Genomic DNA, 288358 nt, shown 5'->3' with positions numbered 1-288358 from the left:
GTCCTAGACTCCCCCACTACAGGAAGCATCCATTCTATCAAGGTCTTTCAATATTTGATCATCTCAACGCAATCTTCTGTCATTCTTCCTTATTTCTGAGTTGTAGAATCTTCATGATCTTTCATCAGAAGGAAGATCATTGACCTAAAATATTGACTGCTCATCTCTGTACAAATGTTGCCCGACTTCACTACTTGCAGCATCTTCTGATTTGTTCTCCCCGTAACTTACGGTAGGTTACCTTCCACAGTCCAAAGACGTACCGGTTAGTATGTTTATTATCTTTGTAAATTGCCCTGTGACTAAGCTAGGGTTAAATCGGGGGTTTCTGGGCAGTGCAGCTCAAGAGCCAGAAAGGTCTATTGCGCTATATCTCAGTAAATAAATAAACAAACAGCAGTAATGACTTTTTGCACAAAGAGTATTTGTATTTGTAATCATCATCACCCACACGATTGAAGTGAGCAAAATTTATTTGTTTAAAAAAACAAGAGGTCTTAGTTCAGGTACATGCAATACGATAGTTATCCTCTCGCTCTCCCTCCCTCCATGATAGAGGAATTCATTCAAGTGTTACAGAAAGGAGTTCCAAACCAGCTCCCAAATTTCTCAGGCATTCCTAAAACTTTCATTGAAACTTTGGGAACTTCCAAACGTCTTAATCTGTGGCAATAAATTTTTACTGAGGCAAATTTTCTGTTTCCTGCTTGTAAACTTATTTAACCATACATGTTGACGATAAGCTGCCCAGCAACAATTCCATAATGATTGTTCAGTTTTGTATCAGGGGAGATTAATATTATCTATAAAGCCAAGCACAAAAGGCAGATCTAACTCAGCAGTAAAAAAACACACACAAAATGCTGGAGGAACTCAGCAGGTCAATCCCGATGAAACATCAGCTGTTTATTCCTTTCCACTGCTGACCTGTTGAGTTTCTCCTGCATTTTCTGTGTGCTGCTCTGGATTTCCAGCATCTGCAGAATCTCTTGTGTTTATGTTCGGCAGTTAAGAATGTATTTATCTTAGAAAAATAATCAGATTATGCTTTAACTATTTATTCAAACAGCATGTGAAAAACGACATGCTAGCTAGAAGCATGGCATGGATTAGAATTACAGTAAATTCATTTGGAGATTAATTTTATTATTGGCATCCATTACTGTAGACAGTTCCGTAACAGCCCGCTGCTCGACTGAGTCCGGACAACGGTGGAGGGACAAAGCCACCCACTGCTCCGACCTGCGGTGGGAACGTTTACGGAAGTTGGCTGTAGCACATGATCAGCACCGATCCCATCAGCAGACTCGTGGCCAAGGCAGGCATTGTGCCGGTGCCCTTAGTAGTTGATTCTTTAGTCGTAGGATTGCTTATTGGCTTGTCCGTAGGCTTAGGATTTTTTGTTGGATTGGCCGTAGTCTCAGATTTGTTTGTTGGCTTTGTCTTGCTGGTCGTGGGCGCTTCTGTTGAATTTGTCAAAGATGTTTGTGCTGTACTGTTTTGTTGGCTGGTAGGAGGCATTGTTATTGTAGTTTTGCCCAGAGTTGATTTTCCTGTCATTGCCGAAGAGCAATTCTGCAAATCAAACAATAGAAACGGTTTATAATAAACTCAAATATCCAAACCCGCGCTCACCTTCCAGAAAACGACAGGGCTTGGAAGTACATGGGGTAAAACTTGCTCCAGTGATCTCTCCACTTCAACTTAACCTAAAAACAGCCAGTGTGAGGCAAGTTGAAAAAGGTGTGAAACAGGCATCCCATCTCACCTCAAATCTACCCACGAAACAGTTCAAAGTTCAAAGTAAATTTTATTGTCAAAGTACATATATGATACCATGTACAACCTTGAGATTCATTTTCCTGTGGGCATTCACAGTAAATCTATAGAATTGATCTATAGAGTGCAAAAGAGAACAAACTGAGAAAGAAACAACAAACAAAGGGTTCAAATGTGAATATAAATGGCAATAAATAGCAAGAAGATGAGGTAATGAGATACGGAGTCCATGAAGTGAGATCAGTGGGTGTGGGAATATCACAATGGATGAGCAGGTGAGTGTAATTATCCATTTTTGTTCAAGGGCCTGGTGCTTGAAGGGTAGGTACTTTTCCTGTACCTGGTGGTGCGAGTCCTGAGGCTCTTGTATCAGACTAGTCAAGGTTACTGCACAGAGGAAGAGCTCAGACTGTTTTTTTGGGGAGGCGGGGTACATTGTAAATTGTAAAGGCCACTAAGAGTTTGAACAGGGATATGGATGGTTATTGCAAATAATCAGGAAATCGGAAAATGGAATTTAACTTTGGAAAACTGGAGAATGGATGAAAAATATGAATCCAGTTAAATAGAATGAGTCTGTGCTGCAGTGGGATATATGGAATAGGGAATGGACCACAGACATAGCAATTAACAAAGAGAGATAGTGGAGTGTACCATAAGCAGAACAGAGTAGAAAATGAGGGACAATTTGTTGCAGGGTGAATAATTCCTGGGATGAAATTATTGCTATCTGAAGAGAGAAAAAGGATGTGCTGACATTGGAGAGGGTTCAAAGGAAGTTCACAAAAATGATTCTGAGGTGGAAAGACTTGTCAGCCGAGGAGCATTTGATGTTTCTGGGTCCCTACTCACTGGAATTCAGAAAAATGAGGGAGGGGGTCTCGAACGTTGCAAGGCCTCAATAGAGTGGATGTGCAGAGGATGTTTCCTATGATGGGGGAGTTTAGAGGGCACAGCTTCAGAATAGAGTGACATCCTCTTAGAAAAGAGATGAAGAGGAATTTCTTTAGCCAGAGGGTGGTGAATCTGGAATTCATCGCTACAGGCGATGGTGGAGGCCAAGTCATTGGGTATATTTAAGGCAGAGTTAATAGATTCTTGATTAGTCTGGGCATGAAATGAAATGGGGAGAAGGCAGGAGATTCGGGCTGAGAGGAAAATTGGATCAGCCGTGATGAAATGGCAGAACAGACTTGATGGGCCAAATGGCCTAATTCTGCTCCTATATCTTATGCTTTTGTGGCCTAAAAATTGAGCAGAGGGACCCAATCCTCAGAAGAATGACAGAAAATCTTCTTAAAATAGAAGATTGTGTGGCAGATGTACAGTGTGAGTGGATGCTGGGGGGTATTTCTTCTTATTGGGGTATTTGGAATGGGGGGGACTACATTTCATCTTAGCACAGATGCATTCTATTTAACCGGCTTAATTTTTTCCATCCATTCTCCAAACATTTCCCCATGCTTGCCAATTTCCTGTTTGTTTGCATGACTATCCTATATCCCTGTTCAAACTCCTTGTGCCCTTTACAATGTACTCCACCTTAAAAACACACACTCTGAGCTCTTCTGCACAGCAACCTTTGTGATGCACTTCATCCTTTTTCAGGAATGGCAAAATAAGGAGCTTCGCATTTAAGATGTAGACGGCGAGAAATTTCTTTTCCCCAGAGTGTTCTCGCCCTTTGGAAATCTGGTGTGAAAGGAATGTCGTTCAATTGTGTTGTATCTCCAAATATCTCCAAAGGGCAGAGAATGAAAGGCGTTTAAATTACGTCAAAGGGTTTGGGCAAAACATAAGGCTAGTTGTTAGACTGGCAGGCAGAATTATTACTTCCTTGTAGTTTAATTTTCCTCAGACTCCTTGTATTTTTATACAATCACCTATACACATGTAATTCTTCAGTGATTTTTTCCATAATTATGGTACAGTTGCTTCTATATTTTTCTAGAAACTTCTTAGTTTTCAGTATCAGGTGTCACTTGATCAAGGCTATTTTTTAGGTTAATTTTTATCACTAGTGTTTCTGTTTATCTCTACTCTTAAGTACGAGACGACCACGACTACCTTTCTCTTTGTCTTTTACTCATTCTTTGTTCACGTAACATGGAATAAAATAGAGTTTTATGCCTCATTCTTGACTTGCGAAGAATCTCTGGACTACAAAAACACTTAGATCCGATCCAGCATAGTTTTGAGACCAGGATTGGGTCAGGCAGGACCTTATTAAGTGGAGGACCAGGCTGAAAGGGTTAAATAACCCACGCTTGCTTCTGTTTCTCGGTCTTTACAAAGAGTCATATGACGATTTTTTTTCTTCCATGAACCTTAAGCGTTTGATCACAAGCATCTTAAAGCAGTGGAGAGAAATGCCACGATGCAGGGTTATCACAAAGCATGGTCCCAGAAGTGAAATATTTAAAAAGAATCCTAAAACTGGGATATTTGATACGTTTGCAGTTACCCAGGCTGTTAAATGACTCTAGGGCAGATTTAGAACTTGATGATCTGAGATAAAAGGTGAATTGTCGAACATTAGAAAAATATAGAATCAAGCCCCATTTGTGTAACTGATGGAGAATGCAAGGACAATAACCTGACTCTAATGTATTAACCGGTTACAGAGCTAATTATACAACACAATGCTATTCAAACAGTAAATTATGTCACTGAGGGTGTTAAATTATCAAGTAGAATAGTCTGAAAGATAGGAAGAAGGACATATTGTATATTAAAACATCTAGACCAGGGATTCCCAACCCAGGGTCCACAGACTCCTTGTATTGATTCATAAAAACATGTTGGGAACCCCTGATCTAGACCAAAGGATCTTGGATTTAAGTTCCACTCTGTGTGGAATTAACTGCTCCGACATCGGCCACTTCCTCACCTTCGACGCTGGTGTGCTGGAGGAAGGAGAAAAAAACATCCTGGCATTTTGCCTCCAGCTTTGAGTAGCACAGAGTTGGAATGGCATAACTGGCCATGAGTGAGGGGCCAGAGAGCATCCATCACCCGAGAAGCAAATTGGAGCAGAAGGTTTGCTTTCAGTGGAGAGAAAGAACAGAAATGACCCAGCACTCGAGAAGACAGAGTTTTACCTACCATAATCGCCATCACCAGAATGGCGACAATCACAAGGTGGCTGAGTGAAAGCTTCATCTCTATGTTCCTTTATTTCACACACAGCTGTTTGGTGACCGTCTCTGGTGCTTCTCTGCAGAATGCAGCTAGTCAGGATATGGTTATTTTATAGGGAGACATATACGTTAATGATTGATAGGGTTGAACAGGTCACTATGAATGTTGACTCCTGATTGGATACAAAGCCTTGTACTTTGAAGGACTCGTAATTGCAATCTGCAGTGTCAATACCTAACAGGCTGCAGTATTTTTTTTGTCTTCAAGGTATCAGCCCTGATGGAGGTCACTTGACTCTGTGCCTGTGAACCATGTGGAACAAACTGGAAGGATTTGCCCCCCCACCCCCATATGGCTATCTCGAAAGTAACACACTAACAGTGGCCACTTTGATAGCCAACTCCTTGTAACGTTGAAGCAGGTTCACAGGCTCGATGAGCGATACAGAAAACACCGACTGCAAATAAGTATATTCATCATTTATTTGCAAACTTACAAATAAAATTGAACAAATATTTAGGTTCCCCCAATTACAAACTACAGATTAGTTAGTTGAAACTGTGCATTGAGCATACTTTCTTGATGGTTCCAGCAACAAAAGGGGGGGGGGTGTGTGGGGGTGTGGAGAGGTGTAGAGAGAGAGAGAGAGAGAGAATCTCTCTCATTTGATTTTTCTCTATAACCGAGGTGTTTGAAACTGAAGTCGAGGTGTCACAGCACACAGGCCAACCAATGGGAAAAGAGCAGTTGCAGTTTTAAACTGACCAATCACGACAGAAGTGGCTTTCAACCAACTAATAAGCCATGCCTCCCCCCACCCCCACCACAGGACACTCCCGTACCTAATAAAGTGGTCTCTCAGTATATAGAAACATAGAAAACCTACAGCACAATACAGGCCCTTCGGTCCACAATGCTCTGTCAAACATGTACTTGATGGGGACATTCACTCAAGATTCGAGGGAGTAGATTTAGGATGGAGATGAGGAGAAACTGTTTTTCCCAGAGAGTGGTGAATCTGTGGAATTCTTTGTCCAGGGAAGCAGTTGAGGCTTTTTCACTAAATATATTTAAGAAACAGTTAGATAAGTTTTTACATAGTAAGGGAATTAAGGGTTATGGGGAAAAGGCAGGTAGATGGGGCTGAGTTTACGGACAGATCAGCCATGATCTTATTGAATGACAGGGCAGGCTCGCTGGACCGAATGGCCTACTCCTGCTCCTAATTCTTAATGTTATTTTATAAATTACCTAGGGTTACCCATAGCCCTCTATTTTTCTGAGCTCCATGTACCTATCGGGGAGTCTCTTAAGGGACTTAAGTTGTATCTGTTGTATCTGCCTCCAGCACCATTGTCAGCAGCCCATTCCACACACTCACCACTCTCTGCGTAAAAAAACACTTGCCGCTGACATCTCCTCTGTATCTACTTCCAGCATGTTAAAACAGTGCCCTCTTGTGTTAGCCATTCCAGCCCTGGGAAAAAGCCTCTGACTATCCACACGATCAATGCCTCTTATCATCTTGTACACCTCTATCAGGTCACCCCTCAACATCCGTCACTCCAAGGACAAAAGGCCGAGTTCACTCAACCTATTCTCATAGGGCATGCTCCCCATGCTCATGGTCTTCTGCCAACTTCTTCAAGGTTTGATGTATTGTGTGCTCAGAGATGCTCTTCTGCACACCACTGTTGTAACGCATGTTTGTTTGAGTTACTGTCGCCTTCCTGTCAGCTTGACCCAGTCTGGCCATTCTCCTCTGACCTCTCATTAACAAAGCATTTTTGTCAATAGGACTGCCGCTCACTGGATGATTTTTGGCTCTGGCATCATTCCATGCAAACTCCAGAGACAGTTGTGCATGAAAATCCCAGGGGATCAGCGGATTCTGAGATACTCAAACCACCCCATCTGGCACCAACAATCATTCCACAATCAAAGTCACTTTTCTTCCCCAATTTGATGTTTGGTCTGAACAACATCTGAATCTCTTGACCATGTCTACATGCTTTTATGCATTGAGTTGCTGCCACATGATTGACTGATTAGAAATTTGCATTAATGAGCAGGTGTACAGGTGTAACAAATAAAGTGGCAACTGAGTATAGATGTGTTCTAACTTGCATCAGAGATAAAACCTGAGGAACTTTCATTTGTTTTGATTACAGAGAACAGTCATGGAAAGAGTTTAAAACTTCCTGAGATTGTTTCTGTCAGAGTGCACCCAAGAATGTTTCTTAAGAAAGAACGTAGATACACCAACTGCAATAGGGGCTATACTGGACCTTTATTGGGAAATGAGTCTGGTCACGTGACTGACATTTCAATGGTGGAACATTTAGGAAACAGTAATCACAATTTAAGAAATCTATGAGTGCAGGTGAGTATGGACATAACAGGAAAGTGTTAAATTGAGGGAGGGCAACCTACAGCAATTTTAGGCAGGAGCTAGGGAGAGATAACTGGGAGCAGATGTTTTAGTGGCAAGTGCACATTTGACATGTGGAAGTTGCTTAAAGACCAGATGCATAGCGTCCGGGTCAGTTGAGTTGCAGTAAGAGGGAAGGATGGGGATGGCAAGGTAAGGGATCCTGTAAGGAATGGTGAGAGAGTTTATGAATTTAGTCAAGAAAGGAAAAAGAAGCATGTGTAAGGTTTTGGCAGCTAAAATTGATCAGAGTCTTGAAGAATACAAAGAAGCCAGAAAAGAACCTGGAAGGCACTTGCCCTGGACTAAAGGTCAGTGATTGTACTCTCTCTGTGGACTTCAGTTCAGATCGCTGTTCGCTTGGGTTTATTGTTTGCATGATTTGTTTTTTCTCTTTGGGTGTTTGACAGTCTTTTTTTAATGGGTCCTTCTGGGTTTCTTTGTTTCATGGCTGCCCGTAAAGAAATAAATCTGAAGTTTGTATAATGTATACATAATTTGATAATTAATGTAGTTTTGAAGTTTGAACTTAAGAGAGCCAGGAGGGGCCATGGATAGGCAGGATTACAGAGAATCCTAAGGTGTTCTAAACATAATCAAGTGCAAGAGAGTACCTCAGACGGTTGAAGAAGTTTGTTATGGGCCCCCAAATTCTAAGGACTTTCTACAGGGGCACAATTGAGAGCATCCTGGCTGGCTGCATCACTGCCTGGTATGGGAACTCTACTTCCCTTAATTGCAGGACTCTGCAGAGAGTGGTGCGGACAGCCCAGTGCATCTGTAGTTGTGAACTTCCCATGATCCAGGACATTTACAAGGACAGGCGTGTAAAAAGGGCTCAAAGGATCACTGGGGACCTGAGTCACCCCAACCACAAATGGTTCCAGCTGCTACCATCCGGGAAACAGTACTGAAGCATAAAAGCCAGGACCAACAGGCTCCGGGACAGCTTCTTCCAGCAGGCCATCAGACTGATGAACTCACACTGACACAACTGTATTTCTATGTTACATTGACTGTCCTGTTGTACAAACTATTTATTATAAATTACTATAATTGCACATTTAGATGGAGACATAACATAAAGATTTTTAATCCTCATATTTATGAAGGCCGTAAGTAATAAAGTCAATTCAATTCAAAACTTGTGAGCAAGCAGGACTTCTCAAGGACAATGGGGGAGATGTGCTTGGAGGCAAAGAATATGGGTGAGGTCCTAAATTAATTCTTTGCAGCAGTATTTACCAAGTAGGATGTGGAGGATAGTGGTGGCATCCGTTAGTCTCGCGAGACCATGGATCTGCACCTGGAAAGTCTTGCTTCAGTCTGTGTTGTTGGAGCAGCGTCTGTTGTGGCTGTAGAGGCACACACGGGAGTGACAGTCTCGGCTGCAGCCACTGCACTTGAAGGCGCTGTCCTCCGGTGTTGTCTTGGTGCTGTTTTCTCGGCGAGTGCACTTTTCTTTAGCTGCAAGCCTCAGCTTCTCTTCTCCCCCTTTTAGACCTCTGCGTAGTTCCAGTCTCCAGTGAGAGCGATCACTTGCAATGTCCTCCCACCTCTCGACGTTCCAGTTCAGTGACTTCATGTCTCTCTTACAGACATCTTTGAAACAAAGATGGGGCCCTTGTTAGAGGCCAGTTCCCCATACAGCAGGTCTTTCAGGATCCTCCTGTCTGACATGTGGTGTATGCGGCCAGTCAGTGGAGACAGCGTTGTTGGAGCAGGGTGAAGAGGCTGGGTATCTGGGTGCGGACCAGGACCTCATTGTTGGTGACTCGGTCAGTCCACTTGATGTCCATGATGCTTCTCAGGCTGCGAAGGTGGAAGGCGTTGAGACACCGCTCTTGTCTGGAGCAGAGGTTCCAGGTCTCGCTGCCGTAAAGCAGTGTGCTGAGGACACAGGCCCTGTAGACCGCAATCTTAGTGTGCATCGTCAGCTTTCTGTTCTCCCAGACTCTCTTTGTCAGGTCGTCCCCCGAGGCTCCTCAGGATAGTTCAGTCATTCCACACAGACATGAAGGGCGTCGTTCAGTTTGACAGTTCTTCTTCGGAGGCTTTCAGCATCCGCAGCGGTGTGAAGCAGGGCCGTGTGCTTGCCCCCACCCTGTTGGGCATCTTCTTCGCAGTCATGCTGAAGCACGCCTTTGGAACGTCAACTGATGGTGTCTACCTCCACCCCAGATCGGACGGGAGGCTGTTCAGTCTGTCCCGACTGAGGGCGAAAACCAAGGTTTGTGAAGTCCTCACCAGGGACATGTTGTTTACAGTTGACACGGCACTGGAAACACACTCTGAAGAGCAACTCATGGACAGCTTCTCAAGAGCCTGCCAGGACTTCAGCTTGACCATCAGCCTGAACATGTTGGGCCAAGGTGTTGAGCACCCCCCTGCCATTACCATCAACAACTGCGAGCTGGAGGTAGTTCACGAGTTTACATACCTTGGCTCCACCATCACAGACAGTCTCTCCCTAAACCCCAAGATCAGCAGACGGATCGGAGGATAGTGATATCGGTGGATTATGCTAGGCCATTTTGAGGTAAAGAAAGAGGTGGTGTTAGCCCTCTAGAAGAACATTAAGATGGATAAATCGACAGGATCTGATGGGAAATTCCCCTGGTTACTGAGAGAGGCAAGAGATGAGGTTGCTGGGACTTTGACCAGCATCATTGTGTCCTCTGTAACCACAGACAAGGTCCCAGAGGACTGGTGCTAATGCCTTTCCTTTTTTTTTCAAGAATGGAAATAGGGATAATCCTGGAAAATTATGGACTGCTGAGTCTCATACCAGTTGCAGAAAAGCAGTCGGAGAGGATTCTCAGGATATGATTTACGAGCATTTGAAAAGCATGGCCCGATTAGGAACAGTCAGCAGGGATTTGTACAGGGAAGCTCACGTCCCATGAACTTGATTGAGTTTTTTTGTTGAGGTGACAAAGGAGGTTGATGAAGGTAGAACAGCAAAAGTTGTTCACATGGATTGTGGTGAGGCATTTGACAAAGTCCTTCAAGGTAGGGTCATCCAGAGGGGACATAACGGTGAATTGGCCAGCTGGATTCAGCATTGGCTTGCATTTTGAAGACCGGGTGGTAGTCGATTTGTCAGGGAGGTGGGGGAGGAGTGCTATATCTATCTATATCTATATCTATATAGATATATATAGACACACAAATAACATTTGGTGACATGCTAAGGGTTATAATTTCCAGTTTGTCATTTGCTGGTCTTTTATTCAACAGTAACAGCCACAATGTGTTTATGGTTGATGGACAAAGGAAGAACCGACTAGGAACTTGTGAAGGGAACTTTCTCTTCAGAAAGGCAAGGTGAAGGTACTTCAGTGGCAAAGTCTCTGTTTTGAGCAAAAGATGCAATTAAATGTAAAGGGTAATGGGGTGGATTGGAAGGGCCAGGGAACTCCATCCTTGTCCTGTCTGGGGGGGGGGGGGGTGGCGAGGTGTGGGTCAGAGTAAAGAGAGCATGAGGGGAAACTTCTTCACTCAGAGAGTTGTGAGAGTGTGGAATGAGCTGCCAGCACAATTGGTGCCTGCGTGCCCAACTTCAACATTGAAGAGAAGTTTGGATGGGTTCCTGGATATTGGGTATGGAGGGCTGTGGTCCGGTGCAGGTCACTGGCACTGTGCAGTCTAAATGGTCTGGCATGGACTAGGTGGGCCAAAGGGCCTGTTTCTGTCCTGTACTTTTCTATGACTCTATGAGTAGTTATTAGAGAGGACATGGTCAATAATAGAAAAGCAGACTTGTGGATAATGGAAAAGCTTTCAGAGAAGCCTGGGTGCAGGTATGACAGAGAAAGTGAAACTTTCAGCACACTGAGAGAGCTATGACTTTTGAAGCTCCGCTTGCCATCTACACCAGCTATTTCGCTTCTCATAGCACCTTCCCCTCGAACCACAGGAGATTTAACACTGACTCTTCTAGACCTCGTCAACTGCACTTTTTTCCGTAGATGCTGCCCGGTCTGTTGAGCTCCTCCAGCATTTTGTGTGTTTGTTGCTACTCTGCCCCTCTGGTTTTCATGAAATCACAGCCAGAATTGGGTTTGCTCTATGTTTCTGAGTTGACTGCACTCATTGGGAACAATAGAATGTGTTTAATATGTAAATGGTTGTTACAATCTCTGTGGTAAAATCTCCACACCCAAATGGAATGCTCCCCTACTACAAATAAAATGTTTGATTTCCATTGCTTGCAGATCATTAACAGTACTACACAGCTGCCAGTTAGCTGGAAGCAAATGTACATTGCTTGTTCAATGCTCCCAAATGGCACAGCAACATTTCCAGCCCCAACTCAACAGAGTGCCACACCAAGGAATGGTAGAATGACAGGCATTGTAAAAGGGTTAATGAGTTAAGCAGCTACCTTGCATTTTTCTATTTGAACTTTGTAACCTAATGAACTTCTGTAGCCCAACTTCTGGCTTAAACTTAGACTTACAGCAGACCGCCTTTCATGATCAGTATCCAGCACTGAGTGCAGAAATGAGGAACTAGTGACTCTGTTCCATAATTAAAAGTACCGTGCAACAGATTCACTTCCATGCTAGTTTGGCTCAGCATCCACAATCTGCCTATGGGTGCTTACACGTGTCTCGGAATGGTGAGGCCTGCCAGTGCCCATCCCTCTCCAGGCCAGACCACAGGCCTCCATCTTGGTGGCTCACCTTGGCCGTTGTGGTTCTTTGGAGCCAGTGACTTTGTTAATAAGGCCCTTCACCCAGTGGTGTTAACATCACCCCCTCATGTCGTTGAGCTTGGAAGCAGAAGTGAGAGATTTAGGAGATGGCTGAGGACTGGCCATGCTACAAGGTAGAGTGCAGCTACCAGACATCCTACACCCCATGACAGTCACGTATATTTGCCTTTTTAGAAGTATAATATATGCTGAAATTGCTCTGAAAGATAAAGGCTTGCACTCTGCTGCAGGCTCCCCATGATAAATAAAGATGTCACCACTTGAAGTCTGGTCCCTAAAGCCATTTTTTTCTTGATACAGGCAAAAGCTCCGGTTTAAAGGAAAGCTTCAAAAGGGGGTTCAGAAAGGGAATTCCAATGATTAGATGAAGGACTTGGTACAGCACGAGAATGATCTGCTGCAGGGCAGAACTGGAGGGGTGCATGTATTTTGAAGTTATTGCCCCTCAACCATCAGGCTCTTGAACCTGAGGGGCAATTCACTCAGCCCAACAGTGAACTGATTCCACAACCTACAGATTCACTTTCAAGGACTCTTCATCTCATGCTCTCGATATGCTTTAACTATTTATATATTATCTTTACTATTCTTTCTGTTGTTTCTTGTCTTTTACACATTGGTTGTTCATCCATCTTTGGCATGTGTGGTATTTCATTGATTCCATCGTGTTTCTATTCACTATGAATGCCTACAAGACAATGAACCTCGGGGCTGTATATGGTGACATATGTGTACTTTGATAATAACATTTACTTTGAACCTTGGGAAAAGTCTTAGGTACAGATATATAGCTAGGGTGCCCAAGACTTTAGCACATTACTGTATTTGTCAACATGGAACAGAGAGGAAAATCTGGCATGAGCAAAGGATGTTGTGAATGGTGAAGGTGGAGCGCTGGGTGAGGGGTGTGGGACAGGTGGCAGAGAAAGAGTGCCAAGGGTGGCAGGGTGCACATACACCCAACCTTGAGACACCGGGTAAGGTTATTTGATTCCAATCTATTGGTTTATTGATCATTACAGAATGTCTCTCTGATGCTTCCTGCTCCCTCCCCTCTCCCTTCCCCTTTCCCAACCTCCCCTTCCCACTCTCAGTCCTCAATAGAGACCCATATCAGGAGTAGGTTTATCATCACTCACACGTGTCATGAAATTTGTTGTTTTTTTGTGTGGCAGCAGTACAGTGCAATACATAAAATTTCTACAGTAGTCATATATGTGCCCAAGACTCTTGCACAGTACTCTATGTGGTAGATGTTAAGGAATTACCAAGTATGAATCCACGGAGATTATTGAAAACTGGTTTGAAGTTAACTCACACAGCGAGCATAAGGGTGATGAACTGATGAATTGTAATTGAATTTACGGGATAAGGGTGAAAGGTTGGCCTTGAGAGCCTTGGAGTCGCTGAGTTTAGTAATTAGAGTAAGAGGGTCAAAATACCAGATAATCAGGGCAATCGGGTGATTATACAGAACTGTAGTGATAAAGAAGGTATGAGACCAGAAATCCAGCATGAATTCTAATAAGAAAGTAGGCTTAGTCCCAACCCGAGGAAATCTTGAAAACTACTGGTGTTTCTATTGCAATCCGTGATGAAAAGAGATAAGCATCTCTTCTCGCAGAGCCCCCACCGTTCTGTTCTTAACATGGTGTTACACCGCCCCCTGGAGTTTTCAAGGAGCAATAACAACTCTTTCCATACACTATCGGGGAAAGAACGGTCACAGTGGGATTCCTAAATCTGGATCTGGAGACAGTTCCCAGTGGATAAACTCATTGTTAAGATTCCATCCTTAGCCAATGTCTTGTTTCAGCCATTCCTATGGACACTCCCCAACAGTCTGTATGGTATCTATTGAGTCAGAGAAAAGGACAGCACACAAACAGGCCCTCCTCTCTGCCCAACCATTTAAACTGCCTACTCCCACCAATCTACACCGGGACCATAGTCCTCCATACCCCTACCATCCATGTACCTATCCAAACTTCACGCATCCACCACTTGAGCTGGCAGCTCTCACAACCCTCTGAGTGAAGAAATTTCCCCTCACATTATGCAGGAACTAATCACCTTTCATCTTTAACTCAAGACTTCTAGTTGTAGTCCCACACAACCTCAGTGGAAAAAACCTGCTTGCACTTACTTTATCTGCAACCCTCAAAATTTTGCATATCTGTACCAAACTTCCTCTCAATCTTTTGTGTTCCAAGGAAAGTCCTAACCTGTTCAATGTTTCATTATAACCTTGTACATTCTTGTAAATTTTCTCTGTACTCTTTCAATCTATACTCAATCTTCCAAATTGTTGGACAATGCCTTGTACAACTTCAACGTAACATCCCATCTCCTGTACTCAATATATTGATTCATGAAGACCAAAGTGCCAGAAGCTTTCTTTATGCCACCATTTTCATTGAATTATGGACCTGTATTCCCAGATGCCTTTGTTCTCCCACATTCCTCAATGCCCTACCGTTCAGTGTGTAAGACCTACTCCAGTTGGTCCTACAAAAGTGCGACACATCGCATTAAATTCCATCTGCCGGCTTTCAGCCCGCTTTTCCAGCTGTTCCAGATTCCGCTGCAAGCTCTGGTAGTCTTCCTCACTGTCCACTACAGCCCCAGTCTCGGTGCCATCAGCAAACTTGCTGATCCAGTCAACCACGTTATCATTCAGATCGTTGATATACGACGACAAGCAACTACGGACCTAGCACTGATCCCTGTGACACACCACTAGTCACTGCTTCCAGTCATCTTAAATGCCATTCTATCCTACGCAAAAAGCATGTTTCCTCTTTACCTCTCTGTTTGCTTTTTTCCCCCACTTGGACAGCATGAAACAAAGACCTTTTGAAACCCTATTCCAGTAAATAATCTGGATGGTCCACCTCAGCGCTGTACTCAGGGAGCGCTGTGCTTTTCTGGGATGTCTGCCACGTCCCATTGGAACACCACATTGTTGAGAAATCGATAAAGTGGGAATGTGGCACAAATGAAAAATCAATAAATTTTTCATTGTTGTTGGCATGGTGCTGAGGGAGTGCAGCAGAATGGGTGGAGTGGTACTGACAGGCCACTGGGAGATAATGCAGATGAGGCACTGTGTTGTTCAAATTACAGATGGAGTGTTACACAACTGGAAGCAGAATAATGAGGAAAATTATTGCATGGTTAGAAAACACGCTGGAATGCAGAGATGCTAAAGCATTGCATTCTACAAATTTCACTTTGTCGTGACAGATGGAGAATACTAGTGGATCGCTGTTCTGTTGGAGGCCGGTACTGAGATGGTGATTACTGGTGGAAGGTTGTTTTTGGAACTGAGATGATAATTACTATTGGAATGCTGTTTTTGGTGCTGAGATGGTGATCATTGGTGGAACACTGTTCTGTTGGAGTCCCGGTTCTGAGATGGTGATTACGGGTGGAATGCTGTTCTGTTGGAAGCCTGGTACTGAGATGGCGATTACTGGTGGAACGGTGTTTTGGGTACTGAGTTGGTGATGTCTAGTGGAACGTTGTTCTATTGGAGGCCTGGTACTGAGATGGTGTTTATTGTTGGAATGTTGTTTTTGGTACTGAGGTGGTGATTACTGGCACAACGATGTTCTGTTGGAGGCCCGGTACTGGGATGGTGATTACTGGTGGAATGGTGTTTTTGGTACTGAGATAGTGATTACTGGTGTATGGTTGTTTTTGGTACTGAGATGGTGATTACTGGTGGAAGGATGTTTTTGGTACTGAGATGGTGATTACTGGTAGAACATTGCTTTTGGTACTGAGAAGGTGATTTCTGGTGGAAGGTTGTTTTTGGTACTGATATGGTGATTACTGGTGGAATGTTGTTTTTGGTACTGAGATGGTGAATACTGGAGGAACATTGCTTTTGGTACTGAGAAGGTGATTTCTGGTGGAAGGTTGTTTTTGGTACTGAGATGGTGAATACTGGTGGAACGTTTTTCTGTTGGAGGCCCGGTACTGAGATGGTGATTACTGGTGGAGCATTGATCTGTTGGTGGCCCGGTACTATGATGGTGATTAATAGTAGAACGTTGTTCTGTTGGAAACCCGGTAGTGGGATGTTGATTACTGGTGGAACGTTTTTCTGTTGGAGGCCCGGTACTGAGATGGTGATTAATAGTGGAACGTTGTTCTGTTGGAAACCCAGTACTGTGATGTTGATTACTGGTGGAACGTTTTTCTGTTGGAGGCCCGGTACTGAGATGGTGATTACTGGTGGAATATTGTTTTTGGTATTGAGAAGGTGATTACTGGTGTAACGTTGTTCTGTTGGAGGCCCGGTAGTGAGATGGTGATTACTGGTGGATCGTTGTTCTGTTGGAGGCCCGGTAGTGAGATGGTGATTACTGGTGGATCGTTGTTTTTGATAGTGAGAAGGTGATTACTCGTGCAAGGCTGCTTTTGGTACTGAGATGTTGATTACTGGTGGAACGTTTTTCTGTTGGAGGCCCGGTTCTGAGATGATGATTACTGGTGGAGCATTGATCTGTTGGTGGCCCGGTACTGAGATGGTGATTAATAGTAGAACGTTGTTCTGTTGGAAACCCGGTACTGGGATGTTGATTACTGGTGGAACGTTTTTCTGTTGGAGGCCCGGTACTGAGATGGTGATTACTGGTGGAACGTTTTTCTGTTGGAGGCCCGGTACTGAGATGGTGATTACTGGTGGAACGTTTTTCTGTTGGAGGCCCGGTACTGAGATGGTGATTACTGGTGGAATGGTGTTTTTGGTACTGAAATCGTGATTGCTGCTGGAACAATGTTTTTGCTGCTGAGATGGTGATTACTGGTGGAAGGTTGTTTTTGGTACTGAGATGGTGATTACTGGTTGTACGTTGTTCTGTTGGAGGCCCGGTACTGAGATGGTGATTACTGGTGTATGGTTGTTTTTGGTAGAGATGGTGATTGCTGTTTGAACGTTGTTCTGTTGGAGGCCCAGTACTGAGATGGTTATTACTGGTGGAACATTCTTCTGTTGCAAGCCCGGTACTGAGATGGTGATTACTGGTGGAACGTTTTTCTGTTGGAGGCCCGGTACTGAGATGGTGATTACTGGTGGAATGGTGTTTTTGGTACTGAGATCGTGATTACTGGTGGAACATTGTTCTGTTGGAGGCCCGGTTCTGAGATGGTGCTTACTAGTGGTGCGTTGTTCTGTTGGAGGCCCGGTACTGAAATCGTGATTGCTGCTGGAACAATGTTTTTGCTGCTGAGATGGTGATTACTGGTGGAAGGTTGTTTTTGGTACTGAGATGGTGATTACTGGTGTAACGTTGTTCTGTTGGAGGCCCGGTAGTGAGATGGTGATTACTGGTGGAACATTGATCTGTTGGTGGCCCGGTACTGAGATGATGATTACTGGTGGAGCATTGATCTGTTGGTGGCCCGGTACTATGATGGTGATTAATAGTAGAACGTTGTTCTGTTGGAAACCCGGTACTGGGATGTTGATTACTGGTGGAACGTTTTTCTGTTGGAGGCCCGGTACTGAGATGGTGATTACTGGTGGAACGATGTTTTTGGTACTGAGATGGTGATTACTGGAGGAACATTACTTTTGGTACTGAGAAGGTGATTTCTGGTGGAAGGTTGTTTTTGGTACTGATATGGTGATTACTGGTGGAATGTTGTTTTTGGTACTGAGATGGTGAATACTGGTGGAACGTTTTTCTGTTGGAGGCCTGGTACTGAGATGGTGATTACTGGTGGAGCATTGATCTGTTGGTGGCCCGGTACTATGATGGTGATTAATAGTAGAACGTTGTTCTGTTGGAAACCCGGTAGTGGGATGTTGATTACTGGTGGAACGTTTTTCTGTTGGAGGCCCGGTACTGAGATGGTGATTACTGGTGGAACATTGATCTGTTGGTGGCCCGGTACTGAGATGGTGATTAATAGTAGAACGTTGTTCTGTTGGAAACCCGGTACTGGGATGTTGATTACTGGTGGAACGTTTTTCTGTTGGAGGCCCGGTACTGAGATGGTGATTACTGGTGGAATGGTGTTTTTGGTACTGAGATCGTGATTACTGGTGGAACATTGTTCTGTTGGAGGCCCGGTTCTGAGATGGTGCTTACTAGTGGTGCGTTGTTCTGTTGGAGGCCCGGTACTGAAATCGTGATTGCTGCTGGAACAATGTTTTTGCTGCTGAGATGGTGATTACTGGTGGAAGGTTGTTTTTGGTACTGAGATGGTGATTACTGGTTGTATGTTGTTCTGTTGGAGGCCCGGTACTGAGATGGTGATTACTGGTGTATGGTTGTTTTTGGTACTGAGATGGTGATTGCTGTTTGAACGTTGTTCTGTTGGAGGCCCAGTACTGAGATGGTTATTACTGGTGGAACATTCTTCTGTTGCAAGCCCGGTACTGAGATGGTGATTACTGGTGGAACGTTGTTTTTGGTACTGAGATGGTGATTACTGGTGGAACGTTGTTCTCTTGTAGTCCCGGTAGTGAGATGGTGATTACTAGTGGAATGTTGTTCTGTTGGAAGCCCAGTACTGAGATGGTGATTACTGGTGGAACGTTGTTTTTGCTATTTAGAAGGTGATTACTGGTGGAACGTTGTTCTCTTGTAGTCCCGGTAGTGAGATGGTGATTACTAGTGGAATGTTGTTCTGTTGGAAGCCCAGTACTGAGATGGTGATTACTGGTGGAACATTGTTTTTGCTATTTCGAAGGTGATTACTGGTGGAGGGTTGTTTTTGGTACTGAGATGGTGATTACTGATGGAACGTTGTTTTTGGTACTGAGGTGGTGATTACTGTTGCAACATTGTTTTTGGTACTGAGAAGGTGATTACTGGTGGAAGTTTGTTCTTGATACTGAGATGGTGATTACTGGTGGAACGTTGTTTTTGCTATTGTGAAGGTGATTACTGATGGAACATTGTTTCTGCTACTGAGATGGTGATTACTGGTGGAACGTTGTTTTTGGTACTGAGGTGGTGATTACTGATGGAAGGTTGTTCTTGGTACTGAGATGGTGATTACTGGTTGTACGTTGTTCTGTTGGAGGCCCGGTACTGAGATGGTGATTACTGGTGTATGGTTGTTTTTGGTACTGAGATGGTGATTGCTGTTTGAACGTTGTTCTGTTGGAGGCCCAGTACTGAGATGGTTATTACTGGTGGAACATTCTTCTGTTGCAAGCCCGGTACTGAGATGGTGATTACTGGTGGAACGTTGTTTTTGGTACTGAGATGGTGATTACTGGTGGAACGTTGTTCTCTTGTAGTCCCGGTAGTGAGATGGTGATTACTAGTGGAATGTTGTTCTGTTGGAAGCCCAGTACTGAGATGGTGATTACTGGTGGAACGTTGTTTTTGCTATTTAGAAGGTGATTACTGGTGGAACGTTGTTTTTGCTATTTAGAAGGTGATTACTGGTGGAACGTTGTTCTCTTGTAGTCCCGGTAGTGAGATGGTGATTACTAGTGGAATGTTGTTCTGTTGGAAGCCCAGTACTGAGATGGTGATTACTGGTGGAACGTTGTTTTTGCTATTTAGAAGGTGATTACTGGTGGAGGGTTGTTTTTGGTACTGAGATGGTGATTACTGATGGAATGTTGTTTTTGGTACTGAGGTGGTGATTACTGTTGCAACATTGTTTTTGGTACTGAGAAGGTGATTACTGGTTGTATGTTGTTCTGTTGGAGGCCCGGTACTGAGATGGTGATTACTGGTGTATGGTTGTTTTTGGTACTGAGATGGTGATTGCTGTTTGAACGTTGTTCTGTTGGAGGCCCAGTACTGAGATGGTTATTACTGGTGGAACATTCTTCTGTTGCAAGCCCGGTACTGAGATGGTGATTACTGGTGGAACGTTGTTTTTGGTACTGAGATGGTGATTACTGGTGGAACGTTGTTCTCTTGTAGTCCCGGTAGTGAGATGGTGATTACTAGTGGAATGTTGTTCTGTTGGAAGCCCAGTACTGATATTGTGATTACTGGTGGAACGTTGTTTTTGCTATTTAGAAGGTGATTACTGGTGGAGGGTTGTTTTTGGTACTGAGATGGTGATTTCTGGCGGAACGTTGTTCTGTTGGAAGCCCGGTACTGAGATGGTGATTACTGATGGAACGTTGTTTTTGGTACTGAGGTGGTGATTACTGTTGCAACATTGTTTTTGGTACTGAGAAGGTGATTACTGGTGGAAGTTTGTTCTTGATACTGAGATGGTGATTACTGGTGGAACGTTGTTCTGTTGGAAGCCCAGTACTGAGATGGTGATTACTGGTGGAACATTGTTCGGTTGGACGCCCAGTACTGAGATGGTGATTACTGGTGAAACGTTGTTTTTGCTATTTAGAAGGTGATTACTGGTGGAACGTTGTTTTTGGTACTGAGATGGTGATTACTGGTGGAATGTTGTTTTTGCTATTGTGAAGGTGATTACTGGTGGAACATTGTTTCTGCTACTGAGATGGTGATTACTGGTGGAACGTTGTTTTTGGTACTGAGGTGGTGATTACTGATGGAAGGTTGTTCTTGGTACTGAGATGGTGATTACTGGTGGAACGTTGTTCTGTTGGAAGCCCGCTACTGAGATGGTGATTACTGATGGAACGTTGTTTTTGGTACTGAGGTGGTGATTACAGTTGCAACATTGTTTTTGGTACTGAGAAGTTGATTACTGGTGGAAGTTTGTTCTTGATACTGAGATGGTGATTACTGGTGGAACGTTGTTCTGTTGGAGGCCCGGTACTGAGATGGTGAATACTGGTAGTACATTGTTTTTGGTACTGAGATGGTCATTACTGGTGGAACCTTGTTCTTTTGGAGGCCCAGGACTGAGATGGTGATTACTGGTGGAACATTGTTCTGTTGGAAGCCCAGTAATGAGATGGTGATTACTTGTGGAATGTTCTTCTTTTGGAGGCCCGGTACTGTGATGTTGATTACTGGTGTATGGTTGTTTTTGGTACTGAGATGGTGATTACTGGTGGAACGTTTTTCTGTTGGAAGCCCAGTACTGAGACAGTGATTACTGGTGGAATGTTGTTCTGTTGGAAGCCCGGTACTGAGACAGTGATTACTGGTGGAATGTTGTTCTGTTGGAAGCCCGGTACCGAGATGGTGATTACTGGTGGAACGTTGTTCTGTTGGAAACCCGGTACTGAGACAGTGATTACTGGTGGAATGTTGTTCTGTTGGAAGCCCGGTACCGAGATGGTGATTACTGGTGGAACGTTGTTCTGTTGGACGCCCGGTACCGAGATGGTGATTACTGGTGGACTCTTGTTTTTGCTACTGAGATGATGAAATGAGGAATGGAAACACCAACCATTGTTTCTGTCACCAGATTCACTTAAGCATTCTATTTAATATTTTACTTCCTTCCAGTCAATATCCCTGCAGCTGCTCCTTCTGTAACATTGGGATCTTGTTAGGTGTAGAAAACCTTTCCTTTCAGTTATTAAGTACGTGTTTCAGAAAAGAATATGTCACTGGCTATAATGTCCTTGGGATGCACTGAAAATCATCATTGCGGACAGTGAAAGGCCGGAGTCTGGCTGGCATTGTCTGGGAATTGATGATAACTGTTTCTCATCTGTAACACTAAATAGAGTTGATCTTCAGTTCTTTCCCGAGCCACTTCTTCCCCATAATTCCCATTGATGGCCTTGTCCTGCTCCCCCCAATAGCTCAAGCCACAGGGTCTATCACAGTGTTGGACGTCTACAGCGTGAGTATTCCTCGTATGGGACTCCCCAGAGAGTAGTGCGGGTATACAGACGCGCGCGCTCACACACACACACACAAACACTATCTCTCTCTCTCCCTCCCTCTCTCTCTCTGCACCTCCCCCCCATCTTCATTGCATGACACTCCCATGCAAGTGGAGCCATAAGTTAGTAGCCACATATTTATTTATTTACTTCCAGATAAAGTGCAAAACAGGTTTTCTTTTGGCCCAACCTGCTGCGTAACCCACCCACCCAGCAACCTACCTGTTTACAATGATCATTTGGTAAGCTTTTGGACTGTGAAAGTAAACCAGAGCACCTGGAGGAAACCCATCTGGTTCACAGGGAGAACGTACAAACTCCTTACAGGCAGCACTGGAACAGAACCTCCAAATTCCAGCGCACCCCACGTTGTATTAGTGTTGTGCTCACCATGGCATGCGTGACATTCTGCATAACATTAGGAAGGTTAGAAGGGAAGTTAGAACTTCTATTTACAGCAGCATAGGAGAATGAAGGGAGATCTGGTAAAGGTGTACAAGATTATGAGTGGTATAGATAGAGTAAATGCAAGCAGACTTTTTTCCTTTGAAGTTGTGTGAGACTACAACGAGGGCCATGGGTTAAGGATGAAAGATGAAAAGTTTAAGGAGAATATGAGGGGGAGCTACTTCACTCAGAGGTTGGTGAAAGCATGGAACGAGTTGCCATTGGAAGTGGTGGGTGAGGGTTCAGTTTAGAAATTTGAAATTTGGAGAGGTACATGGATGAGAGGGGTATGGGGGCTATGGCTCGGGTGCAGGTCAATGTGATTAGGCAGAATTATCATGTAGCATGGACTAGATGAGCTGAAGGGCCTGTTTGAATGCTGTGGTACTCTATGACTGTAAAACGTTAAGCAGGCTCTCACCAGTTATTCGAAACAGCTACCTCAATAGACATATCTTAGCTTTCATTAAAAAATGGTAAGTGATTTTGTCTGAATTGCCCCAACACTGTCCTCCAACACTCTTCTCCCCAGCTCTTTGACTGCTGCAGGAATAGAATCACCACGCTAATCTATCAAATATGCTGAGCGATCTCCAAATGCCTTTATTAAGAGGAAGCAGGGATTTCTGTATCACAGGAAGATGGTATCATTTCGGTTAACGCCGGAGGCCTCCTGGGAATAAGTCAGGAGAGGATTTAGATAACAAAGCCTAAAACATTTGTGCTGCAAGACAATTTTATTGCATCAAGTACAGTCAATAAAGGGACACACTGGCACAATATTAAAATGATTTTATTGTTGTGAAATTATACATAGCTTGAAGCCAACAGGCAACATATCTTACAGAGAATGGGGAAGTATGAAGCTGTTCTGCTTCCTGTTCTATTACCTTCCACAACATTTTAGGTTACCTGCCAATTATCTCTCTCTCTCCTTTTTGACAATGGTGGTTTTGTGAGATTATTTACAGGACTTATGCAGGAGGGCAGGCAGTAAAAGGTAGAGTGGGCTGAAGAATGAGGAGCGGGTGTCAGTCGGTGATCAGACATCAGTGGACTCATTTCGGTGGCCGATCTTGAGCACACATTGGAGAATGAAGGTTAGCAGGACAGGATGGTCTCCATGGCGACACATGAGCTGGCTGAAGATGGCTGCTGGGGGCCACTGAGTTAGCACGTAGCTTTCTGCAGGGCGACTGGGAGCAGGGACAGAAGCAGGACCACGGCAGTGGCTGGGATACATACGACAGCTCCATTTCCTTTTGGGTCTTCCACACTGCTTGTATAATTCAACTGCAAAAGGAAAATAGAAAATGAGCCAACACAGAATTTTTTTTTCTCTCTAATTTTTAAAAACTTAGCAGAGTCCATAGAAAAAGATTTCCGATTAAATGTTTTATCCGAAAGCCACAATGTCAACACTTTAAGTGCAATAGATTCAGGTTAATTGGGCCATTGGTTAATCAGGATAGCCATTTATTTGGGTTAAAGAACAAAAACTAATCAAGAAAATAAGCGGGATCTTGATTGTTTCCTGTGACACTGTGCCACTTAATTGGGGCAAGAGACCTTTGCCGAACAGTTTCTAACTAGCGTCAGTCTCAAGCACTTGCTTGGCCATTAACCTCTACACCATGTTCAGAGCAAATATTTTTTGAATATCATCAGAAGCACATATTTGTGTTAAAAATGCTGTGATTTTTGTCACTGGGAATTGGTGCGGAATAAGTGGTAAGACAATTCAGAACTGCTTTGCTCACTGCAGTTTCAAGCATTCAGGCTTGGAGATGACAGAAACGGCCGGGGGTGAAAATGAAAAGATTTCACTACTTCCACAAGTTAGGAGCTACAAGGAATTTGAAGGTATCAACAATCATCTTGAATGTTACAATGAAAATGAAGATTTGTAGGATGGCAAATGTCAAAACTATTGTATGAAGGCAGTCTATTATCGGTGCTAATGTTGTTCGTTTACAGTCAATCAAAAGAATGCAGCAATGTACACTGATCGAATTCCTCCAACAATAACTATTAGGAACGAGAGTTTTATAGTACTGTAGTAGTATCGATAGTGTTCTGTATTTTGTTTAAATACATAACTTGTTAATTAGTTAAACTGTAGTTTGTTTTTTTATACCTTTTTAACTGTTTCCATGAAACTTCAGCTGTATGGCACAACAACTTAATTGGGCCAAAACGTACTGGTTCTAATTAACCAGAATACAATACATCATAACTGCACTATGTAACAAATATAACAAGGACTGGTTGTGGGGAAGGTAGCCAGAGAGGAAACTCAGCCACCCCATCATTGAGGACATCATCAAAGACCAACAACTCAAGACATGTCCTTTTCTCATTGCTACCACCAGTGGGCAGGTCCAGGAACCTGAAGACAGGCACACGATGTTTTACAAACAGCTTCTTCCCCTCCATCATCAGATTTCTGAATGGACAATGAACTCATGAATGCTACCTCACTATTTTTCACACTATTTATTTAATTCATTATTTTAAATATATATTTTTTTATTATAGTTTATAGTATATTTTATGCATTGCACTGTACCACTGCACTTGCACATTTCACAACGTACGTCAGTGATAATAAACCTGATTCTGATTCTGAGAGCTTCTCTTGATCAGAAGGATGGACACCTTGGATGTCATGGCTGCGGAAGGAGATCCAAGTCATAGAACTTCAGGGAGACAAGGGGCATCTGTTTGTTCCCAGTGGAAGTCATCAATAGCCTGTAACAATGATACTGCAGCACGTGAACTTGAGGTGGCGGATGAAGTGCAAGGACTCGGACAATAATGAGTTCTTTGGGCCTGTGCAGGGGGGCTGGAGAGCGATTTGCTCCAACATTTCTAGAGTATCTTAATCAGTTAGCTGTTGTTTTACTGTATTGTTAATTGCTTAACCTTATTAAGTTTATTTTGATGGACTGGAACTTCTGAGTCACCTGTACTATTCAAACAGGTGTTCCTTATCGCTCCTCACAGGGCCCTAGCTTAGGAGAATTTTCCATCTTGTGGTGACACTCGGTCGAATTCCTATGTGTAAACTCTGCTTGCCATCTTTACATGGCGGTCTGGGTTCCACTATGGACAGTGCAAACTGTGACCAGAGCAGGGCAAGTTTAAGTATTAATCACCTCAGTGAGTTCCCTTGTCTAACTTCTGATCAAAATCATTCCTGGCTTGCTATTGAAGGTTCCCACACCTAAACATGAGAGCCCACATGAGGAAGTGACTCATTCCTGCAGTTTCCCCTTGACTCAGTTCTCCCTTCCTTACAATGTGGAAGTGAGCGTTCTGGAGAGCCTGCAGTCAGGTACCAGTCCGAATGTGAGGTGCCACCAATGTTTGCTGCCAAGAGAATTGGCAGGAGAATCTAAAAGGAGAGCACAAGAGATTCTGCAGATGCTGCAAGTCTGGTTACCGCCCACACAAACACACACACTCACACACAAAATGCTGGAGGAGCTCAGCAGGCCAGGAGGCTTCTATGGAAATGAATCAATAGACAATAGACAATAGGTGCAGAAGTAGACCATTCGGCCCCTCGAGTCTGCACCGCCATTCTGAGATCAGGGCTGATCATTCACTATCAATACCCAGTCCCTGCCTTGTCCCCATATCCCTTGATTCCCCTATCCATCAGATATCTATCTAGCTCCTTCTTGAAAGCATCCAGAGAATTGGCCTCCACCATCTTCCGAGGCAGTGTATTCCACACCTCCACAACTCTCTGGGAGAAGAAGTTTTTCCTCAACTCTGTTTTAAATAACTGACCTCTTATTCTCAATCCATGCCCTCTGGTACTGGACTCTCCCAACATCTGGAACATATTTCCTGCCTCAATCCTATCAAATCCTTTAATTATCTTAAACGTTTCAATCAGATCCCCTCTCAATCTCCTCAATTCCAGTGTGTACAAGCCCAATCTCTCCAATCTCTCTGCGTACGACAGCCCTGCCATCCCAGGAATCAACCTAGTGAATCTACGCTGCATTTCCTCAATTGCCAGAATGTCCTTCTTTAAACCTGGAGACCAAAACTGTACACAATATTCCAGGTGTGGTCTCACCAGGGCCCTGTACAAATGCAAAAGGACATCCTTGCTCTTGTACTCAATTCCCTTGTAATAAAGGCCAACATTCCATTTGCCCTCTTCACTGCCTGTTGCACTTGCTCATTCACCTTCATTGACTGATTAACTAGGACTCCTAGGTCTCTTTGCATTTCTCCCTTACCTAACTCTACACCGTTCAGACAATACTCTGTCCTCTTGTTCCAGCTTCCAAAGTGGATAACTTCACATTTATTCACATTGAATGACATCTGCCAAGTATCTGCCCACTCACCCAGCCTATCCAAGTCTCCCTGTATTCTCCTAACGTCCTCTTCGCATGTCACACTGCCACCCAGTTTAGTATCATCAGCAAACTTGCTGATATAGTTTTCAATGCCCTCATCTAAATCATTGACATAAATCGTAAAGAGCTGTGGTCCCAATACAGAGCCCTGTGGTACCCCACTAGTCACCTCCAGCCAGTCCGAGAAACACCCATTCACTGCTACCCTTTGCTTTCTATCTGCCAACCAGTTTTCTATCCATGCTGAAACCCTGCCCCCAATGCCATGAGCTCTGATTTTACTCACCAATCTCCTATGTGGCACCTTATCGAATGCCTTCTGAAAATCTAGGTACACTACATCCACTGGCTTACCCTTGTCTAACATCCTTGTTACACCCTCAAAAAACTCCAACAGATTAGTCAAGCATGATTTGCCCTTGGTAAATCCATGCTGGCTCGGCCTAATCCTATTACTGCCATCAAGATATCCCACTATTTCGTCCTTAATAATGGACTCAAGCATCTTCCCCACGACTGACGTTAGGCTAACAGGGCGATAGTTCTCTGTTTTCTCCTTCCCTCCCTTCTTGAAAAGTGGGATAACATTAGCCACTCTCCAATCTTCAGGAACTGATCCTGAATCTAAGGAACATTGGAAAATGATTACCAATGCATCCGCAATTTCCTGAGCCACCTCTTTTAGAACCCTCGGATGCAGACCATCTGGACCCGGGGATTTATTAGCCTTCAGTCCTATCCGTCTATTCATCACAGTTTCTTTCCTAATGTCAATCTGTTTCAATTCCTCTGATATCTTATGACCCTGGCCCATCCATACATCTGGGAGATTGCTTGTGTCCTCCCTGGTGAAGACAGATCTAAAGTATGCATTAAATTCTGTTGCCATTTCCCTGCTTCCCATAACAATTTCTCCCAATTCATTCTTCAAGGGGCCAACATTGTTCTTAACTATCTTCTTTCTCTTCACATAGCTAAAAAAGCTTTTGCTATCCCCTTTTATATTCCTGGCTAGACTGAGCTCATACCTGATTTTTTCTCTCCGTATTGCTTTTTTAGTTAAGATCTGCTGTTCCTTAAAACTTTCCCAATCATCTGTATTCCCACTCATCTTAGCCCTGTCATACTTCTTTTTCTTTAATGCTATACAATCTCTGACTTCCTTTGTCAACCACTGTAGCCCCTTCCCCCTCTTTGAATCCTTCCTTCTCATTGGAATGAACTGCTTTTGCATCTTTTGTATTATCCCCAAGAATATCTGCCACTGCTGATCCACTGTCTTTCCTGCCAGGGCATCCGCCCATTTAACTTTGGCCAGCTCTTCCCTCATGGCTCCGTAGTCTCTTTTATTTAATTGCAACACTGACACCTCTGATCTGCCCTTATCCCTCTCAAATTGTAGATAAAAACTTATCATGTTATGATCACTACTTCCTAATGGCTCCTTTACTTCAAGATCACTTATCAATTCCTGTTCATTACACATCACCGTCCAAAATAGCCTCGTTCCTGGTTGGCTCAAGCACAAGCTGTTCCAAAAATACATCCCTTGGACACTCCACAAACTCCCTATCCTGGGGTCCAGCACCTACCTGATTCTCCCAGTTCACCTGCATGTTGAAATCTCCCATAACGACTGCATTACCTTTAGCACATGCCAATGTTAACTCCCTAATCAACTTGTACCCAATATCCACGCTACTGTTTAGGGGCCTGTACACAACACCCACTAGGGTCTTTTTACCCTTACTGTTCCTCAGCTCAATCCACACAGACTCTGCTTCCCCTGTTCCTAAGTCACCCCTTGCTAAGGACTGAATCTCATTCCTCACCAACAGGGCCACCCCAACCCCTCTTCCCATATTTCTGTCTCTACGATAGCACATATACCCTGGTACACTCAATTCCCAGGCCTGATCCCCTTGCAGCCATGTTTCCGTTATCCCAACAATATCGTAGTTCCCCATTTTCATCTAAGCTTCAAGCTCATCTGTCTTATTTCTGACACTACGCGCATTCAGGTATAGAATTCTTAGCCCATTCCTCCTCTCTTTGCTTAAAACACTGTCTATTGTACCTAACCCAGCTCCTTGAACTTCCATCGGGCTAATTGCACCTTGAATTTTGATGACCTTCTCAAGACCACCCAAACCTTCTACACATTTAACCCCACGCTCCTTCTGACCAACCCTCTGTACATGTAACTTTTCCAACACATGTTCTGTCTCACCTTTCTCCTTTACACAATTAATATTTGGAAAACGTGTATTCCCCACCTGTCCCTTATCCTTCATCATATCATCTTCACTCGTATTCTGGATCCCTGCCCCCTGCACATCTAGTTTAAACCCCCCCCCCCCCCGAGCAGCACTGGCAAACATTCCTGCAAGAATGTTAGTACCCCTCCAGTTCAGATGTAGACCGTCCCTTCAAAACAGATCCCAACGTCCCTGGAACAAAGACCAATTATCCAAAAACCTGAACCCTTCCTTCCTGCACCATGCTCTCAGCCTCGTATTAATGTGCATAATCATTCTATTCTTCGCCTCACTCGCACGTGGCACAGGTAGCAATCCCGAGATTGTCACCCTGGAGGTCCTGCCTTTCAGCTTCACTCCTAACTCCCTGAACTCTCTAAGCAGGACCCCCTCACTCACCTTACCTACATTGTTGGTCCCTACATGGACCACTACATCTGGGTTCATGCCCTCGTTCTCAAGAATAGCCTGCACCCGATCTGAGATGTCCCGGACCCTGCCACCAGGGAAGCAACATACCATCCGAGACTCCCGATCTGCCCCACAAAATCTCCTATCTGCCCCCCTGACTATAGAATCCCCTAAAACTATCGCTCTCTTCTCTTCCCTCCTCCCCTTCCTAGTTGAGGGTTCAACCTCTGTGCCAGAGGCAGGACCACTACAACTCATTCCTGGTAGGTCATCCCCATCAACAGTATCCAGTACGGTATTCTTATTGTTAATGGGAATGGCCGCAGGGGTGCTCTGCTCTCTCTGCCTGCTCCCCCTGCCTCTCTGGACCATCACCCATCTGCCTACTTCTTGGTTTTTTGGTGTGACTACCTCCTGATAACTCCTATCTATCTCCGCCTCTGCCTCCCGAATGATCCGTAATTCATCCAGCTCCTGCTCCAACTCCCTAACTTGGGCTGATAGGAGCTGCATCTGGACGCACCTTTTGCAGGTGTGGTCATCAGGGACAACTGTGTTGACCCTGACTTCCCACATACTGCATACGGAGCACACCACTGCTCTGAATGTCTCCCCCATACCTGAACTGGATTGATAGAATAAGTCTAAAAAGCACCTAGCAACCTTACCTTCTTCCCCTCAGCGAGCAATCACACAGGCTTACCTAAGTCCCCTTACGCCGAAGCCCACTTAGCCAAAGCCCAGGACTCCGCTGCCCACTCGACGCTGCCCGCTCTGAAAAGAAGTCCTGCCTTTTAAAGTGCGTGCTCGACGCTGACGTCAACAATCAACAGTCGATGTTTCGGGCTGAGGCCCTTCGTCAGGACTGGGAAGGATGGAGGAAAGGAGCCAGAATAAGGAGGTGGTGGGTGAGGAAGGACAACAGTCTAGATGGTGATCGGTGAAGCCGAGACGGGGAAGATAGGTGGATAGTTGATATGAGAAGCTGTTACAGTACTGTACAAAGTCTTAGCCACATATAAATTGCTATGATGCCTAAGGCTTTTGTGCAGCACTGTATAAATATTTACCAACCTTAACAAAAATCTAATACTCACAGATATTGGTGTTTCAAGGGCAAATAAATAGAGGAATGAGATGGATGTCTTTCCATTGTATGCTTCAAATCAAATTGAAATTAACCCAGGGAGGAAATTATATAAAAGAGCAGCTTATAGTATTGTGCTAAAGTCTTAGGCAGCTCAGTTATATGTAAGCAACACACACAAAATGCTGGATGAACTCAGCAGGTCAGGCAGCACCTATGGAAATGAATAAACAGTCAGTGTTTTGAGAAATTTACGCAGCGCTGCATGTGATGGGTGGAAAAGGCAAAGAGCGGGAGAAGAAGGAATGTGATAGGAGAAGAGAGCGGACTATGGAGAAAGGGGAGCAGGAGGGGCACCAGAGGGAGGTGATAGGCAGGTGAGGAGATGGGAAGGGGATAGGGAATAGGAGAAGAGGGGGAAGGGGAAAAATTACCAGAGGTTTGAAACATTGATGTGCATGCCATCAGGTTGAAGGCTACCCAGATGGAATCAGCTAAAAGAAATAAATCCTGCCCTGATCCCTTCCCAGTTTCTACAAAACCGTAGAGGCTGCAACCTGACCGAATAACAGGCAAGAGCTACACAACAACCAAGGCAGGTCACACCCATACCACTGGGTTCAACAAGTTACTCCCTTTACCACTGTGTTCAGTCATGATTCTTCCCCCGTAAGGAGAAGAGCATGTGGTTAACACCATTTAAACAGCAGCAAAATTGTGTTACTCATCTGAGTTACCTGGAGACGCTCTATAATCTCAATCCTGATATAGGGTACCAATTCAAAACTTCAAATACCCCTTCGCTTTCCAGAGGCTGCCAAGTTCCTCCAGCAGTTTGCCTTCCTTGCTGCAGATTCCAGTTGGATCTCCTATGTTGGCATCAAGGTGTATATGCATATCTGGATGAAGTGGGACTTTAACTCACCAATCATTACTCACTGATGCCCATAAGAAAGTTGCAAAAGTTATGAAATCCAGATCAGAACAATGAAGCCCAACTTAAAGGTGGAAGGGAAATATTTCATCTTCTATCTGACCACATTGCTGGCTTCAAAACTCCATCAAATTCAAAAAATTCAGGTGACTCACTTTCTGTTTCTAACACAAATCACCATTCTACTGGAAGTTTATCAGACTGTAATGGTAATTCAAGAGTTTACTCTGTCTTTTATGGACATTGTCTGGTCTGCAGAACATTTAAAATGTTCCCCTTTGGGTTCCAGCTCTCTCCAATGGCTCTAACCCGCAATTTACAACTTTTACATTCTTTTTTTTCATCTCTCTCTCTCTCTGTCTTAACAGCCTTCATTAATCTATCCATCCAAACAGGATGGCTTTGCAACTAGAGGTCATGGGTTAATAGTGAAAGGTGAAAAATTTAAGAGGAACATGAGGGGAAACTTCTTCAGTCAGAGGGTGGTGAGGTTGTGAAATGAGCTGCAAGTGCAAATGGTGGATGCAGGCTTGATTTCAACATTTAAGAGAAGTTTGGATAGGCACCTGGATGGTAGGGGCATGATCCTGAGGGGAGGAGGCAGTTTAAATGGTCCAGCATGGACTAGGTGGGCCAAAGGTCCAGTTTCTGTGCTGTACTTTTCTAGGACTATGAGCAAGCCAATAAGGCAATCCAGGCCTTGCCTTTACAGAGATACTTTCCTTGTCCTACCATTCCTTGCCCACCCTCTCTGCAACTTAAAACTAACTTTCTTTCACATTGTCCAGTTCGGTCCTGAAATGATTCCTGTTGCTACAGATACTGCCTGACCTGCTGAGTGTTTCCAGGATTATGTGCTTTTATCACTAAGCACCTTAATATTTTTATTGCCCTAACTTGGCCAAGGAATAGCATGAAGTGAGATAGTATTATCTCACAATCATCATCATCTTTATGTGCCATGTCATTTGATGTAGGTGATCAAAGAAGCAGGAAATGTTACTGCTTCCGCTCAACATGTGATAGCCTTTTCAACTAGGAGAGGCTAGGAGGGCTATTTTGTTGCATTGGAAGGATCCTAATCCACCTTTTTTTTTCTGGCTCTCCATTATGTCGTGTTTAAGCTTGGAGAAAATTAGAAGACGGACGTTTGAAACATCTTTCAAATTTGAGCAAACCTGGTGACCTTTTATTCAATGTATGATCTAATTTGTCTTTTTCTCCTTTCTATTTTTTTAGGTAATTTTGTTTAAAGGAAGTTTTCTCCCTCTGCAAAGTTTCAGATTTAACCAGAAGGATGTTTTCTTTTTTTGTAATTTGCCCAGTCCCTTTTTTTTTGTTTAGGTTAGTTTAGTGTTTTTTTTTTCTTTTTTATAAATAGAAAATTTCCAGTCTTTTCTTTTCTATGAATTGTCAAGAGGAGTTGTGGTTCTCTTTATATATATATATTAGCCTAATATTATATTATACATGATTTTGATAGTGTATATCCTTTTCTTTGTACATTTATTGTATTATGTATTTGATATAACTTCTCTGATTTGTATCTATTCATATAATTTTTTTAAATCAATAAAAAAAGATTGAAAATGAAAAATAAAATGATGTATGTAAAATGATGTAAATCATGGTCTCATGGCTATGATTGTTCTTGACAAAATTTTTCAACAGAAGTGGCTTACAAGATGGGCAAGCCCAGCCAATATCAATACTATTCAGAGATTGTCTGCCTGGTGTCAGTGGTCACATAACCAGGATTTGTGATCTGCACCACCTACCACCTGCTCCCATGGCTTCATGTGACCCTGATTGGGGTGGGGGGTGTTGGTTAAGCAGGTGCCACCCCTTACCCAAAGGTGACCTGCAGGTTAGCAGAGGGAAGTAGTGCCTTACACCTCCTTTGGTAGAGATATATCTCCACCCTAACACCCATATCTCTCAATCTGCTACTCTTTGGCCAAACTAGGGTAATTACTATGTATTAAATGGTGGTGACTACTCCCTTGCTATCTTCTTGAGAAGTTGTCAACTACTATTTTAGAGTCATAGAGCACTCAGAAAAGAAGCAGACTCTTCGGCCCATCTAACCGTGCCAAACTGTTATTCTGCCTAGTCCCATTGACCTACACCTGCACCATTACCATCAAAACCCCTGTCATCTATGTACTGATCCAACCTTCTTCCCAATGTTGCTATCAAAACTGTGTACCACCTACTGAGTGAAGAAGTTCCCCTCAAATATTTCATCTTTCACCCTTAACCTATGACCTTGAGTTCTAGTCTCACCTAACCTCAAAGGTAAAAGCCTGCTTGCAATTAGCCTGAAGGGTCTCAGCCCAAAATGTCAACCTGTCCTGCCGAAGGGTTTTGGCCCAAAACGTTGCCTGTACTTTTTTCTATAAATGCTGCCGGCCTGCTGAGTTCCTCCAGCATTTTGTGTGTGTTGCTTGTCCTATTCTACCTTTCTCTACAAATCAGGTTCTCAAGGAGAATATGCAATCTCCACACAGACAACAACCAAGTCCAATTTGAAGCAGGGTCTCTGCTGTTATGAGGTGGCAGCTCAATAACACTCATAGATCATAAGGCCATAAGATATAGAGACAGAATTAGGCCATTTGGCCCATTGAGACTGCTCCACCATTTCATCATAGCTGATCCAATTTTCCTTCCCGCCACAGTCTCCTGCCTTTTCCCCATATTCCTTCATGCCCTGAAAAATCAAAAATCTATCATACATGAACACTTGGCTTCCACAGCTGCCTGTGGCAAAGAAGTCCACAGACTCATCACTCTCTGGCTAACTGATTCTCCTTTGTCTATCTTGCTTGTTATTTCTCCAAAGAATTCCAATAGATTTGTCAGGCAAGATTTTCCTTTGAGGAAACCATGCTGACTGTTTTATCATGTGCCTCATACTTAATAATCAACTCCAACATCTTCCCAATCACTGAGGTCAGATTAACTGGCCTATAGTTTCCTTTCTTCTGCCTCTGTTCCTTCTTGAAGAGTGGAGCAAAATTTGCAATTTTCCAGTCTTCCGGAGCCATTACAGAATCTAGTGATTCTTGAAAGATCATTGCTAATGCCTCCACAATCTCTCCACCACCTCTTTCAGAACTCTAGGGTCTACACCATCTGGCCCAGGTGACTTATCTAGTTTCAGACCTTTTAGTTTCCCAAGAACCATCTCTCTAGTTATGGTAGCTTCACACACCTCATGACCCCTGTCACCTCGAACTTCCACCAGACTGCTAGTGTCTTCCAGCATGAAGACTGATGCGAAATACTTATTCAGTTCATCTGCTATTTCCTTGTCCCCCATTACTACCTCTCCAGTATTGTTTTCCAGCATTCAGATATCCACTCTCACCACTCTTTTACACCCTACATATCTGAAGAAACTTTTGCTATCCTCTTTAATATTATTAGCTAGTTTACTTTCATATTCCATCTTTACCTTCTTAATGACTTTTTAAGTTACCTTCTGTTGGTTTTTAAAAGCTTCCCAATCCTTTAACTTCCCACTAATTTTTGCTCTCTTATATGCCCTCTCTTTGGCTTTTATGTTGGCTTTGACTTCTCTTGTTAGCCATGGTTAATGTCATCTTCCCTTTCGAATACTTCTTCCTCTTTTGGACGTATATATCTGAATTCTTCCAGAAATTCCAGCCATTGCTGCTCTGCCATCATCCCTGCCAGTGTTCTTTATCAATCAATTCTGGTCAAACTTCTTTTTTCCAGCCTCTGTAATTCCCTTTACTCCACTGTAATAGTGATACACCTGACTTTAGCTTCCCCTTTTCAAATTTCAGGATGATCACTTGTCTGTAAGGGTTCTTTTACTTTACGGTCTCTAATCAATTCTGGTTCATTACACAGCACCCAATTCAGAATAGTTGATCTTCCACTGTGCTCAACCATGTGCTATTCTTAAAAAGCTATCTGGTATGTACTCTAGAAATTGCCCCTCCTGCCATACAGCACTAACCTTTTGGCATTGCAATTTGTAGGCCACACCCTTACTACTGTTTTGGAGGTTTGTATACAACTCCCATTTGGGTCTTTTTACTCTTAGCTCTATCCGCAATGATTCAGCACCTTCCGACCGTATGTCACCTCTGTCAATCAAACAAGTGGAGTGAATAGTTGAATTTAGAATGTTCCAGAATGACCACGCTTTAGGGGGACCAGTGTGAGGCAGAAAGATCACAAATGCCATCGTTCTCTTGGCAACTCCTTTAAGCCCTCCTTTCCACCTACTTACAACGTCATTATGGAATTCCCTTCTCACATCACCAGCAGTGACAGCGACTGCACCTTGAGACTGTGAGCCCTCAACCTTCGGTCTCAAGTTGATTTTACTCCGGGTGGGGGGGACGGACGCGTGGCGCGTGGTAGGGTAGCGGTTAATGCAACACCATTACAGCTCGGGGCAGTGGAGTTCAAGGCTCAACTTCAGCGTCCTCTGTTAAGGGGTCCCTGTACGTCCTTCCCTTGGAATGAGTGGGTTTTCCCCAAGTGCTCCGGTCTCCTCCCACAATCCAAAGACGTATGGGGGTAAGTTAATTGGCCATTGTAAATTGACCTGTAAATAGGCTAGGGTTAAACTGGGGTTTGTCAGGGGTTGCGGAGGTGGCTGGAAGCGCCCGTTCCGAGCTGTATCTCTAAATAAATAAATGGACCGATGGATGCGAGTGAGAGAATGAGAGGATTAGAATCTTTTTTATGGAATTTCCTTTTCACGTCACCAGCCGTGACGACGTCTGCACTTTGAGACAGCGAGCCCTCGATCTTTGGTCTCAAGTTGACGTTATTCCTGGAATTTCAAATTGTGCAGTTTTGAATATATAGGGGCACGTTCTGGTTCCCCTGTGGGAAATGAGAAAGGGGGAGAGAGAGGGAGGGAGGGAGGGAGAGAGAGAGATGAATAACGACGGTGAGGGTGTGGAGTGTGGTGGGTTTAAGAATACTATTAGATCTTATTTCTGTGCACTTGCAGTCAGATTAACTTGACACAAGCCCCCAAAACTCACAGATGACAAAAGTACATACACATTCTTACGTCAGCGTCGAAGAGATGGTTTTGTCCCTGTTATGCATGGACCACAGCTCTGCTGGGCCGAAGGGTGCGGGTAGCTCCCTCCTTTGTGAGAATCGCAAGATCACTATTGATTTGGGTCAGGAGACCCAGGAAATGAGAGAGAGACGTGCGGAATGTCTCGTTCCCCCGGTGATATAAAGCTACGGGAAACGGCCATTGTCTCTGGAAGACGAACTTGTGTATTGCCATACCGGGCTACGTGGAAGCCCTCAGGCAAAGTGGGCTGGTTGAGGGAGGGATTGCCTCACCACAACCTGATTGACATCTGAGACCCTGTGAGTCAGGATAAAAGAGGGTTTGTGGGAACAGCCCCTCAGGCGCACCAGAAGAAACGCAAGCAATCCCGTAATAGCGGAAGCCGGTGGGGAGGCCACGTGCGTCCGTTTCCATTTGCCCCGGAAACCGGTGGCTTTTACCACGGGAAAACGGCTTTTAGCATCATAAAAGACCTGGGCAAGTTTAAACCATCTCTCTCTCTTAAACCCAAAAACGCTGCAGCTTGAACGAACTAACAGTGACTTTTATATTTCCATCGGACAATACATTATCCCCCAGACAACGATAGAGCTTATTTCTTATTGATTATTATTATTATACCCGCGCTTTTAGATTTAGTATTGACGACGTATATTATCTGTATGTTTGCATTGATCTTATTTTGTGCCCCTTTGTCAATAAATACTGTTAAAAATAGTACCATCAGACTTCAACGGACCTCTCTATCTTTGCTGGTAAGTGACCCAGTTACGGGGTACGTAACATCCCGAGAAGAAACGTTTATTAAACTTGCAGTGTGCGCGGAATCAATCACACCCAGGAATTTAGTTATCAAACAGGGAAATAAATAAATTGAAAATCTGAAATCAAAACCAAAAGTGTAGGAAACACTGAGTAAACCAGGCAGCATCTGTTGAAAGATAACGAGTTAATAATTCAATTCGAAGACCCACATCGGAACCGAAAAAGAGTCAAAGCAAGTTGGCTTTAAACACAAAAGATTCTGCAGCAGCGGCCGGAAATCCAAAGTGACACAAAATGTTGGAGGGACTCAGTAGGTTAGGCAGAGTCTATGGAGAGAAATAACTCCGCTATGGGTAGTGGCAAACCCGGCTGCGAAAGGAGGAGGGTTGGGGCATGGGATTAGCAACCCCAGCCCGTAAAAACCCAGTGCTACAGAAACGCTAACAGAAGCTCCAAAGACCTCATCGAAAATGGTCTACAACTGGGGACCACTTGAAATCCTGACCTAGGCAGAAGACAGATGAAGAGTTAAAACCGACGGCAAAGAATTAGTTCGAGAACTTCTAAATCCAACGCAATGACCGTCTCTTTTGAAACACTCAAAAAAGTAGATCAGGAAACAGGTGCTTGAGACCGATCGGAATCTGTTATCCGACAGTCTCCCTGACTTCATTCTCCTTTTTTTTTGTTTCAGCGACTACAGTTTTTTTTTAAAAAAAAAGTACACTTAAACACAAAATAGAAATAGTCCCAGAACGTTTTCAGAGAACAGGACTATTCGGAAACAGGAAAAAGGTTTTCAGTTGACAGAGAGGTTCGGCTGTCGATGCGGTATCCTGGGGGACTGTATTTTTTTTAAAGAAAGCTTTCTCTCCTGTCTGCGGGGTAGGAGCATAGTGAACGAATACGTGTTAAACGTTATTTATTAAACGAATACATATCATGAAACAAAATCATGCAGAGGCTGGAAATCCAAAGCAACATACTCAAAATGCTGAAGGGACTCAGCAGGTCCGGCAGCATCCATGGGGGGGGGGGGGGGGGGAAGAAGTCAACAGTCGTTTAGACTGAGTTATCTCGCGTACTCGGGTGAACCTGGAATCACGTACTTGGATGAACTGCTGTCTCAGGAATCTCACCACGCGCTGAAATCTAAAGTGAATTTCAATACTACGACCTGTCTTTTTTTCAGCGCTTGCGTTTTATGTCACGATTCAATGTATTTCGTCCTATTATATCCGGTCCCGACTTAGTAAAAGCCTGACTACAAGCTATTAAATCAAATCGGCATCATCTCAATCCTGTGAAAACATTGTTAAATTCATTTGCAGAGAGCAACCATACCTTCCCCTGATCAATAGGTTTTTGATTCGCGTTCAGATGAGCCACCAGGCAGCAAAAGAGGAGACAAATCAAGATTTTCTTCATTGTGGCGACCTGTTGCTCCAACTCGCGGACCCGAAGAGCAAGTGACCCAGAAAGTACGGTCCCTTATCTCAAAGGAAAGCAGACAGCCAATGAAAATGACGGGGGTGGGGTGGGGGGTGTTTGAGGGGGTGAATCTTGTAAACGTGCAAACGATTATAATAAAACTGAGAGAGAAACTCACGCATTTTCAAAATTAGGAGCATTTCTAGCGGCATTGCACACACTGATATTGACTGGTGTACCTATGATTCTGTTTCTGTGAACCAAAGCAGAATGAATCGGCCTAGCTCACGCAGCGTTGCCTCTAAATCCAGAGCTGAAGTTATCGTTTTTAAAACCAATCTCATATTTTAAAATAACATAGGGGGGCTAAAATGATTCTAATCAGACTGTCAACAGGACGAATACATGAAGTATTTCATCTGCTGAGTAACTTGTCTAAAAATGTGGCCTGAATCAGGACAGTTGACCAATAGCTTGGTAAAAAAAAAAGCTTCAACGGTCATTTAACAGGTGGAAGGTGAATCGGGCATTGAAAGGGAAATAAATCAAATGATCAAATGGCAGAACAGACTTGATGGACTGAATGGCCTAATTCTGCTCCTAGTGCAGGGATTCCCAACTTAGGGCCCTCAGTTAATGATACAGGCCTGTGGCATAAAGAAGGTTGAGACCCCCTGTCCTTTTGCATTTCTTCTGATTACGGTTACGGTCAGAAGAAATACAAAATTTAGTTCTAAGTAGCTGAAATATTCAATGACCAATGGTGAAGCTAAAGAAGGGGCCATAGACATGTAGTAGAAAGATGACAACATTGATTCAAATTTCAAGAAGTTCAAAGCAGATTTATTATCAAAGTACATATAGTAGATGTCACCTGAGATTCATTTTCTTGCATACAGGCATGGTAAAACAGAAATGCAATAGAATCATTGAAAAACTACACACAAAGACTAACAAGCAATGAATGTGAAAAAGAAGACAGACAGTGCTAATACAAATAAGTAGATAGATAGATAGATAGATGGATGAAATGAAAGTGCATGGCAAAGAATGTTTCATTCTTTCCCATTTTATAATTGAGGAAGTTTTCTTTGATTGTAACAGAATATTACACAAACATTGCTACTAATCAGAGCATGTGGAAAGGTCACAGAAAGGTGGTGATAAGCAGAGTTGGGTAGATTTTCTGCTTTTCAGTCTGGCCCAAAACTTGCATAATGAATCTGGTATTAATTATAGAATCCATAGGATTTCAATCCATTCATTTTGCTAAACTGATGGATTTTATCAGAACTCCAGTTTTATTCAGTGTTTTTCAGCTGGCATAAAGGATCTGTATTTAATGAACCAGATCCGTCAAATCAATTCAATTTGATTGCTGTAGGCTACATGAGACTCAGTTGATGGAAACACAAGAGACTGTGGATTCTGGGACCTGGAGCAATGGACTTTCTGCTGGAGGAACTCAGCACACCAGGCAGCATCTGTGGTGGGAAAAGCACAGGAAACATTTAGGATCAAAACCCTTCAGATGGACTAATTAGACAGACCATAAAACATAGGAGCAGAATTAGGCCATTTGGCCCATCGAGTCTGCTCTACCATTCCATAATGGCTAGTTTATGATCCCTCTTAACCCCCTTCTCCTGCCTTCACCCCATCACCTTTGATGCCTTGACTAATCCAGAACTTATTGACCTCTGCTTTAAAAAATAGTCCGTGACTTGGCCTCTATAGTCATCCATGGCAATGAATTCCACAAATCCACTACCCCCTGGCTAAAGAAATTCCTCCTCATCTCTGTTCTAAATGAATGTCCCTCTATTCTGAGGCTGTTCCGCCTGGTCCTAGACTCCCCCACTATAGGAAACATCCGCTTCATACCCAGTGTATCCAGGCCTTTCAATATTCGATAGTTTCAACATGTTCTCTCATTCTTCGAAACGCCAGCGAGCTCAGGCCCAGATCCAACAAGCACACCTCCTGCATTAACCCTTTCAATCTCAGAATCATTCTTGAGAACCCCTTCTGCACCCTCTCCAATACCATCAAGGATTTCAAACTGAAACATCACCTTTCCATTTCTTTCCAAAAAATGTTTCCTGACCTGCTGAGTTCCTCCAGCTTCTTGCTTATTGATGGTTAAGATCTACAAGAACAGTAATTTTCCAGAAACTTAGCAGAAACTACTATATGATATAAAAATAACTTGAGAATGAAATTGCAATGATTGAAAGTTAAACAGAATCAGAATGAAATTTATTATCACTGGCATGTGTCGTGAAATTTGTTAACTTAGCAGCAGCAGTACAATGCATGATAATATATCAAATCACAAACAGGAGTAGATCTGCAGATGCTGGAAATCCGAGCAACACCCACAAACTGCTGGAGGAACTCAGCTGGCCCGGTGGAATCTAGGGGTTTCAGCCTGAGCATCACTGTATTTTTTCCATAGATGCTGCCTGGCCCACAGTGAGTATATATATGCATATTATATGCAAATTAAATAGATTAAAGATAGTGCAAAAACAGAAGCTTTATATATATAAAAGTGAGGTAGTGTTCATGGGTTCCATGTCCATATAGGAATCATATGACAGAGGGGAAGAAGCTGTTCCTGAACCGTTGAGTGTGTGCCTTCAGGCTCCTGTACCTCCTTCCTGACAGTAACAATGAGAAGAGGACATCCCCTGTGTGGTGGGGATCCTTAATAATGGATGTCACCTTTCTGAGGTACTGCTCCTTGCAGATGCCTTGGATACTATGGAGGCTGGTACCCAAGATGAAGCTGACTAATTTTACAACTTTCCGTAGCTTCTTTCAGTCCTGTGCAGTAGCCCCCCCCCCCCCAACAATCCTGCCTGTCCGTACCAGACAGTGATGCAGCCTGTCAGAATGCTCTCCACAGTACACCTATCGAAGTTTTTGAGTGTTTTGGCTGACAAACCAAATCCCTTCAAACTTTAACCTTCTAATTAAGTATAGGCACTGTCTTGCCTTCTTTATAGCTGCATTGACATGCAGGGACCAGGTTAGATCTTCAGCGATATTGACACCAAGAAACTTGAAATTGCTCATTCTCTCCACTTCTGATCTATCAGTGAGGATTGGTTCATGTTCCCTTGTCTTACCCTTTCTGAAGCCCACTGACATTGAGTACAACACCATTCAACTAGCTGGTATATCTCACTCCTGTATGCCCTGTCATCTCCATCTGAGATTCTACCAACAATGGCTGTATCATCAGCAAATTTATAGATGGTATTTGAGCCATACCTAGCCACACAGTCATGGGTATAGAGGGAATAGAGCAGTGAGCTAAGTACACACTCCTGAGGGGTGCCAGTGTTGATCATCAGCGCAGAGGAGATATTATCACCAATCTGCATAGATTGTGGTCTGCTGGTTAGGAAGCTGAGGATCCAATTGTGGAGGGAGGTACAGAGGCCCAGGTTCTGTAGCTTATTCATCAAGACTGTGGGAATGGTTGTGTTAAAAACTGAGCTATAGTCAACGAACAGCATCCTGACATAGGTGTTTGTATTGGTCCAGCTAATCTAAGGCCATGTGAAGAGCCATTAAGATTGTGTCTGCCATAGACCTATTGTGCCAATAGGCAAATTGCAGTAGGGCCAGGTCCTTGCTGAGGCAGGAGTTCATTCTAGCCTTGACCAACTTCTCAAAGCATTTCATCACCATAGATATGAGTGCTCTGGATGATAGTCACTAAGGTAGCTCGCACTAGTCTTCTTAGGCACTGGTATAAGTGTTGGACTTTTGAAGCAGATAGGAACTTCCAACTGTAGCTGAGAGAGGTTGAAAATGCCATTGAATACTCCCACCAGTTGGCTGGCACAAGCTTTCACAGTCTTGCCTGGTACACCATCAGGGCCTGCTGCCCTGCACAGGTTCACCCTCGTTAATGACAGCCTGACACCAGCCTCCGAGACAGAGATGACAGGGTCACTGGGTTCAGAAGGGATCTTCATAACTGTAGTTACGTTCTCCCTTTCAAAGCGGGCATAGAAGACATTGAGCTCATCTGGTAGTAAAGCGTTGCTGCCATTCATGCAGTCTTGCTAAACACCTGGAACTGCTGTTGAACGTATTAAACTTATTTATTTATCCATGGCATGACAATTGCTGTTGGATTGGCTGTTATTTATTGCCTATTCACCTTGGCTCTTGAGATGGAATCCCTGAAATCCTTGTACTGATGGTGCTTGAGTTCTTGGTTCCCGGTGAAAATAAAGGAACAATAAGATGTCAGGATAGTGCATAATTGGTTTCGGTTTACATATAGTGATCCTCCCACAGTCCAAAGGCCTATAAGTTGATAAGTTTAGTGGCCATTGTAAATTGTCCTGTGATTAGGCTAGGATTAAACTGGGGGTTTGCTGGGCAGCGTGGCTCAAAAGGCTGTAAAGGCCTACTCAGGATTCTATCGCTAAATAAATATAAATAAATAAATATGTTACTATGTTTTCTACAGTATACTGTCCATTTTCTGTTGCCCTTTTCCTTGAAAAAATGAGCTTTTCATTCTTCTATACTCTCTGGCAATGGGATGGAGATCCATCTCTACCAAAGGAGGTGTATGTACTCTTTCTCTTTTGGGCTGCAAGTCACCCTTGGGGCAAAGTATAGCATCTGCTTAGTTCCCCCCCACCATCACGGTAACGCGAAGCCACAAGAGCAGGTGGTGGGTAATCATATCAGCAGCTGGTGTGTACCACAAACCCTGCCTATGCAACCACTGATGCCAGGCAATCTCTGAAGAGTATCGATAATCGGGGCCTCTTTTCCCGCCATCACAGACATTTACACTACACACTGTATCCGCAAAGGAAACAGCATTATGAAGGACCCCATGCACCCCTCATACAATCTCTTCTCCCTCCTGCCGTCTGGGAAAAGGCTCCAAAGCATTTGGGCTCTCACAGCCAGACTATGTAACAGTTTCTTCCCCCAAGCTATCAGACTCCTCAATACCCGAGGCTGGACTGACACCTTACTGCCCTATTGTCCTGTTTATTATTTATTGTAATGCCTGCACTGTTTTTGTACACTTTATGTAGTCCTGAGTAGGTCTGTAGTCTAGTATAGTTTTTTTCTGTGTTGTTTTTTACATAGTTCAGTCTAGTTTTTGTACTGTGTCATGTAACACCATGGTCCTGAAAAACATTGTCTCATCTTTACTATGTACTGTACCAGCAGTTATGGTCGAAATGACTTGACTTGACTTGACTTGATATTGGCTGGGGTCACCTGTCTTATGGTGTCGAAATGGTCGTTGTGATGCGCCCAGTGTGGTAGTGCAATGGGTAGTGCTTTTCACTCTCACTTTCAGCTTCCACCACAGGCTAGGAGTCTTGTGAAAAGGGGAGCTAAATGTGTAAGTCTCTCCCTGCCGGTACACAGCCTCTCCATCGGCAAGCTTCACATCGTGCCTCCTCGCTGGCGATACACGGAAACTGAACTCCTTTCGGACTGAGGCTGAACTACAGAAGACGGGGAGGAGGCGTGGCCCCTGCACACATAGCACACGGGCCCACCAGCGTGTGGACACGTCCTGGTGGTGGTGAACCAGACGCTCAGATATGGACAAATGACCCCATTGCCTTGTGAGCAGCCTCAGGAGAGACAAAGGCTAAGGGAGTAAACCCAGACAGCAAATCTGGAGTGGAGCCCCTGAGGCAGCTGGACGTCATTGAACATCCTTCCGGCAGCTTCTGCAACCAAACATATCGTTTCATAATCTTTCCTTTGGACTACACTGGTGAGGCTGAGAGGGGGATCCTGACAACTGGGCATCTCAGGATCTCCATACCTCCCACCCAGGCTTGTGATGATCACCACCATCACCCATCGTCCTCCAAGACAGACGGATGCCAACCAACTGTCTTGGTTAAGGAGAGAGAAGAACACCCCAGAAGCTACGGTGTGGATAAGACAGAGCTGGAGAAAATGGGAGAATGAGTCCTCACAGAAACTAGTATCCATGGACTTAGGTTAGCAACCACTGTCTAACAGCTGAGGCAAAGATAGAGGTAATGGAGGGAACGGAAGTGTCAGTGATGTGAAAGAGGGATCGGGGTGAAAAGATGCTAGAGATCATCAGCCCAAAACGTTAACTTTGTTTCTTCCAGAAGCTGCTTCACCTCCTGAGTAATCACCAACTTAGTCTATTTTGTTTTGAAAGGAGAAATTGTTCACAGTGCAATTAAATTTGGCCAGACAAAGGAGAACGGTGGCACAAGGGGACTGGTTATGCCTCTGTTCAAGGAAGAAGTAAAGGGTCTCGGGCCACCTTAGTGTCATTGCAGGGTGTCCTTGGCGAAAGTGAGCTGGACGTTGGATGTTGTCCAATCCAGACTGGGAATAATGAATGTAAGTGGGAAGAGAGTGGCCAAGGCAATAAGGGATAGAATCAAGGTAGGAGAAATAAGTTCTTTTGATACCCAAAAACTTCTTACCACTCACCATAAACCAAAAGGTCTAAGTCATTTATTACCATTCGCAATAGTACATGTATACACAAACAAAATTTAAATATTATTTGCAGCAGCATTACATCACATAGTAGCACTCACAAGAAAACATATGCACAGTTGGAGAACATGGGCAATTCCTCAGTGGCCACTTTATTAGGTACACTTGCCCATGGGCTTATTAATTCAGATGACTAGTCAACCAATCATATGGCTGCAACTCAATGCAGAAAAGCAAGCAGACATGGTCACGAGGCTCGGCTGTTGTTCAGACCAAACATCAGAATGGGGAAGAAATGTGATCTAAGTGACTTTGATTGTTGGTGCCAGACAGGGTGGTGTGAGAATCTCAGAAAGTGCTGATCTCTGGGACGTTCATGCGCAACAGTCTCTAGAGTTTACGGGCAATGGTGCGAAACAAGCAAGAGATAAAACATCCAGTGTGTGGCAGTTGTGTGGGTAAAAATGCCTCGTACACGAGAGTCAGAGGTGAATGGCCAGATTAGATCAAGTTAACAAGAAGGCGACAGTAACTCAAATAGTCAGCCATTACTACAGTGGTGTGCAGAAGAGCATCTCTGAATGCACAACACGTCGATCCTTGAAGTGGCCGCCGAGCGTGGATTGGGCAGACCTTGTATTGGACAGATACACCTCTTATGTAATAAATAGACTGAAGCACGGTCCCGGACTTGAAATGTTAACTGTTTCTCTCTCTTTCAAAACGGTCCAACAGTTAAAATGTCGCAACGTTTCCTGTGCAGGTTTGTGTAACGGTTAGCGTGAGGCTGTCACAGCTCAGGGCTGCTCGGGAATTCGGAGTTCAGTGAAGTGTCTCCACGTCCTCCCCGTGGAATGTGTGGGGTTTCCTTCCACAGTCCAATGATGTAACGCTAGGTCTTTGTAAGTTGTCCTGAGATTAATCGGGTTTTCAGGGGTCGGCTCGAAGGGCGGGAAGCACTGTGTCTCTAAAATAAAATAAAAATTATTTCAGATTCTCATCGTCTGTAGCGTCTTTCATTTTCATTCCTGTTCTTCAAATTTTTATTTTAAAAATAAACTTTGATCTTAATAGAAAAACGTATAAAAGCATAAACACAACGCAAAAACGAATAAATCCTTAATGTCATATAATCAGTGTATTCAGCAGTGCTATCGGACCAATCACTCTTGTGCCCGAATCCTGATTGGATGTGACCGGTCGCAGAGAGAAAAAACCTCCTCGGTTTCACCAATCGTTGTGCATATTCAATCTAGTTCAGCGCAACCAATCATCTCTTTGCATTTTGATTTTCTTAGCAACGCGGTACAACAATACGGCGGGAGGCATAGCAACCAAGCCGGCCTCAGAGCACTGGGGTAAAGTTGGTCAGCGGGGGTAGGGGAAGAGGGGAGTGAGAGCTCGTGGTCGTCAGGGGGACAGGGGGTAGTTAGCGGAGGGCAGGTTACTGGTTAACACCACCACGTCTGGGGGAAGTGGGGAAGATTTGGAGACTTGTCGGCGGGCAGTGTGGGGGAGGGTTAGTGAGGTCTAAAGATGGACACTTGTCTTGGAAGGGACTGAGTGGTTGGTCTGGGCACTGGTCAGAGAGTGCAGGGTATTGAAAGCGCAATGAGCTCCCCGCTGTCATCCTTAGGAAAGTTGAGGAAAGTTCCCCTAAATCTACCCGAGTTGCGGGGACACGGGTAAGTTAGGCTTTATTTCATTCAGCTTTTTTTTGTGCTGTACATGTACAACGTGACTTAAAAACAGAAAATGTTGGAAAATCTCAATAGATCAGGAAGCACCTGTGGGTGGAGACGACAGACGATAGTCAATGTTTCTGGGTTGCGACCCGCCCCCATGAACCCTGTTATATTTTTCTCGTGACTCAAGTTAACAGTGCAGCTATAGTATGTAAGATTTAGTTACACCTCATAAACCGGAGAAAGACCTGTATAGACCTATTCTTTCACTTAAAGTCGGAAACTGCGGAGCTGTCTATACCTTGGCATCACATATAAGCCGACTTGATCGTGCCTGTACGGAAATGTGCAGTGATGCTCTTTGCTTTTATGGTCAAAGACTGTAATTTGAAACATGGCCACAACTTTAGTACTTTATGGTACTCTCTATAAACTCAAAATCCATTTCTGAACCTTTCACAATCTTAGTACTTTATAGACAATAAAGTAATTTTAAAAATATTGTCTTTGATGTACTGTAGGAAACCTGGTGGCTAATTTTGGGACCTGTTTTACTGACAAATCAGCAGTACACCAGGAAGAACACTTCTAATAGTTTCAAATGATCTTTGACCTTGCTGCAAATCAGAAGGAGCACTGGTTTTATGACCCCTTGTAAAGGACACTACCTCTGATAATTCGATACGTCTAACTCACAGTGGACGTCAGTCTGGGTAACAGAGCCTAGTTCATCTAACACCATCTATTTAGCCAGGTCACCTTCAGAGATACAGAGATACAGAAGGCACACACTCAAAATGATTCAGGAACAACTTCTTCCCCTCTGCAATCTGAGTTCTGAATAGACAATGAACACTACGTCACTACATTTCTATTTCTATATTTTTGTGCTACTTATTTAACTAATATATGCAGTATATACTTTATGTATTTCACAATTTTGTTCTCTCTATTATCATACTGGTATTATACTGCCGCCGCAAAGTTAACAAATTTCATGACGTATGCTGGTGATATTAAACCTGATTCTGATTCTTTGGACTAGGACCTAAATGCAACGCCTTTTGACTTACAAGTGAGATTACTAACCACTGGGCTATTAAACTACTTGTAACTAAAATACTAAAATATTCCTCAATTTGCTTAATTGTTCAAAACACCTGCATAAAAAATATAGAATGTGTGCTTGAAGCTTGGAGCAAAAGAAAAAGCTGGAAATTCAAAGCAGGAACAGAAAACCTTGGAAGGCTCAGCAGGTCAAGCAGCATCATTAGGGGGAGAAACAGAAGGTATTTCAGGCCATGGATCCTTCATCAGAACTGGAAATGTAAGTAACCAAGTTCCAGAGAAGCGGGAGGTAGATGTAACACAGATAATGATGGTTTGCTTTAAAGATCACCAATAGAAAACAAAAGGGAAAAGAAATGTGTTGAAGGACTAGAAAGATAAAGAGAAAAGTGTGGTTACCTAAAACTGATAAATTCAGTATTTAGTCCTAAGCGCTTCAATATACCTAGATGGAAGAAGATGGGAAATGGAATAGGATTTTTATTGTTACATGCATTGAGACTTCCACTCTCTTCCCTCAAAGTCCAGATGCAGTTGTACGAGCAGACGTCACAAACTGGGGTTTTCCTTGGTTACAGCAGATGACCATGATGTCTTTTGTGCCTTTGTCATGCCCTTTGCTCTCCACAGAGCGTTGCAGTTGGATCTCTCTCTAGATCTCATCCTCCCAATCCTTCAGAGCTGAGTTCACATGCTGGGACAGGTGTGTCCCTAACTCACCAGGTTTGAGGCTGCTGGCTACCCTCACCTGGTTTAGTCCACCTGTCAAAGAGGTGTACCGGGGTGTGGCCACTGTCACATGCAAGTGGCTAGTTGGAGCCACAGGTGAGAGTGGAGTGTCCATTGGGGACCAAAGGTGAGTGAGCTGCCCTGGAATGGGCACAACAAACCCCTTCCCTGGACAACCCATACACCTCCCTATATTGTACTAGGGAGCTATTTAATAACTTATAACAGAGGGATAGAAGCTGTCCCTGCGCATGTCGATGTGTGCTTTCTGCTGTTTGGATCTTCTACCTGATGGAAGAGGGGAGAAGAGGGAATGTCCTGAGTGGCTGGGTTTATTGATTATACTGGCTGAAGTACCGAGGCAGAAATGTAATCATTGTTGAAGTAATGTAGGAGGCCAAGCACAGAGGTCAAAATGGGAATGAAGCAGCCTGACAACTGGAAGCTCAGCTCTGCACTGCAGAATGAATGGAGGTGTTCAGCAAAATGGTCCACCATTTGTCTTTGATTTCTCCAGCATGGAGAATATTTCACCTTGCAGGATGTTAATTTGGAAAAGGTGCAAGAAACCTGCTATTTGGACTGGATGGGCTGTATGCTTGGCCAGGACCATGAAAGGAAGAAGTCAAAGGGCGAATATTCATCTGCCCTAGTATGGGAAATTACTGTGAAAAGGGAGTCACTAGGTGGACATGGAGTAGACCAGGAAGTTGTGGAGGAAAAAAGTCCCTTTGGAATGCTGAAAGGGAAAGTTAGGACAGGATGTTTCTGGGAGGTGACAGAAATTAGTAAGGTAACATATTGAACATGGAGGCTGGTGGGGTAGAAAGTAGGAGAAAGGGAAACCAGATCTATCTTTGCATCTTCCATGGTTGCAGTTGATAGGATTCTCAACTGTGTCTCATTTATTTCCAGTACTTCTGCTGTTCTCCCACTCCTTCCAGCCTGAACATTGATAAGGTTTTCCAAGACAACACCTTCCACTCTACGCGCTTCCACATCCACTGGACCATACTCCATAATTTCTTACACTTCCAACAGGTTCTACCTTCAGGCATCCAACATCTTTCTCTTAACACTCCAAAGGAAGCACTCCCTCTGTGACTTACAGGTTCAGTTTTCCACTTTCACCAGTCACTCTCTTTGTCACGGCACTTCTTCATGCAATCGAGAGAGAGAGAGAGAGAGAGAGAGAGATACAATGCTTGCAATTTTACGTCTTCCCTTCCAGTATCCAAGGTTCGAAACAGTCCTTTAACTGAAAAGGTGACTCACTTGCCCTTCTTCCAATTTAATGTATTGCACTTGGGCCTATACTTGAAATACTAAATGCAGATTAGACAATCTTTTTGTGGAATATCTCTGTAGAGTTGCAAGGAAATCCTTACCTTCCAGTTCCCTGCCATTTAATTCACTACTATAATCCCACTCTGACCTCCCCACTTTTACCATTTTTGATATCCTACGTTCCTCCTATAATGCTCAACAGAGCACTTCTTCAGTCTCATTATATTAAAACACTTGAAACTTAATATTAAATTGAATAATTTCAGATAATCATGCTATTTTACTCTTTTCTCTTGTCTCCAGTGACTTATTTATAAAGTAATGAATTTCCTCTATTCTCTCCAATCTTTTCCCTTTCTGCATTTGACACTTACATTTTTTACTTGTCTAGTTTTGATGACGAGTCTTTGAGCTGAATTGCCAGTTCTGCTTTATCTCCTACTGACGCTGAGTGCCTCCATCATTTCTGTTTCTGCTTTGATGTGTCATTGTTTTGATTAATTTTGGTGTATTTTCCACAGCAAACGAGTAGCTTTCTTTGAAGAGAATTCATACACAGGTAAGACAAACCAACTTTCTTAAATAATTCCTAACACTAAACTATCAATTCAGTAAAGAGCACCAGCTGCTGAAAATTCCCAGTGCCAAGACCTCCTCTGCCTCTGCAACATAACGTTGTTCCTCGTGGGGTTCTGTCTGATGGCCACAGCATGAGCACGGTATGGCAATGATCATGAGCCACGAACCTTACAACTGCAGCTGACTGCTGACTTAAAGTTCAGGCAGTAACTCTGACAGAAAAAAATCCTGTCTGATTTTGAATCATTTGTGACAGAGATGAAGGTCTTTTAGTCTGAGATACTTGTTCATTTGTTCGTTATGTGCCATGTCTTCCCATGACCACAATTGCTTTTGGCAAATTTTTCTACAGAAGTGGCTTGCAATTGCCTTCTTCTGGACGGTGTCTTTACAAGATGGGTGACCCCAGCCATTATCAATACTCTTCAGAGATTGTCTGCCTGGCATCAGTGGTTGCATAACCAGGACTTGTGATCTGCACCAAGTGCTCAAACGACCATCCACCACCTGCTCCCATGGCTTCATGTGACCATGATTGGCGGCGGGGGGGGGGGGGCGCTAAGCAGGTGCTACACCTTGACCAGAGGTGTCCTGCAGACTAGCAGAGGGAAAGAGCAGCTTATAACTTCTTCAGTGGATATGTACCTCCACCCCACCGCCCAACACCACTGAGACACTGTGCTGAGAAATTTCATCATGTGTGTGTATAGCTCTGACCTCTGTACGTAACAAGCCGGAAGTTCAGTGACTTTTACACTATTATTCAGATCGCCACATGAACAATTTCATTGGAATGAGATGAAGAAAGGGAGAAGACATGTAACAAGAAAATACTTAAGTACTAAAATGCACCAGCTTGGTGTGGTTTATGTAGCGTTTCATCTTACTTTTAACCTGGTATGCTCAGCTGCACGGAAATAACACCAAATGTCAGGCAGGCCAACGCCACTTCTCCCACCACATCTGCCACAAACCACACATTTGGAGTAGTTTGTGTTCCAGAATATTTAGCACTGGGATCAATTGAAATTTACATCTTTTTAATCTGTCTGTGACATGTGATAAATAGAGTCTTTTTAAAAAATGTGTTAAGTGATATGCTTATGGGGTTAAATACAATGACCTGCAGAGAAATTTGGCTTGTCCCATTGACCCTTACCAATCTTTATTAATGCACCATAGAAAGTTTCTTATTTCGATGTGTTAAATCTTGGTGTAGCAACTGCTCTACCTGCGACCACGAGAATCTGCAGGGAGTTGCGGACAACGTTCAGCACACTATGGAAACAAGTTTCCACTCCATGAATGTGGTGAACTACGTATACCTGTCTGGACATGCCCCCTGCTGACTGCTCCTGTGGCCCCTCCCACTGACCGTGGCTTCTCCCACAGACCCTGGTATAAAGGTGATTGAGGCCTGAGCCCAGCCCTCAGTCTCCAGGATGTCGGATGGTGGTCAACTACTGCTTGTTCTTTCTTCCAGTCAATAAAAGCCAATATCTCGCCTCCCGTCTCAGAGAGTTATTAATGGTGCATCAGTGGACTCTGTCAATACTTCTTACTACCTCATAAAGCAGCCAACATGATCAAAGACAACACTCACCCTGGTGTCGTGAGAAGTGGAAACTAGGCCAGCCAACAGAGCTCTGGAGAAGCTGTATAGGCCAATCCCCTGTACAGCGGATACAGCGGATTACAGGAACATTGAACTCCAAGCATTGGACGATGGAGACAGGAGGTCTTAACGGCCTATGCTCCACCAGGAACTGAAGGTCCAAGACAAGAAGAGAATCACCCTGGACATCCTCTCTTCTTCCACCAGGCAGAAGACATAACTTCCTGAAAGGACATGATACCAGGCTCAAGGCAACTTCTACCATGCTGTTATTAGAGTATTGAATAGTTCTCTAGAATGATAAGATTGACTCTTGACCTCACAACTTATCATGTACCTTATTAGATTAGAGTAGATTCTATTAGAGTCAACTTCATTGTCATTGTGCTGAGTACAGATACAAAGCCAAATGAAATGCAGTTAGCATCTAACCAGAAATGCAAAGGATGGTGTTATATACAAAACAACTGCGAATAAAGAGTAAGTGCTAAAGCACACAAATATAAAAGTACCGAGACGGTACAATACGGGTGCAATTCTGCTTAGCGCTGTGATGTGAGGTTCAGCAGGGTCACGGCCTCAGGGAAGAAGCTCTTCCTGTGCCTGCTGGTGTGGGAGTGGAGGCTCCTGTAGTGCCGACCGGATGGGAGGACAGTAAAAAGGTATTGTTATCTGCTCTGCACTTTCTCTGTAGCTGGTGCACTTTATACTGCATTCTGCTATTGTCTTACCTTGTACTACCTGAATGCACCATGTAACAAATTGATTGGTATGTTGTTTACTTGGATTTTCAGAAAGCCCTTGACAGGGTGCTGCACATGAGGCTGTTTAAGAAGATAAGAGACCATGGTATAACAGGAAAGATACTAGCATGGATAGAAGATTGCCTGACAAGCAGGAGGCAAAGTGTCGGAATGAAGGGGGCTGTTCTGGTTGGCTGCCAGTGACTAGTGGTGTTCTGCAGGGGCTGGTATTGGGACCACTTCATTTATGTTATATGTCAATGATTTGGATGATGGAATTGATGGCTCTGTGCCAAGTTTGTAGACAATTCAGTTATAGGTGGACAGGCAAGTAGTGTTGATGAAACAGTGAGACTGCAGAAGGACAAACAAATTAGGAGAATGGGCAAAGAAGTGCCAGATGGAATACAGTGTCAGGAAGTATATGGTCACACTCTGTGGCAGAAGAAATAAAAGCATAGACTATTTTTTAAATAGAGAGAAAATGCAAAAATCTGAGGTGCAAAGAGACTTGGGAGTCCTTGTACAGGGTTCCCTGAAGGTTAATTTGCAGGTTGAGTGAGGAAGACAAATGCAACATTAGCATTCATTTTGAGAGGATTAGAATATAAAAACAAACATGTGGTGTTAAGGCTTTCTCAGGCACTATTGACAGCTCATTTGGAGTATTGTGAGTAGTTTTGAGCCTGTTATTGAAGAAAGAGAGGGTTCAAAGGAGGTTCACAAGAATGATTCCAGGATTGAAGAGCTTGTCATATGAGGAGCATTTGATGTCTTTGGGCCTGTACTCACTGGAATTCAGGGGATGAGGGGAAAGAAGGGGTATGGGGAGAAGGCGTGAGATTGGGGCTGAAAAGGAAACGGATCAGCCCTAATGAAATGGTGGAACAGACTTGATGGGCCAAATGGCCTAATTCTGCTGCTATATCTTATGGTCTTAAGGTCTTGGAGTAAAGCCAAACCTTCATTAAATTCTAAATGGAGAACTGATGACTGTCCCAGGTTGGCCATGTTCATTACTTGATGTTTTTGTAGCCAAGTCTTACTTACCATTTATCAGTCCGGGCTTGAATGTTGTCTAGATCTTGCTACGCACATGTGTGACCTGTTTCACTTGTTAACCAGATGAAATGAAACTTAATATTGCGCAATGATCAGGAAAACTCCTTTGCTTGTGACATTATGATGGAAGGTTTGCCAGTCTTCAGCCAGTTAAATTCATTCAATATGATATTAAGAAATGGCCAAATTCACTGAGATGAACAAATTCTTAAATCCCAATAAATAAAATAATCAGATTCAGGTTTAATATCAATGGTATATGTTGTGAAACTTGATGTCTTTGCAGCAACAGTACAATACAGTACATAATAATAAAGAAAAAATCCAGAAAAAACAGTGAATTACAGTGTGTGTGTGTGTGTGTGTGTGTGTGTGTGTGTGTGTGTGTGTGTGTGTGTGTGTGTGATTGTATATATATTGAGAGAGAGAGAGAGTTTATTTAACTAAGTGGTGCATAACTAAAATATAAAAGTAGTGAGGTAGTGTTCATAGGTTCAATGTCCATTCAGAAATTGGATGGCATAGGGGAAGAAGCCATTCCTGAATTGTTCAGTGTGTGTCTTCAGGCTCCTGTACCTCCTTCCTGATGGTAGCAGTGAGAAGAGGGCATATCATTGGTGATGGGGTCCTTAATGATGGATGCTGCCTTTATGAGGCACCGCTCCTTGAGGCTGTCCTGAATACTATGGAGGCTAGTGCCCATGATGAAGCTGACTAAGTTTACAAGTTTCTACAGCTTATTTCAGGTAATAGCATGAGGAAATAGGCCTCTTGACCTATAATGTCTGAGCTAGCCATCAAGCACTTGTTGCATTGTAGCTTTCTATATCACGGCATTTCAGCTGCACCTCCAAATACCTGTGAATACTGTTTGAGCACTTACTCTACCACACCCTTCAGGGTATGAGCTCCAGTATTCAACCACTCTTTGGTTGATGAAAATGTTCCTCAATGTCTTCTACAACTTTGCATATGTCCCTTGGTCTTAGCTGGCTGGAAAGGGAAAATGTTTATCACAACCTGTCTTTTCAATGCTCCTCAAAATTTTGCATACTTCAACCAGATCAACCCTTCAACTTTGTCTTGTCCAAAAGAATATAATCAAACCTATGTAGTCTTCTTCATATTTCAAGTGCTACATCCCACCCAATATTTTTGTGAATCTCTTCTGCATCCTTCCTATAGCGTGGCAATCAATCCTGCACAGAGAAGTCTAGTTGTGGCACAACTTGTGGTTGTACCATGACCTTCCTAATCTGTAGCGAATGAAATCAAGTATGCCAAGTGTCTTGGTATGTCACCAAAGAATCTTACAAATTTATACAGATGTATAATGGTGAGCATTCTGACTGGATGCATCATAGCCCTCTATGAAACCTCCAATGCAAGGATTGCAGGAATCTGTAGAGATTTGTACACTCAGCCAGCATTACCATGGGCACAGCCCACATTCCACCATTGAGGACATCTTCAAGGGGTGGTATCTCAAGAAGGCAACATCCATCACTATCCAGGGACACACCCTCTTCTTGTTACTACTATCAAGGAAGAGGTACAGAAGCCTGAAGACCTATACACAACAATTTAGTAACAGCTTCTTCCCCTCCACCATCAGATGTCTGAATGGGCCATGAACCCATGAATCCTACAGTGTTATTTGTTTCATTTATTAATTTTCCTAATATATAGACTTTTATGTCTTTGTACAGTACTACAGCCATAAAACAACAAAGTTTATGCTATATGTCAGTGATAATAAATCTGAAACTTATTCTGCATTTAGGAATCCTTTAACAGATACATATATATTCTGTTCTTTAGTACTTCCTAAGATCATACCATTCATTGTCTATGCCCAAGCTTTATTAATCCTTACATGTAATACTTGCCCCGAAGAAGGGTCTCGGCCTGAAACCTCGACTGTTTATTCATTTCCTTTGATGCTGCCTGACCTGCTGAGTTCCTCCAGTATTTTGTGTGTGTTGCTGTATAATAAAGAACAATGCAGCACAGTACAGGCCATTTGGCCCACAATGTTGTGCCGACCCTTAAACCCTGCCCCCCCCATATAACCCCCCACCTTAAATACCTCCATATACCTGTCTAGTAGTCTCTTAAATTTCACTAGCGTATCTGCCTCCACCACTGACTCAGGCAGTGCATTCCACACACCAACTACCCTCTGAGTAAAAAACCTTTCTCTAAAATCCCCCTTGAACTTTCCACCCCTTACCTTAAAGCCATGTCCTCTTGAAGTGAGCAGTGAGGAAGAGGCTGTCCACTCTATCTCTTCCTCTTAATATCTTGTATACCTCTATCATGTCTCTTCTCATCCTCCTTCTCCCCAGACAGTAAAGCCCTAGCTCCCTTAATCTCTGATCATAATGCATACTCTCTAAACCAGGCAACATCCTGGTAAATCTCCTCTATACTCTTTCCAATGCCTCCATATCCTTCCTATAGTGAGGTGACCAGAACTGGACACAGTACTCCAAGTGTGTCCTAACCAGAGTTTTATAGAGCTGCATCATTACCCCGCGACTCTTAAACTCTATCCCTTGACTTATGAAAGCTAACACTTTCTTAACTACCCTATCTACCTGTAATGCTTCACATTTTTTGGACAAAATTCATCTATTACTCTTTGCCCATTCAACCAACTGATTCTGTAACCAAAGGCTAGTCTTCTCACCTCCCGCAACATCACCAATGCTCATGCCATCTGTGAACTTCATAATCAATGTATGCAATAAACAGCAATGCTTCCCCATTGTACACAGGCTCCCAAGCTCAAAAATAACCTCAACCACAACCTGTTGCCTCCTGTCAATAAACCAATTGTAAAATTATCTTCGATTCCATGGCTCTTAACTTTTTGACAAGTACTGTCTCTCATGTATTGTAAGATGTTGTCAAAGGCTTTGCTGAAGTCCAAGTAGATTTTGTGAACCAGATTACCCTCATTGACACACTTTACCACCTCTGAAGAAAAGTTAATCAGTGCTGTTTACATTGTGAGTAAGTTTGCTGATGGTGTAATGGAGAATGATAAGATTATAACAAGATCTAGGTAAACTGAAGAAGTGGGCCAAGAAATGGCAGGTAAAAGATGGACAATGCAAATGAAGTTAAATCACAGCAGGACTTGCATAGTAAATGGTACGGCCTGGACTGTGGAGCAGAGCAGAGAGACCTAGGGGGAAGATGGCAAAACAGATAAACATTATGTGGTAAAGAAGGCATTTGACACACTTGCCTTCACTGGTCATGGCATTGAGTGCAGGAGTTCAGATGCCGTCTTGCAACTGTACAAATCATTGGTGAGATCACACTTTATTGTGCACAGTTCTGGTTATCTTGCATTAAACTGGAAAAGGTGCAAAAAATTCACAAGGCTGGGATTCTCGATTGGACTGCAACAGACAAAGGATTTTATATAAAGTTGTGTAAAATCATAAGGGTTGTAAATAAGATGGATGGTCAGTCTTCTTCATAGCATAGAGGAGTCTAAAACTAGAAGGCGTAGGTTTAAGGTAGCATGGGGAAAAATTTAAAGCAGGCTTGAAGGACATGTTTTCATACAGATGTTGGTTACATAGAATGAGCTGCCAGAGGAATTGGTGGAGTTGAGGATGTTTACAATGTTTAAAGGACATTTGGAGAGGTAAATGGATAGAAAAGGTTTAGAGCAGTGGCTCCTAACCTTTTTTATTCTGTGGATCCCTTTGGCAGTCTGATGAAGCCCATGGACTCTTCTCAGAATAATGTATTTAAATATATAAACCAGGATTACAAAAGAAAACAACTATATTGAAGTATAGTTATCAAAATATCAAAAAACAAAATGTGATATAGTAATATATGTCCTTTATGAATTAAATATACATTTAAAATATAGGCAAGTTAAAATTGAATTTTATTTTTTAAAGACATCGGTATGAAGGCTGTTGTTGCTTAGCTTGAATAAGAGCATGAATAATTAGCAATGATGAGCTTGTCATATACAATATGTTGAGTTATTTATAACAACTGTAATGTGATACGAATATACCTGTGGTACTGTGAATGCTACTGTGGTTTATTGCCTACGTTCGTCATTGAAGGAAATACTAAATTTCAGTTAGAGGTTAGTAAAAATAAAGATGTAAATTTATTCCCATCCAAGTTCACGGACCCAGGTTAATTTATACTGGTTTCAAGGTATATTGGGCCAAACATAAATGGGACCAGCTTGAATAGGCATTTTGGGTGAGAGCATGGGTGAATTGTATGAAATCCTGTATTTGAACTGTATGCCTCTGTCTATGACTCTAGTCAGACAGAGCTTTCTGTTAACAAAGCAATGCTGAACATCCTTAATCCTAATTTTCGCCAAGTGAAAATTAATCCTGTCTCAGAACCTTTACCAATAGTTTCCTTCCCATTTATATTAGTCTCACATTTCTGTAAAATGCCTGTCTTACCCTTTCCGCCTAATCTGAATAAAGTTATTACATTCACCAGTCTTCTGCCATTAACACAGTTTGGTAAGTATCTTTTATAGCCCCGGAAATGTCCTCACTTGCCATCTATAGCCTTATCAGGTTAGGAAATTACTCACCTCTAAACCACTGATACCACCTCCTTTTCAATACGAATTTGTTCTAGAATTCTGTCATCCCCCTCCAAAATTTCTCCACCTTCAATGTTCTGATGCATAGTGAAAACAGGTACGAAGTTTGTATGACTCATGTCCTCTCACTGTTTGCACAGTTTCTACTTTGGCCCTTGATGGACCTTACTCTTTAAATGGTTCTCCTCTAGCTTCTAATATACCTCCAAAGTGCTTTGAGAGTTTACTTAGTTTTGTCCACCATTGCCAATTCATGTCCCCAATTATTTCCCCAATTAAAAAAATATCTCCTAGGCATTGCAAGGCCTCACTATTTTCAATTCACTAAACCTGCTATAAGCTACTTTTTTTTACACTTGGCATTCCTCACCCTTTTCTGTTTCTTTAGCTGGGCTATTCCAGTGGTTCCCCGCCGTATCCCACGATAACAGGAAACCTGTGCGGGAGTGTTTTTAAAGTGGAAAAGCTTTTGCACTGGGGCAGTTCCATTCACTCGACCTCGGCAGTCCAGTCCAGTGGTACAAACAAACGTCACACTGGGCCCTTCATTGGTTACAGTGGATGACTATGACTTTTATGCCTTGTCATGCCCTTTGCTCTACACAAAGAGCCGCAGAACCGCATTACTGGCCATTGGATCTCATTGTAGACCTCATCCGCCCAATCTGCTAGGACAGGAATGTCCCAATCTCCCCGGGGTATGAGGCCCACAGCTGCCCTCACCTGGTTTAGCTCACCCGTTGAACCGATGTACCAGGGGTGTGGCCGCTGTCAGATGCAAACAGCTACTTGGAGCCACAGGTGAGAGCTGAGTGTCTGGTGGGAACCAACAGTGAGTGAGCTGCCCCAGAATGGACACAACAAGGCCCTCCACCAGAGGTACGACCCCTCCCCAAACACCCTGCTATTCCAGTATAGCCATGATATGGATATCTTCCTGGCAAATTGCCCAGGCTCAACCGTATTCAGAAGAATCACTAATATAATTATGTCTTACCGCTCTATTCTCAATTACTAGCTAACTATGGAGTGCCAATAATCCTGCACTGGGCCCTTAGCTCCCAACTTCACCACAGGCCTTGGTCAAATATAGTCTAAAGGGCTGAAATCTAGAAATATAGTGAGAGTTATCTTTGGCAACAGCATTAGACATGGCTTGTCAATAAGGATAAACACACAAAGTTCTGCAGATGCTGGAAATACAAAGCAACACACACACACACACACACACACACACACACACACACACACACACACACACACACACACAATGCAGGAGGAGCTCTGCAGATTAGACAGCATCTATAAGAAAGAATAAACAGTCAATGTTTCAGGCTGAGACCCTTCTTCAAGACTGGAAAGGAAGGGAGAAGATGCCAGAATAAAATGGTGGGGGGAGAAGGAGGAGGCTAGCTGGAAGGTGATAGGTGAAGTCAGGTGAGTGGGAAAGGTCCAGGGCTGGGGAAGAAGGAGATTGATAGAAGAGGAGAGTGGACAGTAAGAGAAAGAGAAGGAGGAGGGGACATGGGGAGGTGATAGAGATGGGGGGTGGAATTTTGTTTACTCGAAGCAGAAATGGGTACCCTACAACCTGATATCATGAATATCAATTTCTCCTCACTTGCCTATTACTTCTCCCTGGGTCCCCTCTCCTCCTATTGTCCACTTCCTCTCTTTCTTCTCCAACCCTTGACATTTCCCACCCACCTGAAGAAGGGTCTCGGTCTGAAAAGTCAACTGTTATTCATTTCCATAGATGTCTAATTTTACAACCTTCAACAACTTCAGCAGTAGCACCCCAAACCAGACAGTGAGGCAATCAATCAGAATGTCTCAAGGTACATCTGAAGAGGTTTTTGAATCTTAAACGGATTTTTCTGATTGCAATTGCAATTGCTCACCAACCAACCAATAACACCTGCAAAAATACAATAGTGGTCCCTAATCCATAAATGGATTTATAACCAATCTGTATCGTGGACCCTTATAGCAGAACTAACTACTGTAGATGCACACTTGTGACAGAGAGAAAATCATTAGTGAAGCAGCTGAAAATGGTTAAGCTGAGAATGCAGTTAGAGGAGTACTTAAAACAGTCAGTTCCATCATGGGTACTAGCCTCCATATTATCCAAGACATCTTCAAGGAGCAGTGCTTCTGGAAGGCGAGGTTCAACATTAAGGACCCCCACCACCCAGGACATGCCGCTTTCCATTGTTACTGTCAGGAAGGAGGTAAGAAAACCTCAAAGGACACACTCAGAAATAGCCATCCGATTTCTGAATGGACATTGTATCCATAAACACTACCTCACTACTTTTTAAATTTTATTTTGTTTTTTTCTCTGCTTATTTTAACATAACTATTTAATATACATAACTATTACATAACATATTACATAATATATATAACATAACTATTTTATATATTTACTGTAATTAAGGTTTTTCTACATTTATCATGTATTGAATTATACTGCTGCCACAAAGATAACCAATTTCACGATATATGCTGGTGACATTAAACCTGACTCTGATTCTGAAATCTGTGCTTTGAAGGCAACTGCAGTCTTCTCAGTCCTGAAGTCCAAAATGTCAACTTTCTTCCGTAGGTGCTGCCTGACCTGCTGCGTTCCTCCAGCATTTTGTGTGTGTCTCTTCAGCTATAACATGACTTTCTATGACACCACATTTCTTAGGATAGTAACTATCATATTACCATCTGATTCCTAAATGCAAGGGGCGATTGATAAGTTTGTGGCCTAAGGTAGAAGGAGTCAATTTTAGAAAACCTAGCACATTTATTTTTCCTGCATTTACACATCTAGTCCAGCGGTTATGGAGCATACGGATCCCTTCTTTGTAGAAGTCAGCATCTTGGACCTCCAGAAGTGGTCCACAGCAGGGGTGATTGATAAGTTTGTGTCCTAAGGTAGAAGGAGATGCGTTATTAACTTCAAACTTTCTGCATAATCACTCAAAGAGTTGAACTGCATGTGCATGTATATCTCTGTATATACAGCTGTATATCTCTTTCCACCTTAGGCCAAAAACTTATCAATCACCTCTGCTGTGGACCACATGGAGGTCCAAGATGTTCTTGTTATACAGTATTTACACTCTTTACCCGATCTTGCATGCTGAGAGCCCAGTGTTTGCAGGATGTTGGGGCAGAGAGCATGTAACAATGGTTTCATACCCCCCCCCCCCCACACACTCTTGCTTTGGTTTCTGAGCACCCCACAGACAGGGTGGTGTTCTTTCAGAAACAGTGGGGACTTAGCACAAATTCATATTAAATTGGCCATTGTGGTTTGACTGCCATAGTTATTAGGAGAAATGTGTCACACATAGTGTAAAAAATATTGTTCTGAACCATGAATGTAGTTGCATTGTTCAGATGGTATTTACAGAAGAAGCTTTATATATAAAGAGACTACAGTACTAGAAATATCCTATGCAATTCGTGAGACTGTGTGCAAAGAAAACTTTACAGAGTCTCAGAAATACTGAGTAAAACATCATTATCAAAACTGTTTACTTCTTTCTTTAGATGATGAGGCTGCGTTACTGGGTGAAATCCTGCCTCCTTCATCCTGGGCACACAATTCAACCTCTTCTGCTCCTTCGCCATCAGCAAGGTCAAAGGCAAATGGTACGGGTTGATAAAAAGGCAGCAAAATGCAGTGGTTAAAGTTTGTTAGGATTTGCATTAGTGTAACGAGAAATTCATCCCAAACCAAACTGGGTGAAATCTGTAAGTGGGGTGCCAGGGTAGCATAGCAGTAATGACACTATTACAGCTCAGGGCATCAGAGTTTGGAGTTCAATTCCAGTGTCCTCTGCAAGCAAGTTTGTATGTTCCTTCTCGTGTGGATGTGGGCAGTTAGCAGATAAATTGTCCCATGAATAGACTGACGTTAAATTGGTGCATTGCTGGGTGGCGCGACTTGGAAGGCTAAAAGGGCCTGGTCCTTGCTGTATTGCTAAATAAAATAAAATAAATTCATCCCAACAGTGGTGGCTACATCTTAAGCTGCAGTTCACCTACAATGAAATGCCAGTTAGGAGCATGGCCATTGAGGTTGGATTGGAAGATTGAAAAACAGAGAGATTTACAGAAACACAGTAATACATAACTGAAACAGGCCATTTGCCCTTCCAGCTTCATGCTAATTTGTTAAAGTCCATTTACATTAATACAAAACCAAGTAAAACTACAAGCTGGAAGATTCACCAGTAACCTAATACTGACCCAAGTGACACTGAGTCTTCAATATCTTCTTATCTTGCTGTTGTATAGTTTATTTTGAACAGGATACTGAAGAATAACATAAGTTCTACAGGTACAAAACTTGCAGTTCCATGCTAACATATGGAAGCAAATTGGACAATATCAAAGTGAAATGAGGGAAGACTCAAAGCTGCAACACTGTGGTTTTTGAGATGAATGATGAAGTTATTGTGGAACAATAGAGTAACAAATGAAGTGTTGTGAAAAGTCAGAATAAGAAGAGAACTGATAGGGAAACGGCAGCTAGAATTTCTGGTACATGTACTGAGGAAAAAGAAGCTATAACATCTTGCAGTGACGGGAAAAATTGATGGAAGAAAATGTCACGGTCAAAAGTGCATGCCATTCATGAGTTACATGAAAGTATGGACAGGCAAAAATTTTGAAGAGCTTATTAGAACTTCTCAATTTAAAGACAGTTGGAAGACAATGATCACCATGTCAGATGACACGGCACATCAAAGTTCAAAGTAAAATTTATTATCAGAATACATACAACCCTGAGATTCTTTTACTGTGGGCATACTTAGCAGATCTATAGAACGGAAACTGGAGACAGGATCAATGGACAACAAACTGTGCAAACAATGGTGATGACAGTTTATTACTGAAGGTTGGTGTCAGTGAAACATCAATGTTTTTATACATTTAGTTTTGACCACCAGTCAAAAAGTTACAACCACACTCTTAACCATGCTTCCTTTAAACCTGTCATGGAAGAAACTTCATAGCATGAACTCTGAAATATTTAATATACAGTTACCAATGGTGGAATGAGGATCAAAGGTGGGGGCAGGGGAGTGCATCAGAAATCTAATTTAAACAAGAGAAAAATGGAAAATCCTGGAAGTACTTAGTCAGAAGAATGAACAGAATTCATATTTTTGGTATTTGACCTTTTATTTTACTAATAAAAATGAATAATCAAACATCTTTTAAGTTGCAGAATAAAGGTGGAGGGGTGGAGAATATAAAGAGAATATCTATGATAAGACAGAAACTAAGAAAGACTGAACATCACACCTGGTGGTTGTGCTATCTGAGGGAGGGCATTGAAGGCTGATTAAGGCTTATTTCTTTGTCCATAGATGCTGCTCGACTTGCTAAGTATTTCTAGGCCAATATGAATTACTCAGTTTCAGTGACGGAGCTGCCAGAAGACGCTATAAAAGTGCAATACTTCACTGATGCACTGCTTCAGTTTGGACTTTTGTACACAAGTCTTGGGAATGGGATGTGGGCTTGATGATCTGAATTAAGAGTGCTAATGTCTGAGTCATAACTGACTACTGGATGTTGGAAGTGGTGTTAATGTCGCTTTAATGTGTATGATTTGCCTTTCTTGGATCTGTTTATACAACTCCAGACTCGACTCCTCGTAACAGTGAGCTCATGTCCATAATGACGAAGCGGCTAACCAAGATGGAACAACGGGTCCGAAGTCAAGCACAGGAGATCAACAGGAAGGTAAGGGAAGTTCTGAGCCAATGCCAGAATCATAGAACTATACAGTCTTTGAGCACAGAGGAAATCACATGACACTTTAACTCTACTAAAGAGAACTGAACTGTATTCTGTTTTATTTTTACAGAATCAGCAAATAGCTGTGTTGGAAGAAAAGTTGAGTGCACTTCAATTATCTAACAGTAAGGGCCATTTCATTACTTTAAGTAGAGTTGTATCTAATTCTAGTTCTGTGCTAGAATGCTGCAACATAGTGCGTAGCTGTACAGAACATTTATTTATAGTTGTTACAATGCACAGTCGTTTAGTCAAATTTAGTAATGTCACCATGCTTCAAGACTAGTCACTGGACCTTCAGCAATCAGGTGACCTCACATACAGAAGAATTAAATTCTAGACACCATATCTTTGGAAGAATATCAAGGGGTAAGAGTCACAGAGCACTATATGGAACAAAAGCAGGCCATTTGACCTATCTAGTCTATACCAAACTATTATTCTGTCTACTCCCAATGACCTACAACTGGACCGTAGCCCTCTATACTCCTCCCATTCATGCACTTATCCAAATTTCTCCTAAATTTTGAAATCAAACCCACACACACCACTTATGCTGGCAACTCATTCCACACTCTCACCACTCTCTGAGTAAAGAAGTTTGCCATCATTCTCTTTAAATATTTCATCTTTTATCCTTAACCTATGACCTCTGGTTCTACTCTCACCCAACTTCAGTAGAAAAATCCTGCTTGTATTTACTCTGTGTGTGTGTGTATATATATATATATATATATGTGTGTATAAAAAAAATCCTAACTTATTCAACCTTTCCCTGTTCTCTTTCAATCTTATTGATATCCTTCCTGTAGGTAGGTAACTGAAAATGCACTCCAAGTTAGCCCTCACCAATATCTTAAACAGCTTCAACATAACCCCCTAACTCCTGTAGTCATTACTTCAATTTATGAAAGCCAGTGTGCCAAACGGGAAATTCCTTAAAAGATGAAGCTCTTCAGACATGTGCAGAGACTGGAGAACTTGTGTTTGTTTTCCTTCCAAGGTTAATTGCAGAATATGGTAGTGGTATTCCAAAAGTGAAAATGCAAACATAGAACTGTTCAGCACAGGACGGGGACAGGTTCTTCTGTCCAAAATGTTGTGCCAAATTCATTTGTAAGAGTAGATTTTAATGTCAGAAGTGAAGGGAACAGAATAAGATTTTTTTCTTCTTACAGAGATTTGTTATGCAAAGATAAGAGTAACTGAATTGGGAGATGGATATGTTTAAATTGGGGTGAGACCTGGTGGAAATAGGAGATTATTTCCCTTATTTTCAAATGTTTCTCTTAATTTTCTGAACAGAAACAACTGATGAGTCCAAAAGACAACTGGAGGTAGAAAAATACCTACAGCTACAGAATCAAGTGTGGGAAATGGAAGTAAGAGATCAGACTATACTTCAGAATCAAGATTCATCTATCTCCTGTTTATATCTTTTACACGACTTCCTTGCCTCTTGCTCCACCCTTGCTCCATCACAAAGTCTGCACTCTTTTACCCCTCCCCCACACAAAAATCCCTAGAGTTCTCTGTAGTATTCCCCACTTCTGAATTCTTATCCCAAACTTTTCTTCTTTCTGTTTACCAAGTTTTTCTTAAAATCCAGACAGTGAGAAGTTCCAACAGCTTAATTTGTAATAATCTCAATGATTTTCCCCTCCTTGGTTTATGCAAGCTGCATGTTAATAGTGGTCTGGATCACTTTTTGGAAAAGTTTTTGTAATTTTCCGAGGTTGCTGATAAGCTAATAATTTCCCAATTTGCTTACAAATCTTGTACATCTCAGCAAACTTGCTCCCACACATCATTTAGCACTCCAGATGGCTGTATGATGTGTTATTTCTAAGGCCAGGTGTAAACTATGCTACAACAATTATTACAGTTTCATTTTTTGCTGAATGGATATTATCCTTTATCAAAATTAGAAAATTCTTTGGAATTCATTATCACAAACAGCTGTGGAGTCCAAGTCATTGTATATAGAGATTGGTAGATTCTTGATTGGTCAGGGCGTGATGGCAGGCAATGGAAATGAATCAGCCATGATGAAATGACTTGATGAGCCAAATTGCTTAATTATATCTTATTGTCTTATGATCTAGAATGTTTCAGTTCAAGACCCAGAAAGAAATTTGAGTACATAAATTTCTTCTTCTTTTGGAAGAAGACAGCGAGGCTTTTAGAAGAAGTGCGGCAGCGGCCATTTTCAAATTGCTTCTCAGATCGGAGTTCTGAGAGGCGGGACTGCGCAGGCGCGTGAAGGAGGCCTGGGAAGGAGGGAAGATATAAAAAGAACGCAGCCTTAAGCAGCGGGCAGCTTCATTTGCGGGCAGCGGAGTGAGCCGGGAGCAGAGTGTAGGGTTTGGGCTCAGGGGGCTTAGGTGGAAGAGGGCATAGTATCTTTTAGTTCTTGTTATTTTCAGTTATTCGGTAAGTATGAGTGTGAGGGCAGCTTGTTGTTCTCGGAGTTGGATGTGGGAGATCCTGGAGTCTCCGAGCCTCCCGGACGTCCACATCTGCGCCAGGTGCGCCGAACTGCAGCTCCTGAGGGACCGAGTTAGGGAACTGGAGTTGCAGCTCGATGACCTTTGCCTGGTCAGGGAGAGTGAGGAGGTGATAGAGAGGAGTTACAGGCAGGTGGTCACTCCGGGGCCACGGGAGGCAGATAGGTGGGTCATGGTCAGGAAGGGGAAGAGGCAGGTACTAGAGAGTACCCCAGTGGCTGTACCCCTTGACAATAAGTACTCATGTTTGAGTACTGTTGGGGGGGACAGCCTACTTGGAGGAAGTGACAGTGGCTGGGCCTCCAGCACAGAGGATGGCCCTGTAGCTCAGAAGGGTAGGGATAGAAGAAAAAGGACCATAGTAATAGGGGATTCGATAGTAAGGGGTTCAGACAAGCGGTTCTGTGGAGGTGATCGGGAGTCCCGGATGTTAGTTTGCCTCCCTGGTGCCAGGGTTCGGGACGTTTCTGATCGCGTCCAAGATATCCTGAAGTGGGAGGGTGAGGAGCCAGAGGTCGTGGTACATGTAGGTACCAATGACATAGGTAGGAAAGGGGAAGAGGTCCTGAAACGAGAGTACAGGGAGTTAGGAAGGCAGTTAAGAAGAAGGACCGCAAAGTAGTAATCTCGGGATTACTGCCTGTGCCACGCGACAGTGAGAGTAGGAATGGAATTAGGTGGAGGATGAATGCGTGGCTGTGGGATTGGTGCAGGGGGCAGGGATTCAAGTTTCTGGATCATTGGGACCTCTTCTGGGGCAGGCATGACCTGTTCAAGAAGGATGGGTTACACTTGAATCCTGGGGGGACCAATATCCTAGCCGGGAAGTTTGCTAGGGCTACAGGGCAGACTTTAAACTAGTAAGATGGGGGGGGCGGGAATCTATTTGAGGAAACTATGGGAGAGGAGGTTAGTTCACCAGTAGAGCAAGTAAGTAGACTGTGTGTGAGGGAGGAAAGGCAGGTGATGGAGAAGGGATGCGCTCAGCCCGAAGATGTAGGGGAGAAGAAAGAAAAGGATAATAAATTTGAATGCATTATTAGGGATGAAAAGAGAGGAGGAGGTGGAGAGTATCTTAAATGTATCTATTTTAATGCTAGGAGCATTGTAAGAAAGGTGGATGAGCTTAAAACGTGGATTGCTACCTGGAATTATGATGTTGTAGCTATTAGTGAAACATGGTTGCAGGAAGGGTGTGATTGGCAACTAAATATTCCTGGATTTAGTTGCTTCAGGTGTGATAGAGTAGGAGGGGCCAGAGGAGGAGGTGTTGCATTGCTTGTCCGAGAAAATCTTATGGCGGTGCTTTGGGAGGATAGATTAGAGAGCTCCTCTAGGGAGGCTATTTGGGTGGAATTGAGGAATGGGAAAGGTGTAGTGACACTGATAGGAGTGTTTTATAGGCCACCTAATGGGGAGCGTGAGTTAGAAGAGCAAATGTGTAAGGAGATAGCAGATATTTGTAGTAAACACAAGGTGGTGATTGTGGGAGATTTTAATTTTCCACACGTAGATTGGGAAGCTCATTCTGTAAAAGGGCTGGATGGCTTTGAGTTTGTGAAATGTGTGCAGGATAGTTTTTTGCAACAATACATAGAAGTACCGACTAGAGATGGAGCAGTGTTGGATCTCCTGTTAGGGAATGCGATAGGTCAGCTGACAGATGTATGTGTTGGGGAGCACTTCGGGTCCAGTGATCACAATAGCATTAGCTTCAATATAATTATGGAGAAGGACAGGACTGGACCTAGAGTTGAGATTTTTGATTGGAGAAAGGCTAACTTTGAGGAGATGCGAAGGGATTTAGAGAGAATGGATTGGGTCAAGTTGTTTTATGGGAAGGATGTAATAGAGAAATGGAGGTCATTTAAGGGTGAAATTATGAGGCTACAGAATCTTTATGTTCAAAGGAAAGGTTAAAGGTTTGAAAGCACCATGGTTTTCAAGGGATATTAGAAACTTGGTTCGGAAAAAGAGGGATGTCTACAATAGATATAGGCAGCATGGAGTAAAGGAATTGCTCAAGGAGTATAAAGAATGTAAAAGGAATCTTAAGAAAGAGATTAGAAAAGCTAAAAGAAGATACGAGGTTGGTTTGGCAAATAAGGTGAAAGTAAATCCGAAAGGTTTCTACAGTTATATTAAAAGCAAGAGGACAGTGAGGGATAAAATTGGTCCCTTAGAGAATCAGGGTGGTCAGCTATGTGTGGAGCCGAGGGAGATGGGAGAGATTTTGAATGATTTCTTCTCTTCGGTATTCACTAAGGAGAAGGATATTAAATTGTGTAAGATGTGGGAAACAAGTAAGGAAGTTATGGTACCTATGACAATTAAAGAGGTGGAAGTACTGGCGCTTTTAAGAAATTTAAAAGTGGATAAATCTCCGGGTCCTGACACGATTTTCCCCAGGACCTTGAGGGAAGTTTGTGTAGAAATAGCAGGAGCTCTGACGGAGATCTTTAAGATGTCGTTAGAAACGGGGATTGTGCCGGAAGATTGGCGTATTGCTCATGTGGTTCCATTGTTTAAAAAGGGTTCTAGAAGTAAGCCTAGCAATTATAGACCTGTCAGTTTGACATCAGTGGTGGGTAAATTAATGGAAAGTATTCTTAGAGATAGTATTTATAATTATCTGGATAGACAGGATCTGATTAGGAGTAGCCAGCATGGATTTGTGCGTGGAAGGTCATGTTTGACAAACCTTATTGAATTTTTTGAAGAAGTTACGAGGAATGTTGACGAGGGTAAGGCAGTGGATGTAGTCTATATGGACTTAAGCAAAGCCTTTGACAAAGTTCCACATGGAAGGTTAGTTAAGAAGGTTCAGTCGTTAGGTATTAATGCTGGAGTAATAAAATGGATTCAACAGTGGCTAGATGGGAGATGCCAGAGAGTAGTGGTGGATAATTGTTTATCGGGATGGAGGCCGGTGACTAGCGGGGTGCCTCAGGGATCTGTTTTGGACCCAATGTTGTTTGTAATATACATAAATGATCTGGATGATGGGGTGGTAAATTGGATTAGTAAGTATGCCGATGATACTAAGGTAGGAGGTGTTGTGGATAATGAGGTGGGCTTTCAAAGCTTGCAGGGAGATTTATGCCAGTTAGAAGAATGGGCTGAACGTTGGCAGATGGAGTTTAATGCTGAGAAGTGTGAGGTTCTACATTTTGGCAGGAATAATCCAAATAGAACATACAGGGTAAATGGTAGGGCATTGAGGAATGCAGTGGAACAGAGAGATCTAGGAATAGTTCCCTGAAGGTGGAGTCTCATGTAGATAGGGTGATGAAGAAGGCTTTTGGAATGCTGGCCTTTATAAATCAAAGCATTGAGTACAGAAGTTGGAATGTAATGTTAAAATTGTACAAGGCATTGGTAAGGCCAGATTTAGAATATTGTGTGCAGTTCTGGTCACCGAATTATAGGAAAGATATCAATAAATTAGAGAGAGTGCAGAGACGATTTACTAGGATGTTACCTGGGTTTCAGCACTTAAGTTACAGAGAAAGGTTGAACAAGTTAGGTCTCTATTCATTGGAGCGTAGAAGGTTGAGGGGGGATTTGATCGAGGTATTTAAGATTTTGAGAGGGATAGATAGAGTTGACGTGAATAGGCTGTTTCCATTGAGAGTAGGGGAGATTCAAACGAGAGGACATGATTTGAGAGTTAGGGGGCAGAAGTTTAAGGGAAACACAAGGGGGTATTTCTTTACTCAGAGAGTAATAGCTGTGTGGAATGAGCTTCCTGTAGAAGTAGTAGAGGCCAGTTCAGTTGTGTCATTTAAGGTAAAATTGGATAGGTATATGGACAGGAAAGGAGTGGAGGGTTATGGGCTGAGTGTGGGTAGGTGGGACTAGGTGAGATTAGGAGTTTGGCACGGACTAGGAGGGCCGAGATGGCCTGTTTCCATGCTGTAGTTGTAATATGGTTATATGGTTATAATTCACCTGGTTGGTTATGCTCTCTGTCAACACTTTCCTCCCTGAATCCTGAAGTGCAGCATTCCCTCAATTCTTCCCTTTATTGAGATACAGCACGGAATAGGCCCTTTGGGCTCTTTCGAGCCGTGCTGGCCCACAGTCACTCAATTTAACCCTAGCCTAATCATGGTACAATTTACAATGACCAATTAACTTACCAACTGGTACATCTTTGGACTGTGGGAGGAAACCGAAGCTCCCAGAGGAAACCCACATGGCCAATGTACAAACTTCTTACAGGCGGCGGTGGGAATTTGAATCCAAATCGCTGGTACTGTGAAGCATCATGCTAATATGTGCTACCCGCCGCCTCTTGCTACGGTGAACGCTCAGCGATATCCTTCTGACAGGGCTGCCATTCTGATAGTGTCGTGTTCCTTCAGTCCATTTCTACAGTGCCAGCCAAGTGTTTGGAGTGTATTTAGACCCATAGCCTTTTGATTTCATAACTAGAGTGCTTGAGTTGAACCAACAGTTTGTTGGAATCCCAAGTTCATGTAGTTCATCTTCCTAAGGGTTTCTCAACAAACAGAGAAACAAAACCCTAAAAGAAGTGTACAAAATGCTGGGACTGCTCTCTCTTTTGCAGAAGGGGTTTTGAAAATTTTACCATGAATTGTTTTGTTATGGTGAATAAGTTATAACAGAAAAGAACATGTTAATAAAAACACAAAATGCTGGCAGAACTCAGCAGGCCAGACAGCATCTATAGGAGGAGGTAGAACATGTTAAGTTTTTTTTTCTTTTAATTTGTTTTTGTGATTTGGCATGTTCTGCTGAAAAGTATGATAGAAACATTCATTAATATATTTTCCAAGCAATTTAATTAGTATAGGAATTATGCTGAGGGGAGTTCATTAGCTGGAGGTGAAGCTTTAAATAAATAAATCAAAAACAGTGTTAGAAGGAGTGTATGACTCTTTGATATGACTGTTTTCCGCAGAAGTTTCTGAATGATTACGGTATGATCTGGGTCGGTACCAAGAAGGAAGCGACCAGCAATGTGCACCTAAAGGAAAAACTGGAACCTCCAGAGAACCCTGATGCCAGCGGGCAAGTTTTGTACCCAGGTTAGTTGCACTGTAATGGTAGGTCTTGTTTGGACTATCTCTGCAGACAGTGTCATGCTCTGATCACTGCTTGTGGCACCTGAAAGGATGTGGCTCAGACCTGAGAGAAGCTGGCAGGTTTCCTTCTAAAATATACTGTCGTCAAAGAACATTTAGAATCTTGAAAATCCGAAAGGGAATAGTCCAAGGTAAATTGTTCAAGCAAGTGGTTTCAAAGTCTGAGGAAAATAATGTAAGGAACTGTATGTTTTAAATCTCTATATAAATGAGAAAATAAGTTTAAAAAGGTCAATTTTATTCAATAGAATTATTTGGAAGTTAACAGCACGAAAGTAAGCCATTGTGCACGTCTGCCTAATGTCTGTCTTTATGCTATATATAATTTATCTCCACCCTACTACATCTGAATCCTATCTGTGTATCCTCTTGTCTTTTTCTCTCTCCTTCTTATCCCTTACTTTCTCCTTAAAGACTTAATACTGTGGGGTAGTGAGTACAGCTTCCACTTGATTTGAGGACATGCCCTCTTCTCATCAGGAGGAAGGTACAGGAGCCTGAAGGCACAAGTTCAATGTTTCAGATTTCTGAACGGACATTGAACCCATGAACGCTACCTCACTACATTTTTTTTCTCTTATGCACTGCTTATTTAATTTAACCTTTTTATTTATATATTACTGTAGTTTACAGTTTTTATTATTGCAACGTACTGCTGCTGCATAACAACAAATTTCATGATATGTGCCAGTGATATTAAACCTGATTCTGATTCTGATGATAAACTCATGAAGTATCTGCCAACTTACACAGAGAATCCTTTCAAGTAAATTCCACGATACTGCACACCTGGAATTTAGTGAACTTGAAGTACTCGGTCATTCCTCCGCACATTCATCGGTCCTGATGACGGGTCATGGCTCAAAACATCAACCGTTCATTTTCCTCCATAGAAGCTGTTTGACCTGCTGAGTTCCTGCAGCATTCCTGTGTGCAGTTGTTGATCCAGATTTCCAACATCTTATGTCTCCTTTCCTCTAATGTGTGTGCTCCCCTGTACCTAACCTGTGCTCCCTTCCTTTGGGAGCACTGGAACTGTAAACTTGGTTTTTCACTGGTGACAGGATATAAGTTTCTTCTCTTTCCCAGTCAACTGGGTCATTTAACAACTCTCTCAACGTGCATAGCCCACATTCTTGGGGATTTCAGTTATGATCCTAGCTTGCATCTCTCTCCCCCCCCCCCCCACCCTCAGCTTGTCCATGTATCTTTCCTATTAGATTGCTTCTAATGCAATGCAATATTCTGCAATGTAGCCAATGTTGAGTTTCACAGGTGCCCGCAGTGGTTTGGTGTATCAATCAAATGTACTGTTGTAAAGGTAGAGAATGGATATTTACTGTTGCATGATTTGTTTCTTTTTCTCTAACACTGGGTGTTTGATGGTGTTCTTGTGTTTTAATGGGTTCTGTTGGGTTTCTTTGTTTTGTGGCAAATCTCAAGGTTGTATAAAGTATACATACTTGGATAATAAAAGTACTTTGAACTTTGGTCACAGTTGACTATGTATGTAACCCATCCCTTGTACCTGAGGACTTGGAGGAGCTCAGTTGAAGCACAGCTTGAATATTCCATTTGGACTCAGTTCCCTGAGGGTTGGTTGCAGAGGGGCATGGGAGCAATGCTGATGAAAGTTAGCTCTTCCTTTCCTGATTGTAAGCTAGCAGACCTCACGTGGCTTAGTTGCAATCCAGACCTCACGTGGCTTAGTTGCAATCCAGACCTCACATGGCTCAGTTGCAATCCAGCCCATTCATAGTCTTTGGGAAAAAAACAAACCCATTTCTTGGAGTCTTTTTGCGTAGGAGCAACTTTGCTCCACAACATGCACGTCAACTGTTATACTATATACACTATGGATATGAACCTACTGTCTAAGGCACTCCATTGGTCAGGGTCAATCATGGATCTTGAGTCCTAGCTGCCCTCATGATATGCAGGCCCGTACATAAGCCAGGACAGTACAATATGGAGAGCAAGTTGTTGCCCATGTAGCTGGTTTCCCTCTCCATGCTGCTGGTGAATTCAGGAACCAATACAATTTGGCACCAGCCACCACACAGGAGTTACCAGTCAGCATTGAACTCAACGTAGAACTACCTTAGGGACTCCTGCTCCAAATTCTTTCCCTGGTGTTTACTCGCAAAGCCTTCACCATTAATGGGTGTAGCCAAAAGGCAGCAGACGTTTGAGATCAGTTTTCCTTCTCCTCGATGAGTTGCCAACCATGGCTGTCAAGGCCCATCTGTATGGAGCAACTGGTTTTAAGGTGCCAGTAACCTGCCTTTGCCCCTTCATCTATTAATAGAGGTAGTTCCGCTGGACTTAGTAGCTAAGCCACACTTGAAGTCCAGAAGCTGGACTTGGTTGTCAGAGGCTATTTGAGATGCACTCCATTGGGTAGGCAGTGGGGAGTGTGGGAGCTTATTCCCATTATCACCCCCCCCCCCGGCTACAACAACCTTAAGGAACCCGACCTGCCTGTACTAATTCATTCACCATAGCCAATAATGTTTTGGTGATTAGTGTCTGAATAGATAACAGAGTTGTCGTGATGGGAGATTTTAACTTCCCAAATATCGATTGACATTTCCCTAGAGCAAGGGGTTTAGATGGGGTGGAGTTTGTTAGGTGTGTTTAGGAAGGTTTCTTGACACAATATGTAGATAAGCCTACAAGAGGAGAGGCTGTACTTGATCTGGTATTGGGAAATGAGCCTGGTCAGGTGTCAGGTCTCTCAGAGGGAGAGCATTTTGGAGATAGTGATCATAATTCTAATCTCCTTTACAATAGCATTGAAGAGAGATAGGCACAGGCAAGTTAGAAAAGCGTTTAATTGGAGTAAGGGGAATTATGAGTCTATCAGGCAGGAAATTGGAAGCTTAAATTGGGAACGTTCTCAGCGAAAAGTATGGAAGAAATGTGGCAAAATGTTCAGGGGATATTTGTGTGGAGCTCTGCATAGGTACGTTCCAATGAGACAGGGAAATTATGGTAGGGTACAGGAACCGTGGTGTACAAAGGCTGTAATAAATCTAGTCAAGAAGAAAAAAAAAGCTTACAAAAGGTTCAGAGGACTAGGTGATGTTAGAGATCTAGAAAATTATAAGGCTAGCAGGAAGGAGTTTAAGAAGGAAATTAGGAGAGCCAGAAGGGGCCATGAGAAGGCCTTGGTGGGCAGGATTAGGAAAACCCCAAGGCATTCTACAAGAGCAAGTGGATAAGACATGAAGGAATAAGACCTATCAAGTGTGACAGTGGGAAAGTGTGTATGGAACCGGAGGAAATAGCAGGGATACTTAATGAATACTTTGCTTAAGTATTCACAATGGAAAAAAATCTTGGTGATAGTAGTGATGACTTGCAGCAGACTGAAAAGATTGAGCATATAGATATTAAGAAAAAGGATGTGCTGGAGCTTTTGGAAAGCATCAAGTTGGATAGGTCAGCGGGACCGGATGAGATGTACCCCAGGCTACTGTGGGAGGTGAGGGAGGAGATTGCTGAGCCTCTGGTGATGATCTTTGCATCATCATTGGGGAAGGGAGAGGTTCTGGAGGTTTGGAGGGTTGTAGCTGTTGTTTCTTTATTCAAGAAAGGGAGCAGAGATAGCCCAGGAAATTATAGGCCAGTGAGTCTTACCTCAGTGGTTAATAAGTTGATGGAGAAGATCCTGAGAGGCAGGATTTATGAACATTTGGAGAGGTATAATATGATTAGGAGTAGTCAGCATGGCTTTGTAAAGGGAAGGTCATGCCTTATGAAACTGATTGAATTTTTTGAGGATTTGACTAAACACATTGATGAAGGAAGAGCTGTAGATAAGGTGTATATGGATTTCAGCAAGGCATTTGATAAGGTACCCCATGCAAAGGCTTACTGGGAAAGTAAGGAGGCATGTGATCCAAGGGGACATTGCTTTGTGGATCCAGAACTGGCTTGCCCACAGAAGGCAAAGAGTGGCTGTAGACAGGTCATATTCTGCATGAGGTCGGTCACCAGTGGAGAGCCTCAGGGATCTGTTCTGGGACCCTTACTCTTCGTGATTTTTATAAATGACCTGGATGAGGAAGTGGATGACTGGGTTAGTAAGTTTGTTGATGACTCAAAGGTTGGAGGTGTTGTGGATAGTGTGGAGGGCTGTCAGAGTTTACAGCAGGACATTGATAGGATGCAAAACTGGGCTGAGAAGTGGCAGATGGAGTTCAACCCAGATAAGTGTGAAGTGGTTCATTTTGGTAGGTCAAATATGATGGCAGAATATAGTATTAATGGTAAGACTCTTGGCAGTTTGGAAGATCAGCGGGATCTTGGGGCCCGAGTCCGTAAGACGTTCAAAGCAGCTGCACAGGTTGACTCTGTGGTTAAGAAGGTGTATGGTGCATTGGCCTTCATCAATCATGGAATTAAATTTAGGAGCCAAGAGGTAATGTTGCAGCTATATAGGACCCTGGTCAGACCCCACTTGGAGTACTGTGCTCAGTTCTGGTCGCCTCACTACAGGAAGGATGTGGAAACCATAGAAAGGGTGCAGAGGAGATTTACAAGGATGTTGCCTGGATTGGGGAGCATGACTTATGAGAATAGGTTGAGTGAACTCAGCCTTTTCTCCTTGGAGCAACGGAGGATGAGAGGTAACCTTATAGAGGTGTCTAAGATGATGAGAAGCATTGATCGTGTAGATAGTCAGGGGCTTTTTCCCAGGGCTGAAATGGTTGCCACAAGAGGACACAGGTTTAAGGTGTTGGGGAATAGGTACAGAGGATATGTCAGGGGTAAGTGTTTTACTCAGAGAGTGGTGAGTGCGTGGAATGGGCTGCCTGCAGTGGTGGTGGAGGTGGATATGTTAGGGTCTTTTAAGAGGCTTTTGGATAGGTACATGGAGCTTAGAAAAATAGAGGGCTATAGGCAAGCCTAGTAATTTCTAAGGTAGGGACATGTTCAGCATAAATTTTGTGGGCCAAAGGGCTGTATTGTGCTGTAGGTTTTCTAAGTGTCTAGATACTACTTAAATGTTATGGTCTTATTCTCCTCCATTACTCACCCAGGCAATTCTTGTGAATCAGATATAGTAATCTAACTTTTAGAACTTTGTTGCTGAACAGTTTCAACATTCATAACACTATTATCAAAAGAAGCTTTCCCAAATGTGTTGCTAGATCTTTATCCCTCAGAATTTGACACCAAACTCCAAAACGATTACTAGAATAAGTGAGGTTTAAATAACCTCATTAATGTGAAATGGCAGAATTTTCTGGAGAAGAAGAAAACAGACCTTGTGTACCATTGATACAGCAACAGAAAGTGAAGATACATAAGAAGGCAAAACTGGGAATGCACTTTAATCCCCGTGGATTCTAGGAGGTTACAAAGACCAGGAGTGCATGAGATTACAGAAACGGGTGGGGGTGGGGAGGCTAGGCACAGGACCGAAAGAAGCTGCAGAGGGTCATAAATTTAGTCAGCTCCATCTTGGGTACTAGCCTATAAAGTACCCAGGACATCTTCAAGAAGCAGTGTCTCAGAAAGGCAGCATCCATTATTAAGGACCCCCAGCACCCAGGGCATGCCCTCTTCTCATTGCTACCAGCAGGTGGGAGGTACAGAAGCCTGAAGGCACACACTCAGCGATTCAGGAAAAACTTCTTTTCCTCTGCCATCCTGTTCTTAAATGGACATTGAACCCATGAACGCTACCTCACTTGTTAAGATATATTACTTCTGTTTTTACACAAATTTTAATTCTATTCAATATACAGTATACTGTAATTGATATACTTACTTATTTTTACTTTTTTTTCTAGATTATGTGTTGCATTGAACTGCTGCTGCTAAGTTAACAAATTTCACGTCACGTGCCGGTGATAAAAAAGCTGATTCTGATTCTGATTCACTGTAGGGCAAGAATAAATTGTAGAAATAAGTTAGGCCTGATTGTGCCTACAGTTTATTGTGGAGTAATTGAATCTCCTGTTCATGATTACATGGAACTTTGGAGATCAGCCTCTGAAACATTTTATTACTGAAATGCTGCAGTGGTAGTGGTTAGCTTATTGATGATATAGAAGTTACAAAAAATATATAACAGTGAATTATTATAAAGAATTTGTGCTTACCAAAAGAGGATATTTAAATTACTGGCACAGATGCATTACACGGAGTTTGAGTATTGAGAATGATGTATGAGATCCCCTTATCGATGTTGCTGATGGTTGGTTGAAGAGGAAATGCTGATCAGGACATTGGGAAAAGTTTCCTTATTCCAGAAATGCCCAGGGGATATTTATCATGTGTCAGGATGTCAGCCTTCCATTTGTGATTGTTGTGGATTTAATATTTCAGTAGTATCTGAGTAATATTGTAAATATGTTGTTGAGGAAGCATTCTCATTTGTTTAAATAATTAATTACAGGTTATAACCATATAACCATATAACCAAATAACAATCACAACACGGAAACAGGCCATCTCGGCCCTCCTAGTCCGTGCCGAACTCTTAATCTCACCTAGTCCCACCTACCCGCACTCAGCCCATAACCCTCCACTCCTTTCCTGTCCATATACCTATCCAATTTTATCTTAAATGACACAACTGAACTGGCCTCTACTACTTCTACAGGAAGCTCATTCCACACAGCTATCACTCTCTGAGTAAAGAAATACCCCCTCGTGTTTCCCTTAAACTTCTGCCCCCTAACTCTCAAATCATGTCCTCTTGTTTGAATCTCCCCTACTCTCAATGGAAACAGCCTATTCACGTCAACTCTATCTATCCCTCTCAAAATTTTAAATACCTCGATCAAATCCCCCCCTCAACCTTCTATGCTCCAATGAATAGAGACCTAACTTGTTCAACCTTTCTCTGTAACTTAAGTGCTGAAACCCAGGTAACATCCTAGTAAATCGTCTCTGCACTCTCTCTAATTTATTGATATCTTTCCTATAATTCGGTGACCAGAACTGCACACAATATTCTAAATTTGGCCTTACCAATGCCTTGTACAATTTTAACATTACATTCCAACTTCTGTACTCAATGCTTTGATTTATAAAGGCCAGCGTTCCAAAAGCCTTCTTCACCACCCTATCTACATGAGACTCCACCTTCAGGGAACTATGCACTGTTATTCCTAGATCTCTCTGTTCCTCTGCATTCCTCAATGCCCTACCATTTACCCTGTATGTTCTATTTGGATTATTCCTGCCAAAATGTAGAACCTCACACTTCTCAGCATTAAACTCCATCTGCCAACGTTCAGCCCATTCTTCTAACTGGCATAAATCTCCCTGCAAGCTTTGAAAGCCCACCTCATTATCCACAACACCTCCTACCTTAGTATCATCGGCATACTTACTAATCCAATTTACCACCCCATCATCCAGATCATTTATGTATATTACAAACAACATTGGGCCCAAAACAGATCCCTGAGGCACCCCGCTAGTCACCGGCCTCCATCCCAATAAACAATTATCCACCACTACTCTCTGGCATCTCCCATCTAGCCACTGTTGAATCCATTTTATTACTCCAGCATTAATACCTAACGACTGAACCTTCTTAACTAACCTTCCATGTGGAACTTTGTCAAAGGCTTTGCTTAAGTCCATATAGACTACATCCACTGCCTTACCCTCGTCAACATTCCTCGTAACTTCTTCAAAAAATTCAATAAGGTTTGTCAAACATGACCTTCCACGCACAAATCCATGCTGGCTACTCCTAATCAGATCCTGTCTATCCAGATAATTATAAATACTATCTCTAAGAATACTTTCCATTAATTTACCCACCACTGATGTCAAACTGACAGGTCTATAATTGCTAGGCTTACTTCTAGAACCCTTTTTAAACAATGGAACCACATGAGCAATACGCTAATCCTCCGGCACAATCCCCATTTCTAACGACATCTTAAAGATCTCCGTCAGAGCTCCTGCTATTTCTACACAAACTTCCCTCAAGGTCCTGGGGAAAATCGTGTCAGGACCCGGAGATTTATCCACTTTTAAATTTCTTAAAAGCGCCAGTACTTCCACCTCTTTAATTGTCATAGGTTCCATAACTTCCTTACTTGTCTCCCACACCTTACACAATTCAATATCCTTCTTCTTAGTGAATACCGAAGAGAAGAAATATGTAAATATAAGTGAATTGCTACATCGTGACACAACCAGGTGATATATGCATGGCTTGCTTAAAATAAAACACAAAGTTAGACTTGCATTGCAGGCTCCATCCTTTCTTTACAATTAAGTATTCTTGTTCGTTTAAATAATTAATTACAGGTTACATGAATGACTACATGAAATGCATACATCATCACGCTAGCGGGTGATAGAGTACCCATGTAAAGTAAAGAGCAAACTTAAGGCTTGCATCTCTTGGCTTTTGTTTTCCTTTGAATTAGGTTAATGTGTTGCAGTTACAAGACATAACAGTGGTGGCCAGTCTAGATTTTAAGTTCTTGGGCTGGAGTGAGGCTAGTACCAAACAAAAGGTATGGCAGCCATTTTAATACAAACCAAAAAGTTAAGCAAAATCCAGATACTGGAGATTGAAACTAAAAATACAAAACGTTGTTATCACATGGAAGGTTCAAGTTTAAAGATGTTTAATGTCATTTCCTGTACACAAGTGTGAAGGAGAATGATATAATTGTTACTCCGGATCTGATGCAGCACAAAAAAACAAGAAAAGATAAAGAACATAATAAAAACACTAAATACACACACAATAAATATGAATGCAGAAGATAGCTTATTAATGTAGATTGATCGTATGTCTATAATGAGATGCTAGGCTGTGCATAATGTGAATGACAGGAAATGGTGGACTTAGTGGGTGGAGGTGTTGCTCAGCCTTACTGCTTGGGGAAAGTAACTGTTTTTGAGCCTGGTGCTTATGGGTGGATGCTACATAGCCTCCACTCTGATAGGAGCGGTACAGACAGCAGGTCAGGTATCGTTCATAGAGAGGGAAAGTACAACCAATTCTGACAAAATATGATTGACCCTATTACTTTCTTCACAGATGCTGCTTGATCTGTTTTTCCAGCTGTTATTGTAGTACTGATTTGTTCAATTGTATATAAAGAGAGTGCGCCTACAGAGAGTTAAAACAAAATAGAGCTGAGTGATATTTTCAGAGGTCTGCAGACTCCAAGGACGTGATTATTTCCAGATCGAAGGGTGTATGTTTGCTGTTTGATCTTTTAACACAATGAAACACAGGTTTGCTAGAACATTCTGCAAAAGCATTCTGTCATTACACCAAATGAGAACTGTGGTTTAGCCCAATTTTACTTGTTACAATGAAACAAGAGCCTCCTCGCTCATCAACTCCAACCAATAGATTGTTAACATTTTATTCCTGTGTCTTCTAAAGTGGAACTACCGTATTTTTAACTGAAATTAAGTGACATTGTTAGATATCTGGCTGGTGAATTCCTACTTCATTTTATTTGCAAGTTCCCTTCAACAAAATGGCATAAAATGAACATAAAATGAATTCCTCGGAATGAAATAGATCAGGAAAATGGGGCTGAGACATTGAGGAATGATGAGGAGAGCTGAACTTGGGATTTGCTTAAGAAACACATTTTAAGGTGATAATAAAAGTGAAACACAGAAAAAATGCACATCTTTGAACTACAACGTCCTCCACAGTGATGTGCCTTGAGGTGCTCTAGCAAGAAAGCTGCAGTAAACATTCAAATCTTTCATACTGAACAATGTATTAGCTTCTAAGTTTCTGCTGTTTAACTAGTGGGGATACAAAACATGTGACTGCACTAGCTAATCATTATAAATCCCACCCATTTTTCAAAGCTGTTAATGTCAACAGAATGAATATGATGTGGGTGACTGATCATTTACCACATTAAATTCAATTTTACCTCTACATTCTAGATTTTGGCCGAGTCCAAAGCACCTTATTGATATTGTGCATTTCAGATTGGGGAATCAAGAGTGGAGGCCCGTGACTAGTGGTGTGCCACAGGGATCAGTGCTGGGTCCATTGTTATTTGTCATCTATATCAATGATCTGGATGATAATGTGGTAAATTGGATCAGCAAATTTGTTGATGATACAAAGATTGGAGGTGTAGTGGACAGTGAGGAAGGTTTTCAAAGCTTGCAGAGGGATCTGGACCAGCTGGAAAAATGGGCTGAAAAATGGCAGATGGAGTTTAATACAGACAAGTATGAAGTATTGCACTTTGGAAGGAAAAACCAAGGTAGAACATGCAAGGTAAATGGCAGGGCACTGAGGAGTGCAGTAGAACAGAGGGATCTACAAACGTTTGTAGGAATACAGATACAAAATTCTCTAGAAGTGGCGTCACAGGTAGATAGGGTAGTAAAGACAGCTTTTGGTACGTTGGCCTTTATAAATCAAAGTATTGAGTGCAAGAGTTGGAATGTTATGGTGAGGTTGTATAAGGCATTGGTGAGGCCGAATTTGGAGTATTGTGTGCAGTTTTGGTCACCGAATTACAGGAAGGATATTAATAAGGTTGAAAGAGTGCAGAGAAGGTTTACAAGGATGTTGCTGGGACTTAAGAAACTGAGTTACAGAGAAAGGTTGAATAGGTTAGGACTTTATTCCCTGGAGTGTAAGAGAATGCGGGGAGATTTGATAGAGGTGTATAAAATTATGATGGGTATAGATAGAGTGAATGCAAGCAGGCTTTTTCCACTGAGGCTAGGGGAGAAAAAAACCAGAGGACATGGATTAAGGGTGAAGGGGGAAAAGTTTAAAGGGAACATTAGGGGGGGCTTCTTCACACAGAAAGTGGTGGGAGTGTGGAATGAGCTGCCAGATGAAGTGGTGAATGTGGGCTCATTTTTAACATTTAAGAAAAACTTGGACAGGTACATGGATGAGAGGGGTATGGAGGGATATGGGCCAGGTGCAGGTCAGTGGGACTAGGCAGAAAAATGGTTTGTCACAGCCAAGAAGGGCCAAAAGGCCTGTTTCTGTGCTGTAATGTTCTATGGTTCTAAGGTTGTAAATCTAGTCAGCTCCATCTTGGGTACTAGCCTACAAAGTACCCAGGACATCTTCAGGGAGCAGTGTCTCAGAAAGGCAGTGTCCATTATTAAGGACCTCCAGCACCCAGGGCATGCCCTTTTCTCACTGTTACCATCAGGTAGGAGGTACAGAAGCTTGAAGGCACACACTCAGCGATTCAGGAACAGCTTCTTCCCTTTTGCCATCTGATTCCTAAATGGACGTTGAACCCTTGGACACTACCTCACTTTTTTTAATATAGTATATCTATTTTTTGCACGTTTTTTAATCTATTCAGTATATGCATACTATAATGTATTTATTTATTTATTTATTTTCTTCTATATTATGTATTGCATTGAACTGCTGCTGCTAAATTAACAAATTTCACGCCACATGCCAGTGATAATAAACTTGATTCTGATTCTGATGTTCGCTTGGGTTAAGGTCAGGACTCTGACGGGGCACTCAATGACATAAGTTTTCTTCTTCTGAAGAACAAAGGTAAATACTATAAAGTCAGGTACAGACTGACATATTGTATTTGAATCAACACAAAGCGCTGGAAAAACACAGGAGGTTAGGCAGCATCTGTGGTGAGGGGGGTGGGGGGAATGGACAGCCAATGTTTTGGGTTGAAATACTGCATCTGGAATCCAGAGCCCATAGATGTTGTTTGACCTGCTGAGTGTCTCCAGGGCTTTTTGTGTTGCTCCAAATTCCATCATCTGCAATGTTGAACAAATAATATATTCCTGGGGATGATTAAGTTTCCTAGGATTTATGTTGCTGTATTTCAGTAGGAACTGGAGAACATTTACATTAAAGTTTTCTTTCGAGAATTAAACTGAAGGTAAACTTGACTGAAGGTAACTTACTACTGTATACATTGTATAGTAAAATGCTAAACCTCATTTTTGCAGGTTGAGTCAGTGGTGAGGGAGGCAAATGCAATGTTAGCATTCATTTGGAAAAGACTAGAATATAAAAAAGGATGTAATATTGAAGTTTTATAAAGCACTGGTGAGGCCTCACTTGGAATATTGTGAGCAGTTTTGGGCCCCTTATCTAAGAAAGGATGTGCTGACATTGGAGAGGGTTCAAAGGAGGTTTACAAAAATGGTTCTGGGATTGAATGGCTTGTCATATGAGGTTTGTTTGGCTTTGGGCCTCTACACCCTGGAATTCAGAAGAATGAGGGGTGACCTTATAGAAACCTATTGAATGTTGAAAGGCCTCGATAGAACGGATGTGGAGAGGATGTTTCCTATGTTCAAAATTCATAGTAAAATGTATTATCAGAGTACATACATGTCACCACATCCAACCCTGAGCTGCTTTTTCTGTGGGCATTCTATAGAACAGTAACTGTAAACATCAGGAGCTATTAACTGTAAACAAAATGTGCAAATGCAGATATAAATAAATAGCAATAAATAACAATATAACAGAGTCCTTAAATGAGTGTAGCTATCCCCTTTTGTTCAAGAGCCTGGTGGTTGTGGGGTAGTAACTGTTCTTGAACCTGGTGGTGTGAGTCCTGAGGCTCTGCCTGATGGTAACAGTGCAAAAAGAGCATGGCCTTGGTGGTGAGGATCTTTGATGGTGGATGCTGCTTTCCCACGGCAACATTTCATGTGAAGCACTCAGTGGTTGAGAGGGTTTTACCTGTGATGTGCTGGGTCGAATCCACTACGTTTTGTCAAATTTTCCACTCAAGAGCAATGGTGTTCCCATACCAGGCCATAATGCAGTCAGTCAGCACACTTTCCACCACACAGCTATAGAAGTTTGCCAAGGTTTTCAATGACATACTGAACCTCTGCAGACTCCTGAGGAAGTAACAGCTGTTGCGCTTTCTTCGCAATAATATTTATCTGATGGGTTCAGGACAGGTCCTCTGAGATAGTGACAAGCAGGAACTTAAAGTTCTCCACCTCTGATCCTTTGATGATTACTGGCTCTGATTTCCTTCTCCTGAAGTCTATAATCATGATATGATGGGGCAGTCTAAGACCAGAGGATACAGCCACAGAATAGAGGGACGTCCTTATAGAATGAAGATGAAGAGGAATTTCTTTAGCCAGAGAGTGGGGAATCTGCGGAGCCCAGGTTATTGGGTATGTTTAAGGCAGAGGTTGATAGATTCTTGATAAGTCAGGGAATGAGGAGATACGGGGAGAAGGCAGGAGACTGGGGCTGAGAGGGAAAATGGATCAGCCATGATGAAATAGCAGAGCAGACTCGATGGGCCAAATGGCCTAATTCTATTCCTATATATTATGGTTATATGGTCTCATTTCATTCATCTAATTAAACCTAACTGCCATGCAGGCAGCATGGTGTGTTCTGTAAATGTTATCTTTGGATGTAACACTGATGTTGGATTACTGTGGTGACACTATTGAAATAACTTGCAAAGATGAACTGCAATACCCGAAGGATGTTGTTTGAAGGTGCTTTTGTGGTTTGATACAACAGTCTGTACATTAGTTACACAGTCTGAAAATATTTCTGTGATGTTGGTGCTGATGCTACATTTTAACACATCATATCCTTGATTTCTTATCATGTTTTCAAATACTTAATCCACTTAAATTAAACCCTCATTTTGTTTGTTTGTGCACTGTGCTATTAAACTTGCTGAGATGTGACTTTTTAAAATAATCTTTAAGAGCCTTGAGCTGAAGTTGATTTTTGCATTGCTCTGTGGGAGCATAATGTGTGTGGTTTCACTCCTGCAGAGTGTTATTGCACAAGAGCACAAAAGATGGATGATGCTATATATGCACTATATGCAAAGTATTAGGCACATATATACAACTAGAGTGACTATGACTTTTGCATAGTATTGTATCTACTAAATGTTTACTGACAAAGACTTAAAACTCACAGATATTGTTGTTTCATGGACAAATAAGGAGAGGATGTGCTTCAAATCAAATCAAGATTAACCCACACAGGAACTTATATAAAAACAGCTTACAGTACTGTGCATCTTAGCTATATACATGTGCCTAAGGGAAAAACAAATCAATCTGCTTGAGGAAATCGGCAGGAGGAGCAGCATCTATGGAGAAAGGGAGATGGTGAATGTTCGGGGTTGAGACCAGGTTCCTCGGGCAGTTTGCTTTTTCAATATGAGTTTTCAGAATTACAAATGGCATTGCTCTTCTTAATCCTGTTATTTAGAATTAAGAACTAGCATTTTTAGTAAGAAGTAAGAACTGGACTTGGCCAGACTGGGACAGCTGAGTACAGGTATTCCACACAAGTGATAAGGTCTAAAGATGACTAGATAATATTCACATCTAAGATGAAAACTTTGTCATCTCCATGCAGAATAAGTTAAATTGCTAGATGTTAAGGCCCTACTAAATCTACTTCAATTCACTGCAGGCATGACAGACAAGGTTGCAGAAAAATAATGGAAGCATCTAGCAATATTATCTAGTAACGGAGGTCGTTTGGTTAATAGCAGTCATTTGTAGAAGTCATGTTTGTTTTGGGGGAGGGAAGGCCACCTTAAACCATATAAATATTTCCTATACCATTTTAAAGCTTATCAAGTAGAAAACTTATCTCTGCCCTTTCTCTATCATATGCCATCACTTGTGAACAAGACTGCAGTGTGGAGGGTGGCTCTTCTTTGTTGCCTCTCACATGGAGGCTGCAGTCTCCACAGCAGCAACATCTGGATCAGTTCAGTTCTGAATGAAGTCCACTGATTGGGCTAAAGCTCCCCAAACCTCTGAGAGCAGTCTGCTACTTCTCTGACTCTCACTGATCCCTGATTTGAACTGGATGTGGACTTTCCTGTTTTTGTGTTTTCTATTCTGTGTTTTCACTCATTCTTTTTTTTCTCGCCATTTGCTGAATTTGTTTTGTTGTGCGTGGGGGTGTGATGTTTTTCTTTGAATGCGTTCCACATGGCTGTCTGTGGGGAAGACGAATCTCAGGGTTGTGTCTGTACTGTACTTAGAATCCTTTGAGCCTACATGTACTAACCCTTCTGTGTGCTCCCTTCCACATATGCTGTCTGCAGGAATGATTCTAGAATCTGGAGAGTTTTGGGAAATGATTGGAACATTCACTATCTCCAAAGCAACCTCTTTTTAGTTTCACCACCCTGCCCATCCTGCGACACACTGACTCCTCTCCGCTTTCCGAATTGGCCATCTCGGACCAAAGGAGCCCGTGTGCAAGAGATTGAGCAGGGCAGTGAAACTAAAGAAGAGGGTGTTACAAGAAGAGGTTGCAGAGGAATCAGTGTTATTTAAAGTCATGAGGATGCAGGCAGAGCAGAAAGAGGTCCCACTGGTGGAAGGGGCAAAAAGAAGGGGCCATAGAATGATGGTGATTGACAAGATAACCAAACGATGAGGCTTTCCACAGCTGTTTGTTAGGGTCTAGAATGCACTGCAAGTAGAGACAGATCCAATTGTAACACTCTGAATGGAGCTAATCAAATATTTATTTATTTAGAGATTCAGCGTGGAAAAGGCCCTTCCAGCCGTGCCACACAACAACCCCCGACAATCCCCAATTTAACCCCAACCCAATCATGGGACAATTTACAAGGACCAATTAACCTATTTACTGGTAGGTCTTCGGACTGTGGGAGGAAACTGGAGCACCCAGAGAAAACCTATGTATTCTACAGGGACTCCTTACAGAATGATGGCAGAATTGAACTCTGAATTCCGACGCCACAAGCTGTAATAGTCTTCTTGCTAGCTGCTATGCTACCGTGGGACCCAAATAGTTGAAAGGAAAGGATTTGCAGGATAAGTGAGTGAGTCTGGCTTGACAGCTCTTATTTCAGAACTGGATGAGTAGAATGGTCTCATCCGCTAAACTGTTTTCTCATACCATGATTCTTCTGGGAAGCAAGTAATTTTAGAAAAAAATAGTCACTAGTTCAGCTCAGTGCAATTGCTGGCTACCCTTGTGTGTCACAGCTGGTGATGAACTTATCTTTCTTTTCTGCAGGCATCAATGGCCATTGTCCTGCAGCCAGGGAATTCAGCGAGCATCAACCACAGCAGTCTTATGTGACTGAATTGGCTGAAAGTGAGGCACAGCCCGTAGTTTCTCCACCAAGACAGGCTTTGCCACAGACTGAAGTCCTGCCTTGCAAACCCCAGAGTGCCCCCAAGGAGAATGCAGTCGTACAGCAGGATGCTCAGACTTCTACCTTGGCTTCTAGCCTGGAGGAGCCGGTTATGAAAGGCATCCAAAAACTAGAGCACAACATGAGCAATGTCATCCAGGAGGTCTCAAGTACCCTAGCTGCCCTCAATTACACCCTGAGGCAGATCCTACAGTCTACTGCAGGGGCCAATGGACAAGAATAAAAATAGCAGCATCCGTGGTCCATCTCAAGGGTAGTTCTTGATTCTCAGAACAGGAATTACCCAACTCCCTCAACTTTTAATAATGTCACAGAAAGCATAACTTGACAGTAATTCCACCCCCCCCCCCCAACCACCTGCGGCTTTTTGATTCGTATTTACCCAAGTAACTCACTCAAGTTCTGGGATTTTTACTTCTGCATTTTCTTTCTACAGAACTTCCAAGAAAAATAAACTCTCAGGTTTTATTGCTGTATCTTATGTGGATTTCTATGTAGGCATGTTCCTCCCTTTCTGACCACTCCCAGTGAAATAAGAACAAGCACAAAGTGAAGAAAAAGGGGATACTGTACTGAGAGTTTCTGTAGGTTGTCACTAGTAAAATATTTACATTTGAGGTGTTCACATATTGAGTAAAAAGATTCATATTTGAGGTAAACTCACACTCACCTAAAGAAATGGAGAAGCTACATCCTGCTGTGAAAAGGGTAGCACTGTTGCATAGACAGGAGTGCCTTGCAGTTTCAGACTAGTCCAACTTCTCCAGTAGGTCTCTTTCCAGTAGCCAGAAGTACCCACCTGATTCAGTTAGAATGATGTTTCAATCAGGCCTCCTTTTAGAATACTCTTAAACCAATCTACAAATGCTGTCAAATATTCAAGTTTGAGTCATAACTTCCTTGAGTTTCCACTGAAAAGAAATGATTAACTTTGGCAACATGTTTTATCACCTTGACTTTTCACTTCCAAATAGAATTTTTTATAGCAAAAAAATGAATGTTCAAAATAAACTAAGTATTACATTTGTTAAATTCAAAGAACAATGAAGTGGTAAAACCACAATGAACCTGTATTCTGATTATAGCCACAACAGGAAGGTGGAGCTTTGTGTTATTTGAGTGACTGACTTTACCAATTATGATAGACATGCTGCATCCTGGCGCAGTGATGTGAAGCATTGTCTCACAGCACCAGAGGTCTGAGTTCAATGCTGACTCACGCGTGTGAAGAATAAGCATGTCCTTCCTGTTTCCATCAAATGCTCCAGTTTTCAACCACCTCGCAAAAATTTGCAGGATATATATATATATCATCAACGTAGTAATATGGAAAGAGTGCTTGCCACGTTGCTCACTATAGATTCCACAAACAGTAATGACCAACATGTGCCCTTTCAGCAAAATTGGATGTGCGATATATTTCAGAAGTGTATCAGAATCAGGTTTAATATCACTGGCACGTGTTGTAAGATTTGTTGTCTGTAGCAGCAGTACATTCCAATACATAAGAAAACTATAAATTACTATATCTATGAAATTAAATTAGTGTATGGACGTTGCATCCTAGCTGTATACATATACAAGCCTGGATAGCAGAGTATGTAGCATGAGTATGTAGCAGAGTATGCCCATGTAGCAAGCTACCCCTCTCCACACATCTGATGGACCCAAAAGGACAGCAGAGACTGGTACTGTTTGGCACCAGTGGCGTCACAGTAGTTGCCAGTCAGCATTAAACTCAACATAGGACTGCCTTAGGGACTCCAGCTCCAAAATTTCCCCTTGGGGTTTATGCCCAAAGCCTTCTCTACGAGTGGGTATAACCGCAAGGCAACGGAGGTTTCAGATCAGAGTTTTTCTTCTTCTAGATGAGCTGCCAACCATGGCTGATAAACCCCATCTGCCCAAAGCAACTGGTTTTAAGGTGCCTTTGCCTCTTCCCCTTTCTGCAGAAACAGTTCTGCCAGGCTTAGTAGCTAAGCCACATTTGAAGGCTTCACTTTTCAATAGCATCACCTCTTAAAAGATAAATTTTATTTGTCACATGTACATCAAAACATCTTATTCCATTAAATTCCAATTATTATAAACCCAGCTTGCCCGACCTCTCTTCTCATATGAAGAGAGGTCGGGCAAGCTGGGTTTATAATAATTGTCATATCAAGCATTCATCCTAGGAATTAATGTTGTATATCTTCTTGCACTACCTCCAACATATTCCGTTAAATATGGAACCAAAACTCTTTGCAGCACTTCAAATGTGAACTCACTTATCATCTTTAAATGTCCATCAATAATTTGCTAACTTTCTTGTCTATCCTTTATATTTCGTGCACTAGGACTTAGATGTACTTTATTCTAAAACATCTTGAAATATTTTGAGCATGAGGTGATGGGTATTTCCTTCTGTTTTCCAGAAAGTCCCATGAGCATTAAGCAATGCATTTTAACGTTCTATTTTCATCGACATCCGTTTTGAACATGTTCCTGATTTATGCTACATCTGTTTTTATCTTGATGGTGATTGAACACACTTGAGAGGAGACCATTTTCAGCACTTTAACATTGCTTCATTCCCTATCCCACCCCCCCCCCCACTCCATTCCTGTACATCTACCTGGTCAAGTGCCTCCAAATATTCACCACCCTTTGTTAAAAATCTCAACTCTCAGATCTCCTACAAATTTATTCACTCTCACCACAGACCTGTGACCTCCAGTTCTGGACTCCCCTGTCCTGGGAGAAAGATTCTGACCCTTCTAACTTTGTAAACCTCTATGAGACCATATCATGGTTTGCCAGTGAAAATACACCTGATTCTGATTCCTACATTCCAATGAGAATAAACTTAACCTATCCAATCTCTCCTTTTCATGACAGCAACTCCATTCTTGCAACATCCTGACGAATCTCTACTCTCTTTATTACAACCACATCGTTATTGTAGTATGACATTCACATCTGTATAGCATGCTAAGTGTGGTATCTCTAATATTTACTTAATTATTGCGATACAGTGCCAGCACTTCAAGCCATGCCACTTAGCAATTCCTTGATTTAATCCTAGCCTAATCACAGGACAATTTACAAAGACCAATTAACGTACCAACTGGTACCCCTTTGGACTGTGGGAGGAAACTGGAGCACCTGAAAGAAACCTATGTGGTCTCAGGGAAAATGAACAAACTCTTTACGAACACGGGTCTCTGGTACTGTAAAGTGTTGTGCTACTCACTACACTACCATGCCGCCTTATGTGTACACCCACAGCATGACATGCCAACTTAATCCAATGCCTCAGCCAATAGCAATGAGCATACCAAACGCCATTTTCGCAAACCCTTTCCAGGAAGTTAGGGGCATGCACCCCAAGATCTCTCTGTATATCAATACTCCAGAGTCCCCGTCAACTACTCTAAATATCCTGGCAGAATTTGACCTTCAAGGTGGATTACCTCACACAGTTCTGGATTAAATTCCACTTGCCCCCCTCCAGCCAATTTTCCATCTGTGGTTGTTGAAGAACAGCCTTCTTCATTATCTACAACTCTGGTAACTTTATTAATTGTAACCCCTGCATTCTATTTTATTTAGAAATACAACATGGAATGGCCCTTTCCAGCCCAAGTGAGCCACACCACCCAGCAGCTCATACACTAACCCTAGCCTACTGACAGGTCCATTTACAATGATCAATTAACCGACTAACTACTGTGTCTTTGGACTGTGTCAGGAAACCCACGAGGTCACAGGGACTATGTTTAAACCCCTTTCAGACAGTGCCCCAGGCAGTAATAGCATCCTACTAACCTCATATATATTACAACGACGTTTTGGTCTCAGCACTGATCCCTGCTGTACACAGTTGCAATGGGTTTCCAGTCAGGGAAACACCCATCTACCATTCCCTCTGCCTCATAGTACGCTTTGGATTCATTTCACCCACACACCTTGGATCCCACCTACTACGCATAGGCCTTACTAAAGTTCACGTGGAGAGCATGGCCCACCCTGCCTTCATCGGTCTCCTTGGTTACATCCTCAAAATATTCAGTTGGATTTGAGATACATGGTCTCTGCTGTACAAAACTGCACTGACTCATCCCAATCAGTCCCCGCCTTTCCATGTGAACATAAATCCTGTCCCTCAGAATCTTTCCTTAAAATTTCCCTACCTCTGAATACAAGACTTCTGCTCTCATCCAAGTCAATTTCCATTGACTTTGTTATCTCTGTAGTTCACTCATGTTCACTTTAAAATTACAGTAGAAATGGAAATGCGTTGTGTTGAAAGGCATAGAAGTCTGCAAACTATTTTCACATAGGCTTCCCCCTAACTGCAGGATATTATCAATACCTTTTTGTAACTCTGTGAAACAGGTTGGTGCTCATACGCTTTCTTATGCTGTTCCTTGCCTCTGTTTATAGGTGATGCCACTATAGATTCTTTTCAAATGGACTTCGATTTGGTTCTACAAAATCTCAAAGATCTCAATATTCTGGCTGGTGAAGGGGAAGCTGCTGTCGAGCATGTCACAGGAGGAGCTCGGCTAAAGAGACCAGATCCCATCCCCCTCACTCTCTTCAGAAATGGGATTGTGTTGTTTAATGGACCATTCCGATCATTCAGTCAGCCTTTGACACAGGTATAGCAGACTCCATAGTGTGAGCCAAATATGTTAATGATAGTGTAGGAGATGAATAGCTTCTTGCCCTGTGTAATCTATAAACAAAGTATACCTTTATTGACTACATGACAGGAGCTTCTGAGATTATGTTGATGGTTCCGTGTATTGAGGTCCTGTATCTAATGTGAATCAACAAGACACACACACAAAATGCTGGAGGAACTCGGCAGGCCAGGCAGCATCTAGGAAAATGAATAAACAGATGACATTTCGGGCCGAGACCCTTCATCAGGACTGGAAAGGAAGGGGGAAGACGACAGAATAAAAAGGTGGGGGGAGGGGAGGGGAAGGTGGGAGAGTGGGAAAGGTAAAAGGGCTGGCGAAGAAGGAATCTGCTGGGGAGGAGAGTGGGCCATGGGAGACAGGGTAGAAGGAGGGGCACCAGGGAGAGTGATAAGTGTTGAGAGGAAGAGGTAGGAAGTCAGAGTGGAGAATAAGAGAATAGGAAGGGGGGGGGGGTGGAAGAATAAAAGTCTATGTCCATGCCATCAGGCTGGAAGTTACCAGACGTGCAGCTTCTCCACCCTGAGTGTACCCTCATTGCGGCAGAAGAGGAGGCGATGCACCAACATGTTGAAATGGGAGTGGGGATAGGAATTAAAACGGTTGGGCACCGGGAAATCCTGCTTTTGGTGGATGGAGCGGAGGTGCTCAACTGTTCCATAGGTTTCCATCGATGCTGCCTAACCTTCTGAGTTCCTCCTGCTTTTTGTGCATGTTACTCTAGATTTCCAACATCTGCAGAACGTCTTGTGTTTCTAATCTCAATTTCCCAAGACAATTTAACATTAATATTTCTTATTTTCTCAACTATCTGGTTTTAGCAATGTATGCAGGACATCATGGATGGATATTTCCCTTCTGAACTGCAGAGCAGATATCCAAATGGAGTTCCAATTAAGGTAAACACCCAAATAAACAATAAAATACCAGTGTACTTGATGAATATTGAATTCTGATGCTATATGCCAGTGGTGCTGCTGCAAGTATGTTTTCAACTGCATTTGTACATATGACAATAAATTCAACTTTGACCTTTCTTGATGTCAATCTGCTCTGCAATTTAGTTTGTCGTGGAACCACTGGTTACGGTCACGGTTTGCATGCTGTTATGAAACAGGCAAGACAGACACATTTTTTGCAGAGAAGGATGCTATATATTCCTTTTTAATTAACAAACTTGAAAGCTTTAAGGGAGGTCAAAAATAGTTGAAGCCACTAAGTGCATATATCTTGGAGCTGATACACAGTGAAGATTTTGTCCATTGTGCTCTTGAATGGGAGAGATTCTGATATCTAATTTTCTGAATCATAATGCTTGTCTTATTTCTGATGTCTAATTGGGGTTGGATACTGGAGAAACAAGAGACTGCAGGTGCTCGAATCTGGAACAAAAGAAAAGCTACTGGAAAAGCAGGCCGAACAGCATCTGTGGAGGTTGACGTTTCAGGTCAAGACCTCGTATCAGAACTGAGAATGTAGAGGGACAGTGGCTAGTATATAGAAGTGAAAGGGAGGAGTGAGGCAGGGACAGGAGCAGATGGGTGGAAATGGATGAGGGTGGGAGAAGATGGACAGTTGGATCCTGGATGGTTAGTGGGGAGTGTTGAGACAGAGACAGGTGGGTGGTAAGTGGAAACAGATAAGGGAATGTTTTAGGCTGATGAAACCTGGTGGGGAAGGGAAGAGGCAGAAGGCAATAAGTGATAGGTTGAACTAGATATGGGAAGAATGATGGGCAGATGAAACCAGGTTGGAGAGGAGATAGGAAAGGTGAACCAAGGGAGAAGAGACCTAGTTGGATAGGTAAGTTGGTGATGGACTAATGGAACAGGGTGGATGAGGATAACAAGCCTAGGTAACAAGGAGGTGTTAACAAAGGGAAAAAGAACCTTGGTGGACTTGTGAGAGTGGAAAATGAACCCTGGATGGGGGCGTGGGTTACATGAAATTGGAAAATCAGTGTTCATCATTGGGTTGTAGGTTTGGATGTGATGTGTTTTTGAGGAGGATAGAAAATTAACTTTCTTGTGTAGGTGAATAGGAAAAGAAGGATTTTCTCTCTCAAGTGTTAATATGGTGTTGAGATCACTGACATGAGAAAATAACTTCAGAGACTCTCTCAGGCAGACTCAATAAGCTGATATCCTAGATCAGGAATTCCCCTGACCTCTCAGTTAATCCATGGCATGAAGAAAGATTGGGAACCCCTGCTCTAGATTCTGACTTGTTAATAACCATTGAAAGCACAGGAGCAGCTCAAAGTTACCATTGATCTGGGATAGTTTTGGGGTTGTGGGATGATGGGATCTGGAAGGTATTAAATTTTGGGGCCTGTAGAAGGTGTGATTGGCAGCTGTAGGTATTTGCTGAACTGTGTAATTTATGATACTAAGACTCCTAGTTATTAACATCATAACTATATTAAAGCCATAATTAACTTGCAGTTGCCTTTGGCTTTAGGTGACTGATAGACGGGATGAGATCTACAGGGACAGGCGAAGATACGTGGAGTTTCCTGGTGTAGGACAGAAAGTAGATGGACATCATGATCACAAAAGCTCCAATCAGCAGGATTTTGAATTTTTAACAGAGACAAGTGAAGTTTCAGGTAAGTGGTTGATTGTAGTTGTGAAATCAGTAGCCAGTTAATCACTGGATGCTATCCATGGGAAGACTCTAGACCTTGTCCCTAGCAGGCATCTCTTTCATCATAAGACCATAGACCATAAGATATAGGAGCAGAAGCAGGCCACTCAGCCCATTAGGTCTGCTCCACCATTCAACCATGGGCTGATCCAATTCTTCCAGTCATCCCCTCTCCGCTGCCTTCTCCCCATACCCTTCCTGGCTAATCAAGAACCTATCTCTGGCTTAAATACATCCAATGACTTGGCCTTCACAGCTGCTCATGGCAAAAAATTCCACAGATTTACCACCCTCTGACTAAAGTAATTTCTCCTCATCTCAATTCTAAATGGACGTCCTTCAATCCTGAAGTCGTGCCCTCTTGTCCTAGAATCCCCTATCATGGGAAATAACTTTGCCATATCTAGTCTGTTCAGATCTTTTAACATTCAGAAGGTTTCTATGAGATCCCCCCTCATTCTCCTGAACTCCAGGGAATACAGCCCAAGAGCCGCCAGACATTCCTCATACGGTAATCCTTTCATTCCTGGAATCATTCTTGTGAATTTCTCTGAACCCTCTCCAGTGTCAGTATATCCTTTCTAAAATAATGAGCCCAAAACTGCACACAATACTCCAAGTCTCATGAGTGCTTTATAGAGCCTCAACATCACATCCCTGCTCTTATATTCTATAGAAATAAATGCCAACATTGCATTCACCATCTTCACAACTGACTCAACCTGGAGGTTAACCTTTAGGATATCTTATACAAGGACTCCCTTTACATCTCTGCATTTTGAATTCTCTCCCCATCTAAGTAATAGTCTGCCAGTTTATTTCTTCCACCAAAGTGCATGACCATACACTTTCCAACATTGTATTTCATTTGCCCATTCCCCTAAACTATTTAAGTCTCTGCAGGCTCTCTTTCCTCAACGCTACCCGCTCCTCCACCTATCTTTGTATCATCGGCAAATTTAGCCACAAATCCATTAATCCCATAGTCCAAATCTTTGAGATACATCGTAAAAAGCAGCGGTCCCAACACTGACCCCTGTGGAACTCCACTGGTAACTGGCAGCCAGCCAGAATTGGATTCCTTTATTCCCACTGTCTGTTTTCTGCTGACCAGCCAATGCTCTATGAGCCAATCATTTGCATTTTTAATGGACAACTGCAGGTTAACTATGCAGTTAACTATTTTGACACATAAACATGGGGCAATTTTTCATAAAGTAGCTAGCAATACCTAATATTTATTGTATATTTTCCTCAGCCATCTAACTTCTCGCTTTAACTCCCAAAGATTCCAGACATGCACCAAATTGGGGTGAAATTCAACTTTAGCTGGGGAACAAAGTGAATAATAGCAGACTGGTTACTTCCTGATTACCAGTTATACAGGGCTGATCACACTCCCTGAATAACTCACACCACCTGATCAGTGTTATCGTTCTTGTTTATCACATTTCCTCATCATAAACACTGCATTAATTTTCTTGTCTAGTAAAGTCAATATTTTTAAATGAATGAAATGTAGACCATTCCAATTTGACAGAGGTCCTTCATAATGCAGAACTTTCATCTTTATTAAATTAGTTCTTGTTTATACAGTCACTCTGAGGGTAGCGGTTAGAGTCCATTTCTAGCTAGATGAATCTAATATTTCAGCTGCAGCACAAAAGGCAGAAGTTCCATTAAATCAGCTAATTCTGGGGGAAAAAAACCCATCTAAATTTGCAAAATTCTGACTGATGCACATAGGTTTAGATAATAGGGCAGGAAATCAAATGTCAACCATCATAGAATTAGGAACTAGTTCCAGAAATATAAACCCGCTCATATAGTTTCTATACTGTTGGATTTATTATGTTCACCCTAACAAACAAAAGGCCCCTGGTGTGAAATGAGGAAGAAGTATTCTTGTCTTAATTTGCTTCACTAACAGTGCAATCCCTATTCTTATTTTCCCACCCATTTTCTGATCATTTAAAGTTCTCACTACATCAGACTCTCCAAAGAGCTCGAGTAATAGTAATGATTTTCACTTAAATAATGCCTTTTATAGTAAAAGAAAATCCCTAAAGGTTTCACAGGCATCTAACCAAATCAAGCTTGATACCCAAGTAAGGTTGGTTCAACAAAGGTAGGTTTGAAAGAATATTGAAAAAGGACTGGAGGCATAGAGGTTGAGGGGTAATGGACTAATGACCTAGGAGTTCATCCATAGGCAAGAAAGAGTGATTGAAATGAAGTTGTATAAGAAGCCAGAAATGAAGGATGACTCAGATCAGAGAGAATTTTAAGACTTGGGGAGTTTCTGAAGATAGGACAGGTGAAGGCTTGATGGAATTTGAGAAGTTTGGATGGACACGGAAACAGATTGTACCTCTAACAGTTGTTAGTTTGGTGTTGGCCAACATCAGTACAGCATCTTTGGCTTAGATCTGCATTCTATTTGCCTGCCTTGTCAAACTGTTATTTTTAGGAAGTCCCTTGGGGTTGTTATGAATGTACCACAGCTCTGAGGGGCCGAAGGGTGTGGGGTAGCCCCCTCCTTTGTGAGAATCGCAAGATCACTATTGAGTCAGTTCAGGAGACCCAGGAAATGAGAGAAAGACATGCAGAATTCTTACAAAGAGTGGAATGTGTCCTGGCCTCCGAAAGGCGGAGCCATTGATACCGGCTATTGTCTCTTGGAGATGGACTTGTGTATTGCATCCTGTACAATGCATTGAAGCCCCCAGGCAATGAACCGAGGGGGAGGTTGGTGGAGGGATTGCATCAACCCAACCTGATTGACATCTGAGACCCTGTGAGTCAGGATAAAAGAGGGTCTGTGGGAACAGCCCCTCAGACGCACCAGAAGAAGCGCTAGCGATCCCATAATAGCAAAAGCCGGTGGGAAGGCCACGTGTGTCCATTTCCACTTGCCCCAAAGTCGGTGTGCCTTGACCACGGAAGAACGGTTTTTAGCTAACAACGGGGAAATCGACTCCCAACGACTCTCGAAGGATTGACTTCATAAAAGGACTGGGCAAGTTTTAACCCGTCTTTCTCTCAAACCAAAACGCTGCAGCTTGAATGAACTGAAGTGACTTTTATATTTCCATTGGACAATACATTATCCCCTAGACAACGATAGAGCTATTTCTTATTGATTATTATTAGACCCGCGCTTTTAGATTTAGTATTGACCACGTATGTTATCTGTATGTTTGCAATGATATTATTTTGTGTATTTTTATCAATAAATACTGTTAAAAATAGTACCATCAGACTTCAACGGACCTCTCTATCTTTGCTGGTAAGTGACCCAGTTACGGGGTACGTAACAGGGTTAATCGTGACTTGCTTCCACTCTAGTCGTGTAGGTTCACAGGTGGCTAATGAAGTCAATGTAGGAACTATGGACGCTTCCACAGATGTATGGGGGTGAGTTTGTGAGGTGGTGTACTCCTTCTGTATAAAAGAATCTATATGAAATATGGAACAGCTCAAGGTTTTCTTTACATTCATAGTGTTGTCCAGTCTATACAAATAAAAACAAGAATGTAATGCTGAGGCTTTATAAGGCACTGGTGAGGTCTCACTTGGAGTGCTGCGAGCTGTTTTGGGCCCCTTATGTAAGAAAGGATGTGCTGACATCGGAGAGGGTTCAGAGGAAATTCACAAGAATAATTCCGAGAACGAAAGGGTTACCGTATGAGGAGTGATTGATGGCTCTAAGCCTGTACTCACTGGAATTTAAAAAAATAAGGTGGGGGTGGTGGGGAATCTCATTGAAACCTATCGAATGTTGAAAGGCCTCAATAGAGTGGCTGTGGAAAGGATGTCTAGGGCCCAGCATCGGAATAGAAGGACATCCATTTAGAACAGGGATGAGGAGAAATTTCTTTAGCCAGAGGGTGGTGAATCTGTGGAATTTGTTGCTGCAGGTGGAAATGAAAGCCTGGTCACTGTGTACACTTAAGGTGGAGGTTGATAGGTTCTTGATTAGTCAGGCTGTGAAACAATTCAGGGAGAAGGCAGGAAAATGGATTTGAGAGGGAAATGGAGCAGCCATGATGAAATGGCAGAGCAGACTCAATGGGCCAAGTGGGCTAATTGTGCTCCTGTATCTTACGGAGTGTGGTCTAATATATTTGTATTGTCATTGAGTTCATACTTTCCTTTTATAAAGCATCATTGTCACTCACATGGTTTCTTTGAACAATATTTCTTCAAGCGTTTACAGCTCTGTTACACAAGGCCCATCTCACAGTGTCCTGTGTAGCTGGACCTTACAATGCAGTCCTTTTCCACAAAGCCTTTATGTTGTCTGCACCAAGCTTCAGTGAATCCTGCAGCCTAGGGTACAGAACTTCTCATTATATGGGAAGAGAGACAGGTTTTGGGTAGACCACAGTCTGTCTTTCACCAAGATAATGATCTTCCAGCAGTATTCCTCTCAACATGCATCACTGGGAATAGCTTATGGATCAGAGTCCTCTTGCACAGCAGCTTGGGATAACCCTTGACAAGGGTCTTTTCATCCTTTTCCAGGACTTCTTTGCAAATGCACAGTCCACAGAAAGATGGACGATAATCTCATTTTCATTACAGCAATCTTGGAGGGCAGTGTGCCATGGCAGTGAGTCTCCAACCACGCAGAAACGGTCTTATGGATCGCTCCCCTGTCACTGCCAATCAGATGTATGGTAGATAATGGACAGTTGGTCTCCTGAGCTCTTGGTGCTTGTTGCTGAGTTCTGGCAAAGAAGTATTTTTACATGACTGCAGGCAGGAGCACTAATGCAGAAAGAGAAATAGTTGGAGACAAATGTGCAAAAGGAAATTATTTTAAAATTTGGAATGTGTTCTGCTCAGGGTATTTGCGTATGTATTCTGAAACACGTGTTCAAGGCCACAAGGAAACTCTTTATTAGAACTAGTACAAATGCAATACAGAAAGAAAAAAAATCTCTACCGTAGTAGCAGTAGAGAAATCAAAATAAAACTTATCACCCTCTGAATGAGCTGATCAACCGAATGCCTACAGACTTTCGTGCAGCAGTCCCCTCTCTCCCTCTCTAAGTCTAACTAACTCAACATACTCTGGCTCTCTCAATGTACTGTTCCCTGTCTCAGCACAAGTCAGCCGCTGTGACTTATCCTGGGACAAAACTCTCTCTACTTGCGTCAAGGAGGTGCTCCCTTTCTACCCTCCAAAACCCCTTACACTGGTACTTTTCCATGCATTTGGTATCTGCACCTGCACAATGACCTCAACTTCCCCAGGAAAACATGTTTTTCACCAGTTTCCCCTGTTATGGCTGTAGACTTGTACTCCCTTAACTTTCTCAAAACATTGCTGTGGACTGGTTCTCAAAACAATCCAACTGCAAGCTAACACCATTTTGTCTTACAATTTTAGCATTTTTTAGCATTTAGCATATATTTTAGCATATACCAAGGACAAATCACATTTAACTCTTCCCTTACGGAGTGATAGAATAAGTTTGGAACAAGGACTGTTCCATGTAACCAACAAAAAGACAGATGTAGCTGGGCCCTGTGAAGGTGTCCATGATTTATAAAATGTGGGAGGAAGTGAAATTAGCGATATTAATGTACATTGGTGTGAAATACTGCATTAAGGAAGTAGTAAAGCAATAATAAATGTGAGCGCCAGCGAGGAGTGTTCTGTACAAAGTGCAGCAATGTCACCAGGCAATAGATGAGCTGGAAAGTGCAAAGGTTTGTACTTTTGAGTGGAGGTTTTCCTGAGAGCAAATTATATTACCTGGTCCCAGAAAAGAACAAAACAGACCAAAAGCCCAATGTGAAAAGAATTGGGAATATTATAAATAATAGGAGAACTGGATATGCACAAAACGCTAGCCATCTCCTTCAAAGATATTGAGAAAATCATGATATTTTCTATTCCAGAATCTAATTTTCACATTATGCATTTGATGTGTGTAAATGTGGACCAGAAGAAATTCTGGCTGAATACGTACTGACTGAAATATGCGATGTTCAGATTCTGTTTTACAATCAGATGGTGTAGGGTTACTTGGTGTACAGATGATCAAATAGAGCATTCTAGCAGAAGTGTTAGTACGAGCAGTGATACTGGCACTGTTATGGATTGGAGTTTGAAGAGAGACTACTTGAAGGCAGGTGCACTTCTTGGGCTCTCAGGCATGAGAAACAAATCGCACATTTTCTCAGAAAAAGAAAGCTTACAAATTGGATGAATGTTTTCCTTCTCCTAGATGAGCTGCCAACCACAGCCAACAAGCTGCATCTGCCCGAAGCAACTGGTTTTAAGGGACCAGTAACCCGCCTTTGCCCCTACTGTTTCCTGTCAGTGGAAACAGTAGCTAAGCCACATGTGAAGACTAGGCACTGGCCTTGGACATCAGAGGCTATTTGAGATGCATGCCATTGGAAGCATTTAATAGGTAGTGGGAGCTTGTCCACATTACCACCTCCGGCTATAAGGATTTACAGATCAGATTATTACACAGTGCATCAAGCCTGAATAAGATAAAACCACACTGCAATAGACTGCAAAAGCTACTGAAAAAGTGCAATGCAGGAGAATGATAAAGTGCAAAATTGTAATGAAGTAGATTGTGAGGCTAAGAGTCCATGTTATTGTACAAGAGGTCCTTTCTAGAGTCTGATAACAGTGGAATAGAAGCTGTCCTTGAGCCTGGTGGTATGTACTTCCAGTTTTCCTATCTGCTGCCCAGCAGGAGAGTGGAGAAGAGAGAATGCCTGGGTGGATGGGGTCTTTAATTATGCTTTGTAGAGGCAGCAAGAAGTACTGATACAGTTCATAGAGAGGAGCCTGGTTCCACTGACGTGCTGAGCTGTGTCCACAACTCTCTGAAGTTTCTTGCAGTCATGTGCAAATCATTTGCTATACCAAACCATTATGCATTTGGATAGAATGCCTTCTAAACTATCAATAAAAAACTGGCAAGGTTCAAAGGGGACGTGCTGAATTTCTTTATCTCCTGAGGAAGTAGAGGCTTTCTTGGCCATGGTGTCTATGTGGATGGATCAGGACAGGCTACTGGTTCTGTTCAACACGTTGAAACACGCTGGAGGAACTCAGCAGGTTGGGCAGCATCTGTGGAAAGGAGCAGTCAACGTTTCGGGCCAAGACCCTTTGTCAGGACTGAAGAGGGAGGGGGCAGGGGCCCTATAAAGAAGGTGGGGGGAGGGTGGGAAGGAGAAGGCTGGTAGGTGCCATGTGAAAAACCAATCAAAGGAACGATCAAGGGGTGGGAGAGGGGATAGGCAGGAAAGGTGAAGAAGGAATGTAAGGGGAAAGCACTATGGGTAGTAGAAGAAGGCAGAATCATGAGAGAGGTGATAGACAGCTGGAAGAGGAGGCAGAGTGAAAGTGGGATGGGGGAGGGAGGTAATTACCATAAGTTGGAAAATTCGATGTTCATACCAAGGGGCTGGAGACTACCCAGATGGTATATGAGGTGTTGCTCCTCCAACCTGAGTTTGGCCTCATCATGGCAGTAGAGGAGGCCATGTATGGACATATCCGAATGGGAATGTGAAGCAGAGTTGAAGTGGGTGGCAACTGGGAAATTCTGTCTGTTGTGCTAGTCAGAGTGGAGGTGCTTGATGAAGTGGTCCCCAATCTGCGTCGGGTCTCACCAGTGTAGAGGAGGCCACATCGGGAGCACCAGATGCAATAGATGACCCCAATAGACTCACAAGTGAAGTGTTGCCTCACCTGGAAGGACTGTTTGGGGCCCTGAATGGTGGTAAGAGAGGAGGTGTAGGGACAGATGTAGCACTTGTAGGGATAAGATTCTGTTCACACCTAGGAATTTGAAGCTCTCAACCATATCATCATTGATGTAGAGAGGAACACATTAAGTGCCCCTCCACCCCTTTCTAGAGACACTGACTAACTCTTTTGTTGAGATTGAGGGAAATGCTGTTGTCATGACTCTGTGTCATTGAGCTCTCCATCTCCTCCTTGCACTCTGAGTCATCGTTATTTTAGATGTGGCCCGTAACATAGTTCAAAGTAAATTTATTATCAATATACATGCACGTCACCATTCACTTTCTTCCAGGCATACTGACTAAATCCATAATAGAATCAATGAAAGACCGCACTAGTTTGGGTGTTCATCCAGTGTGCAAAAAACAACAAACTGCAAATACGAAAAAAAATAATAATATTAAATAAGCAATAAATATTGAGAACATGATAAAAAGAGTCTTTGAAAGTGAGTCCATAGGTTCAATGATGGGACAAGGAAGCCATGATGCACGTGATGCACCTTGAGAGTTTAATAATTCAAATAATGCACACGACTTTAGAAACATAGAAAACCTGCAGCACAATACATGCCCTTTGATTCAAGAGCCTGAAGGTAGATGGGTAATAGCTGTTCCTGAATCTGGTGGTGCGAGTCCTGAGGCTACATGGTATCATCTTCAAACTTGTAGAAGGAGGTCGAGCAGAAGCCGGCTACACAGTTGTGAGTGTACAGGAACCAACAAAAGAGCTATGATGTGAAACTGACACCTTGAGGAAAGGGCTAGTTTAATAATTCAAGCTACAGAATTTATGATGCATGGTATTTATGTGTAATTTTAAAGATTGAATAATGTATTGGACAATGTAGAAATTTGTGAGTTATGTTTAGAAATGCCAGTTATATTCATGGTCAATGTGTGGAGTTAAAGTTACTGTTCATTACAAGATTGAGATGTGTTACATGTAATTGTTTAGTAGCAGTCACTTCTGGATTTATTAGGATCAGGTTAGTCAGTATCTTGTTGAATTGCTGAGTCTTGTTTAAACTGCACTGTTGTAGTTGAGTGAATGAGAAAAGTAGTAGATTAAAATTGACCCATTTTATTGGATTTTTTTAATATACTGTACAATGGAGTGCAGTGCCTACAGATTGCAGAATGTTGTAACAACACTGCTGTTAGCAGGTGAAGTTAACCATCAATAAAGGATATTTGGCTAGAAGAACATTGGCATTTAGATAAACGCACGGATGATAAAAATGGAGGGCAATGCAGGAGGGAGGGGTTAGCTTGATTTAAGTAGGTTAACACACCAGCAAACATTGTGGGTCAAAGGGCTTGTAGTGTGCTTTTATGTTCTATGTAAGATCTATCCTGTATACTTGAATTACTCAAAAACAAGGTTGAGAAGAGCCAATGAGAGTGCAAGATCTAGCTTAAGTCAATGAGCACACACATTTTTAACTCAGCAAGGTTGTCTAAAGGTGCTTTTGCCTGGCAGACAAAAGGGACAGAATTCTGAAGTAAAAACACAAAATACCAGACATACTCAACATGCAGGAAACAGCTGTTTCACAGGAAGCCATTTGTTCAGCACATGACTTTAGAAACATAGAAAACCTGCAGCACAATACAGGCCCTTCGGCCCACAAAGTTGTGCTGAACCTGTCCCTACCTTAGAAGTTACTAGGGGTACCTATAGCTCTCTTTTCCACAAAGCTCCATGTACTTTAAAAGCTTCTTAAAAAACCCTATCGTATCTGCCTCCACCACCGTTGCCGGCAGCCCATTCCATGCATTCACCACTCTCTGAGTAAGAAACTTACCCCTGACATCTCTTCTGTACCTGCTCCCCAGCACCTTTAAACCTGTGTCCTCTTGTGGCAACCATTTTATCCCCAGAAAAAGCCTCTGACTATCCACACAATCAAGGCCTCTCATCATCTTGTACTCCTCTATCAGGTCACCTCTCATCCTCCTTCGCTCCAAGGAGAAAAGGCCGAGTTTACTCAACCTGCTCTCATAAGGCATACTCCCCAATCCAGGCAACATCCTTGTAAATCTCCTCTGCACCCTTTCTATGGCTTCCACATCCTTCCTGTAGAGAGGTGACCAGAACTGAGCACAGTACTCCAAGTGGGGTCTGACCAAGGTCCTATATAGCTGCAACATTACCTCTCGGCTCCTCAATTCAGTTCCATGATTGATTAAGGCCAATACACCATTCGCCTCTTAACTACAGAATCAACCTGCACAGCTGCTTTGTGTGTCCTATGGACTGAGACCCCAAGATCCCTCTGATCCTTCACACTGCCAAGAGTCTTACCGTTAATACTATATTCTACCATCATATTTGACCTACCAAAATAAACCACTTCACATTTATCTAGGTTGAACTCCATCTGCCACTTCTCAGCCCAGTTTTGCATCCTATCAATGTCCCGCTGTAACCTCTGTCAGCCTCCACACTATCCACAACACCTCCAACCTTTGTGTCATCAGCAAACTTACTAACCCATCCCTCCACTTCCTCATCCAGGTCACTTATAAACTTTGATACAACATTGGCCATCATGCATGTGAAGCTGTCAAATGATTGATTGCGGAATGTCCCATGGTCACCCTGCTGTGTCCATGAGTACTTATTCCCCTTTTACACTGATGCAATATTGCTGCAGGAACATTAAATTGTGTTGGAAAATAAATAGTTAAATAAGTAGTGCAAAAATAGAAATAAAAATATAGTGAGGTAGTGGATTCACTGTCCATTCATAAATTGGATGACAGAGGGGAAGGGGTTGTTCCTGACTCATTGAAAGTGCAACTTCAGGCTTCTGTACTTCCTTCCTGATGATAACAATGAGAAGAGGGCATGTCCTGGGTGATGGGGGTCCTTAGTGGGTCCTGAAGTTTCTGTACCTCCTGTCCGATGGTAGAACTGAGTGGGTCCTGAGGTTTCTGTACCTCCTGTCCGATGGCGGTACTGAGTGGGTCCTGAGGTTTCTGTACCTCCTGTGCGATGGTAGTACTGAGTGGGTCCTGAGGTTTCTGTACCTCCTGTCCGATGGTAGTGTCGAGCTTTCTTGAGACATCTCTCCTTGAAGACACCCATGATGGAGCTGACTAATTTTACAACTGTTGTTTTTACGTATTTCAGTGTAGTTTCTGTACTGTTTCATGTAGCACCATGGTCCTGAAAAACATTGTCTCATTTTTACTGTGTACTGTACCAGCAGTTATGGTTGAAATGACAATAAAAAGTGACTTGACTTGACTTGAACTTCCTGCAACTTACTATGATCCTGTGCTGTAGTAACACTTCCCCCCCACCCCCATACCAGACAGTGATGCAGCCTGTCAGAATGCTCTCCATGCTCTCTATAGAAACTTCCAAGAGTTTTAGGTGACATTCCAAATCTCCTCAGACTCTTAATGAAATATAGCCGCTGTCTTGCCTTCTTTCTATCTGCATTGATATGTTGGAACCAGGTTAGGTCCTCAAAGTTATTAACAGCCAGGAACTTGAATTTGCTCACTCTCTCCACTTCTGATCCTTCTATGAGGATTGGTTCGTGTTCCCTCATCTTACCCTTCCTGAAGTCCACAATCAGCTCTTTAATCTTACTGACATTAAGTGCAAGGATGTTGTTGCAAAACCACTCAACTATCTCACTCCTGTACTGATGCACCATCAATAACTCACATTGAGACGTAAGGCGAGATATCGGCTTTTATTGACTGGAAGAAGGAACCAGGAGTGAGTGTCCATCATACCATGTCCTGGAGACTGAGGCCGAGCGTCAGGCCTCAGATCGCCTTTATACAGGGGCCTGTGGGAGGAGCCACAGGAGCAGTCAGCAGGGGGCGTGTCCAGACAGGCACATAGTTCACCACATTCACCCCCCCTTTGTTTGAAAGAGTCCCATGTGGCGAAGTTTCTTACAAGTCAAGTCTATCAGGTGGTCGAATCTGTCGCTGCGATCTACGTAGCACCAGCTGTGATCGCATGGATGCCGGCGACATTGGTGATTGCACAGGGGACGGAGGTTGCGCTTGTTCCTGCCCACTAGGCGCCGGTGATCCCTCATGCATGTGCGAGGCGCCTGGTATAAATGCGTACGAAACGCCCGGTATACAAGTGTCGTGAGGAGTCTGTGTAGGGCCTGGTGAGTACGGTGTCACCTCTGGTGCAGGGTTCATAGTTACCGGAGAGCCTTCTGGGTAGTGGTCTGCTGCACCTGCGGGTGCCAGGTCGCGGATGGAGACCGTGTTCTCCCGCCCATCAGGTAAGACCACGTAAGCATACTGGGGGTTCGTATGTAGAAGGTGAACCCTCTCTACCAGCAGGGAGTATTTATTGCTCCTCACATGTTTCCGGAGCAGCACTGGCCCCGGGGACGTCAGCCAAACTGGTAGGGTGGTCCCAGTGACAGACTTCCTGGGAAAAGAGAATAGGCGTTCGTGAGGGGTGGCATTGGTGGACGTACATAACAGAGAGCGGATAGAGTGCAGTGCCTCAGGGAGGACCTCCTGCCATCGAGAGACCGGCAACCCTTTTGACTTAAGGGCTAAAAGTGTGGCCTTCCACACTGTGGCATTCTCCTGCTCCACCTGGCCATTACCCCGGGGATTATAACTCGTGGTCCGACTGGTAGCAATGCCCCTAGCTAGCAAGTACTGGCACAGCTCCTCACTCATAAAGGAGGACCCTCTATCGCTGTGGATATAGCAGGGATACCCGAACAGAGTGAAGAGCTGGCGCAGGGCTTTTATGACGGACATGGCAGTGGTGTCGGGGCAGGGGATGGCAAAGGGGAACCGTGAGTACTCGTCGATAACACTGAGAAAATAGACATTGTGGTCAGTGGAGGGAAGGGGGCCCTTAAAGTCAACACTCAGTCGTTCAAAAGGGTGGGTGGCCTTGACAAGTTGTGCCGTGTCAGGATGGTAGAAGTGCGGTTTGCACTCAGCGCAAATTTGGCACTTCTACCGTCCTGACACGGCACAACTTGTATCTCGCCTTACGTCTCAGTGTGAGTTATTGATGGTGCATCAATTTTATTGACTGGAAGAAGGAACCAGGAGTGAGTGTCCATCATACCATGTCCTGGAGACTGAGGCCGAGCGTCAGGCCTCAGATCGCCTTTATACAGGGGCCTGTGGGAGGAGCCACAGGAGCAGTCAGCAGGGGGCGTGTCCAGACAGGCACATAGTTCACCACATGTACACCCTCTCATCACATCTGAGAGTCGGCCAACAACGGTTCTATCATCAGCAACTTATGAGTGGCATTCGAGCTCTGCTTAGCCACATAGTCATGGGTGTAGAGAGAGCAGAACTGCAGGCTAAGCACACATATAGTGGTCTTCCGGTTAGGAAGTTGAGCATGAAGTTGCAGAGGGAGATACAGAGGCCCAGGTTCTGTAGCTCTTCAATCAGGACTGTGGGAATGATGGTGTTAAACGCTGGCTGTAGTCAATAAACAGCATCCTGACGAAGGTATTTGTGCTGTCCGGGAAATCCAAGGCCACATGGAGAGCATCCGCCATAGACCTATTGTGGTGATAGGCAAATTGCAGTGGGTCTTGGGTCCTTGCTGAGGCAGGATTTCATTCTAGCCAAAATAAACCTACCAAAGCACTTTATCACTGTAGGTGTGAATGCTACTACACGATAGTCATTAAGGCAGCTCATCTTGGGCACTGATGAAGTTGTCCTTTTGAAACAGATGGGAAATTCTAACTGTAGCAGTGAGAGATTGAAAATGTCTTTGAATACTCCCACCAGTTAGTTGGCACAAGTTTTCAGACCCTTATCAGGTAGTCTGTTAGAGCTGTTACGAAACCCCCATAACTGGGTCACTTACCAGCAAAGATAGAGAGGTCCGTTGAAGTCTGATGGTACTATTTTTAACAGTATTTATTGATAAAGAGGCACAAAAGTAAGATTAATGCAAACATACAGATAATATACGTCGTCAATACTAAATCTAAAAGCACGGGTATAATAATAATCAATAAGAAATAGCTCTATCATTGTCTAGGGGATAATGTATTGTCCGATGGAAATATAAAAGTCACTGTTAGTTCGTTCAAGCTGCAGCGTTTTTGGGTTTTAGAGAGAGACGGGTTAAACTTGTCCAGGTCTTTTATGATGTCAATCCTTTGAGTCGTGGGGAGTTGGTTTCCCCGTTGTTAGCTAAAAGCCGTTTTCTGTGGTACAAGCCACCAGTTCCAGGTAAACGGAACCGAACGCAGGTGGCCTCCTTCCAATGGCTTCCACTATTACGGGATCACTAGCATTTCTTCTGGTGCATCTGAGGGGCTGTTCCCACAGACCCTCTTTTATCCTGACTCACAGGGTCTCAGATGTCAATCAGGTTGTGGTGAGGCAATCCCTCCCTCAACCAGCCCACTTTGCCTGAGGGCTTCCACGTAGCCCAGTATGGCAATACAGAAGTTCGGCTTCCAGAGACAATGGCCGTGTCCCGTAGCTTTATATCACCGGGGGAACGAGACATTCCGCACATCTCTCTCTCATTTCCTGGGTCTCCTGACCCAATTCAATAGTGATCTTGCGATTCTCACAAAGGAGGGAGCTGCAGGCATAACAGAGCCTACCATCTTGCGAAGGATCATGCTCTTGAAAGACAGATGGCAGGGTCACTGGTGCTACAGTGATGCTCCTAGATGTAGTTTTATTCTCCCTTTCAAAGCAAGCAAAAAAGGTGCTGAGCTCACCTGGGAGTGAAGCATCGCTGCCATTCATGATGTTGGGCTTTGCTTTGTAGGAAGTAATGGCCTGCAAACCCTGCCAGAGTTGACGTGCATCCGATGTCGCCTCCAACCTCACTCAGAATTGTTTCATGCTCTTGACGTAGCTCTCCGCAGTTCATACCTGGTTTTCTTGTACAGACCCGGGTCACCAGACGCAAATGCCACAGAGCTAGCTGTCAGTAGCTTACAAACCTCCTAGCTCATCCACGGCTTTTGATTTGAGTATATATATATATATATATATATATATATATATATATGTTCTCATAGGCACATACTCACCCACACAGGTTTTAATAAAGTCAGTTACAGCTGTGGTATACCTGTTCAAGCAATAATTATTTAGAAATGTCTTCAAGCTGGCCTGGTTAAAATCCCCCACCATAATGGAGAGGGCAATGGGGTGTGCTGTTTCATGCCTGTTGATCACATTGCTCTGATCATCTAGAGCCTGTTTGACATTGGCCTGAGTTGGAATGTACACCACTACCAAAGTGATCTCTGAAGTCTCCCACAGCAGTTAAAATGGATGGCACTTTATTGCAGGTATTCTAGGTCTGGTGAGCAGGACTGGAACAGCACTGCCATGTTTGAACAGCACAAGGAACTGATCATGAAGCAAACACCCTGACCTTTGACCTTAAAAGACTCAGCAGTCCGATCTTGGCGGTGTATTGGGAACCTGTCAATCTGAAACAGTCATCATTTCAGGCTGAGGTCCTTCATCAAGCCTAGAAAGGTATGGGGGAAGAAGCCAGAACAAAAAGGAGGGAGGAGGCAACGAAGGACAAGCTGGCAGGTGATAGGTGAAGCCAGGTGAGGGGGAAGGTGGGTGGGTAGGTGGGAGAGGAGGGAAGAATTGATAAAATGTAAGGTGATAGGTGGAAAAGGTAAAGGGCTGGAGAGAAAGGGATCTGATAGGAGAGGAGAGTGGATCATGGGAGAAAAGGAAGGAGGAGCGGCACCAAAGGAGGTGATAGGCAGAGGAGAAGAGAAGGGGTGAGAGGGGGAGCTGGAATGGGGAATGGAAAAAGAGAGAAAGGGGAGGTGGGGGAAATTATCAGAAGTTAGGGAAGTCAATGTTCATGGTGTAGGGTTGAAGGCTACCCAGATGGAAAATGAGGTGTTGCTCCCCCAACCTAAGTGTGGACTCATTGTGGCAGTAGAAGGGGCCATGGACCGATGTGTCAGAATTGGAATGGGAAGCAGAATTAAAATGGGTGGCCACTAGAAAATTCTGCCTGCTGTGACAGACGGAGCAAAGATGCTCGACAAAGTGATCCCTCAATGTACGTCGGGTCTCACCAACATAGAAGAGGCCACACCTGGAGTACAGGATACAGATAACCACCGCAGACTAGCAGAAGAAATGTTGCCTCGTCTGGAAGGTCTGGTGAGGGAGGAGGTGAAGGGGCAGGTGTAGCACAAAGTTTACCAGGAGTGAGATCAGTAGGGAGGGACAAATGGAGAAGGGGGACACAGAGAAAGCAATCTCCACAGAAAGTGGAGATTAGGGGAGTGGGGACAGAAAGACACCTTTCTTTGAAGAAGGACATCTCAGACATTCAGAAATAGAGTATCTCATTCTGAGAACAGGTGTGATGGTGACGGAGTCACACCATTACCTTGCCTGTTCAAAATTCATTTATTATTGAAGTATACAATCTGAAATTCTTCTTCTCCGGGTAGCCATAAAATCAAAAAAGAAAAGAAAGGCAGCACGGTCATCAACCCCAAATCCTCCTCCCTGCACCAAAAAAACTGAACAGATACATTGACCCTGAAATCCTCCTCTGCACAAAAATAACAAAATGGAACAGGCACATCGACCCCTGAATCCCCCCCCCCCGCACAAAAAACCCCAAAATGGAACAGGTACATCGACCCCAAATCACTCCTCCCACACAAAATAAAACAGGCACATCGACCCCTAAATCCCCCCTCCCCTCCCTGCACAAAAAAAATGGAACAGGCATATTGATTGCCAAATCCCCCTCCCTGGACAAAAATAACAAAATAGAACAGGCACATCGATCGCCAAATCACTCCTCCCGCTCAAAAAAACAAACAAAATGGAACAGGCATGTCAACCCCAAACCACTCCTCCCATACAAAATAAAACAAAACAGAACAGACACATTGACCCCCAAATCCGCCTCCCTACACAAAAAAACGAACAAATGCTTTACAGCTCAGTCGTCAGAGTTCCCGGCAACCACTGTATGGAGATTGTACATTCTCCCCGTGGAATGTGTGGACCTTCTCCAGATCCTCCAGTTTACTCCCAGTGACCAAATGCAGAGATTCAGATGGATGGGTTGACATTACACCACCAAGATAGGTCTGCTGCGTCTTTCAAAGACAGAGGAGTTGGCATATGCTGCATGATCAACTCCTCATGTTGTACAACTGTAGTAGTGCTGTCCCAGTCCTTTTCAACAGACCCAGGACACCTCACAATCAAGTGTCATCAATTTTATCTGCCATGGGAGCTTTCAGCCATCATCCCACCTCAGACCAACGTTAGACTGCCTTTCAATAGGGAGAGTCCTCGTAACTCGACAGGCCCCGATGGTGTACCTGATAAGGCTCTGAAAACCTGTGCCAACTAACTGGCTGGGGTGTTCAAAGACATTTTCAATCTTTCATTGCTACAGTCAGAAGTTCCACCTGCTTCAAAAGTACAACAATTGGAAGGACTGGCTCTGACAATGAAGTAAGTCCAGCTTTTTGCTGTACTTCCATCCAGGGTAAAAAAAAGTTGCATTCATTAGCCTATATACCCCAACTACATTCGAGGTTGAATTTTTTTCCCTCAGTTACTTCACAATTACTGAAGTTAAGTGACTACCAGCTATTTCTAGATGCTGAAAAAGCATTCAATCGCCTTGAATGGCCATATCTTTGGAGAGTTCTAAAAAAATTTAAGTTCGGCGATATATTTATCAATATGATTCAAACACTGTATGCTAATCCTTCAGCCCTGATATGTGTGGGAGGAGGTCTCTCAGAGTTATTTGACATAAGATGGGGCACATGACATGGGGACCCTCTGTCTCCTTTAATTTTTACTATACCTATTGAACTGCTTGCACATTTAATTAGAAACTCTCCTCAGATCTCCCCTTTTACAATAGGTACAACATCACATTCGATATCACTATGCGAACGACACACTAGTTTATATGGCAAATGTTCAACAAACTCTCCCCTATGTTTTAAAGGAACAAGACTTAGACTGGGATGCAATTTGGGATAATGCTGCCAGTGCTTCAAAAAACCCAAATCATCAGTATATACACTTGAATTTTTGTCATAGAGCATATCTAACACCGAGAATTAGACATCAAATGGGACTGGTTCCTGACCCATATTGCTCATTTTGCCCCCACGGAACCATTGGCTCTTTTATACATGTTGTCTGGGAACGTCCAGGAGTTTTTGGTTTGTGGGGGAAGGTTATCAGTACTCTTACAGAACTAACGGGGGTACAATTACTAATGGACCCCGCTGTACATCTTCTAAATGATGACTCCCACCTTCCCCTTATGGAAAAAACACGCAAAATCTGGCTGGCAGGCTTGACTGCAGCTAAGGAGATGATAGTCCAGTGTTGGAAACCTCCCCATGATATTTCAAGTACTCACTGGCTTTGGAGCTTTTTGGACATTTCTTACCTGGAATTATCATCAGCAAGAGTAAATGGTGCACGACCAAACTTAATGTGGACAAATTTGATAGCTAGCTTAAAAGATTTTCTGTTAAAATAGGAATGCTCTGTCTGTGTATGCACTACTATTCAGTTGGTTGGTGGAGGGGAGAAAGGTGGGAGGGGAGAGAAAGGGGTGGAGAGTGGGGGAGGGTTGGAGACAGGGATGGGGATGAGGGTTGGGGGGTGGCTGGGTTAAACAGTCTAAAAGTAATCAGCAACTGGTTGTATTGAATGTAATTTGTTGGTGTTGCAATAAAAATTAGTGATAAATAAAAGTGCAACAATTATATCAGTGCCCATGAAGAGCAAGTTGAGCTGCCTTAATGACTATAGTCCAGTAGCACTCGCACCTTCGGCAATGAAGTGCTTTGAGTGGTTGGTTATGGCTAGGATCAACTCCTTCCTCAGCAAGGACCAGACCTACTACAATTTACCTAATGCCACGATAGGTCTATGGTGATCTCCGTGCAGTCTTGGATCACCTGAACAATACAAATGCTTATGTCAGGATACTTTTACTTGACTACAGCTCAGCATTTAACACCATCATTCCTACAGTTCTGATTGAAAAGCTACAAAAACTGGGCCTCTGTACCTCTTTCTGCAACTGGATCCTCGACTTCCTAACTGGAAGACCACAGTCAGTGTGGATTGGAAATAACATCTACACCTTGCTGACGATCAACACTGGTGCACCTCAGGGATGTGTGCTTAGCCCACTGCTCTACTCTCTCTAAACCATGACTGTGTGGTTGGGCAAGGCTCATCTGCCATCTATATAATTGCTGATGATACACCCATTGTTGGCAGGATCTCAGATGGTGATGAGAGGGCATACAGGAGCAAGGTATACCAGCTCGTTAAGTGGTGCCACAGCAAAAGCCTTGCACTGAACATCAGTAAAATCAAAGAACTGATTGTGGACTTCAGAAAGGGTAAGACAAGGGAACACTCATCAGTCCTCGTATCAAGTTCCTGGGTGTCAGTATTTCTGAGTAACTAACCTGGGCCCAATATATCGATGCAGCTACAAAGAAGCCATGAACAGCTGTTATATTTCTTTAGGGGTTCAAGGATATTTGGTATGTCACCTAAAACACATGCAGATTTCTACATATATACCGTGGAGAGCATTCTAACTGGCTGCATTGTCGTCTGATATGGGGGGGGAGGGGCGGTGGGTGACTTTAGCACAGAATTGAAATAAGCTGCAGAAAGTTGTAAAATTAGCAGCTCCATCGTGGGCACCAGACTCTGTAGTATCCAGGACATCTTCAAGGAGCAATGCATCAAAAAGGAGGCATCCATCATTAAAGACCCCCATCACCCAGGACTTACCCTCTGCTCATTGCTACCATCAGGAAGGAGGTACAGAAGCCTGAAGGCACACACTCAGTGATTCAGGAACAACTCCTTCCCCTCTGCCATCTGGTTTCTGAATGGACATCGAACCCGTGAACACTACCTCACTACAGGTCATTTTTTCTCTATTATGTATTTTGTTGTACTGCTGCCGCAGAGTTAACATATTTTACAACATATGCTGGTGATATTAAACCTGATTTTGATTAATTGAACTGTAAATTGTCCCATAGTTGGGTTAGGATTAAATCAGGGGTTGTTGGGGGTTGCTGGGCAGTGTGGCTTGAAGAGCTGTAAGGGTGTATTCCACACTGTATCTCTATAAATAAAATAAATTAATTATACATATCCTGTACTCACAACCTGTATGCTTGTAATCTGTTCTCTTGGCATAATAATAATTCTACCTGCCTCTGCAATACATAGTCCAATCTTGTGCATAACTCCACTCTCATTCATACATAGCTGTCACCTCCGCTATCACTATATTTCACTCTAAATTAGTTACAATAATGTTTAATTATGGGATTAATTCCTGTCACTTTCAATCTAGTTTTCCCTGAAGAAAATGATCTAATAATGGCTATAGCCAGCCAGAGCTTTGGAGACATGGTATAATGAGGGTGTAGGTGAATTAAAATTGGACTCAATTAATTGGATTGGAAATCTTTCATAGGATGCCAGGGTGGGACTATTAGAGGTCCTAGACTTGGAACGGAAGACGCTGAGTCTGCTGGGGTACTTGCTGGATTAGGAAGAAAATCATGGATGGTTTGTGGCTTGGAATGGTGCATTCACATGTCTTAGACACTTCTATCAGAAGCAGCTGGACTGTATTTGAATTTTTAGTCCAGTTCACTGCCGTAAGTGAAGATTCATGTGTGCGCAGATACAATGGAAAAACATGCAGCTGCCTCACAGGCTCATAACATCAAATAGCAGCATTCACTAGAAAAACACAAACTAAACAAAATTATACAAAAAACATAACTTGAACAAAAAATGAAGTGATGTTGCTACACGTAGGTAGTGATTAGGATTTTGGTTCAGATGCTGAAGGTTAAAGGGAAGTATTCAATTGTATTTTATTTAGAGATAATCATGGGACAGCCCCTTCCAGCCCTTCAAGCTGCACTGCCCAACAACCCAACCCCCTCCACATTTAACCCTTGCCTGAAAACAGGATAGTTCCTTCTCTCAATTCCTCTGTTTCTATTCCTGCTCTCAGGATGAGGTGTTTCATTCAAGGACTAAGGAGAAGTCCTCCTTCAAAGAGAGTGGCTTCCCTTCCTCCACCATCAATGCTGCCCTCAACTGCATCTCTTCCATTTTGTGCACGTCTGCCCTCACCCCACGGGGGATTGGGTTCCTCTTGTCCTCACCTACCACCCTACATGTTCAACGCATAATTCTCCATAACGTCCACCACCTTCAGCAGGATCCCACCACTAAGCAAGTCGTCCCCTGCCAGGAACGCTCCCTATGCAACTCCCTTGTCCCTTCGTCCTCCTGGCACTTAACCTTGCAAGTTCAACAATTGCTACACCTGCCCCTACACCTCCTCCCTCACTACCATTCAGGGCCCCAAACTGTTCTTCCAGGTGAGGCACCACTTCACTTGTGAGCCTGTTGGGGTCATATACTGTATCCGGTGCTCCCAGTGTGGCCTCCTGTATATCGGTGAGACCCAACACAAATTGGGAGACTGTTCCAACGAGCACTTACTCTCCATCTGTCAGAAAAAGTGGGATTTCCCAGTGGCCACCCATTTTAATTCCACTTCCCATTCTGACATATCAATCCATGGCCTCCTGCATTGTCACGATGAGGCCACACTCGGGCTGGAGGAGCAACACCTCACCTTATATTCCACCTGGGTAGCCTCCAACCTGATGGCATGAACATTGATTTCTCAAACCTCCAGTAATGCCCTCCCCCTTCAATCTCTTACCATCGCCTCCCTCTGGTGCTCCTCCCCCTTTCCTTTCTTCCATGTCCTTCTGTCCTCTCCTATTGGATTGCCCCTTCTTCAGCCCTGTCTCTCTTTCACCAATCAACTCCCCGCCCCACCATTTCACCTATCAAGTCAAGTCACTTTTATCGTCATTTCAACCATAACTGCTGGTGCAGTACACAGTAAAAACGAAACAACGTTCCTTCGGGACCATGGTGTTACCTGAAACAACACAAAACTGCACTAGACTACGTGAAACAACACAAAACTACATTAGACTTCAGACCTACATGGAACTACATAAAGTGCACAAAACAGTGCAGGACAGTACAATAATTAATAAACAAGACAATAGGTACAGTAAAGGGCAAATTACAATATAATAATAAATTATGTAAATATAAACAATGTTTTAGCAGGAATTGGGAAAGAAATGAGCAAAAGTTGCAAAGGGAGTGGAGTTGTGTTCAGTTGAATGTGTGTGTGTAAGTTGGTGTCTGTTTAATGCGGCTCTGGATGTCGTTGTCAATGCCGCTATCCTCAGAGAGAATGCTCCCCGGATATTTGAAAGATGGCACTACTGACAGCTTTTCATCACCAACGCTGGCAAACCACTTCTGCCTTGGTGGTATTCAGTCAGCCCCTTCCTGCTGTATCCTTGCTCACACCACAACAGCAAGGACAGTCTGAAGATCCTCCGGAGTATGGGACACTAGAGCACAGTTGCCTGCATACTGCAGCTCCAGGACCCACTCTCTACAGAGTTTGGTGCTTGCATGGAGCGTCCAGAAGTCAGAAGTTGCCATCTAATCTCACGTCCACTGTCACACCGGCATTAAACAGGCATCAGCTGACTTTGGGAGACTTTGATGTAGGGTCTTGCAGAACAGGAGCCTACATCCCTCCACAAAGGTCACCATATACCAAGCGGTCTGTGTCACCACCATCCTTTATGGCTGTGAGGCTTGGTAACCTACAGCCCTGTGATTCTTCTTCCACTCCCCCCACCTTCTTACTCTGACCCCCTCAACTTTTTTCCTCTCCCGATGAAGGGTCTCAGCCCAAAATGTCAACTGTAACCTTTTCCATAGATGGTGCCTGGCCTGCTGAGTTCCTCCAGCATTTTGTGTGTGTTGCAGTGTGAGGGGTCTTGTGTTCAGGGTGCTCAGAGGGCTGATGTGCAGTGAGAGGGTCTTGTGTTCGAGATGGATAGAGGACTGAATGTGCAGTGTGAGGGTCTTGTGTTCCGGATGGATAGAGGACTTAACGTGCACTGTGAGGGTCTTGTGTTCGGGATGGATAGAGGACTGAATGTGCAGTGTGAGGGTCTTGTGTTCCAGACAGATAGAGGACTGAATGTGCAGTGTGAGGGTCTTCTGCTCCAGATGGATAGAGGACTGAAAGTGCAGTGAGAGGGTCTTGTGTTCCAGACGGATAGAGGACTGAACGTGCAGTGTGAAGGTCTTGTGTTCCAGACGGATAGAGGACTGAACGTGCAGTGTGAGGGTCTAGATTTCAAGATGGATAGAGGACTGAATGTGCAGTGTGAGGGTCTTGTGTTCCAGACGGATAGGGGACTGACCGTGCAGTGTGAGGGTCTTATTTTCGGGATGGATAGAGGACTCACCGTGCAGTATGAGGGTCTTGTGTTCCAGATGGATAGAGGACTGAACGTGCAGTGTGAGGGTCTTGTGTTCCGGATGGATAGAGGACTGAACGTGCATTGTGAGGATCTTGTGTTCCGGATGGATAGAGGACTGAACGTGCAGTGTGAGGGTCTTGTGTTCCAGATGGATAGAGGACTGAACGTGCAGTGTGAGGGTTTTGTGTTCAGGATGGATAAAGGACTGAACGTGCAGTGTGAGGGTCTTGTTTTACAGATGTATAGAGGAAGGAACGTGCAGTGTGAGGGTCTTGTGTTCCGGATAGATAGAGGACTGACCATGCAGTGTGAGGGTCTTGTGTTCGGGATGGATAGAGGACTGAACGTGCAGTGTGAGGGTCTTGTGTTCCAGATGGATAGAGGACTGAACGTGCAGTGTGAGGGTTTTGTGTTCAGGATGGATAAAGGACTGAACGTGCAGTGTGAGGGTCTTGTGTTCTGGATGGATAGTGGACTGACCATGCAGTGTGAGGGTCTTGTGTTCGGGATGGATAGAGGACTGAACGTGCAGTATTAGGGTCTTGTGTTCCAGTCGGATATAGGACTGAATGTGCAGTGTGAGGGTCTTGTGTTCGAGATGGATAGAGGACTGAACGTGCAGTGTGAGGGTCTTGTTTTTCAGATGGATAGAGGTCTGAACGTCCGGTGTGAGGGTCTTGTGTTCCACACGGATAGAGGACTGAACGTGCAGTGTGAGGGTCTTGTGTTCCAGACGGATAGAGGACTGAATGTGCAGTGTGAGGGTCTTGTGTTCCAGATGGATAGAGGACTTAACGTGCAGTGTGATGGTCCTGTGTTCCAGACAGATAGAGGACTGAACGTGCAGTGTGAGGGTCTTGTATTCCAGACGGATAGAGGACTGACCGTGCAGTGTGAGGGTCTTGTGTTCGGGATGTATAGAGAACTGAACGTGCTGTGTGAGGGTCTTGTGTTGCAGACGGATAGAGGACTGAACGTGCAGTGTAAGGGTCTTGTGTTCCAGTCGGATAGAGGACTGAACGTGCAGTGTGAGGGTCTTGTGTTCGAGATGTATAGAGGACTGAACGTGCAGTGTGAGGGTCTTCTTTTACAGATGGATAGAAGTCTGAACGTGCGGTGTGAAGGTCTTGTGTTCCAGACGGATAGAGGACTGAATGTGCAGTGTGAGGGTCTTGTGTTCCAGATGGATAGAGGACTGAACGTGCAGTGTGAGGGTGTTGTGTTCCAGATGGATAGAGGACTGAATGTGCAGTTTGAGGGTGTTGTGTTCCAGATGGATAGAGGACTGAATGTGCAGTTTGAGGGTTTTTTGTTCAGGATGGATAGAGGACTGAACGTGCAGTTTGTGGGTCTTATGTTCCAGATGGATAGAGGACTGAACCTGCAGTGTGAGGGTCTTGTGTTCCAGATGAATAGAGGACTGAACGTGCCGTGTCACGGTCTTGTGATCCACAGACCCTAATATTCATAAACATCTGGTTTGAAACACAGCATCGGCTGCAACAATTCCCAAAGGGAGGTGTGATGGGAAGTGGGACTCTTATGAAGCAGATTAAAAGAATGTGTCTATCTTGTTTTGTAGGCCAGAAGCAATCTGTAGAGCGGTTTCTGAACAGACTACCCAAAACCGTTGTCCGGGCCGGGAGGGTGTTTGACATCCAGGAAGAGATCAGAGCTCTGCTGCAGGTAACTGGGTGACGGGGACAATCCATTTTTGCTGCTGTGTGGAAGCTTGTGTAAAATACGGTGGCAGACATTGGAGCAGTATCGTAAAGCAGACACAGAACGGTGGAGGAACTCAGCAAGTTAGGCAGCATCGTTGAATGAACAGTCCACATTCCAGACCAAGCCCCTTCACGTGGACTGGAAAGGAGGGGGACAGAAGCCAGACCAAGAAGTTTGGGAGACAGGCAGACTATAAGCTGCCAGGTGATAAATGATAAGTGTAGTACAGTTTGGTAAACCATGGCCAATATTTCTTTAGTTGATTCCAGCCCTCAGTAGCAACGAAGGGGAGGATTCCATAATCCACGGTGACCTTGAGTTTACGGGGCTCAGACCAGTATTCCTGGGCCTGATCTGTGAACTATGTTCTCTTTCTGGAGATTGTGAGCCCATACAGTGAGTTGCAAATAGTTACAGTCTGTGATGCCTTCTCGTTTGAATATTCTGCAAAGAGTCACACTGTCTTAGCTCGCACTTGCAGTATGTCTACAACAGTTTTGTGTTACACTGCCCCTGTCACAGGCTCCGGATGTTCTGAAGTTCTTCGTGGCCAATTATTTCTTTCTTTTGACGCATAGTCATTTTAATGTAGGTTATATAGATATGTATGCCTGCTGGTAGCATAGTGGCATCAGCGTTGGACTTCGGAGTGAAGGCTCCCGAGTTCGAATCCAGCCGGCTCCCTTGCACGCTTTCCATCTGTGCTGGGTTGAGCGTCAAGTTAGCAACATGAAAACAAGAAAGCCTGCTTAAAAAAATCACTGTAATGACGGCGTCCCAATGACTCCATTCGGAGTTAAGGGCTTTCTAATAATAATACTCTCTACTATATGGATACGTAGTGGAGAGTGTTTTGACTGGCTGCATCACGGCCTGGTATTGGGTACTGTATTTGGCCCGGTGCATCATGGGTAAAGCCCTCCCAACCACTGAATATAACTACATGAAAAACTGTCGAAGGAAAGCAGCTTCCATCAACCAGAATATGCTCTTTTCTTGCTGCAGCCTTCAGGTAGAAGGTACAAGATTCAACAACAGTTACTACCCCTCAATCATCAGGCTATTGAACAAAAGGAATAACTATACTCACTTGCCCATCCATTGAGATGTTCCCACAACCAATTCTCTCATCCTAAGGACTCTTTATCTCATTACCTCTTGTTCTCGGTATTTATTGCTATTTATTTATATTTGCATTTGCACAGTTTATTATATTTTGCACTCTAGTTGATCTTTCATTGATCATGTTATAGTTATTATTCTATAGATTTGCTCAGTATGCCCACAGGAAAATGAATCTCGGGGTTGTATTAGTGATATATATGTCCTTTGATATTAAAGTTGCTTTGAACTTTACTTGCACACACCTCGCTCCTACAAATAATGTGGTAATTGGCAGGCTTATCTGCTTCCCAGGGATTTTGTTGGTGGTTTTAGATGCAGTTTTGGTTTTAGTGACAGACGCAACCTGTTCCTGTCTCTCTCACACAATGCATACTTCTCAGGAGTGCAGAGACTAGTTCCCCATTTGTTTTTTTTTTGAAATAATTGTACATCTATCAAATCAAAATTCAATGTAAGTTCATATTCAAGGTACATATATGTCACCATATACACCCCTGAGATTCACTTTCTTGTGGCTTACTCAGCAAACCCAAGAAACACAATGGAATCAAAGAAAGACCATCATAGCCAGTGTAGGAACAGGCTGTTCAGCCCATAATGTTTATACTGACTGTGACTGCAGTCCAAACTAATCCCACCTAACCCTCTTTTTCCTGCCTCTTCCCATGTCTATCTAAAAGAGTCTCAACCATATTTATTGTATCTGCACAGACAAGGAAAGGTTTGTTGGTCCACAGGTGTTTATACTGACCTTGGCTACAATCCAAACATGCCCGTTTAAATGAGTCTTAAATGTAGCTATTGTATCTGTTTCGATTGCCTCCACTGGCAGTGTATTCCAGGCAAAGATTGTTTTACTGTCAAAGGTTCATTTAATATCATGGAGTGTAGACAGGATACAACCTGAAATAGTTACTCTTCACAGACATCCTCAAATATCAGAGAATGTATACAGTATACAACCTGAAATTCTTACTCTTCACATCCACGACTATCAGAGAATGTATACAGTATACAACCTGAAATTCTTACTCTTCACATCCACAAATATCAGAGAATGTAGACAGTATACATCCTGAAATTCTTACTCTTCACAGACATCCACGAAACAAGAAACTCCATAGAATGAATGATAGGAACATTGAAGCCCCCTCCCCCAACCTTTTGCACCAGCAAAAGCATTGACCCAGAAGAACTTGCCTCATGGATCTCCTATAAACTCCTCCCCCCTCCCTACTCCTTAATGCTATGTTCATCAGTATTTGACTTTTCCCCCTAGCATAAAGATTCTAACTGTTATACTTATACCAATCACAAAACAATCTGCAATTACCTTCCATTGTTCTGTGATGGAAGAATAATACCTTGGCTGTCGGAAGGGTTACAGATCTTAGATCATAGCTTGTCATAAGCTCACCCCTGATTAAAAAGGAGGATGTATAATCAGTTAACAATGGTAAGTCTTAGACAAGAACACTAAAAATAAGTTTGTGATATTCATAAAGGAAATGGCTACTGTACATAGGGAGCAGTTGATTACGAGGGGTGATTGATAAGTTCGTGGCCTAAGGTAGAAGGAGTCAATTTTAGAAAACCTAGCACATTTATTTTTCAACATAGCCCCCTTCTACATTTACACACTTAGTCCAGCGGTTGTTGGGCATACGGATCCCTTCTTTGTAGAAGTCAGCATCTTGGACCTCCAGAAGTGGTCCACAGCAGGGGTGATTGATATGTTCGTGGCCTAAGGTAGATGGAAATGAGTTATTAACTTCAACTTTCTGCATTTTCACTCAGAGTTGAACTGCACATGCATGTAACGGGAGCTGTATAGTTAATCTTCTACCTTAGGCCACGAACCTATCAATCACCCCTGCTGTGGACCACTTCTATAAAGAATGGATCCGTATCCTCCACGACCGCTGGACTAAGTGTGTACATGTAGGAGGGGGCTATGTTGAAAAATAAATGTGCTAGGTTTTCTGAAATTGACTCCGTCTACCTTAGGCCACAAACTTATCAATCACCCCTCGTATATTCCTCTTTATACAGGTGTCATCAAATGCCAAATAGTTAGTTGGCTTCATGGTGTCCGTGACAACTGGTAAACCAAAACAACTTGCCAATGGGCAACATTTCCCCTTTCTGTTCTGAATGTTTCTGATTTCCTTCAGCATCTGATATTGCTGGAGTTAGATCAGATCATCCTATATAATAAAAACAGAACATGATGCAAGTATTCAGCAGGTTAAGTTGCAAATGTGGGAGGAGGAACAGAGATAGTATTTCAAGCCAATCCTTTATCAGACAACAACTGAGTGAAAGTTCTTCTCTCCTTTCCAGTTCTGGCGAAGGGTTTTCAACCTGAGATGTTAATTCAGTTTACCATCCCATTGATGATCTGCTGAGTGTTTCCAGTACTTTCCAATCTCATTTTAACATTACACTCTCATCATTACACTCTTAGATAAATTCTAAGGTAGGGACATGTTTGGCACAGCTTTGTGGGCCGAAGGGCCTGTATTGTGTTGTAGGTTTTCTATGTTTCATCGGCCTGTGTTTGATCAGTCTCCCTCTCCCTCGCTGCTGCCGGAAGAAGGTGTGGACTAGACTCGTTTAGAGGACTGACCAGTTCATGCTATATATGTTTCTGGTTATTCCTTTTATATTACTACTTGGTGCGATTGGCTTGGACAGTGCTAAATTGAAGTGAAGTGAACTGGATATTCCTAGTCTGTTCCAGGGAATCTGTGATCTGATGTTTAATATTCTGGATGTTATTTGCTTGTTTTTTTGCTGTTTGTGTGATTTGTTCTTATTTTTGTGAGTGTTGGGTGTTTGATATTTTCTTTGAATGAGTTCCATGGTGTTCCTTTCTTTCGTGGCAATCTGTGAAAAGGTTGTGTACTGCATGCATACTTTGAAAATAAACGTACCTTACTTCATCCCCAATTCATATGTTCGTAGCTTTATAACACCGCTCCACACTTGAGAACTAAATCCAGGCAGGCACTCACAGTGTGGTACTGAGAAAGTCCCTTACTAATGAGGGCATGAATTTTCATTTGAGAAATTAAACCCGAGACTGACATATCTACCGTGTCTGACTGCTGCCTTCCACCGTGACTACATGTCAAAAGTAACTTTTTCACTATGAAGCCTGCTGAAACATCCTGCAGGTGTGAAATATATAAACGTATTCTCCTTTGATTGGTCTTCGGTGTACTTATATCGAACCATTTACAGTATATTATTGCAGGCCCTGCCAGCCCAGCAAGCTGCCGAGCCGAGTCACAGGTCAATTTACAACGACCTATTAACCTACCAAATGGTGTATGTTTGGAATGTGGAAGGAAACTGGAGCACCCAGAGGAAACCCACGTGCTCACGGAGGACCCTGGGGTTGAGTTCTGATCTCTGACACCCTGAGCCGTCACAGCGACGCACTAACCACTACACTACCGTAGCGCCAACAATATCACCCATGGTTCCCGTTATTGGTGTGAGATTTCATGCTTTTATACTTTATTCTATATTTAAATCCTCCATTCCTCCCAATCAAATACTGGAGTCCAGGACATAAGATTTATGCAGAAATATCACCCACCTGTCATCCCCTTCACCATAGAACCATAGAAATTGATCAGATTCCAACTTGTAACTAATTCCCGGGAGCCTGACATTCGAAATATAAAGCCCCAAACATGTAGATTCTCGACTGTAATTCACTCCGTTTTATCTTTCAGTTTTATTTCAGTCCATGTTCTGTGCTCATGAGTTGCTGCAGTTCTGCGAAGGGTGTACTATAGATCATCACAAGCAAGAGAAAATCTGTAGATGCTGGAAATCTGAGCAACAAGCACAAAAATGCAGTAGATGGTCCAGTTTTTCTGAACGCTCAGCTTCTTGTTGTCATGATTACTGGTGGTTACTGCCACCTGGTGTTTATGATCAGGTACTGAATGTAATTTGAATTGGAAATGGAATTGGCTTAAATTTGCCAAAGAGAAATCCCAAGTTGGAAGCTGGTGGCTTCCCAAGGGGATTCACTGTGGAGGGATCTGGAACAATATCAAAGATACTGCCCTGTGTGGATGTTGCACAAAGGGAAAAAGACTCGGAACAAAGTATGGTATAGGAATCAATTAAAAGGGTTTTTTTTAAATTCAACACAGGACTAGAAGTACTTGTACTTCCAAAGGTACATGAAAACCAGTGATTCATACAGTCCAATGTATGTTTTGTGCTTGCAGCCCTCTGCAATGTTCTATTGTCTTGTCCACTTTTGCAATAACCTGTGGCTCGTACACTTTGCCTTTATGTGGGCTGGTTCATTCACTCTTTCTGGAAGAGCAGAGCCACTTTCCTCCTGTGCAGATATTTAAATCATCCTTAGTGACAGGTGGAGTGCTAGAAAATTAGAGGAAAGCTAATGATGTTCTGCTTTTTAAGAAAGGCTCTGAAAATTGCTTACTGCCCACTACGTCGCTGGCCTTTAAACATCGAAACATAGAAAACATACAGCACAATACAGGTTCTTCAACCCACAAAGCTGTGCCAAACATGTCCCTACCTTAGAACTACCTAGGGTTGCCCATAGTCCTCTATTTTTCCAAGCTCCATATACCTGTCCAGGAGTCTCTTAAAAGACCCTATCATTTCCGCCTTCACCAGCAGCCCATTCCACACATTCACCATTCTCTACGTAAAAAACTTACCCCTGTACCTCTCCTCTGTACCTACTTCCAAGCACCTTAAAACTATGCCCTCTCATGCTAGCCATTTCAGCCCTAGGGAAAAGCCTCTGACTATCTACACAATCAATGCTTCTCATTATCAAGGGCAGCAATGAAGGTCCTCCATCTCTGGTGGTGTTCAGGGCTTCCTTCATTATCTCAGTAGCTTCCTCTCGGTTTTCACTACCATCAGTCACGCAATTCATGGTGGAGGCTCGGGAATACTATCACACTCAGATGTAGAATGCACACTCATTGCTGTTTCCATAACTATTTTGCTTTACCAGTCAGGGTTGTTAGCCCTGAACTGAACCCCCAAACCTGGAGGACTGGTGGACCACCCTTAGTCTGGTCTCTGCCCTTTGACCTGTTTGGCATGGGTGACTCTACCAAGAGACAAAGCATAAAATCCTGACTCTAGCCAACATAGCTCTCCAGATCATTGAAGCATGCAAGCCTCCAAGCCCTATGACAAGGTTGTGGTCTGCTTGGAGGTCTAAAAATAAAGCTGGAAGTTGTAGGTCAGTGAGCCTGATGTCAGCAATAGGAAAGTTTCTGCAAGTTATTCTGAGGGACTTGATATACGAGAATTTGGATAGATGTGGACTGATTAGTGATGGTCAGTGTGGCTTAGTGCATGGACAGCTACATCTAACCAATCTTTTCGAGAAGCTACCAGGAAAGCTGATGAAGTCAAGGCAGTGGATGTTTACATGGACTTTAGCAAAGCAATTGACAAGGTCCCGCATGGGAGGTCAGTCAAGAAGGTTCAGTCGTTTGGCATTTGAGCTGAGGTAGTAAATTGGATTAGACACTGGCTTCGTGGGGAAGCCAGAGAGTGGTAGTGGATGTGCCTCTCTGAGTGGAGGCCTGTGACTAGTGGAGTGTTGCAGGGATCAGTGCAAGGTCTGTTGTTGTTTGGCATAAATATCAATGATCTGAATGATAATGTGGTTATCTAGATCAGCAAGTTTGCAGATGAATGAGCTGGTGCATGTGAGCTTGATTTCAACAGTTAAGAGAAGTTTGGATAGGTACATGGATGGTAGGGGTATAACCATATAACCATATAACAATCACAGCATGGAAACAGGCCATCTTGGCCCTCCTAGTCCGTGCCGAACCCTTAATCTCACCTAGTCCCACCTACCCGCACTCAGCCCATAACCCTCCACTCCTTTCCTGTCCATATACCTATCCAATTTTACCTTAAATAACACAACTGAACTGGCCTCTACTACTTCTACAGGAAGCTCATTCCACACAGCTATCACTCTTTGAGTAAAGAAATACCCCCTCGTGTTTCCCTTAAACTTCTGCCCCCTAACTCTCAAATCATGTCCTCTAGTTTGAATCTCCCCTACTCTCAATGGAAACAGCCTGTTCACGTCAACTCTATCTATCCCTCTCAAAATTTTAAATACCTCGATCAAATCCCCCCTCAACCTTCTACGCTCCAATGAATAGAGACCTAACTTGTTCAGCCTTTCTCTGTAACTTAATTGCTGAAACCCAGGTAACATCCTAGTAAATCGTCTCTGCACTCTCTCTAATTTATTGATATCTTTCCTATAATTCAGTGACCAGAACTGCACACAATATTCCAAATTTGGCCTTACCAATGCCTTGTACAACTTTAGCATTACATGTATGGAGGGCTACAGTCCTGGTGGAGATGGATGGGAGTAGTCAGTTTAAATTATTCAGCATGGACTAGATGGGCTGTTTCAGTGATGTACTTTGCTATGACTCTAAGAACTTGGATAGTCTGGAAATTGTGCATGTTGTAGAACATGGACTATGGGTTGGGTTGAAGATCAGGATATTGAGCAGCATGGGTTGGGAGTGGATACACTGTAGGTGGGCTGCTGTGGCCCAGTGAGGTGTTAAAATGTTGTTCAAATGTCGGGGATTCTATGGTGAACTACAGTGAAGGATGGATGGGGGGAGGGAGATCTGAAGAATATATTAAAATGTTATAGTTACCTATAAGAGGTTTTAAATGCCACAGCAACGGTCTGGGCAAACCAGCTCCCCTCTAATTTACACTGAGAGTCACCAAGTATATGTTGTGAAAATCTGCTTCAAGGGGAGGGAAGTTCAAGTCTGATATCCAGACATGTATTAGGCATCATCAGACACTTGGTCACCCTGTGTGTAACCAGGTTAAACATAGATGGGATCTGGAAGCAATTTAGTGTCTTACAGTAATCTGAAACTATCAGGTTTTGATAATTTACTGCTGAAAATCATTTCAGTATGTCCCAGAGTTTGTGTGCCATACTGTCTGCATAGTGTGAATGGCTTGGAGATTACAGATGCTGGAATCAAGAGAAAAGTGCAGTCTGCTGGAGGAACTCAAACAGTATCCGTGGAAACAGATTGATAATCACTGTTCAATGTCAGAATCAGGTTTAATACCACTGACGTACATCGTGAAATTTGTTAACTTTGCTGCAGCAGTACAATGCAATACATGATAATATAGAAAAAACCCTGTGAATTGCAGTATATAAACAAAATAGTCAAATTAAGCAAAAACAGAAATTTTGAGAAGTGGTGAAGTTCATGGGTTCATTGTCCATTCAAAAAGTAAATGGAAGACAGGAAGAAGCTGTTCCTAAATTATTGAGTAGGTACCTCCTTCTTGATGGTAACAATGAGAAGAGGGCATGTCTCTGGCTGAGAGTCATTGACTATGCAGGGTTTTGCTCCAGAATGGTGACTATCCTGCTGCCTCCACAGATGTGATCTGACCCACTCATTTCCTCTAGCATTTAGTTTTATTTTAGCCAAATGTGAATGACATTGTCTTAACAGGCACTGCACTGTCAAGCTGACCCTCATGCAGGGAAGTGAAACAACCTGTAGTCCAGGGGTTCCCAACCTGGAATCCACAGAGCCCTCAGTTAGTGATAGGGGTCCGTGGCATAAAAGGGGAACCCCTGCTGTGGACAATATGTTATTCCCAACAGCCCTCACATCTCACCAAGGTTTACAGAATATCTCTCCAGTCATTGACAAGACTCAAGCAAAACAGTTCTTATCTAAATTATTTATTTTTTTCCTTTTTGTTTTCCTTGAAGGTTCCTCCCAAAGCAGCAGATGAGTGCGTGATGCTAATTGAAACTCCCTGTCTCCAGGTGCTGAAGGAAAGGTACAGGGCTCATTAATAAAGGGTCAGGGAAAGGCTAGTCTATTTCACATGAGGTGGCAAAGAGTAAGCTGTATCAGGGAGTCACAACAGCAAAGATTTGGAACTTATGGACTGACCAACATTGCCACACAGCAAGTATAAGTTGGCATGTACAGTGGATTCTGGTTAATTGGGACATATCAGGACCAGTACATTTTGGCCCAAATAAACAGCTGCTCTAATTAGCTAAAATTTCATGGAAATAATCTAAAACGTATAAAAAGGCAAACTGAGTAAAAATTATGTATTTAAATGCAGTGCAACAAACTAAAACACCAACAGCAATACCACAGTACTATGAAACTGTGTATTAGTTCCTAATAGTAATCAATAAAGGAATTTATCAAGAGAACACAATAAACAAAATCATCATAGACACCTAGTGCACATAATGGACTGCCTTCACACAATGCTTTCGATAAATTCATCCTCCAAGTCTTTACCTTCACTGCAACATTCAAGATTATTGTTGTTGATGCCTTCAAATTCTTTGTGGTTCCTAACTTGAAGAAGTGAAATCATTTCATTTTTACTCTGGCGTTTACAAGCCTGAACGCTGGAAACCACAGTGAGCAAAACTGCTCAGAATCATCTTACTGCTTATTCCTTGCCGATTATCAGTGACAAAAATCACTGCTTCTTGAACACAAACTGATGCTATTTAAAAACTGTTTACTCTTAAGCACAGTGTAGCATCTAATGGCCACACAAGTGTGTGTGACTACGCTAATTAGAAATGTTTGGCAACATTCTCCTGTCCCAATTATGCAGCATAGTGTCCCCAAATAAACAAAGGGAATACCGGCTACTTTCTCGATCAGTTTTTGTTCTCGAAGAGTTGCCCCAAATTAACCCATGGCCTAATTAACTAGGATGGTGTGTTAAACATGCTCGGGGTGTAGTGCAAATGCCAAATTGGAAGTCACCCGAAAGAAAACGGCATCCTTACTCATTGACCCCCTTTTGGAAGTGTTTAAACAGGCCCTGTGGGCTTCATTGACACTGCTTCTTCCCAGGCCAGTAGCAGCAATGGTGTTCATGTGCTAACCCATAGGAATTAGATCTCCACTGGGGTGGGGTGGGAAGGGAGGTGCCAGAAACAGAGATGGGAGGTTGTAGCTGGTGTCTGGTGTACGGGTAATCAGAGAGAGATCCTCTAGTGTGGAGCAGAGTGGCAAGGGTGGTCACAGGCACACCTATTGACAGAGGCGTGGGCACCATGCACTGGAGCCCTTGTGACTGCAGCTGTCGGATCAGACGATGCTTACAATCAAGTGTTGTGCACAGAGGATAATTTTTAACAAATGACAGTCTTGTCCTGTGGAAACTTTAAAATTACAGTTGGGACATGGTGGTGTTCTCCTTGTTGAATCAACTGTTAATTTTGGAGTTTGTACATTACTGTGCAAAAGTCTTAGGTACGTATACAAGGCTAAGGCACCTAAGAGCTGTATTTTGTATCATTCTCGGTGAGGGTTAATTTTAATTTGATCTGAAGCACATGATGGAAAGATCACCATCTTCATCCTCTCTTTATTTGTCCGTGAAACAGCAATACTGTATCTGTGAGTTTTTGTTACTATTGGTAAACATTTAGTAGTTGCAGTTGATGGAAACAGTATTGTGCATCCTAGGCACCCTAACTATATACGTATATGTGTCTAAGACTTTTGCAAGGTACTGTATATTAAAAGATTTTGATCAAATTTTTATTAACTAATTAACATGATCTACCCATGCCAATGTTGCCTTTTACTGCATAAAATGCAGCAGGTAAATTACCTCCGTATCAGAACTAAGACAGGAGGTGCTTTGTAAAATTACTTGGAGGGCAAACTGTCAAAAGGAAATGGACACAAACGTTTCAAACCATGTCTTGAGTGTTATTTGCACATAAACTGAAATTAAATTTCTCAGCTTGTTAATATACTATGTATTTAACTAAGATAGTGAGGCTTAAGCGGATACATTTACATTGTATCTGGTTACAAATGTAATCAGTTATATTTATATAGGTCCAAAAGATATTCAAGTAGATGGACTCACATTGATCTTACCCCTGAAACAAAATATTATTGTAGCTCCCAGTGCCCTTGCCATTACGTTCTCTTTCTCAGCTGCCCAGTAAAAATGTTTCACTGGAAACTGTTTTTCTTAATTCCATCAGAACTATTCCTGCACCTTGGCCAATATCCATTTCTCACACACACACACACACACACACACACACACACAAAAGCACGGTACAGGCCCTTCAGCCCACAATGTTGTGCTGACTTTTTAACCTATTCTGAAGAGCAATCTAACCCTTCACTCCTACATATCCCTCCATTTTTCTACCATCCACATGCCTATCTAAGAGCTTCTTAAATGCCCCTAAGGTATCTGCCTCTAACACCTCCCTGGCAGAACATTCCATGCACCTATCATTTTAGGTAAAGCCTTGTGTTATTTCCTAATCCTGTCAGAATCACAGAGCAATTTTCTGGTCATCACAGGCTGGAGTTCAGGGAAGGAACCCTTCCAGCGTCGAGGAATGTCTCCACTCTCAGGATCAGGTCAGAGAATGGAGAGAAGACGTATATCATTAAAATGTTTTTCTCTGAGACAATTGGAGACCTTCGTGCTCACCTAGACCAGAGCAGGTAATGGTTCGGCAATGTGTAACCTTGGAGTCACTGCTTCCTTTCTCATCCACATGGTTGCCTTTAGTGACCATTATATAAGAACACCCAAATCTCTTCGTAGTTCACCAGTTCCCAGTCAAACACCAGCTCATGTGTACCCTTCTTCTTATCCCACTGAGGTGGATAATACACAGGTGGTTACCTTTTGCAGCATCTAGCAAGTTCAAGCCTACTTTCTCAATCAAACTCACCCTGGAGCCTCCCTACATCTCTTTGACAATCCATACTGAATCCACAGATTTCAAAATGTTACATTCAATTCCCCCATCCAGACTGATGATACGTACTATAAGTTGCTGGGGCCCATGCTCTTATCTCACCAATAGCTCATGCCTACACTCAGAAAAAAAAAACTTATTTTGTGTCAGTCAATCAATATACAATCTATCGCTAATACATTAGGTTCACAAGGTTAATTCCTGGGATGTCTGGACTGTCTTGCGCAGAGAGGTTAGAGGGACTGGGCTTGTACACGCTGGAATTAAGGAGATTGAGAGGGGATCTGATTGAAACATATAAGATTATTAAGGGATTGGACAAGATAGAGGCAGGAAATATGTTCCAGATGCTGGGAGAATCCAGTACCAGAGGGCATGGTTTGAGAATAAGGGGTAGGTCATTTAGGACAGAGTTAAGGAAAAACTTCTTCTCCCAGAGAATTGTGGGGGTCTGGAATCACTGCCTCGGAAGGTAGTGGAGGCCAATTCTCTGGATGCTTTCAAGAAGGAGCTAGATAGGTATCTTATGGATAGGGGAATCAAGGGATATGGGGACAAGGCAGGAACTAGGTATTGATGGTAGATGATCAGCCATGATCTCAAAATGGCGGTGCAGGCTCGAAGGGCCGAATGGTCTACTTCTGCACCTATTGTCTATTGTCTTTTGTCATTACTCCCAATAATTTTGCACATCATCCTTTTCTGTTAGACTTTGTCAAAAGTTCTCTGAAAATCCAAGTACACATCTACTGGTTCATTTTACCAGCTGCTTCTTCAAACAAACCTCCAGTAGCTTGGCAATTTATCTCTGTTTTAGGAATCCATTTTGCCATTGTCTAATCCTGCTGATATTTTCTAAGTGTCCCATTTCTCATTATTTTGTAACACCTCCTAGTATTTTCCCCTAACAATGTAAAGCTAACTGGTCTGTACTTGCCTGATCTCTCACTCCCTTCTCTTTGAAACCATGGGGTTACATTTACTGCCTTTCCATCTGTAGGAAATGATAATCCGTGCAACCAATTTTGACCCTGACTGACCAAAGTTTCTCAGCAGAACTTTTCTTATGTTGTTGGTACTTACATGAAACATGACCACAGGATCCTGAGAGTGCATCCAACTGAGCTCCACTAAAACAATGAAACCACAGATCCATGCACCATGTCCCATTCATCTCCATAAGTCTCCTTTCCCTTCATCAGTCCATCTCTCACTTTCCTGACAATCGAGAGACTTTTAAAGCAATAAACACAAAAAAATACTGGAGGAACTCAGCAATTCAGACAGTATCTATGGAAATGAATAAACATTCAATGTTTCAGGCCGAGACCCTTTGGGACTGGAAAGGAAGGGGGAAGATGCTAGAATAAAAAGCTGGGGGGAGGGGAAGGAGGATAGTTAGAAGGTGATAGGTGAGGTCCAGTGGGTAGGAAAGGTAAAGGGCTGGAGAGGAAGGAAGTGATAGGAGAGGAGAGTGGACATTAGGGGAACAGTGTAGGAGGAGGGGACCCAGGGGAAGGTAACAGTTGAGAGGAAGTAAGAGGTCAGAGTGGGAATAGAAGAGGGGAAGGGCAGGGATTTTTTTTTTACCCAAAGGAGAAATTGATATTCATGCTGGCGTGTTGGTGGCTACCACAACGGAATGTAAGGTGTTGCTCCTCCACCTTGAGGGTAGCTTTATTGTGGCACAAGAGGAGGCTATGAACTGACATGTTGAGTTGGAATTAAAATGTTTGGCTGCTGGGGAAGTTCTTACTTTTGGCGGATGGAGTGCAGGTGCTTGAGACTTTTAAACCTAAAATCAATTGGATGGGTAGAGTGACTTTACTATTTTTATAGCTGTAGAGACATAGAGCACAGAAAAGGCCATTCAGCCCATCTTGTTAAAACCAACCATCTACTCTAATCCCATGCAACAACTTTTAGTCCACAGCCTTCTGTGCCCTGGTTATTCAAGTATTTATCCATAACCATCCTAAATGTGGTGCCTCCATTACCTGTCAGATTGTGTATTCCAGACTATAACCATCCTCTCAAAGATGCTTCCCAGATCTTCCTTCCACCTTTCACCCCCTTGCCTTCTAACATTCAGCACCTCTGACATGAGATAAAGATTCCTGTTATGTAGGCTGACTGTGTTCTTCATTATTTTGTCTACCTCAGTCAGGTCCAGCCTCTCCTGAGAATTGAAAAGTTCCATCCCAAAGTCATTCTGTTGAATCTTCCTTGCACCTCCCTGGTGCATTTGCGTGCTCAATGAGTTTGAATGCTGATAAGTTTCTATTCAGTGTGCTAGAATTTGAAGATTCTACCTGGCGATTGATATTTTGTAGGGGAGAGCAGCAGTCTGATTACGACATCATCAGTACCTTCCCCCAGAAAGTCTACAGTGACCAGAGCAAGACGCTGATGGAGTATGGGCTGGTACCAAATGCTGCACTCATCCTGCGACCACAAAGATTCCAGATCCTCACCCAACAGCAAGAAACAGTCAGGAATAACTTCTGGGAATGAAGTCCTCTTGTCTAGACAAGGATGATTTAATTCCTTAAAACAAAATCAAGCTGGTAAAAGAAGCCAGCATTCTACCCACAAATACTGAGTGGAGATCATAGTAACTCAATCCAGTGTGTGTGGCTAAGGAGAATCTCCAAAGTATATTATCAGAAGTCAACTGTGAATTATTGGTACATTATTATTTCCCAGTGCAGAGATTTACCAGCCATCAAGAGCAATGTTAGATATCCAATCTAGCCAATCACTTGATTATCTGCTTTGGTAATTCCCTGATGATACTATCGGGCATTGGCCCACGTGAAGATCCCTTACTTCCCCATCCCCATCAAAAATGTACAGAATACAGATTGCTAACTTACCAAAATCCTCAACCTGCCTAACCTGGTGGGAAGCAGTCCACCTCCAGGCAGTTTGAGTGTTCTGATCCTCACCTTAAACCTAGCAATGGACTCATCCCTCACTGACTGCCTGCAATTCCTCTTTAAATTCAGGAGATGTCAGACAGCATATGCTGAAATAAATTTTGTTTGGTCTTTAACTGTGACTAAAATACATACAATGGATACTGTCCTATTTTGTAAAAGCAATAAATAACCATAAATGAAATGATGATTGAAGAAGTGTTTAGTAACAGCTGGGAAAGTTCACTCAGTAAGTTCTCAAAAAACTTCTCATTTTATCCCGACACTGTCTGTAAGGAGTTTGTACATTCTCTCCGTGACTGTGTGGATCTCCTCAGGGTGCTCTGGTTTCCTCTCACAGTACCGGTTGGTAGGTTAATCAGTCATTTGTAAGTTGTCCCATGATTAGGCGAGGGTTAAATCTGGATTTTCTGGTGGCATGGCTCGAAGGGCTGGAGAGCCTATTCCAATAAAAAAATAACAGAATTCAATCCAATTGTGGCAGGTCAGAGGACAGATCCAGAGGAAAATATATATTTAAATAAGAATAGAAGATGCCAGGATTCTGCAGAACCATATTTTAATGAGGGATCTTTGACGTGAAAAATTTTTCTTTTTGCTGCCTGACTTGCCTGGATCTTCTGTTTTTAATTCAGTTTTGCAGCATCTGCAGCTGAATCTGTTCCTTTGTTATTTCTGGGCCTCACTGTGCTGGGCATACCTGGTTCAGATGTTAAAGATGAACTTGCAAAACTTCATGCCAATCAAACAGGTCCTGAAGTCAAAAGATTCTCACAACGTCACATGGTGAGGTGTGTGAACCAGATCTAATCTCAGATGGCAAAACCAATACCTTGTTTCTCTGACAAAGCAGTGTTACAGTGAGCTGGAGCAATGAACACTTATTGGTCAGCAGACAACCAATCCCAGGCTTCCTTTCACTGATCGGTCGTTGTTCTCTATCAACATCTTGAATGTTCTTGGATAATCATGCTTTGAGATGTACTGTTCAGTTTTGAGTTTTGAAATTTTCCAGCTGCCAGGTTTTGCTGAATAAGAGTTTATTTTGTGTTCTGGCTTTATTCCATCTCCTGGCTTTGGGTCTCAACAGTTTTTATTGGTGAGCAAACACAGCAATAGGAAACAAAACTATGGAAAATTAAATAATCAAAAATGGATTTTTAAAAAAAAATCAATTAAAGTAATTTTAAATAATTAAACTAATTACAAGCATAAGTAATTTAAAGAACTGAAACCCCACCTGTCTCCATTGTAAAATATATGGACTGGTGGCTCCATATTATCAAAAGTCATCAAGGGGTTTGGTGAGAGTTGTGGTGTGAGTAGATTCTGCCATGGAGCTAGAGGATCAACACAATCACGTTGAATGTTGGAGCAGGCTGAAAGGGCTGAATGGCCTTTTTCTATTAATGTGGAGAGCTAACTTAAAGCAACACTGCATGTCTTAAGGTGGAGTAAGGACTTCTAGAATTACAGGTTGGGTCCTTCAATTCCAGGACCATTAATAAGCTACTGGAACCATTTACAATACTGATGGTTTCCCATGGACAAGTGATTCTGCAGATGCTGGAAATCCTGGTTTCACTCAAGATACACTGTGATGCTTTGTGGGTAACTCACAACATTTCTAGATTTTACTTCTTTTCAACTGCTATTACTATGACCTGCAACCTGTAATTTCCCTTTAGGTAACATAGTTTTGAACCATCTTGCAATTTTATGATAAATTATGATGTAACGCCACCCCCATCAACCATCAGGCCTTGACTAAAAGGAGATAACTACACTTAGCTTCACTTGCCCCATTGTTGAAATGTTTCCACAACCTATCACTTTCAGGGACTCTATCTCATGTTCTCATCATTTATTATTATTTATTAATATTTGCATTTGTGCAGTTTGTTGTCATTTGCACTCTGGTAGATCTTCCATTGATACTCTTACAGTTACTATTGCATAGATTTGCCCACAGGAAAATGAATCTCAGGGTTGTATATGGTAACATACATGCACACTGATAATAACATTTCCTTTGAAGTTCAAGCTTCATGATCTCCATGGTCGGAAAAGAGAAAGGAGAGAATGACTCTAAGCCAGACTGGAGTGCAAAACTTCCTCTGCCTGGTATCTATTTAGCAAATGTGCAGTCATTGGAGAACAAGATTGAGGACCTAAGGGTGAGAATACTGCATCAGAGGGAAATGAGGGATTGTGGTATTTTTTATTTCATGGAGACTTGGCTCACTCTGGAAAAGTGAGATACAGCAGTCAGACTTGAGGGCTTCTCAATCCACCAGAGTGAATGGCCTTCCAATTTGAAGAGGACCAAATGTGTTTCATGATGAGCTCTTCATGGTGCTCATTTGTAGCAGTCTTGTTGAACTCGTGTTCTCCCACCCTGGAACATCTAATGATTAAGTATTGTCTGCTCTCCTCCATGATACTGACCAGCTTAGGTAGCACCAAATGCAACACTCAATGTATTGAGTGCTGTAATTAGCAAACAAGAAACAGCCTTTCAAGTCATTGCTGAGGACTTCAATCTAACTTGCTTGAAGAAATCTCTGCCCAATTACTAAAAACGTATCACCTGCCGCAGCAGGGATCCAACACACTTCCCCCACTGCTCCACCATCATAAGGAATGTCTACTGTTATGTCCCTAGAATGTATTTCAAGAAACCTGATCATCTCACTGTCCTCTTTCTACCCGCATACAGAGGCTGAAGAGCAAGAAATAAAGAGAACAAAAAGCTGGTCATGGGAGGCAGAGGTTATGGGACTGCTTCGAGTCAATGGACTAGAGCATAATCAAGGACTCATCAGAGAATCTGACCAAATACAACTTTATGAAGTTGGTCATGGACTAGAGCGTCCCCACAAAATCATTTGGAGTCTTCCCCAACCAGAAGCTCTAGATGAACCAAGAGATCTACTGTCTGCTGAGGGCCAAATCAGGGGTGTTCAGGTTTGGTGACCAAGCAAAATACAATAGGTCCAGGTACAATATCCGGAAAGCCATCTCACATGTGAAGTGGCAATTCCAGTCCAAATTTGAATCCCAGAAGGATGCTTGATAGCTGTGGCAGGGTTTGAATGTTAATCACCTCCTTCAAAATAAATCCAAGCAACATGTGTGACAACACGGTTTTGCTCCTTAATGAGCTCAATGCCTTCTATGCTCACTTTGACCGAGAAAAACATGGAGACAACTTCACGAATTCCCACAGTCCCTGATGGCCCTTCAACCTATTGCTTTGATGGTCTGAGGTACCTACCTGTTTTAAGCAGGCTTCAATTATAACAGTGCCTAAGAAGACTGTGGTAACCTGCCCCAATGACTAGTGTCCGGTGGCACTCCCGTTCACCTTGATGAACTACTTTTAAGAGGTTGGTGATGAAGCATGAGGAGCAACTTGGACCTGCATCAAGTTGCCTAGCATCACAACAGGTCCACAGCAGATGCCATTTCATTGGTTTTTCACTCAACCCTGGAACATCTAGACAGTGAAGGTGCATAAATCAGGATGCTCTTCATTGACTTTAGCTCTACATTCAAATCTATTATCCCTCACAACTAATCAATAAGCTCCAGGACCTAGGCTTCTATACCTCCTTGTCCAACTGGATCCTTGATTTCCTCCCTTGTAAACTCCAGTCTATTCACACTGACATCAACATCACTTCCCCAATCACCATTGCACCGGTGCACTACAAGGCTGTGTTCTTAGCCCCCTGCTCTAGGCACTTTATACTTATAACTATGAAACTAAAGTCATATGCTCTAATGCCATAGCTGAGTTTCCAAACTACATCACTGCTGTTGACCAAATCAAAGGTGGTGACAGATCAGCATATAGCGGGGAAACTGAGTGAGACATTGTTGTGACACCACTCTGCCAGATTTTTCAATGTCAGCAAAACCAATGAGATGATTATTGACTCCACAGGGAAGAAACTGGTGGTTCATGAGCCAGTCCTCACCAGGGGATCAGAGGTGAAAAGGGTCCATAACTTTAAATTCCTGTGCAGTATATTAGAGGTTCTGTAAGTGCCATTACAAAGAAGGCACAGCAGCACCTTGAATTTCCTGGAAATTTCTACACTATTCTTGATTGATGCAACTGTAACAAAACCCAGTTTCCCTCGGGAACAATAAAGTACGTCTGTCTGTTAAGATTTGGCATGTCATCTAAAATTTTAACAAACTTGTGTAGATGTGCAGTGATGAGTAAAGTGACCAATTGTATCACGGCTTGGTATGGGAACACCAATGCTCTTGAACAGCACACCCAAAAGAAGTATTGGATACAGGTAAAGCCCTTCATCGAGCACTGTCACTGGAAAGCAGCATCCATCGTCGAGGATCCCACCATCCAGGTTATGCTCTCTTCTCACTGTTGCCATCAGGAACGTGGTACAGGAGCCTCAGAACCCACACCACCAAGTTCAGGAGCCATTGTTACCTCTCAACCACCAGGCTCTTAAACTAGAGGGTATAACTTCTCTCAGCTTCACACACCCCATCACTGAACTGTTCCCACAACCTACAGACTCACTTTCAAGGACATTTCACCTCACGTTCTCAATATTTATTGCTTATTTAAAGTATTTATTATTTTTTGTCTTGTTTTGTTTTTATTTACAGTTTGTTATCTTTTGCTCTCTGGTTGTTTTCTCCATCTTTGCTGTATATGGTTTTTCATTGTTTGTATTTATTCTGAATGCCTGCAAGAAAATTAATCTCAGGAAAGTATATGGTGACATATATGTAATTCGCTACTGAATTTACTTTGAACCTTAACCTTGAGCATGTTGGAGCGCCTCAGATGGTAGGGATGCATCTATAACAGGATTTAAACAGTCGAAGTTTCGGCCCAGACCCTTCATAAAGACTGCACTTGCCAACTTCCTCTTGCACATTTTGTCACGCTCACTGCAGACGGAGCCCCGGGTGGGAACAGTGCATACTTGAGCAACACACACAAAATGCTAGAGGAACTCAGCAGGGCAGGCAGCATCTACGGAGCGGGGTAAACAGTCGACGTTTCAAGCCGAGACCCTTCATTTGAACTGCACTCTTCCACCCTGGCGCCAATATCAGAAGAAAAATATTAAATAAAAACGGAAACATGGTAAGCTGGCAGCAGGTCGATCAGCATCTATGAAGGGAGGAATGAGCATCTTTCTCGGTTCTTACGAAGGGGTTGACCTGAAATGCTAACACGGTTCCTCAGATGACGCCTGATCTGCCAACTGCTTTGCACCATATTCTGTATCTGTTCAAGAGCTTATAGATTCTAACCAACTCTATCCTGCTGCTAGTCTGATTTATAAACAGTGCTAGAAGCACAAACTTTCGTCCACAGGAGATCCGGGTTGTAAACCAAACGATAGATTTAAACTTTACGTGTGCTGATTAACGAGTCCCCATCCCCGTACTGAACAGATTAGCTTACGGACGTCGGAGCTTTGCGGGCACACGCCCTTACACCGCAGCTGCTTCACGTCCTCGCACTGCGGCCAGCAAGTTAAAACAAAACACTCAAGGGACAAACTTTCTCTGCTGATGCCGCATCTGGGTCACAAAAGCACGCTGGTTTCTGCCGTTCCCGTTTCTGTACGCTGCACAGACAGCAAAACAAATACTGTCATTAACCCTTTATCCATTTACGAACCGCTTGCATCATTGGAGAGGTGCCGTGTAAATTATCTGCCAGCTTTGAGTTACCGGAGAAACATAAATGCGTGCTGTAGATCGGCAGATACATTTCCCTCAGCTCATGAATTTGTGTGTTGCTCAACTCCCCAAAAGATCACTTCTTTCGTACTTTATTTTACATTGAACAGTTGGCCTACTGACCAAACGGGACACGCGCCAAATATCTGGCTTTAATTTTGAAAGAATTGCTTATACATATATAAAAAAACATTCTGCCCAGAAAGAGAAGCAATGCTTCCACTCCCCACGCTGATCTTTTTCCTCTTCCCGCCTGCTAATTACTTCCCCGGGACCCCTCTTCCTCCTAATGTCCACTTCACTCTGCCAGCAGATTCCTTCTTTTCCAGCCCTTGACCTTTCCCACCTGGCTTCACCTCTCACCTTCCAAGCTAGCCTCCTTCTCCCGCCTTTTTATTTTTGTCTCTTGCCCCCTTCCTTCTCACTCCTGATGTAAGTTTTTGGCCTGAAACTTGACTGTGTACTTTTCCATAGCTGCTACCTGGCCTGCTGAGTTCCTCCAGCATTGTGTGCACGCTACCAGTTTTCTGAAAGTGGCGTGGCCACCTAATCGCATGCCCAGTGGCTACACCGGCCTCAACCCGTGTGCTACATTATCCCACCCACGGCTGGTTTCCAGAGCAGCAGTCAGATCTCCAATTTGGCAAGGGACACCTGCTGCAAAAAGCCAATTCTTGTGGGCTTTTGCATGCAATGTATTCAGCTTGACAATAAATTTGAACTTGACTTCACTTTCCTCCTGGCAGAAAGGATCCCTTTCCTTCCAGCCACTGGGACACAGGCAGGAAATAAAACCTTAAACTAGACCCACCTCCCTACCTTGAGTCCACTCACTCCTTTGACTTTGCAGGTTGTAGTAGGGTCAAATTCAGTGGTGATGACGTTTGTCAACCCATCTGCTCCCGTGGACCAAGTGGTGGCACCTTTCAACTCTCGTCCTTTCCCTCACAAGTCCAAACCCCACCGAGTTCCGCGCGGTTCCTTTCAGAAGGCAAACACTCAAAGAATGGGAGGGAAATACAGCCAGACACAGTTGGAGAATTCAAAACATTTCATATCTTCCTGGAAGACATTATTTAATATTTTGGCAGAAAACCTACTTGGTCCAGGTTGGAATAGCGAAAAGGAGAGAGCTGTGAAGAGGAGATAAAAGAGAAAATAGAGCCAAGGAAAAAGAACAAGGGTGTGAGCACATAGGCCTTGCAATGGATGTGAAGCGTTTCTGTAACAGCTGCTGTGCATCCTTGCAGACATTCCCTTAATAATTGCAAACTTGTTTCTCAGAGCATCGGAGAGGCTGCAGCAGGGAGTGGAATCTTCGCAGTCTGTGGGTGTAAAATGCAGAGCCTTCTCCTGGGACACAACTGACAGAACAGGATGCCAAACCCAATGGACAAGAGTACTTGCACCAGCTGGAGGGGTGGAGGGTCTATCAGCACACCAGAGCAAAGGTTATTCCAATGACCCATTACCTCACAAACTCGACCGAAAATAAGCCACCTTTCCAAATTCCACTGACTCCTGCAAACTCGTTATCACAGGAAGAGTTTTGAGTCTCAATGACATAACGTCCCAGGGATTACAATAAACAATAGACATTTAAGAATGAGCACATGGAGCAGCCTCAATAAAGTTTATTTACTGAGGCACACCCCACTACTACAAAAAAACATCTTTCCACTAGCTTATGACCCTCCAGCCAAGGATTGCACATACCTTTCTTACTCCCCAGCCAAGAACATTACTTTTCATCAGCAACTGCCCCCATCTCAGGTTTGCTCCCAGTCCCAAACACCAGTTCAGGACTCAGACTGTGTCCTATTCACTCACCCTCCCATCCCAAATGCCTGGAGAGAGGGAGCTGAATTTCACAATTGGTCCTCTTCCAAATCCCAGCTGCTCTCTCTCCCCCCTAGATAGTGAGTCACTCAACACCCACCCCATTTAATTTTGCATCGTACCCCTTACCCTGAAGGAATGGCAAGTTGTTAATGCAGCTGTGGAGTAACTAGGCTTAACTCATTAGTAGTTGAAGAATAACTATGGAATGCAGAATTGGCAACATGCTTCCAATGAAGGAGCAAACGGTGAGCAAGCATGGAGCCGTTACTGTTTATGGGTGGTTCTAAAACCGCTGGATGATTGGGATTGCACATGGGGTGTGAGAGTTGTATCAGGGTTGGCTCTGCACTCTGCTCTTCGTCAATCTGGCGCGGAGGGAATTTAGTCAAGCTTCAGAAACTTCCGCACATCACTTGTCTCCACAGCTTCCACAAAATCTTCATAACCCTGGAGGGGAGCAAGAGTCCATTGATTAAATGTGGTCCTCCGTCTCAGGCTGGGAATAGATTACCACATCACCCATTCGTACACACCCCCCACCCCACTCCAATTTCCAACTCCTCTCCCCAAATAATTTCCTGGCCTGCTTTTCTCCACCTCCCAACACTAAGTAATCTTAATGTCCAGCATAGTTCCATCCCCTTTCGATGACTCATGCTCTCACCCCCCCACCAATTCTCCAGAAATTCCTTGAACTCTCTGACCATCAGATTCCAAAGCCTTCTTATTCCAACTTTTGCTCATTACTGTCTTGATTGTTCCAGCATTGTCGTATGAGCCATGACTCAGATTAACTCTCTACACTGTTCTGCCCCCTGAGCAACCCATTTCTCAAGAATTAAGAAGCTCTTTGCAACAACTCTGGAAAAACAACTATTTTTTCATCCTTTATTAGCCTGGGTAAGAGTTTGTCTGAAAACATACTTATAAGACGTATCACTAGAATTAGGCTATTTGGCCCACTGAGTTTGCTCCACCATTTCATCATGGCTAATCCACTACCCTCTCAATGTTCCATCCTGCTACCTTCTCCTGTATCCTTTCATACCAGGTGACTTCAGACCTTTCAGTTTCCCCAAGCACCTTCTCTCTAGTAATAGCAACTGCACTCACTTCTGCCCCATGACACTCTCGAACTTCCAGCATATTGCTAGTGCCTCCAATGGTGAAGACTGATGCAAAATACCTATTTAGTTCATCCGCCATTACTACCTCTCCAGCATCATTTTCCAGTGGTTCAGTATCTACTCTTGGCTTTCTTTTACTTTTTTTTACATATATGAAGAAATTTTTGGTGTCCTCTTTGATATTATTGACTAGCTTATCTCCATATTTCATCATTTCCTTCCTACGGCATTTTAGGTTGCCTTATGTTGGTTTTTAAAAATTTCCCAATTGTCTAACCCCACTAATTTTTACTCCATTATATGCCCTTTGTTTTTATGTTGACTGTGACTTTCCTTGTCAACTGCAGATGTGTCATCTTTCCTTTAGAATACTACTACTACTTTGGGATGTATCTATCCTGTATACACGTTCACCACCTCACACCCACATCTGAACTTACCCTGTAATAAATGTTCCATGCAAATTATACTTAAAGAAACCCACTACAGAGACTTCTGATCACCACTCCAACCTCTGTAGCCCACTTAATTCTGCCCTCTGCACACCAGCCCTGCTGTTCACCTCTATTTCTATACACAAACACACCCGACTCCCTGCTCCCCACATAAACGTACCAGACACTATCCACCAAGGCTTCTAAATGTCTTTTCTCCTGCACTCCAAACAGCCCCAAAACCCCACTCCCCTCCATCCACATACACCCCCCCAATCTCCATCCCAATGCAAATGACCCACTTCAAAATATTCATATCGACATCCAGGGGAACACCTGCAACTCTGTTAGTCACTGGGCTCGCTGAGGAAACCTGATGAGGTTTCCTCTTTCCAGAGACACAGCCCAACTTAAAGTTTCTAAAGAAGTTTTAATCTTAGATTTCCCACATCTGCAGTTTTCTTTTGAATTTTCAGCCAATGAGATTTATTGAACTCCACCCAAAGAATCAGCTCCGAAGGGAGTAAATTTATTTATTGAGATTCAGCATGGAATAGTTCTTTTGAACCATGCCACCCAGCAACATCCCCCCACCCCCCGCCAATTTAATCCTAGCTAAATCACAGGACAATTTACAATGAGCAATTAACCAAACAACTGGTATGTCTTTGGACTGTGGGAGGAAACTGGAACACCCGGAGGAAACTCGCGCAGTCACGGGGAGAACGTACAAACTCCTTACAGGCAGGCAGCAGTGGGAGAAAGACCCTTATGTCAGGGTTCTGGGGACTGGTGATTGACAGCGGAGCCAACTGTGCCATCCAGCACCCCACAGACCCCAGCCTTACCCCACAATGTTGGTCCCCATTGAAGATCTGAGGAGGCAGAGCGCTGGGGTTTCCTGACTTGCTCCTCATTTCCTCCTTCAAAGAGTTATTCTGTGCAATGTCAATCATTTCATACTGGATGCCTTTACTGTCCAAGACACGTGCCACCTCGGACTGCTGGGATTTCACCTGCAATCGATTGAGCAAAGTAACAACAAAATATCAATCATCATAGTGCTCTCCTCTCCCCACAACCCCCACCCCACTGTTGGCAGCTGGCAAATCCTGTAAGATTTCACTTCAGTAAAACGTCATACATGGATGATAGAAAAATGGAGGGCTACGTGGGAGGAAAGCAGATCAATTTTGGAGTAGGTTATGAGGCTGGCACAGCATCATGGGCTGAAGGGCCTGTACTGTTCTTCAATTCTCCAACAGTAGCTTGTCATCTCACTCCAACTCCCTCTCCCCCCCAAGAATCCCCCAGAACCACAGTACTATGTAAAAGCTTTAGGCACATATATATAGCTAGGGTACCTATGAGTTTTACACAGAACTTATTTGTCAATATAGATTGGAGAGCGAGTTTGTAATCTGGCAAGAGCAAAGAATGTTGGGAATGGCGAGGGACGAGCAGGTGTCAGGGGTGGAAGGTGGCACAGGTGTAGACACACCCAGCCCTGAGACACTAGGCAAGGTCACTGTTGGATTCTCAACAATTGGTTTATTGATCATTACAGAATGACTCTCTGGTGCTTTCTGCTCCCTTCCACATTTCCTACCACGATTCCCTGCTCCCTGCCTAAGACCTTTTCCACAATACTGTAGTAATTTCATCCTTCTCCATGCATATGCTGGTGTTCCCTCATATCCTGTTCTCCACAACATCCCATCCTTGGATCTGTTTGCTTCCCAGCTCCTAAATAAAACCGTCCAACCCTTTCAATCCCTTTTTGCCTCCAAGCCCATCATCACTGAACCTGCTCTCCGACTAACTTTGTTCCTTCCCCATTCCTTCACAACAACTGGGTACAGGACTCTTGTTCCTTTTGGTTTTGGTCAGATTCCCCTAATCAGCTGCTTTCTGCCTCAGTTCTCAAGGTTCCACTGACTTCTAGCTTTTCTCTAAAAGGATTGAACAAATGAAGCTGGGTGGAACCCTGGGTACAAATGTCCACCTTAAATCTCGCTGGATGGTCACAATCCCCAGCTGTCAGATTGATCTTAGGTGGCGGGAGTGCTGTATGTACTAACCAGAGAGACATACTGAGGAATGTGCAGAAGGGGGAACCACCTTAGCCCATGGTACATGAGCCCATCTACAAAAAACAAGCTTAGCTGATCATCTTCAGCTTTTTAAATATTATTGCATCAAACATCCGTGCTCAGTGAAAATTGAGAAAGAAGTAACAGAACCTGTAGAACCCATCTGGCTTGTGTCAAGCTGGAGATGTGGGGAGGGTGATCTGCAGTGACGCATTTAATGCAAATTTTAACTTCAGTGATTATTTATCTTTAATAAAATACTCAGGGTTACAAGGCCAATGAACTCAGCTAACTTAATACTTGGGTAAGCATCACACTGAAATGTCACGACATGTGCACATTTAATTCACAAAATTCCTACATGCTTCATACCTTCTTCCCATATTTTTAAGATAACATTCACTTATGCCTTTTCCCCCCTGTGGCTCCTAGATTCCATCATAAAATTGTTTGTTATATGCTATGTCATATGACGTAGGCATTCATGGTCTATCCATGACCATGACTGTTCTTGGCAAATGTTTCTACAGAAGCGGTTTGCTATTGCCTTCTTCTGGATAGTGTCTTTACAAGTCAGGCGACCCCAGCCATTATCAATACCCTTCTGAGATTGTCTGTCTGACGCCAGTGGTCGCATAATTATGACTTGCGATATGTAACTACTGCTCATACGACCATCCATCACCTGCTCCCATGGTTTCATGTGACCCTTATAGGGGGGGCCAAGCAGGTGCTACACCTTTGCCCAGGGGTGACCTGCAGGTTAGCAGAAAGGAGTGCTTACATCTCCTTTGGTAGAGACGCAGTTCCACCCTGCCACCCAACATAATTAAATGCAAGTTAAATACATTGATGTGGGGCTGAGAGCTTGTTTATACTAGTGCAGGTTAACAACAGTAGGCTTCCCTTGTTGCAACATTATTTAACACTGAATCAAAGAAACTTGAGCAGAAGGTGCTCAAGGACTGGTTTAGGTAGGGAAAGCCTCAACTTCAGATCCTTGGAAGCTGAAGGCATGGCTCTCATTGGTATGAGAGGCAGGCCAGAGTTAGAGCAGCAAAAATAGCTCAAAAAGTTATATGTGCAGTTAAAGTTGTGGAACTGGAGATGGGCAAGGATGTGCAACAAGGCTTCACTCATGGACAAGTTCAATGCCTTTTATGCTCGCTTTGTTCTTCACAAACTCCCACAGACCCTGACAGCCCTGTGAGAACATCCTTCAGGAGGGGGAGCCCACGGAAATCAGCTGGCCAGATGGGGTACTTGCCCGAGTACTAAAGACTGGAGTGTTCACTAATTATCTTTAACTTCTTGCTTCAGCAGTCTGAGGAATCCACCTACTTCAAGCAGGCTTCAATTATACCGGTGCCTAAGAAGAACATGGTAAGATGCCTAATGACTATCATCTAGTAGCACTGACATCCACGTGATTAAGTGCCTTGAGAAGGTTGTGATGAAATGTATCAACTCCTGCCTGAGCCCCGAGCCCCATCAGAAGGAGCTTTCTGCAGCAGAGTCAGAGTGGACATCATCAGTCTAAGTGCTGTCACAGATACAAGGTCCATAAAAGGTTCAAATGCTACTGAGTCTGTTAGTTGGAGTTCTGTAAGTGAGAGGGGTAAAGTGTGAATGGAGTATACTTTGAAGACAATAGATGTATATGAATATATTGGTTGGATTTTAATGACAATCCAAAAAAAAAACCTCATGATATTCTTCTGATTAAGATTCATAAATTGATTAAAAATCTAATCTGATGGGACTTCCAGTTTTCACAATCCAAATTATTCCTGGCCTGCAATTCCATCATAACAATACTCATCCAGGAAAGTGTTTTTCAGCTGGAGTTGAGGATATTAATTGGCAACAGATGTTGAGTGAACTCGGGTTTGGATGGGTCAGGAACAGTGTGTGGAAGGCTCAGCACGTCCTTGGCCAGAACTAATCTGTCTTATAAAGCAGCTTTGCCCATTCATTACGTCGGCTCCAGGAGGCCAGGAAACAGTCATGTCCAGAGTGGTTTTTGAGCTGAACCTGAGCTTTAGGTGTCAATTGGAGATCAGGCCTCCAAGAGACTACTTACCAGGAATATTTTCAACAGGCGTTGAGCAACATTATGGCATACATTGAAGTTATTTAAATGCTTCGTTTTAAATGAAAACCAAAGTATTTAATCTAAAAGCAAGTCTTCATAGGTTATTGTAAATACAATGACATCTATCCCAATGTTTCCAAAGGGCAGTTCCTGGATGAAATTCAAGTTCAGTTTATTGTCTTTCAACTCTACACATGTATCCTGCCAAATGAAACATATTCCAATGGACCAACACAGTACATATAACTCACACAGTAATATTAGCAAAAATAATTTAACAAATAATAAGGTGCATGCAGACAAAAAGGACAAACAATCCAACCATTAACTGGAGCCCGAGTGACTGCTGGGTCTGGACGTTCCCATGCACAGTTTGCTTTCAACACTATAGCTTCTCTATTAGTAAGGAGTTGGTGTTAGGATGAATGGCTGGTATGAATAATGCAAGCCTTTCAGCCACTTGAAGAGCCCACACAGCACTCACTCTCTACCACACTATGTCTTTGACTCTATAAGTAAGAACTACACATTTGGACTTGATGCCGCTGAGTCTGTGGCATGAAGCAAGTTTCATTCCTGCTGGCATCCTTTATTGTTTATATATTTGTTTGCAGTTTGCCAGAAGCTAAAGATGGGAAGGGATAGAAACAGAGGGATATCAGATGACCAAGAGGGTGAAAAAGATGTACATCACACCATTCATGCACAGCACCTGATGATAGCAATGCTTGCAAATCTGAACTGTGTTACATGGAAACAATTACTTGTTAATGACTGTCTTATTCATTGTAGCATTGTTTTATAAACTAGAGGGGCTAGCAAAGATTAAATGGGACGTGATGGACCACTATACGGGTTGTTTGAAAATAGGAATGGAAATGCACATAATTATAAGGCCTTCTGATAAAGAGGAATTGCTTCCAGTGCAAGATTCAGAAACAAAGTATACAGATTTAAGATAATTGTCAGATTAAAAACCAAATGGGAGACAAGATGTTGTAATGATCCTGCTGAATAGCCCAAAAGTGATAAAAGCAAAGTCAATACTATCATCTAGAAGGGAATTAAATAGAAAACTATTTGAGGGCTGTGGAAATAGGGTGCATAGGGTGCAGGGGGTGCATTGGAAAACATTTTCAGAGGGAGAGCTCAAGGTCAGGCTAAGTGTTTTTTTATATACCAGGATTGATTTTTCCATTTCTGATCTGTGCTTAGGATTCATGAATATTGCTCTTCATTTCTGCTCCTTATCGATTGAGTAGCAGTTCCTCAGGATAGCACTAAATCAGCATTGCCAAGAAATCCTAACCAGGAGAGATGATATTTTAACAAAGTTGAGATGCAACGTGACTCATGAAAGAAAGGCGACGGACACAATCTAAGCACAAGTAGCAATTCCACTTTTCTATGGTAAACCTATGTAGCTGACGTTTACATTGGTATAGATATTGAATGAATTAAGGTACAACACAGAAATGGATAATTTGACGCAGATGGTCCTTCCAGGCTATCACATGGGCCTACTCACACACTTTCCTCCTACCTCATACTCAGCAAGACTCTTCCTAACTTCCTCTAATCTGTAAGTTTGATATTCATACCACTCAACACGTAACTCAATTTCATTCAAATTTCCTGTTTAACGTTCATTACCACACATAAATGTTCTGTAATTCTCCCCACAAGAAATCACTACCCAGATTATTAGGGGTTGGAGGGGAATGAGATGGGAAGCAAGGAAATGGCGGATGAACTGATTAAGTATTTTGCATCAGTCTTCACTGCCGAAGACACTAGTAGTATGCCGGAAGTACAAGAATGTCAAGGGGCAGAAGTGAGTGCAGTTGTTATTACAAGGGAAATGGTGCTTGGGAAACTAAAAGGTCTTAAGGTAGATAAGTCACCTGAACCTGATGTACTACACCCCAGGGTTCTAAAATAGTTAGCTGAAGAGATTGTGGAGGAATCAGTAATGATCTTTCAATAATCAATAGAGTCTGGCATGGCTCCAGAGGACTGGAAAACTGCAAATGTCGCTCCACTATTCATGAAGGGAGGGAGGTAGAATAAAAGAAATTACAGGTGGGTTAGCCTGACCTCAGTGGTTGGAAGATGTTGAAGTAGATTGTTAAGGATATGGTTTTTGGTACTTGGAAGCACCTGACAAAATAAGCCAAAATCCCATGGTTTCCTTAAAGGAAAATCTTGCCTGACAAAACTGTTGGAATTCTTTGAAGTAACAAATAATGATAAAGGATAATCGGTGGATGTTGTGTACTTGGATCCTTAGAAGATGTCACACATGGGGCTACTAAACAAGACCTAGGGTATTATGGGAAAATACGAGCATGAATACTAGGATTGGCTGATTGGCAGGAAGCAAAAAGTAGGAATAGAGGGATCCTTTTCTGATCTGGTTGCCAGTGACTAGTGATGTTCCACAGGGGTCTGCATTGGGATTGATTCTTTTTATGTTGTATGTCAATGATTTGGATGATGAAATTGACGGCTTGGTGAGCAAGCTTAGGGATAATACGAAGATAGGTGGAGGGGCATGTAGTGTTAAAAAAGCAGAGAGGCTGCAGGTCTTAGATGAGGAGAATGGGCAAAAAGGTGCCAGATGGAATAGTGTCCAGAAGTGTCATGCACTTTGATAGAAGGAATAATTATTTTCTAAACAGGGAGAAAATTTAAAAATTTGAGGTGTAAAGGGATTTGGGAGTCCTCGCACAGGATTCCCTAAAGGATAATTTGCAGCAATTGATGACTTTGGTCCTGTATTTGCTGAAATTTAGAAGAATTGGGGTGGAATCTAACTGAAAACTATCAAATGTCGAAGAGTGGATGTAAAAAGGATACTTCCTTTGATGGGGGAGTCTAGTACCAGCGGGAACAACCTCAAAATAGAAGGACATAATTTACAACAGAGATGAAGAGGAATTTCTTAGCCAGAGGCAGGCAAATCTGCAGAATTCATTACCACAGGTGGCTATGGAAGCCAGCCATGATACAAAGGTGGAGCAAATTTGATTGGCCAAATGGCCTAATTCTGCTCCTATGTCTTATGGCATCTATACTAAGTGGACAATTACATAATGTTAATATTTTAGCTGTCTTTTAAAAAAGGAACCCTGACCTTTACAACCCTTTCTTGTGTCTTAACTTCATGTCTCTACTTACGTTTTGTATATTTGGCAGATTCAACCCTCATGTAATGTAACTAGAGATTTCAGTATGTTTTCGAAAGCTGAGATACATTGGAACTAAAATGGCAGGTCACGATCACCATTGTGCATACTGACTCGCACAAGATCCCAGCCATACAGCAAATTCTCATGCTTCCATGGTCTTACCTGTATCACAGGAGCCTTCTGCTCCCATTCAAATCTTACGCTCATCGATTTCCATTGTCGCATCACCAGCACAACCTTTCCTTTAGCAGTTTGGAGTCTCTAGCTCTCGAATTCCTTCACTATATTTTTCTGCTACTCCTGCACCATCCCCTCTTCCCATACACACAAAGTTCTCGTTTAAAACTTAACTGTTTGATCAAGATTTTTTAAAAAAATCATTCATCTAAATATTTCCTTAAGCGATTTGTTATCAAGTCTTGTTTTACACTGCATTAATGAGCCACGATTTTTAAAAGACATATTAAAGGCATGCACAGTAAAACTGCAAATATAGATATAAATTAGAGCTGAATGTGCACAACTTAATATTTTCAAAGATTGCTTTTAAACAGATGAAAACTAAATATTTTAAGTAGGCATAACCGCACTCATGATGACTATCACACTCACCGTTGATAAGACTGGGTCTACAAAATACATCTTGAAACAAAGGCTTTGCCAAACCTGGATTAATGTCAATTTCCTTCTCAATTTACTTATTAAACAGGAGTCCTTTTAACTGGACCGTGGAACAGTTTACAAAATTTACTTTAAAAAAAAACCTGAGCATCAAACCTGAAATCCAAATAAAGCGCATTAATAAACCTGATTAGTTCAAATTTACTCATCTTTCCAGGGAATTTGCATTTCATTTGCAGGTTTAGTCGACGTGTTATATTTGTAACAGAACAACCCTCAGTCTAATCCTCGCGATACATTTGTTGCACCAATTTTGTTTTCTTTCTGAGACGAGGGGAGATGGAGCAACGTCAAAGATTTTTTTTAAAAAGGCAAAGGAAGAACAAGTCATATATAAGTGCTGCAGACGGAGTTACAATGGTGGAACGGGAGACGGGAAGAATCGGATGTCAAGAGAACAGATGGTGTCTATATGAATGGAAGAGATTGGTGGGGTGGGGCGGCGTGGGGGCAAAACTCGCAGCTCAATTACAGTAAAGGGATTTCGAAAATTCTTTTGGTAAATGAGAGTGGCGACTGCTTTAATCAAACCAGACTACACAATAACTAAAGTGGTGCGGGATCTTGCTCGGTTACGGAAACCCGTTGCCCGGGGTTCCTTGGCCACTTTCTGCAGATCCTTCACCGGGTGTGTCACTTTCTCCATCCTCACCGTTCCTCCTAACAATAGTCATTTCAGCATCTTTACACCGCCATTGCTTCTTTCCATTCCTTCCTTCTCCGCTCCCCATTCTGCTGCACACTCACCTCCCTGGAGCCGGCAACGGTTGTGTAATACACTCTTATACTCATTTCGCTGCTGATACTCCGTCTCTCTCTCACATACACATCTACACAGGCACTAACTTCCAAGCGGAGCCTTGCCATGTGATTTATCACGGCCAATAGGAAAACCTTCCATTCATCGCGTCAGGAAGTTCAGGGACCGTCTTTAAATGGAAAAATAACAGTTCTTGTTAGTTTCAGTGATACTGCAATACCATATTTACATTCGTTGCTTCAACTTTCCATCTTCAATAAAAATACGAGGGTGTTTGCAGTATAAAGTAGTGTGTATGTGGGGGGACGGGACGGTGAACAATGGATCAGATCAAATATATATACTCAGTTAAATACCAATTGTTTTCTGGGTAAACATTTTACTTTGGGCATTCTGCCCATCAAACACCCACAGGCCTGATTAACCATGTGTTAGATAAGGGTAAAGCTTTCTGTACGCTCCACACTAAACACTGCCAGGTCAATTCAGGGACAAAGAAATATCTAATAAATTCTATTCAACATTTAAAAATCATTTCCAGTACACAAGTGCAAGGAGAACAAAGTAATTGTTACTCTGGATCCGATGCAGCACAAAACACACAAAAGATAAAAAAATACAATCATTATTTTAAAAATGCACAATAAATACATAAGATGCTGTAGTTTAAATGTATAGATTGATTGTACAGTATGTCCATAAAGTGACACCAGGCTACATAAGGTGACTGACGGGCAATAATAAGGTCGTGGTGGGTTATTGGGCAGAGGTTCATCAGCCTTACTGCTTGGGAAAAGTAACTGATTTTGAGTCTGGTGGTCTTGGTATGGATGCTACGTAGCCCTTTCCCTGATGGGAGTAAGTCAAACAGTCCATGAGCAAGGCATGTTTTAAAATTACCTGGAGCCGTTGGTTCTTTGTAATTGTTATCCAAGAGATTAGACAGCTCATTTGCATTTCTAAAATAAAGTACAATAAATATGGAACATCATGAAGAAGCAAATGACCTGGACTATTTACTCAAAAAGGTAAATATATTTCAGATTTTCAATATGTGCAGTTTTTTGATTTTAAAACACAATGTAAACCTGTTTCTATTCCTATAAATATTATGCTTTTTGGGTTATTTTGTCCTTGGTGTTTTGCTCTGTGAAATGTAGAGAGCTGCACATCAAACAATTGAACCCCACCTGATCTGCATCACACCATCTTGTATTCACAGTTATCTGTGCATGGTAACAGATCAACTGAATACTAAATGATTGTTCACCCCAGATTTCTGCAATGGACACAACTTTGCAACTGACTTCGTATGCACAGCCACCCAAACTCAGAACAGAATAGCTGAAACGCACAAGGAACTTCTCAAATTAACATTCTCAAATATAGCCTATACAGTACTAAATTAGGCTTGGTGTTCAATCGTGTCCTTATTTCATTAACTCTAGAGGCACTGTGAAAACTAATTTCCTTTTTCTGAAATTCATCTATAAATGGTTAGAATTTAATTTCTTCTCTCATTTTATGATGCAACACCTGCATCTTAGACAAGTATATTGTAGTTCTGATGACAATTACTTGAATTTACACAGTAAATGTGCATCAACATGCTTCACAAAGCACAATCAAAACAACATCACACCAAACTACAGAGTAGGGCACAAGCCATGTGCAAGAGGTATCCATGAGGCGTAAATTTGGGAGGGAGGAAAACATGCAGCACTCCGAATACAAATAAATCAAAAGTATTGTTGGGCAAGGAGTCAGTCAATTGGAAAGTGTAAAATGTGTCAACAAAATTAAGCCTTGGAAGAACTTGGCCCTCATCTTCTCTTGGGAAAAGACACCATTGAGGGCAACAGAAAGCAGCAAATTGGGAACTTAGGTTGAGTATATAATCTTGTTTCCATAAGGAATTTTGATACCTGAAATAATGTAAGCTAATGACAAATTCAAGTTACCACAGGTTCAGCCAGTAAAATATAAATTTTATTTGCAAATACAAACATAATGTATTAAATTTATAAATAACTCTTGGCATTATAAACATAGAAAAAGTTAAAATCAGTATAAACGGATGTGATTTCAAGGCAAAGGAGATGGTGTGAATTTGACTATCACAATTAAACCTGCATTTTATCAGATGAAATATCCCGAGCTATGGCTCAATTTGCAGGGCACTTTCCAGTTATATTAGACATAAATTATTCCCTACATCTTTGCATCTTTATATTTTTCAGTATGAAAAAACACAAAGTTTCATAGTCTGGTAGAAGTTCAGAAACAGTCTAATTTTGCATCAAATATTATACAAAGGAAAGCTTTTATTCACAGACCACTGGACAAAGTGAATCACTGATGGGACTTAGATAAATATAGCAAATCATTAATATTACGTTATTTACAGATGAGGCTTTTCAATCCACAAACGCAGGAAATGGACGGAAAACAAGCTTCTCTGTCCATATTTGACAGCAACACCCTGAGAAACTCGGACTGAAAATCTTTCAGTTTGTTACTATTAAAGCATTGCCCAAAGTAAGGATCTTCTACAGGTAACTGTTCAACAATGCTTCTTGATCAGACCCTAGGTTCACGTTATTCAAAGTTAAATACAAAATCATTTTTGTCACAGTTAACTCGAACAGAGTGCAGTTTCAAATGTGCATTTAACATACCCAGGGCCACTTCAATACACTCCACTTTTGAGATTTCAAGAAAGGCCTGAAAACTTAACAGTCCGCTTAATTCATTTATTCAACATTTTCCTGCATGTGAGGTTTTAGTTTTGATTGTGTAGTTGCAATTCAATTCTTAATGCTTCCAACTTGCATTTGGATCATCTGATAGATTCACAGTGGAAGGGAAAATCAGATTGGCATAAATCAACAGGAGGGGAGAAATCTGCACATGTATCAGTTCCCAGTGTGACAATGTCCATTTCTCGGTCTGGAAGAGGATTCATTTTGAGTGCAATATTTACCAATAAAAAACAGAACAAGATTTAAAATTAATAGAGATTAACTCTGCCGAGGTGGTGTGGACCAGAAGAATTACACACACACACATTCCTGTCCAATTACACCAAAGTAAACACATACCACCAGTAATGAGGCATAAAATTACAGAGAGATAGCAACAATATCACACAGTAATATCTGGGTGTAAAAACAGAAAATGCTTTAATAAATGTGTTTATTAATTACATTTCTTCCTCTGGACTGTGCTTTAATTTTTGCTGTTAAAAGTAACTCATTCCTTAAAAGCCTTCTCATCCAAAAGTTCATCAATATAAGGCTATATCTACTTCTAAATTTAGTCAACAAAATCTCTTCTCTTCCAAAACAGACTTGGCTGCTCACTGAGAAGTGTTCATCAATTCCCATCCTTAGAATTTTATTTTGACTACAAACTTGAAGTTTAGCTGACAGAAGTTCATTTGAACTGGAACTGGCATTAGAAATATTTATGAAACATTGCTGGAAATATGTTGGGCAGCAACTATGGAAAGGGAAAGAATCAACAATGTAGTGCTGACAAAGATTATTGATCTGTAACAGATGACATCTGACCAGATAACTTCCAACACTTTCGGGTTTCAGGCATCTGCAGTCTGATTCTCAAAGCTTCAGCTGCTTTGCAGGTTACCAGAAATATTGTTATTTTCATTTGGAAGAGGACGACAGTTCACAAGGCAGGTGAACATGCACTTTTCCTCTGCAGCGAGAATACAATCACAATGGTAGCATGCGAAAGAATGCTGCTGTCTAACACCCTAAAGGTGCAAGTTGCACAACTGTGATGACATCATCTCTGTTGCAAGTTACAAGAAAGTGCCAATGTAGCAAGCTTGTGAAATAGTTTCTTGAATTAACTTCAATGAAGGCATTTTTTTGGACAGATTTTAAGACCCAATGGAGTGGACCCACCCACCTTCCCAGCAACCAACTGCATACGTTCACTGTGTGATACAGTTGTCACCCATATCCTGAGCATATCGGTCGGATATCATTGTTCGCAACTCATCAATATCTCTGCCCAGCTGCCTCACTTCAGCCAGTTTCTTGGTCAGCTGCTCAACGCTTTGCCAGTCTCCTTCTTCTGCACTGGTGTAATGCATTGCTGAGGACAAAGAATTGAACACAAAATGAAGTCTACACTAGGAAAATATCATTTGCTCAATTTATGTAGAGATATCTCTAATGTCTTCATGGTTAATCCAGTCCCACTGAAACTGTATGTAATCACTGTGACCATCAATGCCATATTAAACCATACTGTTGTTTATAAATACTGCAATCAGAAAAGGGTAACGCCCTCACCATTTCCCAGCAATTGCTCAGTGACGACACTTCACTGCCAATTTTGTTCAGTAAATTCAGAACATGTAGAATGTATTGTCAGAGCCTACTCATTTCACAAAGTACTTGCCATAGACAGGTAGTGCCTAACAAATTGCATCTCGTCAATCTCTAAAGTTCCTGTTCTCAAAATACAATTAATTAAGTATTGTTATCAAACTCCATTTCATTCTCACACTACCAACAGCCATTATCGTTCTCTCCACAGTACAAAATCTGTCCCCTTTGCAAGTTTGGGGCACCGCGGTAGCATAGTGCTTAGTGTGACACTATTACAGCTTGGGGTATTGGAGTTCAATCCTGGTACCCTCTATAAGGAGTCTCTGTACGTCCTCCCTGTGGATCGTGTGGGTTTTCTCCAGGTCCTCCAGTTTCTTCCCACAGTCTAATGATGCATTAGACAATAGACAATAGGTGCAGAAGTAGACCATTCAGCCCTTCGAGCCTGCACGGCCATTTTGAGATCATGGCCGATCAATTACTATCAATACCCTGTTCCTGCCTTGTCTCCATATCCCTTGATTCCCCTATCCATAAGATACCTATCTAGCTCCTTCTTGAAAGCATCCAGAGAATTGGCCTCCACTACCTTCTGAGGCAGTGATTCCAGACCCCCACAATTCTCTGGGAGAAGAAGTTTTTCCTTAACTCTGTCCTAAATGACCTACCCCTTATTCTCAAACCATGCCCTCTGGTACTGGACTCTCCCAGCATCTGGAACATATTTCCTGCCTCTATCTTGTCCAATCCCTTAATAATCTTATATGTTTCAATCAGATCCCCTCTCAATCTCCTTAATTCCAGCGTGTACAAGCCCAGTCCCTCTAACCTCTCTGCGCAAGACAGTCCAGACATCCCAGGAATTAACCTTGTGAATCTACGCTGCACTTCCTCTACAGCCAGGATGTCCTTCCTTAACCCTGGAGACCAAAACTGTACACAATACTCCAGGTGTGGTCTCACCAGGGCTCTGTACAAATGCAAGAGGATTTCCTTGCTCTTGTACTCAATTCCCTTTGTAATAAAGGCCAACATTCCATTAGCCTTCTTCACTGACTGCTGCACTTGCTCATTCACCTTCAGTGACTGATGAACAAGGACTCCGAGATCTCTTTGTATTTCTCCCTTACTCAACTCTACACCGTTCAGATAATAATCTGCCTTCCTGTTCTTACTCCCAAAGTGGATAACCTCACACTCATTCACATTAAACGCCATCTGCCAAGTATCTGCCCACTCACCCAGCCTATCCAAGTCACCCTGAATTCTCCTAACATCCTCATCACATGTCACACTGCCACCCAGCTTAGTATCATCAGCAAATTTACTGTTATTTTTTATGCCTTCATCCAAATCGTTAACGCAAATGGTAAACAGCTGTGGTCCCAATACCAAGCCCTGTGGCACCCCACTAGTCACCACCTGCCATTCCGAGAAACACCCATTCACCGCTACCCTTTGCTTTCAATCTGCCAACCAGTTTTCTAACCATGTCAATGCCTTTCCCCCGATGCCCTGAGCTTTGATTTTACTCACCAATCTTCTAATGTGGGACCTTATCAAATGCCTTCTGAAAATCGAGGTACACTACATCCACTGGATCTCTCCCGTCTAACTTCCTGGTTACATCCTAGGTAGGTTAATTGGTCATTGTAAATTGCCCAATGATTAGGTTAGGGTTAAATCTGGGTGGCTGGGATTGGTGTAGCTCAAAGGACTGGAAAAAACTACTCTATGGCATAGCTCTAAAAAAAAGTAAAATTAAACTAACACTGAATCACAATCTTTCTGCTTGAACTTATCTGCCTTAACGGAAGAAAACTAATGGAAACAGCAACTTTAAGTAGGCATAGCTATCGCACATTTCTAAATATTTACCAAATTCAAAGTAAATTTATTATCCAAGTACATAAATATCACCATATACAGCCCTGAGATTCATTTTCTTGCAGGCATACTCAGTAAATTCATAATAGAATAATAACCATATTAGAATCAATTAACAATCACACCAGCTGGGCAAAACTAACATGCAAAAGACAAATTGTGGAAATATAAAAATAACTAAAAATAATAATAAATAAATAAAAATAAGCAATAAATACATGAGATGAAGAGTCCTTGAAAGTCAGTCATTTAGCTGTGGGAGAAGTTCAGTGATGAGGCAAGTGAATATGAGTGAAATTATCCTCTTTGGTTCAAGAGCCTGATGGATGAGGGGTAATAAGTTTTCCTGAACCTGGTGATGTGGTTGCTACTTCCCTGTGACAATGCTCCATGTAGATGTGCTCAATAGTCTGAGGGCTTTACCCGTGATGGCCTGGGCAATCTACTACTTTTTGTAAGATTTTTTGTTCGAGGGCTTGGTGTTTCCATACCAGGCCGTGATGCAACCAAATGAACAGGTTGTTAAGTTTTTCTCAACAATTCAAGTGAGCATTCTAATCACCTTTTTGAACCAATTGAAGATGACAATAAGCAATGCTTTGGGGTGCTCTATGAATGCTTTGTATACTGTAAAGAATATAATGGACCAATTAAAGCTGGACATATCCTGCTTCCCAGTCTTACCATTCATGTTCCTTGCACATACAAGCTGGACCAGCAGGTATCCAGCTCAGGTGCCTAAGGTTCTGGAGCTGGAGCATAGTGATGAACCTAAGTTGGAGAAAAGGTTGGAATAGAGCCTGACCATCTCTCAAAACCATCAGAACTTGTTGTGAATGTTGCTGATATTCACAATCATTTAAAACATCTGAAGTCTGAATTAAAAATTAAAATGAACCCATTAGGAATGATTTGGAAGGGAAGTCAAGGCACACGTATGGTACGTTTGCCTTCAATGGCCAACACACAAAGTATCTGTTGGATATCATATTACAATTGTCTGAAACATTCCTCCAAATGTAGTCCAACCAATATGTACAATATGATCTGATAGAGGTGTATAAGATGATGAGAGGCATTGATCGTGTGGATAGTCAGAGGCTTTTCCCCAGGGCTGAAATAGCTAACGCGAGGGGGCATAGTTTTAAGGTGCTTGGAAGTAGTACAGAGGAGATGTCAGAGGTAAGTTTTTTTAAATGCAGAGAGTGGTGAGTACGTGGAATGGGCTGCCAGCGACAGTGGTGGAGTGGGATACAATAGGGTCTTTTAAGATCGTAGATAGGAACATGGAGCTTAGAAAAATAGAGGGCTATGGGTAACCCTGGGTAATTTCTAAGGTCAGGACATGTTCGGCACAACTTTGCGGGCCAAAGGGCCTGTATTGTGCTGTAGGTTTTCTATGTTTCTATAGGTTTCTATTTTCTCTGGAGCTGAGGGATAACAGGATAAGACATAAAAATGATGAGAGCCATGATAAGGGGAATAGTCAGAGTTGGTTTATCATGGTAGCGGCGTCTAAAACTAGCAGGTACAGGTTCAAGGTGAGGGGGAAGAGGGTTAAAGATGATCTGAAGGGTAATAAAGGGTATAAAGGTAATAAGGTAGGGCTAAAGTGTCTGTACTTCAATGCAAGAAGCATCAGGAACAAAGGTCATGAACTGAGAGCTTGGATACATACATGGAATTATGATGCAGTGGCCATTACGGAGACTTGGCTGGCACCAGGGCAGGAATGGATTCTCAATATTCCTGGATTTCAGTGCTTTAAAAGGGATAGAGAGGGGGGGAAAGGGGAGGAGTGGTGGCATTATTGTTCAGGGATACTATTACAGCTGCAGAAAGGGTGGGTAATGTAGCAGGATCCTCTTTTGAGTCAGTATGAGTGGAAGTCAGGAACAGGAAGGGAGCAGTTACTCTACTGAGGGTATTCTATAGGCCCCCGGTAGCAGCAGAGATACTGAGGAGCAGATTGGGAGGCAGATTTTGGAAAGGTGCAAAAATAACAGGGTTGTTATCATGGGTGACTTTAACTTCCCTAATATTGATTGGCACTTGATCAGTCAAAGGGTTTAGATAAGGCAGAGTTTGTTAACTGTGTCCAGGATGGATTCCTGTCACAGTATGTTGACAGGCCGACTGGGGGAATGCCATACTGCATCTAGTATTAGGTAATGAACCGGGTCAGGTCACAGATCTGTCAATGGGTGAGCATCTGGGGGACAGTGATCACCGCTCCCTGACCTTTAGCATTATTATGGAAAAGTATAGAATCAGAGAGGACAGGAACATTTTTAATTGGGGAAGGGCAAATTATGAGGCTATAAGGCTATAAGGGTGTAAATTGGGATGATGTTTTTGCAGGGAAATGTACTATGGACATGTGGTCATTGTTTAAGGATCTCTTGCAGGATGTTAGGGATAAATTTGTCCTGGTGAGGAAGATAAAGAATGGTAGGGTGAAGGAACCATGGGTGACAAGTGAGGTGGAAAATCTAGTTAGGTGGAAGAAGGCAGCATACATGAGGTTTAGGAAACAAGGATCAGATGGGTCTATTGAGAAATATAGGGTAGCAAGAAAGGAGCTTAAGAAGGGGCTGAGAAGAGCAAGAAGGGGCATGAGAAGGCCTTGGCAAGTAGGGTAAAGGAAAACCCCAAGGCATTCTTCAATTATATGAAGAACAAAAGGATGACAGGACTGAAGGTAGGACCGATTAGAGATAAAAGTGGGAAGATGTGCCTGGAGGCTATGGAAGTGAGCGAGGTCCTCAATGAATACTTCTCTTCGGTATTCACCACTGAGAGGGGACTTATGACGGTGAGGACAATATGAGTGAGGTTGATGTTCTGGAGCATGTTGATATTAAGGAGAGGAGGTGTTGGAGTTGTTAAAATACATTAGGACGGATAAGTCCCCGGGGCCTGACGGAATATTCCCCAGGCTGCTCCACGAGGCAAGGGAAGAGATTGCTGAACCTCTGGCTAGAACCTTTAAGTCCCTCATTGTCCACAGGAATGGTACTGGAGGATTGGAGGGAGGCGAAAGTTGTCCCCTTGTTCAAAAAAGATAGTAGGGATAGTCCAGGTAATTATAGACCAGTGAGCCTTACATCTGTGGTGGGAAAGCTGTTGGAAAAGATTCTTACAGATAGGATCTATGGGCATTTAGAGAATCATGGTCTGATCAGGGACAGTCAGCATGGCTTTGTGAAGGGCAGATCGTGCCTAACAAGCCTGATAGAGTTCTTTGAGGAGGTGACCAGGCAAATAGATGAGGGTAGTGCAGTGGATGTGATAATACATGGATTTTAATAAGGCAATTGACAAGGTTCTACACGGTAGGCTTATTCAGAAAGTCAGAAGGTATGGAATCCAGGTAAGTTTGACCAGGTGGTTTCAGAATTGGCTTGCCTGCAGAAGGCAGAGGGTCATGGTGGAGGGAGTACATTCAGATTGGAGGGTTGTGACTAGTGGTGTCCCACAAGGATCTGTTCTGGGACCTCTACTTTTTGTGATTTTTATTCACGACCTGGATGTGGAGGTAGAAGGGTGGGTTGGCAAGTTTGCAGACAACACAAAGGCTGGTGATGTTGTAGACAGTGTAGAGGATTGTCAAAGATTGCAGAGAGACATTGATAGGATGCAGAAGTGAGCTGAGAAGTGGAAGATGGAGTTCAACCTGGAGAAGTGTGAGGTGGTACACTTTGGAAGGACAAACTCCAAGGCAGAGTACAAAGTAAATGGCAGGATACTTGGTAGTGTGGAAGAGCAGAGGGATCTGGGGGTACATGTCCACAGATCCCTGAAAGTTGCCTCACAGGTAGATAGGGTGGTTAAGAAAGCTTATGGGGTGTTAGCTTTCATAAGTCGAGGGATAGAGTTTAAGAGATTCAATGTAATGATGCAGCTCTATAAAACTCTAGTTAGGCCACACTTGGAGTACTGTGTCCAGTTCTGGTCGCCTCAGTATAGGAAGGATGTGGAAGCATTGTAAAGGGTACAGAGGAGATTTACCAGGATGCTGCCTGGTTTAGAGAGTATGGATTATGATCCGATATTAAGGGAGCTAGGGCTTTACTCTTTGGAGAGGAGGAGGATGAGAGGAGACATGATAGAGGTATACAAGCTATTAAGAGGAATAGACAGAGCAGACAGCCAGCGCTTCTTCCCCAGGGCACCACTGCTCAGTACAAGAGGACATGGCTTTACGGTAAGGGGAAGGAAGTTCAAGGGGGATATTAGAGGAAGGTTTTTCACTCAGAGAGTGGTTTGTGTGTGGTATGCACTGCCTGGGTCAGTGGTGGAGGCAGATACACTAGTGAAATTTAAGAGACTACTAGACAGGTATATGCAGGAATTTAAGGTGGGTGGTTATATAGGAGGCAGGGTTTGAGGGTCGGCACTGTAATGTGCTGTACTATTCTCTGTTCTATGTAAAGAGGATGATCTGGGGGTAAATATTTCACACACATAGTAGTTGGTATCTGAAATGAACTCACAGTGTGATATGGGAAGGAATAGTAACATTTAAGGGGCATCCAGACTGGTACTTGAATGACCAAGGCATAGTAGGATTTGCAATTGATGCAGGCAAGTGGGATGAGTTAAGATAGCCATGATGGTTGGTATAGACGTGGTGCGTCTATTCAGCTTTTGCTAAGCTGAATAACAATGACATTAAAAACCTACAGAATAAATAAAAATATTGACATCACATCTTCATGTCAGGAATCCCCATTCAAATAAACAGGTTTACAAAACCTTTGTCAGGCCTGGGAATCTCTTCAGCATAATTCTCAGGAATTCCAGGAATTTAGTCTCTGCCACTGGAATCCAGGAATGAGAGACAGATATAGACAATAGACAATAGGTGCAGAAGTAGACCATTCGGCCCCTCGAGTCTGCACCACCATTCTGAGATCATGGCTGATCATTCACTATCAATACCCAGTCCCTGCCTTGTCTCCATATCCCTTGATTCCCCTATCCATCAGATATCTTATCTAGTTCCTTCTTGAAAGCATCCAGATATGCTGGCAACTGGAGTTCAGCACAGGCTGATCTTGCACCAAACCTACATAAATCTGACACTTTCTTTCCGATGGCCAGAGACAACAATTTGGTCCATTCTGGCACAGTACAATGCCTTCTACAGGCTTCTCAATGCCTCCGAATCTCATGTCTCATTGAATACTATTTCAATACACTATAACTACATATGACTAGAATTACAATCACTCTAATTGCTTCTGGCTTTAGCAAACATAAGACATTGTAGCTTTATACCCAATAGTTATCAAAATTGAAACCCATCTGCCACATCTTAATCCACAAATGCAAATCAGATACATTTCTTTCCTAGTATTAAAACCTTTTAGCAACAAGAGTAACACTACTGCAAACATTGGGTTTATTGCATTCTTCTGATAATCACTTTCACATTCAAAGCAGTTTTTCCAACCTGAGCATGAACAGAGACCCTCCAGTACAGGGAACTGTGAAGGAGGAACTCCATCTTACACAATCATCTGCATCATTCTTCACAGATCCTGCCATCTTCAACTGCTACAGACAATGGGTTTATGACATTCTTGTGTTAATCACTTTCACAGTCAGTCAAAGAAGTTTGCGTGTGTGAAATATTTACCCCTTGGATCATCTTTAACCCTCTTCCCCCTCAACTTGAACTATACCTTCTAATTTTAGACACCCCTACCACCAAACACATCTTTACCTTCCACTCACTCTCTACTTCCCACAGGGGTCACTCTCTCTATGATTCCCTTGTTCAGTTGTCCATCCCCACTAATCTCCATTGTGGAACGTAACCCTGAAGTGGCAGAAATGCTTCAGCTGCCCATTCACCTTATCCCTTGCCTCCATTCAGGGACCCAAGCTGTGTTTGCAGATGAGGCAACACTTCACCTGTGAATCAGTTGGGGTTATCAATTACTGTATATCCAGTGCTTCCGATGCAGCTTCCTATACATTGGTGAGACCTGACATGGATTGGGCTTTGCTAGAACCTTTGCTTTATCCACAAAATGCAGCACTTTCCGGTGGCCAACCACTAACTCCCCATTCCAATATTTCAGTCCACGGCCTCTTTCACTGTCAAGGAGAGGCCATTCTCAGGTTGGAGGAGCAAAATCTCATAATGCTTCTGGGTAACCTCCAACTTGACAGCACAAATATAGTTTTCTCCAACGTCTGTTAATTTATCCCCCTACCTTCTTCAATTCCCCACTCTGCCCCCTCTTACCTCTTCTCCTCATCTTCCCCTCCTCAATCTCTTTCTCCCGTGCTCCACTCTATTATATTCCTTCATCTCCAAGCCTTTATCTTTACCACTTAAGACGTCCGAGTTTCTTATTTCATCCCCCCTCCTCCACATACCTGGCTTCGTCACTTTCTAGCTTGTACTCCTCCTCCTCCCCCACCACCTTCTTATCCCAGCTTTGCCCAACCACCGCACCTCCACCACTTCCTTTCTAGTCATGATAAAGGGTCTCAGCCTGAAACATCGACTGCTTTTACTCTTTCATAGATATTGTCCAACTTGCTGAGTTTCTCCAGCATTTTGTGCGTGTTGTTCTAGGAATGAAAATTTATGAGAATATTTATCCCTACAGGGCTCAGTATTTTCACCCATTGCCACATAATTTCAAGGAATTGCTGAATCATGTTGACAGCTCCCTGTGATTCTTACACTCATTAGTGTTAATTCCCTAGAATACCCTTGTGTATTTCACTATTATTAAGCTAACTGACCAATTAATTGTTCTGTCCCTTGCTTCTTATTTGAAAATTGGAATGATGTTTGCCTAAATTCAAGTGTTAGGAAATTATCTAGCAAAATTATTTTAAAATAAAGCTGTACAATCCAAAACTGAACCCCAAAAGTCAGGTTCTTTCTGCTGTCTGCTCAGTTATGGTTCTCAACAGAAGCAGTAAGAGTTGTTCAACATGGGTACCCAAACATGAGCATGAAAGAAAGGACCCTGGGGTAACAGATAGAGAGAAATCTAACTCCCAGTTACTAGTTGAAAGCAGCTCAAAATATATTCATGCATCCAAGAAGGGTGGAAATACACAATGTTGGCAGAGGGGTAAACTACCGCAAGGTATGAATAAATGAAATTAATCAAAATAATAATTAGAGGCCCCAGACCAAGAAAATCTTGATTAAAGCTTTTCCTTTCCGATGTAAACTAATCTGCTCAAAGTATAGCTAATGTTTCACTTACTTTCTCTGATATTTTCATAAATTTTGTTCTGAGGAGAAATCTCCCAGCCTGGCCAAGCAAGGAGGAGGTCTCATAGGTATAACATGGGTCAGTCACCAAGGGGCTCATTACCACACTATGTAAGCTCTACTCTATGGATTGAGAGGGAAGTGAGGCATGTGGTGTTAGTATTGGGTAAATGCAACTCAATCCCATAGCTCAATATCAAAAGTACAATCAATGCAGGGTTTCGTTTAAATCTGCCATTCTGAGAATGAAAACATTACCTGTGCTAATCCGAAAAGCATCAGAGAGAAACAATCTAATAGGTCTAAGCTTGCTCATAAGTCACCAAGCATGCATTTCAGAATCAGCTGCTCTCATCTGAAACAATGCTCTTTTATAATTATGTGCAAGATTTCTATAGACTTTTGAATATTCAGTGAATTGAGAGAGATGAGGTGAAACAGCTGTCATGATCTCACTGAAGAGCAGACAAAAAGGGGTTAATGGTCTATTCCTGCTGCTTTTACTTCTTTCCAATCTCAACATTTATTGTCCATCAATAGCACAGTCCTTCAGAGGGCAATTACGAACCAACCAGAATGCTGTGGACTGAATTAAAAAAGAGCTAGCATTTGTGAGGATACTTTATGAATCAGATGCCGATTTAATTGAACACAATAACTGGATTGTTACTGATACCTGACATATCATATCTAAGTTAATTCAAACCATTGCAATTTCATCAATTCCATCCCTGTTCTTTTCCAAAATTCCACAATATTCTGCATCGCCAAATTAATTTTTTTGTAAGCCCAGATTGTTTTATACACAGCTACAATAAATTCCTAATTAGTCACTATTGTAAAAACACTTTTCCATAAATCCCACTCCAGTAATGATCTTTTCTACATTCTCTCTGGACTTCATACCTTTGCTAAAGTTTATTAATCAGAATTGACTTGCGCCCATTTGTGCTCTAGCCAGTGCTTACCTTATTTTCATTTTGTGATACAGCATGGAATAGGCCCTTCCAGCACTTTGAACTACACCAGCACAGCAACCCCTATTAGTGCTAATCTATGTCCTGCACCGTAATAGCGACACACTAACCACTGAACTACTGTCACATGCAATGGTGTTTTGTATGGGTTTAGCCCAAATTGCTTGCTTTGTACTCTTTTCATATATGAACAAGTTATCATCCTAAGTAAACACAGAAAATGCTATCAACTTTGAAGGACTTGTACAAGGAAACACACGGGTCGTTTTGTTCCTGTAAATCATTGAGAACTATGCCACGTCATTTATCTGCCATAGTGTATCACTTTAGCCTTTTCTTGATTAATTCCTTGTCTTTTTCTATGTTTTCTCGCAGTTTATTATGTTCGTCCTCAAAACAATCACATACTACTCCTCACCCCAAATGTGTTTAAATCATTTTCCTCTTCCTTCTACCCTGATCCTTAATTTCTTGGACCTCAATGTTGCTAGCCAGCTTTGTATACAATAACAGTAAATGCTTTCTGAAAATAATGAATTCCCTTCATAACATTTTCCATTACTCAGTCCAGTTAATTAAAGACAATTTTCTTTAACAAATCTATGCTGGTCCTCCTTTATCAACCAACATTTCTAGACTGTTGTGTTTTTAAAAGCTTCCTGCAACTGAGATTAAACCAACTGCTGTTTCTGATTTATCTTTACATCTTTGTTAGAACAAGGTTTTTATCTGTCCTCTCTACTGTTCTTAGTCATTTGCAGGATATGGATATTACTGGCATTAATAGTTCATCACCAACTGCCTTCTCAGTTAAGAGGCAATTAAGAATCAATTATACTGCTGGGTTTGGTGTCATATAGGAGGTCAGACCGAGAAAGATGTATGCAGCCTCCTCCACATTGGTGAGACCTGAAGTAACTTGGGGGGACCATTTTATCAAGCACCTTCCCTCCATCTGCCAAAAGCATTATTTCCCTGTGGCCAACCATTTTAATTCCCATTCCAACATGTTGGTCCATGACGTCCTCTTCTGCCACCATTAGGCCATCTCAGTCACCTCCAGCCTGACGGCACGTACATTAATTTCTCCAGGTAATTATTTTCCCCCCTTTCTTCTACGGTCCTCTCTCCTCCCCATCAGATTCCTTCTTCTCCAGCCCTTTATCTTTCCAACCCACCTGGCTTCAACCCATCACATTTTAGCTGGTCCTCCTTCTCCTTACCTTTTAATTCAGTCATTTTCCCCCTTCCTTTCCAGTACTGCTGAAGGATCTTTGTCCGAAACATTGATTGTTTATTCATTTCCATTCATGCTGCCTGGCTTGCTGAGATCCTCCAGCATTTTGTGTGTATGTTTCTCTGGATTTAAGAGTGCAGTTTTCCTTTTTTAAAGGGTGTCAGCAAACTAGATGGAGAGTTACAATGATCTAGTTATTACTACTACTGTTAGTGGTTTATTCCAAAGTTAATTAATATTCCCCAGCAGTCCTGGGATTCAAATGTATGCCTCCAAGTCAAAAGTCCAGGCCCCTGGATACTACTCTAGTAACTTAACAGAATGATGAATATTTCTGTATCTAGGATTGGAAAGTTGTGGTAAGGCACTCAGCAACCTCCCATCTTCACTATCTCAACAAACCAACATTCATCTGAGATGACCTGTTTACTATAAATACAGTCTGTAGCACAATCTCATCAATTTTCACCCCATTTCTTTTACCCTTCCTTCTACAAAAAGGAGGGGTAAATTCTACCAGCATCATCCTTGTCCTTGGTAGTCTCACTGGTACAAAAATACTAATTTAATATTTCAGTCATGCCTTTTGTGTCCATCCCTTTATTCCTAAAAGGGCCTAGCCCTCAGCTTAATACATGCTTAATACTTAAATCTCAACACAATTTTAGAATTTATTTAATGAAAGTAGTCCTACTTCGCTGGTCACATTTCTCTTTTGACTTTTGCCTCAGCCTTATATAAATTTTGTTGCAGGGTCCAAATATAGTCATAATAAAATGCCATCTCACGTTGTATTTTGTATCAGTAGCAAACTTGCCTTCCTCCAGATCACTGACATAAATTGAAATTAAAGTGTGTATGTATAAAGTTAAATCAAATAAGTAGTACAAAAAGAAAAACAAATAGTGAGGCAGTGTTCATAGTTTCAACATCCATTCAGAAATCTGATGGCAGAGGGGAAATAACTGTTCCTGAATCATTGAATGTGCACCTTCAGGCTCCTGAATCTCTTCCCTGATGGTAACAATAAGCAGAGGGCATGCCCTGGGTGATGACTGTCCTTAATGATGGATGCTGCATTTTTGAGGCATCGTTCCTTGAAGTTGGGTAGACTAGTGCCCATGATGGAGCAGATTGAGTTTACAACTTCCTGCAGCTTATTTTGATCCTGTGCAGTGGCCATCGCAAACCAGACAGTGATGGAGACTGGGATGTGGGGGGCACTGCATATATATGAAACTTCATCAAATGCCTCTTAAAATCCCAAAACAATCTATCCACTTTAACTATTACATCAAGGAACTCCTGCAAATTTATCAAACATGATTTACCTTTCATAAAACCCCATACACTCGGTTTTGTTTACGTCAATGTTATCTAAATGACTAGCTATTTCTTCCTGGATTACCGACTCCAGTATCTTGCCAACAACAAAGGTTAAAGGATCTATAATTACTTGATTTTTGTCTTCCATTCTTGAACAAATAGAATTACTTTGTAATTTTCCAATCCATTAGTATCTTCCTGGAACTCAGAGAGCTTTGAAAAAATATTTCAATAGTTCTATATCTCTCTGACCTTCAAAACCTTGTATCTGCTTTCATCCCCATCAGTTTTACCAGTACCTTAACTCATCATAGTGATTACAAGTTCTTTCATATTGCTTTCAACTATGAGATATTTCAGATATTTCTAATGTCCTGCACCATAAGTTCCCAGTCTGCTGGTTCACCATTAGCTCTTATCACTTTGTATGCTCTAGTCTCCTTTCAATCTCCTGTAACTAAAATGGTTCATCTTTTGCCTGGGTTCACTCTTTCTATTTGGAATAAATTTTGGCTCAACTAGGTGTTTAATTATCTGCTATTGCCTATCTACTGATCTGGTCCACTCCAGACTGTTAGAGCAATTTTTGAGTTTAGTACATGACTTTGGCCACCAGCTTTCAGGTCTGAGTATAAATTGTGGATTTAATTTGGAGTGCAGCTCTGAACAATGTGTTTAAAAAGCTGTGAATCCCAGACCAGACAACATTGATTAAAATTCATTTGGATGTTTATAGTGCAAGCCCCATGATGGGCTAGCCACACCTTTCGACTGAAAGTGTCTCCATATGATGCCTGCTGAACCTAGTTTTGTCGAATAAAGAAGCTGCTTTATATCTGCCAGTACTTCTCTCCAGTGACTTCATTCATGTAAAAACACAGACAACTAATTCATGAGTTGTAATTTCCCTTGTGTAGATTGAGGGCTTTGGTTATGGACACAAGGTGTTTGCTTCCAAAGTATATCCAGAATTCTATCATGTTTGATGCAGAAGTCTATTATGTTCTTCAACCAACTGGCAAAACCCTAATCACTGCAAATTACCACTTTGCACTAAATTAACTTCCTTCTTCTAATTGGGTTCTTTCTTATAAATTAAATTATATATAATTTTTATGTTTTTGTTGCATATGTGCCTATGATATTACTCCAAGTTTTTCATTGCACCTGTGCAAACATGTACTTGTGCATATAATAAATCAGAGCAATGTGATCATTGCATCCCAGCAGATCCTGAAGCATAACATTTTATTAATTCTTCCCTATTACACATACCAAATCCAAATTAGCCTGTTCTCAGGTCAGTTCTGCTGCACTCCACAAATTTTCTCCCCATGGTATCCTTGCCAGTTTGATTAATTCAATCAATGTTCAAATCATCCGTAACATTGCTGTTCCCTTCTTGCAATCTTTTGATATACTGTGGCGACCCATTTCCTGGCACATCCGAACCGGCTCACAATTAGATAGCCTACGGGGATTTGCGAGCTCACAGCCTACTGGTCGACCTGCCCAGGAAGAGACTGGTACAAGCCGAGACCTTTCAAACGTTCTCCCTGGGCGCAGCCCAGTTGCCAGCCCCTCACCTCGGCTCCATCACGCTGTCCGACAACGACTTCACCAGGGTCCTGGCGGATTTCCCATCGGTTCTGGCACCATTCACAGCGGCCATGCCCAGGCACGGCGTACAGCACCACATCCCGACCCAGGGACCACCCCTCCACGCCTGCGCTCGGCGGCTTCCCCCGGACAAGCTCCAACTGGTGAAGGAGGAGTTCCAGAGGATGGAGGAATTGGGGATCATCCGGCGGTCCGACAGCCCATGGGCCTCCCCCCTGCACATGGTGCCCAAAGCGACGGGAGGCTGGAGACCGTGCGGCGACTACCGCAGGCTGAACGAGGCTACCACACCGGACCGCTACCCTGTGCCGCACATTCAGGACTTTGCAGCAAACCTGCACGGCGCACGGAGCTTCTCCAAGGTAGACCTCGTCCGAGGGTACCATCAAATCCCGATGCATCCTGACGATGTCCACAAAACGGCTCTCATCACCCCGTTTGGCCTTTTCGAGTTCCTCTGCATGCCGTTCGGCCTGAAGAATGCCGCACAGACGTTCCAGTGGTTAATGGACGCGGTGGGACGGGACCTGGACTCCGCGTTCATCTATTTGGATGACATCCTCATAGCCAGCAGCAGTCGTCAGGAGCATCTGTCCCACCTCCGTCAACTCTGCGCCCGACTGAGTGAGTACAGTCTTACAATCAACCCCGCCAAATGCCAGTTCGGACTCGATACCATTGACTTCCTGGGCCACAGGATTACTAAAGACGGGGCAACCCCTCTGCCCGCTAAGGTAGATGCGGTCCGCCACTTTCCCCGACCCACCACGATCAAAGGCCTTCAGGAATTCGTAGGTATGGTCAATTTCTACCGCCGCTTCCTCCATTCAGCTGCCCGGATCATGCGCCCCCTGTTCGCCCTGATGTCGGGTCCGAGCAAGGACATTACCTGGGACGAGGAGTCCGCCGCCGCTTTCGTTCAAACGAAGGAAGCTTTGGCGGTCGCCGCAATGCTAGTACATCCCAGAATGGACGCCCCTACCGCCCTCACAGTGGATGCATCTAACACGGCAGTCGGTGGGGTGCTGGAGCAACTCATCGCAGGTCGCTGGCAACCCCTGGTGTTTTTCAGCAAACACCTGCAGCCACCCGAGCTCAAGTACAGTGCTTTCGACTGGGAACTGTTGGCGCTCTACCTGGCAATCCGGCATTTCAGGTACTTCCTAGAAGGTCGGCCCTTCACCGCGTTCACAGACCACAAACCGCTTACCTTTGCGTTTACGAAAGCATCCGACCCCTGGTCATCCCGCCAGCAACTCCACCTGTCCTACATCTCTGAATACACGACGGATGTCCGGCACGTCTCGGGTAAGGACAATGTCGTGGCGGATGCGCTCTCTCGCCCTACCGTTCATGCCCTTTCCCAAGGGGTAGACTTTGAGGCACTGGCAGAGGCACAGCAGGCGGATGAGGAGATTCCGAGTTACAGAACCGCAGTCTCCGGTTTGCAGCTCCAGGACCTCCCCGTGGGCCCGGGTGAGAGGACCCTACTCTGTGACGTCGCCACCGGCCAGCCCCGTCCCGTCGTCCCGACAGCCTGGCGGCGCCGTGTTTTTGACTCCATTCATAACTTGGCGCATCCCTCCATCCGGACAACTGTCCGGATGGTTTCCAGTAGGTTCGTTTGGCACGGACTCCACAAACAGGTCAGTGAATGGGCCAAAACATGCATGCACTGCCAGACGGCCAAGGTGCAGCTGCACACCAAAGCCCCACCGCAGCAGTTCCACCCCGCCCACCGGCGTTTCGACCACATTCATGTGGATATCGTGGGCCCCCTGCCAGTGTCGCGCGGAGCGTGGCACCTCCTGACTATCGTGGACCGGTTCACAAGATGGCCAGAGGCGGTCCCGCTCACCGACACCACCTCCGAATCTTGCACCCGAGCCCTGATCGCCACCTGGATATCTCGCTTTGGTGTACTGGCCCACATTACCTCCGACAGAGGCGCCCAGTTCACCTCCAGCCTGTGGTCAGCTATGGCCAGCCTTTTGGGGACTCAGCTGCACCACACCACTGCCTACCACCCATAGTCGAACGGGCTAGTGGAGCGTTTCCACCGTCACCTGAAGTCGGCCCTCATGGCCCGCCTGCGAGGAGCCAACTGGGCGGACGAGCTTCCCTGGGTCCTACTCGGCATCCGCACAGCGCCCAAGGATGACCTGCATGCCTCGTCGGCCGAGTTGGTATACGGCGCGCCCCTGGTCATCCCCGGGGAGTTCCTACCAGCCCCACGGGGGCAAGAGGAAGATCCCGCAGCAGTCCTGGGCAGACTACGCGAGAAGCTCGGTAACCTGGCCCCCATACCCACTTCACAGCACGGGCGGCACCCGACCTGCGTACCCAAAGACCTACAGAACTGTAAGTTTGTGTTTGTACGAAGGGGCGGGCATCGGCCGCCGCTGCAGCGGCCATACGAGGGGCCGTTTATGGTGCTCCGGAACAACGGGTCCACGTTCGTGCTGGACGTTGGGGGGAAAGAGGAGGTTTTCACGGTGGACCACCTCAAACTGGCCCATGTGGACCTGGCGCAACCGGCCGAGTTTCCGGCACCTCGGCGCAGAGGCCGACCTCCCAAGCAGGTTCTGGCCCAGACTGTGGACATTGGGGGGTGTATCGCCGGTACTGGGGGGGGGTTATGTGGCGACCCATTTCCTGGCACATCCGAACCGGCTCACAATTAGATAGCCTACGGGGGTTTGTGAGCACAGAGCTTTGGAGCCTCTGCGCCATGGGGGGCAGGTTGAGGGAGGCTTAAAAGTGAGGCTGAGGATTTCGAATAGTTTTCCCTTCGACTGCAGTTACCGATTCCGTGTCGTAATTTTAGTGCTGCGTGTAGCACACCGCTACAATACTTCATTTAATAAGGAGCATCACACTGGGGACCTATAGACTGTTACTACCTGCTTTCTTCATCTGCTGTTATTTACACCCAGATTCCACATTAGATCGACTGCATCTATAAATTACATGCTAATATCTCTCTTAATTAACAAATCCACCCCCCCCTCCTTTTGTTTCCTAGTTCTGCTCAACCTGCAACTATATCACTGTGACAGCTATAAGGTCACACTGATGTTAATGTTTCTGCTATCAACTCATCTGTCAGTTCAAGTGTTAAAGAGCCTTATTCTTCAACACTCTACACTTTGTACAAATCCACAATTAGTTTCTGCTGCACACTTCTATTGAGTTTCTACCCTTCTCACAATTTTATCCTGCCCTCCCTCTCCTCACTATTCCGTAGCACTGTTATGATGGGATAGCTTTTAGAAGTACAGATCAAGGGTCACATTCATAATGATCCAAAGGAAAACAAATTGATGCAAGCTTGCTGAGTTCCTCCAGCATTTTGTGTGCATCAGTAACCATTCCTTGTTCTCCCTCCCCAGCTGTTTCCCCTCATTCCAGTGGCCTTCCCAGCCCTCTTTCCCTCCCCTACCCTCATGTGCTGTCCATCACCTCCGTCTAGTTTCACTTTTTCCTTTTATTCCAACGCCCACTTCTGTCTCCTATCAGATTCCTTCTTCATCCCTTTATGCCTTTCACCTATCACCTCCCTGCTTTTAAAATCATTCTCTTTCAACAACCCACCACCAACCCACACACTTCCACCTTTCACCTGGTTCCACCTTTCACCTGTCAGCTTGTACCCCTCCTCCTCCCCTATTTTATTCTGGCCTCCGTCACCTTCCTTTCCAAACCTGGTGAAGGGTCTCATCACAAAACCTAAACTGTTTATTTCCCTTCAAAGATGTTATCTTAACCTCCCGAATTCCTCCAGAATTTTGTGTGTATTGCTCATAAGTTTGTTAAGGGCAGGTAACTAAATAGGTACATGATTTTGAAGAGGTACTGAGAACGTTGATGAAGAAAATGATGCATATGCAAATACTTCTGGGTTTTTCATCGGGTATCACAGATATGAAATTTACTAAAAACAGGTAAAAGGGCTGGTTTATGGATTGGAGGAAAGTGAATAGGTACGACCCAAAGTATCAATGTCAGGGCCATTTCTTTCCTTGATCTACATTAATGATCTCGATAGCATTGAGGGGGAGGGGAGGTTGCAAGCCTCATAATCTAAATTTGAAGATGACACAAACCTCCGCAGTACTGTTAACATCAACACACCCAAAATGCTGGAGGAACTCAGCAGGCCAGGCAGGATCTATGAAAAAGAGTACAGTTAATGTTTCAGGCCGAGATTCTTCAGCAGTCCTGTTCAGCATGTTGTGTGTATTGCTTGATCTGCAGATTTTCTCTTGATTGTGATTGAAGTACTGTTAATAGTTGTGAACTAATGGAAGAGAAATGCAATGTTAAAGCTTTATAGTAAACTGGTCAGACTGCACTTGGAGTATTGGGAGTGGTTTTGACCCCTTACCTAAGAAAGGATGTGCTGGCATTTGGAGAGAGTCCAGAGGATCTTCATGAGAATGATCCTGGGAATGAAAGGATTAATGTCTGAGGAGTGTTTGATGGCTCTGGGCCTGCATTTGCTTGGGTTTAGAAGAATGGGGTGGAGGGTGGGGAAATCACATTGAAACCTATCAAATATTGAAAGGCCTAATAGGGGAGTCTAGGACCAGAGGGAAGAGTCACAAGGGTGTCCCTTGAGAACAGAGATGTGGAGGAAATCCTTAGCTTAGAGGATGGTGAATCTGTGGAAACCAAGTCATTGGGTATATTTAAAGCAGAGTTTGATAGGTTCTAGATTAGTAAGGGAGTCCAAAGGTTACAGGGAGAAGGTAGCAGAATGGGGTTGTGGGATAATAAATCAGCCGTGATGAAGTGGAACAGCAGAGCTGATGGGCCACATGGCTGAATTTTGTGTGGAGAAATAGAAGTGATGCATTTTGGAAGAAGAATGAGGAAAGGTGTTAAAGAATAAAGGATACTGTACAAGAGTGTTGCAATAGCAAAAGACCCTGGGGATATGGTTGCAAAGTCATTAAAAGTGGCAAGGCAGATAGTGGAAGCAGTTAACTAAGGCATACATAGTTCAGCGCTTTAGCAGTTACAACACAAATACAAGGAAGTCATGCTGAACCTTTATAAACAATGACTGGCCTCAACTGGAGTATTGTTTAATTCTGGTCACTTCATTACAGCAAAGATGTGTTGATATTGGAGAGCATCCAGAGGAGATTTGTGAGAATAGCTTCTCGGATGAGAAATTACATTTTTAAGGGAAGCAGGAACTATTTTCTTTAAAGACCAAAGGAGATCCGTTGGAATTCTATAAAAGGATGGGCCTGGACAGAGGGTTTTATGGGAGACTGGTTCCATTGATGGAGGGCTCTCATGTATAAAATAACTGGGAGAAGAATGAAGAGTAAAAGAAAAATTCTCACACTGCATGGGGCTAGAATCTGGAACATATTACCCGTAGGTGTGAGAGCGGAAGGTTCTACTGTGGCCTTCAAGAGGAAAGTGGAAAAATACATTAGGGGGAAAAGCTTACAAACCCAGGAAAGGTTTGAGTATGGAGCTAATGATATGGACTGAAACTCTCATGCTGTGACAATTCAAGGATCAGTTTTCACCATTAATCTTGTTCCTACGAATGGTGCTACATCACCCACTTTTCCCTTGTCCTTTCTAAAAGTCCTGGAGAATTTAATCCCAGCCCTAATCACCATGAAGCTTACATTTTTGTATGAGCAGTAAGGTCACACCTATTCATTTCAATGTGTTAGCACACAGAAGCTGGTTTCTAATGCATGTTATCAGAACCACAGAGTCCTAGGAGTCACTCTTGGTCTGTTTTAACACTGTACAAGGTTGCCACCTGTTCCATTGGTATCTAACACACACAGCGCTTTTTGCAACCTTAATACTTCTACCTATTATCAAATTCTGGTGCCCATACAGTTTCACTTTAGTTTAATCCTCCTCATGCCCAGACTATTTCAATTTAAAAAATAACCCATTGCAATAAAAAAAATGAGACTATCACTTCTAGATATGAAGCTTTGTTACTTTTCGCTAATACACCAATAGCAGATACAATGACATTCTATCTGATCATCTTCAGATATTAGCCAGCTACTAAAGGAATGCATTGAACAGAGAGAGTGCATGGATACATGGTGTGCTTACATTGTATGCCAAGCAGGAGAGAGAGGTTAGGATCTTTGCCTTGGGTTCTCTGTGTAAGAATGCTGCAGATTGCTTGTAGATCACGCAGACTCCTGGCTAGCTCTCTGTGCAATTTCTCTGTTAGCTGCACGCACTCCGATGGTAGTTGTTTGTTTTGATCCATTTGTCCCAATTGCTCCTGAAGAGTCAAGTTCTTTTCAATAAGTTCCTGATTCTGTGCAGAAAGCTGGAATACAGAGAAAAATAATTTTCTATGTCCAGTTTTATAAGTGGTTCCCCAGTTGGTGTTGAAACCAGGCATTTTTAAATACAGTAACCGTACTCTGTAAAATAATTGCTAGTACCATCTGAAAGTACCAAGATCAGAATTAAAAGGATCTTCTCCCACCAGTAAAATCTGCTCCATCACAGGAGAATGCTGATTGCCACTCAGCTGTTAAGACTTCAGACAATGTCAAAAGCCAGTGCACAGTTCTAGAGGGTATTTTCATCGTTGGTTTGAGGAGTACATACACCTTCTCAACCTCCTTTCCATCTATGACTTTATTTAGCATTTAGAAAAGTTACGTGCTTACTATTTGCTGGATCAGAAACAAATATGTGAAGTCAAATAGTGTCCAGCTGCATACATTGCACAAGCAACTTTAACAGAAGTGTTTTTAAAAATTAAGCCAGAAGGCAGCATTATACCATGAAAGAATCATGACTCCATATACTGGTCAAGTCACTGGATTAGGAAATCAGAGTACTGAACTAATGACAAAGGAACAGAAGTTCAAAACCAACCATAACAGGCCAAGAATTTCAAACTAGGTAATTACACAAACCTTGAAGTAAAAGATATATTCAGCTATGGTAATCATCTCTTGGATAGTTGTAATTACCCTTCTGATTCACTCTGCGCTTTAGTGATGAGAGTTCGAAGTCTCCAATCCTAAAACATGTTGTGCCTCAGAGCTCAAAGTTCAAAAATTCAAAGTAAATTTTATTATCAAAGTACATATATGTCACCATATACAATCCTGAGATACATTTTCCTGCAGGCACACTCAGCAAATCTATAGAAAAGTAACTATAACAGGATCAATGAAAGATCAACCAGAGTGTAGAAGACAACAAAATGTGCAAATGTAAATATAAATAAATAGCAATAAACAACAAGAACATGAGATAAATTATCCTTAAAGTGAGATAATTGGTTATGGAACATCTCAATGGATGCGCAAGTGAGTGTGGTTATCTACTTTTGTTCAAGAGCCTGATGGCTGAGGGGTAGTAACTGTTCTTGAACCTGGTGGTGTGAGTCCTGAGGCTCCTATACCTTCCATCTGTTGGCAACAGTGAGAAAAGAGCCTGACCTAGGTGGTGAGGATCTCTGTTGATGGATGCTGCTTTCCTACGATACCCTTTCATGTAGATAGCTCCTTCGTTTTGTGGGGCAAGATATGAATAAGGGACATTCCCTCCCAACTACATAATAATGTAATCACCTCTGGACCTATCATACTTGGGGATGACGTTATTTGAGTTTGGATCATTGACTGGTGAAATTATCACAGGATCACATGCAAGTTAAACAACTACAAAAGCATGCAATAGAAAAAGCCAAGCAATTCCATAACAAACTGAAGTTCTGCATCTCTACTACAAACTGCAAGGAATAGTGAAAAACAATTAAAGATGGTGGCTCCATGAACACCTCATTGTCATTGTGGTATAAGGAATGAGCTGCTAGACAAAGTGGATGAGGCTGGTACAATGATAATATTCAAGAAGTACTTCGACAGACACATGGAGTGACAAGGCTTAAGGGTATATGGGCTGAATGCAGGAAACTAACCAGTTGGATGGGCACTATGGTCAGCAAGGGCTGGTATATATGCTGTGTCACTCTTATGACTTAATGAGGATGCAGTCAGTTTAGCACTCCAGTCTTACACCTAATTCCCCAACAACTTTGTAATCTTACAATCTGTGTCTGCTTTGTTATTGTTATATCATCTATTTTGTAAGCTATGTTCACTTTGGTTACAATTGTACTTCTTTGTAAAGTCAGTGAGATCTGGGTCTTAATATATCTTGCCAGTCTTGTCTCACCAAGATAAAGAGACTCATACCATAATATTCCAGTTCAAACTTACGAATAGAGTATCAGTCGAACCACTGACTAAGAGAGTTAATGAGATTTGCACTATCAACAGCCTTCAGTAAGCAACTTATTTTGTATAAAAATACAATTTTCACTATTAACATAAAAAAAAGCATATTTAAGTTCTGGCACTAGAATACAAATCCTTAAAGCAAAGGTTTTCATTCCCATCAAATCTAGGTTGGCTTTGGATGGGAAGAAGCTATTCATGCTTTGATTGGACCAGTCTTGCTTTTTAATCGGTTCTCATTATTTACAGAGTAAAATAACGTTAAAAACTTTATCATCTGGCATATGTCACACTGAGCAGGTGACAGCTAATCAAGCTGGCCCATGAACTCTCTTCCCTCTGTAACTTGGCACAACATCTTCTGCTCTTCCTGCACACTGGTTAGGTCATTCTCTCCTTGATTCCTGATGTTGGCCTGGCTAGTCTCTTGGCACAGTCTCAACATCAGCCCGAGCACTGCTTCTAAAATTTAGTTCATTCACAGGATGCGGACATCACTGATAATATCTGCATTCTTCTTAGCTGCTTCTGGCCTGTGGAGGCAGTTAAAAGACAACCAGACTAAATGACTGCTTTGCCAACAACAGGGTGACCCCGTTTCCATCCAAGGGGTCTGTGTGCACATGGTGGAGGATTACAAATACCTGGGGATACGAATTGACAATAAACTGGACTGGTCAAAGAACACTGAGGCTGTCTACAAGAAGGGTCAGAGCCGTCTCTATTTCCTGAGGAGACTGAGGTCCTTTAACATCTGCCGGACGATGCTGAGGATGTCCTACGAGTCTGTGGTGGGCAGTGCTATCATGTTTGCTGTTGTGTGCTAGGGCAGCAGGCTGAGGGTAGCAGACACCAACAGAATCAACAAGCTCATTTGTTAAGGTCAGTGATGTTGTTGGGGTGGAACTGGACTCTCTGACGGTGGTGTCTGAAAAGAGGATGCTGTCCAAGTTGCATGCCATCTTGGACAATGACTCCCATCCACTCCATAATGTACTGGTTAGGCACAGGAGTACATTCAGCCAGAGACTCATTCCACCGAGATGTAACATTGAGCGTCATAGGAAGTCATTCCTGCCTGTGGCCATCAAACTTTACAACTCCTCCCTCGGAGTGTCAGACACCCTGAGCCAATAGTCTGGTCCTGGACTTATTTCCACCTGGCATGATTAACTTATTATTTCTTTAAATTATTTATGGTTTTATATTGCTATATTTCTACACTATTATTGGTTGGTGCAACTGTAACGAAACCCAATTTCCCTCAGGATCACTAAAGTATGTCTGTCAACACCTGCACTCTGACCTCAATGGCCACCTTGAGCTCCTGGTTGCAAGTCATTTAACTCCCTTCCCTAATCCCACACCAAACTGTCTCTCCTCATTCTCTTCCACTACCAGGGTGAGACCAAATGCAAACTAGAGGAAAAGCGCCTCATATTCCACCTACAACACAACAAAATGAATACTGTATTTTCTAATTTTAGGTAAAACCACATCTGCTCTATTCCATTCTCTCTCCTTCTGATCCACCAGGGTCCTCTGTGGCCAAAATTCTACACACACGGCCCTGAAATATGTGCAGTACTTTAAATGTTCTTTTTGTAATATGTATACTATGAATGACCAGAAGGGTGGGCATTTAGCAGGAAGTAGCTACTTAACTTCCATTCTGTGTTTATTGTTACAAATTGTAATAGTGCTGTAATTTTTTAAATTAATTTTTTTTTACAAGTTTCTACAATGCAACAGAACAAAAAACAGTAAAAGAGGTTTATACAGTGCAAAACAAACATATCAAATGTACAATTCATAACAATTAAGAGCACCCATAGTAGAATCGTATATAGTTACCACCCCACCCTCCCACTACCCAACTCCAAGCCAACCTTAAGATATATAAAAAAGTTAATCAGAACTTACATCACCACAGAGCTATAGTTATAAAAAGGTATGCAGCCTACTACTTGAACTATAATATGTTTACACACAAAAAACCATAAATCTTAACTGAAAGAAGCTGGAAGTAAGGGATTTAAATGCAAAAGAGAAAAGGGAGGGATACACCCTTAATCTAAACAGGAATTATGAAAAAATATTCAAGAAAAGGTCCCCACACCTCTTGGAACTTTATGTTCGAATCAAGAAGTGAATAATGAATCTTTTCAAGGTCTAAGTAGGACATAATATCTGAGTCATTGAGCATGACTGGATGGGGCAGCATCTCTCCACCTAAGAAGGACTGCACGACTGGCCAAAAGAGAGGTGAAAGACAATGTACGACGCTTAGTTGGAGTCAGATGCATGTCAACTTCTCCTGAAGTACTGAAAAGAGCAATCCGAGAGTTAGGTTCCAAGTAGCAATTAAGTATATGAGATAAAGTTAAAAAAAAATCTCTCCAGAATTTCTCCAAGCTAGGACAAGCCCAATACATATGAATAAGCGAAGCCTCATCCCCTTTACACTTGTCGCAACAGGGACTAATATCAGAATAGAACCGTGATAATTTAGTTTTAGACATAGAAGCCCTGTGTACAACCTTGAACTGTAAAAGGCAGTGGCTAGCACATAGAGAAGTTGAATTAACTGACTTGAAAATTGAATCCCCTCATCGGACAGAGGAAAATTTAAATCATGCTCCCAGGCCGTTTTAATTTTGCCAAAGGGGTCTCGCCTCAACATCGCTAACGCATCTTGAATAGCAGATATTAAACCTTTACCCACTGGGTTCATACAAAGAAACAAATCCACAACATTTTTATCAGGTACCTCAGGAAAGTTTGGTATTAAAGGGATAATAAAATGTCTAATTTGGAGATACCTAAAGAAATGAGTGTTGGGTAGGCCAAATTTCACAGACAGTTGTTCAAAAGTTGCAAAGCGCTTATCTATGAAAAGATCTTCAAAGCACCTAATGCCCTTTCTGTGCCAGTCTAGAAATGTTATACCCTGCATAGAAGGCTGAAAACAATGATTATGTAGAACAGGACTAGAAAAAGAGAAACCATAAAGACCATTATATTTTCTGAACTAAGCCCATATTTTCAGAGTGTGTCTGATGACTGGATTTACAATTGATTTAGGCAAATGTCAAGGAAGTGCGGATCCAAAAAGTGCAGAGATGGAGATTCTTGTTAGAGTTCAACTCCATTGCCACCCATATCGAGCAGTCAGACTGATTATAAAAGTAAGAACAAATTATAAGACAAACGTATGCTGGCTGCCCAGTTACATAAATGAAAATTGGGCAAGGCCATACCACCTACCCTTTTAGGTTTTTGAAGGTGAGCCTTATTTAGTCTGGGATGTTTGCCCTTCCAAAGATAGGACAAAATAATAGAATCTAACGAGTCAAAAAAAAAAGCTTTAGAAACAAAAATTGGTAAAGATTGAAATAAGTATAAAAATTTAGGAAGGATATACATTTTAACAACATTAATTTGACCTATCAGAGACATGGACAGGGGTGATCACTGTGCTAAACTCTGTTTTGTATGATTTAAAAGATTAGTGAAATTTTCTCCAAAAAGACGCTTATAATTCCTTGTTACTGTAATGCCAAGGTAAGTAAACTGATTATTTACTACTTTAAAATGGAGGTTATGAAATTCTAATATTTGTGCTTCTCTGTTTATTGGAAAGAGTTCGCTCTTATGTAAATTAAGTTTGTATCTGGAAAGCTGGCTAAATTTGTTAAGGAGTGAAAACATTGGGGATAAGGAGGTAGTCCAGTTTGATATAAAAAGTAAAAGATCATCAGTATAAAGAGAGACTTTGTGCTCAACATCCTTCTCCAAATCCCCATCAATTCAGCACAACTACGAAACACAATCGCCAATGGCTCTATGGCCAGATCAAAAAGTAAGGGACTTAAAGGGCACCCTTGCCGGGTGCCACGCTTAAAGTTGAAAGGTTGGGGTTGCTGAGAATTGGTCATTAGGGTGTGAATATAACAATTCAATCCACGTAATAGGAACTTCTTTTTTCCCCAATTTGGTGGTCTTTGAAGCCATTGTAAAACAGGCGTATTCGCAGGCAGAAGGGAGAATAAAAGGTTTAACAGTTTGGAGTGAAAAAAAGGGAGAGAAGGAGAGCAGAGATAAGAAATAAAACTAAAGCTTTATATAAAAGAAAAATAGCTTTTAGCGACAAAACCATCACCATCTTGACCAGAAATCCATAGTGCTGTAAATTGAAACACTGACAATTTAAGTATGTCAGTAAATGGTGTCATATGTTTATTACTTGGAAAAGTTATGAATATATTCATTAACACAAGTACAGGATATTTCAGTTTTATATTAACAAATTGCAAAATTATATTAACATTATATAAAAAGAAAATTTCAGCTGCGTGGAAACAAGGCTATGTGCACAGGAGCACTTCAGTTACCACACAGCTGTGCACCTGTGTAACTTAGAGGAAACAATGTCTGCGGCACACCCTTCCTTTTAACACCTGCACATTCCTTGCCCTGTTATCCAGTTTTTCCCCTCCCCCACCTGGCTCCAATTATATAATCCACACATTCAACCTACTGGGTTCCCTATCCCTTCCACCAACTTCTCACCATCCCTCCATTTTCAGAAGCCCTTTGTCATCACTACAAACCCTTTGCCTCCTCATCTGTTTTCAACGGCCCATCAACACCTCGTCACTTGCAGCCACCTATTACTTGCCAGCATCTACCTCACCTCTTTATATTAGCCATCTCCCTTTTACACCACTCTGAATCCTGATGCAAAGTATTGACAGTAAACATCAACTATCACTTTGCCTCCACAAATACTGCCCGAATCCTGAGTTTTTCCAGCAGTTTGTTTATGCTTGTAAAGACAACCACATTGGTGAGTTTGGAATCATATTTACACCAAGCCTGACAGATTTCCTGAAGGATGTTAATAAATCAGATGGATTTTTACAACAACATTGTGGAATGATGGTTGCTGTTGATAAGTGGTACATTTTAAATTCCAGATTTAATTACTTGCATTAAAATTTGCCCTATTGGAATACATATTCAAAGTTCTAGAATTCCTGCTGTGAATCCAGGGAAAATTAGCCATTACAGAATCATATACATACAAACTGACATAAGACTATGTCAATAGTGTTATTATGTGGCACTTATTTACTCATAACTTATTTAGTAAAGTTCATGCCGCACACACAAAATGCTGGACGAACTCAGCTTCTATGGAAATGAGTAAACAGTTGACGCTTTGGGTGGAGACCCTTCATCAAGACCCTTTGTGAGTCCTGAACACATCAATGAACTTCTGCTGCTTTGTGATCATCAGACCCTTTAAAAATTTAACATGGTGCCTTCTCTCAGATTTTTGCAACCAGCCTGCTGAATATTCACAACTACCTTCAATTTTCAGTTTGTCGTGATAGATCTTTATTTGTTTCATGATCAGCAATTCATTAAGCAGCACGTTCATTCCAACACTGACAAATTCACTCTTTCAATATATGACTGAGATCTTTATTTTTCACTTTTTATGCAGTTTTTTCTATTTTTCATTATCTTCTGTTCATTACACATGTGAGGTCACTTCTTAGAACTGTATATAATGTGCAGAGATCCGTTTACCACTTGGGAATCTTCCCAGCACCTTAAGAAATTTTCCATTTGTGACACCATGTCAGCACTCAAAAAAATTCAGATTTTGGAGGCTTTCGGATAATGGGTACTCGACTTGTATTAGCTCCCTCATTTCTCACCTCTTTCATGGCCTTTCTTAATAACTGTGATTCATTCTCTTTTCCTGACAGTTCTTCTCGAAGACCTTGGCTTGTCCCTTCTTCATGTGTCACCCTTTCTTCCAGGCCCTATGGATCAGTGTAGAAAATGGAAATGAAAATGCTTTAATAAGCTTCATATAGTGCCTTCTCTTAAATTCACTTCTCTCAAAATTGTTTGTTACTGGCAATCTTGGGCCAATAGAATGGTTGGAACAGTAATAAGACACATCCAAGCTCTTCCAAGTACAAGTGCATATGCTGTAACTATCTATCTGACTGAATGCAAACGGTTGCCTGAAACTGTAACTAGACTACCCATTTGGAATTTCATCCCAATATTTTGAACTGATATTCAATGTCACCCCAGATCTCCAAGTGGTGTCACTTATTTTTTTCCCAGATTTGGAATTTTACACAGGGAAGGTGTTTTGAAGTTTCCTTACCTGTATTTGTGAGGAAAGCTGCTCTGTTTTCTTTTGCTGCTTATCAATAATCTAAGGAAACAATTAGAAGCAATATCAGAAAGGAGCATGATTTGGCAAATCTTCAAATCACTTTATTCAAGAAAATTCCATTTTATTACAGACACCAGCATATCAAATTCTCCATCTAGATTTGTAAGCAGGATGATAGACAGACATAAAGGGTAATAAATATGATAATCACTATGTACTGGCAAAGGTCCTCTCCAATTATGTACTGCCTGGACATATAACTGGGAATTTGGGAGATCAGCAGAATGGCTATGAAGCTGCTGCACGGTTACAGGCATAATCTACAGCATGGGAACTCTGATTGTGGCCACATTTCCAACTTGTGAACTATTCAGCTTATGAACAGCTCTCAGGAACAGAACCCCACTGTAATCAGAGTAGGACCTGTAATTACACAGTGATGATGGAGTTAGCATTATACAGCACGTACATCATGTCCAACAGGCACTTGAGCCCAACTTGTTCATGCCAATTAAGCCATCTACCTGAGCTCGCCCATTTGCTTGCCTTTGACCTATATCCTTCTAATTTTTTCCTTTCATGTATCATCTAAATTTCTTTTAAATGTTGTAATTGAATCCACTTCTATCAAACCCTCTGACAGCTTCTTCCACATACATACAGTGACATGCAAAAGTTTGGGAACCCTGGTCAAAATTTCTGTTACTGTGAATAGCTAAGTAAAAGATGACCTGATTTCCAAAAGGCATAAAGTTAAAGGTGACACATTTCTTTAATATTTTAAGCAAGATTACTTTTTTATTTTTATCCTTTACAGTTTCAAAATAACAAAAAAGGAGAAGGACCCGAAGCAAAAGTTTGGGCACCCTGCATGGTCAGTATTTAGAAACGCCCCCTTTGGCAAGTATCACAGCTTGTAAACAACGCTTTCTGTAGCCAGCTAGGAGTCTTTCAACTCTGTTTGGGGGACTTTCACCCATTCTTCCTTGCAAAAGGCCTCTATTCCTGTGAGATTCTTGGGCCGTCTTGCATGCACTGCTCTTTTGAGGTCTATGCACAGATTTTCGATGATGTTTGGGTCAGAGGACTGTGAGGACTATGGCAAAACCTTCAGCCTGTGCCTCTTGAGGTAGTCCATTGTGGATTTTAAGGTGTGTTTAGGATCATTATCCTGTTGTAGAAGCCATCCTCTTTTCACCTTTTTTTTTAAACAGATGGTAAGATGTTTGCTTCTAGAATTTACTGGTATTGAATTGAATTCATTCTTCCCTCTACCAGTGAAATGTCCCCCATGCCACTGGCTGTAACACAAGCCCGAAGCATGATCGATCCACCCCCATGCTTAACAGTTGCAGTGGTGTTCTTCTCATGAAATTCTGCAACCTTTTTTCTCCAAACATACATTTGCTCATTGTGGCCAAAAAGTTCTATTTTAACTTCATCAGTCCACAGGACTTGTTTCTGAAATGCATCAGGCTTGTTTAGATGTTTCTTTGTAAACTTCTGATGCTGAACTTTGTGGTAAGGGAAGGTTTTCTTCTGATGACTCTTCCATGAAGGTCATATTTGTGCAGGTGTTGCTGCACAGTAGAACAGAGCACCACTACTAAATCTTCCAGAAGCTCTTTTGCAGTCAAACAGGGGTTTTGATTTGCCTTTCTAGCAATCCTATGAACAGTTCTCTCAGGAAGTTTTCTTGGTCTTCCAGACCTCAACTTGACCTCCACCGTTCCTGTTAACTGCAATTTCTTAATTATATTACGAACTGAGGAAATGGCTACCTGAAAACGCTTTGCTATCTTCTTATAGCCTTCTCCTGCTTTGTGGGCATCATTTATTTTAATTTTCAGAGTGCTAGGCAGCTGCTCAGAGGAGCCCATGGCTGCTGATTTTTGGGACAAGGTTTGAGGAGCTAGGGTATTTATAAAGCTTTCAAATTTGCATCATCTGGCCTTTCTTAACAATGTCTATGAACAAACCATAGCCCTAACAATCTAGTTAAGGTCTGAGACCTTGGTAAAAGTTATCTGAGAGCTCAAATCTCTTGGTGTGGCCAAACTTTTGCATGGTGCTCCTTTCCTTTTTTCCCCCCACTCTAAAATTGTACAAAACACAAATAATACACTAATCTTCATTAAAATGTTGAAAAGAATGTTTCGTCTTTAACTTTATGACTTTTGGAGATCAGTTCATCTTCTACTCACTTAACTATTCACAGTATCAGAAATTTTGACCGGGGTGCCCAAACTTTTGCATGCCACTGTATACATACCACGCTCAGGCTCCTTTTAGGCCCTCTCCTTTCACCTTAAATTTATCCCTTTTAAACACTTATCAGACTTCCAGTTGGATCCAGGTGTCAACTTTAACCAACGTTTTAATGACAAACTCCACCATCTTCATCAGGGATTATCCCTAGGCATGTCTAGTTCGGTGGTATATACACACAAGTCTTGTCATCCATCCCTCCTGACTGGTTAGTCCTCATCTAATCAGGTTTCTGCTGTCCCACCTTGTTTAAAATCACATTCCAAGTTCTTACTTAGAGCGAGACTTTTGCCTTTGTTGAAATTCTTATTTTCTAGTCTTATTTCAATGGCTTCCTTCACCAGGCAGTCCCAAAAGTATTGGTGTGGCACAGCAGTTCTGTGCCAAAGTCAATCCTGTGGTCATTGCATTTGCAATGTTCTGCTACCGCCAATTTCTCCGGGTAACCTAAACAGATACACCTCCTATGCTCCTTGATGTGGGTTTCCACTGTGCACTCTGTCTGGCCAATATACTCTGCTCTGCACTCACTGGGAATCCTGTAAACACCAGTGGTCCCAAGTCCCAGGTCATCTTAACTGGGATTTGATCCTTATGGGACAGTGGAAACTTGAGGACTAACCAACCAGGAGGGACAAGACAATAGGAATTGAGTATACATACCACCAGACTAGACATGCCTAGGCATCATGTCTGATATAGATGGAGCAGTTTTGTCATCAAAACATTGGTTAAAATTGACATCTGGTCCCAGAGAAGAGTTTATGCATCATATACGCCAGGAAAGCACTAGATCCTTTTTCTATCTCTAGTTTTACCCACCCCTACCCTTTTTAAAATACTGATCTTAGGTATGCCACTCATGAATTAATAAACGTCTAACATCACCCTTCAGCTTCCTAACACTGAAGGGAAAAAGCCCAAGCCTATCCAGTGCCTCCTTATAACTCATGTCCTCCGGATCCAGTAACATTCTGGTGTTCTTTAAATGCTGGATTCCCCCCCCCCCCCCCTTTGATTGCAAGGCCTTGCCTCCAGCTCTGGTTAAAAACTCTCATCTAAAAAAATACAAATCCTATAATATGCTATCATACAGAGGGCTGTGGTGCTTTATTTATAGTCATACAACACAAGGGATTACTACAGATTACAAAGAGGACAAATTCAATCTAGCTAATTATTACTCAAATAACAGAAGACGCTATTAACAAAGCAGTATTTGCTCTTTAATAACTTACTCTATAATACCTAGTTTGGATTTTGCCTGGGTGACTTGGCTCCAAAACATCCAAAGATGCACCAAAAGCAGAATTCCAGAGGTGAAATGACAGTGTGCTCTCAACACCAAGGCAACATTTCAGAGTGTAGCTTTAGGTAGTGCTGCTAAAACTGGTCACTGGGTATCAAGAGGAAAGCATTCCAATGGCGGGACGCCCAACCAATGAGAATGAAGTTCTGCAGCCCTACCACTTCTAGGTGCAAATGGAGAAGAATAATTAAATAGCCAGAGAGATGATGTAGCTACAGGAACATCCCCATCATCGGCAATGACAGAGTCAGCATGCAAATGCTAGCAGCAAGGGTACATTTGAACCAAATTCAGTTCAAAGTTCTAAATAAATCCATCTCTGCTGACTCCTGACTGATTCCCAGTATCACAGAAGGCATTCTTCATCTAATTCAGTTCAAAAGAATGGCAGAGAATACTGGATAATACAAAGTCAATGGGACTTGTCAATAGTTCATCTGCAGTACAGAAAACCTACACTCTAGAATGAAGTGTACTAACCAAGGTGTCCAAGGACAGTAGGCATCTGCCTTAAAATATGGAGAATTGCCCAAGTATACCCTGCTCAATTTTTAGTTAGCTATCTGTAGCAGAGCAATTGATGGGAGTTCTTGACGATGCTATCCTGAAGTATTTACTCACTGAGGTTACGTCCACACTATGCCGGATAAATCCGCAACTGAAGCCTTTTCTCTTCGTTTTTACCCTCCGTCCACACTAAAACGGCGTTTTCGTCTTCCAAAACCGGAGTTTTTCGGAAATGCTTTCCAGGGTGGCTATTTTTGAAAACACCCCTTGGACAGATCAGTGTGGACGGGGTAACTGGAGAAATCTGAAAACGCTGTCAGATGACAGCACACCATTTCACTGTGTTCTTGAACGCAGTCTAACAATTTCAGAACAGACAGCAATGAGACTGAAGCCAGAAGAGTTAGAAATGTACTCACCAAATACTTTGACCAATAACTTACTGAATAAATAAGTATACTATACTCACTTCGCCATGTTTTCTGTCCTTGCTAGTATGAAGGTGGTTTAACTAGTTATGTAAGTACTTCTGTGACAATAGATGTGTAACAGCCTAATGTAACATTGTATGGAAACACAAGATAACACTGATGCAGACATGTTTTACACATTTAACAAGGTGCTTTATTAATGCATCAGAGTTAGTCAGTTTTTCAATGTTCGTCATCAGCCGGGTCATACCCCCCGTGAACTCCCTGTCGGTTGCCTTCATATGCTTCAGTATTTGTTTTTTTTTTACTTTTAAATTTTCCTGCGCAAGAGCCAACAGCTGCCCGTCGTTTAAGTTTTTCTAGTCCGTAACTGAACAAACACACACCATCTTTCACAGCAAGATTCAACACCAAATATGTCGCTTGTTTTTGGTAGATGTGTCCTGTGCATGCGCAGTAGGAGGAGATTCGAGGAAATCTCCGTTTCAACATGGACAGAGATATTTTTAAAAACGCATAGTGTAGACGCCTATCATTTTTACGCGAAACTGGCGTTTTCAAAATTATCCAGTCTAGCATGGATGTAGCCTGAGACTCAGTTAAATTTCTCCAGGAATACTTGTCTCTGGTCCTCACCACAGCTTTGCACCAAAGAGCTGAATTTCAAAAGTAAGGTGAGAGAGACTGTCATTGATATCAAGGCAGTATTGAACAGCTGCCATCACAAATCAACTGGTGGGGCAAAAGCTCCCCTCTACAATAGCATTAATGGAAATTCCATCTTCACATAAGCACATGCTGCAGGGTGTTGTGCAATCCTACAACTGTGTCAGCTGGGGTAGATGTAGTTTGGTGTTAAGGTTGAAGTTGTACTTGTACAAAGGAAATGGCTGAGACAATTAGAGATCATCATTCCAGTTCCAGGACAGCACAGCAGCAGTACCTCAGAATAGTATCCTCACTCGAAACCTTTTCAGTTGCTTCATCAATGAACTTCTTTCCATGTGATCAAAAGTGGGGAGGTTTGCTGATGAGTGCACGATGTTCACTTCCATTCATAATCAGTCTATACCTACAAGCAGAAAGACCTGGACAATATTCGAACATGGGCTACTCAAAGTAATATTTATGCCACCCAAATGGCAATAAATAAGCATCTCCAACAGGACAAGTTCAAATCAATTTTCCTTAACTTTCTATAGTATTGCCACTCCCAGTATCCCATCATTGCAAGGTCAACAAAGCTGAGACACAAAAATATATAGTGGTGACAAGAGCAGATCAAATATTGAATATCCTCGTATATATTTCCTTACACCGCATAGCCTTAAAAGTCATTTAGAAGACAAATCAAATTCACCCAACGATTCTGAAGAAATTCAACCATCCAAGGGAGAAAAAAACTGCTTGATTACTATCCCATCAACCACAAACATCGATTCCCTCCATATCTCAGAATGGCAGCAGTGTACCCTACCTACAAAATACACTATAGTCAGACACCTGGTCTACTCCAACAGCAGTTCCCGAACTTGCAACCTCTGCCATCAACGAGGCAGAGGGCAGGAACACCCATCATCTGCAGATAGATCTCCAGATTGTACACTGTTCTGATTTGGAAATATAGTCCTTGAACTTCCCATCTGATGACACTCTAGGAGTTCCTTTAGCAAGACTCCAACAGTTCAAGATGGTGGCTGACCAGGGGAAATCAGGGATGAGTAATAAGTTCAGGGATGAGTAATAAGTTCAGGCCCAGATCACTAAGTCAAATAAAATATCAGAACAGTGTAGATGCAAAATTAAACAACATTCCACCAGAATTATAAACACAAAGTACACTGCAGATGCTATGGTCACCTGCAATCCACCAGAATTGTTTTGCTGCACTATTCATTTTCAGGATTGCTGGTTGAAACAGGAAGTGTCAACGTTCAAGATTAGGAATAAACTCTTCTCAGGCTTCTAGCCAGGCACAGGTATCAATTTAAACCTACATTTTGATGATAAACTCTGCCATCATCATCAGGGATGATGCCTGGGTATGTCTAGTCTGATGGCATTTATACCCCCATCATCCATCCCTCCTGATTGGTTAGTCCTCATCCAATCACATTTCCACTGTCATACCTTGCTTACAATCGAATTCCAGTTCTTCCTCAAAGTGAAACCTTTGTCTTTGTTAAAATTCTTTTCCTCCAGCTTTATTTCAATGGTTTCCTTCACCAGGTGGTTCCAAAAGCTATTGGCATGGCATAGTAGTTTCGTGCTGTTGAAGTCAATCCTCTGGCCATTGCGAAGACAATGTTCTGCCACAGCTGATTGCTCCAGGTAAGCCAAATGGTTACAACTTCTGTGCTCCTTGATGCAGGTTTCCACCATGTGTTCCATCTGGGGAATCCTGTCAATGCCAGTTGTCCTGAGTCTCAGGTCATCTTTGACCCACATAAGCTGTGATTTAAGCTTCCTTGCGAGTTTGTGGATGGTATTAATGCAGTACTTCTTTAGGATCCTAGCAATCCTTTCAGAAACCGTGGAAATATAGGAAAGACGGGCAGTAATGACAGACGACTCCCCGTTGTTAGCGTATATCAGCCAGGTGGGACGCACAGTGGAAATCGGTTTGGATTACCCAGAGATATTGGCAGTAGCTGAACATTGTATTTGCAATGGCCATAAGATTGACTTAGACAACACAAAACTACTGTTCCATGCCAATAGCTTTTGGAACTGCCTGGTGAAGGAAACCATTGAAATAAAACTAGAGGAAAAGAATTTTAACAAAGATGAAGGTCTTGCTCTAAGAAAGAACTGGAATTCGATTGTAAACAAAACAGGACTGCTGAAATTTGATGAGATGAGGACTAACCTATCAGGAGAAACAGACAACGAGGTAATAAATATCACTGGACTAGACATGCCTAGGCATCGTCCCTGACGAAGATCAGATCCTTTGTCATCAAAACTTCAGTTAAAATCAGTACCTGGAAGAGTGACAAGAAAGCACAAGATCCTTTTTCACTCAAGGTTAGATCAGAAAACAGGAAAAAAAAATTGAGAAACATATTAGAATAGAATGGGTATATATGAGTAGAACTATTTATTTCTGTGGAAGACAAACAGCTATGTAATGACATATTTCCATATTTTAACTTTGTATGATTTTAAAACTACGTCTATCTTCTTCTGTCTCAGCAGTCCAGCCTCCTTTCAATCCAGGGTCAAAGACATCTAATCCTGTCACTTTTTAGAAATGCCTTCCTAAGGATCCCTTTTCTTTGTTTTACCTCTAAAATCTACTCAAACCCATCGGTCCACTCCTCATGAACTCTGCCACTAATGAGACTTTACCCATTCCATATATCCATTGTATAACTAATGGGTAAACCTTTACAGCATAGGTGTCCAATCAAGTGGCTATATAGACCAGAAGATATAGGAGCAGAATTAGGCTATTTGGCCCATCGAGTCTGCTCCATCATTTCATCGTTGACTGATCCAATTTTCCTCTCAGCCTGAATCCGTCTTCTTCCTGTATCTCTTCATACCCTGACCAATCAAGAATCTATCAACCTCTGCCTTAAATATACAGAAACACTGGCCTCCACAGCTGCCTGTGGCAAAGAATTCCAGCATCACCACTCTCTGCTAAAGAAATTTTGCCTCATCTCTATTCTAAAAGAATGCCCCTCTATTCTGAGGCTCTCTCCTATAGCCGAGGAAGCCACATCATGAATTATTTAAAGTAAATTTGCACTAGTCACAGAGCCTTTGTGAAAATACAGAAAATTAAAGCCTTTCCTTCTTGCACACTCCAAGTTCATCTGCAAAAGTTACAAAATGATAGAATAAAGCATTGGCCTATTTTGCAGAAAATTATTGCTGTAATTAATTTGTACTGCATATCAGACGTAATCATCAGGGGCTGCTAATAACCAGGGAAGTGGGATCAGAGAGTGACGGTGGGTTGGTGGGGGTAAGAGAAGTGAACAATCTGCACTATAAATACAAAATGATTTTCTTTCATTGAGATATGCATAAATTTGATTTATGACTCCTAACTTCAAAGGGGCAAGAACAATTGTCAGCCAGCCTAAAACAGCTCTTCCTGCTTAACAGCTTATTTAAACAAATGGGGAAAAGATGATGCAATAAACCTCAAATGCTACAATGGGGGGGGGGGGGGGGACTGTCCAAGTTCAATATAACTCTAATCTTGAGTCAGAAGGTTAGTTGGTTCTCTTAATTATGCAAGCATTAGTCAAATTTCAGTTTGAATGTGATGGACTGCACTCGGGAAACACTCTCATTACACACACACATTCATATACACCCAAACATTGCCTTGTCATTCTGCTGTAGTTGCGCTGAGTGCATGCTCTTCAAGGTCTTTCCCAGTATATTCTCATAACGGGTCCTAAACTAGGCTGATGCACTCAGGTTGGCTTTATGGTGTCTTTCACACCATACTGGTGAAATATTCTATTTCTTTAGTAGTGGGGATATGAAAATGTTGTTTGTATACTGTATTTAATGTAGATATTTCTGTTTATTTTGTAATATGATTGTAACTACACGGTGTCATGCAACATATTCTAATTCACATGTAGTCTTGTTAATTTTGTTAGTAATTAAAAATATTATATCCTAGGAATTTTTTTAAAAAAGCTGATCACCTTCAGTAAGGGAGAGAGAAGAGCTCACAGGAGTTCAAACTAGACATAAATAAGTACAAAGCTAATATTGTGTTTTCTGGTAGGTATCATTTTGTAAACATTGGCAGTTTTCACTATTTTCTCTGAATTTACTGGGATTTTTGATGCACCTAATGAACACCCCTGCACTATGCTAGCCAAATAACCAATTTTTCTTTGGACATAACCCAGCTATCTAACACTGATCCTGCTTGAATTGTTTTGTAGTTTCTATTTAAGAATAGTCCAATCACTATCATTTTTCAACTGTATGGCTGCTTAGAACAAACTAAAAGAGAGAATGGTGGTGATGCTTGTTTGGGTGAAGTTGTCATTTTGCAGATAAACATTCAAGATGCAGAAAACAGCAAACCATAGGAAAACAAATCTGTTTTAAGCTCCAGAGGAAAGAAAATCTAAGGGGTAGAACATGTCCATAAGGTCTTAATTTCAAAATAAATAGAATGGGAAAGAGGATGTGTGCCAGATGATATATTTGGATTTCAATAGAGGATCTGCTTTACGTCGAAAATACCAAACAACCAAAGCAGGTCAAATTGAAGATGGCACTGGTGATATAGGCAGCTAACAAAACTACTGACTACTAAACATACTTTTCCTGAACTAAGATCACTGCAATCTACAACTTGTAATTTCCCTTTGGAAGTTATGCATCTGGATGATCTGGCACTTTTGCTGTATCCTAGAGGATTTGATGAACTGGATTCTCAAGAATGCAGTTACGGCTATGTCAATCATTGATAAGAGAGGACCTTGGGCCGGATTGAAGCAGTGTGGCCTGGGCCCGAGAGCAAATAACGAGCTGATTTATTTGCCAAACCAGATTAAAAAGGTTAAGGCTTTGAAGCCAAGGGCAGAGGAGGAACTGGTGTTCAGCTCACTGCTCTGTGTCAGTCAGGATTCCCCACCTGAGCCTGCCCCATCTGCCTCCACTTGACTCATCCACCCTTGTTCTCACCCCCACCATCAGGTACGAGGTGCAGGAGTCCTGACTGGCTGTACTTGCCTCAGCTCTGAACCTGGCTCTGTGGCAATGGTCTCGATGGTTCCTGCTCTGTGTTATTTGTTTACTTGCTTATTGTTTGTCACATGGTGCGAGCAAATCATCTGCAGCTTAGTGTGAAAAGACTAAGGAGCTGGTGGTGGACCTGAGGAGGGCTAAGGCAACGGTGACCCCTGTTTCCATCCAAGGGGTCAGTGTGCACATGGTGGAGGATTACAAATACCTGGGGATACGAATTGACAATAAACTGGACTGGTCAAAGAACACTGAGGCTGTCTACAAGAAGGGTCAGAGCCGTCTCTATTTCCTGAGGAGACTGAGGTCCTTTAACATCTGCCAGACGATGCTGAGGATGTTCTACGAGTCTGTGGTGGCCAGTGCTATCATGTCTGCTGGGGCAGCTGGCTGAGGGTAGTAGACACCAACAGAATCAACAAACTCATTCGTAAGGTCAGTTGTTGGGGTGGAACTGGACTCTTTGACAGTGGTGTCTGAAAAGAGGATGCTGTCAGAGGATGCTGTCCAAGGATGCTGGACAATGACTCCCATTCACTCCATAATGTACTGGTTAGGCACAGGAGTACATTCAGCCAGAGACTCATTCCACTGAAATGTAACACTGAGCATCATAGGAAGTCATTCCTGCCTGTGGCCATCAAACTTTATAATTCATCCCTCTAAGTGTCAGACACCCTGAGCCAATAGTCTGGTCCTGGACTTATTTTCACTTGGCACGATTAACTTATTATTATTTAATTATTTATGGTTTTATATTTCGACACTATTCTTGGTTGGTGTGGCTGTAATGAAACCCAATTTCCCTCGGGATCAATAAAGTATGTCTGTCTGTCTGTTTGTACAACTTGTTCTTCATTTCCCACACTGGATGTTTGACTGTCTTTGGTGTGTGGGGATTTTCATAGATCCTACTGTGTTTCTTTGTTTTGTGGCTGCCTGCACAAAGACAAATCTTTTTGCGAATGATATACATACTCTGAAAATACTTGCACTTTGAACTTTGAGTCCATGACAAACCAGTAGGAAGAACAAAACATGCAAACAAAGACACAAACATAAACAAAGGCTGAAAATTACATTGAAGAAAGGTAGAAATGAGAATGATTTCTTCTACCAAGCAGTCCCGCCTTAAAGGGCAATACTAAGAGGAATTCAAAAGCAGTTTCAAATGCTCAGATACACAAATTTTGAGAATGAAAGCATGCCAATAATTCCATAATCCCTCATTTACAAGTGGGTCATGAATATATTATCTTGGAGGTAATGCTAAACCAAACAGCACTAGTTAGGCTGCAATTAGAATCATATAGTCTATTCTAAATGACCCAGTTTATTAACTGTGACAGAATGTGCAGAAATTAATGAAGCAATTTTACTAAAATAATCTTGGGATGTGATTTCATTTATAGTCAGACACTAGAGAAACTGATTCTCCAGGAGAACAAAGCTCATAGAGATCTGATGAAACTGTTCAACTTAACAAGGAAATTTTAATAAACTAAATTAGTCAGAAACAATAGCAAGAGCAGAAGCTGAAATTAGCTTCTAAAAGATAAGTGAATATTAAATTAAAAGACCAGTGTAGAGGAATGAAGAGTGGGCAACTCTTTAAGGGAGCTAAATAATATTATAACCTAAGTATAAAAAAATTCTATGATCCCATAACCTCTAGGTCAGACAACAATAAATATCTTTCATTTGCTAAGAAAGGACACTGAGCAGATGGCATGGGAAAAGTTTCTCTTTTTGAATAAGACTACATTTTCCCCAGACTGATTTCATAACCTCTTGAATAAGACATTCATGCAAAATTGTCCAAAAATACGATCAGGTTTAAATCTATAATTGTAAATAAAATAGAATATAGAACTTGGATCAGATAGAGACATAGAACAAGATAGGCACCGTGGAAAGCCAAATCCTTCTTTCAGTTTCAAAATAGTTTAATCAAGTTAGTCACACTCAACCTCCCTTCATCAAATCAATCCTATCAGTCTGCAACTCATCCATCTTTTTAAAATAGGGGTTTCCAACCTGGGGTCCACTGATCCTTTGCTTAATGGTATTGGTCTATGGCATGAGAGATTGGGAAGCCCTGTTTTAAAAGAAAGCTTCAAGTGTCCATTGGTACCAATTCCAATAATTGGCCCATCACTGAAGTTAAACTAACTGACACAATGATAGTTTATCTCTTCCTCCATTTGTAAACAAGGGCACAAAAATTTGCTGTCATTCAATCCATTAGATCCAATATTATAGCTTTACTTTTGTTTCCAGGGACTTTCAAAAAATGTGAGTGGAACCCTAATTCTACTACTTTGTTTTTTTGTAAAAGGCTGTGCAATTTATTTCATTTGTATTGAGTGATATTCTACTTTCAAAATGCTAAGCCCATTAATATTACCTTCCTTACTATGTCTATCCTATTCATTCCTTCCTATTTATCTCAAACTATATTACCGACCTTTTCTGTACAGACACTTAATTCCGACTCCACATGTATATTATCTTTTGGAAACTCCTAACTCTAAAACACATTTGGATTTCTTTTTATTTCCCTTTTTTTCTTGCTGTCACCTTCTCCAGGCTTAATTTCCCCTGTACAGGTATTTTCATTCAAGGCTTCATATATTTAATTTGGTTTTCCACTGTAGTAAGATTTCAGTGTCTCACACGAGCTTCCTTTGTTTTTTTTTAAAAAACTGCTCAATTTATACCTGGTGCATTTTGTTATCTAGAGGCCACATCTATATCTGTGACATTATCCATATCCCATTTAATATCAGGGGCACTACTAACTACCATACTGTTTTAGCACTTGTAAGATACTTGACTGCCCTACAAGGGTACTACACACCGTGTTTTTGCACTTTTTAAAAAAAAACTTTAACTCGTATTGCACTATATTATGATCTTTCTAATGTATCAGTATTTCACCCAGTTGATTTATTTACCCAAAGTTGTTATTTCCCCAATACTGAATATTCCATCTTTTAAAAACATCTGTAATTGTCAGTCTTGCTCTACGTTAAGCTATGTTTCAGTCACAGCTAAAATATCCTATGTGTCTGTCAGTGTCTTTATCTATCATGATTATTAATGCCATTACTTTGAAGTTAACTATGGATTTGTAAAAACAGAACTCCAGGCAACCTGTTGGTGAAACACTGAATGCTCACCTTCATGGCTCGTTCATAATCTCCTTTGAGGTTGTTGCTCTCAGACTTCAACTTTTCTACATCCAAGATAGGTAACCGAACACCATCCTCCAGGCATTTTGCAACTTTCTCTTGAAGGCTTAAGGGAAGAGAACAGCATTGCATGAAATCATATTGACCAACTTCAGGTTAACATCCAACATGAAGGGGAGTTGGTACAGAAATATAATCATCACAGATGTTCACATTTGTGCATGGTAAAAAGTCTACTGGTGATTGTTCTACAACAGCAAATAATCAGCAAGAGCATGTGGTCATTTGAGATGGCCTGTATCAATATAACAATGTTATTTAGCCAGGGTAACAGCTTTCCTCAGAACAATCCAAGGGCTATAAAGAGTCACAATTAATAACAACTGATTTCAATCTTCGGAATCATATTGACATTGAAATTGGTGCTACGGGCAGTATTCACAGGCATGAGAAGGTATTGGCTTGCTTTGGCTGGAAGACTGACACACACTATGACAAATAATATTTTGCTCACAATTGTAAGCTTCTATGTGCCCCATCAGTTCTAGCAGTTGCCAGCATCTATGGGCTTTCAGACTGGAATTTAATCAGACATGCATTTGCCCTGAGTACCAATACTCTGATAAGCCTTGCACCAAACTAGCATGAGCTCTGCTGCTATGCACAACATTCAATAGAACTCAGCAATCCATTTGAATTCCCCGACCTTTCCATCAATAGATTGCATCTGCTATTAGCACTCTCAGAGCAGTGACAAAAGCCTGTGCAGCTGGACTACAAGCATGGGAGGATTCTCCAGAATGGAGAAAGGAGGAAATCTCAGAGATATACTGGGAAACAGGCTTACTCCTTGAGTCCATAAATTTGAGTGTTGGTGATGGGGCAGGAATAAGGAATGGCAGGGAAGAAGGCAAATCAATCCAAACAAAACAAATCAGACTAATGATATTGGCATTTCTTTCGGGAATGTCTGAACATAGATGACCAGAAATCAATTTAAAAATCAGAATCTGAACAGTTTCTAAAAACTGACAAATTACAGGATAGCACCAATAATTTAGAAGGTGAAACAAAAATTGTTGTAAAAAAGCTAGTTCTCTAATAGAAATCAAAAATATAAAAGAGAAACAGCATTTGATACCCAGTCCGCATCAATAGGACTAAAAAAAATACTGATTTCATAAACTGCGGCAAATTAGTTTTTATTTGTGTCATGAAAGCTTTGAAATAGAGCTTTCACATTCAGCAGAATATTAAGGCTCTTATTTGATCTGAACAAGATGACGTTGGAGGTCTTGTCTGTGTGTGTGAGTGGGTGGGTGGGAGGAAACAGGCTTATTTTGCTGTTTGTATTTTCTTTTGTTGCTAATGTTGTTCTGCTGAACACTGTGGGTATGCTATGTTAGGGTCAGAACGTGTGCTACACCCCCACCCCAGCACATCCTTAGGTTGTGCTGGTTGTTTATGCATCAAAGCACTTCACTGTTTTTGATGTATATGATAGATGAATCTTAATCTGACTGGTAAACTGACAATATATTAGCATGAAAGTATTTTTGTTCATAGAAACAGATGACAGAATAATTCTTAACAAAGGGCATTGACAGAATTTTGTTGCTGCTGCAAAATTTTCAGTCTATATTATTCTATTCAGGACATGCCTCTCAACCCATTCTCCTGCCTTCTCCCCGTACTCCATGACACACCAGCTAATCAAGAACCTATCAACCTCTGCTTTAAATATACCCAAAGACTTGTCCTCCACAGCCATCTGTGAGGATGAATTCCACAGATTCACTGCTCTCTGGCTAAAGAAATCCCTTCTCATCTTTGTTCTGATGCTGTGCCCTCTGGTTGTAGACTCACCTATTACAGGAAGCATCCTCTCCAAGTCCACCCTGTCTAGACCTTGCAATATTCGACAGGGTTCAATGTGAATCCCCTTCATTCTTCTAAACTCTAATGAATACAGGCCCAAAGCCATCAAACGCTCCTCATACAGTATCTCTTTTGTTCCAGGAATGATTCTTGTGAACCTCCTCTGGACCTTCTCCAATGCCAGCAAGTCTTTTCTTAGATAAGGAACCAAAAACTGCTTTACAAAACTCCAAATGCAAACCATCCAATGCCTCAGCATCATATCCTTGTTCTTAAATTTTAGTCCTCTCAAAGTGAATTCATACTGCAATTAGAGAGGAAGAAACATAAGTCGCACATACCAGTATCGCAAAGGAATAAAGGGGACTACAGAGGCATGAGAGAGGAGCTTGCCCAGGTGGATTGGAGGAAAATTCTGGTGGGGATGATGGCAGAACAGAGGTGGCTGAAGTTTCTGGAAATAGTTCACAAGGCACAGGATAGATATGTCCCACAGAAGAAGTTGTTCTCAAACAGCAGGGCTAGGCAATCATAGGCATTCAACAAATTCCCTCTCTTGCGATCCAACACCAACCTGATTTTCCCAGTTTCCCTGCTTATTGAAGTCCATTACAATTGTGTCATTACCCTTATTACAGGCCTTTTCCAGCTCCCTTTGTTATTTCAGCCCCACATCTTGGTTACTACTTGGAGGTCTATATATGATTCTCATAATGGTTTTATTGCCCTTGTGTCTATCCTGCACCTTTGAGATCAGTCAAGACTGCTCTGCCATTCGATCACGACTGATTATTATCCCTCTCATTCCTATTCTTCTACCTTCTCCCTGTAACCTGATGCTTTAACTATACACAAACTTTGATTTTGCAGTTCTTTCCTATGCTTTTCAGAACTTTCAGATATTTGCCTAAATAGAGACAATATAAATACTAGAAATTCACAATAGGTAGCTCAAGAGAAATATTGAATGGCTTCTGCAGAAGATTACCTTTCTCAATAATGCCAAGTTTTCCAGTATTATCCTGCAGAATACTGACAAAATGATCGCAGAATAGTAAGTGGAACATGGCCCATTTCAGGCCACAGACCTATTTCTGAATGAACCCCCACCCCAGGGGTCACCAGAACAATATAAGCAAGAGACAGCCAGCAGACTACATTACCTGTGGACTGTGGAGACCAGCTCCATCTCCTTCTGCTTTTGATTTTCCAGAATGTTGTCTTTTTCCTTGCAATGCGCACGAGCTTCTCCAAGTTTGGCCTCTAAATCCTGTACTGTGCTCTGCAGCACTTCAACTTTCATCTCTGAGTCCTTCAGCTGTAAAACACAATATTTAATTCATAATGTCACAAGTGCACACACTGGTATCATACCTGCATAAATACCCCCTTCGTCAGCCCATGAATGCCAATGCCCAAACATTAGTTAATTCAGAGTCAAAAATCAAACAAAACAGCATATTTAACTTAAGTGCAAATAAAGGCTGCATTTTATTGGTAAAGGCAGGATTCTGATAAAGGTAAAGGATGCAGAACTAATGTATGCATCAACAGCATTTATAGAACAAAATTCCTTGGACACGTTTTTCATGGCTACAGACTGTGCTGTCCATTCTCTAGATGTACCATCAAACAGTATGTCAGATAGTGAGTGAATTGCCAGGAGTTGAGAAATTTTTTTGACCATCTTTTCTGTGTGTGGATCTCTGTCAAATATAGAGCCCTACATTACTGCCTACTAAAAGTCTATAAGAGTATGTATGGACCAGTGTTCAGTACGGGAGTGTACTCCACTGAGTTACCTTGCAATTCAGTGCTTTTTGCCATATTTATACCGTAGCCAGAGGCAACTGGACAGAGGAGATACGTCCAAAGTGTATCATAATGTTCCAAAATAAAGCCTACATATAAATAATTGCCCATTGTACACAGGCTGTGAAACACCACTCATAATTGCAACCAGAAACCTTAAAAAAAACATATTTCCTTCCTGCAGACTTTAAATTTGAGCAATTAATCAAGCTCAATCATCTAACGCAAGATTTAAAACACACTACGAGTGTCTTCAAGAGCCTGACCCTCAATTCTGTTACTGCACAAAGGCCAAAGCTCACGTGCTCCTAAGACAAGTCTGGGAAACAGAAGCATGTATTAGTTCAGCATCTCATCATCTCTTTACTTTGTTACAATTATACTTTATAAATCAACTCATTTCTTCTGAAGGACAATGGCAACACCAAGAAAAGTGCTAATCAGCAGAGTAATGACAGCCTGGAAACCTGGAGAATTGCAGGTTTCCAAGTTCCTCTCTTGGAAGTGTAATAGGGCATTATTCATCACATCACTCATTATACCTATTACCACAAGACAATAAGAGATAGGAGCAAAGTTAAGCCATTCGGACCATCAAGTCTTCTCCACCATTTCGTCATGGCTGATCCATTTTCCCTCTCAATCAGTTTCTCCTGCTCTCCCCATAACCTTACAAGCCCTGAATATCTTCCCAATTACTGTGGTCAAACTAACTGTCTATAATTTCCTTTCTTTGGCCTCTCTCCTTCTTGGAGAGGAGTGACATTTGCAATTTTCCATTCATCTGGAACAATGCCAGAAATAACTGATTCTTAAAAGACCATTACTAATGCCTCCACAATCTCTTCAGCCACCTCTTTCAGAACCTTGGTGTGCATACCATCTGGTTCGGATGACTTACCTACAGACCTTTCAGTTTCCCCAAGACCCTTTCCCCTTGGTAGCCTCTTCCTTCCCTTTCTCCTGTGGTCCTTTCTCCTCCTCTATCAGATTCCTGCCTTTAACCAATTTTATCATGTGCCTCCAAGTACCCTGCGAACTCATCCGTAACAATCAACCAGAACATCTTCCAAACCACAGCTCAGGCTAACTGACCTTCAATTTCCTTTTTTCTGCCTCCCTCCCTTCTTGAAGAGTGAAGCAACATTTGCAATTGTTCAGTCCTACAGAACAAAGCCAGAATCTAGTGATTCCTGAAAGATCATTATTAAAGCCTCCACAAACTCTTCAGCTGCCTCTTTCAAAACTCTGGGGTGTAGTCCATCTGGTCCAGGTGACTTGTCCACCTTCAGACTTTTCAGTTTCTCAAGCACCTTCTCCCTAGTAATAGCAACTGCACTCACTGGAACTGCACTCACTGGACTTTTCAGTTTCTCAAGCACCTTCTCCCTAGTAATAGCAACTGCACTCTGGAACTTCCAGCATACTACTTGTGTCTTCCACAATGAAGACTGATGCAAAATACTTATTTAGTTCGTTCGCCATTTCCTTGCCCCCATTACTACCACTCAGCATCATTTTCCGGCAGTCCAATATATATTCTTCCCTCTTTTACTCTCTATATACCTGAAAAAAAATATTATGGTATCCACTTTGATATTGTTGGCTGGCTTACCTCCATATTTCAACTTTTCCCTCCCTAGTTTTTTTATAGTTGCCTTCTGTTAGTTTTTAAAAGCTGCTCAATTCTCTAACTTCACATTAATTTTTGCTCTACTATACACCCTCTCATTTTATATTGTTTTTGACTTCACTTGTCAGCCATACTTGTGTTATCCTGTCTTTCCAACACATTTTCTTTGGGATGTATCTATCCTGGGCCTTCCAAATTTCTCAGAAACTCCAGCTCTTTTGCTGTCACTTCTGCTATAGTCCACTTCCAATCAGCTTTGGCAAGCTCCTCTCTCACGCCTCTATAATTCACTTTATTCCACTATATCACTGATACATCTGATTTAAGCTTTTCCCTCTCAAAATGAAGTTTATTATATTATGATCACTGTCTCTTAATCTGGGTCATTACACAACACCCAATTCAGAATAGTCCTTCCCCTAGTAGGTCCAATCACAAGCTGCTCTAAAAAACCATCTTGTAGAAAAGAATTCTACAAATTCTCTCTTGGGATCGAAAATCAGCACCAACCTGATTTTCCCAATCTATCTCCATATTGATATCCCCATGATTATTGTAACATTGCCCTTTTGACATACTTTTTCTGTCTCCCGATGTATTATGTAGCCTACATCCTGGCTACTGTTCGGTGGCCTGTATATAACTTCCATCAGGGTTTTTTTTACCTTTGCATTTTCTTAACTCTACCCACAAGAATTCTACATTTCCGATCACGTCACCTCTTTCTAAGGATTTGATTTTTTTTTAAGCCAACTGAGCCACCCTACTCCCTCTGCCTACCTGTCTATCCTTTTAATACCATTTATATCCCTGGATGTTGAGCTCCCAACTACCAACTTCTTTCAGCCATGAGTCAGTGACGCCCACAACATCATACCTGCTCATTTCTAACTGGCCTGCAAGATCATCTACCTTATTCCATGTACTATGTGTAATCAAATATAACACCGCCAGTTCAATATTCATCACCCTTTTCTAGTTTGCACCCATGTTATACTTGAACTTATCCCACCGAATGCAATTTTGCCCCATCATATGCCTGTCGTTCCTCTCAAACTCACTGCACACTGCATTTAGTTGTACGCTAACTGAACCATCCTCAGCCCCATCTCTCTGGTTCCCATCCCCCTGCCAAGTTAGCTTAAACCCTCCCCAACAATTCTAGCAAACCTTCCCGCAAGAATATTTGTCCCCCTTGGGTTCACGTGCAACCAGTCCCTTTTGTAGAGGTCATACCTTCCCCAGAAGTGATCCCAATGATCCAGAAATCTGAAGCCCTGCCCCTTGCACCAGTGTCTCAGCCACATGTTCATCTGTCAAATCCTCCTATTCCTACCCTCATTGGTGCATGGCATAGGCAGCAATCCAAAGATTACTGCTCTGGAGGTCCTGATTTTCAGCTTTCTACCTAGCTCATTAAATTCTCTCTTCAGGACCTACTACCTTTGACTACCCTTGTCACTGGTGCCAGTATGTATCAGGACTTCTGGCTGCTTATCCTGCCCTTTTAGAATGCCGTGGACCCAATCTGAAATGTACCTGCCCCCCGCACCCGGGAGAAAACATACTGTCCAGTGACTCTTTCACAACCACAGCATCTCATGTCTACTATGGAATCCCTTATCACTACTGCAATCCTCATCTCCCCCTCTTTTCTGAACCTCAGGACCAGTCTCAATGCCAGAGACCCAGTCACTGCGGCTCCTCCTGGTCAGTCATCCCTTCTTAACGATATCCAAAACGGTATGGTCATTATTGAGGAACTGGCTCCAGGGATACTCTGCACTGGCTGCTCATTTTCTTTCTGTCTCCTTACAGTCACCCAGATACTTGCCTCCTGCAACTTAAGTTTGACTATCTCCCTACAGTGGATTTGTTGCCACATGCAGCTGTGGAGGCCAGGTCATTGAGTGTATTTAAAGCAGAGATTGATAGGTGCTTGACTGGACATGACATTAATGGTTACGGGGAGAAGGCTGGGAATTGGGGTTGAGGAGGAAAAAATTTAAAAATCAGCCATGTTTGAATGGCGGAGCAGTCTCAGTGAGCCAGATGGCCTAATTCTGCTCCTATGTCTTATGGTCTATGTAGCTCCTATCTATCACCTCCTCAATTCCTCATAAGAAAGAACTACATCATCACATGAAAACAGTATATCTTACAGTGTGTTATTTCTGTGCTCATCACCCAATTTTGTACAACTCAACTGTGAATGAAAGCTGGAGGAACTCAAAAAGTCAGGTTGCATCTATGCTTCGAGCTGAAACCCTTCATCAGGAAAGAATGGGCCCCTTTTTCCTTTCCAGTCCTGATGAAGAGTCTTGGCCCAAAACGTTGACTATTAATTCCCCACTACAGATACTGCCTGACTTGTTGAGTTCTTACAGCATTTTTTGTGTGTTGCTCAAGATATGTAGCATCTGCAGCATTTCTCAATTTTGAATGAAAGCTCTTAATTTGCCAGGAGCCTATGGTCGTCCCACCTGTCGGCTTTGCTTCTGATAATCATCCAGAGTGGGCAAGTCTGCCAGGTACCGCTCCAAAGTTTCAACCCGTTGTTGTTTCTCTCTGTTTTGTTCTGCCTCCTTCTGACACTTCCTCTTCAGGTTGTTGATGTGTTTGTCACGGCCCCGGACCTACAGCAACATAAAGCAGAACAGTGAGCGTTCTAAACAGCCTTGAATTATATGTACAGCATATAGGAAAATGGATGCTGCTTACTTTCCCTCAATCTTAAAAACATAGGCTCAACTTAAACTTCTCTGCCACCCCATCTAATTGAGCAAACTAGAGAAAAAGGAGCAAATGTGATATATGTCAGCATCTTACATGCCAAGTCATGGACAAACATGCACATAGCGAACACAATAGTACTATAAAGGAAACAGTTACATCAATTGTCACAGGTTTTGTATTTTTTTGACTTTTTTTAAACAATGGATTATTTTGCATTCTGGTTAATTGGGCCATCAGTTAATTGGGACAGACACTTATTTGAGACAACTCTTAAAGAATAAAAATACATTGAGAAAATATCTGGGATTCAGTTTGTTTTTTTGGGACACAATGTCACTTAACTGGGACAGGAGACTGTTGCCAAACAGTTTCTAACAACAGACGCACACATATTATGGCCGTTAGACACTACATGGTGCTTTGAATGAACAGTTTATAAATAGCATCACTTGCACGTGTTTGTGTTAAAAAACGCAGTGATTCTGGTCACTGATAGTTGGCGAATAATAAGCAGTAAGGTAGTTCAGAATGGTTTTCCTCACTGCAGTTTCAAGCATACAGCTTGGAAATGCCTGAAACTGTCGTGAGTGTAAATGAAACAACTTCGCTACTTCAAGTTAGGAACTATGAAGAATTTGAAAGTATTGACAATTATCTTGATTGTTACAATGAAAATAAAGATTTGAAGGATGCAATCTTTGAAAACATTGTTTGAAGGTAGCCCATTATCTGCACTAGGTGTCTGCACTGATTTTAACCATTTACAATCAATCGCAAGAACAAAACAACATACTCAGGATTAATTACTCCATTTATATCTATTAGGAACTAATACAGTTTTATAGTACTGTAGCAGTTTTGGTAATGTTCTAATTTGTTCTGTATTTCATTAAGTATTGATAATGGTTGCTGGTCACCCATCTTGTAAAAACACTGCCCAGAAGGCAGCAATGACAAACTACTTCTGTAAAAAAATTTGCCAAGAACATTATCACCTATGTCATATGACACGGCACATAAAGATTGTGATGATGATTTCATTTAAATATATAATTTGTTACCAGTTAAATAGTAGTTTGTCTTTTTTTTATATACCTTGTTAACCATTTCCATGAAACTGGCTAATACAGCAGCCACTTAATTGGGCCAAAATGTACTTGTTTCAATGTGCTCCAATTAACCAAAATCCATTGTATTTGACAACATGCAATGGAACTGCAGACAGTGTTGATCACTCTCACACTAACTACCATATAAATTACCACCGGGGTATATTGCATTCAAAGTTTAAAGGAAAATGCATGCAATGTGAAGTATTAAAGTCAAGATCATTACAGCTTAAAGGCTGTATCAGTGCATGTTATGTTGTTGTATTGAATTCTTTTGCAGTTACTTTAAATACATCCCTTTTAGTGCTTTATGTTACATTAACTATAGTGTTTAGTTACATTTAATGAACTTTATATAAAGAGAAAAACTTCTGGCTTATGCTCCCCTGCAAAACCGCAATAGACTTTCCATATTCAGGCCAAATTCAACAAATAAAAACACAAAAGTAATCCATATACAGTGGTATGCAAAAGTTTGGGCACACCTGGTCAAAATTTCTGTTACTGTGAATAGCCAAGCGAGTAAAAGATTACCTGATTTCCAAAAGGCATAAAGTTAAAGATGACATGTTTCTTTAATGTTTTAAGCAAGATTACTTTTTTTTTATTTCCAGTTTTTACTGTTTCAAAATAACAAAAAAGGAAAAGGGCCTTAAGCAAAAGTTTGGGTACTCTGCATGGTCAGTACTTAGTAACACTCCCTTTGGCAAGTATCACAGCTTGTAAACGCTTTTTGTAGCCAGCTAAGAGTCTTCCATTTCGTTTGGAGGATTTTTGCCCATTCTTCCTTGCAAAAGGCATCTAGTGCTGTGAGATTCTTGGGCTGTCTTGCATGCACTGCTCTTTTGAGGTCTACCCACAGATTTTCGATGATGTTTAGGTCGGGAGACTGGGAGGGCCATGGCAAAACCTTCAGCTTGCGCCTCTTGAGGTAGTCCATTGTGGATTTTGAGGTGTGTTTAGGATCATTATCCTGTTGTAGAAGCTATCCTCTTTTCATCGTCAGCATTTTCACAGACGGTGTAATGTTTGCTTCCAGAATTTGCTGGTATTTAATTGAATTCATTCTTCTCTCTACCAGTGAAATGTTCCCCATGCCACTGGCTGCAACACAAGCCCAAAGCATGATCGATCCACCCCTGTGCTTAACAGTTGGAAAGGTGTTCTTTTCATGAAATTCTGCACCCTTTTTTCTCCAAACATACCTTTGCTCATTGCGGCCAAAATTCAGCGTCAGAAGTTTGCAAAGGAACATCCAGACAAGCCTGATGCATTTTGGAAACAAGTCCTGTGGATTGATGAGGTTAAAATAGAACTTTTTGGCTGCAAGTACCAGCAAATTCTGAAAGCAAACATCACACCGTTTGTAAAAAAGCTGAAGATGAAAAGAGGATGGCTTCTACAACAAGATAATGCCTCGAAGTCCACAATGGACTACCACAAGAGGTGTAAGCTGAAGGTTTTGCCATGGCCCTCCCAGTCTCCCGACCTAAACATCATTGAAAATCTGTGGGTAGACCTCAAAAGAGCAGTGCATGCAAGACGGCCCAAGAATCTCACAGCACTAGAAGCCTTTTGTAAGGAAGAATGGGTGAAAGTCCCCCAGACAAGAATTGAAAGACTCCTAGCTGGCTACAAAAAGCACTTACAAGCTGTGATACTAGACAAAGGGGGTATTACTAAGTATTGATCATGCAGGGTGCCCAAACTTTTGCTTCGGACCCTTTTCCTTTTTTGTTATTTTGAAACTGTAACAGCTGGAAATAAAAAAAGTAATCTTGCTTAAAACATTAAAGAAATGTGTCATCTCTAACTTTATGCCTTTTAGAAATCAGGTCATCTTTTACTCGCTTAGCTATTCACAGTAACAGAAATTTTGACTGGGGTGCCTAAACTTTTGCACCCCACTGTACATCACCCCTCACATTGTCTTTTACCTCACCTTAAGGACAAGACCAACTTCCTGTTTCCACAGCTCTAATTCTGTAAAACCAATCTATAACCAAAAACCCTGACCATGTTAGCTGACACCATTAATGAATTTCTATCTTCAGATACCACTGAAGCTTTCTACAACAAATTTGAAAGTAGGAACAAAGTATTAGTAGTAAGGTGCAGCTGGAGGCCCATCGGGGGCATATAGAAACCGATATTTCTCTCAGTTCTGTTTTCCCACCATCAACACCATCCATCTTCCTGCAATATAGCAAATGAACGCAACGGTTCGGCTTTCTGTTGTGACTGGCTGCCCCCAAAACCATGCCTGCATTATCACTGTTCTCACCCATTTTCATTCTATTCACAATGCAACTGCAACTACTGTTTCATTTTCTTCTGGAACCCTATTGACTCCTCTGGACTTTCTAACTCCAGTGCAGTCATGGGTGGTTTCCCTCATTCTGGTCATAATAGAACACAGTACAAACACTACAGGAACAGGCCCTTTGACAACTTGCCATCCTCCTAGAGTCTCTGTGTTTTCACAGTATTAATCAGTGTGCCACATGGGAATTAGTCTAACAAAAACATAATAGGAGGTGGTCATTAGGGTCTGAATGGCTGTTCCACCCTTTAATAAGACCACAGCTCGTCTTTTAGAGCCAGTTTCCAGCAGGAACCTAATACTTATCAAGTGCCCTAATATCTAAAAATATATTGACTTCCGTCTTGAAGATACTTAGCAAATGAGTCTCCACAGCACTCTTAAGTGGAAAATTTCAAAAATTACCAGCACCCGAGTAAGCACACTGACATTGGTGGTAGGCTCCAGCAACCAGTTCAGTCAGGATCTCTGGTGCAGCTGCTGGGGAGTTTGGATATTCTTCCTGTGGTCACATGGATATTTCCCAGCTGTCCCATTTTGCTTCTGTACCCCAAGGACATGTGAGGGATTGGTCAGTTAATTGCCCACTATAACTCGTCCCCATTATGCATGATTGGTGGAATCTGCAGTTAATGGGATAGTGGGCAGAAAAGTAGAAGACAGGACTGTGCTTGAGCCAATGTAGACTTGATATGCTGAAATGGCCTCCTTCTCTAGCATTTGGACAATATATTGATCTCTGTTCTGAATGATTGACACTATGCTCCCTGCTTCTGGCTATCCCAGCTCAATGATATATTATCCTTTAAAATCCCTTCAGTACCTTATTAAAATCAATCACATCAAATAATAATGTTTCATCTGAAGTGCGGATATTTGCTGACTATTAGAGATTAACTCTACATCTATCTCTACACACACACACACAAAACGCAGACACACACAGATACAGGTTTGTTGAGCCAGGATATACTGTATCACTAAATGAAAAAATAAAATACATAAAACTCCTCAGAAAATAAAACAGTCATCACTTGTTTGCATCAGTCCTTGTCAAAATTCTGACATGCGGTAACAAAGGGAAGTCACACCTGTGCCGGCAAAGTGCCAAAGAAGGGCGATTTCTAACAAGAAAGCACCTACTCAGGGGTAACCAATCTTTTTTGCATCGCAGACCAGTTTAATATTGACAGTATTCTTGCGGACTGGCCGACGGGGGTGGGGTGGGGGTGTTAATCATGACCAGAATATAGGACCTATATTATAGGTGATAAGTCAACTATAAGTCACTTATAAGTGGCTAATACACTCAATTTCGTTTCTAAAAGGGTTCATCTAAGAAATTTAATATTAAACACACAGCGCATATTTTCCTCGCATGAACATAGTGATAAGTCAATTATAACTCATATGTCAATAGCATCATAACATTTTAAAGTAATGTTTGGATCTTAAACACACACTGCATATTTTGCTCGTATGAACACATAATATCATTGCAACACACCAGTGAGAGGACAAGGTAAGGGCCGGAGATCCCCATACCAGGGCCGTGGCGGTCGCAGTCCAGACAGAGTGACTGACCGAGCGAGGAGTGTGACAGGGCACATGCCCGACCCCCCCCCCGCCCAACTTGTAGGTAGGTAGGATCTATCGGCCAACAAAAGTTTGGCTCGAGGGATAACATTCAGTAGTTCGCAGCGAGGTAGCTGCTCTGCTACTTACGAAATCCTGAGCCCAAATTAAGTCATCTGAGAATATTTTAGCACCGGGTTCCCCACGAACATTCGGTGTGCTAAAAAGGTGTCCATCCGTCCGTGCTCCAGACCAGTAGCAATGGCACTTCTCGCCGGCCGCACAAGGCGGCTGGTTACCCGAGGCCACGGGTAATAACCTCGTGTGGGTAATGACCTCACGTGCGTTCAAGTTCAACAGTGGGCGTGACAGGGAATGAGGAAAGGTGCAGCTGACTCATATCGTTTCATATCGCCAAATCATATCGATTCTTCACATAGAAACATAGAAAATAGGTGCAGGAGTAGGGCATTCGGCCCTTCGAGCCTGCACTGCCATTCAGTATGATCGTGGCTGATCATCCAACTCAGAACCCTGTACCTGCTTTCTCTCCACAAGGGCCATATCTAACTTCCTCTTAAATATAGCCAATGAACCAGCCTCAATTGTTTCCTGTGGCAGAGAATTCCACAGATCCACCACTCTCTATGTGAAGAAGTTTTTCCTCATCTCAGTCCTAAAAGGCTCTCCCTTTATCCTTAAACTGTGACCCCTCATTCTGGACTTCCCCAACATCGGAAACAATCTTCCTGCATCTAGCCTGTCCAATCCCTTTAGAATTTTATACGTTTCAATAAGATCCCCCCTCAATCTTCTAAATTCCAGTGAGTATAAGCCTAGTTGATCCAGTCTTTCTTCATAAGAAAGTCCTGCCATCCCAGGAATCAATCTGGTGAACCTTCTGTGTACTCCCTCTATGGCAAGAATGTCTTTCCTCAGATTAGGGGACCAAAACTGCACACAATACTCTAGGTGCAGTCTCACCAAGGCCTTGTACAACCGCAGTAGAACCTCTCTGCTCCTGTACTCAAAACCTTTTGCTATGAATGCCAACATACCATTTGCCTTTTTCACCGCCTGCTGTACCTGCATGCCCACCTTCAGTGGCTGGTGTACAATGACACCCAGGTCTCGTTGCATCTCCCCTTTTCCTAATCGGCTACCGTTCAGATAATAATCTATTTTCCTGTTCTTGCAACCAAAGTAGATAACCTCACATTTATCCACATTAAATTGCATCTGCCATGAATTTGCCCACTCACCTAACCTATCCAAGTCACCCTGCGTCTTCTTAGCATCCTCCTCACAGCTAACACCGCTGCCCAGCTTTGTGTCATCTGCAAACTTGGAGATGCTGCATTTAATTCCCTCGTCTAAATCATTAATATATATTGTAAACAACTGGGGTCCCAGCACTGAGCCTTGCGGTACCCCACTAGTCACTGCCTGCCATTCTGAAAAGGTCCCGTTTACTCCCACTCTTTGCTTCCTGTCTGCCAACCAATTCTCTATCCACATCAATACCATACCCCCAATACCGTGTGCTTTAAGTTTGCACACTTAATCTCCTGTGTGGGACCTTGTCAGAAGCCTTTTGAAAATCTAAATATACCACATCCACTGGCTCTCTCCTATCCACTCTACTAGTTACATCTTCAAAAAATTCTGTAAGATTTGTCAGACGATTTTCCTTTCACAAATCCATGCTGACTTTGTCCAATGATTTCACCTCTTTACAAATGTGCTGTTATCACATCTTTGATAACCAACTCTAGCATTTTCCCCACCACCGATGTCAGACTAACCGGTCTATAATTCCCCGGTTTCTCTCTCTCTCCTTTTTTAAAAAGTGGGGTTACATTAGCCACCCTCCAATCCTCAGGAACTAATCCAGAATCCAAGGAGTTTTGAAAAATTATCACTAATGCATCCACTATTTCTTGGGCTACTTCCTTAAGCACTCTGGGATGCAGACCATCTGGCCCTGGGGATTTATCTGCCTTTAATCCCTTCAATTTACCTCACACCACTTCCCTACTAACATGTATTTCCCTCAGTTCCTCCATCTCACTAGACCCTCAGTCCATTACTATTTCCTTATCAACTCTGGGGATCTCCCATCCACTGCCACCAACCTCATAGTTCCCACACCCCACACTTCCTGTTTCTACCTCTTACCCAAGATCCACAAATCTGCCTGTCCAGGTAGACCTATTGTCTCAGCTTGCTCCTGTCCCACTGAACTCATTTCTGCATACCTTGACACTGTCATATCTCCCCTTGTTCAAACTCTTCCCACCTATGTTCGTGACACTTCTCATGCTTTGAATTTTTTCCAATGATTTTAAGTTCCCTGGCCCCCACCGTCTTATTTTCACCATGGACGTCCAGTCCCTATATACCTCCATCCCCCACCGAGATGGTCTCGAAGCTCTTCACTTTTTTTTGGATTCCAGACCTAACCAATTCCCCTCTACCACCACTCTCTTCCATCTAGCAGAATTAGTTCTCAATAATTTCTCCTTTGGCTCCTCCCACTTCCTCCAAACCAAGGGTGTAGCCATGGGCACCCATATGGGTCCCAGTTATGCCTGCCTTTATGTTGGCTTTGTGGAACAGTCCATGTTCCAAGTCTATACCGGTATCCATCTCCCTCTTTTCCTTCGCTACATCGATGACTGCATTGGCGCTGCCTCTTGCACGCATGCTGAGGCTCGTCGACTTCATTAACTTTGCCTCCAATTTTCACCCTGCCCTCAAATTTACCTGGTCCATTTCCGACGCCTCCCTCCCCTTTCTTGATCTTTCTGTCTCCATCTCTGGAGATGACCTATCTACTATAAGCCTACAGACTCTCACAGCTACCTGGACTATTCCTCTTCCCACCCTGTCTATTGCAAAAAAGCTATCCCCTTCTCACAATTCCTCCGTCTCCGCCGCATCTGCTCTCAGGATGAGGCTTTTCACTCCAGGACGAAGGAGATGGCTTCCTTTTTTAAACAAAGGGGCTTCCCTTCGTCCACCATCAACTCTGCTCTCAGACGCATTTCTCCCATTTCCCGCACATCTGCCCTCACCCCATCCATCCGCCACCCCACTCGGGATAGGGTTCCCCTTGTCCTTACCTACCACCCCACCAGCCTCCAGGTCCAACGTATAATTCTCCATAACTTCGCCACCTCCAACAGGATCCCACTACCGAACACACCCTCCCCACTACCAAACACTACCCTCCCCCCTTTCTGCTTTTCACAGGGATCGCTCCCTACGCGACTCCCTTGTCCACTTGTATCCCCCATCCATTCCCACCGATCTCCTTCCTGGCACTTATCCTTGTAAATGGAACAAGTGCTACACCTGTCCTTACACTTCCTCCCTCACTACCATTCAGGGCCCCAGACAGTCCTTCCAGGTGAGGCGACACTTCACCTGTGAGTCAGCTGGTGTGGTATACTGTGTCCAGTGCTCCGGGTGTGGCCTTTTATATATTGGTGAGACCCGACGCAGACTGGGAGACCATTTCACTGAACACCTACGCTCAGCCTGCCAGAAAAAGCAGGATCTCCCAGTGGCCACACATTTTAATTCCACGTCCCATTCCCATTCTGATATGTCTATCCATGGCCTCCTCTATTGTCAAAATGAATCCAAACTCAGGTTGGAGTAACAACACCTTATACACCGGCTGGGTAGCCTCCAACCTGACGGCATGAACATTGACTTCTCTAACTTCCGTTAATGCCCCTCCACTCCTTCTTACCCCATCACTGACATATTTAGTTGTTTGCCTGTTCTCCATCTCCCTCCCCTTTCTTTCTCCCTAGGCCTCCCGTCCCATGATCCTTTCCCTTCTCCAGCTCTGTATCACTTTCGCCAATCACCTTTCCAGCTCTTAGCTTCATCCCACCCCCTCTGATCTTCTCCTATCATTTCGCATTTCCCCCTCCCCCCACTACTTTCAAATCTCTTACTATCTTTCCTTTCGGTTAGTCCTGACGAAGGGTCTCGGCCCAAAACGTCGACAGTGCTTCTCCCTATAGATGCTGCCTGGCCTGTTGTGTTCCACCAGCATTTTGTGTGTGTTGTTGATTCAATTGGTCTGCCATTTCTTTGTTCCCTATGACCAATTCACCTGTTTCTGACTGTAAAGGACCTACATTTGTCTTGACCAATCTTTTTCTTTTCACGTATCTATAAAATCTTTTACAATTAGTTTTTATGTTCCCTGCCAGCTTTCTCTCATAATCTTTTTTTCCCTTTCCTAATTAAGCTCTTTGTCCTCCTCTGCTGGTCTCTGAATTTCTCCCACTCAAGTGTGCCGCTTTTTTTTTTGCTAATTTATATGTTTCTTCTTTGGACTTGATATTATCCCTAATTTCCCTTGTCAGCTACCTTCCCTGGTTTATTCTTTTACCAAACTGGGATGAACAATTGTTGTAGTTCATCCAGGCGATCTTTAAATGCTTGCCATTGCATATCCATCATCAACCCTTTAAGTATCATTTGCCAGTCTATCTTAGCTAATTCATGTCTCATACCTTCAAAGTTACCCTTCTTTAAGTTCAGAACCTTTGTTTCTGAATTAACTATGTCACTCTCCATCTTAATGAAGAATTCCACCATATTATGGTCACTCTTGCCCAAGGGGCCTCGCACGACAAGCTTGCTAACTAACCCTTCCTCATTGCTCAATACCCAATCTAGAATGGCCTGCTCTCTAGTGGGTTCCTTGACATGTTGGTTCAGAAAACCATCCCGCATACATTCCAAGAAATCCTCTTCCTCAGCACCCTTACCAATTTGGTTCACCCAATCTATATGTAGATTGAAGTCACCCATTATAACTACTGTTCCTTTATTGCACGCATTTCTAATTTCCTGTTTAATGCCATCCTCAACCTCACTACTACTGTTAAGTGGCCTGTACACAACTCCCACCAGTGTTTTCTGCCCCTTAGTGTTATGCAGCTCTACCCATATTGATTCCACATCCTCCAGGCTAATGTCCTTCCTTTCTATTGTGTTAATCTCCTCTCTAACCAGCAATGCTACCCCACCTCCTTTTCTTTCCTGTCTATCCCTCCTGAATATTGAATATCCCTGGATGTTGAGCTCCCATCCTTGGTCACCCTGGAGCCATGTCTCTGTGATCCCAACTATATCATATTCATTAATAACTTCATGGCCCGGTATAGCACATGCTTTGCAGCCCGGTGGTTGGGGACCACTGACCTAACTGTATACCCTTGATATTCAACAGCATGATCTCTGGAGGATGTTCTGCCACCACCATCCAGTTGAAACTCAACTAATATTAGCCAGTTAAGTTCAAGTCAGTTAGTGCTGTAAATTCAGTTCAGAACACAATTTGCTTATGTTTATTGTCTGCATGATTTGATTTGTTTCTCTGCACATTTAGTATTTTGACAGACTTTTTTATGGGTTCTTCTGGGTTTGTGACTGCCTGTAAGGAGATGAATCTTAAGGCTGTAAAATGTAATCATACTTTGATAATAAATGTAATCAGTAGTCAGACACTAAGTATCTTATAGCAAGTGACTGACTTACTCACCACTCCAAAATCCCTCCACATCTTCAAAGTACACATCAGAAGCTTGATACAATATTTTCCCTACATCTGGATGAGCACAGCTTCAACAACACAAGCTCAGTATCATCCAAAAAAAACCTACCTGTTCAATTGGTACCCTATTCACCAGCCTTATCTGGCATTCCCTCCATCACTTGTGCAAAGCAGCTACAATATGTACAATCTACAGAATGCCCTGAAGTACTTAAGGTATTCTGACCGCACCTGCAAAATTGCTAGCCTCAACCACCAAGAACAAAGGAAACAGGAGTATGGGAAGTCCAAGTTGCACACTTCACCATCATTGAATCTGAATACCACAAGCCCAAGTCAGCTGTATTGAGAGAAAACTGTATTGGCTCACCACCATCCAGCTTTTCGATGTCAATTAATGCCTACCTTTCCACTATTGCAAATAAAACCCACATGGGGTTCAATGGATTATGTTCCTTTATTTTCCAGTGACTTTACTTTCAAATGTTACATGTACACCCACTACAGTCAACTTAAAATAGTTTTGGCAATGAACTGGAAGTACTGTTCCTATCTGTGCATTAACTAAATTAATGGTAGTGCAGTAGATGTAGTGTATATGGATTCCAGCAAGGCATTTGACAAGGTAACCCATGCAAGGCTTATTGAGAGAATAAAGTGGCATGGGATCTAAGGGGAAATTGCTTTGTGGATCCAGAACTGGTTTGCCCACAGAAGGCAAAGAGTGGTTGTAGATGGGTCATATTCTGCATGGAGGTTGGTCACCAGTGATGTGCCTCAGGGATCTGTTCTGGGACTCCCTACTCTTCGTGATTTTTATAAATGACCTGGATGAGGAAGTAGAGGGATGGGTTAGTAATTTTGCTGATGACACAAAGGTTGGAGGTGTTGTGGATAGTGTGGAGGGCTGTCAGAGGTTACAGCGGGACACTGATAGGATGCAAAACTGGGCTGAGAAGTGGCAGATGGAGTTCAACCCAGATTAGTGTGAGGTGGTTTATTTTGGTAGGTCAAATATGATGACAGAATATAATATTAATGGTAAGACTCTTGGCAGTGTGGAGGATCACAGGGTTCTTGGGGTCTGAGTCCACAGGACACTCAAGGCTGGTGTGCAGGTTGACTCTGTGGTTAAGAAATCGTACGGTGCATTGGCCTTCATCAATCATGGCTTGAGTTTAAGAGCCAAGAGGTAATGTTGCAGCCATATAGGACCTTGGTCAGACACCACTTGGAGTACTGTGCTCGGTTCTGGTCGCCTCACTATAGAAAGGGTGCAGAGGAGATTTACAAAGATGTTGCCTGGATTGGTGAGCATACCTTATGAGAATAGGTTGAGTGAACTTGGCCTTTTCTCCTTGGAGTGACAGAGGATGAGAGGTGACCTGTTAGAGATGTACAAGATAACGCGAGGCATTGATTGTGTAGATAGTCAGACGCTTTTTCCCAGGGCTGAAATGGCTAGCATGAGAGGGCACAGTTTTAAGATGCTTAGAAGCAGGTACAGAGGAGATATCAGGGGTAAGTTGTTGGTTATTTTTTTAAACGCAGAGAGTGGTGAGTACGTGCAATGGGTTTCTGGCGATGGTGGTGGAGGTGGATATGATAGGGTCCTTTAAGAGACTCCTGGACAGGTATATGGAGCTCAGAAAAATAGAGGGCTATGGGTAGCCCTAGGTAATTTCTCAGGTAAGGACATGTTCGGCACAGCTTTGAGGGCCAAACGGCCTGTATTGTGTTGTAGGTTTTCTTATGATTCTAATGCAGCAGTATTTTTTTCTCCATTTGAATTGCATAACATGTGACTAGCACCACCTAATGGCAAAGAACAGAACTGTGCATGTTCAGTCAGGGTTCCTTATGACAGAGGTCACCAACCTTTTTTGCACTGCGCTCTGGTTTAATATTGACAATATAGTCGGCCCTCTTTATCCACGAATTCAACCAACCGTGAATCGAGAAAACCCGGAAGTGCTCTTCCAGCACTTGTTGTTCGAGCATGTATAGACTTTTTTTCTTGTCATTATTCCCTAAACATCACAGTATAACAACTATTTACATAGTATTTACATTGTATTAGGTATTATAAGTAATCTAGAGATGATTTAAAGTATACGGGAGGATGCGCGTAGGTTTATCGTGGATCGGGATCGAAAAAACATGGAAGTTCTCTTATCAAGTAAGTCGGAAGAGGTCGCTTTGTTATTTCCACTTTATTTTCAATCGTGATTATTTTTGTGAATAGAAACACAGATTCAGAGCTCCGCTGGGTCCTAGAGACCACCGCACTGAGACAGGTTAAATAAGGTCTGGGGTTCCACTGAGTCTTAAAGTCCACCGCACTGAGACAGGTTAAAAAAGGGACTTGAGCATCCACATTTTTTGATATCTGAGAGGGGTCCCAGAACCAATCCCTCGCGGTTAAGGACAGCCGACTGTATTCTTGCAGTAAACACAAAGTACACTGCAGATGCTGTGGTCAAATCAAAACGTACAAAAAAGCTGGATATACTCAGCAGGTCTGGCAGTATCCGTTGAAAGAAGCAGTCAACATTTCAGGTCAAAACCCTTCGTCAGGACTGAGTTGCTGCCCAACCTGCTGAGTTTTTTTTGTACGTCTTGTAATCTTGCAGACCAGCCAACCGGGGGGGGGGGGGGGGGGGGGGGGGGGGTGTTAATCACAACCAGAATATAGGATCTATATTATAGGTGATAAGTCAACTATAAGTCACTTATAAGTGGCTAATACACTCAATTTTGTTTCTAAAAGGGTTTATCCAACGAATTTAATATTAAACACAGCGCATATTTTCCTCGCATGAATATAGTGTTAAGTCAATTATAACTCACTTATAAGTAAATAGCGTCATAACATTTTAAGTAACATTTGGATCTTAAACACACAGCGAATATTTTCCTCGTATGAACGTATAAAATCATTGCAACACACCAGTGAGAGGACAAGGTAAGGGCCGGAGGTCCCCATAGTGGGGTCGCAGCGGTTGCAGTCCAGAGAAAGTGAGCGACTGAGCGAGTAGTGCGACAGGGCGCGCGCCTGCCTCCATTGCTGGTAGGTAGCATCTATTGGCCAACAAAAGTTTGGCTCAAGGGATGACTTTCAGTAGATTGCAGCGAGGTAGCTGCTCTGCTACTTACGAAACCCTGAGCCCGAATTAGGTCGTCTGTGAATATTTTAGCACTGGGTTCCCCAAGAACATTCGGTGTGCTAAGCAGGTACAGAGGCGGCGCCCGTCTGTCCACGCTCCAGGCCGGTAGCAACGGCACTTCTCACCGGCTACGTGAGGCGGCCAGTTATCCGAGGCCAACCAGTGATCCCTGGCGCTAGGGTATCACTGCGTTTAGGCGACTGATGACCTTGCATGCGTTCATGTTCAACAGTGGGCGTGACAGGGAATGAGGAAAGGTGCAGCTGACTCGTATCGTTTCATATCACCAAATAATATCATTTCATCGAGGCCCGGTAGCACATGCTTTGTGGCATGGTGGTTGGGGACCATTGCCTTATGACATTTCTGTAAATTGGAAAACCACAAACTCATGTGAAGTAAAATTTTTAAAAAGCCAAAATTTAATTTATCCCACTGTATCAGAAAATTAAAAACATTCAAATTGTTTTTTTTATGGATAAGACTTCAAACCCATACAAGTTAAAAGTCTGGTTTGTGTATGAGAATACCCAATCTTGAGAACCAACGCCATCCACAGGCCACACACGTCCCCACACTTGCCTTTTCCTCCATTCTCTTCATATCATCAGAGTGCTTCTGTGCATTTTCTTTGAGACTCTCATTCAGTTGGCGAATCTCCACTTCTGCTGCTGCTAGTTTTTTCTCTATCTCCAATTTCTCATTACCCAATGCCTCTGTATGTTCAACGTAATGCGCCCGCAAGAAAGCATTTTCCCTTAGAGATTCCTGTAAAATAAATCTCTAATTTATGACACTTGGCTACAAAGAATCCTGCACTGATTTGATAAATAAAAGTGGATCAAGAAATTGAAAATACAAATTTAATTGCAAATTACATACAACATGGTTTCCAAAAGTTTAATTATGGGTAGGTAAAATGCATACAAGACATCATCATAAATAAACAGAAAGCTGCAAAAGCTAGTTAAGCAGCATTCTGTAATAATTCATTGTCCTTTGGTATCATTGACTCTACAAAACTCCACATTATTCTATTTGGCCTGCTGAGCACTTCCAGGATTTCAATTTTATTTCGGGTTTCCACCATCAGCAGTCTGCTTTTTCCTCAAGTTTCTCAACTTCTGATCCTCCTTTCTAATTACACTAACATCTGTTGTGAAAAATATAGCACATACAATGGGGAGAAAAGCTTCCTACTTTTCTATTAGAACATATGAAGTACAAAGTTCACACGCTTTCAAACTTTTCAACATTAACTTCTCTTCACTTCTCTGAATTTTCTTCTCATTCTTCAGAACTTCAAAACCTCCCCTAGGTGTTCCAGAACATGTTGAATTAACTCCCCATTACTCCTACTCTGATTCATTCTTCTGCAGGAACTTAGCTTTTTAAGTTCTCTCCCCCCACCCCCGCCTTCCCCAGGCGTGCAAAATCCAACCTCTATTGTGGAGTTCACCATATGACGTTTGACATTTAAGTCATAGTACCTGCAATCGGAGTATGCAGACATCACTGAGTGGAACAGCACGCCCTAGCAGGGCACTGTGCATCTGTAACTCACTCTCCCTCATTTTCTGTTCCAGCTGACAGATCTGTTGTTTCTGCCTACGAGAAACAAACGAGAAAACAACAAAATGTGATTGATACAGCATACTTTAAAAAGTTAAAACTCAAAAACATCAGACTAAGTGTCTTTTTTTTCCAATAATTTAAGCACCTAATTGGGTTTGGTTTGCACAATAGTGTTATGATTTCAGTTTTTATTTTCATATTGTTACTAAGAGCATAGTGGTAGCACATCTTGAAATCAATAGCGAAAATTACTTAGGCAGGTAATACCCAACCACTTGCTGCAAGAACCCTGCAAAATCTGGAGTAATTTCAATTAAATTTCCAGTATCTCAAAATTTGCTTAATATACCACTTAAAACAGAAATATGGTAAATAAAGTGATGCAAATGCCAAAGTGGGGATTTGGGAAACTCCCACAGTTGGGTAGTAGCAGAGGAGCTTTCAATCAACATCTAGACCAGCTAGATTTCAGTGAACATCTTGATCGCCTTGTGCAATTAGATCCTCGATTTCCTCACTTGCAGACCAGTCAGTTCAGATTAGCAACAACATCTCCTCCACAATCACCATCAACATAGGTGCTTCACAAGGCTGTGCGCTTACCCTTTTGCACTAATCACTTTACACTTATGACCATGCGGATAAGCACAGCTCCAATGCCAGAATTAAGTTTGCTGGTGACATCATTGTTGTGGGCCAAATCAGCATATAGGAGGGAAATTAAAATCTGGCTGAGTGGTGCCACAACAACAATCTCTCACTCAATGTCAGGAAGACCAAGGAGCTGGTAATTGACTTCAAGAGGAGAAAACCTGAGGCCTATGAGTCAGTCCTCATTAGAGGTGGGGAGGCTTAATGACTTTAAATTCCTTTGTGTTATCACTTCAGAAGATCTGTCCTAGGTCCAGCCATAAGTGCCACTACGAAGAAAGCATGGCAGCACCTCTACTTTCTTAGAACTTTATTTAGATTTGACATGTCTTCTAAAACTCTGACAAACTTCTATTGCGGTAGAGAGTATATTGTCTGATTGCATCAACGCCTGGTATGGAAACATCATTGCCCTTGAACAGAAAAGCCTACAAGTAATGAATACAGCCCAGTCCATCACGGGTAAAGCCCTACCCACCATTGAGCACACCTACAAAAAGCACTGTTGAAGGAAAGTAGCGTCTATCATCAATGATCCCCACCATCCAGGCCATGCTGTCTTCTCACTGCTGCCATCAAGAAAGGGGTATAGAATCCTCAGGATACACACAAGGTTCAAGAACAGTTATTACCCCTCAACAATCAAGCACTTGAACCAGAGGGGATAACTTCATTTGCCCCATCACTGAAATGTTCCCATAACCTATGGACTCACTTTCAACAACGTTTCATCTTATGTTCTCAATATTTATTGTTTATTTATTATTATTTCTTTTTTTGTACTTTCACAGTCTGTTGTCTTTTGCACATTGATCAATCACCCATCCTGTTGAGTACGGTCTTTCATTGGTTCTATTGTGTTTCTTGGATTTACCATCAATGCCCGCAAGAAAATGAATCTCTGGGATGTATGTGGTGACATATACTTTGAGAATAAATTTACTTTAAACTATAGCTGAATTGAGAATATTTGCTGGAGCTTGAGGTAATACTTCGCATTTAAATGTGCTTGATAGGTATCAGTAAATGAAGCCTTACTGTGTCTAACCCATTACTACAGCAGGGGAGAAAGTGCTTAGCATCAATACCAAATGAGAACATGCATCTTTCACAATGTCTGCTCTACCCCAAAAGAATATTTTTTTAACAAACACAAACCGTTCAATCACCAATTCCTTCTCTTTCAATAAGCTCTCATTTGCTTTTATTAATGGGTCCCATTTGTTAGGTTCATGATGTGCAAAAGGATACAAAGTAGGACACTGCTGAGAACCATGGTTCAAAACCTAAGGAAAGAGAGAGAACAAAATGGTTAGATCTATTCGAAACCTCATATTCTTATAATAAAAATGATTGTTATAAGCCTTGACTCAATAACAAAGGCCAGCTCTAGACAAGTAGAAATTTTGTAAGAGACATGTCTCAAAACAATTGCTCTACTCTAGCATGAAACCACATTCCAAACATGGAAAATAACTCAGTTTAATTAGTCAATCATTGAAAAACATGGGCAGGAACAAAATAAGATTATTAGGAAGATGTACCAACAATATTGTTAATAGAAAATACTTAGATATTTAAAGCAGTTATCTTGATATGGTACAAAGTGGACAACATGTGCTAGTGTCTTAGGGATTTAGAAGCAGTTGCCACAACTTTTATGCCAAGCAGCATTTCAGGAATCAATGAAATACCATCACACATATTCACTAGTCAGAATGTTATTTGTCTCCACTGTCTCTTCCTCCACATCTGCTGCCTATAAAAAAAATGGCTGAAACACAAAGTGAATACAACTGTTTTACCTGCATCTGTTGCACTTGTAGCCTAAGACTCTCCAACTGTTGTTGCTGCCATGTGGTTAGGTCACAAGGTCTATCATTGGATCGAAAGTTGAGATGTTTCCCATGCATTTGTTCTCTTGACCCTATTGGAGCCCAAAGTGTTTGTTGTCCTTGTAAAGTATGGAGCCCTTCAGGAACGGACCCTCCTCCACCATTTGGATGCAAGCAAGGTCTTGATCCTAACTGGGCAGTGCCAACTGGTACAGATTTACTCTCAGGCAAAGATTTAAAAGTCATGTCATAACTAATGCACTTATCCTCATCTCCAGTGCCACTGATGTTATGGGGTGTCTCATTCTTGACAGATTCTTGAAATCTGTACTTGGGTTCACTGCATATTGTATCCAAAAATGCAGATTGATTTAAGGTTGGTTCAACATGAGGAGTTTCGAATTTTTGCACCTTCTCCTCCAATCTCAGATGTTCAACATTTGGGTACAAAGAATAGTCAAGCAAATTCAATCCAGATCTGCAGAGGTTTGTGGAATCTATAGGCAAAGCTCTCATACTGGCAGAAGAATCTTCCATTTTGCTAGATCTAGTCTCAAAACTAGAAACATCTACCCCATTAAACTTGGATAAAGAACACTTCGTTCCAAATTTTTCATCTCTGGTTTCTGAGGGAACACTTGGCCGCAAAGATATGGAATTAAACACTGGATTGCCCATTGAGTGGAGATTAGATGGCATGTTGCTGGATGTGGAAGGCATGACATGGGCAGTAGGGATGATGGATTGTGAGCATATGGGTTTGAATGACGAACTCTCACTGGAGCAGCAGAAATCTAAATGGAGTGAAAGACAGAAATGGATGCAAATTATTTTCCCTGAAGAATGGCTATCATCACCCAACAGGGGGCTCAATTAGAGGAAAACAGTAACAGGAATACTACCATCCATTACAGAACTGCAACAGTTCTTTTTATGAAAGTCATGCTATGTTTTACTGCTTAATAGGTCAAGCTCTTGTCTAAGTGTAAAGTCATGGTTAAGCATGACACAAACAACACTAAGTTGAAGCATATAGTACCTAACCTGTGAAAGACAGAATGTGTTAAAGTTTCTCTACACAAAAAAATGTTAAATTGGACAAAAAGTTTGCCAACTTTTGTTTCATCTGCAAACTAACTAATCTACTCAGTGCCAACGAAGGTGACAGTAACCTGTCTGAATGACTGTCACCTGGTGGCATTATGAAATGCTTTGAGCGGCTGGTCATGGAGCACATTAAAGCCTTAACCCTGGCTACAATAGACCACTGCAGTTCACTTATCACTCGAATCGATCCACTGACATTGCAATAGGCTTTGCCCTCCACTCTGTCCAATATCAGCTGGAAAATTGGGTCTTATATCCCAGGCTGCTGTTTATAGACTTTACTTTGGCATTTAACACCATCATACCCCAGAAACTGGTGGGAAACTGTCCTCAATGGTCTCAACACCTCCTTCTGAAACTGCATCCTGGACTTCTTAACAGAAAAGACACAGTCAATCCATGTGGACACCAACATCTTTAGTCCCATTATGCTGAGCAATGGCACTCCCCAGGGCTGTGTACTCAGCCCGCTGATGCATGACTGTTACAGGAATCAGTTCAAAGCGTACCATGAATTTTGCTGATAACACAACAGTTGCTGGCCTCATCAACAATGATGATAACCATATAACCATATAACAATCACAGCACGGAAACAGGCCATCTCGGCCCTCCTAGTCCGTGCCGAACTCTTAATCTCACCTAGTCCCACCTACCTGCACTCAGCCCATAACCCTCCACTCCTTTCCTGTCCATATACCTATCAGACGGAGTACAGAGCGTATGTGGAGCAGCTGGCAGACTGGTGTGAGAACAACCACCTAAGCCTGAATGTGGAGAAGGCCAAGTAAACCACCATGAACTTCAGGAAGATGCAGATGAACCACCTCACACTGTGCATATATCTCTCCTCCATACAGAGTTAAGTGCACCATGTTCTTGGGAATTCACATCATGGATGACCTCATCTGGTCCCTTAATATCACTTCCCTGAACAAGGCGGCACAGCAACGCCTCCACTTCCTAAAGCAATTGAGGCCCCCCTCCCCCATCTTAACTGAATTTTATATGAGCACCATTGAGAGCGTCCTGACAAGTTGCATCTCTATCTAATATGGGAGCAACCAAGCATCAGACCAGAGGTCCCTACAAAAGACTGTGAGAACAGCTGAGAGGATCATAGGGGTCTCTCTGTAATTCACTGGGGACATTTATCAGGAGCACCACTGCAGAAAGAGGATTATTGCTAATCATATGATCTGACTGAAGCTGTTGATAGAGGCACCAAAGATACCATACCCCAAGCAATAACCCAATGGGAGTAACGGTTTGTGCATTAATATTTGTGTCACAGGAATGAGGAGACAATTCACCAACCTCAGGCAGGACCCCAAATCAATCAGAACACATACATTACCCTCTAATTTGTATCCCTTGATATTCTTACATAATTAAAATACATTGCTGTCATGCTTGAAAAACTAATTTATCTTGGCACTCAGACTTTTTCTTAGGGGTTCCATTTTTCCACTATACTTTGAACGAAGTTTTCTCCAATTTCACGTCTGAATGCCCATGTCCTAATATCATGTTTGTAATTACTGTGCCTGTGGTAATATACTATTTATACGTTCTCCATTGAATGAGAAATCATGTTCTGCCTAACCACATATAGATCCCTGCTCACTATACACAAGGCTATCATCACTTACTGCTGAAATGCCCTGGGCCAAGTTTGGCTGCCAAAATAATGTTGAAAATAATGCCTTCTTCTATACTTATGCATAACTAATGTAGCAAAATCAGACACACCTCCTTTGGTTGAGACCTATCTCCACCCTGCCACCCTACTGAGTCTGTAACTTTTGCATATTCATATTGTAGAGCACAGCTGGGATATAAGGCACCCCTTGCCTCTGCAAGCCTACAGGTCAGTTTTGGGCAAGGTGTAGCACCTGCTTAGCCCCCTGATCATGGTCATGAGAAGCCATGGGAACAGATGGTAGATGGTCATATGAATAGCTGGTGCATATCACAAGTCCTCGTTATGCAACTACTTACACTAATTGCTGACGAGTATTGCTGATGGCTGGGTCACCCATCTTGTGAAGACACTGCTTAGGAGAAGGCAACAGCAAAACACTTCCGTAAAAAATTTGTGAAGAATAGCCACGGTCACAGCAAGACCATGATCACTAACCCATGCAGTATGACACAGCAAACAACGAACAAATGAACTATCTTAGTAGTTTTGCAAAAACACTCTTGAAATTCATTTAATGTATCCTGTACTTTCTGATAGATGTAAACTAATTATAGACAACACAACCACTGTAGATTTGTATAGAACTTGTATGGAGAGGTTGTAAGAGTCACCTAAGAACGCTGCCTAGCCACCTTTGGCTGCCAATAACTTAACTCAGCTTGCAGTCTGTGTAGGTGCTGTTCTCTGGTTTGCACATGACTACTCATCCAAACGTCAATTTATAGCTACATTTAACACCTCAGGAACTCATTAACAGATTCCTCCAATATGCTTCCCAACCCTGCATGACTGTGAGAGCAGCTGAGAATATCATAGGTGTCTCCCTACCATCTATCGGAGACGTTTATCAGGAGCACTGCAAATGCAGGGCTCTTAGCATTATCAAAGATCCCACCCATCCATCCAGCATCATCTTTGACCTTGTACCAGCAAGTAGGAGACTCCATTGCCTAAAAACAAGAATGGTCAAGATGAGAAAGTTTCTTCCCTTGAGCCATTAGGATTCTGAACTCCCTGCCGCATCACATTCAAAGTGTCACCGGTCAATCTGTTCTGTACCTAACAATACTGAATTTATCACTTTAATTTGTTTATGTGTAATTCATTTGCAGATTTCGTCCTTACTTTCATAAGTTATTGTGTGTTATATGGGTGTTATGTGTACTACTGTGCTTCACACTCCGGTCCAGAGAAATGTTATCTCGCTTGACAGTATACATGTATACTGTATAGAAAAGTAACAATAAATTTGACTGGGCATCCGAGTTATTCACTTACAAAGCAAACAGCAAGGGTGCCAGAATTGATCCTACTGAGACACTAGTCACAGGTATCCAATCAGAAAAGTAAGCATCTACCTTCATTCTCAGTTTACTATCGTCAAGTCAATTTCAGATCCAACTTACCAATTTGTTCTGGATCTCATGGGCTCTAAACTTTTGAACCAGTCTTCCATAAAGGGAGCTTCTCAAAGGCTTTACTAAAGGTCATGTAAATCACATCTACAGAGGATCCCTGCCACCCACCCCACAATCTCTTTGACCCACTACCATCAGGAAAGAGGTACAGAAGTATCAGGTCCAGCACTGTCAAACTGGGTAACAGCTTCATCCCTCAGGCTATGGAATTAATGAATACCCTGCTGCCATTGAGGTCTCATCACTAGGACAGTGAGTCCTTCACTGTCTACCCCTGTTGCATACTACCTGCATTTTGAATTACATTTTATTAACTTATTTAAGGTAATATTTTGTTTATGTGCTGGATGTGATATAAGCTTTGTAGATGCACTGTAGCCCAGAGGACATTGTTTTGATTGGTCGTATATATGCTCACTTTATTTTATATCACTTTTAATATACAGTATTTGTTTCTTGCACTTTTTAAATCTATTCTATATACTGCAATTGATTTACTTACTATTATTTTTATTTCATCTATTTTTTCTATATTATGTATTGCATTGAACTGCTGCTGCTAAGTTATCAAATTTCACGTCACATGCCAGCGATAATAAACCTGATTCTGATATAGGTGACAATAAACTTTTACTTGACTGACTGCTATGCCCTCTTTGATACCGTCAATTCTTCAAAGAATTCAATCAAATTGATCAGACAGCATCTATCCTCGACAAAGAAACGTTTGCTGTCTCCAACTAGTCTCTGCTTTCCAAGCAACATTCCCTCTAATTTGTAATAGCCAGTGTGTAAAAAAAATCTTATGCTGTGCAATTTTTTGCCCAGTGACATCATGTGCGCAAGGAATTTTTAAGTGGAAGTAAACCTGAAGCTATTCTGAGGATAATAAACTACCAAGTCCATTGTTTAAAAGAAATAAATTAACACACATCAGTGAGTCTTATTTCTCATTTACTGTATGTCATAATATCAATCTTTTCACATATTATTAAAGTTGTTCGAAATGGTCATTAAGCCAATCTGCTTTAATTGAACTACTAGTCCTTTTGCGCTTCACACTCTTTGCTTCTTTGGAAGTAGACATAGTGAATCAATTAATTTCTTCAATAAAAGCAGTGGAAATAAGCCAGTTCTAAAACCTGCAGACAAATCATCACAAATTCCATGTTATCAACATCATCCACATTATCAACATCGGCCACATCAGAAACCAGAAAAGGAAATGTGATTGTGTACGATCATGAAATATACTTAACATGCCAGCAAGGTAGATGGTGACAACCCTTTGTGCAGTTTAAATTCTTTTGTGCACTAGTAGCAAAAGATATGTGCACATGGATACACACACACCTACCTTAGAAAGAACATTGCTTCCAAGTATCACTAACTTTCTCCATTATCTGATGTTATGCTCATAGTCATCAGACTTTTCTTTGACAACTTCGTCGTCCTTCAATCATTAGGTTTTTGTCCAGCAAAGATTAAAAAAACCTCAAACCAGAGACTCAACCAACACTTTCTTTGCCTCATGTCACAGCCTGGGATAATCCCATGCAGTCCAGAGGATTTATCAACCTTAAATCCTAAACATCAATTACCTCCTATTTATGGAGATCTGCACTGGACTTTCACCAGCCTGTTCACTGAATTCACCAACTGCAAAGTCTATGCTCTTTGTGAAAATCAATGAAAAATACTCACTTAGGGTTTTACTTACACAATCTGGCTCCATGCATACATTGCCCATGTCCACTAATAGGCCCTACTTCTCTTTCTGTTTACCCTGGTTATTCTTTTGCCTTTAATACAGTTTTCAGAATTACCAGTTATTTTTCAAGAACTGCCCCCTTTCATCTTAGTTTTATTGTTTCTCTCTGATATCTGCCTACAACACTGTTCCTCTTTCCCCTGTTGATTTCATTAAGAACAGATTCATCCTTCCAACAATTTCAATTGGATGGGAAATGTTGTATGAGAATAAGCCTTCAATTAATCACTCTGCAATCTTAAATTTTTTTAGACTCCATTCATTTAGGAAGTTTGATATTTTAGCTGTGCAAGATGTTCAGATTAATGAAAAATTATACTTTGTTTTCTAATACATAACTTTTTTTAGTGCTACAACATGAGAACCAGAGCACTGAGGGCAGCATGCATAACATCAGCACCCAGTGAGTCAGGTGTTAATCCTTCAGGATTTCCGAATGACAGTGGAACAGAAGATCAAAGTTTTACTCCACTACTAAATTATCTGTTGGATTTTTTTTCCTAAAGCAATAGAGAAGCATTGATGTCTAAACACCATTTACAGATCCCCACAAAAGTACACAATTTTAAAAGGAAACAGAACTTTACACATACAACATACTTAAAAAGGGACGTTTTGTTAAAAATCTATAAAATTTGAAATAAAGCCCTAAGTGCTAACAGACTTAAATCTTACCTGATAAAGCTTACAGTGATAAATCTTTGAAATACAGCACTTAAGTCTAAAATAAAATCCATCCATGCAGTATCAGCATCATCAATGACATAATTGCAAGTCTCAGCTTTCACTGAAACTCCAGCTTTGCTCAGATGCACAAAGGATTGTTGATCAATACCACCAGTGAAACTAAATTTCCATCAGGATCAAACTAAGGTTGACAAGTATACTTAACTCCATTTTAACAGTAAGGAAACTGGCATTAAAAGTTGTTGGTATAATTAGAACTGCTCCTCAAGTTTCACAAGTTTCAAGTACGCATTGCAAATGTCAGACTTGGAGAATGCAGTATTAGGACTTCAGCAAAGTACAGCCCCTAAATCAATCATATAGATATATCTCTATGAATTTTCAATGTTGAGCTTGCAGCACTTCAATAAAGTACAGAATATCAAAACTCACTCAAAGCAAGATCTAGAAAAGAACACAAATCATTTGTCTCACAGCAGTGAGATACAACAAAGCATTTAACATTTGACACCAGAGACTCCTCTGCACAGAACTGTGTACCCTTAGCATTTTGTTCCAAGTTTTCAAATCATCACATACTGTTCTTTATTCTTTGTGATTTAAAATGACTTTTGGGCTTCCACAAACTTCAAGTCAGCAGTATTATTTCAAAGTTCAAAGCACATTTACAGTAATATCAAAGTATGTATACTAAATACAACCTTGATTCATCTCCCTACAGGCAGCCACAAAGAAACACAATAGAACCCACTTAAAAAAAAAGACAATCATACAACCAATGTGCAGAAAAAAAACAAATCTTGCAAACAATAAAAGCAAGCAAATAACATTCAGAACTGAAGTTGATGAAAGTGAGTCCACAGCCACAAGGCCAATGCAGGAACCCGTTAGTTGCAGGTCAGAGCCTCAGATCAGTAAAGGGACAAGTAAACTTCATGGAACAATGAGCTGAACACCAGTGCAGCCTTCGCCTCTGGACCCGACATATAACCTTTTCAATCTGGCCCAGCGATTATATCAGCCAAACAGTAGGTAAAACCCTGATTGGAGGCAAGGGAGGAGGTGAATGCGCAGGTGTTGTACTGTTGCCACTTGTAGGGATAAGTACCAAGAGAGAGGTTATGTGAAGGAACAAATGGACAAGGAAACATTCTCAATATTTGGGAATCCTTCTCAAATCAGCCAGTGACTAATCCATCTTTATTGTAAAACCATATTTTAATACAAAATTATATATTTATGTAACACCCTGGGAAAGATATCACTGCTGATGTAATGGTCTTTCTGTAGAAGTAGGGTTTGGGTTAGGGTTCGGGTTCCGGTTCGGGTTAGGGTTAGGGTTAGGTTGAAATTATGCGGGCAGTGGGCTAAAATGCCCTCTTGTGATTCTTGATCTCCTCACTTGAGATTCCGCTTCACATGACCCTGCCACTTTGATCTGGCCCACGCCTTCATTAACCAGGTCCCACAATTGCCTTTGTTGAATCTTGCCCCTCTCGACATAGGGTATCCGGTTTGTAGGGGTTTAGCAAGGGTTAATCGGGGAGTGCCTAGGGTTTGTGGGGGTCTGTGCCCCTTTTGGAAGTTGCCTAGGGTTTGTGGGGGTGTGTGCCCCTTTTGGACTTTAGGATTAGGTTTGAGTGTAGGGCTGGTGGATGTATATGTTTGGCTGGCAGGGGTTAGGGTTAGGGTTAGGCCCTAACCCTAATGCGGGTGCTTTGGAATGTGAGCTATCCAATGAGGGGAGTGTGTTTTCAAGCTGTGTTTTCAATCTGGGTCAATTGTTCGGCAGAAGATGAAGAGAGAAAATGCCAAATAGGAGAGGTTGTGGACACCGGAAAGGTGTGGACTTGGTGTGGGGCCAGGAGTTGACGAAGCCCAGGGAATTCGATGGAGAATCGGCAAAAAGGAAAACTGTGAGTTCCAACTTGTGCACATTAGACTGTTTCATTAAAATGGGCCCTTTTCTTTTTTTTTACTTCGCTAACTTTTTAGTCAAATTAAGAATGATAAAGCCAAGCTGTTTAATTGCATAAGGTGCATTGTCTTGTTATTTCATGGTACTGAAACAAGGCAACAAACCAAGCAGCATCCACACAAACAGGAAAATTTGCACCTCAGTGTCACACATTTGGTGGGGCCAGAGATGGTCTTCCCTAGACTTATGCAGCCAACAGAACCTGAGGGTTACATTTGTAAACAGATCTGTAACAGTACACCCACAGAACAACCAAATGGGATATAATATAAAGTGTGACCAAAGTCAAAAAAACTTCAGGATGTTTGAAGCCTGAACTAAAAATGGAAAAGGCAAGAAATACTCAGAAGGTCAGGCAGCGTTTGTAGAAAGAGAATCAGAGTTGATGCTTAAGGTCCAGGACCCTTTATTTGAACCGATGTATTTTAGGCATTTCATTTAGTTGCATTTGTTACATAATATGCAATGTACTATTGGTAAGCTGAAATGGTGAATGACCACAGCATCCTACTCACAGAGGCACAATCAATGAATCCCATTCAGTCTACTCTCAATATTGGACTTACTGATAAAGCATCTTTTTGACCTAACATCTAGCCACCACTAAAGTAGCAATTGACTCTATGTTAACCACTTTAGTTGTGTCATACACTATGATCAGAAGGAAGTTAAGACATTGGCAGTGGTTTAATAAAAAGACTAAACTTGCATTCACCCCACATATTTCGTTTAACTTACCATCAGTGCTCTCAGAACAAGATGTGCCTAAAGCAGTGTCTCCACTATCAGCTGTACTGGGCCTTCTTTCAGTCTTGCGTTGATATTTTTGTGAAATCACAGGTGTTTGCCACTCCGTTTCACAGCACGTTACTCTTGGTATAACAGAATCTGCAGAAAGAAATTGGATTCATTTAAAAATTCATATTTGAACTTCATATGCCTTCATATTTGATTTCACTCCTGCTGGCTAGAATGACAGTAGGTTACATTAAGAAATTCCTATGTATAAAGTATGGATGAGAGATAGAATTTTAGAATAAATTAACGATTGCTGGAAAAGCCAAGTTCAGGGAAAAAAATTATGATACTGTAAAGCCAAGTCTCTGTGATTTTCCCTCATAGGGAGTGAACTATTCAATCCAAGCAATAAAATAGCATCCAGGCACTTCATAGACATAGCAAACCAAATTTTGACAGAGCCACTTCAGAAGTTAGAAATGCATAATGATGCCGATGGAAATCTGAAATAAAGTTTAAAAAATACACTTCAAAACTTTAGAATCATGGACTGCTCATTAGAGCAGATCTAATCATAAGTTATTAACTGGAAGCCTTTAACTTCCATTTTTTCTCTCTGCAACTGCTGCCTGAGCAGAATATTCCCAACAGGTTGCCTTATTTTATATCAGGAGATACTTAACTTTATTTATTTATTAAGATATAGCAGAGAATAGACCCTTCTGGCTCTTTGAGTCGCACCACCCAGCATTCCCCAATTTAATCCGATCCTAATCAAGGAACAATTTACAATGACCAACTAACATACTAAACAGTATGGCTCTGGACTGAGGGAGTAACTGGAGCACCCGGACAAAACCCACACAGTCATGGGAGAATTTACAAACTCCTTACAGGTGGTGGGAATTGAACCAGGGTCGCTGGTTCTGTAAAGCACTGTGCCTACCACTAAGTTACCATGCCACCTGAGATATTACAACAAATAACTACATGTCTGAACAGTCAGATTTTATGCAATTGAAATGAATAATTTTTAAATAAAACGGAGGGATTAAGTGAAGTCCAGAGTAGAGGACTTTGATTATAGAAAGCAGGTAAATGAATTAAAACCAGGGTTCCTTAAGGGGCTAGATTTCAAAAGATACAGATATCTGTAATAACAAGAGGTAAAGAAGGTCAGAACTAGGTTGTGGAGGAACTGAAAGCAAGAATGACAATTTAAAACTAAGTAATCCTGGAACAAATTCACATCACTAAGTACATGACAAATTGCAAATTAGGACACAAGATTTGGCCACCAAGAGTGGATGAGGGAGGAAGCTCAAACAAGTGCAAATACATAGGATAGTCAAGGACAGAGTTAACAAAGATATTGATAGTTTTAATGTTGCTATGGAGATGCACTGCAAATTCATCTTGGGGTCATATACAACAGTTGCAAATAGTGGCCAGGGTGAGGAGCAGATCTAGAGGCAAGTGAATGAAGTTTGCAACAGGGGCCAAAGAGAAATGCCTCTGTATTCCAAACACTGGGCAAAAAGACATTCCAACTGTAGAGTACATACCCAATTATAGTTGTTAAACTCATTCAATTTTGGATACATGCAGCTTCAAAGCCCCAGTTAATGTGCCCCAAGATATTTCCAAGATTTCAGTCCAAATTTTAATTTAGGATCATTGCAAAAGGTGTCACTTCATCACAATTAGCTGCTGCAGACATCAACATACGCCACTGGTTCAGGGAGAGGCCCCATCCAGGGTTATGGTGCAACTGCAGAGAAGTGCAGAGGAAATTTAACCAGGCAACTAACTGTGCCTCTTGGACATCAAGCTTATAAAGGTCTGGACTATTCAACATGGAAAAATAGCTAGATCTATTCTCAGCCAACGTTTAACATGTTCTTTTCAGAAAGGTCACTGGACAGCAACCAAGTGCTGGAAGCCTGGCTGATTTCACTATAATCTATTTCAAGGCTGATTGAAGCACAGCATGGAGATTCAGCAGCCAATGGAATTTTGTACGTGTACAATTTCATTTTGCTATTCCATAAAAAGGATACCCTAAAATAACCTGCATTTCTACATTCAGACCTCATTAGTGTTGCAAAAAGGACATGCAGTTTGCAATGTTACGCAACATACACTAAGAAAGAAAAGAGTAAGAATAAAAGATTCTTCTCTTTGCTCTCATGACCACCCCATCATCTCCCCCTGTTCCTCCACCTCCTGCTCTTTATTCCAGGCAACTTGATAACTGTTTCAAAGGCTGATATCAGCAAATCTGTCAAGAGGGCAAACCCTCAAAAAGAATCAAGCCCCAAAAGTGTACCTGGTAGGTCATTGAAAACCTGTGCCAATGAACTAGCTAGAGTATCGAAGGACATTTTCAATCACACTGCTGCAGTGTGAGGTCCCAACCTGTTTCAAAAAGGCATCATTCATAACGATGCCCAAGGACAGGGTGAGCTGCCTGAATAAATTTGGCCTTTTATATATTGGTCTTACACTTCCTCCCTCACCACCATTCAGGGCCCCAGACAGTCCTTCCAGGTGAGGCGACACTTCACCTGTGAGTCGGCTGGTGTGGTATACTGCGTCCGGTGCTCCCGGTGTGGCCTTTTATATATTGGTGAGACCCGACGCAGACTGGGAGACCGATTCGCTGAACACCTATGCTTGGTCTGCCAGAAAAAGCAGGATCTCCCAATGGCCACACATTTTAATTCCATGTTCCATTCCCATTCTGATATGTCTATCCATGGCCTCCTCTATTGTCAAAATGAATCCAAACTCATGTTGGAGGAACAACACCTTATATACTGGCTGGGTAGCCTCCAACCTGACAGCATGAACATTGACTTCTCTAACTTCCGTTAATGCTCCTCCTCCCCTTCTTACCCCATCCCTCACATATTTAGTTGTGTAAAGGGGGTTTCTTCTTTTTTCTTTGTTACTGTTGGGAAAGGGCTTCTTTCTTTTGTTAAAAGCAGGAATGTTTCTTTGTTGCGAGAGTGCTGGAAGCATGTTTGGGTTAAAATTTACTGATAACGAGAATGGTATTCCTTTGTAAACCAAATTGGGATTAATGTTCTTTCTTCTGAGTCTGTAAGCTTTTGTTGACGGGCTTTTGGGCAGATTGGTGCAAGGGGGTTGAGAGAGAGGACGCAATGCTGTAAGCTGGGCGAGGAACGGGCCCCAAGCGGGGGTCCGAGACCAGGAGGTACTCCGAGGAGGGGGGATGAAGCTAGATGTGCTTGGTTGACCACTCGGAGGGTCCTGAGCTGCGAGTCGAGGAGTTCCGAGGGGATCGAATGGTGGCCAGAAGGCTTCAGTAATTGAGCTCCAACTGTTGTGCACGAAGTGGTTTGGACTTTGATAAGTTTGGTGCCTTTTCTTTATTTTTTCTCTTCATATATACTGTATCGTTATTAATCACTTAGTTATAGTAACCTTTATAAATTGTACTCATTTAATCGCTTATGGTGTACTGTCTGTTTTTGGGTGAGGCAGGGACATCACACAGCATCCACACCAGCTGATTACCCAGTTTGGCGGGGCCGAAGGCTGCTCCCCCTAGACGAGAACGAGCTGAGCGAGCCTGAGGTGACCCAGGGGGTTACATAGTGAGTTGCTAGTCCGGGATTGATTTCTGTGGAAGCTGTGTGAACACCCTCTTTGGATTGTGTCTGCGGCGAAGAGCTGGTGTGCCTTTGTGGGTGTGCAATTGCTGGTTATCACTGCGTGTGTGTTGGGTGGGGTGGCTGCTGTTGGTAGCCTGGAGGTCGTTGTTCGAGTTCTGACTAGTGCTGACGAAATGGTGGTGGGACCATGGATTGTCCGTACTGTTTGGAGAGTGAGGAGTGACAGGTTGGGATGTTTCAGCAGTGGTGAGCTCCGCCCGGTTGTTGGAATAATGTCCAGCCCTAAAGGGGCGGAGGCGTGGGCGGAGCAGACCTCTCAGTTGTTGGGTGAGTGGCAGTGCTTGGCTGAGGGAAAGCGACAGGGACGGGTTGAAAGTTTGAGTAGGCAGGCTGGGGACGTTGTTAGAACTGTCGGGTGCAATTACCTCGAAGTTACCGCTGCCAGTTCTGGGAAAGTGTGGGAAAATGCATGTGGTTCGACTGGGTCAAATACCGCAGCTGGGGGGCTTATATCCGTGGCAGGAGATTGGTGGAAAGTTTTTAGGGTATCCCTTTTGCCTAGGGGGGCAGATAAATTGCTTGTGGTGCCAAGGGGATCTGTCAAGGGGATCAGTTGTTCCTTTGATTCAAGAGGTGTCAGGAAACTTAGAGGAGGCCCAGTGGGGGAACGGCTTAGGGTCTCTGGGGGAGCACGTTCCCAGCAATGTACCAACGAACTCCTGAAAGGAGCAGACCCTATTCCTGAAGGCTTAGAGGGACCAAGCGCACAGGTGTTGTTACGGATGGATGGAAGTCAAGTTAAAGCCATCCTCGGCACCGGGGCACCGGTTAAGTTGCTGTACAGTTTGTTTTATAACCGTTATTGGAAGCATTTACCCTTGACGACATTGAGGACACTGGAGATTCGGGGTACCAGTGCCGGTGATTATCCAGACGACGGTTGTTGGTCAGTGAAAATGGAGTTCTTAGAGGCAAATGTGGAGGAGACTGAGGTTCATGAATCGTTAATGCTTATGTGTCTGGACCCTGTTGAGACGGGCAGCGTTTCTGGTCTAGAAAGAACCAATATCCTGCTGGTGTGCTTGGGGGCCTGCCCGGAGGAGGCGGGTGAGCGCTGTTTGGAGGCATTGTCAATGCACCCAGAGTTTCGAGCTGCTTGTGCGGACGTGTGTAGCAGCATTGGGTCGATACCGAATTCAAACAAGAGCCAGTGGTGGTACGGCCTGGCGGAAGTATCTGAGGATGAGACCCTCTTAGTGGACTCTGCGAAATACCACGAGGGAGGGGAATTGACTGCTGAAGACACCTCGGAGAGAGAGAGTTTGCGGCAACTGGCCCCTACAGCCGTGGAAGACATAGGCAGCGTGTGTGTGGATTATATTGCGCTGAAGAGGCGCACTGTCAGTGACCAGAATATGGCCCTGAGGGCCGAAGAGGCGATGGCCTGTCTGAGTGGTGTGAAGTGGTTTAAGGTGCTGGATCTGAGGAGTGGATGTTGCCAGATCCCGATGAGTGAGGCCGACAAAGAGAAGACAGCCGTTATAAATTCCCTAGGAGTCTTCCGGTCCGAAAAGATGCCACAGGGCATATCTGGAGCCCTTGCAACCTTCCTGCGGGGCAGGTGGAAGACCATAGTGGATGTGGAGGCGTTTGGAGTTTTGGTGTATGTGGATGATCTCTTGGTATTTGGACTTGCCTCAGGAGAATATGAAGTGAGGTCGTTGCAGGAGCGGCACGTGCCAGGGCTGGCGAAGGTCGCAGCTCGTGAATGACTGTCTCTACAGAATCAAGTTTGAAATGAAGACGGAGAGACTGGAGAAAGTGATCTGGAACCATTCGGAAGACTTACAAGTTGGAGAGAATGAAGAAAGTTGTCTGACTGGGGGCAATAGCAAACTGAGAACCTGGAGAGGGGAGTTTGCGGAGGTGAAGAAATTACAGACAAATCTCAGAAGAGAGAAGCGGAAGCTTGAAGGGAACCTGAAGATGACCATCGACAGTTCAAATGAAGTGCAAAACCTGAAAGTTGATCTGGAAGAAGTCATGAGGAAGAAAAAGCTGGAGAGAAGTGCAGTGAATACTGAACAGGAGGCTGAAGAGACTGCAGGAGCAGTGCAGGCCACGTGTTTCCGTTTGGAGATCAAACAGCAGCTACCAATCGCAGAAATGAGGAAGAATACAGATTCGCTGGATGTGTGATACATGCTGCCTTTTGCTGACTTTCCCTCGATTGAGGTAGAGACCATTGGCCCTTCTCCCATTGAGTCAGGTGTAGCGGGGAGGGTTAGCTGTGTGCAGTGTGGGGCATGAGTGAGAGGTTGAGAGAGGAGTTGGTAGTGGGCCCAAGGTATCCCCAGTTGTGTCCGAGCCTGAAGGGTTTAGGTGAGGGGGTACGGAGGTCTCAGAAGGTGTAGGGAACTCCCAGATAGTTGGCCTAAGTAGCGCCTGAGGAACAGGGCGTGAGGTTTACTGTGTGGGGAGGAGATGTCACTGTTTGTGCTTGGGTTACGGTGTGCTGGCAGGAAAGGTGGCGAGTTATTTAATAGTCATGAGGACATGACTTTTATTTGGTGGGGGGAGAGTGTAAAGGGGGTTTCTTCTTTTTTCTTTGTTACTGTTGGGAAAGGGCTTCTTTCTTTTGTTAAAAGCAGGAATGTTTCTTTGTTGCGAGAGAGTGCTGGAAGCTTGTTTGGGTTAAGATTTACTGATAACGAGAATGGTATTCCTTTGTAAACCAAATTGGGATTAATGTTCTTTCTTCTGAGTCTATAAGGGCAGATCGGCGTGAGGGGGTTGAGAGAGAGGACGCAATGCTGTAAGCTGGGCGAGGAACGGACCCCAAGCGGGGGTCCGAGGCCAGGAGGTACTCCGAGGAGGGGGGATGAAGCTAGATGTGCTTGGTTGACCACGGAGGATCCTGAGCTGCAAGTCGAGGAGTTTGGAGGGGATCAAATGGTGGCCAGAAGGCTTCAGTAATTGAGCTCCAACTGTTGTGCACGAAGTGGTTTGGACTTTGATAAGTTTGGTGCCTTTTCTTTATTTTTTCTCTTCATATATACTGTATCGTTATTAATCACTTAGTTATAGTAACCTTTATAAATTGTACTTATTTAATCGCTTATGGTGTACTGTCTGTTTTTGGGTGAGGCGGGGACATCACACAGCATCCACACCAGCTGATTACCCAGTTTGGCAGGGCCGAAGGCTGCTCCCCCTAGACGAGAACGAGCTGAGCGAGCCTGAGGTGACCCGGGGGTTACAGTTGTTTGCCTGTTCTCCATCTCCCTCTGGTGCTCCCCCTCCCTCCTTTCTTTCTCCTGAGGCCTCCCGCCCCATGATCCTTTCCCTTCTCCAGCTCTGTATCACTTTTGCCAATCACCTTTCCAGCTCATAGCTTCATCCCACCCCTTCCGGTCTTCTCTTATCATTTCGCATTTCTCCCTCCCCCCACTACTTTCAAATCTCTTACTATCTTTCCTTTCGGTTAGTCCTGACGAAGGGTCTCGGCCCGAAATGTCAACAGCGCTTCTCCCTATAGATGCTGCCTGGCCTGCTGTGTTCCAGCAGCATTTTGTGTGTGGAGCTCCCTGAATGACTATTTCCCAATAACACACCACGATGAAGCGCTTTGGGAGGTTAGTCATGACTAGAATTAACTTCTGCCAAACAAAGACCTGGACCCACATCAATTTGCCTACTTGCACAAGAGGTCTACAGCAGATACAATTTCACCGACTCTCCAAATGGCATTGGACCACCACAACAGAAATAACATCTTCTCTTTGTTGACAATCAACATAGAAGCATCAAGAATGTATGTTTAGCCTGTTGTTCTATTCTCTACATTCACGACTGTGTAGCTAGGCACAGCTCAAACACCACAGTTAATTTACAAATCAACTGTTGGTAGACCCAGTTGTTGACAATGAGGTTTACAGGAGTGAGACAGATCAACTGGTTGAGTGGTGTTGCAACAACAATTTAGCATTCAATGCCATTATGACCAAGTAATTCATTGTGGACTTCAGCAAAGGGGAGTTAAGAGAACACACATTAGTCTTCATCAAGGGGTCTGCAGTGGAAAGGGTGAGCAGCTTCAAATTCCTGAATGCCAGTATCTTTGAAGAATCATTTAGGAATATGAGGAGATTTGGTCAGTCATCAAAGACTCTAAAGAATTTTATAGATGTATAATAGACAGCATTCTGACTGGTTGCATCACTGTCTGCTGTGAAGACACCAATTCACGGGATTGGGAAAAAGCTGTAGATAGTTGTAAACTCAACCAGCTTCATCATGGCCACTAGCCTTTACACCTTCAAAGGTATCTTCAAAAGGCATGCCTCAAGAAGGTGGCATCCATCATTAAGATCCCTCACCACCCAGAACATGCCCTCCTCTCATTGCTACCATGAGGGAGTTAGGTACAGGAGCCTGAAGATACACACTCAACATTTTAGAAAAAAGCTTCTTGCCTTCTGCTATCAGATTTCTGAATGGCTCATGGACCCAACTCATTATTTTGCTCTTTTTTGCACATTATTTCTTATTAACTCATAGTAATCTTTTAGGTATTGCACTGTAAATTAATCTCACAATAGATGTAGGTATCTAGAATCTGATTCATGTTTCACTGTCCTATCAGATTCCTTCTTCAGCCCTTTACCTCTTATACCCATCACCCTCCCACCTACCCTCCAGCTTCCCCCTCACCTGGTTTCACCTATCACCTGCTAGGTTTTACTCCTCCACCTTCTTAATCTGACTCCTGTCCCCTTCCTTTCCATTTCTGAAGGGTGTTGGCCCAAAAAGTTGACTGCTTATTCCCCTCAATGTATGCTGCCCAAATTGCTGAGTTCCTCCAGCATTTTTTGTGTTGCTCAAGATTTCCAGCATCTGCAGAATTTCATGTCTAACCATAAAATGTTCACTTTCATGTTGAAAACCTATAACTAGAAGATGTCACAAACGGTGGCATTGGGACTTCAATCGTTCACAATCTATATCAGTGCTTTTTGGTGGAACGTGTGTAATGTGGTCAAGTTTGCTGATGATACTAAGTGGGTGCCAATGCTAGTTGTAAGGAGGATGCAGAAAGGCTTCAAATCTAGTTTAATCATTCAAACATACATGAATACATCCAAGTGAAACAGCATTCCTCTGGGACCAAGGTGCAAAACAGAGAGCACATTCAAAACAGTGAGCAAAAAAAGTCATGCAAAAAAACAGCATATATAGTGCAAGACCCCAAGCGATCTTTCCCACAACTGTCTTCCGGCAGTTCGCAATTTGATGGTACAGGCTCCCAGTATATAGATAAGCCAAGTGTAGCAGGGAGACATGGCAGATGAAATATAGAAAAGTGTTACGTCTTCAGGGAAAAAGACAAGAAAATTGTTTGTAAATGGTGGGCTTTTGGAGTACTGGTATCTGGTGTCCTTGTACAAGGAAGAGGCAAATGCAGATCATCTTTAAGGTACAACAGGATTTCATTCCAAAGTTGGAAATGCAGCTGTAAACAGAGTTCTCACACAACAGAAAACACCTGGGGCCCCACAGCATCCAAAAATTCATCCCACCAGTCTCCCAAATGCTCTTGTGTCTGGGTGTCAACATCTTGGAGGATCTATCCTGGGCCAAACAGCGAATGTATTTCATTAGGAACTTGAGGAGAATTGGTATGTCACCAAAGACACTCACAAATTTCTACAGATGTACATTGGTAAGCATTCTAACTGGCTGCATCACTGTCCAGCATGGAGAAGCCACTGCACAAGATCAGAAAACAGCTACAGAAAATTGTGAGCTCAGTCAACTCCATCACAGACAAAATCCTTCTCAGCATCTGACAGCTTCAAAAGGTGATGCCTCTAAAAGGTTGCATCCATCATCAAGTACCTCCATCCCACATGACATGCCCTCATTTCATTGCTATTACCACAGAGGTGGCACAGGAGCCTGGAGACACACACTCACAAGTTTCAGGAACAGCTTCTTCCCCCTCTACCATCAGATTTCTAAATGGACAATGACCCTATGTACACAACCTCAGCATTATTTTTCCAAAAGGCTCACTAACTGAATACAAGACATCCCACCATCCTAAGCAGGGTTTTTAAAATGTTACTGAAATACATAAACAAGGTACACCAAAATATAATTTTAACATCAGGAGACATGATTTACAATGTTAATGTAATTCACATGTAGGATTACTACTAGTACAGCGAATTCCAGTTAACTGGGCCACCTGGTAATCAGAGCAGCCACTTATTTGGGACAACTCTTAAAGAATAAAAACTAAGAAAATAGCTAATATTCATTCCCTTGGTTTATCTAAGACACTCTGCCGCTTAATTGGGACAGGAGACTGTTGCCACAGTTTCTAACATCAGTTGCGTGCACTTACATAGCTGCTGGACTACATCATGCATATAGTGAAGAGTTTTTAAAATAACGTCAGTTGCAAGAGCTTGCATTACGTTATCTGCTTGGCTGATGGGTGCCAATACAAACAGCAGTGATTTTCGATAATACAGTATTGTTTTTTAAATTTTATTTTGACATCATGCCAAGATACCACAAAAAGATTTAACACTAGCCAAAAAAAATTACCCTACTAGACCAAACAAAAGCCATCTGCCTGACACCACTCATCGTTAGCTAGCAGAGGGAAATGAGTTTAATATCAAAGTATATGTTACTATATACAACCCTGAGAATAATTTTCTTGCAGGATTACTTGATAAATTAAATAACCATAACAGAACTAATGAAAGACTGCACCAACAAGGCAGACAACCAGTGTGCAAAACAAAACTGTGCAAGTACAAAAAGAAAATAATAATAAATAAATAAGAATAAAAATTAAGAACATGAGATGAAGAGTCCTTGAAAGTAAGTCCAAGTTTTATCTCTTGCCAAATCTTCACAGACTTCTGAGGAAGTAGAGGCGCTACCGCATTTTCTTTGTAATTTCACTCACTGGGCCCAAGACAGGTCCTCTGAAATGATATAATTGAGAAATTTGAAGCTACCGGCTCTCTCCACCTCTGATCCTCCAAATAGGACTAGCTCATGGACCTCCAGGTTCTTTCTCCTGAGGTGAATAATCAGCTCCTTCATCTTACTAACATTAAGTAAGAGTTTGTTGCTGTGGCACTACTCAGCCAGATTTTCAATCTCCTCATATATGCTGATTCATCACCACCTTTGATTCAGCCTATGGCAGTGGTGTTGTCAGCAAACTTGAATATGGTATTAGAACTGTACTTAGCCACAAAGTCATAAGTGTAAAGTGAGTAGAGCAGGGGGCTAACCTGCAAGATAAACTGTGAGAAGAATGGACATTACTCGAAGGACAAGGAACATCTCAAAAATGAAAGTGTGAAAGTAAGGATCTAGACTTTGACGAGGACCTCAATCAATGGTTTTTTCCATTGTAAATGGACAAGATGTGTACGTCAGTGGACCAATGTTAAAAAAAAACAGGTTAGAGTAGTTAGCTAAGAAGCTGATCACAAAGATTTTAGTTGTCTCAATGGAAATGTCAGCAAAACACTAAATTCGAGGAAGCACACGGCAAGGAAGATTGAGCTCATATTTTAAGTGTAGAAACATGGAAATGGACACACTAGGTGCCTGCTGATTTTGTTCATTTACAGTCAATCAAAAGAATACAGCAGCTGGATGAATTCCTCCATCGATAACTGTGGTAGTATTGCTAGTGTTCTAATTTTATTTTGTATTTCATTTAAATATATAATTTATTACTCAGTTAAACAGTAGTTTAACTTTTATTATACCTTTATAGCTATTTCCATGAAGATTTGGCTAATTGGGACAGCCACTTAACTGGCCAAAATATATATTGGTCCGGATGTGTCCCATCAGGACCACTGGAATCCACTGTGTTTGTGTTGCAATCACTTATACTATGTTATCCATTATATAGCTACATCGCTTTCTGTTTTCCTCCATGGTTAATTGCCTTCAAAATTAAGTCTTCAGTAATTTTAGAACATACTGGATAGTGTAATCCCAGTCCAACAGCTGATGTTTTTGAAGCTTTAGTCTGATTTTCTTCTTACCTTTTTCACTTCAATCATTCCCTGAAGTCCTAGTAAGAGAGTGCTTCTCGTCATGACACCGTAGTTTACTCTTTTTGATAATGGCAAGATTTGTGCTATGCCCAATATTAATCACTGCACAAGACCATAAAGATATAGGAGCATAATTAGGCCATTTGGCCTATTGAATGGGCCCCGCCATTTCATCATGGCTGAACCATTTTTCCTCTCAACCCCCATCTCCTTCCAGTATCCCTTCATGCCCTGACCAATCAAGATAAGATTCAGTGGATTTCTTTCTCTAATGCAAAGACAACAGACTACAATTCATTAGAAATCCTCACAAACATTTCTGTCATGGATTTGAGGACACATCTCACAGATGTGAAATGGTTTCCAGTTTGTATAATGTGATTTTGATAGTAAGATTAATGGTTTTACCATGGTGTTCAGTTCAGTTCCCACATAATTGTTATTTTTACTTTTATTTCAACAGTTGACATGCTGACCAGTGTTAATATAAATTTAAGTTTATTGCCATTCAGCCATATACATGTAAACAGTTTAACAAAATTGACATTTCCAGTTGTCAGCCATTCCATTTTTTTTTTTAGGTGCTGCAACTTGAGCTAGTTTTAATTGTAATTTTTTGCCTCTAACTTCTAGTCAGCAAGCCCCATCTTTTTTTAAGAAGCATCAGTTTATTTGCCTCCAGCTATTAGATCATATTAAATAAAGCACAGCACTGTAAAAATTAGAAAAGAGCAACACAGGAGGTTCTGTACTCTAGAATCTCAAAGGACTTTTTTGCCAGGAGGATCTTTCTGAAACACACCTGCATTTTAGAAAAAAATCAATTAATACATGTATAAGAATCTCTTTGTATTGTCCATGCAAGGAGTGATTTATTTTGACAATTCCTTCAGTGAATAAACTGTGATCTGCTAAAATTCCCTGTTACTACCAAAGACCTTTTTAAAATACCAGCAAACTAATTTAATGTTTTTTTAGATATTGTAACTGTTATTTCTAATACTGTTAAATCTGACCAAATAGATTTACTGCCAAATCCTAGCCACCTCACTTAGTTGTGTTTGTCACCTCATTTATGTAGCAACATCTGCATGACTCAGGAAAATAACTTACCTGGGGAGCTGAGCAGTCCGATGGGCAAATGAAATGTGATTACTGCTTAACACAGAGGAAATATGACATTATCATTTTTATAGAAACATGGCTAAATGATGGGAAAAAAACTGGCAACCAAACGTTGTGGTAATGGTGGGTTGGTAACAGATAGGATTATAATATTATGTTGCAACTTTACAAAAGTCTGGTTAGGCAACAGTATTGGATCCAGTTCTAGTTGCCCCACTATAGGAACGACGTTGAGGCTTTGGAGAAGGTGCTACCTGGTTTAGTGGGCATGTGCTATTATGAGAGGTTGGAAAAGCTTGGGTTGTTTTCTCTGGAGTGCCGAAGGCTGAGGAGAGATCCGATAGAAGTTTACAAGATCTCTTTAGATTCTGGATTAGTTCCTGAGGATTGGAGGGTGGCTAATGTAACCCCACTTTTTAAAAAAAGGAGGAAGAGAAAAACCGGGGAATTATAAACCAGTTAGCCTGACATCGGTGGTGGGGAAAATGCTAGAGTCGGTTATCAAAGTTGTGATAACAGCACATTTGGAAAGAGGTGAAATCATCGGACAAAGTCAGCATGGATTTGTGAAAGGAAAATCATGTCTGACGAATCTTATTGAATTTTTTGAAGATGTAACTAGTAGAGTGGATAGGGGAGAGCCAGTGGATGTGGTATACTTAGATTTTCAGAAGGCTCTTGACAAGGTCCCACACAGGAGATTAGTGTGCAAACTTAAAACACACGGTATTGCGGGTATGGTATTGATGTGGATAGAGAATTGGTTGGCAGACAGGAAGCAAAGAGTGGGAGTAAACGGGACCTTTTCAGAATGGCAGGTAGTGACTAGTGGGGTACCGCAAGGCTCAGTGCTGGGACCCCAGTTGTTTACAATATATATTAATGATTTAGACGAGGGAATTAAATGCAGCATCTCCAAGTTTGCAGATGACACAAAGCTGGGCAGCGGTGTTAGCTGTGAGGAGGATGCTAAGAAGATGCAGGGTGACTTGGATAGGTTAGGTGAGTGAGCAAATTCATGGCAGATGCAATTTAATATGGATAAACGTGAGGTTATCCACTTTGGTTGCAAGAACAGGAAAACAGATTATTATCTGAACGGCAGCCAATTAGGAAAAGGGGAGATGCAACGAGACCTGGGTGTCATTGTACACCAGCCACTGAAGGTGGGCATGCAGGTACAGCAGGCAGTGAAAAAGGCAAATGGTATGTTGGCATTCATAGCAAAAGGTTTTGAGTACAGGAGCAGGGAGGTTCTACCACAGTTGTACAAGGCCTTGGTGAGACCGCACCTAGAGTATTGTGTGCAGTTTTGGTCCCCTAATCTGAGGAAAGACATTCTTGCCATAGAGGGAGTACACAGAAGGTTCACCAGATTGATTCCTGGGATGGCAGGACTTTCATATGAAGAAAGACTGGATCAACTAAGCTTATACTCACTGGAATTTAGAAGATTGAGGGGGGAACTTATTGAAACGTATAAAATTCTAAAGGGATTGGACAGGCTAGATGCAGGAAAATTGTTTCCGATGTTGGGGAAGTCCAGAATAAGGGGTCACAGTTTAAGGATAAAGGGGAAGGAAGCCTTTTAGGAGGAATTTGTGTTTTGATGTTCATGATTTGCTGGTTTAGCAGAACAGATTGGTGCGAATAGCCTGTTCCTGTACTGTACTGTTCTATGTTCTATTATTCAAGGAAACTATTACTGCAGTAAGAATAAATAACATTAAAAAAAGTTCTTCAAATGTGGCAACATGGCCACAGAGTTGAAAGAAAAAGGAGGGTGATCACTTTGCTTATTCTATAGGTCTTCAATCAATTAGTGGGAGATAAAAGTAGTATATAATGAAAACAAACCGCAGAAATACAAAATCGGCTTCTCTTAGTACATGTGCATTTTGAAGAGCATTCCAGAGGACTCTGAGTTAATACATCGATGGCCTAACCAGAGAAGGAGAAGTACTAATACAAGCCAGGACAGTGTGTCAGTAAGAGAGCATTTCAGAAGTGGTGGCCATAACTCAAAAGATTTTAATGTTTACAGGACAAGGATAGATTGGAAATTAAGGCTTTGAATTGGTGGAAGGCCATTTTCAATAAGATGACACAGGAACAAGAAAAATGATTAGGAGGAGTTATTTACAGGTTAGCCTACATTTAACCACTCAGGAGTTACTTGAAAACAAAATGAGAGTTCAGAGCCAATGTACGACTCAATGCTGAAAGGAAAAACCAGGTTCAATCAAACTTGGAAGTCTGACGACTAGGTTTAAATTTTAAAAAGTGACGTACCAGGTTTAAGAACTGAAAATACCAGTGACCCTACAGGATCACACAAATTTGTAGAGGGGCATTAAAAGGAATTAGGTCGAGCAAAGAGAGGGCAGGTAATGTATAAACAGATTTAACAGAAAAATAGAACAAACTAGAACACTATCAATACTTCTACAGTACTATAAAACTGCATATTAGTTCCTAACAGTTATCGACAGAGGAACCAATCCACTGTGTGCTGCTGTGTTCTTTTGACTGTAAATGATGAAAATTAGTGCAGACGTCTAGGTCAAATTGATTGCTTTTACACAATGCTTTCGACAATTGCATCCTCCAAACCTTCATTTTCATTCTAACAATCAAGATGATTGTTGATAGCTTCAAATTCTTCATAGTTCCTAATCTGTTGAAGTAGTGAAATTGTTTCATTTTCACCCAGGGCCACATCTGGCATCTCCAAACCAGAATGTCTGAAACCAACAAAATAGTTTTGAATTGTCTTTGTTTATTTTTCATCAACTATCAGTTACAAAAATCACTGCTTTCTGAATGCAAATACTTCCAACTGGATACTAGACTTCCTGACTGAGAGACCTCAGTCAGTTCAGATCAGAGGCAGCATCTCCAATAACATCACACTGAGCATGGGGGCACCCCAGGGCTGTCAGCTCGGTCCACTGCTGTTCACTCTGCTGACCCATGACTGTGCTGCAACACACAGCTCGAACTACATCATCAAGTTCGCCAATGACACGACTGTGGTGGGTCTCATCAGCAAGAACGACGAGTCAGCATACAGAGAAGAGGTGTAGCGGCTAACGGACTGGTGCAGAGCCAACAACCTGTCTCTGAATGTGAACAAAAGAGATGGCTGTTGACTTCAGGAGGGCACGGAGCGACCACTCTCCACTGAACATCAACGGCTCCTCGGTAGAGATCGTTAAGAGCACCAAATTTCTTGGTGTTCACCTGGTGGAGAATCTCACCTGGTCCCTCAACACCAGCTCCATAGCAAAGAAAGCCCAGCAACGTCTCTACTTTCTGTGAAGGCTGAGGAAAGTCCATCCCCCACCCCCTATCCTCATCACATTTTACAGGGGTTGTATTGAGAGCATCCTGAGCAGCTGCATCACTGCCTGGTTCAGAAATTGCACCATATCGGATCACAAGACCCTGCAGCGGATAGTGAGGTCAACTGAGAAGATCATCGGGGTCTCTCTTCCCGCCATCACGGACATTCACAATACACGCTGCATCCGCAAAGCAAACAGCATTATGAAGGAACCCATGCACCCCTCATACAAACTCTTCTCCCTCCTGCCATCTAGGAAGAGGCACCAAAGCATTCGGGCTCTCACGACCAGACTATGTAACAGTTTCTTCCCTCAAGCCATGAGACTCCTCAATACCCAGAGGCTGAACTGACACCAACTTACTGCCCTCTACTGTGCCTATTGTCTTGTTTATTATTTATTGTAAAGCCTGCACTTTTTTTTGTGTTGTTTTTACATAGTTTTTGTACTGTTTCATGTAGTACCATGGTCCTGAAAAACATTGTCTCGTTTTTACTGTGGACTCTACTAGCAGTTATGATCGAAATGACAATAAAAAGTGACTTGGCTTCACTTATTTTAGAAAACTATTCATCCTAAGCACTGTGTGTAATGTCTAACAGCCACACAAGTGCATGTCATTTACGCTAATTAGAAATCATTCAGCAACAATCCCCTGTCCCAATTAAGCACCACAGTGTCCCAAATAGTCGAAAGGAATCCCAGCTATTTTCTTGATTACTTTTTGTTCTTTAAGTGTTGTCTCAAATAAACAACTTCCCCAATTAACTAATGGCCCAATTAACCAGTATCCACTGTAATTCCAAGCACAGACAATGTACAGTTTGAGGAGGATACGTACAAAATTTCCTTGTCTTATTTTGGCTCGAAGTTTGGGATTTTCTGCTAGAAGAGCTTTGTTTTGTAAATGCAGTAGATTTTATAGATAAACAATAGTGCCTCTTTATGCCAGTAGTGGAATGAATATATGTTTAAGATGCATGATAACATTCCAGTAAAACAGGTTTCTCTTTCACAAGACCCATCAGAAGAGGAGGGTAAGATTCTTAAACTCAACTATATACAAGCCCAGCATGTTCTACTATTCCTCACAAGATAACCAGGAAATCTTTGAATTGCTCCCAATGTTTTAGCATCCTTCCTTAATTAAGGAGACCAATACTTCAAATATGGTCTCACAGCCCTATAATAACTGAACCACATTCACCTTGCCTTAAAAGTTAATTCCCCTAACAATGAATAATATTATTAGTTTTCCCAATCACTTGTTGCACCTGCATAACCCTTGTTTTGTGAATGGTGAAAAGGCTTTTAGAATCAAGAGACATGAAATTTGCTCCAGAAATTCTAGCATCTGACTTGCTCTTATAGCAATAGTATTGAAAGGGGTGGTTCAGCTATGTTTCTGCTTAATGATGACCTCCAGATATTTATAAGAATTTGAAGAGGTTAGTGTCATTGAATCTCTTTTGCTTGTGAAGTTACAGCTTGCTGTCTATGTGACTAAGTGCTACTTTATACTGATCAGCCCATACTTGAATTACTTCTGGGTCTTGCTACCTATAGACAGAGATTCTCATTATATGCTGCAAATGCAATTGAAAACTGTATTTCACTTCTTAAGTAACCTAAAAAGGTCCAGTCTTGGATAGTGCTCCAAAAAAGCTCGTAGACCATCAATGTACCTTGGTTAATGGCAGGGGTCCCCAGCATAAAAAAGATTGGGAAATCTACAGCATCTTCTAATAACTATGACTTCCCTTTGAGCAAACCTGTTAAAAGTTTTCTCCAGAATTTACCCATTTTGATTTTGATTTTACCAACACTTGTTACTATCACAGATGGTCACAGTCAGCTCATTACTGGAATTTGGGATATTTTTTCTGTGTCTGCACCTTGCTTATTATAAGGTCTAAAATCAAGTTGTTCTTCAAGAATCCAAACCAAATCAAATATTTGGCGCACCTAGATACTTTCAATTTCTATATAGCCAGTGGACTCTTAAATCAGAGTACACCATATTCATTAATTTGGACATTGCAATATGCATTTTATCCTAACCAGATATGAATTTCACATTCAAGCTTGCATTCTAGACAGATGTTCATGGGTTAACTATCAATTTTCTGCTGCAACAAAACATCCCCACTTAAAACAGTTTTACTAATACTGGGACACTGTTACGAGCCGATTAACAAGCAGTGCTGGGCGGTAAAAGTTTTAACCTACTGTAGATTCCGGACTACAGAGCGCACCTGATTAAAAGCCGCACGCTCTAATTTTAGAAAGAAAATCAATTTTGTACTTGTACAAGCCGCACCGGATTTTAAGCCGCAGGTGTCCCACGTTGTAATATGAGATATTTACACAGAAAGATATTACACGTGAGGATTTTTTAACTTTTAATTAAATCTGTATGGTAACATAAACAAATATATATTGCAAATGCTTTTTTTCGAACAGTGCCTGTAACACAGCTACTTTTAAATATACATACGTATCGGTAACACACAAATTACGTTGCGTATACTTTTTTACTGAACAGTGCACGAACAACGTTCCAATATCTCCTAACGACTGGTAAAAAAAATATATATACTGCAGCCTGCCAGGAAAAGTTACTGATCGCCTTCTTCATCTTCCTCCTGCGCACTAAAACCATCAAAGTCCTTCAGTGTCCGAATTGAATAAAACCTCAGGATCTCGTCACTCACTTCAGTCTCTTCGTTGTCGCTCTCACTTGAGCGCATGCGGTCCTCTTCATCACTCAGCAGTCCAGCCTTTTGAAACCCGCTGGTGATGGTGGAAGTTGTGACACGGCTCCACGCATTTAGGATCCACTGGCAGACTTGAGTTAAAGATGCTCTTCGCATGCGTCCTGTTTTGGTAAAGGATTTCTCGCCGCTCGTCATCCAAGCCTCCCACTCAACGCGCAGCGCCACTTTAAATGCCCGGTTCACACTGATGTCCAGTGGCTGCAAATACTTAGTGGTGCCCCCAGGAATCACAGCTGGAATCGAGTTTGTACTCTTGATGGCAGCTTTCACTGAACTTTCATTGTCAGCCGCTTAAAAAATCACCATCAGTGGAAGCTTTAGTCCGGATGCTGTGCAGCTCAGAACACAAGTAAAATGCGTTCTCTCATGGCCACTTGTTTTCAGTGTGATGGACGAGTCACCTTTTTTATTAACAGTCCGAGTGAGAGGCAGGTCAAACGTCAAAGGTACTTCATCCATATTTATCATATCATCTGGCCCGATGGAATTCTCCGCTATCTTTGTTTGAGTAAATGTGCGGAAGTTAGCAAGTTGTTCCTCGTGGTCGGGAGGGAGCTGCTGACACAGAGTCGTGCGTACCCTGACGGACAGGCCTTTTCGTCTCATAAATCACGATGGCCCACCTCTAAAATCTTCGATTTTCATTTTGGTGGCGATTGCTTTAGCCATCAGTCTGATCTGCACGGTGGAAACACCGCGGCCGCCTGCTCTCTGTGTGTTAACCCAGTCTTCAAGAAAGTTTTCAAGTTCGGGCCATCTGCTATGATTACCTCTGAAAGCTTTTGTCGTCTTTTTGCATTGACTCAGTTCTTCACGCTGGCGTCTCCACCGTCTCAACATCGATTTATTTATGCCAAGATTATGTGCAGCAGCTCGATTTCCTTCTTCAACCGCCAGATTGATCGCCTTTAACTTAAAAACTGCATCATATGCTTTTCTTCGAGTGTTCTCCATGTTGATGAGGGTGAGTACAAATGACTGATTTACAATAATTTAATTGTGAAAGTGCGCTTGATTTATCGTACAATTTCATTGGACCTCTGAACTACTCATCAATTTTATTGGTCTACTGTTACGAGGCAAAATGTTTTTGGCGGCATGAAAAGAAAACATGCATTAGCCGCACCGTAGTATAGGCCGCAGTGTTGCCGCAGTGTTCAAAGCGTGGGAAAAAAGTAGCGGCTTATAGTCCGGAATTTACGGTAATTGCCTGCCATCCTGCTGCTAGCCATTCTCTAAGTGTCATTAGACATGTAAACCTTTGATACTTAGAGATAAAATTTTAACAGGCTGAAAAAAATAGTTGCACACAAAATTGAATGGTGGGGGGGGGGGCAGTGAAGTGAAATATGCTACATGCCTTAAACTGAAATGCAACAAGTATCTGCACAAAACAAAATCCCTTATTACTGCACAAACCAACAGTGGCACTGAGCAGATATAAATAAAATGCACCCCCTAGCAACACATTGTAAAATATGGAACTTCATTCCAGGAATTGTTTCTTTTATTGAGTTGGGATAACACAATGAAAATAACTCCACTCTTCTTTACTAAATGACTCACCCAATGCAGCACTCTATGCTGGAAGATACATGTACATAAGCCTTCATCAGTACCTCACATCAATAACCAGCACCATACCTATTAATTACTGTTTCACTTTTGACAAAATAAGCCAAGTCATAGAAATATTAGTAGAATTTGTGGTACAGATTTTCTCAGCAACAACACCAACCTGTATATATTATAAGTATTTATTGCATCACAATGAAATGTTGGATTTTTACGCCAGTGTTGCTAATCCAAATGCCTTTCCACCACCTGATCTCACCAAAATCTCATTTAAATATATTTTAAGTACACTGACTGGCTTATCTCAGCCTGGTATAGAAACACCAATGCCCATCAACAGAAAATCCTACAAAAAGTAGTGGATATGGCCCAATCCATGCCAGGTAAAGCCCTCCCCACTACTGAGCACGTCTAAATGGAGCGTTGTTGCAGGAAAGCAGTATCCATCATCAGGGATCCCACCATCCAGGTCATGCTCTCTTCTCACTGCTGCCATCAGGAAGGTGGTAAAGGAGCCTCAGGACTCACACCATCAGGTTCAGTAACAATTATTACCCCTCAACCATCAGGCTCTTGAAGCACAAGGGATAACTTCTCTTGCCCATCACTGAGATATTCCCACACCTATGGGCTCACTTTCAAGGACTCTTCATCTCATGTTCTCACTATTTATTGCCTACTTATTTATTATCATTGTATTTTTGGATTTGCACACTGGTTGTCTGCCCTGTGCTGTGGTTGTTCATTGACTCTATTATGGTTGTTCGATTTATTGAGTATGCCTGCAAGAAAATGAATCTCAGGGTTGTACTTTGACAATACATATACTTCGAACTTTGACTCTTGCTAAATTTGCCTGTGCTATTACCCAACTATTCATCCTAGTACAAGTTTCACATTTTTATCACTCTCCAGAAACTTCTAAATTCAACATTTACTACTGACCATTAAATATTTATGTACCTAGTTTAGATGTTTGCTTTTATTGATGAGAAAAGATTGTGCTAGAAGTCATTAATTTGGAAAATATTCTCAATATCTTTGTATGACACTAATTATATATGCAAAATATTAAATTTATTAGAACACATGTATTATTCATGAAATGAAAACTGTTAAGTACTTCACATTTATAGCCGGTGTAATTAATTTTGAAAAAGATAGCTCAGAAGCATGGCAGTTTTTGAAGGGAAGATTAGAAAAAAAAATCATAATATAGGCTCGAGTCTGGTCTTATTCACACATAAAGTTTATCATTGCCTACACCAACACTAGCAAAGATACTTTAAAGTTGAGGCATAATTCAGATTAGCACCAGCTTATATTGCTTTAATATTGAACTCTATTAACAGAAGGAGAATAAATCTGCACATAACAACATAAGAACAAAAGAAAGAGGAGCTATCTGGCCTGTCGAGCCTGCTCTGCCATTCAATAAGATCATGGCTGATCTGGCCATGGACTCACCTCCACATACCTGCCTTTTCCACATAATCCTCAATTCCCCTACTATGCAAAAATCTGTCCAACTTTGTCTTAAATATATTTACTGAGGTAGCCACCACTGCTTCATTGGGCAGAGAATTCCACAGATACACCACTCTTTGGGAAAAGCAGTTCCTCCTCATCTCCATCTTAAATTTACTTCCCGAATCTTGAGGCTATATCCCCTAGTTCTAGTCTCACCTACCAGTGAAAACACCTTTTCTGCCTGAATGTTGTGTTTCTACAAGACCTCCTCTCATCCTTTTGAATTTCAGTGAGTTCAGTCCCAGGTGACTCAAGCTCTCCTCATAGTCTAACCCCCCCTCATCTCTGGAACCTCTGCAATGCCTCCAAATCCAGTATATCCTTCCTCAAGTAAGGAGACCAGAACTGCAGGCAGTACTCCAGGTGTGGCCTCACCAGTACCCTATACAGTTGCAACATAACCTCCCTCCTCTCAACTTCAATCCCTCCAGCAATGAAGGCTTACATTGATTTGCATTCTTGACAGCCGGCTGCACCTGCAAACCAATCTTTTCTGATTCACGCACAAGCACTCCCAAGTACTTCTGCACAGCAGCATGCTGCAATCTTTTACCATTTAAATAATAATCTGCTAGACCCTTGCCCTCTCACTTCACCTATCTCTCTGCACAGTCTCTGTATTCTTTGCCGAAATTGCTTTTCCACTCAACTTAGTGTCACCAGCAAACTTACATACACTACACTCCGTCGCCTCTTCTAGATCATTAATGCATATTGTTAACTGTGCTGTCTTTACGACAGTTATTTAGTTTATAATATTTTCGCTTAGTAATTCATTCAATAGTATTTTCTAGTTAGAATTAGAAGTGTTTAAAGCATATTCATTGCATGTAAAATATATCGGCATGCGATGACGTCACATCCGGTTTCGCCGCGTCTTGTGGGAAAATACCGGTTTGAAATTAGCGCGAGGGTGGGGGCTTACCACGAGGCTCACCTGAGCAGAAGTTGTTTTGCAGGCATGAGAAATCACAGTGAGAGCAACGCTGTAAGTTAATAGATAATCGATATATTGAACTAAGATGTTAATGCCGATCCTGTTAGAAGTAACGACGGTAGATAATGTTTATGCTTTCGTTAGTTAAAGAGTCGCGGATAGTTTGCATGGAAGTGTATTTAAAGTAGTCAATGGAGCAGGTAAACTCTCCCTGTATACTGCACCTTAGTGTAATGTAGTTATAGTCACCTTTGCAAGTATTTACACTTGAAATGTGATATTAAGGAAGGAACAAATACTGTATCAATCTTGTATTGTTTTATCAACAGTTTTCACCATATGTTAATGTGAAGAGTGAACAGTAAATGGTTAATCTTACTGCGATCTGGTTCTTATTAACTGGTTTATCTCGACGTTGAATTTGGCGTTATCAGTACACGCGAAGGAGAACGTTACATTAACAGCTACGGGCCCAACACCGAAAACTGCGACACACCACTTACCAGTGATTGCCAACCAGAGAAACAACCATGTATCCCAATACCCTGCTTTCTATTGGTTAACCAATTCTCTATCCACACTAATACATTACCCACCTTATCTTATGAATGAGTCTTTTATGTGGCACCCTATCAAACACCTTCCAGAAATCCAAGTAAATAACATTCATCTGTTTCCCCCTATCCAGTTTGTTACACCCTCAAAGAACTTCAGCAATTTTGTCAAACAGGACCTGCTTTAATTAAACCCATGCTGCGTGTGCCCACTTCTTTCCAGATGCCTCACTATTCTTCTTTAATGATAGCTTCAAGCACTTTCCCAACTACAGATATGAAACTAACTGGCCTATCATTAAATGCCTTTTTGCCTATATCCTTTTTTGAACAGTGGTGTGACTTTCACCTTCTTCCAATCTGCCAGGACCTGTCCAGAGTCCAGAGAATTTTGATAAATTATCAAAGTCTCAACTATAACCTCTGCCACTTCTTTCAGTCCCCTGGAACTCACCTATATTTAGGCCCACAAATTTGCTCAACACCACCTTTTCAGTGATAGTTATAGTATCGAGGTCCTCACCTATAAAGTTCTATCAATTTTTTTGGGAGCAGTTATTGGAAGTTGACTATTCTTAGCTTCAATGCTCAGTAACAAATTGTCTTCTCTTCGTTACCCTCACTCAAATGACAAGATCCATTTGGCCAAGGTGTTGTTATGAACGTGCAGCAACTCTGAGGGGCCGATGGGTACAAAGTTGCCCCCTCCTTTTTGAGAATCGCAAGATCACTATTAATTTGGGTCTGGGACCCAGGAAATGAGAGAGAGACATGCAGAATCCACAAGGTTTGGAATGTGTCCTGGCCTCAGCGAAACAAAACCACTGATAACGGCTATTGTCTCTTGGAGATGGAATTGTGTATTGAGTACTATACTATTCATTGAAACCCCTCAGGGGATGACCAGAGTGGGCTGGTTGAGGGATTGCATCATCCCAACCTGATTGACATCTGACACCCCGTGAGTAAGGATAAAAGAGGGTCTGGGGAACAACCCCTTCAGATGCACCAGGAGAAACGCTAGAAATCCCGTGACAGCGTTTAATAGCGACAGCCGGTGGGGGCTCGTGTGTGTCCTTTCCTTGCCTGGGTTGGCAGGCTCACCACGGAAGAACGGCTTTAGCTAAAGGAGAGGCCACAAGTGAAAGGCCACGACAACGAGACTCCTGACGGATCAAAATCATAAAGGTTGGAAAACCCGTAGCGGTAACTGTTCCCATTCTATTCCTATTTCTCTCTCTCTCCAACAAAGTGCAACACAGCGACAACCAAAAGACGGCAGCTTGTGGAACTGCAGTGAACTGTATATTTCCATCAGACAAATTCATTATCCCCTAGACAACGATAGAGCTTATTTCTTATTGATTATTATTATACCCGCACTTTTAGATTTTAGTATTGACGACGTATATTATCTGTATATTTGCATTGATATTATTTTTGTGTATTTTTACTAATAAATACTGTTAAAAATAGTATCATCAGACTTCAACGGACCTCTCTATCTTTGCTGGTAAGTGACCCAGTTACGGGGTTCGTAACAGTGTCCAGCACTAAATATCCTGCTATGTCAGAACCCCCAAAAGATGGGAAGAAATTAGACTGGCAAAATGAGGAAATGGAAGAGCATCTCTCTCATCTTTATTCATCTTGTAATTGCATCTTTTCCAGACAGATCAGCTGCTAGTTCATCAAGCCTTTCTCAGCCTGAGCTACCAATTTGTGCCAGTTTCCTAGTCTCTACAATTTTCTTTATTCTTATCATTTCTCCCATTTCTGTGGAATGTGTTACATTTGTTTTCTAACTTTACCTAGTCATAAAAATCAATTATCAACCTAAAATATTAGATTATTTTCTCTCTAGATTCTACCTGATCTGCTGGGCATTTATAGCGTTTTATGTTTTTTTTCTAATTAGAGTACAGTGAAATAATCAGCTCACAAGATACATCACTAGGTGTTCTACAAATTATGGAATATTAATTATACATCTTCTAGCAAAGACTGAATAGTCTTTTTCCAAAATATCAAAGCAATGCAGAATGGATTTTTTTTTAATTATGAAGGGCATCAACAGGTTATACTTACAGAGAACAATGAAGTGCTTCAAATTTTTGGGAAAGATGTCGATTAGTCACTAATAAATTCAAAAAGGAATTTGATAAAGATTTCAAGAGGTTTTTTTAATTCCTTATGTAGAAATCATGACAGCAAAATAGTTGAAGTAGCCAGCACAGAAGTATTTAAATAAGAAGGCAGATACATACACAGAAAAAGTAGAATGTATTTAAAAAAAGGTGCAAATACACTTCCAAATAGACATAATACAAAATCTTCACAGCACTGGGTGACAAAGCATAGCAGAAAATGTAGGAATACAGGAAAAGGATGTTGTTCAAAGCACACTAGTGTTCTACCTTTTGTGCTAGTCTGCTGTTCAATCGAGTCTCTTCGCTTGCTAGAGGTCGCCATATGAAATGAGTTCCCCTATAAACAAATCTAAAAAAAAAGATAAAAACAAAAAATAAATTACTTATCTTTTATATAAAAGTAAAATAACTTTATAGCAATGTCATTGCACCACATCATAGAAAGACAGAAAACCTACAGCACAATACAGGCACTTCAACCCACAAGGCCTTGTCAAACGTGTACTTACTTTAGAAATTACCCAGGGTTACCCATAGCCCACTATTTTTCTAAGCTCCATGTACCTATCCAGGAGCCTCTTAAAAGACCCTACTTATCTGCTTCCACCACAGTCACTGGCAGCCCATTCCACACACTCAATGCTTACCCCAAACATCTCCTCTGTACCTACTTCCACACACCTTAAAACTGTGCCCTCTTGTGTTAGCCATTTCAGCCCTGGGAAAAAGCCTCACGAACTGGGACTATCCACACGATCAATGCCCCTCATCATCTTGAACACCTCTATCAGGTCAACTCTAATCCTCCAACACTCCAAGGAGAAAAGGCCATTCACTCAACCTATTCTCATAAGGCATGCTCGCCAATCCAGGCAACATCCTTGTAAATCTCCTCTGCACCCTTTCTATGGTTTTCACATCCTTCCTATAGTGAGGCCACCAGAACTGAGCACGGCACTCCAAGTGGGGTCTGACCACGGTCCTATATAGCTGAAATATTACCTCTCCTCTCTTGAACTCAATCCCATGGTTGATGAAGGCCAATGCACCGTATGCCTTCTTAACCACACAGTCAACCCACACAGCAGCTTTGAGTGTCCTATAGACACAGACCCCAAAATCCCTCTGATCCACACTGCCAAGTGTCTTACCATTAATATTATATTCTGCCAACATATTTGACCTACCAAAATGAACCACCTCACACTTACCTGGGTTGAACTCCATCTGCCATTTCTCAGCCTAGTTTTGCAACCTATCAATGTCCTGCTGTAACCTCTGACAGCCCTCCACATTATCCACAACAACCCCCAACCTTTCTGTCATCAGCAAATTTACTAACCCATCCCCCCACTTCCTCATCCATGTCATTTATAAAAATCACTAAGAGATGAGGGCCCAGAATAGATCCCTGAGGTACACCACTGGTCACCAACTTCCATGCAGAATATGACCTGCCTACAACCACTCTTTGCCTTCTGTGGGCAAGCCAATTCTGGATCCATAAAGCAAGGTCCCCTTGGATCCCATGCCTCCTTACTTTCTCAAATGTCTTGCTGAAACCGATACACACTACAATGCTCTACCCTCATCAATATGCTTAGTCTCATCCTGAAAAAAATTCAATCAGGCTAGACAAGTCATGCTGACTATTCCTAATCATATTATACCTCTCCAAATGTTCATAAATCCTGCCTCTCAGGATATTCTCCAACAACTTACCAACTACTGAGGTAAGACTCACTTGTCTATAATTTCCTGGGCTATCTCTACTCCCTTTCTTGAATAAGCGAACAACATCTGCAACCCGCCAACCCTCCTGAACCTCACCCATCCCCATTGTTGATGCAAAGATCATTGGCAGAGGCTCAGCAATCTCCTCCCTGGCCTCCCACAGTAGCCTGGGGCATATTAATTTCAAAACTCAAACTAGCAGATCCAGACAGAAAGTACTCTGTAAAATTTTCCTGGTTACTCAAGTTTATACTTGTTCTGTATTTTAACTTTTCTATTATTTATTTCTCCCATTCCTTTACATTACCTGTTTCCATTGACAGAATGATAACAATTACTCTTGAGTCACAAATAGGCAGAAGGTCATAATCAGACAGCAATTATGTTAAAAAAAAGACAACCATTTAGGCACCGCCAACCTATCATATCGCACAGTTACATATTTTTATTTTTGAAACAGGTCTTAATATACTATTAATGTCAATATACTATTTGTTACAATAAACTAATTATGAGTAGGCCTCATAATTGAAAGTACAATAAAATTCAAATACGTAAATACTTGGTTAAAAAATATACAATGATTGAGTAAAGCTCTTTTAGGTTATGGCTGACAACCAAATGAAGTAAAAAGGTATTGTGTACAAGCTGCACTTAATGCAGACTTTTAGAGAAGAATGAAGATGACATTTGATTAGGTGCCACAAAGCTGCTTAACGAGATAAAAGATACCGGCATGCAAGAATTCATTGTCAGGGCATCAAGTATAAAAGTTGTGAGTCATGTTGTAGCTGATAAAACTCTGATACATCTGGAGTGTTATGTGCAATTTTGGTCACTGCATTACATGAAGGACATGGAAGCTTTGGAGAAGGTGCACAAGGGGTTCACCAGGATGTTAACTGGATTGGAGAGTATTAGCTATGTTGGACAAATTTGGAGTGTTATCTTTGGAGAGGTAACCTGACAAATATGTAAGATGAGAATGGGATGGTAAACTTTTAAAAAAATTAACTAACATTTCCTTTAATAAAATTTTATTCAAACAGTGTGATAGGTTTCTGGAATATGGAACCGGGGAAGTGATAGAAGCAGATACAATAGCAATGTTTAAGTAGTGTTTATACAGACAGATAGTGGGATAGAGATCACATGCAGTCATATGGGAATCATCATTGTTGGCATAGATATGGTGGCTGAAAGGCCTGTTCCTGTACTGAACTGTTCTATGTTCTAAAACCATATTATGTTAAAAACATAAGAATAAATTCCACCAGGTCTTTGGAGAAATTTGCCATTAATAATAATGTTTTGACAGTTAAATGTACATTAAATGTGCCACACATACACGCTAGTATTAAACAACTCGAAGTAGTATGACAGTAGGTCAGTTAAAACAACCCAAAATATACTTCTATTACCTATACCAAAGAAATCAGGATCTTGTTCCAATCTTTCTCAGCATTCTGTCACAAATTTTATTCCACAGCAATGCAGGACACTGCATTTAACATCGCTTATTTAAGAATGGATTGAATAATTGAAAAAACAGTTGTTTTCTGCCAAGTGCATGTTGCATTAAGTATAGTTCTGCTTAAAGGATAACATTACTAAAACTGATTTTTCAAAGACTGCAGGCATGTTTTAACATGGGTACAAATGTGTGTTCTAGTACATGGACGGAATTTAATACGTTCTCATCTAAGTTTTATTTTTTTTTAAAACACAAAATGTAAAATTCATTATTTTATAAACCTCTGCTTATCTGTAGACATAACCCAGATATATCAAGAAAAGAGGAAAGCAATTATCAAGAAATGGTTTACTAACTGTAAATCTCAGAAAGCCAGTGCATGCAGAAACTTGCAGAGTAGGGATGGGAAGGGAGAGAGAACATTGCCAAATTTGTATCTTTCACCTAAGCAGATGACTTCAGCACAGCAGGCAAACTGACACACAAAACATCTTGAAAAACAGTTACCTTGAGCCAAATCCAACTTCTTCCCAATCAACATAAATCTTCAAGCAGTTTAAAAGTCACAGGAGAGTTATTTAATAAATGACGAGCCTCTATGTTCAGACTATTCTGTACATATACCAGCTAACGTTATATTCTACTATAAAGTGAAAGAATGCATAAAATAATAGAACTTCCCTATTTTGCAAGTGAAGTCAAATAATACAGTGAACTTGCAATTCAATAGATATTCCTAAAATACTAAGTGAGTGTCCAAACATGCAATAGAAGGTGATGAGAAAGATAATTGGATGCAGGCAATTTAAAAATAAGTTATGGCAGCAGATCTCTATGGTAGTCTCAAGGTGAGATTTTGGCAAGGAGAGTGACTGGCTGCATCACTGCCTGGTATGGGAAATGTACCTCCCCTAATCGCAGGACTCTGCAGAGTGGTGCAGACAGCTTAGCACATCTGTAGTTGTGAACTCCCCATGATTCAGGACATTTACAAAGACTGGTGTGTAAAAAGGGCCCATAGATCAGTGGGGACCCGAGTCATTCCAACCACAATCTATTCCAGCTGCTACCATCCGGGAAGCAGTACCGCAGCATAAAAGCCAGGACCAACAGACTCCGGGACAGCTTCTTCCACCGAGCCATCAGTCTGATTAACTCGTGCTGACTTGGGTGTATTCTATGTTACATTGACTGTTCTATTTATTATTATTATAAATTGCTATGAATCTGATTGCAGATTTAGACAGATGTAACGTAAAGATTTCTACTCCTCATGTATGTGAAGGATGTAAGAAATAAAGTCAATTCAATTTAATAATTTTGTGAGGTCTAATCAGAGTACATCATTAATGACACAGCACAAGAGATCTTGAAATACATGTTCAAAATTCCTAAAGGTAGCAACACAGGCAATTAAAGTGATGAAAAAGGCATACAGGACGATAGGCTTCAATAGTCATAGCACTTTAGTGAAGCCATAATTGGAGTATTGTGTACAGTTGTGGTATATAAAATAATACGTGGCATAGATAGGGAGGATGGAAAGTTACATTTCCCCATAAAATTGTCAAAACAAGACAGTATAGTTTCAAGATAAAGATTAAGGAAGGTTAGAGGAGATTTGAGGAAAAGATATTCCGCTAAGACAATTAACTATTATGGACTAAGTGTAAATAGGATTAGTACTTTTGAATACTAGACGGTGAGCATAGACAAGGTGCATGTTTATCCTTTGTATGATTCCACAGAACAGCTGTTACCAGTCCCCAGTAAAGGTCCATGCTCACTGTGTCTAAATCAACCATGACCAAATGGTAGAGCAGATTCAATGGTCCAAATGACCCAGTCCTGCTCCGTCTTGTGCTTGACAGATGTAGTTGTAATCCCTAGAAATCAATACGAAGTGAGCACTCTCTCCAGCCCACCTAAACAGCTACTGTACTTTAGCTCAGTGGCTCACACTACAGCAAGCCATGTAGCAACGAAAAAAAATCACCAACTGCTTCATTGTAGTTGGGCACGAGAAGAGAGTTGAGCCCCTAAATCAGGTTCCTAACAGAGCAGTGAGCAGAGACAGGCTTGTACCTCAATCATCTTTTTATCTGTAACCTGAATTTTTGTACCTCATCAATGGCAAGCAGCCATTTAGCCATCCTAGTCCTAAACTCTTTGATAACTATCAAAACCCATTTTAGGGGCTCATTAAGACCACACTCTGACCAAACAATCTGTTGCTTGGATTTCCAGCATCTGCAGATTTTTTCTTGTTTGTGATTGACCTTCTGCAATTTGTCTTTTCTTGGTCTATTTGATAGTGTTGAAGTAGTAATTGAGAAAACCTGGAAGTGCTCTTCCAGCACTCGTTGTTCGAGCATTGTTTGCCTCGCATTTTGCTTATTTGCTACTTTGTTCCTGTGGAAAAAATGGCTCCTAAAAAGCAATTATATGTTCAAAGCAATTCCTCAAAGCCAAAGTGCTAAAAAAGAAAGTAGAAATATTAGATCTTTTGAAAAGTGGCAAATACATGGAAGTGTTAATGCTGCCCCTACAACAGCAAAACGGTCTCTCTTGTTCATGGTAAAGTGCTTGCGAAGACTGAGAAAGCATTAAGTGTGTGGCTAGAGGACACGTCACAGAAGCATATCCCTGTCGATGGCCAAATTAAACGTGAAAAAGCTCTTAGTCTCTATGAGCACTACTGTGTGACGGGGTTGATGAGAGTGAGAGAAAAGAGTTTAAAAGCTAGTAAGGAATGGCTGGCTGGCTATGTAAAGCGCTACAGCTTCAAGAACTTAAAGATCACAAGAGGATCGGCATCATCCAATGCTGAGGCTGCAGCAGCGTTCCCAGAGGAGCTCAAGAAACTCATGGAAGAGAAAGGCTACCTTGTAAGATTTGTTTGATGATGCAAAGGAAAAGGGACAGCTTCCTATAACAATTTTTCTAACTAAAGCATCTGCAATTCTGAAGTCTTGATGTTCAATGCCTGAAGATTCTCAGCCCTCAACCTCCACAGTTCCAGACTTTAGTATTATTGAGCCTCCTGTAAAGCATCCTTATTCCCTAAACAAGACAATGTAACAGCTATTTACACAGAATTTCCATTGTATTAGGTGTTATAAATTCTGTAATCTAGAGATGATTAAAAGTTTTACTCATTGTTTGATCATTGTTCGCCTTGCGTCTCGTTTGTTCGCTGTCTGTGTTGTGAGCGAGAGGAACATGTACAGTTTTTTTTCGTCGTCTTTCTTGTCTAAACATTACCAGTATAACAACTATTGACTTCTCCGACTTCCATTAATGCCCCTCCTCCCCTTCTTGCCCCATCCCTCACAATTTTAGTTGTTTTTTTCTCTCTCTCTCTCTCTCTCTGCCCATCACCCTGCCTGTTCTCCATCTCCCTCTGGTGCTTCCCTCCCCCTTTCTTTCTCCTGAGGCCTCCCGTCCCATGATCCTTTCCCTTCTCCAGCTCTGTATCACTTTCACCAATCACCTTTCCAGCTCTTAGCTTCATCCCACCCCCTCCAGTCTTCTCCTATCATATCACATTTCCCCCTCTCCCCACTACTTTCCAATCTCTTAGTATCTCTCTGTGGTAAACTATGTACAACTGTCTGGACAAGCCCCTCTGCTGACTGCTCCTGTGGCTCCTCCCACAGACCTCTGTATAATGGCTATTGAAGGCACTGATCCTCCCTTGGTCTTCAGGATGTAGTGGTCTCATTTCCTGCTAATAAAAGTCTATTGTTTGCCTCCCGTCTCCGAGAGTTATTGATGGTGCATCAATTTTATTAGCCGCAATTTTAAAACATGGAGAGCATTTTACGACCCAACAGATTGGATATTGACCCTCAATCTCTGGAAGCCAGCATCGCTTTTGAACTCTAGCTTGCATGCTTTCAATCGTACCTGGAAGAGATATGTGAGACTGAGCCTGCAACGATGCACAAAATTCTCCTCTTCAGAGTCAGTCTGTGGGTCTACTCCCTGAACAGGAACCTGCCGACTTACCAAGGGGCACTGGACGTCCTCAAAAGACAATACCTGCGGCTGGTGAACACCGTTTACGCAAAACATCACTTAGTGACACGGTGGCAGCGGGCCGAAGAGTTGAGCGCTGAGTTTGTCCGGGCCCTACAGACACTTGTGCGGGCCTGCGACTGCAGGGGACTGACGGCGTTGCAGCATGCGGAGCTGCTAGTAAGAGACGCCTTCGTTACAGGGATCAGGTCAGTGTACGTGCGCCGGCCACTGCTGGAACACGCTGATCTTACCTTACATTCGGCGATCGAGCTGGCCGACATGCTGGAGGCTACTCTGCACAACGCTGATCCTCTCCAGGCGTGCGATCTCCCGCTGGCCCCGTGGACGCTGCAAACCCCACAACCCGCCGGCGAATCGACCTCGGCTGCTGCCAGTCACGAGTCCGTGAAGTCCCCGCAACCCGCCAGCGAATCGACCTCGGCTGCTGCCAGTTGCAAGTCCGCGCAGTGTTACTTCTGCGGACTCGAAAAGCACCCCCGAAAACACTGCCCGGCCCATGAAGCTACCTGCTCCAGCTGCGGGAAGAAGGGCCACTTCGCCAAGGCCTGTAAGTCCAAACCATGAGCGGGGTCGAGCAGCGCCGTGTGTGAGGCATGGGGGTCACCATCTTGCCTGCCCGCCTCGTGTGAAGCATGGGGGCAGCCAGCTTTGTCGGTGCCACCTCGTCCTGCCCCTACCCATGGGTGCTTACCGGGCACCTAGACAGAGATGCAACTCTGGCCTCCATGACCCTCGACCAAAGCGCTCCACACCAGCTTGCAAGGTCAATGATGGACATCCTGGTGGAGGGTCACAGGACTAGCTGCCTGTTTGACACGGGCAGCACTGAGTGTTTTATTGACCCGGACACAGTGCAACGCTGCGGACTCGTGACACAGCCGGTAAGCCAGAAGGTCACCTTGGCTTCTGGGTCGTATTCCACAGACATCCGGGGGGGTTGTGTAGTGACACTGGTGGTGCAGGGCACAGAATATTGGAACTTTGCGTTACTGGTCATGCCTCAACTGTGTGCCCCTGTGCTATTGGGGCTCGACTTCCAGAGCCACCTGAAAAGTGTGACAATGGAGTATGACGGGCCCCTCCCACCAATCACTGTCAGAAATCCTCAGTTTTGTGGGACTTCATCATATACCCCGCTACTGACCACACACACACCGACCCGCACATCCCACCCAGCACCATGCCGACAGCTGCGCTACTGACACCACCTGCAGCCTCTCCACCCTCAAGATCCCTCCCCCACCACTGTTCGCCAACCTGACCCCCGACTATAAACCTGTGGCAACTAAAAGCAGGAGGTACAGTGCAGGGGACAGGGCCTTCATTCAGTCAGAGGTGCAGCGGCTGCTCAGGGAGGGGATCATCGAGCCAAGCACAAGTCCTTGGAGAGCCCAGGTGGTCGTTGTTCGGACCGGGCAGAAAAATAGGATGGTCGTAGACTATAGCCAGACCATCAATAGGTTCACGCAGCTTGATGCGTACTCCCTACCCCACATCGCGGATATGGTCAATCAGATCGCTCAGTACAAGGTGTACTCGACGATAGTCCTAAAATCCGCTTACCATCAGCTCCCCATCCACCCTGAGGACCGCCCCTACACCACCTTCGAGGCGGGCGGCAGGCTCCATCACTTCCTGCGCGTCCCCTTCGGTGTCACGAATGGTGTCTCTGTCTTCCAGAGGGAAATGGACCAGATGGTGGACCAATGCCAACTGAAGGCCACGTTCCCATATCTGGATAACATCACCATTTGCAGTCACGACTGGCAGGATCACAACACCAACCTCCAACGATTTTTCCAAGTGCCAAAGCTCTTAATCTCACCCATAACAGGGACAAGTGTGTATTTGGAACCACCCAACTTGCTATCCTTGGGTATGTCGTGGAGAACTGGGTCATTGGTCCTGACCCCGACCGTACGCGCCCCCTGTTGGAACTCCCTCTTCCCACCACCCTCAGAGCCCTCAAATGGTGCCTGGGCTTCTTTTCCTATTACGTCCAATGGGTCCCTCACTACGCAGTCAAGGCCCCCCCCCCAGTCAAGTCCACCGCATTTCCCCTCTCCGCCGAGGCCCGCGCGGCCTTCAGCCAATTTAAGGGGACATTGCCAAAGCAACGATGCATGTGGTGGATGAGACCATTCCCTTCCAAGTAGAGAGTGATGCCTCCGACTTCGCGCTGGCTGCTACCCTCAATCAGGCAGGAAGGCCGGTAGCATTCTTATCTCGTACCCTTCAGGGCCCTGAATTTTGGCACTCCGCGGTGGAGAAAGAAGCCCAAGTTATTGTGGAAGCTATTAGGCACTGGAGGCACTATCTCGCCGGCAAAAGGTTCACCTTGCTGACCAACCAGCACTCAGTTGCGTTCATGTTCAGCAACCAACAGCGGGGCAAAATCAAAAATGATAAAATTTTGCAGTGGAGAATAGAACTCTCCACCTACAACTATGACATCCTGTAGCCTGGGAGGCTCAATGAGCCCCCTGATGCCCTATCCCGGGGAGCGTGTGCCAGCGCGCAGCTCGACCAGCTATACGCCCTCCATGCAGATCTTTGCCACCCAGGGGTCACCCGACTTTACCATTTCGTAAAAGCCTGGAACCTACCTTACTCCCTTGAGGACATCAGGATGATGACCAGGGACTGTCAAGTCTGCGCTGAGTGCAAACCGCACTTCTACCGTCCTGAAAAGGTGCAACTAAACAGCCACCCGCCCCTTTGAGCAACTGAGTGTCAACTTTAAGGGCCCCCTTCCCTCCACCGACCGCAATGTCTACTTTCTCAACATAATCAACGAGTACTCGCGGTTCCCCGTTGCCATCCCCTGCCCCGATACCACTGCCACGTCCGTCATAAAAGCCCTGCGCCAACTCTTCACCCTGTTCGGATATTCCTGCTATATCCACAGTGGTAGAGAGTCCTCGTTTATGAGTGACGAGCTGCGCCAGTACGTGCTGGCTAGGGGTATTGCTACTAGTTGGACCACGAGCTATAATCCCCGGGGGAATGGACAGGTGGAGAGGGAGAATGCCACTGTGTTGAAGGCCACACTCTTAGCCCTCAGGTCAAAGGGATTGCCGGTCTCTTGCTGGCAGGAGGTCCTCCCCGAGGCACTCCACTCCCTCCGCTCCCTGTTATGCATGTCCACCAATGCCACCCCTCATAAGCGACTCTTTTCTTTTCCCAGGAAGTCTGCCACTAGGACCACCCTACCAGCTTGGCTGACATCCCCAGGGCCAGTGCTGCTCCAGAAACATGCGAGGAGCAATAAATACTCCCCGATGGTTGAGAGGGTTCACCTACTTCATGCGAATTCCCAGTATGCCTACATGGTCTTACCTGATGGGCGGGAGGACACGGTCTCAGTCTGCGACCTGGCGCCCGCAGGAGCACCAGACCCCTACCCCGAACACTCCACGGTGACTATGAACCCAGTATCCAGCGATGTATATACCCACAAAACACCGCACACACCAAGCCCTACACAGCCTCCTCACGACACTCCCATACCAGGCGCCACGCACACGCATGAGTGTTGTGATGGAAATAACTGGTTCTTTGAGTGTCAACAGTAGAGGCCTGGACACACAAAGTTTTAATAATAAGGAATTTATTATTAAAGGGGAAGTCCGGTCAACACAAGCAACTACAATACACAGGAAGCGGTGTGGGGAAAGGGTACGGTTACACATACAAAGAACAAGGGAAAAGAACTACAACAGCTATCCCCCTTGACCTTGGATAGCCGCAGCTCCCTTACCAGGACAAACGACAGACCTTCCCAAACGTAAATCAATGCACTTACCTCCAATGAGGTGGTCTGTAAGAGAGACCGAGCCAGGCACAAGTCTCACCTTTTATAGAATGGGGCTGGGCGAGACAATCCAATTAAGGTGACCAATAATTTAGGTGTGCAGTGATTAGTTGGGAGGGACCAAATGTTGATTAGCATGTGGTGTGTCCTCCAACCAGCCAGGTGGCAGTGCACCATGTTGATTGGCATGTGGTGTGTCCTCTGACCAGCCAGGTGGCAGTGCATCTGTCACATGGCTGGTATCTCTGGATACAGTGAGGAATTACTAACGCCTAATGGGCTGGCACCTCAAGTCAGGCCGGAGCCAGCACAACCACCGTCACCGGTGCTACTTAGATCGCAGCGACAGACTCAACCGCCTGATAGACTTAACCTGTAAATATACTTGTAAGAAACTTTGTCCCGTGGGGACTCTCTTTTAAAACAAAGGGGGGGGGGGGGGGGTGAATGTGGTAAGCTATGTATACCTGTCTGGACACGCCCCCTGCTGACTGCTCCTGTGGCTCCTCCCACAGACCCCGGTATAAAGGCTATTGGAGGCACTGCTCCTCCCTCAGTCTCCAGGATGTAGTGGTCTCGTTTGCTGCTAATAAAAGCCTATCATTCGCCTCCCGTCTCCCAGCGTTATTGATGGTGCATCACTCTCCTTTCAGTTAGTCCTGACGAAGGGTCTCGGCCCGAAACATCAACAGTGCTTCTCCCTATAGATGCTGCCTGGCCTGCTGTGTTCCACCAGTATTTTGTGTGTGTTGTACAACTATTTACATAGCATTTACATTGTAATTGGTATTATAAGTAATCTAGAGATGATTTAAAGTATATGGGAGAACATGCGTAGGTTATATGCAAATATTATGCCATTTTATATAAGGGACTTGAGCATCCGCATTATTTGGTATCTGCGGGAGGTCCTGGAACCAATCCCTTGAGGATAAGGACAGCCTTACAAGGACTATTTTACATGATGGGATTGTGTTACTGAGACATGAATGTAAAGAAAAAAAACACTTCTCATTTCTTCAAATCCAGCTGTCTAATTACTACTTCTCAATTTACTTCAGCTTTTGGTCTTATTGTTTTCAGCCATTGCTCTGCATTGGTGGACCATCTGTCCCATCTTTACAAGCCACATTAGCAGTCTTCCACAGAAACTATTTTATTAAACCACTGTAATTTTTCCAAATTCAAACACTTCAGTTCTTGATCATGCACTCTGCCATATCACTCACTGAAATTAAAGGAATATTAAAAACATTTCAACATTTGACTACCCATGGATGTATCAAAGAAAACACATTTCCACTCTTAATATGACTGAGATAAAGATAAACGTAATGTTTAGACATTGCAATAACTGGATTTTAATTAAGATATAACACCAACTCTTGAATTATTATAAAAAGCTTTATAAATTATATATATGAACAGAAAACTTCTGTTGATTTTACAAAATAGATTTTACTTCTTATAGTTGAACTACAGAGAATACTCAACCTTATATTCAATTCTTTTTCCTACAATTACTAATTTATGGTTGCCCTGCACACACACCAAAATTACTTCCAGTCTTTACTCATGTGGCCACCATTTCCACGCTCAGATGGAAGTCATCAGTAGGCAAATTGAAAATGATGGTGATAAGTAGTACCTCTGTCAAGATGAGGAAAATGCTGTGCAGTACAGAAATATGAGTTTCACACTCCCACTTCCATTCCATTGCAAAAACAAAATAATTTCTCAGAATATCTTTAAATGCCCATTAGAAGCTCATCTATTCACTAACGAAATACTAATAAAAATAATAGCCTTCTCTTTCACAAACACACACAAGTATGTTTTCCGTTGTTTGTTCTCATTTCAAATCCCAATAATTGCTCAAATTATTCCCAATTCTGTAGGCCAAAGACACATCCAAAAATGCTAAATGACATTTTATTCCATAACTCTTTAGTTTTCAGAATCTTCAAGTCTCAGAAACAACTCGTACGTATATGGACCATTTATTGGAAAACAAAGAAAAAGGGGAAGAAAATAATTCAATAGAAGATATTCCCAATTCAAAGAGAAAAAGACCATATTGTAGCGGTGTGCTACACGCAGCGCTAAAATTACGACACGGAGTCGGTAACTGCAGTCGAAGGAAAAAACTTTACTCGAAATCTTCAGCCTCACTTTTAAGCCTCCCTCAACCTGCCCCCCATGGCGAAGAGGCTCCAAAGCTCTGTGCTCGCAAACCCCCGTAGGCTATCTAATTGTGAGTCGGTTCGGATGTGCCAGGAAATGGGTCGCCACATAACCCCCCCCCCCCCCCAGAACCGGCGATACACCCCCCAATGTCCACAGTCTGGGCCAGAACCTGCTTGGGAGGTCGGCCTCTGCGCCGAGGTGCCGGAAACTCGGCCGGTTGCGCCAGGTCCACATGGGCCAGTTTGAGGTGGTCCACCGTGAAAACCTCCTCTTTCCCCCCAACGTCCAGCACGAACGTGGACCCGTTGTTCCGGCGCACCATAAACGGCCCCTCGTATGGCTGCTGCAGCGGTGGCCGATGCCCGCCCCTTCGTACAAACACAAACTTACAGTTCTGTAGGTCTTTGGGTACGCAGGTCGGGTGCCGCCCGTGCTGTGAAGTGGGTATGGGGGCCAGTTTACCGAGCTTCTCGCGTAGTCTACCCAGGATTGCTGCGGGATCTTCCTCTTGCCCCCGTGGGGCTGGTAGGAACTCCCCGGGGACGACCAGGGGCGCGCCGTATACTCGGCCGATGAGGCATGCAGGTCATCCTTGGGCACTGTGCGGATGCCGAGTAGGACCCAGGGAAGCTCGTCCGCCCAGTTGGCTCCTCGCAGGCGGGCCATGAGGGCTGACTTCAGGTGACGGTGGAAACGCTCCACTAGCCCGCTCGACTATGGGTGGTAGGCAGTGGTGTGGTGCAGCTGAGTCCCCAAAAGGCTGGCCATAGCTGACCACAGGCTGGAGGTGAACTGGGCGCCTCTGTCGGAGGTAATGTGGGCCGGTACACCAAAGCGAGATATCCAGGTGGCGATCAGGGCTCGGGCGCAAGATTCGGAGGTGGTGTCGGTGAGCGGGACCGCCTCTGGCCATCTTGTGAACCGGTCCACGATAGTCAGGAGGTGCCGCGCTCCGCGCGACACTGGCAGGGGGCCCACGATATCCACATGAATGTGGTCGAAACGCCAGTGGGCGGGACGGAACTGCTGCGGTGGGGCTTTGGTGTGCCACTGCACCTTGGCCGTCTGGCAGTGCATGCACGTTTTGGCCCATTCACTGACCTGTTTGCGGAGTCCGTGCCAAACGAACCTGCTGGAAACCATCCGGACAGTTGTGAATGGAGTCGAAAACGCGGCGCCGCCAGGCTGTCGGGATGACGGGGCGGGGCTGGCCGGTGGCGACATCACAGAGTAGGGTCCTCTCATCCGGGCCCACGGGGAGGTCCTGGAGCTGCAAACCGGAGACTGCGGTTCTGTAACTCGGAATCTCCTCATCCGCCTGCTGCGCCTCTGCCAGTGCCTCAAAGTCTACCCCTTGGGAAAGGGCATGAACGGTAGGGCGAGAGAGTGCATCCGCCACGACATTGTCCTTACCCGAGATGTGCCGGACATCCGTCGTGTATTCAGAGATGTAGGACAGGTGGCGTTGCTGGCGGGACGACCAGGGGTCGGACGCTTTCGTAAACGCAAAGGTAAGCGGTTTGTGGTCCGTGAACGTGGTGGAGGGCCGACCTTCTAGGAAGGACCTGAAATGCCGGATTGCCAGGTACAGCGCCAACAGTTCCCGGTCGAAAGCACTGTATTTGAGCTCGGGTGGTCGCAGGTGTTTGCTGAAAAACGCCAGGGGTTGCCAGCGACCTGCGATGAGTTGCTCCAGCACCCCACCGACTGCCGTGTTAGATGCGTCCACTGTGAGGGCTGTAGGGGCGTCCATTCTGGGATGTACTAGCACTGCGGCGTTCACCAAAGCTTCCTTCGTTTGAACGAAAGCGGCGGCGGACTCCTCATCCCAGGTAATGTCCTTGCTCGGACCCGACATCAGGGCGAACAGGGGGCGCATGATCCGGGCAGCTGAAGGGAGGAAGCGGCGGTAGAAATTGACCATACCTACGAATTCCTGAAGGCCTTTGATCGTGGTGGGTCGGGGAAAGAGGCGGACCGCATCTACCTTAGCGGGCAGAGGGGTTGCCCCGTCTTTAGTAATCCTGTGGCCCAGGAAGTCAATGGTATCGAGTCCAAACTGGCATTTGGCGGGGTTGATTGTAAGACCGTACTCACTCAGTCGGGCGCAGAGTTGACGGAGGTGGGACAGATGCTCCTGACGACTGCTGCTGGCTATGAGGATGTCATCCAAATAGATGAACGCGAAGTCCAGGTCCCGTCCCACCGCGTCCATTAACCGCTGGAACGTCTGTGCGGCGTTCTTCAGGCCGAACGGCATGCGGAGGAACTCGAAAAGGCCAAACGGGGTGATGAGAGCCATTTTGGGGACGTCGTCAGGATGCATCGGGATTTGATGGTACCCTCGGACGAGGTCTACCTTGGAGAAGATCCGTGCGCCGTGCAGGTTTGCTGCAAAGTCCTGAATGTGCGGCACAGGGTAGCGGTCCGGTGTGGTAGCCTCGTTCAGCCTGCGGTAGTCGCCACACGGTCTCCAGCCCCCCGTCGCTTTGGGCACCATGTGCAGGGGGGAGGCCCATGGGCTGTCGGACCGCCGGATGATCCCCAATTCCTCCATCCTCTGGAACTCCTCCTTCGCCAGTCGGAGCTTGTCCGGGGGAAGCTGCCGAGCGCAGGCGTGGAGGGGTGGTCCCTGGGTCGGGATGTGGTGCTGTACGCCGTGCCTGGGCATGGCCGCTGTGAACTGTGGTGCCAGAACTGATGGGAAATCTGCCAGGACCCTGGTGAAGTCGTTGTCGGACAGCGTGATGGAGCCGAGGTGAGGGGCTGGCAACTGGGCTGCACCCAGGGAGAACGTCTGAAAGGTCTCGGCGTGTACCAGTCTCTTCCTGGGCAGGTCGACCAGTAGGCTGTGAGCCCGCAAAAAATCCGCACCCAGAAGCGGTTGGGCTACGGCGGCCAGTGTGAAGTCCCACGTGAACTGGCTGGAGCCGAACTGTAGCTGCACCTGACGGGTGCCATAGGTCCTTACTGTGCTGCCATTCACGGCCCTCAGGGGGGGACCCGGTGCCCTGCTGCGGGTGTCGTAACTTGTCGGAGGTAAAACTCTGATCTCAGCCCCAGTATCGACCAAAAACCGGCGTCCCGACCTTCTATCCCACACATACAGGAGGCTATCCCGATGGCCAGCCGCCGTAGCCATCAGCGGCGGCTGGCCCTGGCGTTTCCCGGGAACTTGCAGGGCGGGCAACAACGGAGGGCTTCTGCGCCCCACCGCTGGTGGTAGAAGCACCAGTGTTCATTGGGCCGGGGGTTGGCAGGCTCTGCGGCCGGGCCTGGACTGGTTTGCTGCCGGGAGCGTGGCTGGGAGATCTGTGCGATGGACGCCCCGCTCACCTTTTTGGCGTTCCACAGCAAGTCCGCCCGGGCTGCCACCTTCCGGGGGTCACTGAAATCCGTGTCGGACAGCAGCAGGCGTATGTCCTCGGGCAGCTGCTCCAGGAATGCCTGCTCAAACATGAGGCAGGGTGTGTGTCCGTCGGCGAGAGACAACATCTCATTCATTAAAGCCGATGGAGGTCTGTCACCCAAGCCATCCAGGTGCAGTAAACGGGCAGCCCGTTCGCGCCGTGAGAGTCCGAAAGTCCTGAGGAGCAGGGCTTTGAATTCTGTGTACTTGCCGTCCGCCGGGGGCGACTGTACGAACTCGGCGACCTGGGCTGCTGTGTCCTGGTCGAGGGAGCTCACCACGTAGTAGTAGCGGGTATCTTCTGAGGTGATCTGGCGAACGTGGAATTGGGCTTCGGCTTGCTGGAACCATAGGTTCGGGCGCTGTGTCCAGAAACCCGGCAGTTTCAACAAAACCGCATGAACAGAGGCGGCGTCGGTCATTTCTGGTCCAAAAATCGTTTGGACCGTCGGGGTCACCAATTGTAGCGGTGTGCTACACGCAGCGCTAAAATTACAACACGGAGTCGGTAACTGCAGTCGAAGGAAAAAACTTTATTCGAAATCTTCAGCCTCACTTTTAAGCCTCCCTCAACTTGCCCCCCATGGCGCAGAGGCTCCAAAGCTCTGTGCTCGCAAACCCCCGTAGGCTATCTAATCGTGAGTCGGTTCGGATGTGCCAGGAAATGGGTCGCCACAATATAACATAGGAGCAGAATTAGGCTATTGGGCCCATTATTTCTTGATAGCTGATTTATTACTTTTCACAACCCCATTCTCCTGCTTTCTCCCCATAACCTTTGACACCTTTAAAAATCAAGAACCTTTCAACCTCAATTTTAAATATTCTCAATCACTTAGCCTCCACAGCATTCTAATTCTAATATTTTCAACTATTGACTCTCTCTCCTGATGGTTTTGGCTTGACATGCCTCCAACATAATGTTTTTGCTATGCACTAATGCAAATCTAAAGGGAGTAAAACTGAACTGGTTTTGGGTCGTCATCAAGATAATTCTGAACCTACTTTCTTCAAAGACAAGTGAAGTGTAAATTATGTACCTACTAGTTTTTGTCAGCTTGATGTGAAATAAAGAACTCCAATGGAATAAAAAATACAATTCTCGGCAGTCCCTAGAGTAGGTTACATGATCAACACAACATCGTGGGTCGAAGGGCCTGTAATGCACTGTAAATTTCTATGTTCTATAAAATTGCATAAGTTGATATTCTAAAATACAAACAGGACATACTGGAGATACTCAGGTCAGGCCACATCTTTGGGAAGAGAATCAGAATTAACATTTCAGATCAAAAACACCAGAACTGGGGTGAATCTCATTGTGGCTGGCTGTTCAGCATTAGGGTGGGAAAAACTTCTCTGAACCCAGGATAAGTTGATCAACAGATGCTTATGTGTCTATCACACCAATCCATCCCTGGAGCTCAATCATGGAAATCCCCCGCATTATTCTGGGAATTTGGCTCCACTGGCACAAGCCAGCTAGAACTGACAGAAGTGCCTCATTTTTTTAAATGGGGATTCCAGTATGGATTCAAGTGGAAGGAAAAATAAAAATTTTATTATTTATTTTAATGTTTTAAAAGAAAGAGGTACAGACGGAGAAAACAGCAGATTGGAAAATACTAATCTATAATTTAAACAAATTCCACAACTAAAAATAGGAAAATTATTAGTGCTAAGCCACATAGATCCCAAAATCTTCCCCACCATGCTGCTCATTGACTTCATAGACTTGCCTATATCTTCTACTCTCCACTCTACATAGGTTAACAAAACTCCATCGATCCCAGATTTAAAATTAATTATTAGGCCAACTGACCCAAAATCAATTTTCATTTTTATTGTAGAAAATGTTAGAAAACCTTAGCAGAACAGAAACCATCTGTGGAAAAGGAAACAGTTAATGTCTCAGGTCATGGAAACTGAAGTATTCTTAGTTTTTATTTCATATTTCCAGCATTTGCAAATAGTTTTCAATTGTTGAAACGTTTTCATTATTTACAACCTCTGCAGATGGAAGTGCTTAATTTCACACCAGAAGTATGACTTTTTTTTAAAAGAGACTATTCTAAGATTGATTGCTCAACCAACAGAAATCATTTCAGTACATCCAGTTTTGCATAACATCTTGAAAATTTCCATCAAATTAACCCTAACCTTTAAATTTCAACAAATACAACTCCAATTTGTATAATCTCTCAATTTAATAAGAGTCCAGGGATTATTTTGCCAAATCTACACATTTCCTTTGATATACCCTTCCTAAATTCTGGACCCCAGGTGTGCTCTAACCAGTTTGCATAAATTAGAAACACTTGTACTTACAGTCTTCAGTGGCAATTATTTTTTAAAACCTAATGGAACAGGTTTGAACATTTTAATCACCTACAAACAACACTGACAGCTTGTTTAACCAAAGGTTGCACCCCCATAAATGCAAAAGTCAGTGAGTGTGGGCAGAGGAAAAACGTGTGGAGAATAAGTATGGATTAGTGTGAATGGGTGGTTGTAGATCTGCACACAGTCAGTGGGCCAAAGAGACTGTTTCTGTGCTATTTTCCATGGCTTTATCAGTTCCAAAAAGATGCAATTATATCATTTTATATAAAGAGATGCATTAATGGCAATATTACTTATCTAGGGACTACTGCCCTCCTAGCTGATGCAACAGGAGCTTGGTACAAACCACTGCCTACTTCTGGCATTCTTGCAGCAATTGGCTTGGTATGGGTTGCCTGTGGGGGCTAGCACTGGCGTGCTGAAGTGAAACAGGTGATTACTCAGTACTTCCACAAGTGCTGGCAATTGTATTGTAGGACCACCAGTTCAGAGAATCTCCATCAACATCCTCTTGTTGGATGTGATGCTGCTGTCTTTCCATTTTTGGTTGGACTTCATAGTTACCTGGAAATTTCTCCATGACAACAAACTCAAACTCTGGGCTAAGGAATAAAAGAGATAGCAAACTCCATCCCATCCCACAGAAGACAAAGAGAGAAACTACAAGATGCAGACTGTCTGCTAACACACAGAGAGGAGCTGTTGGATCACCAGGAGAAAATAAGGCATCACACTCAGATCCCAGCATAGCAATGTGTAGTCGAGCAGATAGGGTTTATCTAAAATAGAAATGAGTAATCATACTAAAGGACTAAGAGCACTACAATGAATAGGTGTCCTGCAGATTAGTGCAAAGCTGGGGGCTTTAAGTTTCTATAGTCTTTTCTTCTAGCTCTTCACCATTTAGAAAGGACTTTGTTCTGTCTGTTTTAGATAAAAAGTAATATCTTTTGGTCTCTTTGCTCAGCTCCAATGGGTAAAATGCTCTTGACTTGTCATGTTACAAGATGTATTATTTATGCTCTGGATTACAGTTGTTCCTTTGCACAGACTGGCTTGAATTATGGCTCTTACCAACTACTCTGGACTTGGACAAGTGTGAAATGCCCACAAACGTTAAACATGCCTATCATATCAGTCAGGTAAATGGTAAGTGTTTTGATTTTCCCCAAAATTTATTGTCAGAATTCTTAAATGCTTAATGTCTCATAAGAAGAGGCCAGCATGGGTAACTAATGTTAATAAGTTATGTAACTTACACACTAATCCATACTAACTTCAGTTATGTAACTTCAGTTAACTTATGTAATAATAACAAGACCACCGCATTCATAACTCGAGAATACAAATTAAATCATTTAACCTAAAAGAACTGCGTTGATGAGCCTTGGCGATTGGGTACAGATGCTTTATGGGGGTAGCTGTGAACTGCATCAGTGAGCCTTGGTGACATTGTGTACTGGTGCTTTATATGGTAGTTTCAAACCGCGTTGGTGAGCCTTAGTGACATTGTGTACTGGTGTTTTATGGAGTAGTTGCGAACCTGAAAAATTTGTCCACATCAAGATTTTTTGTAATGCAAGATCAGGCATTGATACGTGTCCAAAAATACAACTTCAAAAAAAAGTTTATTTCTCCCCCACCAACGCAAGTTGAATGAAAGTGAATTTTATTCTGTATCACAGATTTTCAGGTCATGATATGGGAATACAGCAAGAGCAAATTTCAGTCACTCGAAGAGTCATTACCAAGTTTGGGGGTTCCTAACACTGGTTATTCTGCCTTTTTACTTGGGATTCACAACTAGAAAAGCACAAAATCACAAATTAGAGAGAACACCCTGCATTTACAATCAATCCTGTGATCTAGCCAACAATAAAGCTCCAATTTACTGTATTTAATTCTGTTGTAAACCATCAAGATAAATAATTTAGGAAAGTCAATAGCTGGACTAAAGTTTATTCCTAATTGAAAATTCCAGTCATCAAGTAATACGTTACAACATTATACATGTCTTTTGTGGATTTACAAAGCCACTTCTAATTTGCATAAAATATCATTTAGTATAATAGCATTCTGTGGATTAAGATACATGACTAGATAGAGTCACAGAGCACAAAACAGGCCCTTCAGCCCATCTAACTGTGTCTAACCATTAATCTGCCTAACCTCATCAATCTGCACCCAGACCATAGACCTCCATACCCCTACCATCTATGTACCTACCCAAATTTCTTTTGAAATGCTGAAATCAAATCTGGATTCACCACTCGCTCCACACGCTCACCACCCTGAGTGAAGAAGTTCCCCCTCATTTCCCCATAAACATTTCATCTCTCTCCCTTAACCCATGCCATCTAGTTCTACTCTCACCCAACCCCAGTGAAAAAAGCCTGTTTGCATTGACCCTACCTATACCCTTCATAATTTGGTATACCTCTATCAAATCTCCCCTCGATCTCCTACATTAATCTAGGGAATAAAGTCCTAACCTATTCAACCTTTCCCTATAATTCAGGTCCTCAAGTCCAATTTTCTCTGCACTTTTTCTATCTTATTTACATTTTTCCTGTAGGTAGATGTTGGATAATATATTCAAAATTAGGCATATCCCATCAATACTCAGGGTAAGCATGACGAAGGATTACAATGAATGAAGTTTCTGAGACATAAATATGCAGTTGTAGGAGATTTAAAACACTTATGTCCAATGAAAGTTAATACAATGGGTGCAACACTAAGCAATATAATCTCTAAAATTTAACAGGGAAAACCTTTGGCTGGAACCTAATACAGCCACTGGAGACTCGGAATCCAATCTATACAAGCAGACTAAATGGCACCAACTTGGATGCTCCTCTCACAGAAATATCATTGGGCAAATGCATATTTATGTGTCAGCAGCATCTTACGGGATATAAAAGATGGAACTGCTTAGCAGATGAGATTCAAGAACTGGAATGGGAAAGAGCAAAGGTAGAAGCAAAGAGCGAGAGAAACAAGTGAGCTGCAGTCCCTTACGTGAATGTTGACAGCTGCTGAGATCAAAAACATTGCACTGTAGGTTATTATTTAAAATTTTAATTCCTCTACATAGAAAAAATATTCAGGACCTTTCTTGCAGTAAGGAAAAAGTTGTAGAGTAACCCAATGAGGCCTTTAAAATTAAAAATTTATTTATTTAGATTCTGCGTGGAATGGGCTGTTCCTGTCAAGACTGTTTGTGGTAACTTATTTTTATTCTTTATCCTTCTCTTCTAATACTTATATCTGTGCACTTGTAATACTACTGTGACACTGCAATTTCCTTTGGGATCAATAAGTATTTATCTATCTTCTGGCACTCTGAGACGCACCACACAGCAATTCCCCGATTTAACCGCAGCCTATTCATGGAATAATTTATAATGACCAATTAATCTACCAACCGGTACATCTTTGGATTGTGGGAGGAAACCAGAGCACCTGGAGGAAACTTACGTGGTCATGGGGAGAACGTACAAACGCCTTATAGGCAGCAGTGGGAACTGGACCGGGGTTGCTGGTACTGTAAAGCATTATGTTAACTACTAACCTACCATGTATCATATACATGCAGAGATGCAAAAAAGATTAAAACTAGAGTCCATCATAAAGAATGGTCACTAAAAGCTACAGGAGAAATTCCTTAACTCCAAGTGTGGTGAGAATTCACTATCACAAGAAGTGGCTAAAGCAAATATTAGTCATGCCCTAGCGGGCAAGGCATCAGACTAGTAACCTGAAGGTCACTGGTTCGAGCCTCAGCTGAGGCAGTGTGTTTGTGCAGTTGAGCAAGGCACTTAACACATTGCTCTGCAACGTCACCAGTGCCAAGCTGCATGGGTCCTATTGCTCTTCCCTTGGACAACATCGGTGGTGTGGAGAGGGGAAGGCCTGCAGCTTGGGCAACTGCCGGTCTCCCATACAACCCTGCCCAAGCCTGCGCCCTGGAAACTCCAGGTGCAGATCCACGGTCTCTTGAGACCGATGGATGCCACCACCATTTTAAATACAATCAGACAAGCACAGGAAGACAAAGAGAATAATTACGTGATATGCTGAGCTGAGGGATAATGGTAAAGCCAAGTTAAGCACAAGAGCCAAATTGGACCACAATGGGAAGAACAGCCTGTTTCTGCGTCAGCTTCTATGCTGCAAGTTCCAAACACACTCATCCAAAGCTCCTGATTTAAATACATATGACCCCTGTGATTTTCTGCAACACAATGCCACCCCTACATGTGTGCACCAAGTAATGCATCTTTTTTAAACATTGTATTCACTCACTTTTCCACCCAATGTACACGATGAGGTGAGCTTTATCCAGTATCATAGATTTCTGCGTAATGATTTGGAAATTCTAGATAGAATACTAGATAGCCAATGTCTACATAACTTAAATCAGATGAATACACTGTCAGTCTACAAGCAATAAATATGCCAAAATTAACCCTTGAGGTTCAGTAAATACAATAGTTGAGGGTTAAATCAGGGGAGTAGCTGGGCAATGTGGCTCAAAGGGCCAGAAGGACCTATTTCGCACTCCACCTTAGTAAATAAATTTAAAAATATATCATAATCCCTGGGTACAGCTTGATACACGAAGTGGCAGCATGGTGGATCACAAGCAGAAGTTCCCATCAACTGCAAACATAAAGTAATCTCATGGCAATAAGTGAAATAACAAGAAGGGAACTTGCTTTGATTATCATCTACTGGCCTCCCTCAGTTGTTGAATTGGAACTCCTCTACATTGGACCACACTTGGAAAAAATCACCATTGGTAGTAAGGATACCATGTACTCTGCGAGGATACTTCAATGCCTATAACCAAGGGTGGCTTGGTAGCACCACCAGAGACCAAGACGGCTGGGTCTCAAAGGACAGAGCTGACAGAATGGATCTTCATTTGACCTCCTCACCTATGAGAAAGTATCTGTATTGGTAAACGTGACCATCAGACTGCCCTGTGAGACACACCATCTGCTACACAGTACTAAATGAGATAGACTCAGAACAGAGCTGGCGGATCAAAACTGCACATCTATAACTTGTGAACCTGTGGCTCAGCACTTTCCTCTTTTAACTACTGATACCGAGTTCAGAAATCAACCTGGCTTGATATTAGTGGCTTAGGCAGCCTGTAGAAGGACTTGTCAGCACAAACATCAACACAATACACACCAAACAATGACAGTGTCCCAGGTTAGTGAAGCCAAAAAGCTGGCTGAGTCTCCTACCATCAATATCCTAAGGCCATTCTGATCAGAAACTCGTCCAGACGAGTCACGTACCATGATCACTAGCTCAGGTGTGTTTTACTGCTTCAAATACTAAAGCTTTAATAACACATGGTGTTGCATTTTGTAGAAAATACACTCCTATTTATTAACTTAATTTACATCTTGCCGTACTAATCTTCAAATACTTTTGCTAAGAGTCATAGAAGATGCATGTACCCATAAAGACAAGAAATTCTGGAGATGCTAGAAATCCTGAGCAACACACACAAAACACTTGAGGAGCTCAGCAATTCAGGTAGCATCTCTCTCTGGTTTCCTTCCTCTTTCCCTTTCTTCCATGGTCCAATATCCTGCCCCCCCTCACCTATTATCTGTCAGCTTGTACTCCTTTGCTTCCTCCACCTTCTTATTGTGCCTTCTGCCCCCTTCCTTTCCAATTCTGATGAAGGGTCTTGGCCTGAAACCTCAACTGTTTATTCCCCTCTATAGATGCTGCCTGACTTGCTGAGTCCCTCCAGCATTTTGTGTGTGTTGTGACTCATTAAACTGCATTTTTCAGTTACTAAAACTGAACAGCTTGAAAGAATAGATATGAAAAGTTCTGATTCAAATGGTGTGACAAGTTATTAACGTCTATGTGAAGTAATATCTAATGATTGACCACAGGTTACCCAAAACAATGGGGGCACCACAGTAGCAAAGCAGTTAGCATAACTCAATTACAGCACAAGGTGTCGAAGTTCAGAGTTCAATTCCTACGTCATCTGTATATCCTCCCTATGAAATACGTAGGTTTTCTCCAGGTCCTTCAGTTTCGTCACACAGTCCAAAGGCATAACGGGCAAGTGAATTGCGAATTATCTTGTAACTAAGCTAGGATAAAATTGGGTGGCATAGCTCGTAAGGCCAGAAGGGCCTATTCTGAGCTGTATCTCAATAAATAACACAGCAATATACAAATGCTGCCTACAAACCTAACCCCCCTCTCCACCAATATGTAGAAGACTGCATCTTACAGTCATTTAAATTTAAATAAAAAGTACAATTGTAGTATAAGTTAAGCTACTAGCCTTTTTCCTGACTGCTGCCTGGACACAATACTAGAATGAAATTTCTGAAATAACTTCCTTGAGTAGTGAATCTCCAGCTGTTGTGCTACAAGGAGAACAGACGCAATTTCCACCAGAAGTAGTGTTGTCAACCCAGCACAGCAAAGAACTTTGCTCAGTAGCCTTCTCTAATCACATATTTAAGAGCACAATGTAGGTTCAATCTAGGACTGCATCCTTCTAAAAAAGGCATAAACCAAGGTCAAATCTGCCTTCTCAATTCGATAAAACCAGCATGGACTGAAACGAAACATTGTTATTACTACTAGCTAGGTATTCATTCGTTAATAACAGCAGATATGAATCCTCATGAAATGTACAAAGCTTGTTAAAACCAAACCCAAGTATTACATTGATCTAAAGAGAAATGAATTCTCAGTTCAGCAACAGACGTATGCAATACGACACATGCTTAGGATATATTTAAAATGTTTCCATCCAGGAGAACTTTTATCTAAATTAAGAGAGCTTAGCTTACTGCAGATTTTATATATAACTTTTTAAGTAAAAGATATGAGACAGCACCTTACAGTTGTTTTTACTCAGCTTTCACAAAGTACAAACTGCAATAACCAGAGCGTACTTCATGCTTCAGGGCTTTTAACATTAAAGTACAACAATAAAGAACACTTCATAAAATTGAGAATTATTCATTTAGAGCAATAAATCAAAGACTCACTCTACTGAGTAATCCCAGCGGAGCACTTCACTGAAATAGATACATACAAATTTACATTATTATAACAAACAAACCTAATATAAAACAAGGATGCAGGAATTCCAAAATTTCAAACTGAGTAAAAATACAAAATCACTACAAAACCTCAAATCATCTAAATTACATCAGGTATCTTAATAAATAAATAAACTCAGTTTCTCTTTTCACAGATACTGTCTAACCTTCTGGGGCAGGCTAGGTTGGGAGGGGTGGGGAGGGTTGGAAAAGCCTAGAAGGGGGACAGCAGTCTGGTTGGGGGGGGGGGGGTGGGATGGAAGAGAAATCAAAAGGAAAAGAAGCGATATGGTGTGGGGTGGGGAGAGCAAGTCTTGGGATGGAGGGAGACGGGTAGGGAGTGGGGTGTTAGGGGAGAAAGGCCAGGAGAGGAATGTGGAAGGTGGGCACAGAAAGGATCAGGGACTGGCATTAGGGTGAAAACAGGGTATGGAGTGGGTGGGGAAGTACAGGGTAGAGTTGGGGATGTGTGGAGGACAGGGGGTGGTGTGGGTGGTGGGGTGGGAGTGAGGGAGAGTTGAGGGGAAGGACAGAGGGTGGGGATTGGGGTAAGAGGGGGGGGGGCGGCCAGGGGATGGGGAGTGAGTGTAGGTCAGGGGGTGGGGAGGGGGTGGGGAGAGGGCGGGCAGGGTGGGGAAAAGGGCAGAGGGTGGGAGAATGGGAGCAAGTTAGAGTGGGGAGGCGGGTAGAGGGTGAGAGACGAGGAGTGAGGTAGGGCTGGGGAGGAGGGCAGAGGGCGTAGGTCAGGGGTTAGGGTGGACTTTTACTCTGAGGAACTGCATGTCCCAACCTTTACAGGCCTCGGCTCTCTCAAAAGACAACATTAAACTTCCCGCCACCCACACACCTGGATTCACCTCCACCACTCCTTACCTCCTACAAGGGCCGGTCTGTTATCTCCCAGACCAGCGAAATGTCAGACCAAGCAATGACCCAACAACAGGGACAACTCTCTCCTCAACGCCGGTGCTGAGGAAGCCGTTAGTGTGCGGCGCAGCCAAACCTATCTCCCCGCCCGCTACTCCCATTGGTTAACTGTAGGCTCACACGATGACACTCACGATGGAGCAGTTGTCTATTGAAGAACTGAGCTGTCAATCAGAAACGAAGGGCAGGGCTTTCGCTGATATCATGTTTGGTCGCGCCAAGCACAGATTGCAGTAACGAACACGGGGTCACGATTCAAACAAACTGCCTGAAACCGTAATGCATGAAGTAGATGCGCTTCCAGCTCGGTGTCGTAATAATTATAATATACTACGTTTTCTTTTATACCCAAATTTGCACCAGTTAGAACACTGAAATTTACAGCACATTACAGGCCCTTCGGCCCCCAATGTTGTGCCAGCCATGTAACCTACCCTAGAAACTGCCTAGAATTTCCCTACTGCATAGCCCTCTACTTTACTAAGCTGTCGATGTTTCAGGCCGAGA

General features: G+C 42.6%; 4 protein-coding genes and 1 long non-coding RNA gene across 18 annotated transcripts; 1 reads left to right on the top strand and 4 right to left on the bottom strand.

Moving 5' to 3' along the window:
• Positions 1-455: 455 nt before the first annotated feature.
• On the bottom strand, positions 456-5025 carry LOC132383364 (salivary glue protein Sgs-3-like). Its single transcript, XM_059954255.1, has 2 exons — positions 4885-5025; positions 456-1575 (listed from the first exon to the last, which is right to left on the bottom strand). Exons 1-2 carry the CDS (start codon positions 4939-4941, stop codon positions 1258-1260), a joined length of 375 nt encoding a protein of 124 aa, XP_059810238.1. The 5' UTR covers positions 4942-5025; the 3' UTR covers positions 456-1257.
• Positions 5026-23052: 18027 nt separating this feature from the next.
• Positions 23053-38671, bottom strand: LOC132383363 (uncharacterized). Its single transcript, XR_009508643.1, has 2 exons — positions 38537-38671; positions 23053-23568 (listed from the first exon to the last, which is right to left on the bottom strand). It is a non-coding gene; the product is annotated as an uncharacterized LOC132383363 (long non-coding RNA).
• Positions 38672-46505: 7834 nt separating this feature from the next.
• Positions 46506-234193, top strand: ubxn11 (UBX domain protein 11). 11 transcript variants are annotated; one of them, XM_059954698.1, is made up of 15 exons: positions 46506-46803; positions 47981-48130; positions 50409-50446; positions 62051-62152; positions 64158-64258; positions 64383-64437; positions 65618-65694; positions 71747-71873; positions 92510-92727; positions 93594-93671; positions 95233-95380; positions 120217-120320; positions 129307-129377; positions 131915-132061; positions 134655-136387. In XM_059954698.1, the coding sequence occupies exons 2-15, from the start codon at positions 48105-48107 to the stop codon at positions 134833-134835; spliced, it is 1473 nt and encodes a 490-aa protein (XP_059810681.1). In that variant the 5' UTR covers positions 46506-46803; positions 47981-48104; the 3' UTR covers positions 134836-136387. The 11 variants fall into 11 exon arrangements, 8 of the variants coding, with proteins under 8 accessions (XP_059810681.1, XP_059810680.1, XP_059810686.1 ...); XM_059954697.1 differs by lacking the exon at positions 47981-48130 and having other exon boundaries at positions 46509-46803; positions 134655-136385; XM_059954701.1 differs by lacking the exons at positions 46506-46803; positions 47981-48130; positions 50409-50446; positions 134655-136387 and adding exons at positions 59751-60732; positions 147816-147878; positions 234152-234167.
• LOC132383563 (SH3 domain-binding glutamic acid-rich-like protein 3) lies at positions 142033-153359 on the bottom strand. The gene is made up of 3 exons (XM_059954705.1): positions 153210-153359; positions 145251-145418; positions 142033-143288 (listed from the first exon to the last, which is right to left on the bottom strand). Exons 1-3 carry the CDS (start codon positions 153327-153329, stop codon positions 143223-143225), a joined length of 354 nt encoding a protein of 117 aa, XP_059810688.1. The 5' UTR covers positions 153330-153359; the 3' UTR covers positions 142033-143222.
• On the bottom strand, positions 155204-287917 carry cep85 (centrosomal protein 85). Of its 4 annotated transcripts, none has more exons than XM_059954689.1 (15): positions 287798-287890; positions 286871-286900; positions 261081-261162; positions 235076-235225; positions 225642-226465; positions 224995-225122; positions 223101-223218; positions 222193-222378; positions 207600-207752; positions 202835-202989; positions 199782-199899; positions 186340-186390; positions 185876-185983; positions 177988-178213; positions 155204-157344 (listed from the first exon to the last, which is right to left on the bottom strand). In XM_059954689.1, exons 3-15 carry the CDS (start codon positions 261133-261135, stop codon positions 157181-157183), a joined length of 2436 nt encoding a protein of 811 aa, XP_059810672.1. In that variant the 5' UTR covers positions 261136-261162; positions 286871-286900; positions 287798-287890; the 3' UTR covers positions 155204-157180. The 4 variants fall into 4 exon arrangements, 3 of the variants coding, with proteins under 3 accessions (XP_059810672.1, XP_059810671.1, XP_059810673.1); XR_009508713.1 differs by lacking the exon at positions 286871-286900 and adding an exon at positions 168923-169104 and having other exon boundaries at positions 157215-157344; positions 287798-287917; XM_059954688.1 differs by lacking the exon at positions 286871-286900 and having other exon boundaries at positions 287798-287917.
• Between the last annotated feature and the right edge of the window lie 441 nt (positions 287918-288358).

The sequence above is a fragment of the Hypanus sabinus genome, chromosome 30 (genome assembly GCF_030144855.1).
Source record: "Hypanus sabinus isolate sHypSab1 chromosome 30, sHypSab1.hap1, whole genome shotgun sequence".
Lineage (NCBI taxonomy): Eukaryota > Metazoa > Chordata > Chondrichthyes > Myliobatiformes > Dasyatidae > Hypanus > Hypanus sabinus.
This window is presented reverse-complemented; position numbering and strand designations above follow the sequence as displayed.

Excerpts from the sequence above, each read along its gene's own strand:
- LOC132383364 (XM_059954255.1), bottom strand. The coding sequence starts at position 4,941 with ATGAAGCTTTCACTCAGCCACCTTGTGATTGTCGCCATTCTGGTGATG. Across the intron at positions 1,576-4,884 it reads TTCTGGTGATGGCGATTATG|AATTGCTCTTCGGCAATGAC; the intron begins GTAGGTAAAACT and ends TTTGATTTGCAG.
- ubxn11 (XM_059954696.1), top strand. The coding sequence starts at position 60,606 with ATGGGTACTAGCCTCCATATTATCCAAGACATCTTCAAGGAGCAGTGC. Across the intron at positions 62,153-64,157 it reads AGCAAGGTCAAAGGCAAATG|ACTCGACTCCTCGTAACAGT; the intron begins GTACGGGTTGAT and ends ATACAACTCCAG. Across the intron at positions 95,381-120,216 it reads AGAGACAAGTGAAGTTTCAG|GCCAGAAGCAATCTGTAGAG; the intron begins GTAAGTGGTTGA and ends CTTGTTTTGTAG.
- LOC132383563 (XM_059954705.1), bottom strand. The coding sequence starts at position 153,329 with ATGGCAAGGCTCCGCTTGGAAGTTAGTGCCTGTGTAGATGTGTATGTG. Across the intron at positions 145,419-153,209 it reads CCGTTGCCGGCTCCAGGGAG|GTGAAATCCCAGCAGTCCGA; the intron begins GTGAGTGTGCAG and ends AATCGATTGCAG. Across the intron at positions 143,289-145,250 it reads ATGGGGACCAACATTGTGGG|GGTTATGAAGATTTTGTGGA; the intron begins GTAAGGCTGGGG and ends GCTCCCCTCCAG.
- cep85 (XM_059954688.1), bottom strand. The coding sequence starts at position 261,135 with ATGGCGACCTCTAGCAAGCGAAGAGACTCGATTGAACAGCAGACTAGC. Across the intron at positions 222,379-223,100 it reads TCTGCATACTCCGATTGCAG|GAATCTCTAAGGGAAAATGC; the intron begins GTACTATGACTT and ends TTTATTTTACAG. Across the intron at positions 186,391-199,781 it reads ATTATGAACGAGCCATGAAG|ATTATTGATAAGCAGCAAAA; the intron begins GTGAGCATTCAG and ends TTGTTTCCTTAG.